Source organism: Homarus americanus, unplaced genomic scaffold, assembly GCF_018991925.1.
Source record: "Homarus americanus isolate GMGI-L3 unplaced genomic scaffold, GMGI_Hamer_2.0 scaffold25827, whole genome shotgun sequence".
NCBI lineage: Eukaryota > Metazoa > Arthropoda > Malacostraca > Decapoda > Nephropidae > Homarus > Homarus americanus.
This window is the reverse complement of record NW_024738300.1, coordinates 10,567,580-10,836,281: the sequence shown is the minus strand read 5'-3', so window position 1 is coordinate 10,836,281 and position 268,702 is coordinate 10,567,580. Positions and strand designations below refer to the sequence as shown.

At 36.4% G+C, this 268,702-nt stretch overlaps 10 protein-coding genes across 31 annotated transcripts; 7 read left to right on the top strand and 3 right to left on the bottom strand.

Annotated features, from left to right (window-relative positions):
* Positions 1–10,047: 10,047 nt before the first annotated feature.
* LOC121873858 (uncharacterized serine-rich protein C215.13-like) lies at positions 10,048–21,699 on the bottom strand. Of its 2 annotated transcripts, none has more exons than XM_042377664.1 (7): positions 21,504–21,699; positions 18,767–19,591; positions 18,234–18,384; positions 17,002–17,136; positions 15,682–15,839; positions 14,754–14,847; positions 10,048–13,743 (listed from the first exon to the last, which is right to left on the bottom strand). In XM_042377664.1, exons 2-7 carry the CDS (start codon positions 19,588–19,590, stop codon positions 13,255–13,257), a joined length of 1,851 nt encoding a protein of 616 aa, XP_042233598.1. In that variant the 5' UTR covers position 19,591; positions 21,504–21,699; the 3' UTR covers positions 10,048–13,254. The 2 variants fall into 2 exon arrangements, with proteins under 2 accessions (XP_042233598.1, XP_042233599.1); XM_042377665.1 differs by having other exon boundaries at positions 15,682–15,836.
* Positions 21,700–35,356: 13,657 nt separating this feature from the next.
* LOC121873857 (protein SGT1 homolog) lies at positions 35,357–49,073 on the bottom strand. Of its 3 annotated transcripts, XM_042377661.1 has the most exons (11): positions 48,966–49,073; positions 45,606–45,657; positions 42,397–42,487; positions 42,098–42,235; positions 41,611–41,724; positions 40,326–40,477; positions 39,431–39,538; positions 38,046–38,136; positions 37,395–37,591; positions 36,937–37,055; positions 35,357–35,667 (listed from the first exon to the last, which is right to left on the bottom strand). In XM_042377661.1, the coding sequence occupies exons 1-10, from the start codon at positions 48,983–48,985 to the stop codon at positions 36,948–36,950; spliced, it is 1,071 nt and encodes a 356-aa protein (XP_042233595.1). In that variant the 5' UTR covers positions 48,986–49,073; the 3' UTR covers positions 35,357–35,667; positions 36,937–36,947. The 3 variants fall into 3 exon arrangements, with proteins under 3 accessions (XP_042233595.1, XP_042233594.1, XP_042233596.1); XM_042377660.1 differs by lacking the exon at positions 35,357–35,667 and having other exon boundaries at positions 36,249–37,055; XM_042377662.1 differs by lacking the exons at positions 35,357–35,667; positions 45,606–45,657 and having other exon boundaries at positions 36,249–37,055; positions 48,966–49,009.
* Positions 49,074–49,639: 566 nt separating this feature from the next.
* LOC121873856 (N-terminal Xaa-Pro-Lys N-methyltransferase 1-like) lies at positions 49,640–51,035 on the top strand. The gene has a single exon (XM_042377659.1). It carries the CDS (start codon positions 49,890–49,892, stop codon positions 50,661–50,663), a length of 774 nt encoding a protein of 257 aa, XP_042233593.1. The 5' UTR covers positions 49,640–49,889; the 3' UTR covers positions 50,664–51,035.
* Positions 51,036–60,486: 9,451 nt separating this feature from the next.
* Positions 60,487–70,641, bottom strand: LOC121873855 (transmembrane protein 18-like). The gene is made up of 4 exons (XM_042377658.1): positions 69,128–70,641; positions 68,789–68,957; positions 65,784–66,050; positions 60,487–61,728 (listed from the first exon to the last, which is right to left on the bottom strand). Exons 2-4 carry the CDS (start codon positions 68,861–68,863, stop codon positions 61,558–61,560), a joined length of 513 nt encoding a protein of 170 aa, XP_042233592.1. The 5' UTR covers positions 68,864–68,957; positions 69,128–70,641; the 3' UTR covers positions 60,487–61,557.
* A 5,917-nt stretch (positions 70,642–76,558) lies between these two features.
* Positions 76,559–165,788, top strand: LOC121873854 (protein bric-a-brac 1-like). Of its 14 annotated transcripts, none has more exons than XM_042377656.1 (6): positions 76,559–76,694; positions 79,393–79,492; positions 80,679–81,287; positions 83,231–83,488; positions 84,577–84,696; positions 164,966–165,788. In XM_042377656.1, the coding sequence occupies exons 2-6, from the start codon at positions 79,412–79,414 to the stop codon at positions 165,173–165,175; spliced, it is 1,278 nt and encodes a 425-aa protein (XP_042233590.1). In that variant the 5' UTR covers positions 76,559–76,694; positions 79,393–79,411; the 3' UTR covers positions 165,176–165,788. The 14 variants fall into 14 exon arrangements, with proteins under 14 accessions (XP_042233590.1, XP_042233585.1, XP_042233581.1 ...); XM_042377651.1 differs by lacking the exon at positions 164,966–165,788 and adding an exon at positions 161,121–164,952; XM_042377647.1 differs by lacking the exon at positions 164,966–165,788 and adding an exon at positions 156,851–157,639.
* Positions 165,789–171,465: 5,677 nt separating this feature from the next.
* On the top strand, positions 171,466–175,036 carry LOC121873979 (zinc finger protein 513-like). Its single transcript, XM_042377859.1, has 2 exons — positions 171,466–171,892; positions 174,014–175,036. The coding sequence occupies exons 1-2, from the start codon at positions 171,565–171,567 to the stop codon at positions 174,367–174,369; spliced, it is 684 nt and encodes a 227-aa protein (XP_042233793.1). The 5' UTR covers positions 171,466–171,564; the 3' UTR covers positions 174,370–175,036.
* A 562-nt stretch (positions 175,037–175,598) lies between these two features.
* LOC121873978 (oocyte zinc finger protein XlCOF6-like) lies at positions 175,599–178,636 on the top strand. The gene is made up of 3 exons (XM_042377858.1): positions 175,599–175,718; positions 176,177–176,278; positions 178,223–178,636. Exons 1-3 carry the CDS (start codon positions 175,599–175,601, stop codon positions 178,634–178,636), a joined length of 636 nt encoding a protein of 211 aa, XP_042233792.1.
* Positions 178,637–195,192: 16,556 nt separating this feature from the next.
* On the top strand, positions 195,193–205,642 carry LOC121873977 (zinc finger protein 513-like). Its single transcript, XM_042377857.1, has 4 exons — positions 195,193–195,659; positions 200,399–200,633; positions 204,181–204,567; positions 205,506–205,642. Exons 1-3 carry the CDS (start codon positions 195,231–195,233, stop codon positions 204,564–204,566), a joined length of 1,050 nt encoding a protein of 349 aa, XP_042233791.1. The 5' UTR covers positions 195,193–195,230; the 3' UTR covers position 204,567; positions 205,506–205,642.
* LOC121873976 (protein krueppel-like) lies at positions 204,891–205,886 on the top strand. The gene is made up of 2 exons (XM_042377856.1): positions 204,891–204,896; positions 205,506–205,886. Exons 1-2 carry the CDS (start codon positions 204,891–204,893, stop codon positions 205,884–205,886), a joined length of 387 nt encoding a protein of 128 aa, XP_042233790.1.
* Positions 205,887–209,232: 3,346 nt separating this feature from the next.
* Positions 209,233–261,632, top strand: LOC121873853 (multidrug resistance-associated protein 1-like). 6 transcript variants are annotated; one of them, XM_042377640.1, is made up of 32 exons: positions 209,233–209,436; positions 212,591–212,702; positions 218,356–218,532; positions 220,217–220,336; positions 222,736–222,873; positions 223,393–223,518; positions 224,763–224,935; positions 226,817–227,014; positions 228,772–228,949; positions 229,186–229,354; positions 231,131–231,282; positions 232,250–232,387; positions 234,238–234,384; positions 234,835–234,919; positions 235,711–235,913; positions 236,086–236,262; positions 237,586–237,753; positions 237,875–238,055; positions 239,985–240,081; positions 242,752–243,034; positions 243,286–243,372; positions 245,552–245,681; positions 249,134–249,354; positions 249,592–249,772; positions 250,675–250,783; positions 251,328–251,454; positions 252,817–252,906; positions 253,724–253,882; positions 254,573–254,731; positions 256,985–257,151; positions 259,206–259,400; positions 261,373–261,632. In XM_042377640.1, the coding sequence occupies exons 2-32, from the start codon at positions 212,631–212,633 to the stop codon at positions 261,488–261,490; spliced, it is 4,725 nt and encodes a 1,574-aa protein (XP_042233574.1). In that variant the 5' UTR covers positions 209,233–209,436; positions 212,591–212,630; the 3' UTR covers positions 261,491–261,632. The 6 variants fall into 6 exon arrangements, with proteins under 6 accessions (XP_042233574.1, XP_042233573.1, XP_042233570.1 ...); XM_042377639.1 differs by having other exon boundaries at positions 212,535–212,702; XM_042377636.1 differs by having other exon boundaries at positions 212,515–212,702.
* The last annotated feature ends 7,070 nt before the right edge of the window (positions 261,633–268,702 follow it).

The window sequence follows — 268,702 nt, the reverse complement described above, 5'->3', positions numbered from 1 at the left end:
TATACTTCACGGGCACGGGCAGTTCCCAATGGGAGGTTCACGGCGCCATCAGCTCGATGAACAGGATTTGTGTGAAATATAACATAGTCTTGGTGTCCTTGTGGCATGGTCGGTAACGTTCTCTGGTCCCATGCTGTAGGTCGAGGGTTCGAGTCCTGGCTGGTGAGGTCGTTGATTATATGTTCAAAGTCCGTGTGTTATATGGACTAAAAATGAAGTATATATATATATATATATATATATATATATATATATATATATATATTATATTATTTATACTTCAGTCACCAAGAGTGACGTGCAGCAGCAAGATACTGTTATAAATTTTTCCAATAAATATCTACCTCGAGATTATATAATTCTTATCTAATTCATTTTCTTCAGACACTTCATGTTCACGACAACCAAAGTCGGATATGTTTCTATCACAAGGCTTAATGTAATGATAAGCCCTCACAGTCTTCTTTCATTGGTACATACCAGGTGTGTCAAGTAATAAGCCTCGAGGGCATGTTTATTGTGTTCTTATGATCAGGAGTACTCGTGCTCGTGCAGGTGTCAGCGGGTACATGAAATTATCAGAACCTCGTTTAACCCGTATCTACCATAAGTATCTTCAACTACAGTATTCTCAATGTCTTGACCTTTTTTGGTACACTCTCACCCGTGACATGTATTTGTCCTTTAAACATAGGTCAATTGCTTTCATTTTTTTATTGTTCCAATTTTTAACAGGAGGAAATATCGCTTGTTTTGGAAGTATATAACCTCCACATGACCGAAAAATATTTCTTGTTATATGTTTCCCATTTCACACGTTTGACATTAGTTGAGACAAAGAACCTTGGTACTTTATACTTGAGTGTCACAGCGCCCTGGTCAACGTACTCCGACTACATTATCATACTCGGGAATGTGTTCACCCCGACGGGCGACAGGTACAGTAGCGTCCACATGACTACCAGACGTAAAATTCATTTACTCAAGTTTCTTATGGAGACACATCACATATGACTTGGCTTTATGACTCAAAGGTGAACACCTGATAGCTGAGCGAATAACATGAAAAATTATGCACGAGTAAATTGATGTGAAACTCATCTATTATTTCATTAAAAGCAGCGATGCCTACCACAGTCACAGTTCCCAGCCTGGGGGCTGGGAACTGTGACTGTGGGGCAGTGTCCTGGCAGGTCGTGTTGCTAGGACACCTACGTACATTTGAGGCAGGTTCAATTCTAAGTTGGAACCCTAAATTCAATGAACTGCGTGCATCGCCAAACACATTTTTTTTATCCCTCTGGTGACAGAAGTAGTAGTTGTTAATCTTTTAAGTGAAGCTAGTTTTTATCAGTATGAATAATAATGTTTGCGATGAGTCTTTTTCTCTCGTGAAAGGTGACCAATATAGCGAGTAAAACACAAGATACAAATGTTTGTTCTTCAAACATGATGAAGTTTATGTTTCCTTTGTTAGGGACACGACAAATCTGTTCACAGCATCATCAATGCCAAGAAAACAGCGATGAGAATTTGCACGGAGAACAAACTTACAGAGAGAATCGGACAGAATCTATCTCGTTAAGACATCTTTCACCTTAGTACCACGAGAGGCGAGGCAGAACTGTTATTGAATCAACATTCGCTGAACAATAGAATTATTCTTTGACTGCGCTCAGTGAAGGAGCTATTGCGTGCCACCTACACGGCGTCAGTAGTTTTTGAAATAACTTTCACCCAACTTACTTCTTCCTGGACGAAAGTGCAAGGTCGCGAGGAGTCCAACAACAGGGGCCGCACCTTCACTCACCAGGAAGACGAGAGGGTGTAGTAGTCCGGGCAAAATCTCGGTCGCTAAAAAGTGCCTCTGCTCACCACCATGACTGTGTTTCTTTAGACAAAATTCCTCGCGTAATTAGAGCAAAAGATAACAGTCCTCGCCTGCCACTCAACTGCAACACAACATACAAATCCAACGAAATATATTCTAAACCTCATCTGAAGCCTAACCTTAAGTGAGTAGCACAGGCAGTGTGAATTCAACAAAATATATACTAAGCCTTTCGTGCAGGAGGCTTCATGGTCGGCACTTATCTCAACCGTAGGCATCATCCACAGCTAGGCGTATAGTGTAAGTTTGTAAGGCCCAAAAATCAAGGTCAGGCAAATTCTGAACCCTTGACATGACCCTTAAAACCTAAACTACGATTCTCAAATACCAAATGAAAACGTCACGTCACGTCCCTTAAGCGATGTCCTGAACCCAGACTTTCTGAGATCTTATGCTGTATTTTTCCTCTTAAATGAGTCCCAATTCTACTGGGTCCCAACTCAAAAGGATTCCAATTCTAGTGAGTCCCCATTCCTAATGATTCCCTTTTCTAATGAGTCCCAATCCTAAAGGTTGAATTAAGCTGGGGTTCGTTAGGACTGGGCCCCATTTGGCATGCAACCGTCAGCAACATTCTCTGGTCCTTCAGGTGCGTCCGTGGTAGTCATTAGGGGTTAAAAGTCGTTGATGTACAACCGGGAGAGTGGTGAACTGTACAGCTGGGAGAGTGGTGAACTGTACAGCTGGGAGAGTGATGAACTGTACAGCTGGGAGAGTGATGAACTGTACAGCTGGAAGAGTGGTGAACTGTACAGCTGGGAGAGTGGTGAACTGTACAGCTGGGAGAGTGATGAACTGTACAGCTGGGAGTGATGAACTGTACAGCTGGGAGAGTGATGAACTGTACAGCTGGGAGTGATGTGACAGCTGGGAGAGTGATGAACTGTACAGCTGGGAGTGATTAACTGTACAGCTGGGAGAGTGGTGAACTGTACAGCTGGGAGAGTGATGAACTGTACAGCTGGGAGAGTGATGAACTGTACAGCTGGGAGAGTGGTGAACTGTACAGCTGGGAGCGTGATGAACTGTACAGCTGGGGCGTGATGAACTGTACAGCTGGGAGAGTGATGAACTGTACAGCTGGGAGTGATGAACTGTACAGCTGGGAGCTGTACAGCTGGGAGAGTGATGAACTGTATGCTGGTGATGAACTGTATAGCTGGGAGTGATGAACTGTACAGCTGGGAGAGTGATGAACTGTATAGCTGGGAGTGATGAACTGTACAGCTGGGAGAGTGATGAACTGTACAGCTGGGATGATGAACTGTACAGCTGGGAGCGTGATGAACTGTACAGCAGGGAGCGTGATGAACTGCAGCTACACAGCTGGGAGAGTGCTGAACTGTACAGCTGGGAGAGTGGTGAACTGTACAGCTGGGAGAGTGATGAACTGTACAGCTGGGAGAGTAATGAACTATACAGCTGGGAGTGAAGAACTGTACAGCTGGGAGAGTGATGAACTATACAGCTGGGAGTGAAGAACTGTACAGCTGGGAGAGTGATGAACTATACAGCTGGGAGTGAAGAACTGTACAGCTGGGAGAATGAAGTGAAGATAAATATGTACAAATAAAACGATGGATAAAATAAAGGATAAGAATAGAACAAACAACAGGAAGAACTAAGAAATAAAAAAGGCAAAACGAGGGAAAGGAAAAGAAAAAAAAATAGTGGGAAAAAATGCGGATAATTTGGAACTCCGGGGAATAAGGTTCATGGCGTAAGGAAGTGGGGAGGTAGGAGTGTAATATTAAGCCAAGGTTCACTAACCCAAAGAACCTTGAACCTCGGGATATTGGTGGTGGGGGTGGGGGGGGGGGCGTTTGCTACCCCACCCCACCATCGATGGGGGCGTGGTAGTGGCAGGACAAGTCTAGGATTCTTATCATTTGTACGTTCAACCCCTCATCAAAATGACGATGTGAGAATGCGTCTAACATCTTTACATAAACCAAAGTCAATGTCTCACTGATTGCTCTGAGACTCTCCATCATATCTTGTTACGTTGTCTTATCCCAGTTTGGAGGAAAAAATGAACTTGAGAAGCTCCAAGAATGTGGACCCGTCCCAGGTGGTGTGGAGGGTGGGGGGTCACTGCCCTCATGAATGTTACCCTCACCTAACTCCTCCTCCCTCCCATGCTAACATCCTGTCCTAAGGCTGGATTAATCAAAGGTTCGTTCAGTGAATTGCCCTCATAACTGGAAATATAAGAGTGCATTTAACTGGGCGAACTAACATGTCAAAACTTTCCTTTAAAAGTCGAAATAATTTTTTTTTGTTTCAGGCAGTAAATTTTGTTTGCACTGAAAAATTTCGAAATCAAATGAAATTTAAAAAAAAAATCATAAACTTGCCGATTTATATTTAAAAAAAAGTCGATTCGGAGTGAAAAATGGTGTGCAGTATTGGTAATGAAAGTATGATGAATGCATAACTATTGAATTATGACCCTTCCTACGCTGTTAATCTTAACCTTGATGAGCAGGGCTTCGAAGTATTGGGAAATGTGGAATAAAAAACGTAATAAAAGAACCTACCCTAAACTAACCAGCTACTTTGGTCATTGTACTCACCCATTGGGTAATCACTTTGCAGATACTGGCATGTGATTTAGGCTTGTAAGCTGATATTTGTCGAATATTGGCTCATTATAGTTTGAATAATGAATTACATTAACAAATTCCTAATAAAACTTGGTAATTTCTGAGAACAGCACTAACACCAAAATGAGTTGTTCGATTCCATTAATTTTTCCACAGATGTTGATCATTATAGTAAGTATTTTAAAAGGCGATAACTTTATTTTAATTATAAGCAATTTTTGTTTTTTTAGTTTTCTCTATCTACAATCATAAATCACCGGTAGTGGGCAGGGCATGAAGGATGGGGGACATTGCGGGATAAAACATGGTGGAAACCTAATTATACGACACTTAATGACGTCTCTGCTTTGTACAGTAGCCAAAATAACTATCTGTGCAGGTGGGGGTCGATATGCTCCGAAATTTTACGTGTAACTATATAAAAAAAAATAAAAAATAGTAACAGCACTCGTATACCAAAATTTATCGTCCATGGTCTCGTATTGTTTCCCACAAAGTATGCACATATAGTTATTTTAGCTACTATACATGAAGAATAAAGCTAGGATTCCATTCACTCATTAGCGCCTGAACTTTGTAATTACTACATTGAATCAGGGGTGCTTGGGGACATTCTTGTTGTTTATCCCAAATTTGCTAGCCCACACTAATTAGTCTTCAATTAGAATATGACGTCCATGTATATGAACCACTGTCTTGCATGGCAGCGAACAGTGACATCACCCACATGACTCTGACCTATATATACTGTTAGTGAATATGATGTATTTCTTTGTGTACGAACCTCTGTCCCGCGTGGCAGTGAGAAGTGATACCACCCTCAGTGTCAAGACCTGACTGAATTACTCACAATAGGCAAACTGTACTCCAAGCTTTGTCAATAAATTTGTTAAATTAAAAAAAGCGGCAAAAATAGATCACATTGAAATGTACACAGTTGTTTCCATTGGCACGGTTGCGTTAACGTTATGCGTTTGCAGTACATACCAATCACTCAGTGGCGATTGAAAACGCAAGCGCGTAAATGGAAACCTAGCTTTAATTATTACGTAAATACTGCTCTGATAAATCTGCCGAGTCACCGCGCTCGGTCCCAGTGTACACAAAAGGTCTATACAGTTCTCTCACGCCCACAAAAAAAAATCGTAAAATTACACCATGACGCTTCAACAACGTTGCTTCCATCGGTACCAGATATCAAAATAAGTACTTTCTGTTTAATAAGGCGAGGTGTCCGCCCCCCGGTTAGGAAGTTAGGTAAGGTTAGATAGGTATATTTGGTTGGTTAGGTCAGGACCTACTAGGATCTAATAAATGTAGCCTCTTAACGATAAGAACATTTGTGGAAAAAAAATGAATGAAATCGAACAACTTATGGTGATAGTGCTGTTCTCAGACATTACCAAAAACTTAATAAAGGTGAATGGTTTGGACCCGGCTATTGAGGTACTGCTGCCGATGAACGTCACTGTCTGGAGCCGTGGTGTCCTCCCCAACAACCACAACGCGGGGGCAATCCTTATAAACAACACCTTCTGACACGAACACGTACCCTGACTCCCTGAGTTGTACACACTAATCGCTCAATCCTCGGCCACAACTCCTCAGCAGCACAGACAGAGCTCAGGGCAGAAGACTAAGGCGCCACACTGGCCAGCACAATCCACAGATACCAGAAAGAAACCCGGCCACGAGGGGGCTGTAACTTGGGGGATATGACGTCATGCCACCTCCAAGCGGGAAAATAATCATTGCGTTTGTATTCATAGTTATTTAATAATACTGCACAAAGTTGATCACCACCTTACATGTCGGCAGATTTGACAATCATGCAAATCTTAACTCTGAAAATCTGAACACACTAATGTATTGTTTCGCCTAATAAACCATTTGGATCACTTACAGTATGTGTACACCATGTTGGAGTATATATATATATATATATATATATATATATAAATATATATATATATATATATATATATATATATATATATATATATATATATATATATATATATATATAGGGTGTATAATCATGTACAGTAGAGGCAATGTTCACATACCTAAAATGAGGATAATAGTATTTGTTATAATAACGATCACATAGGGACCGGTGGTTAGTTATAAGAACAAGGGGCCAAGTATCAACAATAACCTTACAAATCTAATAATTTCACCCAACCCTCAGGTTTTAAGCGTCATGACGTCACCACAGCGAGGAATGTTTACATCATGGTTACAGAAGATTCTTACCCACTCCAACACCTACACCTACACTGTGTACAAACAGTAAAGCTGGGGACTTCTGGTTATCCAATACCCTATTAAAATCGTTTCAGACTATCTAAAAATAAAACAATAAAAATCGATTTGTGCAAATATGGAGACGGAAAGCAATATGGTTCCGTGATAGGGCGGCCTAGCCAAATTATTTAGGCGTCAGTTCCATAAGAGTACGGTGTTGCACATCTGCTCCTTTTCAGCTCAAAGTAAAATTATTTCGTTCAAAAATACATATACTCTGCCTTAATTAAAGACCTGGCTTATAATTCCAAAAACTAATTCCACACACGCATGAATCGATCACAATAATTTCCACCATCTCACTGAAACTTGTTAATTATGGTAAGTAGCTTCAAATGACATTCCAGTAATTAATACATACAACACCATCAAATTCACTGCAGTTGGTCGAAACGGCACATGTACAGTACATTATTCAACACAGGAGTAAAGCGGGAAAAATCACGGGAGTGAAATATTCTGAGATTGACAATTTCCAAAAAGCAATGAAATTTAATTTTCATAAATTTCTGTTATGTTCAAATTGGTTAAATAATACTAGACCTGATAACCAAAATTAGTATAAAGTTTAATCGGCATGACCGCCTGCATCACCACCAGCGAAGAAAACTACCGGGTTCTGAAGGTCAGCACCAAGGTTCCTTGGTCGGCCCCCCAAGCCTCCCCTCGATAATGTAGACTTTAAAAGTTTAAATTGCAGTGTATTACTTAAGGTAATCAAATATGACCAAGAACTTACTTATTGTAAAACTTTGTAATGTACTGTAGTTATATTTTTATTTATGTTTGTTGCAGTTGCTTTACTTAAAATAGTAAGATTCGTGACAAACAGCATCCAGTGGCTTAGATCACTGAAAATGGGGATAATAGCCTCGATATCAGGGAACAAGGTTACCCTGAATAAGCCCAAAGGTAAACACAAATTTGCATGATTAATTTATCTGGATACTGTACTTTGCTTTGATGCATAGATGATCACGAAGAATAAACACGGTGACTGAGTAGCACCATATTACATTTTGTTCTATTGTAATATGTTCAAGGTTTCTAATGTTATCATCTAAACAAGACACCCATAAAAATACAAAAAGATTCCAATATATATATATACTGTATATGAAATGGCGATCTAATTATTCAACAGCTTACAAATACACAAACATGACATAAAACAATATACCTGGAAGTGATAAAATCATGTCTTAGATCGTTAATGTTGTTCGACGAGTGAAGGGTAGGCAATCAGGGCCTGGAGTAAGCTGATCAAAGGCAAGAGATCAAGAGGAAGACAGAACTTACGGCGGAGGGATGTAGTTGAGTCATGCAAAACATCAGGTTGAGTGGAGGAGGCTAAAAACAGGAACGTGACGGAGACTGAGTGAAGAAGTAGGCACCTAACCTTTGGAAAAGGCTAAAGAAGACGTGGAAAATACTAATACTTGACAAAACCTAATAACCAAGGATATCAGTAACATGCACAATACGTAGGTTTACAACTCAGATTACAAAACATTGCACATTAGATTACAGTACACACTATATTCATATACTGTACTGTAGATACCAATTTTAATCAAATACAAAGTACAGTATCATAACGTAAAGAAAGCATTATGTAAATGTACATACAGTATATCTCTTGTCCTTGTCACTGGAATTGTGTATTTTGCATTTCAGGAGGACCCTCCTAAATATTGTTCACCCTTTAACACAAGAGAGCCAGTCTATTTCAGGAATCACACTCCGCTTATAGACATCTACAGTATATCAAAGTCGTGGCAGCTGGGGTGTTTAAGCATTGCCTGCCATATTCGTGAGTGGTTGTGTGTGGTAGTTATCCAGGGATATGACATGAGATGCTTAAATACCCCTGGCTTATCTATGAGGACCACAGTCTGTGTTAAAATCATACTGTAGCAGTTGACTAAATACACAAACTCTATTGTCATGAACACAAGTAAACAGTCAAACACAGTTTAGCTCCCAAGTATGTAAATCACTCTTATTGTGTATGTACTACACTGGTTGTAATAAATGCAGCAATAATAATTATAATAATTATAAACCGAGAATAAGGAATGTGTGCTATCAGAAAATATCAGTGTCGAATCTGATGTGATCAACATGCACTGTAGTAATACTCTCAGGGGTAAAGCATCTCATAACACACTGGTATGGTCCAGCCCTCAACAACTCTAGGGAATTTGCTTGATCACTATCACTACAGAACATGAATTCACATGTATGTTATTTCCCCCCCGAGTGCCTATATTTTTATGTAAGAGGCCCATATTTTCTTATTCCGCGACAAGGATCAGTCTGTTTCCTATTGATTTCAGCATTAATTAGATTATTTTTTGTCTACCCAGTGTTTGTCTAGTTGTATCATCAAGTATTGGCCCAAGCTGCACAAGGTTCAAATTATTTGTGTGGATATAAAAAAATATTAATCTCGCCCTACCCTACTGCTAAGATATACAAACCCAACTTTAAATAATAATAATAATACCGGTAATAATAATAATAATAATAATAATAATAATAATAATAATAATAATAATAATAATATAATAATAATAATAATAATAATAATAAAAGAAAAAAAGATCCTACTGAGAAAATTACCTTGGCTATTGAAGCACCAAGGTATAAAGAATGTCACTGAACTTTAGTTGGTGCTACTGCTGGTTTTCCCCGCTACATTTTTGTCTAATATAAGAAATACCACAGGCACCTCAATAATAGTTCCTCAGCTACTGTGTAACTCAAAAACATTAGAATTTTGTACAGGTGCTGCTGGCAGTATATGAAGTGGTCTGTGCATGAACCTGCAAGTGCAGCAAAAGTAACTGTACCAGACTAATTCCTCATCCTGGTAAAATCAACACTAACAACATGCTCAGTCCACACCTTCTGTATGTCACACATCACAGTCCACACCTCCCGTTGTCACACATCACAGTCCACACCTTCTGTATGTCACACATCACAGTCCACACCTCCTGTTGTCACACATCACAGTCCACACCTTCTGTATGTCACACATCACAGTCCACACCTCCTGTTGTCACACATCACAGTCCACACCTTCTGTATGTCACACATCACAGTCCACACCTCCTGTTGTCACACACCACAGTCCACACCTCCTGTTGTCACACATCACAGTCCACACCTCCTGTCGTCACACATCACAGTCCACACCTTCTGTATGTCACACATCACAGTCCACACCTCCTGTTGTCACACATCACAGTCCACACCTCCTGTTGTCACACATCGTAGTCCACACCCCCTGTATGTCACACATCGTAGTCCACAACCCCTGTCTGTCATACATCACAGTCCACACCTCCTGTCTGATGAACATCACAGTCTACACCTGTCTGTCATACATCACAGTCCACATCTCCTGTATGTCACACATCACAGTCCATACCTCCTGTCTGTCATACATCACACAATACATATCTGCTGTCTTAGCTGGCTGTCACACTACCCACTCAATTACCACAAAGGAGCTGGTAAACAGACACACATACACTATCATTTACTGCTGGGACAACATTCCTGTATTTTAATTACAACTGTATTTCTCCTATTTTGCAATGACAAAAAAACTGCAAGCTGAATACTTCTCTCCCTGTGTCAATTAAAAAAAATGCATGAATGTCACGTTTCATATGAACATTATATGGAGAGCGAAAGACAAAGTTTGTGGCCTAACTGAAGACATTGTACAAACTCCTGCTGTATAACCTCCAAAGCTGCAGACAATGATCACCAATTCAAAAGACTTTCTATTGTTCTCATATGTAATACTGTCTTTTATTTTAATACAGGTTATAAGTAGCCATGAACACCTGAAAAACATGATTAAACTTAAAGAACATTAAGTCTGAGGGAATTTTTTTTTAAGCCAAGGATATGTATGAATAATGCCAGTTCCTAGTACTGTACAGCACTGTAGAATATTCCTCCTTTATTCACTGTCACTCATTCACACTGCCTTATGGATTATACCAGGGGCTCAAAGTTGGCACAATATTGTGTCTGGAACTTGTGTGTATGTACAAGTGTGTACAGGTATGTGCATAATGATGCCCACGATTTGACCCTAAGAATTAGTGCCCTGTCAACACCGAACCCCTGAACTTAAATATATACAATAGTTCAGGTTCATTGGGGAGAAAGAGGAAACCTGTTCTCTCTAACAAATTTGAAATGTTCATAAGTTCAAAGCTGGCATGACACTGGTTTTTAAGCTTACACACATAAGTTCCAAATACAGTAAAGTGCAAACTAGGGATACTTGATAAGACCCCTTAACAAATGTACAGTATTCTGCTATGGTACTCCTCTTGCAAAATAAGGCTCCACATTTCTTTTTGGGATTAAAAAAAAAAATGTACTAAGCTATTTAGGCTTCACTGTTTTCATTACAGTATTAGCAACTACAGTATTGAACCTTTAATTTTTCATTTTTTACTACAAAAGTTCACTCAAAATAACTATAATGCACCACAATGAATATATATATTTAATTATTTAATTTCCTCAGAGTTGCAAAGTTTTTGAGCACTGACTCCAAGGTCTATTCAGCATCAAATTTCCAACCAGTTAAAACCATCTACTCTAGTTCATTTACATAAAAACTGAGATGAGAATATTGCAATGAATACTGGAGGTGTCAAGTCAGGGACTGGTAAAGAAACGAAAATAGTACAACTAGAGCAAGGGTGAGATACAGAGACAATAAGTTGAGAGAGGCAAGACTGAGATGGTTTGGTCATGTGGTACAATGAGATGAGGGGGAGGTGATCAAAAGAGCCTGAAAAGATTATCAGAAGGAGGATATCAAGAGGAAGAATAAAGTTGAAGTGGAGGAAAATGGTTGAGAGGGACATGCAAAACATCAGGCTGAAAGTAGAGGAGGCTGAAGACGGGGAACATGGTAAAGATAGATTTGGGAAGCCAATCCCTGACCTTTGGGAACAACCACAGGAAGAAGTTATATTAGTATTTTCTTATGTCAGTCACCTCATAAATTCCATAAAAATCAAACTTCACCCCATAAGTTCCCTAAACATTAGTGAATAAAAATCACCCTTCACATTTTAATTCCATGCTTAATAAAATAGTTAAACTTCAACTCACAAGTTCCCTATATCTGTATATAGATGAATAAAAACTTCACCTCAAATGTTCCCTAAACATTGCTGAATAAAAATGTCACTTCAAAAGTTCCCTAAACATTGGTGAATAAAACAGTCACCTTCACCTCATAAATTCACAAAACATTGGTGAATAAAACAGTCACACTTCACCTCATAAATTCACAAAACATTGGTGAATAAAACATTAAAACTGTACAGCTACATCCTGTACTCCCCACCTCTCTTAGAATAAAGATATACCGTACCTCAAAAATTAGAATATATCTTTTAATCTAGGGATATACTCCTAATGAACACTGATCACAGCATCTTGTGTATGGATTCCGTTCAAGAGAATATTTTTTTTCCTTTTTATTTTATTTTGCACATAGACTATAACAAGCAAGTCTAGGGGTCATATCAGGGGTTCAAACTGGGTACAATACGGTTTTAGGAGCCTCTGTGTGTGTGTGTGTGTATGTAAGGAAGACATTTACATTGTGTCTATGAGCTAATATTCAGAGTTCTGCCAAGTAAACAGGTGTATAAACATCTCCTTCAAAAAACTGAATCTTTGAAACTGTTCTCAGTGTTGGCTGAACAATGAATTTAAAGCCCACAGCCACAATATAAGTGTCTTCTTCACGTATCTACACATCTAAGTTAAAAAATAAATAAAATTCAGAAACATATGTCAACTCTGAACCCACAATATGACCCTTTATTATTCTGATATAAATGCATGAGTTTGTCTGCTTCTTTAGTTGTGTAAGTTAATTTCTATGTAATCTTTTAAATACAAGTGTGTGTATTTAGGCAGGATGTGTATATACTATAAGGTACTGTAAGTTATACTGTTTGTTAACGCTTGTATTCTGGTGCATCCATTAAAATACTAGCATATCTTTGCGTGCATATGTTGCATGTATGTGTGAGCATGTGTGCACATCTTGAATCCTGTATGTATTTGGTGAGTCTGGGACTTAAATAGTAGAAATTTAATCTAACATCAGCCATTGTCTCATTCTGAACTTCATAAATGAATATCCACAGTAGAGTGCCCCTGAATATGTTTTAAAAGGTCTCCACAGTGTATGTCCTGTATGATGTGACACAAGGCAGATGTATCCTAGAAGGCAAAAAAAAAATTATTAACTTGCTGTGATAAATAGTAAATGTCCTGTGATGTGTATTTTTATAATGTTTATAATTATACTAATAAATGTATATTTCAAGATGCTTGTATTTATCCCGTAAATGTTTCCTTGGGCTCAGACGTATAAGAATTGGTAATTTATAGTCTGAGATAAGGGAGACACACAAACACAAATATAATAATCACAACAAAGAGGACGGCTCGCAACACAAGGTAGAGCTCAGCATTATTGCCCCACTGGTTGTATGAGCCAGGACAGTCGTACTCTATGTGGGACTTAACATTGTCTATATCAAAGGAATCATAACCTACGCACTTGCCACACAAATAGAAGAGGACCTGGGAGGTGAGAGCAGTGGCGTCCAGGTCAATGGTGGTAGAACCATTATTGGTGGTGACACTAGGGGAGCCAAGCATCACATCAGTAAAATTGTCCCCAATGATACCACTCATGTCACCACCACCACTCACAGATGTGAGGCCCCCTATTATCCCTCCGTCGTGTTGTCGAGAGGGCTCTGGGAGGTGTGCGACAGTCAGATGGGAAGAACATTCAACTAGGATGAGGCCAGGGCAATGATCAACCTCTAGTGCCCCAGCAATGAAGGGCCACCGACGATTCAGTTCCTGAGGTATAGAGAAAAAGTTAAGTATGGATGGTGAAATGAGCCTGACAGCACTTAATACAGTATGTCTTTCCATATTCTATTAAACAGTAAAAAAAAATAAAACACATGTTGGAGTATCTTGTTTATCTATTAATCTGACAACTCCATAAGTCTACGGCATATTAATACTTATGCTGACCGGGTCACCTCAGCAAGGCAGTCACTGTCACCTGTATGGATCAACGTAACTAATTAATCATGTAAGTACAGTAGGTATGTACAGTATGTCTACAACACAGCTCAAAATGGAAAGAACACAGCTGTTCATACTTAGCATATACAGTACAGTATGTTCATCCTGACAACCCCTAAGTTGCTATGTTTCTTGAATAGCAATGTTAAAGGTCATGGTTAAAGCTTATTACCCAGTTTGAGATGACACCTCTTGTAAGTATGGAAAATGGCCATAAAACATTGATGATAATGATGATACAACACAGATTCTTTCCCAAATAAGGCCATGTCTCATCCCAGTTAACACTGCAGTATTACCTTAAGTTACGTATTTTAAACTTTAAAAACATTAAAACTTCTTGAGTTAATATTAGTTCAAAGTAAGAAACAATTATCATTAAATACTGATTTGTATATACAGTAATGTACTCAGGTAATTTTGAAGATAAGCCAAAATAGTATTGTCACAATAAAAAAACACATTTGGCAAATATCCAAAAGCCTTGTAAGGTGTTGGAAAATTGTTGAATAAGTTGAAAGCATATTAGCAAAATGATGAAGGTGGTTAAGAAAAACTGTAATGTTGAAAAATCATTCACTCCATGAACTTTATAGTAAATTACATTATTACTTTAGTAGGTAAACTTAAACTTTTTTTGTAAAGATGATTTACTCTTATTACCAAACAAAATAATTTACTCTGCTTTTCTATGACATAAATCCGTTAGCTCTCTTAAAATAAAATTTAAGTGTTTTCAGCATGCAGAAAGTAATTTTTCTTTACAGACAACCCACCTTCCTGACTAGGGCCTTGTTGCAGACGGAGGTTAGGCAGGGGGGTTGTACCTTTGGTGGCCGCAGACGACGCAGAGAGCATGAGTGAAGAAACCTGCAAGGTGAATCATACTTCAAATCACAATGGTAGGACTCAATAAGTTTTTGGTGTTTGATGTTGTTTTAGTTAAATTTTTCTGTCTGGTTAGATACCTATGAGAAAACTGTGAGGGCAAACTTTTTCGGAGTGAGAGTTGTGAACTCTTGGAACAATCTACCAGAAAGTGTTGTGACGGCACCGAGTGTGAGCTCTTTCAAGACAAGACTTGACCAACACTGGAGTGGGTTTAGATACATTCAGGAGACGGTGCATGCCCAGTACTTGCCAACAGAGACGTGACCGATCGCCCAAGCAGCTAAAAAGCCAATCTTTTGATGAAGAGGATAAAAGAAAAGGAAAAGTAATCCGAGACGTGACCGATCGCCCAAGCAGCTAACGAGCCGATCAGTGGTGAAGAGGATAAAAGAGAAAAAAAGAAGAAAAGAATTCATGTCTGTACCCTACCCCATCAGTATCTAAAGTGAAAGTGCTACTGGTAATAATGTCCATGTCCTCTTTGTGCCAATACCTATGTGTCCAGAATAACGGTGATAAAGGTGCTGCCCATGGTGGCAACCCCACCACTGTCTCACATTTTAAATACTGTACAAAACAAATGAAGACAAAGAGTTTGCAAAGTCCTTGGTCACCCAACAAATATTCACTTTCTAAATTTTCCTCTCTGTCCATCCCAAAGTAACAGGCATACATCCAACATTAAGTGAGTACTCTTTTACTCATTAAGTTTGTCAAACTCCTTATTCCTTTCCTATAAATGTTCCCAAAACAAAAATTATATGACTCCAGTGAAGGGGACACTTCGGTAATGAACAAGCAGTAAAAACCCACCTGACAGGGACGGTAGCACAAGGGTCTCTGGGATGCTCGTGTGGGATGGCGTCCAGGATGGTGGAGTACCCACCCTCAGAATCACTTAACTCTGCTGCCAACGATGCTAACACTCCCCCACGTAGCCCCCGCTCTCCATCCTGCACCACATACGTCTGCTGAATATGAAAAATCATTAGTACATCTGCTGGGTAAAAAAGTTATTAGCATGTCTGCTGAGTAAGAAAAGATATCATTACGCCTGCTGGTTGAGAAAATTTATTAGTAAGCCTGCTGGGTAAAGAAAGTTAATGGGACATTTTCAGGCCAAAAAATATATTTCTCAAACCAGTCAACGAGGGTTGTTAACACAAATACTGTACTGGGTCAGTAAAAACTGTGAAGACATAAGTTGTAAGTAAATACTGTATCCTGAAAGTGAAAGTGAGTCCCATAGGCATGACTGCCAGTTAGGGGCAGTGTAGATACACCACACTGTATACTAAGCCTTTGGTACACAAGGAAGCAGCATGGCAGGTACTGCAATCAACGGGATTCTCTTCCTCAAGCTGTAAGCTTACATACCCATTTACACCTGGGTAAACTGTGAGCACCTGGGAAATCAAATCACTGACCCCTGGAACAGGAGGTGAATACTGTATTCACTGCTCCTGGATCAGTGTAAAAATTGTCATTATACATGGTGGATCGGTAAACACTGTTATCATATCTTGTTGGGTCACTTCAATACTTTCTGCCCACTTTTACTAAAATTGACCCCTATGCATTCAAGTTATCAAGTTCAAAAGATGCCTAAACAGATGTAGAGATAGCTTACAGCATAATATTTCTATGTACCCCCCAACACTTTCTTTGGGTACAGCAAAGGACAAAAATGACCAAACTAACACAAATTATTTATAAAAATCTATAATTCTCCTGGAAGAAGATGATAGTTTAACAGTACAAGAGAGTTCAAGATCTACTTCAAATCCAAAGTTAAACAGAGATTACTATGAACATTCTTCAGAGTAAAGCTAAAGAACTCTACCTTAAGAAGAGGTGATATCACTTCCCGAAGGAGAGGGGAGATCACTGCCTGAAGGAGAGGTGAGATCACTTCCTGAAGGAAAGGTGAGATCACTATACCTGAAGGAGAGGTGAGATCACTATACCTGAAGGAGAGGTGAGATCACTATACCTGAAGGAGAGGTGAAAGAAAACCTTACCTGAAGGAGAGAGTGTCATCCCACTTGGACAATTGACTGTTTTGTTTTTGTAATCCCACTGAGACGATTAGATAAGGTTAAAATTAGTTTGGGTTACATAAACACATCATACCTGAAGGAGGGGGTCAGAGTTTGTGGACTCAGTATTGGAGGGCAGAGTAAAAACCGTCCTCTGCTCTGCACGACGCTTGCTGCTGGAGCTTTGGGTTGCCTCTTGGTAAGTTGGTAGTGCATTGGGGTTACATAGCTGTTGAACCACATGATACTATAAGTGATTCTATCACATATGCCATCTTCGAATCATGAGTGAAAAATGAGAAAGAAATCATTAGGTTTTTTTGTTTTTAAAATTTTCTGAGCAGTCATGATTGTACAATGTACATAGTATATTAAAATTAATGTTTAATTTTAAATTAATTATGAGAGACAATGAATAGGCTACATTTATATTGTCTTTTTACTCAGTACTGTACATGTATTTGCAAACACCATTAATATCATCTTCGTGAAAAATGCTTATCAATTTCCACTTACAGTATGTGAATGAATACTATACTTTAAACTAAAAATAATGAAAGATAATAAGAAAAGCCAATCAAAATATCTCAAAATATCTACCACCTAGTACTGTACTGTATAGTAAAGGAAGTAATACTAATGGACTTGTTGTAGAGCCTACTAATGTGGAGTACAGAAGGAACTGGTAAAGTGTCTACCAAATAAATGTGGTGTTGAAGAAAGAGAATCGCTAAGAACCTACCATCACTGGATGATGGTGTTACAGTACCAGAGAGTTATTGTGGAACTTCTGCAAGCTCTCAATTTCTTCTCTTATTTTTGATGTGGGAGGTGCCGAAGTCACTACCAAACTAAACTAAAAACTGTATACTGTATGTAAATTGTAAAATTTTAAATAAAAGATAAAAAAAAGAAGCTTAATAGCTACAGCAGTAAAACCTTTCAATCCTGTTTATATAAGATTCTCACTTCTAACATTCTCGACTTGAAGTGCGAGTTGTAATATAGGCTTACTATGCAACTATATACTGTACTATCGTGGACAAAAGTTCGCTCCCTGTGGTGGAACTGAGTCACAGGAATGAGTCTCCGAAATGACTTACCCTGACTGTGTGCGGGTGTGCTGTTTTGTCTCATTTGGGGTCGATACTGCTTCAGTTTTGGAGGGAGCGAACTTTTGTCCACGATAATACATATGCATACACAATACCTTATTCTTTATCTTACAGAATTTTGGATTTTTTTAAAACAAATATGGTCAAGACCAACTAGAAGATAGTGATTAGCATCCACAGAGGCAGTGGAAGTTAAACATTCCACTCTGACCTGGTCGTAGGAAGGAGGTGGCGAAGGGAGGCAGGGTGGGACGGCATCACTGGAAGCGAGATGTGTAAGGGCCAGGTTGTGGACACGAACCCCGCGCTGCTCACCCAGGCCTGCCACTCGGTTACTTGAATTCACCAGCTGGTCTAAAGTGCTGTGAGAAGGAACATTAGTCAAAGAAATGGTATCTCACTGAAGAGCCTGCTTAACTGACCGTAAAGCTATACTGTATGAGCAGTTACCCATGTCTAATATTTTCCTTGCTGACACAGCAAGTTCACGAAGTTTATTGATTTCTGAGTTGTAATGTATATATATATATATATATATATATATATATATATATATATATATATATATATATATATATATATATATATATATATATATATATATATATATATATATATATATATATTTACTGTATCTTGTATGGCTGATGCAAATAAATAGATATTTCATTCTATGTTATGATTGCATTAATCTGTCTAAATTATGGGTTAGAGACAAAGGAAAGGATGGTTGTGGTGTATTACCTGGATGCCTCTGTTATTCGTAGCGCTGGTGAGGACCTTAATGATGCTGGTGACGGTTGCTGGGTGGAGGGGGCAGCAGAAGTGGTCCTCACTATCCTGGTGGTGTTTGGAGAGTGACTGTGGGACAGGTACGGTGACAGGGAGACAGGAGGGATGGAGAGAGGGAGAGATGACATGAGCGAGGAAGACGGTAAGGAAGTACATACTGATGAAACAACAAGAGAGGAAGCACCTAGTGAGGGTGAGGTGGAAGACTGACCAACAGATGAGGACACAGACGAAGCTAGAGATGGGGTGGGGGAGCCTCTCAGCCACCCTACTGAGGTGGTTGTGGGCCCATGGCGTGAGATGGTCACTGTGGGGGTACAGTCAGGGCTGGTTTGCAGTACAGCAATGGGTGAACAGCCATAGTTTCTGTCCGAGGACGTAGATACACTGTGGTCTGGGACATAGGAGTGTTGGATGTAGATAGAAGTCTGGGATGTCGGTGACGAGGCAGGTGACACATGGTGAATGTTTTCTTGTGGCAATAACTCAATTCGGACTACTGAGGTGCTGCTGCTGCTGGTGCAAGTTCCTCCTGTTGTAGATGCGACAGGGTCGCGGAAGGCAGGGGAGTGTGACTCAGCTGAGGACAAGGAATCACTTGATCGTAGTTGCCCAAGACCCACGATTTCTGATACAGAAGAGCTGGATGAGGAATAGCAGGAGGTGGGGGTGGGCACACTGGCTAAGGAGGCCCTGGAAGAGGTCTTGGTGGAGAAGTGAGCCTCTCCTCCCCGTACCTCTCTCACGCCCGCCCCTGGACCCTCGTCTGCTGGCATCCTGTTAAATGAAATAGTGTATTCTGTCACTGATCTACCTGACAACATTTTATATGGCATTTTACTTTGTATTGCACAAGGCAAAGATGTGATGGAATGTAGAGCTTCATTGACTGTTAGTAGCAAGGGTTTTAGATTAGACAAACTTAGACTTAGGCAGGAATTGGTAAACATTGGTTTTGAAATAAGAGTTCAGGATGAGAGGAACAAAATACCAAACACCATCATTAACTCGAACTAGATGGGAAACTTCAAATATACTGTAGATTGGACAGACATATGACTGATATAGGCTAAGCGTAAACGATGCAGCCTACTATGAGCCAATAGGCCCGCTGTAGTTTCCTTCATGCTGAAACAAAGTACGTACACACACGCATCCGTTTACAAGTGCCATATCAATATCTAAAACTGGACCTACTGTATTAAGTACAACATATTTAAGATTTATTTATTTTGTACATTGTTGAATTTGACCGATGACTATAAACTTAACCTAAACCTCCACAATCACGTAGACAGGAACACTTGACACAATATTTTCTTCTCTGTAGCTGTACTGTACATAAATTTCGGTTTCACTCTATATCAATTACCTAACAACTGTCGTTTAGTATCTCAGTAAGGACAAATTGATTTTGATCCAAGTACTGTACAGTCGGGGTCAAAAGTCTTGAACGCTTGGCAATATCTGGCATCTACTTCTGAGTTTTATATATATATATATATATATATATATATATATATATATATATATATATATATATATATATATATATATATATATATATATATATATATATATATATATATATATATATATATATATATATATATATATATATATATATATATATATATATATATGATTGGAATATACTAATAACTTTACTTGTCATCATATATTATGCCTGAACCACAAAATGGGATAAAACTCTCCTTATACCTAAGATCTTCGGGTACTTACATGCCAAATACTGTCAAGTGTGCAAGACTTTTGACTGTACATATAAATATCACAATTACAAAATAATGAAACATACTCAAAAACACAGCAGTGTATCAATCCCCCACACAAAATATATGGACAAATTAATAAAAAATATAGAGTATTTCATTACAATATTCAGTAAACTGTATTAAGTGAAAAACTGCAAAACTAACACAAATAAAAAAAAAAAAAACACAGTACTGTATTGCCCTTTCTTAATGATATTGGCTTAAATAGGCCCGTCTGAATGGGGTCCTCGACCTAAACATTAACAATGTAAGAAATTGTTTAATTAGAATTATGGATCATAAGGATTAAGGCTTACTGGGACTGGGCGCTAATCGTAAAGGTAAGTTGGGACCTGCCATGACGTGTCCATTACGATTAAATATCGTTTGGAACATAACGTATGAATGGACATCAATTCTATTGGTTAGGCTGGGGTCTAGGAGGACTGTGGGACCCATTAGACAAGTCACTTCCTGTATGACATCACATCACCAAAAGTTACTGACAACAAAATCACAAGTACTGTTAATTTCATTTTTGAGGCCTGTATGTAATGTCATATCCATTTTTTTGTTCATACAGGATTTAAGCTACTGAAATTGACATAGTATCGTATCAATAATTTATAATAGTCGAAGAAAAATAGTTATTACTGCTTATCTTAAATAGCAATTTCCACCAGGTAACACACACACACACACACACACACACACATATATATATATATATATATATCATATAGATAGATAATGTGTGTTTGTGTGCGTACATTACCGTACTGGAAATAAAACTGCAACAAGTGTCATAATTACGAGGGAAATCAATAAGTGTTAGTGAGACACGTTACACTTAACAGGTTCATGTGATGCTGAGCTGCCAGAATTGCCTCCCTACCTCATCCACCTCTACTCACCTTCGTTGGGCCTGTAATTAGGCAACTGGCGCACTAGGAGGGCTATAAGGGAGCTTTTCTGTAATTCATTTCAGCTACATGCACTTCACTAGCGGCCAACGTGTAATATATGCCGTCTTTAAAGCCACGGCTCAACATTTAAAGAGTGTATAACATGAGAGAACCAGATGATCTAAATACTTCTCCCGAGTCAGCAGACGATGTTGATAGCCAAAGCTCAAAACGAGTCATAAATGTTTTTTAAAACGAAAAATCTTGACTAAGGAGCGAGTATAGATACACCAATTTGTTATTTAAGTATATATTAATTAGGTTTATAACAAAAGTCAAGCTAAAATTGATACATGTAAGGATATTTAAGGTTAAATGTAAATATCCAAATTATATTGTTGGAACATTACGGCTCGAGGCTCCTCTGGCAGCATCAGACGGTTCATGAATGGCACGAGAACGTTTTCTGTATTCCAGTTCCATATTCTTTATACGACACTGGGGGTAACTACTCGATAGAGAAGAGACAGTTTGAAAACGGATAGATCTCACAAACATTTTATTTTTTAACTAAAGGTAAGCTAAATCAGCTAATTACGTTAGACCTAGCGCAACTTCTGCCTGTTGTATTTGTCATAATTATGTAATTTTCGCACTTGTTATATGAGCGTTTGGTAAACCGGGTCCGAGTGACTTGCCCCGTGTCTGTCATAGCCTATCATTAAAGCTGTTCTAAATTAACCGGAACTGTAAGTTAATTATCACATTTATATCTATAAAAAAATTACGTATGTGATTAAAGGGTCTGTAGTGGATTTCTCCTCTACAAACCCTGTTTGTCGCTGAGTAGCCGATCCCGCGAATTCCCCAGTGTATGCCTCGTGGTCTAGGTCAACCAGCGCCGCCTTACATGACGGAGGTCAACTACTAAGCCACGCCTACCTCCGCTATTTAAGACCTGACCTCGTGGTGACCTCACTCTTCTTCTAGCAACAGCCGCAGCAAGCAACACCACCTCCTCCGCCGCTGCCTGGCTGCCCTCGCTCCAGCCGGCGAGCATGGCGACCCACAAGCTGTCCTCCTCTGAGCATCCTCACCAACCAGCTCTCTCTACATCACGCTTGTAACCACGCTGCCACTTCCCAGCACCAAGCTGCATTGTACATCCAATACAACATGTATACAGAGAGCACATTGTGAGTTTCCTTTCTCCATCCCATCCTGAGTGTGAACCAAACAACCCATACCCCACAGGTCTCCCAGGATCGTCCCGGATTAAAGTATACTCGCTTATATAAGAATTTGCTGGTGCACAATATTTTATTTACGTTTTAAATTATGCATTAAGTTTACAGCAGCTGACGTGACTAGGATACGCTTAGCCTTTATATGTAGCTTCTATAATTATTACAATTTTAAAATTATACACCGTTTTGTGCATTTCATCCTCCCCCAACCCTTAAGCACATCTTGCATACTTCCCTGTTGCTTGCCTAGTATATATTGATTTATTGTCAAAGATTAAAATTTTTCGAACAGTTTTATAATCAAACTTTCTTCATCACTAATGTTGAGAACTTGAGATGTTCTGCCCAGTAGATTTTCTGCACTTCAATAATTGAGATATGTTTATCATCAATGACTCCATGTAAGTTGTGGCCATCAACTCTTAATTGTTTGCCTCTCAATTAATTTTAGCCAGACTAATGTATGTATAAACTGTTACAAACTAACCAACTCACATAACAGAGAAGGACCAATCAGACATAATATAACAAATCCTAATCTCCCAATCTTTAGCATGCTCTGGCTCTTTATGCATGTGTGCAATGACCAAATTATGTCTCCTGTGTGTGAGGGTTAATTATATGCACACATCATACACGTTTGGCTTCCTAGGAAAAAATATTGATTCAGAGGTTTGTAGCCACTTATTATCTTCGTGAGGAGCATTCCATAAAGTTCTTTTACAACAAAAATTTTTACTGCAAAATGAGGGATGAGTTTGATATCAGGTGAATGTGAATGAAAACGATGATGAGACATGGTGGAATACCTTTAAATTACTAATTCAAGGAAAAATTAACACCAGGAAAAACATTACCAACTTCGCATTGTTCCCCTATATCATGTAGTATTCTGTACCTCAAAATCTTTCCTGATTTTTTTTATTCACTTTATTAATCTCAAACTGTACACTAAACAATGAGGGGAAACCATATAACTTAAAATCTGAAATTTTATTGCAAGACCTTGTGCCTTAACCCGAGAAGAATTGCCAGATGATCCTGTATGGGAAATATCATCAGATATTTCATTTAAGGTATCAAAGATACTGCCAAGCTGATAGTTAAGAGATTTCAGTATGTTCATTTGGCATCACTAGATGGTTTCACTGTAATATTTAGTACCCAGTACATAATGGTTTAGACCTGCCAATAGCATGTTGAAGCTTAAAAGTACAGGACCCATACTGTACACATACTGTAAACACACTGTACCAGATAAAAAAATACTGTTGCTGCCAAGCAAATCTTAGCATCATCTTTACCAAGCAAACTTTAGAATGTTCACAGTAGGGAACCAAAAATAATGCATATAAATTAACATCCAAAATTCTCTGTTGTACACCAATCAGGAGAGGGTGCCTTATCATAAATGATACTGTATACTGTATATATTTCCTAGTAAATAAAGCATTGTATTTCAAATGCCTTTAATAACAATAATGTTTTCATTAAAGAGCGGAAAATTTTCAAATGTTGTTTATGAATACAGTAAAACCTCGATTAACCGACCACATATGGGGGGAAGGGGCCGACGGACAATCCAAAAGGTCGGTTAATAGTACATAAAGTCTACGGAAATAAAACATACATTTTCAAAATACCTTTCCCTAACCTACCTCATTTAAGTCCCTCTATTCATTTTTGTTTATTTGCCATTCATATTTAAATAGAATTTGCTTTAAAACATTAACCACTTTCGTAAATAAATATGAACCAGCACATAAACCGTGAATAAAAAGTGGAAAAGTCAAAGAACATATGTCATCACAAAAATTGTTACCAGTCCCAGGATGCTGATCTGACTTTCTGCCTCATTTACACACAATTGTTTCTCTTACTATTGACAACACAACATACATACAGGTACATTGTTTCTCACTTGATTTTTTTTTCATTTTTGCATTTCTTGATGGTTCTTTATTATTATTATTATTATTATTATTATTATTATTATTATTATTATTACATTATCGCCCCCCCCCCCAGGCCCCAATGTGGGTCAGTGACCTGTGCCAGGGTGGGCTAATCCCCATAAAAAAAAGGGGGTTCGGGATTGACGGTTAATTCGAAAGTCGGTTAATCGAGGGTCGGTTATTCGAGGTTTTACTGTAACTATATTTATAGAAGTGCAACTGAGAAGTGTAGGGGCTCTAAATTGCTTTTTCTGTTTCAAAGGAGGGTTCGGCCACCCCACCAAAAACTCCCTTAAATCCGCCAGTGGAGAATGTGGTATTACTTTGAGAGCCTTTCAGGGCAAGAAGTGCCATGGCCACTGTAAGCATATGAATATATTAAAACTTAAGTAAGAATAAATGTATAATCAGTAAAATGTTGCAACTTTACTTAGACTACCCAATAATCTAATATACTATAGGACCAGGCATGTGTCTGTCTGTTTGTGTGTGTGTCTGTTCTGGGCAGCTGAAACGGCACAATCGTTTTTCATCAAACTTGGTGGAAAAATCGCAAAAAATTCGTAGAGTGGAACAAACCTGGTCCCATGTCGATGGTTTCTTTAGGAAGGCATTAATTAACAATTTTATTTACGATTGAAAACGATGCAAGTCTACGGACTTGACGCACCCTAATTAACCATGCAAGTCTACAGACTTGGCGCACCTTCATTCGCTGTACGGTCACGAGCATTAAAACTTTCACAAGAGCACGAAGGGCCCGCGATCACTTGTTAGTATTTCTATTTTATAATACTGTATGTAAAATATTACCACATTACACTGATTTCCCCATAATTAAAAATTTTCATGTTATTACAGGTATTTAATCGGTAATTTTAGACAAGTTTGTTCAGAATTTGGGCACCTCGACAACCACCTAGTTCAACTGAAAGTAGAAAAATTTTAGAAATGGAAGAATGGAATGGAGTCAAAGGGTATAGGAGAGAATGTGGTGAAAAAATATTGATTAGTGGCATGGGTGAGGGACCTGTGATAGAAAGCGGAAAATGGCCATGTACTGTCTGTAAGAAAGGTGTTCGTAGCAAGTCAGTAATGTGCAGTGAGTGTGAAAGGTGGGTACACAAAAGGTGCAATGGTAAACTGCAAGATGTTAATGCCTTTCAGTGCTGGAAACTCAACAGCATCATCATCAACAACATTTTATGGCCATTTCCAAGGTTACATGGTTAGCTGTGATTACCTAATGGCAGCTCTCCATGGTGTGTAGTCTCTTGCACCTTTCTTATCAGGTTCTTGGCTCTGATGTCATTTCTTACAACTTCTCATGTCACCCTTAGCCTGCTCCTAGTTATCTTTCCCTCCATATTTAGAGAGTGACAGACTAAGATGGTTCAGGCATGTGGGGAGAATGGAGGAGAGCAGCTGGGTCAAGCAATGCATAAATTTGATTTGCATACTGAAATTTTTTAGTACAGTACATAATTTACACTGCTTCTCAGCTTACTTGCAATTCAGGCAGTCAACCTGTTCAAAGTTATGACCTTAAGAGTCCAAGGTCAGCACAGGAGATAACCAGAGTACTGTACAGTACTGTACCTAGAGGAACTTGCAATGTTTGGTAGGGTCACATCTGACCCTACCTGGGACACTGTATTGAGAGGTACACACATTACTGCTAATCTGTATTACCAAAACCTTTTCCATCTTTTGAAGGTTAAGATTTCTCTTGGGTACTTGTGACACTTTAGCACTTCAAGGTGAAGAGACCTTGACACTAGCACAAATCTCATCCTCACTCAAATTTGTTACCTTTCTACTCTCGGCCATTGACCGCTATAACTTCTCAGCTAGTGTCATGACCCTCCTCACCCTCTTCTTTGCATTACCATTTGGAGAATCTATGTTTTTATCCCATAGAACAGTTAAGGGTGCAAATCACTGCTCAATGTAACAATGCTCACAGGCAGGCAGACGAGCACATACTTACTGTGCAGCAGTAATATATGGCAAGTGTTGAGCACCACGTGGGCTACGGAGTCAGGTTTAGGCTGATTTCAAACTCAAACCTCCTGATTACGAAGTATTTTATATTTGATAAATAAGTACTGTACTGCAGGCCATTGAACCCATGTTTGAAAACCCTACTTTAGGACAAGGTTTGACTGTATGTGGGACCAATCAAGTTACAGTGATAAATTTAAAATTTCTCATGCATGATGATGCATTTCGCATCAAATCATTAGGTAGCACTATTTTCATCAGTGACACGAATTGCATCATTAAACTTTGAAAATTCGCGCCCCCCCCCCCTCCCCCCAAAAAATCAAGATAATTGCATCAAATTTTCGTGACATAAATGACTGCATGATCATGTGAAGGAAGCTTCCAGAAAGTACCAAAGCATGGGTGGAGTTCCATTGTCCATCGGTTTCCTCCCGTCAGTCATGCTGGTAGATCGCGTTTGTCCTTTTAACTCCTCTCCCACCTTTCCCACAATTAGTTGTATCAAAATTCCAAAGCCACCATTGGAGAGCTCATAAAATTCCGCTAACAACTATGATAGCACCTTGGTAGGGTTGTGAGAAAATATCTGAGATATGATGCTGGGAGCAAAAATAATTTGTTTTCTTTATTCAGAGTGAAAAAAATAGTCTTATTCCCATCTTAATTTAATTTTTCTGCTTCTGTTTAAACCAAAACAATAACGAAGCCAGTGATGTACAAATCATCTGGCATTCAATTTACAGGCGACTATCAATTAACTGCAGTTATAGAAAAATCATTATCCAGCAAACCTCCCAATTCACACTATGTTCAGCTGTCCAGTTGGACACAGAACCAATTCTACCATTACTTCATGACATTCAAACAATATACACCCCATAAAACATGACAATACATCATCAGAAAATAACAATATTCTCAAACAAATTTCAAATAAAAGACTGAAGTTCAGTGGTGGTTTGTCAACTCATATACAGGTACTGTATACGAAATACTTGTTTTCATACTGCTCACCAAACAAAATAATTATCCAGGGTACAGTATTTTCAGTAAAAAAATATTAAAACACACTTCAAAATGTACATTAAAATGCTTATACTGCAACATCTTACAGCTGCAACAACACAGTGCTGCCATTCCAGACACATCAACAGCATGTTACCGCAGTTGACAGCGAGACATTTATCTTTTTAAATTATCATTTCTACCAATTGTCAACTTCCTAACCATTCAGGTCAGTCTATTCTTTGTTATGACCTTCACTGTCCTGTGTTAATACAGGGGAAAACCAGAGTGCCTGAGAATATCTGCAAAGTTTGGTGGGTTCACACAGGATAACACCCTTTTAACATCAGACCCTGGGATTGAACCCATGGTGTAGTGAAGCAAGTGCAATCCTGCTGCTGGTGTTAGATTTATTATTTTACCCCCCAATTCACAATCTTTATGTCTTATTTATAAGTGATCGTTAAATACTCCTGGCTCTTGGCCTCCCAAGTGGCAGAAACACACACCAACTGTAGGACAAATGTTAAGCGAAATGTACGAAGTTGGTTCATCAGTGTAGACTTGAAAACACAGAAAGATGAGCTTCTTTGTTTTTATGCATAAAATTGTCGTTGTATATTATAGTTGCTTTAATGAGATATTGACAGTTCCATAAGAAATATTAGTTTTTTATATTTTCAGATACACTGTAGTGTATGAAATATAAAACTTTATTTAATGTATCTCTCCTATGAGATAAAGATGACTGTCAAGAGATCAAATCACAATACAAAAATATTTTGGTAATAAAAAGAATATCTAACAATATCTACACTACATCTCACTCTAAATAATGTGGGGCTTACAAGCTGACGAAGAGTCTGCTAATGATGAACTGATGTACCAGAATGCCTAGTGGCATCTGCCAGTTTAAAGGGATCAGCTACTACAAAGCCTTGAGATTTTAAAGTGACACTTACCTGACATATATGAAGTCTGATAGTGCAAGGGTTGGTCAATGTACAGTGAATGGGTCTGGTGGCCCTCACCAATTGAGGCAGCTAGTACTGTACAGGTCCCTGATATGGCTGAGTGGCTAGTGTGAGTGGCATTTGTGTGGTGAAGGATAAACTAAAGAAAGGCTATGACATGACCAAAAGGTCAGCATGGGAGACACCTACTGGACATGAAACTCCACTAGTAGGACTTGATATACCAGAACAACCGTGAAGAAATATATTTCACTATTCTATTGTATATTTTTTCTACTTAAGTGTTATGCCTACAAAACTGGTTCCAGGAGATAAATTGAATCTCTTTAAAAACTATGTCAGTTATCAACTGAAGTAGGAAAAAGGAAATTCAAGACTTCTCTGCTCACAAAGATGATTCTTTGGTGAACCTTCAGTCTCTTCACTTTTCCTTTTCAAACACTATTCTTCTTAGCATTACACCATTTCTATTCAACATTCTGGCTACTATTATACTTTCAATTCATTCACTTGTACCTTCTATCCCCAACACAGGTCTATTAACCTCATTCCAACCTTGAACTGCATTTTTGTATAATGTTTACACCACAATTCCACACATTTATCCCAAGCATTGTGCTTTGTGCAAAATGTAATTTCTGTATCATACAGTATTTATTCTTGACTCGTCAGTTCCTGTAATTTGCACTTTTCCCCTCACTTTCAAGTCTTTCTTCTGTTACAACACAGTAGTGTAGCCAGAGTACAGAACAAACACAGACTCTCTCTCTTCATTCATCCACTACTACTACTGTAATGTGTACAGAATTGTTATTACATAAGAAACATGCCCCATATATCTATCAGATTTATCACTTGACAATTTTACCATCTAGCATCACCCATAAGAAGCACATTCATCCCAAAATGCACTCTCCACCTTGCTCTCCAGACACTGACACATACCTTTGATTCCTTGACATTTATTTCCTTCACTTCTAGACTTCTAGTAGTATCTCCTTTACCTAATTCATCACTTGACCCATCTCACTTCTCCTTTATCCCTCTCCTCGGACACTCAAGGTCCTTTCATTCCCTAAGGTTTCGTTTACTCTTCGTATCATTTTGATTACATTCACTTACACACCCAAGTCTTCTTTTTGACTCTCAATTATTGGTAACTAAACACTAAGAAAGAGATATTACCAGCCTTACACTCCTGGACCAGGGAGGGAGGGTACATTAAACCCCAACTAAAGTACTACAACTACAGTAATTAATTTCTGCAACTACAATATTAGTGTTTACTTAAATGTACTGTAGAAATTTATATTTCCTACTTGTTCTTTCTGAAAACAAGCTTAAACTCCTTCCTTTTCATCAAGGCTTGGCAAGGCATCACCTCTAAACTGGCCTTTATGAAATGCAGGGATATGAAGGATATTTTCCTCAAGGCACTATCCCTATGCCTAATATATTTCAAGAACAACAATACCATGTAGCATCTGGAAAAGGAAAACAGAGAAACAATTGATTGATTTATTCGTGAAAAATGACATATCATCGGAGGGCATCCTTTACAAAATACAAAACAAATTATTCATTAAAAATCAATTACTGTACAGTATTTGACGAAAGAACAATGTCATGTTTTTACCAATAGTTGTCAGGTTGTTATACATCATACTGTCCAAAATAAAAGAAACTTAAAAGGTCAAAACTAGAGTTTCAATTTCATTAATAATACTGTACCATTCTAGCAAAGAACAATACAGTACACTATATCATCAGTACTTTGAATAATTAAAATTCGGATTTTGGCTTAATTCATGTTTTTTTTTTTTTATAATGACTCAAATAATTTGAATTTGGAATGAATCTGAAATAACCGAGCAGTTCCAAAATGTTGTGTGGTGACGGGCTTGAAATTCCAGTAGGTAGTAGGCAGCTATCAAAAAGGGATTACTACAGCCTGGGAAGATATTAGAAGCATAATGTGTTGTCTAATGGTAGACCCTGCTGCCATATGGCATTACAAAATTTTTGACCAAGCCCAAGGTTGCTGATCCGAATTTCTGCCTCATTTACACACAACTGCAGGGTCTTAATTGTTTCTCTTACTTTGACACCACAACATACATACAGGGTGTTCCGTAAATATTTAACATAATTCAGGGGGTGTATTCCCGAGATATATATAGAGATAAATAACTAAATGACCAAACTGTCAATTCTCAATAGTTTTGGAGTACAGCACATGACTGGTTTGGTAGGAATGTGATGAAACCTATATGGGGTGTACATTATATGAAACATCCAATACACTGTGCTAGTGATGTTTATTAACAATAATAATGCCATATGATTTGTATTGGCATTAACATTTAGAGGAAATGTTCAAGTTCTGCCCTCTTGCTCAATGTAGGGCTCAGCCCGTCGCACACGATCAAAGACCCCAGGGATGTTGGGAATGTTTGTCACACTATCCTGTACACAGTGCCACAAATCCTCAAAGTTTGCCTAACTCCTTAACACACACCTTGCTTTTTATGGGACCCAGCAGGTAGAAATCAAGGGAATTTATGTCAGGTAACTGAAGGTTTCATCACATTCCAATGAAATCCGTCATGTGCTGTAATTCAGAAACTGTTGTGAATTGACAATTTGGTAATTTAGTAAGTTATCTTTATTTGTCTCAGGAATACACCCCCTGAATTATGAAAGGTATTTATGGAACACCCTGTACAGTATATTGTTCTCACTATTGATCTTTTTTTTTATTTATGGTCCTTTATTATTATCATTATTACCATCATCATCATTATTAATATTATTATATTATTATTTAATATTTTGTATATTTCTTATGTATTTTTATTAACTTATTAATTATTATTATTAGAATTAGTGTATAATATTTTCACCCTCAGGTCCTGGTGTGGGTCATTGACCTATGCCCTGGTGGTCTAATCCCGTAAAAAAAATAATAATAAAAAAAAAAAAAATAAATAAATAAATAAATACAAATTAAAAATGTGCTCACTGCTCCCTAAGCAGGCTTGGGTCAGGTGTCATCCCACTTGGATGATTACTATAGGAATATATTATGAAATAGATTAAAATAAGTGAATTATAGAAATAAAATATGAATTACAGTATACAGTATCAAGATATAAAACTACGCTTGGGTGCGTAGCCAGAGAGAGGAGGTGGCAGAGGAGGGAGGGAGTGCTGGCTAGACTGAGAAGACAACTTGCCTCCTGTGATTTCACAATAATTCCCATATTATGCAGGTTCATTTAGTGCCAGGTTAACATAACCATTATTGGAAACAAAATCACCCCCAAAAATCCCACACTCGATCCCAGATGTGCTATTGCACTATAGTAATTTTCAGTCTCTTGTTTACAAAGTGAAAACAGCCGATTGTTCCTGCTCTCCCTCTAGCACCAATGTTGTCATTGCTCAAGGGGGTTGGTACTTACCACAGGATCTGGCTTGAACACTTAGTAAATAATATTGTAGTGTATTTATCAGAACTTAATAAATATTATTGTGGTGTATAATGCGACTCAATATGCCCTGTATTATTCACTGATCAGCTAAGTGCAAAAGTAGCCAAACTGATCCATCATGTACTGTATTAATTAACTTTAAAATAGAAATGAGAAATTATAATGTAATAAAACAATGCTTTAGTATTTCTGCAGTTAATGTGTGTGATGTATAAGTTCCTTGTCACATCACCTCTCGTCCTGACACCATACCCCTCGCCTCGTCAGCTCACCTCAACCCTCACCTCGTAGTTACATTTATTTATTACTGTATTAGTATTTACGTTATTATTACTGTATGTATATTAAAAACATTTTGCACAATTATTATAAATAGATTCTTTTATGTGGCAACCTGGGCATGGCAAGGTGCAAAAACTGAAAGAGAGCAAAGGCAGATCCAGGAATATAAAAAAGGGGGGGTCCAAGAAGTTGTGAAAGGGGAACATGGCGAGCCCATCCAGCTGACCAATATCTTGGGCATTTTGAGGTCCTTTTGAAGCCATGTGCACTTGATATTAACACATATTCTGAGGATTATTGAAATTACTTTTTACTACAAAAAAAATACCCGAGTGCATAACTACATTAAAGAAAAAGTATTGGAATTTTCTGATGAAAAGGGGAGTCCGGACCCCCAGAAAACAAACGAATAATTGAAAAAAAAATTAGGAAATTGTTGAATATAAAAATATTCTGAACGTGGTTAATTTGGATTTTTCGGTAATTCAAGTGATCCAGAACACCTTTTTTGTTGAATTAATGAGGGCTTGGTGTAATTCAAATGATAAATTTTTACTGATGCAGAAATCACTTACATAGCTCAATCGTTTGATTCTTTGGTAAAACTTACATGTAACATAAATTGGAATCATGCTTGAAAACTTCTATGCAAGGAAAGCTGATTACCTTCCAATAATGATCCATTTCTGTCATCCCTCAATACCAATACAGCATTCGACCAAATGTGCAAATAGTGATTTCAACATTTGAAACTATCTGTCCTTAGCAAAACTTCAATAATGCATTAAAGAAAACTAGATTGAACCTTATCTGCTATGCCATCTATGGTGATAAAAAATACCGAGATAGGTATCATAAGTTGCTCTGCTAATTTACTGCAAAACCTTTCACAACAGACATCAGTAAGTATCCTTAACCAGTGGTTGATTCTAATCTACTGAGCAAGTTATGCCATCTTTAAGAAGCTTTAAGCAACTGCCGACACATGTAAACCTTAACCAATACTTCAGAATGATTAAAAGGTTGGTGACGATGACCTTCCACTCTTAAAAGTTTTTCAGGCTGTCTTTACCAATCTTCCTGGAGTTTGTATCTCTCCAGGAACCCAGCCCAGGCCCTCCTAATATCTGTTTTACCCTTTAATAATTTCTACCATTATCCACCTCATCCCTAATCATAAGGTCAAAGGAACTAATTTTTCTTCTATTAATTTCCAGAATTTTTGTCACTGCTCACTAATAACTGTATAACTTTGTTCATTAAAAATTATGAATAGATATAATGATGGAGATAGCACACAGCTTTATGTAAATGAAGAGGTTACAATGGGATAAAATTTGCCACAATACTGTTTTTGAAAACATGTACTGTATGTGTGTATAGAAGATATCTGTAATGTCTCTATTGGCCTAAAAATCAAAGTCATCCCAACTGAATAAAATGAGAAGTTATAATGAGAGATAACTCCCCAGGAGGTTCAAACTTGGCATTACACCTGATTTATAAGTAACAGATACAGGTTGTACCTCTCTAGTCCGGCATCCTGTGGTCCGGAAACTCCCGTGGTCCGGAACGATTTTAGTTTGTCCAATAGGTAGATAGGCAGTTTTTTTTTCTTTTTTTTTTTTACTTATCTGAATTATTATTATTATTACAGGAGTATTAAATTTTTGCCCCTCAGGCCCCAATGTGGGTCAGTGACCTATGCCCGGGTGGGCTAATCCCCTTAAAAAAAAAAAAGCTGCGGGAAATTAAGGTTTGTTTACATCCGGCAGTTCGGCTGCTCTCTCTCTCTCTGCTTGTCTATACAGAGTACAACATTTAACCCTTCAATATATATGAGCAGTAAATAAGTGTTGCTTTCATATTCTTATGTAGAGCAATGACGATATATTTCCACATGTGCGCACTTACATATGAGCAGTCTCACTTTTTTTTTTACCATTAATGGTTAGCTACTTATATTGTTCCATTTATTAACATTAAATAACATTACAGGTACTTCAAGCAACCATATTCATTTTTTACATTAATTTTACTACAGCTAAACTCAGGGTCTTATTTTCTTCAGTTTTATATGTAGAACCAATCAGTCACTGGTTTCATAAGCTTTAACATAAACAATGCCGGCAGCCGTCTCGTCTCCTCTAATATTCCACGTATTATTAATAAATTGTATTGTTAATTTTGCACACACGTACATTGATTCAGTAAAAACAAATTCAGAAACATTAATTAAAATATATATGAACAGTAAATAAGTGTTGCTTTCATATTCTTATGTAAAGTAATGGCGATATGTTTTCACGTGTGCGCATGCGCACTTACATATGCGATCTCTCTTTTTCTTTACCATTATCGTTAGCTAGTTCTATTGTTCCATTTATTAACATTAAATAACATTAATTAAAACAACCATATTAATTTTACTATAGCTACAACCAAGGTCTTATTTTCTTCAGTTTTATATGTAGAACCAGTCCGTCACTGGTTTTGTAATCAACGAAAAAAATGCTGTGTCGTTTCCTCGTGTGTTTTAATATTCTACGTATTATTAATGAATTCTATTGCTCATTTTGCACACATAAACATTAATTCAATAAAAAAGACATTCAGTAATAAACAACAATGAATCTTTTGTACATAAGAGAAATGACGCTGTTTACACGATTATGCACGTCGTCTGCACGTTGGCGGGCCGTTCAAACCCGTCGAAATTCAAGTTTCCGCCGTCAAAATTTTTATTTATTTATTTTTTTGTGTGTTCCAATAAAATACGTTAAGAATTAAAAACTCGCGAAATTTGAGAAGCTACTATACGACATTTAACCCTTCAATATGTCTTCAAAGAGACCATGATGCAGAGAAAGTGGTGCTAGTGCTTCCAGGCATAAGCACAAGTCACTATCTATCCAGGAAAAGGGTGAATTTCCATGGTCCGGTACCGGTCAGGTCCCGAGGTTGCCGGACTAGAGAGGTACAACCTGTATACTGTACAGTATTTTACCTCTCTTCTTTACACACTGAGATTCCAATAACATTATCATGTAACTATGAATCCCTGATATAACTGCTTAATATAGGTTGACAATCACTTATCCGAAATCCTTGGGGCCAGATGTGTTTCGGATTTCAGAATGGGTATTTATTTATTTTTTTTCTCCAGGGATCAGCCCACCCAGGCACAGGTCACACACCCACATCAGGGCCTGGGGGGCAAAAATATTATTATTATAATAATAATAATAATAATAATAATAATAATAATAATAATAATAATAATAATGATAATGATAATAATAATAATAATAATAATAATAATTCATAGGTCTAGATCGTGTTTCTCACTTTTGATCTTTTTTTCATTCATGTATTTCTTTATTTTTATTATTATTATTTATTTTTTTATTATTTTTATTGTTATTATTGTTATCATCATTATTTTATTTTTGTGTATTTTTTACTATAAATTTTATTTACTATGAATGATTATTATTATTATTACGGACTACATTTACGCCCCTAGGCTCCAATGTGGGTCAGTGACCTGTGCCCGGGTGGGCTAATCCCCGTAAGAAAAAAAATACTACTAATAATAATAATAATAATTTTGCTCCACTAAAAAACTTTCGGTTTTCGGAATTTCGGATAAGGGATTGTCAACCTGTACTGTCAATTTTATAGGTGATATACAGTGGGCAGAGCTCTCTGGCAACACCATATTTATGAGTTATAAAAATCTGGAAAGGGATGACACACTTCAAGATTTGACAAAAAAAAAACTCTGGTGTTGTATTATGAAACACTCGTTTATTAATATTAATCATATATTATTTATTTTTCTTATTTTTATTGGAATTCTGAATGCATATAAGTACTGAAAATACAATACTGTACATGACAGGATATTCAAAATGGATTTTCAGTCACAGCACAAATTTTTTTAGCACTCAAGAAATACAGTATTAACTTATATTGTGATCATGTTACGAAGTTTTACTGTCTCAAGCACTGTTAGTTTCAGAAAAAGCTTTCAGTATTTACTGTAAGTCTAAAGAGGCCAAATGCTTTCATACAAAGAGTTTTTTCTCCAAAATCTCAACCCCCAGTTTAATATCATATTCCTTATTCAAAGTCAAAACAGTGATGTGAATATCTCAATAAACTCCTTCAACTGTCACTCATTACATTTTGAATGATGCCAATAATAACATAGTCTCTAAATCGATCTTGGAACTCGCCTTATGTAGTGCAACATAACAAGTAAACCATACACAAATTCATCATGTTGAACAGAGTATGCATTAACATGTTACTGAGAATTTTGTATGTAAGATTTTGAAGAAATCTTTGCACAGGACACCTTCCAACCAAATTTGTAAACATATCTAATTTAAATAACTTAGTAAATAATTCTAACGAGCAATATTTCATGCTACACTGGGTTCCTCAGAGTAACAAATTTTTTTCTTAGTTACCTATCTATCCTTTACTCATCCCACTTCTTGTACTCCATACCATCTGGGGGTTTCACGTCCACCTTCTGACCAGCTACTTCTTTCCAATTCGTGCTTAGGACTGTGCCACCTGATTCCATCTGAAAATGAGTACAAAATTTCAATTAGAATGTTTGGACTGGTCATTTTCCACACCAACATGAAAGATTGGAGCAGAGTAAAATTCAGAGGAAGAATGTAGGAGGCAGAGAGGAATATCCCCTTTTCTCTTTGTTAATAAAGAAAGTGAAATTATCAGCTAGATTAAGAGGAGGTATACTGAACCAACTCCAAGTAGATTTTTCTCCGTGAAAATTACTGATATATAATTATAATTTCAGTACACAAGGTATTTTTTACATCTGAGGGCTCTTACACCCAGCCATTAAAATTACTAACACCCTATAATGAAATACCTGAATACCATGCCAATAACTTACGAAAGACTTATTCATGGCTCGCCGGGTCTCATCTGAGCCTTGGCCATAGATCTTCTGGAAGAGCTGATTTAATGCAGCATCTCCCTCCAACTTTTCATCTTCCTCCTCTTTCTTTACTTCGGCTTCTAACTTGCTCCAATCATGTTTTTTGGATGATGATGTTGGGTATGATGGGGTCTGACACTCTATGGATGTTCCTAAGGTAAGACAGAATAATAAATGACAGTTAAATTTCTTTTTATTGAAATCTTAATTCAATGAGAATCCTTTGAGCACCCAACCTAAGAGTTGAAGCCTGGTGTATACAGAGATGTTAACACTGCCAGGTTAACATGACTCATCACCAGACCCTTTTCATAGGTAGGGTGCCAGTGTAGGAAGGGAAGGAGAAATATTAAAGAAAGAATGCTAATTTTGGTATTTTTCTATAAAATAGAACAATTCTGCACTCAACTGTCAATGAACCAAAGTTTCTTCTATTTCCCTCTCCAGAAAATTTTTAATCACTGTCTACAGTGGCCATCATCAATGGAAGTTAGCTGCAAAGACGGTGGCCAACATCAATAGATGTTTCATGTTCCATTTTATTGGCATATGGGGGCAGGTATGGGGATCCTTAACTGCTCTTTAAGGGTTGGAGGATATACATACCTGTGGGGTTTGTCTTGATAGTTGGAGCAGAACCGTCCCCCTCAAGTGACGCCCATCTGATACCATCTACCTTCTTCAGTTTTACCTCTATCTGAAATCATAATATGAACACATGTCATAAAAAATATATGTTCACACACTGCAAACATTTGTTCACTCACTATTCAACCATTTATTCACACACTACACTGTACCCTTGTTCATTCGGATTTTTACTTAATTCATTTTTTTTCTTCAAAATTAAGTTAACAATTTTTACTTAATTCAAGAATTTTTTCAAAAATTAAGTAAACAATTTGAATTAAGAATGAATCTGAAATTAGCAAGCAGTTCTGAAAAGTAAATTAATATTACTGTATAAACTGAAGTTACAAAATTTCGATGAAAGCCGAGGAAACGGCTAAAAGGATAGAACACCTGAAGTCAACATACCGAGGGAGACGGCCACAACATGATCAGCTTTCCATACTACTCAACCTCACCTCCTCTACACAGATCGCTAAGTTATCTTTTATTCATATGATCTTGTTAGGCAGCTTAGGTAAATAGTGTTATAGGAATAAAGAGGTAATTTTCACTTTAATATTTACATACTCTACTACTTCCCATCCTTAATTTCTTCGCACGAGTATGGGAGCATGAAGTAACCACAAAATTCAGGACAATGCAAAAATAGTTTGGTCCCCTACATTTTGCATAAAATTTAATCATGGAACTCGAACTGTACTAAAGTATATACTGTACAGTATTTACATTTTGAGTAATTTTAAGACGATTCAATACATATTTCAATCCTGGATGAAGATATCCTCCCCCAGTTGTGTCACCTCTAGTAAAGCATAATAAATGAAAGAATGTAAAAAGAAAAAACAATACCTGTACTATATTCTAAGTCTACAAGGTCACCACAGACTTGATTATCACTAAGAAAGAGGTAACTCGCCAAGCTACCATCTCCAACTTCACTGATGAAGTTATGTCAACAGCAAGAATGTTACACGATATATCTTCCCAGGTAGTCTATGACTTAGCAACAGAGAATAATGAATTGGCTTTTCATCTTACTGGTTAAGATTCTGGTACTGCATGGAAGAGACCATCTCATAAATTCTCTCTCACTCACTCCCCACACCAACGATCTATCAAACGTGGTTAAAAATACAGCATGAATCTCATACCTGCTCGGGGTGAAACACTTCTCACAAAATGTAAAATATCTACTATGCAATGATGAATCAACTGCAAACACTGAAGTCTTCTGTCACAAATACAATACAAAAATGATTATTCTTTTGCACCTGGCACTGTATTCAAACAAGATAGATTTTTTTAAATTTGATTAATTAATGGGCAGAATTAATTCCAAACAATTCACTCAGACTTACTTTGGAAGGCACAACTCTGATTGAAGATTCTGATGGGTTAATTGGATGACATATATCCAACTCAAGGCTATATTCTGAGCCAGAAGGCAAAGGTGCAGTCACACTAACCTATAATGAAAACAACAATTAAGACAAATTCAAAGAGTTTTGTTCATGAATACTACTCTGGTTCCAACTAAATGGTACACAAAAAAGATTACAGGACAAATGGGGCCCATAAGATCCCATTCTACTGGTTGAGATGTTAGGACAGGTGGACATTACACCAAATTACTGTGCCATGTCTCCCACCATAAAACTAGAACAGAACACTGAAGATTTCTTTGAAAAAGTGAAAAGAGGACACACACATGTACTCTTTTATGATGATGCAATATGTGTTAAAACAGATTAAAGCCATCTCTAACTCTAATGAAACTGCACTAGTGATACATTTTCATTTCAATGTCTATAAATTCTTAAGATATGCAAATTTGACATCTGTGACTTTCAAGAGTCCAACATTGATTTGTCTCTATATCAGTGAAATGTTTTGTATAGTTAACCTCTGCAATCTTGAAAAATTTAGCAATCCAGTTCACTGTGTGATCAATCTTCAGAGATAAGATGGAGACCCAAGATCAGTTTGTTTTCAAGTTATTGAATAAATCATAATTTGGAGACAGCCCAACAGACATAAATGCATATGTCTGTAGGGATTCATAAATTTCAAGATTCCTTTCTCAGTTTAATGGTGGATACAATAAATATGAATAATTTTCACAAAAACTATTGATTGTGGAAAAGTGAACTATCCTGCAGAACATTTTGGAATGTTCTGCACATTAAGAAATGTTTTACACAGTTTACTACAGTAGCCTACTAAGAACAGCAATGTTTTCATAGCATTACTTACTGTCTTCTCAGTGAAATCTACTTTAACATCATCTTTCTTCAAGTTTTTAATAAGTATAGTGATGATGACATGTGATTCTGTCTGGTACCAGTCATGTTTTATCTTTGGTACTGGCATGATATTAGCTGTATCAGGGTTTTCCATGTTGCTTCCTGAAAGAGAAACTTTGATTTTGTACACTGCATAATATTTGTGTTAACATCTTATTCGCTATCTAACATGAACTAAATTGCTTGCACTTATAAATATGCAAGAGGGAAAATTATCCCCTGAGTATGCCTTTTATGGAAAATTAGGGCTTCTACCTTTAATAGAACACCTTAGATAACAATATACAGTACAGACTGTACACCAAGAGCAGTGAAAAAGACAGAACACCACCACATTTCCAAATTTCAAGAAGGATAAGGTCTGAGTGGTGCTGTATTAGTAAAACATATCAGATTTGTTTCATCTAACAATGCATTACAAATGGCAACTCCACTATAGCAACGTTGGAGAAAGTCCATGAATCAGCCACATGACATACAGATGCCATCAAGCTAATCAACGCTTGCAGAAGATGGGATGCACATTGCTCTCAGCACTTCATAACTTTTACGAAGCTTATGGGTATATAAAATTAAAACTTTTCCTTCAACATAACCCCAAACAAACATTCATCCTGTTCATTAAAGGAGAAGCTGCTGATCCTTAAGTTTGCAGTGGAAAATTCCAAGAGAGCTGTTGCTAGGAAGTTTGACATCGATGAAAGCAACATACAAAGATGGAAATAACAAGTTGAAGTACATATTTTTATATTTAAACACACTGTCAACTTTCCAAAGAATTCACAGCATATCCTCAGGTAGACTAATCATTCACCAAAAACTCATGACTACAGTATTTATTTTCTGTGACATCATCGCTAGTGACTGTACCTCCTCACTCACTGGAGCTGTTGCCACATTTTCTCCTTTCGTTATATAGATGTGTACTTTTTGACAATCTACTACAATGTATTATAATATGTGCATATGTACACAAATAGTCAATATCATATACATGTGTATCTTGTGTTATGAACAATTCTGAATGTGAATTTGATTTTGATCCCCTCCAACTTTGAGGTGCAACTTAGAATCAAAGGCCAATTTTTTGCATGAATTCTGTCCAAAACTCACCATCCAGCTTAAAAAGGGGGGAGACTTAATTCATCAAAATACACCAGCACGGTATTACAGTCAACTTGAGCAGTAGCAGGAGAGGGCTTGTTAGAGAGAAAAGAAAATATGATTTGTCTTACCAGAAGGTTCCTCAGCAGCCATTGAAGGGGTATCACTAATTCTTAATTTCTTAATACGTTCTTCACACCAAACCGTCCACTGCCCAAACTGGTCAAACTTCCCCAAGTCAGATCCTAAAATGTTCATAAAACAAAACTAAGAAAAACATAACACCAGTCCATCTTTTCTCCATTTACGAACTTTTTCACCAATGCCTATCAAAATACAGTTTAATGAATTTCATGTTCATAAAGTAGTAAAGCTTTTCCTATAACATAATCTTAATGTAAAATTTTAAGATACTATGTCATTACCAAAAAATTAATTAACAAAATTAAAAAAAAAAAAAATCAAGCAATAAAAACCATTAAACTCAAGACATTTGATGATTATAAGTTATGCAAGTTTTGGTAAGAACAAAGGATGACAATGACTGTAAACAAAACTCATAATGATCATCTACTACTGTACAGTAGTTGAAATAAAACTAATGATACCAAAACCTACCTCCTTTGGACTTGCCCTTGTTAAATGTTTCTAAAGATTCAGGATACTGCCCTAAGTTGAAGAGAGCTTTGCCATGCACCAAGTGAGCTTCAGCTCCTGCTCCAAGTGACAATGCCCTAGCTGCGTCACTGCACGCCTCTGGTTAAACAAACACCATTAGTTAGTAGTTTTTACTTTCATAACTGAATTTCAACAGCTATTGTAAAAGCACCATATGAGTAAATGTCTCATGTATACAGTATGAAAGCAGCATATGGATAAAAAAAATTTATTACAGTACAGTATAGTATAATAGGTACCTTTAAACTTCTCAAGCTTCAGCAGGTTCTGGGCCCTTAGAAGAAACAGTTCAGGATTGTCTGGATTTCCCTTAATTTCGGTTGTAATTAGCTGAAGTTGGAATGGAGAGAGAGCCATTTACATGTACTACTGTACAATGTACAGATTTTTTTATAACTCCTATGAGACCAAAACACTACTCCACCATAAGTCGAACCTATAATTCTTATTAGACAAAAACACTACTCCATCATAAGTCATACTCCAACATACATCAAACCTATAATTCCTATTAGACCAAAACATTACTCCATCATAAATCAAACCTATCTTAAATATATGATCCCTTTACTCTCCTTGCAATCTTTCTCATCCAGACTAGCTTCAATGAATGTCATCTGCAGATTATTGTACAGTATAATGCCATTTGCAAAGCACACTCTTGTATTACCTCCACTAGTCAACCATAAAGTACTTTATCTTGAATAAAAATGTCAAGGGACTGGAAAAGCTAAGCATTTTTAATCTGGTATCACCCACTCCACATGTAACACAAACTTCTTACACATTCCTTAACCCCTTGTGTGCAGGGTCCCTTTTGTACTGAATAAAATCGTCTAGCATTGGTGAAGAGGTTCACTTCATTATTTATAGTCATCTAACATTTTACAACCACATTAATTCTAAGAACGCTACCATTTTTACCCACTCACTCAACCCATATAACTTTCTGAACTGATATTGTGAAGTTAGCCTCTTCACAATTAAACACTGTACAGTTGTCTGTACAGGTATCCCTCATTTAATGATCGTTTACTTATTGATATTTTGGTTTAGTGATTTAAAAAAATTTAACACCCTTTCTTATTTAACAATAGTCAATTTTCGGTTTCACGATCTTCAACTTTCTGGGAAAAATTCGGGAGGGAGGTCGGAAAAACTAGGGATTCTGTGTTCCAAGTCGACATCATTACAATACTGTAATGTGGCTTAGAAATAAAAATACTATACTGTATACAGTACTATAAACTGCATTATAAAATTATAAAATAAGAAAAGTGAAAAGCATTGACGTGTATGTGTTGAAGTGAACATACAATATGTATTGAGGAAGTGAACTGTAACTGTGGCCAGTAGTACTCTCCCTCCCCCCTATGTGACATCACGGCATACAGGCAGCAGCCACACATATCTCTTGAGTCAGCTTGGTGACTGCCTGGCTGAACTGTGTTGCATGTGTGCTGTACCAGTAAATGTGAGGAATAAATAAAAATAACTATAAATAAAATAAAATAAAAAATCTGCATTGCTATTTGGCAATCATTTCACAGGAAATGGGAGAGAGAACAGCTAAGTGATCCACCACGCCGCTCCTTCCTCCCTTTCACGGTCCCCCTTCCCAGGTCTGTGGGCTACCTGCCGGCCACATAAGAACTGTTTACTCCCTTTATGTTTTCAACCTTATGATAATTAATTTTTTTTAAATTTGTTTGTACATTCCACATGAACGATTTTGTGTACATGTAACAGAGCAAAAGGAAATGAAGAAAATTACATATATCTACCTGAAAATAGGAGTTGAACAATAACATAACTCACAGTTCAGTATCACCCACTCTGAGTGCTACTGGGTGGCGAGTCCATGACTGGGCTACACAATTACGTACCAGCTCCATGGATATTATTCCTCGTTTTCCCTCATTTAGGATATTATTTTTCTTGTTTTCCCTCGTTTAGTGATCCTTTCACTGAACAATTGGTTTTTAAGGAATGCATCCCGATCGCTAAATGAGGAATACCTTTATTATAGTAAGACCCCTCTAAGTCGCAGTTCTGTAAGATGGAAAACCCCACAAGTCAGACAAGCTCTGACTTAGAGTGGTTGTGTGGGGCTGCAGTTGGGAGAGCAGTCAGTTCCCACATGTTTGTTGTTGAAACCTTGCTCCAACACACATGTATTATTGGCCTCTAAGGCAAGACAAAATAACACCACTGAGGACCACTGGGAGAAAATAAATGGTGCTCAGTACTCTACCAATTGAAGAGAAATTAAAAATATGAGACATTATCAATCCTGGGGTCTCCATAAACATTATCTGTCAAGAGTTTGGGCTGAACTGGAGTACTTTTTATAAAATCAGCCAGATTTAAGTACAGTACATACTAGATAGAAGTTTAACTAATACCTGTATATGATGAAATTTAATAAAAAGTGTAATTAAATATATGTGTGAATATACTGTAGGTATTGTAAGTGTAAGAAGCCCCCCTCCCCCCATCATCCTCCACCTCAAGATTCATCTGCTACAATAAAAGTAAATGCAGTGTAAATACAGTGTATCTCCGTTAGCCGGAATCCCTCAAACCCGGAACTCTCCAATAACCGGAATTTAAATTTTCTAAAAAATTGTACCCAAAGCTGTAATTTTCCGGAAAATTACGGCTTTGTGAATGATTTTCCGAAGAGCACATTTTCCGGAAAATTCAGAGAAAATTTTCGCGATACCCGGAAAATTCCGGGGATGCGGGAGTTTTTTTCCGGGTTTGAGAGATGAAAGTTAGGCGCATTTTCTGGAAATTACAAGAAAAAATTTCCATTACCCTGAAAATTCCGGGGATGGAGGATATTTTTCCGGGTTCAAGATGATGTAATGAGCTTTTACTGGAACTTCCGAGAACATTTTTCCGTTACCCGGAAAATTCCAGGGATGAGGGATCTTTTATCCGGTTTTGAGAGAGTCGTCTCATTACCCGGAAATCTCTCATTCCCGCAAGTGCTTTGCACCAATTGTTCTGGCTAACGGGGATATCACTGTATATACCGTTAACCATAATTTTGTTTTTGGAAGGGATTTTTCAGCAAAATGCTTGAAAGCACCTGGGCGAAGGTTACGCATAAGTCGGAATTCTAGATGAGTCAAAGAGCCTCAATCCTCATATAGTCCGACTTCGAGAGATCTTACTACAGTATATATATCCTGTGAAAATGATCTGGCCTGAAAACAAAATGTTTTTTATAATGTAATGCTCTTGTTTGAAATGTAACTAGCCATAGTATGATCATGATTACCAAATGAATAAAATTAGCTCATCCATTACAGCAAATGAATGAATACAGAATGAATCCAAGATTACACTTAATGCAATTCCATTACTTATTACAAAAATTTTATGTTTTAATCTGCAAAGCAAAATTTAAACAAGGTGGAAACAGGTAGTGTTACTGTACCTCCACAGCCTGGAGATATTGGCCTTCACCATTCAACCTGCTCACTTCACCTCTGTCAGAAAAATATGAACTAAGTATAAATTTATTTAAAATTTGGACTTTGGGTCACAATCAGGAGTAGTTACATCTTTGAAAATAAAAAAGAGCAAAGTGTGACTTATGATGAGAGCAGTGTCTATTACTGTACTTATTGCTGTGAGACTTAGCACATGCCCAAGTGCTAACAGGCAACCTAACTTGACCATTAAGTTTAAGGCCCATAAATATTGGGGCCCAGTTCAAATGGTAAAGTCAATTGGAAGGCATAGAAACACTGATTACAATATCAATAGAAGTCATATTTTGCTGATGATTTTTTAAAGGGATAGAAAAATTTCATATATTGTAGCAACTACATTTACGGTACTCTCTTCCTAATGTTGTGTGGAGTGTACCAAAGGGCAGAAAAAATAAATAAATAAAAAGAGAGGAAATGGGAGGGTAAATGGATCAAACAGGTACAAGTGCAAAACCCAACTGGAGAGGGCTGAAATAATGTACAATAAATCCACAATACAGGTACTGGATATATTACATGCCACAGCATGGTTCACCAGAGCAAGGTACTGTACAAGCATATGTGGGATACTGTATTCTATTTTGAAAAAAAAAAAAAAAAAAACTTACCACTGATAAAGTGAAAGGTAGTGGAGAGAGATGTTAGTCACACTGCCTTTCTCAGTAATGAATACTTTCCCTTTAGTACAATACACTATATCCACGCTGCCCCTAATACGCCATTAGGCCTATGGGACCCAGTTCAACTGTTTACAGTCAAATATAAGAAACTCAGTAAGAATAAATAAAAAGTAAGGAAGCTTTTCTACATTTTTGTTTTATCTTACACGTGTGTTCCTCACTGACAAAACTATGAAGTGAATCTGTCTAAATGTCTTTTTATACAATGTTGGTTAACATACACACCAACTCTTTATACTGTATACTGTAACATATATTTTTTTAAAGCATCTTAAATGTGAACACAATGCATGGAGCATATAGCACATCGATGTATAATAGTGTTGGGGATAAAAATATCTAAAAAATAATAGTGCGTAACAAAAAACTTATTCCTTCCCATTTCAGGGTTTTCCATGAGTAAAATGAACATTCGTCCTCTATAGAAAGTTTCCTCGGTTTCCTGGTTAATGTGTGTGCAACTGTCATCTAGTATTTCCAAACTAATTTATGAATAATTCTGTAAATTTTTTAGTTAAACTATAAGGTATTAATAGTTGGCCTTCCGTTACCAACAACAATAATTTCTGAGAACACTACCACCACCAGGAGTTGTTTGATTCTGTTTATTTTTTCCACAAATGTTCTTTTTATTATACAGTACTGTATTAAGTATTTTAAAAGAGGTAACATCTTTTTAATTTTAATATAGTAACTTTTTTTTTTTAGTTTTCTCTATGATCATAAATCACCTGTAGTGGGCAGGGCATGAAGCAAGAGGGAAATTACGGGGTAAAACTTGGTGAAAAACTGATCATATGACACTAAAATTATGTATCTAGGTACTTTGTACATGAAGCCATTAATTATTTACCATAAATACGCCTATGAGAAGTCTGCCAAGTTAGCATGTGTTGTCATCTGCTTTTTGTTTGTTTACAACCGACTTGCTTGGTCCGAGCGTACTCTCACGTCCACAAAAAACATAAAATTACACCATGACACTTCAACAAAATTGCTTTCTTTGGTACCAGATATCAAAATAAATACTTTCTGTTTAATATAGTGGGGGGTCAGGGGGGCTAGGTTAAGTAGGTTTCTTTGGTTGGTTAGGTCAGGTTCTATTAGGTCCTCGTAAATGTCGTCTCTTTTAAAATGCTTTCTATAACGACAACAACATTTGTGGAAAAAATTAATGAAATCGAACAACTGTAGTAGTGCTGTTCTCAGACATTACCCTCAATAACTCTTTTGATTTCATTCATTATCAAAAATAAACTGTAAAATTTTACCAGATGAAATCCATAGAATGCAAAGTGTATTGTGGGCCAAAATGAAAAATATTAAAGTAACAAAGAAAGGTTAATGTTGACAACATATCCGTCACAGCCTAACTTGTTTTGATGGATTTTTTTACTATATTTTTATTGTTGGGTCAGACATGATATCCATTTCTTGGGCAAATGGGTTTTATTTTACTTTCGGACATAGCGCGCCCCAAAGTTATAAACTACCGAAACATTTATATCTCCCTATTCTGAGCATCTTGAACCCATTTTTACCAATCTGAAATGGAAAATAACGACACCATTGAATATAATTGATTTTACGTACTTTTCAGTCTTCGTCTCTGTGAAGAGCTGTTATATGCGTGAAACCAAGTTAATTATGAGTGTGTTTACATGACGCATGTGCAATGTTGACTGACGTCATCCAGTCTTGACCGATGATGTATCGATCTCATCACACGATTTTTTCAGACCAATCACGTTTGATTTTTTCACAGGAAGCAGCCTGGGTATGATTTTAATTTCATTGACCATTCTCACAATGGCCGTGGTGGGGGTTGGTTGTCATATGTTCTCCTACGATTATTTTAAGTTTATTGCCGAGTTTTACGGGAAAGACGATCATTCTATCCAATTGTTATGTATCCTTGGTCCTTCCACTTCGAACTAAGGAATGTAGTTTCAGATATGGCGCAACCCAAAGTTTTAAACTACTGAAACATTTTGGTTAGTTTAAGCTAGGCCTCCCGGGTCCAGGGGTTAGGTTAGATGACTCGTTTTCGTTTTCTCCCACAACCCAAAAATCCTGATTTACCAGGTTCTCCCCATTATTGTTAGGGGGGGGGACAAAATCGAAGATCAGATTCGTTTAAAAAAACACAATGGTACACTGAAAAGACATATTGGTCAACCCATGGGGACTCGTATCCTAAAGTAAAAATTTACCCAAAACAATGATGGATTTCAAAATTCACTTTCTATGAAAACTCATTAACAGGTTATGTCGTCAATAAATACCCAAACAAAATTTTAAAAGCTATCGTACTTCCTGACTTGTGCAGCATTTAACCATTCCTGAAAGCACAAGCACAAAAGCCCATCTTCACCATCAAAACAGCTGTAATTTTACCCTCAAATTTTCGTAAAGGGTAAAAATTCTGATGGTGTGAAATAATGAGGAAGATTTGTATTTATATTGGCTTTCAACCTGAGAAAAACACCAAATAAAGCAAACTTGTGTACAAAGTCATGCTAGACAAACTAAAATAAAAGTCACTTTACCTAAAGATAAATTTACATACATAACATTTGAAGGCCTTCGATAAATTAAAACGATACAAATGGTTTAACTTACTGTAAGGTCATTTGTGACATGGTAGTAGGCCAGTATATAATAAACCCTTCATAAGGCGAGTATTAGACGGATGTGTTCTCCTCTCCTTTCATAGAGAATATTCTGGACACTAACATCTTTAGCAAAAAATAAATAACTACTACCCCTTATTATTTAAACGAGGAGAAAAGCAATGTGTACACGTATGAAAAAAATATACAACGAAATATTTTTTTTAATAGACATTAGCAGAATACCAATGAACATAATATATGTTTTAAAAGTATATTACCCAACAACAGCTGAGTGAGTCCTCCTGAAATACAAAAAGCAATATAAACAAATTAAACTAATAAATACCTCAAATAACCTTAATGTTCATATCTTGAAGATATATTTCTTACCGGTGTATATAATTTAAAATTTTGTATAAAAATAAACGTTTTCTACTGTATACTTATTAATATAAACCAACTAGAATCGGTTATATGAATTTCAAGTTTATGTTGGTTTTAAATATTGTTATTCACTTACCTTTTCTATATTAAAGATATAGTTTTGATATGAAACTGTAAATTTCATATAAAAGTTAAATGCAAACCCTCAAATTATAATTACATAAGCATATTGAAATTCATCACAGTAGTTCAGTTGTTTTCGGAATTCAGTAGTTTCGACTAAGTGTTTGTTTACATCACGGGAGACAACAACACGCGGCACCTCACGGGTGACTCACTTGACGTGGCCTCTGTACTGTGCTTATTATATTAACTACTGTAAATTAAACACTATCCCTAAAGTGTTTAAAATCACTCATTAGTAATACAGTACAGGGAACTAATGTTATTATATAATTAAGCACAACACAATTTGTTAAGCTAACACTGCTTTAGCTACCCCTAGTTTGTACTAAAACCAAGAAATTCGTAAGTGACGCAGGTCATCATGGAAACTGGAGAAGATAGCAGTTGTGTACTGAACCCAGAAACTTTAAGTGGTAAAGACGGGAGAACAGATGAAGATAGCACAGAGGAGACATCAAGCAAAGCTGTTGCTGCTCAAGACCCAGAATTTTACTCACACGCTGCAGCATATTGGGAAAATATACCTGCCACTGTTAATGGTATGCTGGGAGGGTTTGCCCATATTAATGCACCTGATATAAGTGCCTCGGATCTCTTCATACGAAGTATATTTAAGATGAAGAATCCCCCTGGACATGGACGAGCTGTTGACTGCGGTGCAGGTATTGGCAGAATAACTAAACATTTACTGCAGAAACATTTTGGAAAAGTTGACCTTGTTGAGCAGTGTCAAAATTTTATTGACCGAGCAAAGGATAATTTTAAGGGTTCCAAGAAAATTGGCAAATTTTTGTGTTTAGGCCTACAGAACTTTTCACCAGAACCCAACACTTATGATGTAATTTGGTGTCAGTGGGTGTTAGGGCACTTGACTGATGAAGACCTTGAAGACTTTTTCAGGAGAATGGGTTATGGGTTGAAACGCAATGGCATAATTGTGGTGAAAGAAAATGTCACTTCATCAGGGACTGTGGAGCTCGATGAGGTAGATTCATCCGTCACCCGGCCCGAGAATCTCCTGTTGGATATTATTGAACGAGCAGAACTCAGAGTCTTGAAAAATATTAGACAACCAAACTTACCAAAAGGTCTGTATGAGGTGAAAATCATGTGTCTTAAGCCTAAGAAAGCATAGGTTGATAATTCTTTGAAACCAACAATGACAAATAAGAAACTGTATTATACTGTACCAATGATATTATTCTTTGTAATTATGCTGAGTTATGCTGAACTTTGTAAACCAATCTGTCTTGGATTAATTATTGGTATGAATAGTTTAACATCACACTACTGTATAAAACAAGACATTTAATGTAAAAAAAAACATTATACAATTTATAATCTTAAGGGTTGTATACTGTACAAGTATTGTATGTGAAGTGATATGTTGTTGCTCTTTGAATAGAAATCACAATTAGCTTGATTCATTTTTTAATTTTAAATGCATTCATCTGTTATTTAAATTATTAAGTGGGCTTTGTGAATTTGTAATAAAAATATAATTCCACATGCTTTTGTATGTAGTATACCTATCATTTTGTGTCATTTGTGCATTACAGTACTCTATATTTTGTGATATGCTGTTTAGTCAAGTAAAGAAGTATTGTATTGTAATGCTGATGGTAAATGTTTATACAGGACCAGTACTATACAGAATATAATAAGGGTTATACAGATATAGACCAAATTTAGCAGGAATTGATAATTGAATGAAAACTTAGTAAGTTATTTTGAAATCTTATCCCTATTACAATGCAGCCAGATTTTTGTTTTATACTGTACAGCTACTATAGTATGAATTAGATTGTTTAAATACCACACAAGTAACAGAACTCTCAACAATACAGTACAACTGTGTCTGTAGTTAGATGGCATTGATTTGTCCCCTTTTGTGCAATGCTGTAATTTTCCCATCTTTCCATTCTTTTGATACAGTACAATCTGTCTCAAAGGCGTGGTAAATATTATTTCACAAGGTTGGCAAATTTCACTCGTCATTTCTTTCAAGAATATTGGGTGTAATTTGTGTGGGCCAGGTGACTCTGATGTTTCTTGATAATATCTTGCATATGACTATCTTCTAATTACTGTATTTTATAAGAAGTTTTGGATCTATGTGGGGTATGTTCCCTTGTGTAATAGCCAAACCAAAGTATTCTGGAGTGGTTCTTTTTTGTCCAACTGTTAGAGAGGGTGAAATCAAAGGCATTTCGTCTTATTAACTCTCCTCCTTTATTTGATAATCTAATCTTCCCTACAATGTTGCTTCACTCTCTTTTACAGGTTACTTTAACGGGTAATGTTTAGTGGATTTGGCATCCTGTGTACCACAGGCAAGGCAGTGAGCTCGTAACACTCATCTTGCCTGTGGTGCCCACCGTTTCTGTGTGGATGTCGGTCACACTAGAATAACCCGTTATAGTACATCCTTCATCCTTCTTTCCTCACACAGTCAAACTGTGGAATGGTCTGCCTTCTTCTGTTTCCATACTCTTACAATCTGTCTCACTTCAAAAAGCTGATTCTCTGGCATATTTGTGGTGTAGATTAACATACAAAAGTTCCTTTTCTCCCCCCCAGGGCCTCGTTTCTGGTTGAGGGTTCTCATGAACCCCCACCCACCTCTTTTTCATTAGAAAATTCCAATACTTTTCCTTTAATGTTCTATTGTACTCAGGTGTTTTTGTATAGTAAAAAGAGTATTATTTCACTTGTTACCACTTAACGAATCTCGGGAATTTTACAGTTGCAATCGGTAAATTTAACGATTCCAAAACACTTTTCTTTAAAGTCATATCCAGCACAAATTACGTTTAAGCGAGAGTTATATGCAAATCCCATTTCAGAGATAAATCTGTGAGAGGCACAAAAGGCACATGTTCCCTCTTTATTTTGTAGGCTGGTCCATGTCAGAACACATCTTATCTTTTAGTCATATTGAAGTTCATACATTCTAGCACTCCTTTCAGCATTTAATTTTTTAGTCAGTACTTTATAATTACCATAAATATTTACTAAATTTCTTATGCCTATTAACAATTAGTCTATCTCACCCTATCTCAAGCAAAATATATTTAGCTGACACAGGGCACACCCAGACTATAATTTGTACAATTATTGGTAGTACACGATAATATACATAAACACACCAATCTTTCTTGGAGGTTAGTCTATTATGAGAAGTTCATCATTATTAGCCATTCTGTTATTTTTCAATGAAATGTGAGTTTGTGGGCACTGTACAGTAAAATTACTAATAGTGCATGCATGAAAACATAATATCTGTACAGTACAGAACTATTGCTGAAAGGGGCACTTTGACTGTGGTAGTAACACCCTTTGTACTATGAAAACCTGTATTTATTTACACTTGTGCTTACGTCAGCCTTTTCTAGGAGCACAACCCTCGGCAAAAAGAGGGCAAACTGTATGAAAAAAAAAATGCTTGAGAATGAGCACCAGGTCATAGATAAAACAAGTACTGTACCAGTTATGACATACTTATTCATCTCACAATGGAATTTTTCTATGTTCTAGTCACATCACTGTAGGGAAGTCATACCACTAAAATGTAATTCCATGCTTGTAAGATTTATATTCAGAGAAAGACCCAAAGATATCAGATCAATGGCAGATGCACTCTCACAATATGGATTTCATTAAATTATACCGAGGTAAAAGGGACCTCGTCATACTATAATTTATTCTACAAACTTGCAACAGAATGATTGTTTTTGTTCAGCTATGTTCTAGCACTCCCTACCACCCTGTCATAAATACACATACCTTAAGCTTCATGCACAAGAAATGCAAAGGATGAACTAAAGGTTTCCTGATTACGACAAATATATGATTTATTTACATAATTTTTACGTTCAGATTTACTTCAATTTAAATTAAGTTAAAAGGAAAGGCTATTGAGAAATTTAAAGAAAATGAGATTTTCAAGTGTTGGAAATTCAACAAGCACATAACTAACTCAAAATCATCAAAATATTTTTCTCTCATTACTGTATTAGTAAACTTTATGCAGCATTTGTTAATCTCTCAACTATATGCTATTCTCAAGTTAAGCAATGGAACATGAGCATCCAATGTCTCAAGAATTTAAAATAATTCCACGATTAGTGATTTAGAAGAAACAATTACCATAATTTGAATGCATGTTATATTTCCATCTTCCTCAGGTATATAGTTCACGGAAATATTCACTCAGGGTTTTTGTTATGAATTGGCTGTTGGCCAAATAATTCTATACTGTATACCTAATAGCTAGGCTGTTTCAAAATAATTTCTGGAAAATTATTGTCCTGAACTTACTCAATATCTAAACACATTTATTTCCATTTTATCAAAGACCGTCATTGTATTTGCCATAGCTCCATTTATTAACAATTCACAGAACAGTACTGTACTACATCTAAATCATGGATACTGTAATTCTAAGTCTCCTAATATTCTCTTTGGACCTTTTTTCCTCAACATTTTGTGAAAATTCTCCAGGATTCAACCTCAACACTATTGTATTGTCCTAAGGGCTATGCAACTATGGACTAGTGACTTTCTTATAGCTATTTTATCTGTGCTTTTTGACAGATTAGCAGGCCCTGTTATGTCAATAGCCAGTATCAAATTGCTAAAAGACTAGTGGGAGTTTATGGAGGCTACTCATCCTGCTGGGTTATTAAGGAATTTTTTATTTGATCTATCCCAGCACTGTATCTGTAGGCTTTAGCAATTAAGTTACTGACACAATTTTCTTAGGGCAGCTAACTTTTCACCAGCTTATCATTCATCTTGACTTCCACAAGTCCATACTTCTAACAATATATTTTTAAGGGGACCTTTCCCTATACTTTTCTAGCAATAAACTCTTTATCCTCTCGGTTCTCTTAATTTGGATGTTGTTGCAGTTAATTACCTTAACTGCTTACATTTGTGACACATCAAAAATATATACCGTACTGTGTACTGCATCTTCACATACATACAGAAGTACTAACACAGTTGCTCCTTTGTACACACTATATGCTCATCACTATGTCACTTAATAAGGCATTCGAGTGCCTTAACTTTCTTTTTCTTGCACTAGTCTGTTCTCTGTGCTTTCTCTTTGCCAGTCTTGTTTAGACCAAGATCCCATGTCTCCAGATTTCTCTACCCTTTCCATTATAATTATATCAGTCTTTCCAGCATCAAAACTTTGATTTAACGTTCACTCTGAACGTCCTTCACCTACATATTTGATTAAACCAGTAATTATATTAACTATGACACATCCTCCATGGAAGATCCTGTCTGAGGAAATAGCCATAAAAAAAAAAGTCTCCAGGCTGAGCAGAAATTCTAGGCATCTCCACAAATAAAGAAAGTATACTGTACAGTACATGAAAGAACGATTTTAATGTTTATTTTAATGCAAATTAACACAAATAGACAATGTCCCTATACACCCTATTTACAGTCCCCTCCTACACCCTTCTCACAAGTCCATATCATCTCACGCTAGCCTCTCCATCTATTCCACCACTCCATAATTAACACCTTTGCCTTACTAAACACCCCATAAACTTGACTATTTTTTATCACCTTCCATTCTGATAATCCCAAATACAGCCCCCGCTAACTTTTCTCTGTAGCTCGAGTTTAAAGCACTGTTTTATTCCAAATCCACGTCTCACTTTCATAAGTGCAAACAGGAAGTATAATACTGTACTATCTCTTGAGTTCTTACCATACCAAAAAGATTACATTACTTCATTTGATGATACTTTCTAACTCTCCAGTCACCCTCCTCTCATAAATTGTTCCCTCCCAAACCTCTCTCCATCTTATTCTCATTTAACATCACTCCCAAAGCTTAAAATCTTTAAGCTCTTCCCATAATTCCATAATTAATTCTTCTTCAAAAATTTAATCTGTGAGGTAATTTTAATTTGTATGGTTTACCCAAATCCAAATCAAATAACTTGACTAAGAGAACAATCATTCACATACAAGTGTGGCAATTTTCTTCAAAAGGATACATAAGTTTACCAATAACCTTTCATTACAATTTTAACATCATGACCAAATACAGTACACTGTTCAACATTTATTTGGGGAAAGTTTTCTTATCACGAAGATGAAAAAAAAGTGGTTTCTTTAAATAAAATTTATTAATGAACATTTAACAGTGAATTAGCTGCCTATTGTAAATTATGGCACAGGATGACTTCAAGGTCTCAAATGGTGACCAATCCATTTAAAACTGAGTGATCAAATACTATAAGTCTGACCAATTTTCTTATGGTAACATTCTTAGTGGCCTTCAAGTCTTAATTTTAAATGATATAGGAACGCAATAATTTAGGATAAGTAACTGTACAGATCATTTTTCTATAGCAGAAAACAGGTTTCCACTATCTCAAAAAATTTGAAAATTACTGTATAGGATGAAGAATATGAGAACCATAAACTGCATTTACAGAACCCAGTTCTTGTCTGTCTGACCCTATAATTTAAGTACTGTAAGGAAGTTTCAGTTAAGAGCAAGAATATGACAACAAAACAAGTGGATGCAGGACTCTAGTCTTAAGTCAGTCCCTAACCATTATCACTGGAGCTCAACCCTAAGGGACCCTAGTCCTAATTGGCCTAAATCCTTATGGTTAGGTGGGTGAAGGGTGTGTTTTTATCAATATATATATATATATATATACACAGTGAACCCTCACTTTACGCGGTTAATTCAACCCACGGCGGCCCGCGTAAAGTTAGAAACGCGTAAAGTGAACAAAATATATGGGATTAATTGAAAGAGACCGGGCCGACCCCCAAACTCCACTTTTTCAGACACAATACCTACGTTGCAGTAAAAATAACTTCTTAATTTTATGATGGTATGCACACACAATTAATAATTAAGAGAAATATCAATAATATTAGGTTTTTTAACACTTACATTAGTAGAAAAGATGGCTGGGCGGTTGGTTCCTAGGCAGAGGGCAGATTATTGGCCCTCACCTGTATCACTTGTATCAATTGTATCACTATCCACCACAGAGGCTTGCAGGGCCTCTTTGTCAAACCCCTCAAAGTCCATATCATCACTATCATTATCACTATCACTGACTTGGGCCGGCTGTGGCGGGTGAAGAACTCGGTAATGTTTTGATGACTGGGCAACCTTGTGCACACCCTGCTCGCGCCTCTCTCCGCGTAAAAGGGTACACACACTGCGGAAAGTGAGCATTCCGGTTTCGGCAGGGTACCGCGTAAACGTGGAAACGCGGAAAGTGGGACCGCGTAAAGCGGTCCATATAACACGCGGACTTTGAACATATAATCAACGACCTCACCAGCAAGGAATCGAACCCTCGACCTACTGGGTGGGACTAGGGAACGCTTACCGGCTAGCCCACAAGGACACTAAAAGCAGTTCTAGACTGTTATATTTCACACAAAGCCTGTTCATCGAGCTGATGGCGCCGTGAACCTCACTGGGAAACTGCCCGTGCCTCGTATATGTACCTCGCGTTTCATATCAGCTGGATTCGGTAAAATGCTACTGACACCACATACTTAACACGGTACCCTGTGGGTTTTATTGACCGCGTTAAGCGGGGTACTACTGTATATAGTGTTCAGTTCCCCAATAACAAGAAAATCCTAATATAATACCCCAAAAGCATGAAATAGGTTCATAAACTAAAAACACTTACCTAGCTAATGATAAATACCCCTGTATTGTAGTACACAACTGCTGTACTGTAATTTACTACCTAACACATTAAAAACATTAATAAAATACTATCTAGATGAAAAGATGCACCTAAAATCATTAAGAAAAAGCTAAATGAAAGTTTAACACAGCCATAATTTACAAAGATGCTGGCTGCGTCATAATGGCTGCCCTCAAGCATCGCCATAGCAATCCAGCCCAGCTGGGGATGCACCCCCTCCCGCTCTCACACACAAAGAAATATTTATTCCCTTTATGTTTTTACCTTATATTTTTTTACCTTTATTGCTAGCTCTCTATGGCACATGAAATGTTTATTCCCTTTATGTTTTGGCCTTATGATGATTACAGTAATATCTCCGTTAGCCGGAATCCCTCAAACCCGGAATTTAAATTTTCTCTGAAAACCGTTCCCAAAGTCGGAATTTTCGGCAAATTACCCATAAAATTCCAGGGATGGGTTTTTTCCTACTTTGAGAGATGATAATCAGGCGCATTTGCTGGAAATTTAAAGAAATATTTTCCGTTACCCGGAAAATTCCAGACGAGGGATTTTTTCCGGCTTTGAGAGATTCGTTCCAGCTAATGGAGATACAGTACAGTAAACCCTCGAAGATCCGAACCCAGGAAATCCTGATTTCGGAAGAACCGGACAAAAAATTGCGGAGGATTCTTTTTGTATACTTTGTGATACTTACATTAACTAGAACTATTTATATTTATCTCTATCTAGTTACCTGTATTTTCCAAATAGATTCAGTTGCTTTTTGACCTGACCTACAAATCTGGAAAATTGTTGGCCTTAGAACCATTTCCTTATCCACACTTATTTTTGTAACAAACGTTACGTAATTCACACAATTAAATCTAAGTTACTATATCTTAATCGTGCTATTGACAAAAGTCTTTCCAATTCACTGTTATATGGTGATACATGACTTGGGTTTGGTCCACAGGTTTCAAAGTGATGATTTGAGAGTAAACTTAAAATGAAGCTCATAGAAAACCTGGGGAGTGGCCCAACCAGTGGGTAAGAACTGGATTTGATAACACCTAGTTACAGGTTCCTTTCATATTTGTGTAATTTTTCATGAAAACAACAAATCAAACTGGACTCGAAACAAACCAACAAGTAACATTTTCACTGAAGGGTGTTTATGACTTGGTAACAATAAATTTACCTGTAGATTTTAAGTAATTCACATTTAGTATGCTGTACAATGGTTCCTTACTATTCCTATATGGTTCTTGTACGAAAGGAGAGAGAACTTGTTCAAGTCTAAAAAACACTGAAATGGAATAACACAAAGGCATTCTGCACAATGTTTTTATTTGTGAATATGGGTGATTCTGTCTTTATATATGAGCATGACTATTAATGTAAATACTGTATAATTAGAAAAAATAAAGCATGCCTAGTAAGAGTTTTTCAAAAATATAGTACTGTACTCTGTTGGGTTTCAGGACATGGATAGTAAAGTGAATTTCAACAGTAAATGTGTGTTAAGTGACTTGTTGTTATACTGTATATGTCACAACAAGATTATAATTAAGAGATGATCTATTTATAATTACATAACAAGTCACTACAAATATCAGATATTAAGACTTGACTGGAGTACATTTTATTCAAGTCTTTGATGCTGGGATATATATATATATATATATATATATATATATATATATATATATATATATATATATATATATATATATATATATATATATATATATATATATATATATATATATATACACACACAGGTATATGAAACTGTACAACATACGCTAATTACCAATATAATAACTGTGAGACTAATACAAATCTAAATGAAGACCCGTTGTCTATCCTTCTGAATTACACCGGAAGGAGTAAATCTCCATCTGCTGCTTCAGAAGGAGTATGGCATTGTTACAAATCCACACTGATGCATATACATTAATTTTACAAATGAAACATAATAAAAATAGTACTTCTGTTACTTGCTTCACATTTATTGTGTTATGTAATTGTCTTGTAATATATATAACCTGAAGTCAATATTTAAATTATGATGTACAATCAAAGAAAAAGTCGTGTCGCAGTTTTGTCCGAAGATTAAATATAACTCGTGAAACATTATGAGAGGCCCCCTCAAGGCAGAGCGCACCAAAAGTTTAGCCCTTCGGCATAAGTTTTCACCAAATTTCACGACAAGACTTTTGTCTTTCATTGTACACATGGTGAAAGTGAACATTCACTCTCTAATTTCTAAAGATCTATATACAGTAAATACAGGGGAAATTTTAACAAAATAGTGTTGAACAATATACTAATACATAAAAAGAGAATATGAATACTGTCAATACAAATACAGTAGAATCCCAGTTATCTGGCACCTACAGGAATTGAGAGATGCTGGATAAAGAGTTTTTCCAATAAGTTGAAACTCACTCTTAGGATCCCCCAATAAATCCTACAATGCACAGTGCTACAGGCTGACCTCGAAATTCACATCTCAGAATAACATTCTTTAACACTTATTCCACTCTATACAAACAATGTGGCTTAGAAATAAAGAAAATACAATATAAACCTATAATATAAGAAAAATGACGAGCATGTGTGTGTATGTGTGTGGGAAGGGAATGTATATGTAGGTGGTGGGTTTTAACTACGTCGCCAACACACCAGCTCTGCCACCACATTTATTGTTACTTATAATAATTACAATAAAGTTGCTGAAAAATCATTACAATACTGTACAGTGAGTTCTGCTATAACGCATGTTTTGATAATGCGAATTTGCTCTAACGCGATTTATGAATTAGGAACGATATTTGTATAACGCGAACGCTTGTTTGCTATAACGCGATTTTTGCTTACTATTTCTCCAATTTTGTGGTATTAACTGTGAATATGGTAAAGAAGAATATCTCCAAGAAGCGTTCTGGTGATAGAATTCCCGGTGATGATCGTAAAAGAAAGCATATAACACTTGAAGAGAAGCTCGATGTTATCAACCTCAAAATCACCCTTCTCCCCCATCAAGTTACATTCATATTTTTTCAAGGTAAAGTATTACATTTACTGTATGATTTCATTATTAGATATGAATGTAACATTTATTTAGACTGTGCTATCCTTTGTGTTAGGCTAACTACTAAATTTTTTCGATTTCGAGTAATCTGCACCTAACCCTATTTTCTCCATAAGCCCTGTTATTTCTATTACACGATTTTCTATAACACGATATTTTACAAGAACACAATTATCGCGTTATAGCAGAACTACCTGTACTCTAATATGGCTGAGAAAAAAATAAAATATAATATAAAACTATAAAAAAGAAATGAAGAGCATGGGTGTGTATGAGTGGGAAGTGAACGTGTGTGGAAGCAGTTACTATAGGCAAAGCATTGGCTCTAACTACGTCGCAGATTCGTCAACCCAGCCGCTTTATATATTGTTACATATAATGAAACTATAAAAGTTGTGGAAAAATCATTACAATACTATAATACTGTAATCCAATGTGGCTTAGAAATATTAAAATATAATATAAAACTACAAAATACGAATAAGAAAAATGAAGAGCAAATGTGGGAAGTGAATGTGTGCCGAGGCGGTGGGTTACTGGGCTATGATTGCATGGCTGCACTCCCTCCCGACGTGACGTCATGGCATACACACAGCCAAACATCCGAGTCAGCTTGGTGACTGCCTTAACTGTATCGTGTCGCTCAGAGGATGGTTTGAGTGTCGAAGTTGCTTTTTTGTATTTTTCATAAAATATGTGCTGTTGTGTTGTATTATATGCTATGTATCAATTTTATTGTTTATCATAGCAATAAATATGGCAACTCATCCCCATGGCGTGCGGTATTCAAACTTACTATTCTAGTTGATTTTGGAGGAATTTTTATCTTTATTATAATTATTTAATTTTAGTGCTGGTTAGTTCAATCAACCGGATGCCCGGATAACGGATAATTGGGATTCTTCTGTTCTGTACTGTATAGTTGTACCTAAAAAACAACAATACACTACTCATAGGATATGTCACACTTTATTAATATGGCATATCTGCAATAGTGTTGGATGTCATCATATGATACCAAACACTATCTAGTATATTCTCTACCTAAGTCAAAATGTCACATAGTTGAAACCAGATAGCAAACCCTTAAACTCTGACTAAGGGGACACAGATCACAAGTTATACAGGTGCAAAAGTAACAACCTAAGACACAGTGGGTTATGCACATACCAAGTGAAGAATTGTCTATCCCAAGACAAATCCAGGCAGTCTATTTTACAAACCTTTCATTTACTCTTCTTGCTCTCTGTTGCTTGCTCATTAACAGGGCTGCCTTGACTGGGTGAGTTGCTTCTTCGGGATTCACTTTGTCTTAATGTATCACTGCGAAGCTTGGCTTCCAGTTCAGCTCGCTTCCAAGTGACCATCATACTACTACTCAGCCACAACCAGTTTATCTGTGAACAGATATTTTAATTACTACTTTGATAATTTAGTGTTAATATGAAAGAATTAAAAGAAAAAATGCAAGATAGAACTTCCATTTTCTAATACAGTATTGTATATTGGCACGAATTTGTCAGAACTTACCGAATTTCATGCCAACAGCCATCACCACTCGTAATGTCATCTATTGGCATGCAACGAAGACTAGTATTCAGTTGCCATTTCGTGGTTTTGCAGTGCTTACCATAGTATGGAAATCTTGGTACGACGAACAACAATCATAAGAATAACAACTTGGTAACAACTTATCAACACTATGGCCACACACTTACTGTATCATGTTCCATAATAGTAGGAGTAAACATTAAATGGTTAAATGCACAAAAAAGATTTTCTTCCTAAATAGCTATTCCCTGCTGAATTGGGGGTTGCTTCTTACATGCCCATGCATTTTATATGCCACAAAATTCAGTATATTAACCTCTTTGCTCCTAGGGGCTATATGTCCCTAAACCCTTTAACAGAGGTACTGTAGTATATTTTACTTGTACAGTACTCAGCTTACAATGTTTAATTTCTATGTTATATTACCGTATTAACAATTCTTGGGGTTTTTATTCGCAAAATTACATATGATCCAAATTATCGCTTTAGGGTTTTATACGCAAATTAGCATAGGCAAAAAAAATAACAATTATTTTATGATTGCTTACGAACACTTGACATGTAAAATGCACATTTGGCAATGTCAGCGAGATCTGGCAATTATGTAGACTGTACTCCAAGGTCACCACACCAGTCTCCCTTTAGTGTTTAAAGGACCCAGGATATAACATTGATCCACATTTCTAACACTTTTCCCTGCAGTTTGTGCTGATTTCTCGTGCATCAGTGATTATATTTATTCGTAACAGTGTTTTAAGAGTTTTGAACCATGGCTTGTGTTGCGGGCAAGGATGCAGGGGTGGGAAAATGTAAAGGTGCAAAGAATAGGGTTCACATTGCAATCACACAAAATAGCGAAGATATAAAGTGATGTACCGCAAAAAAATTTTCACAGAGCACAAACAAAAATTTTGTGTTCTACTCGTACTTTCGTATATAAATAAATATTCTATCAAGATTGCTTATATAAAACTGTTTGTAGATAATTTATTTACAATGCTAATGCAACAAATCCCACCTTAATATCTCAAATAGCAAGCTTGCTATGACTCATTATGTACAATTATATCTTGTGTGGTGCAGTCAAGTGCGGTGAGGTGAGTAACAGGCCAGACCCTGAAGGCTAACGGAAGAGTGCCTAGCCAAACCCAGGGGTGTTAAGCTTACTGTTGTATTATCCCTCTCATATTTACCAATGAATATTTACAACATATACAGTACATTATTTGAAATACTGTACTTTATGATGTGTTGGGATAAAACACTGATACAGTATACTGTATGAGCATTTTTGGTGATTTTTCTGGTTCCTTTCCCAAAATAATTGTTTGTGGTTCTAACAGGTACAGTACTTGTACTTTGTGAAAATGTTGTAAATGCCATTTATGGAAGCATAAACTCACCCACCCCTTACCTGTATGGTACTTTTGTGTTTCTTCGTATAAACTTCAGCTTGTCAAGGCAATACCTGGGTGGGTCTCCCATGGTTTACACACAAAAATGAAGAAAGTTACTCAATACAGTGAAGTCATGAAAATTCACAAAACAAATTCACATTCTTAAATTCATTGGTGTCTCTATTAGAACTGAATTTTTTTTTTAATTTTGCAGTCAAATATTCATAAAATGCAGCCAAGCGGCAGCTGCCACAGTGTTTGTTTACATACGAAACCATTAAAGTTCTGGAAATATCATTTCAATGCACTAACGTGACTTAGAAATAAAGAAAATAATGTATTATATGAAACTATAAAAAAAAAAGATGAAGAGTGGGAAATGAATTCTGTGTAATAAAAATGGGAGAAAGAGGAAAATCCCGTCCCTCCACTTTGGGAGGCTCTGTCACCCCCACTAAAATGACAGTACAGTACAGTACTTATGCAATTTCATTATAATACCCCTTTTCTTTATGTTCACTTGGTGTAAGGTTAATAAAATATATTATTGTAAAATACTGTACTGTAATCAGTTTTCCTTAAAAATAAAATAATAAATAAAAATCCCAAACTCAACCCCAGATGAGTTAGTGTGCTGTATTAAATTCCCGGCACTTTGTTTTTACGTATATACAGTAGTCTGAACAGTTGCCCAGCCAGTCCTTGTCCATCTCAATGTTGACATATTGTATTGTATTGGTGTCACCCAGAGGATGATTATGAGAATGGAAGGAGTTGTTTATGTAATACAGAACTACTTTTTGTGCAATACCCCCTGTATCTGTGTGTTACTGTATTTTTCTATGTATTATGTACGATATTTAGGTAGTAGGCAGCTACTAAACAGGGAGGTACTACGGCCTGGGAAGATATTGGAAGCATAATGTGTTGCCTAATGGTAGACCCTGCTGCGATGTGGTATCATAAAAATTATGACCAAGTCCCAAGTTGCTGATCTCTTGAAACGAAATGTCTTGACTTGGTCCATTATGCAATCACACTCTCGATTCATTTTCACTGTTTTCATTAAGTTCTAACAATGAACTATTTTGAGTTGGTCCTATGAACTATTCACTCCTAATTTCTTTTCACTATTTTCAAATGGTCTTATTATGCAATCACTGACAATTTTTAGTTTTATTGTCTTCATAAACTAACCAAGCCTGGTCTTGGAAGCCTTGAGATCAGACTGTGCAGATTAGCAGTGCCCAGCAGCCAAGCATTGGGGCCAAACAAGTGATTTTTCATGTCCAGGTGCCTGGCGCTTGCCCGGCAGACAAGCTAATTTTTTGAGGTAAATACTGTACCTACTCTTGATAGAAATTTGTCAGGTGCTGCATGACCCCACCTCCCCATACATGTTTAACCAAGGAGTGTACTTGGATAAGTTACCTATATAAGGTGCAGGTAACTTACTTCTACATTAATCCATCAACGTGGCTCTAGTCAGTCGATCAACTTCTCAACATTTCAATGGAACCAAAAAGCTGAGAGGCTATAGAAGTGAGGTGACAGGAGTTATGATATTACATGACAAGTGTTACCACCAATGACACCAGATCATAGGTGTGTATGGAGGGGAGGGGGGGGGAGTGGTAGTTAGGATAGGTGTTCAAAGTGCAACTCCCAACACGACAGGAGTTAAGATATCACATGACAAGGGTTACCATCATTGACACCATTTAGATGGAAAACAAATGATCTGTGAGTTAATACACTCAATAAATTTGAAAATTTTAAGATGTTTATTTAACTTTTCCCCTACAAAAATCTGGGTAAGCAAATTACCTACAAAAATTTGTCTGGGCAAGTAAAAAAGATATTTGTGCAAGTAAATATCAGCGTCACTTGCCTGGGGACAAGTAAATGTTCTACATAATCTGCACAGCCTACTTGAGATGTCTATGCCAGCACCTCAACAGCTTCTGATGCTGCAAATAATATTATGAAAATGGCAACTTCAGATTTCTCTTACATAAATCAGCACTTGGAATTTGTTTTGTAACTTTAAATTTTCATAAACCATATTCTTGTAAATCAGGGAGTGTCCATATAAAGTTGTTCATATCAAGATTTGAATCTATATGCAAGTACAGTACATGAAAATATTTGAGGCATAATAAGGGTAAACATGTAAAGTGATAGAATTCTTGAAACATTTAGAGGTTAACTCACCATCATCATCACCATTTTATGGCAATTTTCCATACTTATGTAGGTTAGCTGTGACTACCTGATTGCATGGTGGCCTAGTTGTCATGAGGCAAATTTGAAGAAATTTTCCAGCTGGATGCCCTTCCTATAACCAATCTACTTTTATTGAGTTGGAACCATAAACCCAGAGCAGTGTGCTTTTGCATAATTGAGTGGTAAATACTTTATCACATTGTGACACCTTCCACAGGATGGAACATAATTATGCACACAATACTGTGAAAGAATGTAATAAAAGATGAATAACTCACCACCATCATCATGCAATTGAAGAGCACAGGCATAGAGAAAACCACACTGATGAATAATCCCTGGGAGTCGAAGTATTGTTGACGGCTGAATGACTGCCAATTCTTAGCAGCATATTGATTTATTGTCTCTGATGAGCGTACTGTGAGTAGCAGCAGGAAGAAAAGAACAGCTTGGGTTGTGTGGTGGTTCCGTGTCATCACCGTAAATATTGTGAGAAAAATGTGAAAAACCACAAGACCAACCAGCCATCCCTCACTCCAGTCAATCTGAAATAAAAATGAAGCATAAAACGGGGGAAAAATAATTCAAATGTACAGGACATCATAACTTCTCAAAATTTAAATAAATTTAACAAGAAGTCCACCAAATTCCATCGTACTTTGCCATTAAAAATATCGTAGGCCTACTCATGATGATTATGTATGCTCATTCCAGCTTTCATATGGGTGAAAAGATACTATGAGGTCCCCAGATTAGATATGTCCGACTGAGGAACATCCGCCAATATGAACGAGATCCCGTGAAGTTGAACTTTAAATTTACAGTTCTGTTTTTTATTAACCTGGTGACTTAATTTTTTTACTTTCATTTTCTGTTTTTTGTCTTTATATTTCTACTTTTGTCTTATATTAAGTAACTTTAGATGTATACAGTATAAGGACTTAGGCTATCAAACAGGACGGTACTACCGCCTAGGGAAGATATTGGAAGCATTATGTGTCGTCTAATGGTAGACCCTGCTGCCATAAAGCATCACAAAAAATGCGACCAAGTCCCAGGTTGCTGATTTGACTTTCTGCCTCATTTACACACAATTGTAGGGTTTCAAGTGTTTCTCTTACTATCGACAACACAACATACATACTGTCATTTCTCACTCTCTTGATTATTTTTTTTCATTTTTGTATTTATTTATTATTATTATTATAATTTATATTTATTTTATTAATTATTAATATTATAATTTATATTTATTTTATTAAGCACAAAGGCAGAACATAACATACAGAAAATTCGGATCAAATAACAATGACCCCAAATGGATAAATAATTATTTAAAGAATATTACTGGCCAAAGGAAGGCTATAGGTTGGAGAATAAATCGTGAAGTTTACCTCCGAGATTATTATAAGGTATTGGCCAATAGGGTTAAGACCGAGATAAGAAAAGCAAAGAGGAATAATGAACTGAAGGTAGCAAGGGAGGTGAAGTTAAACCCCAAGGAATTCTTTCATGCATCAACTAAAACACGAGACAAGACTGGACCAATACCGGTGAGCTAACTGATAACGACGGAGAAATGAGCAATAATCTGAACAGGTATTTTTCAACAGTTTTCACCACCGAAAATTTAAACATGTGTGTACAGCATCCACGTCGTATCCTGCTCAGTTTGTGTATTAAAAAGGTATAAGTTTTACAATTATTACTGTACTATGTATCATTTTCGTCAGTTCGACTTACGACTCAATTGACTTACGACCTGGTTGTTGGAACGGAACCCCGTCGTAAGTGGTGGAGAGATTGTACTTGGGTTAATATATAAGACTAACCCACGGATGAGTTATTTTTATTACTGTTTATTTTCTTACATTATTTTCATCAGTGAGTTCTGATACGAGAATAATTTTTGTGCAAATTTATCGTTTCATAGAAAGTTAGGCGCCTAGGCACGCACTAGTTTATTTTCTGGACGGTAATGAGGCCCAGAACTGAGCCCGGGGCAGTTTGTTTTTCAGCATGTCGTGTGAAGGTTGTCGCCGGTCTTACATGAATGTACTCTGTAATTTGCAAATTTAGGGATAAAGACAATGAGACCCTTCAATTATTTAAAGATCATGGCATTATTCCTTTAGATAGAGACTGTCCACACTACAGGAATCCCCGTGCTTTCAGACCGGAAAAAAATTTGTTTCAATGTAATAAGAAAATTATAAACAAGAAAAACAAGCGGCTGGAGCGTTGTGGCTATAGTTCCAGTCCATATAAAGGAACTAGGCTTGAAAATGCCAAGATTCAGCCCAGTATTTTATTTTATTTTTTTACTTAGGTATTTTACACAGAAATATTATGAAATAACACTTCCTCAACGCCGTGGCTCGACACTTCCCGCCATCACAGTAAATCACTCCGCCGCCAGGGCTCCTTAGCGCAGATGCGCCTGCATCATCTGACGTTCAGAAAATGCCTCAAATTTCACCATATCAAGGAAGTTCTTTCTGTTTAATATACCGGGGGGTCCGAGAAATGTTAGGTTAGGTTAGGTAGGTTTGTTTGGTTAGGTCTGTTTTTCATACCCACAAATGTTAAGTAACGTTTATTTTTAAAATATCAATTTTTTAACACATTTGCACAAATTACAAGTGTCCACTACAAAATAACAGTGAAAATCCGACGTTTTTATAATCGTTTTCAATCAATTTCAGCCACAGGTTAGACCTATATAATTACCGCTAGTTGTCTGAAGTGTGCAAGGTGGGCCGAGTTAGTGATGTGTGGGCCGAGTTGGAGGTACACCACTCAATTGTAGTGTAATTGCTGGAGGCTCTGCTGAGTCCAAAACCCCACTTAAATGTGGGAATCTAGCAAAGACTCTAAGTATGGCAACAAGAATTAATCTAACACCTGAGTGTCCCTGACAACTCTGTGTTGTCTGGCAAACACTGACAGTACAGCAACATATAAAAGTTGGGAAGCAATCACAAGGAAGCCTGGCAACTTCAGGATGCCTTCCATGTTTTCTTTGCCGATAACATACTGTATTTAAACTAACACTTAAGTTAGCTTGACAAATTTAGGATGCCTGGCTTTGTCTGTTTCAATGACAACGAATGGGAGCTTATAATTAAAGAAGCCTGGTAACAGGGTGAACAGGAGTACAGTAAAGAAATCCTACCGTACAAAGCCACTCACTTTACATTCATCAGGTCTTTTTTAATCGGTGAAGTGGATACACTTACAGAAAAGTAACTTATTATACATTGGAGCCTGTGGTGGTACTTACGGTCTGGAGGAAAGACCACAGGTCGGTCACTTGATCTGTTCTGATAAACTCCGGACCCAACGAGCTCTCATCCATAGTTTCTTAAGCGACTGACTGATGGTGGCAACAAACCTCAAGCCTCAGCCACACGAACCACTGAACCACCCACCAAGTCGAACACCACATTGGCCTAGAATAATATTGTTTTTCATTATCTTTGTACATGCATGTAATACGACTAATGACCTTTAATATTTAGGACATGATTATGATATTTCACATGTGTTTTGTACCAAGAAAATGCTATATAAATAATAAACAATATATTCCACTGGAAGTGACTGGATTAAGTTCCTTTACCTGACATTCTTTGCGCAGTACCAATTTAGCCTACAGTATGTTCATCCTGTAATTTGCATAATTTTCTAAGCGTTATTAAAAGTTTTGGCTCAAAGGACGCCTTAAACTATGAAAATCAGTGTTATATTAAAAAAAATCACAATAACCCGCTTTACATGATGAGTTTGATTTAGTGTATTGATTCAGTTTAGGTTCACTCCAGTGTGAACGACTCACTCGGCCACAACACCTTCACTTGCCAAATATCAGCAACTCGACGTGGCATTACTACTCACTCTTCCCGTTACCAATTATTATACTTATCTCACATGCCTTGAGGCTATCACTAAAATGAAAATAAAAATTATATTAAATTTTAAAATAATATAAAATATAATAAAACACACCGTGATTTCTAAGTTAGAATTCTGGTAAAATTAGTAACTGGCATCAGTGTATGCTTGTGATAAAGAGTACTAACAATTGTACTTGTATCTTTCCTCTATCTCTTTGTCTTTCTCATTGACAATTGTGAAATTTGTCAATATTTGCAATAAATTGTATTTTATTTGCAAATGCAAACAAGTGTAATCAAAAGTGCATACACTAATGACAAACACTCCTGTTTACCGAATATTTGTCCAGGAGAAATAAATAACTAGTTTAATATATAAATGAAGGTCAACGAAGACGAAATTTAGTGAAACTCGTTATGATTTGTTCACGAGGTCTTCCGTTTACTTAAATGGCTAAAATTTAATGTGAAAACTTTGTTAATGGCTCAAGGTCGGACACACTACCTTTCACCTTATGATTGATCTCAGCCAAACGGAGTTTTGTGGGAGAGAAAATAACTTATTCTACGCGTCATATTCAAAGGCCCATAACGTGCTGACATCTGGCGGTTTCAATGACAACTTTGCTTTTACTTTACTACAGGTATTATTTTGTTTTTTCAATTGAATAATTTCATCACTATGACCTTATCTGCCAGTTGGGATGAAACTAAACCATCCTCGCCACTCTCTCTTGCTAGTTGCTACCACGTACGTACGTAAAGTCCATACAAATCACTTTAAGAATAGCCCCATTCCAACCATTGTAAATATCATGGTCTAAAGATATCTTTATACCTTGGTAAATACCATCAATAACTCTGAGATAACTTTTGTGTTCACTCCTCGTCAATTTCACATTTGTATCGTAACCTTGCTGAAAATCTTTGTTAAATGACCCTCCCCCTGTCATTATATATCATACATATACAGTAGCTAAAACAACTATCTGTGCATACTTTGTGGGAAACACTGTGAGACCATGGACGATAAATATTGGTATATGAGGGATGTCACTAGTCTCACGTAATATTTCGGAGCATATCGACCCCCACCTGCACAGACAGTTGTAGCGTACCACTTATGGCATGTGTATACTTTCAGCGTGTGGGTGCTGTATTTATCAGTAAATAAACGTTCATTATTATAATTACACATGCACCCAGGAGCACTTCGGTACACATGCACCCAAGAGCACTTCGGTACACATGCACCCAATAGCACTTCGGTACACATGCACCCAAGAGCACTTCAGTACACGTGCACCCAACGCACTCTGGTACACATGCACCCAAGAGCACTTCGGTACACGTGCACCCAAGAGCACTTCGGTACACATGCACCCAAGAGCACTTCGGTACACATGCACCCAGGAGCACTTCGGTACACATGCACCCAAGAGCACTTCGGTACACGTGCACCCAAGAGCACTTGGGTACACGTGCACCCAAGTGCACTTCGGTACACATGCACCCAAGAGCATTTCGGTACACATGCACCCAAGAGTACTTCGGTACACGTGCACCCAAGAGCACCTCGGTACACGTGCACCCAATGCACTCTGTTACACATGCACCCGATAGCACTTCTGTACACAGGCACCCAAGAGCAATTCGGTACACGTGCACCCAAGAGCACCTCGGTACACGTGCACCCAAGAGCACTGGCACATGCACCAAGAGACCAGCACACGTGCACCCACGCACGGGGACACATGCACCCAAGAGCACTTCAATACACATGCACCCAAGAGCACTTCGGTGCACATGCACCCAAGAGCACTTCGGTACACATGCACCTAATGCACTGTGGCACACATGCACCGAAGAGCACTTCAATACACATGCACCGAAGAGCACTTCGGTATACATGCACCCAAGAGCACTTCGGTACACGTGCACCCGAGAGCCCTTCTGTACACGTGCACCCAAGAGGACTTCAGTACACATGCACCAAACAGAACTTCGGTATACATGCACCCAAGAGCACTTCGGTACACATGCACCTAATGCACTCTGGCACACATGCACCCAAGAGGACTTCAGTACACATGCACCAAAGAGCACTTTGGTACACATGCACCCAAGAGCACTTCAGTACACATGCACCCAGAGACTTTGGCACACATGCACCCGCGTGCACCCAAGAGCAATCTCGGTACACGTGCACCCAATAGCACTTCGGTGACACGTGCACCCAAGAGCACCTCGGTACACGTGCACCCAAGAGCACTTCGGTGCACATGCACCCAAGAGTATTTCGGTACACATGCACCCAAGAGCACTGCACACATGCACCCAAGAGCACTTCGGTACACGTGCCGCCAAGAGCACTTCGGTAATACGTGCACCAAGAGCACTTCTGGCACACGTGCACCCAAGAGCACTTCGGTACACATGCACCCAAGAGCACTTTGGTACACATGCACCAAGAGCACTTCGGTACACATGCACCCAAGAGCACTCTGGTACACATGCACCCAAGAGCACTTCGGTACACATGCACCCAGGAGCACTTCGGTACACGTGCACCCAAGAGCACTTCGGTACACGTGCACCCAAGAGCACTTCGGTACACTTTCACTCAAGAGCACTTTGGTACACATGCACCCATGTGCACTTCGGTACACATGCACCCAAGAGCGCTTTGGTACACATGCACCCAAGAGCACTTCGGCACACGTGCACCCAAGAGCACTTTCGTACACGTGCACCCAAGAGCACTTCGGTACACATGCACCCAAGAGCACTTCGTTACAAGTGCACCCAAGAGCACTTCGGTACACGTGCACCCAAGAGTACTTCGGTACACATGCAACCATGAGTATTTTGGTACACATGCACCCAAGATCACTTTGGTACACATGCACCCAAGAGTACCTCGGTACACGTGCACCAAATGCACTCTGATACACATGCACCCAAGAACACTTCGGTACACATGCACCCAAGAGCATTTCGGTACACATGTACCCAAGAGCACTTCGGTACACATGCACCCAAGAGTACTTCGGTACAGGTGCAACCAAGAGCACCTCGGTACACGTGCACCCAATGCACTCTGGTACACATGCACCCAAGAGCACTTCGGTATACATGCACCCAAGAGCACTTCGGTACACGTTCGATCAAGAGCACTTCGGTACACGTGCACCCAAGAGCACTTCGGTACACATGCACCCAAGAGCACTTCGGTACACATGCACCCAAGAGCACTTCGGTACACGTGCCGCCAAGAGCACGTCGGTACACGTGCACCCAAGAGCACTTCGGTGCACATGCACCCAAGAGTATTTCGGTACACATGCACGCAAGAGCACTTCGGTACACATGCACCCAAGAGCATTTCGGTACACATGCACCCAAGAGTATTTCGGTACACATGCATCCAAGAGCACTTCGGTACACATGCATCCAAGAGCACTTCGGTACACATGCACCAAAAAATTCCCTAGATTTTCCAAAAAATTCCCTAGATTTTTCAGAAATTTCCCCAGATTTTCCAAAAATTTCCCCAGATTTTTCAAAAATTTCCCAAGATTTTCCAAAATTTTTGGTAATATCAACATTTATGGTTTCACTGCTTAACCTGGGATTTCCATCTGTTAGTTAATCCCTCAATCAAGATACAATAATACTTAGGCCCGTGTAACTGTGAGGAGTGCCTCAGGGTATATATCCCAAGTGTCTCCATAACAAATGAAGATCGCTGTCAGGGGGTCGGTTGTAGACCGACACACGCCAAGGGAGCTGCCGCCTAAGTTGCAGGAAAAGGACTTCCCAGTTTAATCCTGTCGAATTAACGGCATCGTCCAACTCGGCTACCGACCCACGGTAGCCGATGAGTATTCAGCTCAACACACTGGCCTGGAGATACGTTGAGGAAGAGTCACGAATGCTCAATAATTAACTTCAACTATACAAAACATACGTCTGGCAACGGTCCAGCCGATATCTAAATCTCTACGTTACTCGACTTAATTGGCACAGAAGTCACTATGTTAAAACATGAACACTGATATTCACAAAATTGACTAAGTTAAACTGAATTACTAGGCGGCGGGGAACACATGTGAACATACCTGGAGATACGTTGAGGAAGAGTCACGAATGCGTGATTCTCCCTTGTGTAGAGGTATATACGTGCACCTGCTGGGCAGCTTGGGCCTCCATATCCATGCCAGAAAGGTCGATCTTACCAACAACATACCTTCTCTACCATTTTGGATCACCGTATACTTAATTGTGAACTCCGGTGTTCCTGATCAGGGTAATTTCCTATGTCTATTCATATAATCTAATCAGAGGTTGAGCTTGCCAGGAAAAGGTGGAATATACACGTTGATAACATCAATTCTGCAAGCTCAGGCCTGCGGCGAACAAGGAGCTATTCACAGGGAGACGTTAGATCTTGGAGATTATACCAGTTGACAGAATAATTCAGGAAATTAATGACTTTCTTAAATAGACAACTGACTCTAACTAAACTACAAACATCAGATTCTCTGATGTCGGGGCGACAAAATAACATAACTTCAGTAGCGATCAGAAACTCATGGGTATTCTTAGGGAACAAAACCGGTGGGTAGTGTTTGTCCTGGCAGACTCAACACTCACTTATTTGACACGTCTTATTAACAATAAGGGCAGTTGAAGCATTCAACACCACTCACAATGGATCTTGAATGTTTCAACTGCAAACAGACATATCTAAGCTGACTCAAAACCAGGGTGTTCTCTCTCACATTCAAATTCATTTTATAGAGAGGTTGGTTTCAGTAAGTCAGAGAAAATGGGATAACGGAGGACTGAGGCGTCTTGAAGTGATGAGAAAACGGACTCCTCAGATGGAGGACTCAAAATAAGCAGAGGTACATGTTTTGTGGGCTATTGAGCGTAATATGAATCATTTGATTTTGGCGTTAACTGACGTGTACGACCGTGGTCGTTACAGCGGCATCTCTGATAATACTCTCAAGTACTTTACATATTATGCTGGTCAGGCTCACTGGTCTATAGTTGTTCGTGGAGTGACGATCGCCCTTCTTGAAGATAGGACTCACATAAGCCACTCTCCATTCACTGGGGACAATTTGTTCATCCAGGCATTTACAAAACAGGACCTTCAGGGGCTCTGCAAGCTCGTTGCTCAACTCTCTTAGCACTCTAGGATGTACCATGTCAGGTCCGGGACTCTTATGTGCAATGTTGGCGAACAGGACAGCAGATTGACAGGGTAGACAAACTCCATGCAAATAAAATGTAAATATATATTAAGTAAATAACGGGTTCTAACTATCAGTCAGGCTCCCGAGCTTTCTGCCTACATGTTGACCACTCACATCTCTCCACTAATGTAACGGTTTGTGAACTAGCAGAGTTCCTCCTATGGCCCTCTCCGTTCTCTCTCATCATTAAATGTATTCGTTTTCTCAAATATTTTCTAAAAATCTAACCTTACCCCTATAATGTTTAGTTACATTATGTATTCTCTTTTTAATTATTTTTTATTTATATCAATGATCATTTCACCATTTATTAGCTTCCTAGCAGTCCGAGCGATTGGTGTGTTCTTTGTTATTTTGTCATGCAGGAGGAAACCTGAGAATATCTGCTATGTTTGGCAGGGTTACTAGTGTATTACATATATGAAATTTACCTCAGGTGCCCTAGACTGTACAGAATGAGGATTGATATAGTTTTATATACATTTCCCCCTACCAAATACTCTCTGGTGATTTTACGAAAGAGAATGAAAGCGTATGAGAAACTACAATATATTGGTTAATAAACTTATCAATGTGCTTTTATAGCTTGCCGTCTATATCTTTAGTCTAACCTAACCTAACCCGACCTAACCTAACCTATCTTGACCTAACCTAACCTAACCATACTAAATATCTTGTAGGCCGCACGCTATAGTAGCACCAGTGACAGTTTAGAAACGTTAGAACTTATCCCAATAGATATTCCGGATATTGTAACATTATCGCTAGGATTCTTTTTAGGTTGGAATCAATTTTCATCTATGGCGTTTCCAGCTCAAATCTATAATTTTCGGGTATTTTAACCGATGAAATTACCAACAACATTATGTAGTTGTTCAAAATGGACAGGGCTTTGACGCATATATATATATATATATATATATATATATATATATATATATATATATATATATATATATATATATATATATATATATATATATATATATATATATATATATATATATATATGTCTCCAAACTGAACACATATTTGGTGGGTAGGTGCTCAAAGCCAAGGTACTCCAAACCACCCGATTTAGTACCTATTTTTTTAGCTAAATGGCTTGATACATAGGCTCGACTCCTTCGCCCAGAAAAGAGAAAGGTAACAGAAATAAGTAACCTTTAAGGTATACATGTACGTATGCTTATATGTGTGTTGTGCGCGTGTTTGGTGCGCGTATGAGTGTGCGTATATTTTTTTTAGAAAATCGGATAGTAATGTATAAATTCCTTTGAAAGATGACGAAACACAGATTCGAAATATATTTTTTGTTGGCAACCATAGTATCTTTGTTTCCTTTCCTTTTGTCCTGCAAATTCCTCAAGCGATAAGTCCATGAAATGGCGGCAACACTCGGCTGTTCCCAGTTCTCAGCCTCCTCCCCCTACCTCACTTACAACTATAAGAAAGTCACGTATTTATAGCAATAAATTTGTTTGTTTTAATAATTCGATAACTCCTAATATATTATATATAATAATAGAACAATATTTAGTTTGTACTACAGACTTTTATTATATTAATATTTACGACAAATATTGCTAAATATTGTTGTATATCTTCTAGTCATGAAATCTAGAAATATGTAAAGCATTTGTTTTTATGGGTTGTATTTTATAAAAGTTTTTTATTTTCATAATTTTTCCTTCAGAATAATAAGAGATAACTGTACAATATGGCATATCATCAATAGCAGGCTAATTTATACATTCACATGTTGGCATGGTCTATCACTGGAAGTAAGTGAATTATTATTCTACAGAATTCTATATATGAACTAATATTGAATATATGCATATTTACAGCCTATAAACGTAAATGAAATTGCGCGCTGTACATAAATTATTGGGTGTGAATATCAGTCTAGCAGGGGTTGGTTGGTGAAGCGCCTCTGGCAACACTGTGCTATTAAACGTATGGATGTCAGCGTCAGCGCAGACTAACAACTCAACACTATTTATAAACAACTCGTCTATAACAGGTAAGATATTGTACTTCAGTTTTACTCCTTAGTTTACCTAGATTGTGGATAGTAAAGATAGAGAGTCAAACAATGTGTCATAAGTAATGTAGAGCAAAATTTGTGGTAGCGTCAAGATTTTCAAGGTGGCGTCAGAGGAGCTGCTGCGTTAGGGCTCTCAATAGAGTGCGCATGCATGTAGTACCAAGGAATATAATAAATGCATTTTACCATGAACTATCATATACCTACACAAACACATTGTGCTAATGTAAATTATGTTATTTAAATTCTTTTGTAAATTACCGAGGGTAGTAAATTTTCGGTGTTCATTCTTGGTCGGCGTCACGGACTGTGAGGGTCCTCGGCCAAGATGAAGGCGCTGTCCTCTTACAACAGTCACTCGCTCACCCAACACTCTCTATTTATCTTTATGATGAATAATAACAATGACTTTAGGGTAAATAATAATAAAACTATTGGTTCTCTCACCATTTAGGGATTCTGTAGCTTTTAATGATGATGATAATAAAAAATTCAGTCAATTTGAGGTTTCAGGTTAATGCCCTCATCCTAAACTAGGAAGTGTAATAAGTGAAATTCCTTAAACTGATGCCGATGATGAATTTTGATATGTATTAGAGTTGCAAAACTGCTCTATTGACTCTTTGGCTGCTGAGATAGACACACTAGGACTGCTGTTTGGTACTCAGGAAATCAATACAGTATTTGTTTCTTGGGCTGTGGATATTTTCTCATGAAGCATTAAGTGCATGAGTAACGCTACACCTAGAGCTACAGAGATATTGCTTTAGCAGTATACTTTGTGTTCATATTCTGCTTGTGAATTGTTATTGAAATATTGAACATAATCACTATGCTTACAATGTCTTAAATGCTGTTCAGACTTAAAAATATAAACCAATTAAATTGCTATAAGAACGATCAAATGGTAAAAAATAATTATTAAGCCTAATGCTTCCCACTCACTTCTACTTTTTTGCCTTGGTATCTTAACAGTTTTATAAATAATTAACTTTGTACATAAGAACATAAGAATGGAGGAAACTGCAGCGGGCCTATCAATTTAACCTTGTGATACAGCAGTGCTATCAGATCACACTAAGACTATTTTAATACCAATGGTTTTGCAAGTGTTGCCTAATGACTTAAAAAAAATTCAGCTGAGGAAAATAGAATAGATTATATTTTTGGTAAAGATTAACCCTTTCAGCTGTGTGTTATGTATTTCATGTTGTGTCCAGGATAATGAGTTTTAGAAGTATTTCAAAATCCTTGGCTTCATGAAGTTACAAAAGACTGCCCCTAATACTGTACTGTACTTTAAAATTGTGATTCAGCTTCAACTAAGACCTGAGTTATTTTCAGGGACAGGGAGGGCATACCAGGTAATCCTTACCACCCCCCCCCCCCTCCTCGAAGAGTTTACATACACACTGAGGCTTGTTGGATTTTTTCAATCACAGCATTATGTTTTAAATGGATGCTGTAGGCTCCCATAGAGGCCATAATCTTGTTAATGGCTTTGGATTGTGGCATAGGTAATTTAAACAATATTTCTTAATACTGGAATTGAACCCATAAGTCCAGGTACTTAATATTGGTACAGTGCTGTACTGTCTGCTCAGGGGGTTAAAGAAAGGGTTGCCACAATTTTCAAAATTTTTATTTTTTATTGGTTCTGTAGTTATTGTCTGTGTATATGATTTTGTCAGTGGCCATGGAGATAAACCATTTATGAAAGTAATCAACACAGGCCAAACACATGATTGTTTTTGTTCAATATACTGTCATTCCTGAAGCCTCTGGTACAGTGGTTCCCAATTAGGGGTAAATTATCCCTGTGGGTTATTTGTCATTTTTGGGGTAATGATCGGTGTACCTTTCGTAATTCTATCAGCAATCACGGCGTTGACAGTGGCCTTGACAAAAAATCATGAACAAATAGATTTTAAAACGTGCTGTACAAGGAGGGATTAATGGGTACAGTATTACAAATGATTCAAGGATTGGGCAGGTTTGCACCTTAAGGGGAAAGATGACCTTGTTTATTAAATCCCCTGGGCTTGTTAAATGAGGAATGGAGTAGTCTAGTTACCCAGTTCGAAGCCACCCAGCAATGGCCACCCGAGCGAACAGTATTTCAGGATCAGTCCTGCACTAATGGCTTTGATAAATATATATGTACTGTACAGTGCCTGTACATGTATAATCTTTTGACTTGGGGAAAAATATACCAGCCATCAACTTGGTCCTGATCATAATTATACTCTAATGTAGAACTCACGCTCTTTCTTGTGAGAATTGATGTGCTTTTAGCTGACTCTTATTACAGTCTTGTATTGTACTGCATTTTATTTTATCCGATTATTTTGTATTTTGAATATTGTACCTATTTAGGACAACTTTATAAGACCTTTTTGTGAATTATTTTAAAAGTGCAATATCCCTGGAATGCTTGAATTAAATGTTGAGATAATATTATATATTATTTTTCTATTTCACTTGAAAATTTGTCATAACAGCACTTCTTTTTTCCAAGTCATTGTTTTAAGTCTTAGATATACTACAGATATATTGACATTTGTGACTAGGAAATTTGCTACATTTATCAGTACTGTAGTTCTTATGCAGTATAATGTATACTGTAATTCATCTTTAGGTAAATGTACTATGATGTAATTTTTTAATGTTTCAGATGAGAAAAGTGTTTCAACATGGGTGATGGATTGTTATCATTGTCATGGAATAACCACAAAGCCACTTTCTGTCACATTCTGTCAACACTTAGAGAAAAGGTAAATAATAATTAGTGGGTATAATAATGCTCAACAAGTCTCTATCTTTGTCTTATATGAAATTAATGTCCCAAATAAAAGAAAGTGATGAAATGTAATACAGGTTATAAGTTATAACCAACCCTCCTGAATTTCACTTTGAATACTGTATATATTTAGTACTCTTTTGTCTGCAATATGTTGGGTCATGCACAATCCTCTGTATATAGTTACTAGGACCTATTTAATTATTGAAAACATTCCTCCATTTGTAGATATAGTAAAGTCCACCATAGTCACTAACTGAAGGCTTTCTTATCACGTAAAAGACAAAGATTGCTTCCTGGCCTTTAGTAGCTGGTTTGATTACAAGGCTTAAGTCCTAGTGTATAAGGATGTGGTTTAGAATATGGAATGTGTTTATTATCATCCTTTAGAAAGATTGGGGCAGGGAGGACAAAGCAATATGTTTCACAGATTGGTATTCTTTACATAAACTTTTGACTTCCTTTGACTAAATTTTCATATCTGGTCAACCAAGCCTTAGAATAGTCACCAATATTTTAGTTAACATCATTCAAAGGTCACAGAAGAAGGTAACTTTACAACTCGTGTGACTACAGTGTTCATCTGGTAATACTGTAATGAAATTTTCTCTTTCGGTCAACCAAGTTTTAGAGTGGGTAAAGAAGTTCCTTTAAGCATTGGAAAAATGGCTTGGTCTGGGCTGATTGATGAAGCATCCATATTATTGGCTGATGAAAGAGATCACTTTTTTACATATTTTATTATTTGTATGCAGTACAGTATTTTTGTAATTTTTATTACCACATCTTTTGCAGTATACAATATATACACTGTTAAATTAGTTTCATTTTTCATATTTTTGGACTAACAGTGATGTTTCACAGAAGTTTTATTGTTAGAACTTACCATGTATAAATTGAGGGGTTATTGTATCCCATATAGGAGCTTATGAAATATTTTACTTTCACCCCTTTCAGTACAGTTTGTCAAACAGCTGTAAGAATGTCATGAAATTGTTACACAGCACAATTACCCCCCAAAAATTTAAGGGAAGCTAATGCCTGGCAATACACAGCTAGAAAGTGAGCAGTTTATTATGTCCTTTAGATATAATCTTAAACTTATTTTAGCGACGTATATTTCAAATTTATTAATTTAATTTTTTTTATTTTTTACACAGGAGAGATACACAGATGTGACCCTGGCATGTGAGGGAAAGTTTTATCCAGTACACAAACTGGTGCTATCAACGTGTAGCGAATACTTTGAAAGTATGTTTGAACAAACACCATGTAAACATCCCGTTGTAGTTTTGAAAGATGTTAAACCCGAAGAGTTAGAAGCTCTTCTCAGCTATATGTATGCTGGTGTAGTTAATGTGGCCCAGAATGACCTGGCTAGATTAATCAAAGTTGCCGAGTTACTCCAAGTAAAAGGCTTGGCTGTACCGGATGAACCACCTCAGGAAGTTGAAACCAAGAAAACATACACACCTCCCCGGAGTTCAAATTCCCGCGATGATAGAACGAGTCCTCATCCCAAAAGAAGAAGAAGAGACGACAGTACAACACCTGTTTCGGAAACACACGTCTCCAACAGTCCTACTTCTCCAAAAATGTCACCACACCATATAGATAGTGATTATAACCAAGAGAACTCTAGAACACCTAGTGAGAGTCATGTTAGTGAACACAGAGTGGAAAAATCTAATGAAAGAACTGAACAAAGACATGAAGTAGGGTCAGATCAGAAAGTTGAGTGCACATCTAAACACGGATCCCCTCTCCAGGTTGGTTTATATAATGTCTCATTTGTTCCTAGAACAGTAGTAGTGTATTGAACTCATACTGTATTCTTTTATGAAATCAAATTTCTGGAGCGAACCATGTTTACTACTATTGGCATTTAGGGGCGACTGACATTCGGAATATTGTGTACATTCAGTCTTTCGGTTGTTTAAGGTCAGCAGAAAGTCTAAAGACATTTATTGACAAATTCTGTGGCATTTTTGCAGAAACAAAATGCTTTTTCCCATGAGCATTAATTTTTTATGCATAACAGTTACCAGTAATAGTCCCCATTTATATAACAGGGCCAGTGAAAATTATTAGTGACTTATAGAAGGGAAGTTTGTGTATTTATTATATTTTTTACTTCTTAAAGTTTGGAATGAGCCATGGTTAATATTGATGACTGACCTGCAGGCGAGTTAATTGATTTACTGTTTATTTTCTTACTTTATTTTCATAATTTCTTGTGCAAATGCTTCGTTTGGTAGATAATTAGGCTTCTAGGTGCGCACTACTTTGTCTTCTAGGCGGTAATGCACCAGTGACGTCTCATCCCAGGATGTATACAACCAATCATATTGATGTATTTCAAAACACTCCGCTGCCTGGGCTTGATCAACACTGATGCTCAGTGTAAGCTTAAGAACCGTTCAGTTTGGACAGCTGCTCTCACATCCATAAAAAAATTTAAATTACACCATATCATAGTAAGTTCTTCCAGTTTAATATACCGGGGGGACCAGGGGGCTTGGCTAGGAGTTAGGTAAGATTAGGTAGGTTGGTGAGGTCTTCTAACAGGGCTTCTGCTGTTTATTTTTCATATTAACTAATTTAGAAATAACTACATTTTAACGCATTTGCACAAATTATGACAGTGTCCACTATACAACACAGTGAAATTGTGGCGTTTTTATAATCGTTTTCTGTGAAAAATCGGCTGTGGGTCAATCATCAATAATTACCAAAAATTCTTACTAGAACACCCCTAAACAAAGCCTGCCTTGTAAAGGGGGCTATCTGCATTCTAGGCTGGGCACACTTTTCTCTCAGATGATTGTAACTTGTTGCAGGGCAACAATGTTTATGAAGGAAGACAAACCCAGTCTAACTGTTACTTCAAAATCCAGTGAGCCATTGGGTACCCTAGACCAGTCCAGAAAGTACATCAAATTCTCTCCTGGTGGGTTTCATTTTTTATAATAAATTGTGAAATAGTCAAGCAGGAAACTTGCATTCATTGTGACTAAGGTATACTTGCTGTAGGGTTCATGTGTACCTTGTGGCTCATTGCCTTTTGAAGAAACCACTAGACTATTCCAAGATTAAAACTCATCACAAACCCTGAGCCAATCAGGCAAGTAGCTTTGCAACAATTTACACTGGTCCAGCAGAACTCTTCCTAATTTAGAACACAAATATTGCCTTGGGTAAGGTGTGTTCTGTCAATGGGTGTGCTAGTGGAGGAAATTGAGTACTATTTAACTAATGCCTCGGTAGCAGATTTTGTTTCTCAGCATTGATCATTTGTCTTGTTTTTCATTACATTTACCAGGGGTGGGGGGGGGTGCTCATTTTGTTAAATGTACTCCTCTTGTACTCGGAGATTTTAGTGGAATAGTAGATTTGCATATATTGATGTGGGTCACTTTGAATAACATTTTCATCCTTTGAACCTTTAATGTCTTTGGAATTTGACCCATTTTTATCAGGATGTTGGGTAAAGGCTTCTTACTGTGCTAGTTGAATGTTGTAATTAGGGTCTTGTCAGAGGATAAATGTTCAACATCTGCCATATATGGAACTTAACACAGACAAAAGTTTATAAAGCTTAAAAATCTCTAATAATTTTTCTACCTGTAATTTTTATATTTGAGGTTTAATTATTATCCATGTACACTGAAAAACAATAAAGGTGAATTATGAAGATAACGTTAATTTTCAGGTAATGTTAGATGAAGTACTAGTCAAAGAGGAGATGGTGGAATCCTTAGATGACAGTCGAGATAATTTGTTAGACTCTGGGATGGATTATGGTTCGTTAAGTGGTGATTCAAGAATAGAAAACTCAACCACTGATGGGGGACCTCAAGACCATCACAGTCAAATGTTGCCAAATAAGTACGACCAATCTCTTGTTTCCCAACCACACCTCCCAGAGGCGGTCGTTGAAGCTCTCGCTGGACCCTCCGGGATGCAAGGGGTAAGTCATGTTTTACAGATTGTGGTTTTTCTTTAAGTACTTAAATATATGAGCTTTTTGCTATGTATTATTTGGTAACTCGAGAACATACGTACTAGATAATTTTTATTTTATTTGAAGTATTTACTGATACTTATTATTTTTTACTGTGCCCCCAATTTACTTGCAGGGCAGCATACTGGGTGTGTGTACTTCTGTCCCAACCTGTATTATTAGGAAGATTGCACAAATGGTTTTCAGTGTAGGACAAAACAAATTTTAGTGAAGTTCTTGTAGGAAATTTTGGAGTGAAGTGAAACCCAAACCTTCTCCAGTTCAAAGCTGCTTTTTCTGGTGGCTGGGCACAGTAAGAATTCTCTTTTTCACATCAGCTGATAAGCAATGATAGCTTCCCTTTCTTTTGTGGTAGAATTGTCCTTAATTGTACTACCACTCCTTTGATAAATTCAGATGTTGAATTGCCATATTTTTTAATTTTATATGTGCATACACCACTTAGTATGCTTCCATCATAGAATATTGCAGGATGTTTAAGATATTACCCTGTCTATCCTAACCTTCATACAATTTTTTTTTTCCATCAAAATCTTTAGACATGCTTGGCAGGACGAGATGAAATTTAGACTACAGTTTAATTTCCTTCATACGTATCTGCTGATTTTAATAATCATCATTCCTTAATTTATTAACTTGGGGGGGGGAGCTCGTTCTACTTCAAAATAAGTGTATATTGGTGGGACATAAAACACTGTTACTGCTGATCTAGTTTATCTTGGTGTTCTGGTCTGCCAGTGGTGAATATAGGAATGGGAGTTGTCTATGTACATACAATAAATATATAAACAGATCATGGCTAATAATCTATTCCCAATTATTGTTAATTCAGCAGTGTTGTCTTGTACTATGTTGTAGTGGGGGACTTGGCCACATTTAATGTTAAACTCATGTTTTTTTAAAGAAAATATTATTCAGGTCAAGTTATACTAACTTGATGAATATTAGAAATCTCATAGAAAAGCAAATACTCAACATGTTAAGTAAAAGGAGAATCCTACGTCTTAAAAACTTTTAATTTTTCATTTTACCAGTGGCTTGGTGGGAATGATCTGAGTGGAGGGTTCTCAGGAGTGGAGAGTTACAGTGGGGAGGGGAGACATCAGGACTTACGTCAACCTCTCCCCGGCCAGCAGCCTCAGGGACACCAGCTGGTGAGTGTTGTTGTCCAATTCTTACAGAAAAGGAGCCATTACATAACTTGTGTTCCCATGCATTATTGTTGTTGTTTGTTTGTTTTGTTTATTTATTTCTAATTTATCTTTTACTTTTCTTTCTTTTTTTTTATTTACTATATCTATGAAAACAAAATTCAATAATACCACCTTTGGCGGCTTTGCAAGTTTTGTATTACAGTTCCACTGTGGTACCTTTTAAACTACAGGTAGTAGTAGATATAACAAAGTCGTGTTTTCATCGACCGAGCTTTATTGAGTATTCGAAAATTACCATATTATTGTTGCTGGACCTATAAATCAAGTATCAGACATTCCTCAAGGGCTGTTTCACATTATTAATGGATAGATGTTAGGCTTACTCTGTGCTGCTCTTAGTATCTTAAGTAGTTAAAGTGAAGGTGCATTTTATTGCAAATATTTTGGTGGCAAGGCCAAACAAAAATGATGCACCCTTAGTTGTGATAGAATGGATAATAATTGTCAGTTGGTGAGGATTTTTTTAAAATAACTTTAACAGTTCAGGTCATAGGATATTGAAATTATTTCTCTAAGAATTTCCTCACTTCTAAAGGTTTTGGAAGTTTAGGTTCTCATAAAAATGCACAGGTCAATTTTTTTTTTTTATTCGGATAAAGTTTTAAGTTTAGTAATACAGATTACGGTCAGGTGGATCGCTTGAACCAAGCTTTTTTTGTCCAGCACAACTTAAATGATCTTGCATTTATCTCGGTATTAGTTGTACAGCGGATGTGACAAAATTGATGTGTTCAACCAGCCCCTACTTAACTAAACTTTAATTGATTATATCATTTCAGTTACCAAATGAACCAAAATGCATCAGTGTTATTAACCCGGGTGTTCCATAAGGATTTTTTTCACAATTTGCAAATTATTTTGATAAGTTAATATTAAAATTGAACATTTTGAACAAATAGCAAAAGGAGTAGTAAGTGCTTAAAGAATGGATCACTTAGAGCAGTGTTGGGTGTACTTTAGGACTCCTGTACTAATTAAGACTTAAACCTGGTTATGAAATCTAACTATTGAGTAAATCCACACATGTACTAGTCCACCCTTGGTACTTTATAGGATAAATTGATATGCCATACAATATTGGCAGCAATCATAGAAGTTGACTGCCAGTAGCTGTAGATGCCGTGTGGTGTTGTTTCTTTGGAAACACAGTAGGTATATTGCAATGGACATGATAAAAATTGGAGAAATATTGGTACTTTTTGTTTTTTATCAATCACACAAGCTTTTAATCTGTTATAATGTAGAGTGTTAATGAGCAGGTGCTGATTTTTTAATTCTACGCATTCTGTACTTGGTGAGTTACCCCACCCCTTTGGCAGGATGATAATCCACTGAAGGGTTGTTCCACCATAGGCAAGTACACCTTACAATGAACTCATTTGTTAGTGAGGGCACAGGGAAGAAACTTGGTTCTCCTCCACTCTGGTTGGGAATCGAACCCATGACTATTAACTTAAGGTAAATGCTCTCTTAGCTGAGGTACAGTAACAGTACTGTACTGCTTGTAAATTTGTTCACTCTTCTGATTCAGCTGTATTTGGAAATATTTTAACATTATTAATGATAGTGATTTTGTGGACTTTTATGACATAAAAATGTCTATTATGTGCTCAGGATCAACAGCATTGAGGATTTTAAGAATATTTTGCAAATTTTATCAGAGGAATACAAAGTTGTTAAACCTAGTTAAGGTATATACATTTTTATGAATGTATACTGTAGTACAATACAGTACTAAGAATATATTCCTTACCAAGGGATGTATACCTTGATAGGGTATATACTTTGAGAATATATACCTTTCAAAGAATTATACCTAACTAAATGTATATATGTAAGATAACCTCACCAAGAAACATACCTTATATACTTAAACAAATATATAAATATACCTTACTAAGAATACATAATTTATGTAATCAAGGAAAGGTAACCTATTGGTATTGAAGGGAATATATGGAGTGCATGATGTTAATGATTACACAACTTTTAAACAGTATTACAAGTTACTGAAGGGAGTAAAAAAAAAACTTGTGTCCTTAATTGTTTTTAATTTGGTTAAGATGGAGTTTTAAAATATTATTGTGTATTACAGACATTGTGAGTATTTGTTGAGGAATACTGTTCAAAATATTGTTGTTGGAATAAGTTGGCAAGAAAACATTGTGTCATCTGTTTATGAATAACATTGTTTATCAGAGAATACTTTATTTTAAACAAGAAACAGCAAACAAATAGTTTTACCATATGTGGCTCTTATTGTTATTCTGTATAACTAGTGAAGAGGATAACAACACAGAACTGATGCAAAAAATCCATGATCTCCAGCCACTGGAAATAGAGAGAACTTTTACCAAAGGCAATACAGTATTCTCAAATGGACTGGCATTGTTTGTAGAGCTTGTTGTGTCAAATGATCCTTAGTTTAATCCAACTACAGTCATAATAGATTGGTAACCCTAGAGGACTTTATGGATAAAAAATTACCGCAAAGATGGAGCCTGTGAGTTTTACCTTTTCTTTGAATGAATTTTGATATGAGAGGCAAGGGCAAGTGTGGCTGTTTGAAGATTTTTCTGGGTGTACTGTTATTGTGTTCGAAAGTTCATAAATTGGTATTTAAAAGTTGATTATAGACAATTTAGTTGATTTTTTGGTGATGTCTGTTGAATTGGGTTTGAGTTAAAACTCACCATATTTGAACTGTGGAGTTGAGTCACTGTATTCATTATGGATTCGGGTTTGTGGTGAATAATCCTATTACACGAAATATTGGTTTATTCAATAGTAGGCAAAATTGGGACTTCAAATTGTAGTAGATAAAATTATGATGTTTGGCTCAACAGTGTCTTATGTCAGCCTCTTGCAAGAAATAGTGTTGCTTCATTTTTGGGATTAACAGCTACTTTTTGGGGGTGTTCATCTAGCAGGACATCCCATCCACTGAATCCTGTTATTTTATTTTATTAATTTTAAATATAGTGATTGTAAACCTAAATATAAACTATTAAGAAATACTTTAATATATATAAAAGCCTAATGCAGAGCTTTTGATTATCGTAACCTGTTCATCTTCGTAAGTGATCATGCATGATGCACTTGTAATTTTAGCTGTAAGTTTTGAGAAGCATTTGACTATAACCATTGTTATTATCAACTTTGAAAGGAATATATGAAATGCAATAGGAATGGTGTGGGAGGGAGTCATGGGCCAATCTTTTGGGGTGGTGATGGAGGTTAGGGCGTCGGTCAGTTACTGTTGTACACTGAAGAAATTTGTATAGTATTGAATGTCAAATTGAAATAAATTGTGAATGAGGGAATGTGTGGTGTTGGTCAAGAAGCTTAGTTGAAGTACAAGAAGTTTGTTAGAAGGTCATTATGAAATGAGTGACAGCTGCTGTCAAGAGATATTTTTCAAGTGATATTAGTGAAGCTTAATTGACATCTAGTAGTGAAACAAAGAACACTTGAGAATGTTGTACAGTAGTTGGTACAATTAATGATATGTCAATGAGCCAAAATTAGCTGCTATATTCTTGAGTTCACAAGTACAGTAGACTATTACTTCATGCATTACAAAAATTTTTAGTTGTGATGATAAGTGTTTGTATTAAACCTGTACAGTACTACAGATTGTAATTTCAATTATTTTATTTTGTTGGATTCTGTTTGGCATGACTTGATGCCTTCTCCTTTTATGAGGGAGGCTTTTACTTCTGTTCAACTCTGAACCCTCATATATAACAAGTTCACTTATGGATGAGGCCTCCTTCAGTACTGGGTGGGGAAGTGGGTCATAAAGTACTACAGTGGACCAGGCCATGTATGTAACATAAGCTAGCATGGTTGACCAAGCAATCACCCACCCAAATACTACCGTATATATATTTGCAACAAAGCTAAAGTTCACCAGCTGAGGGACTAAGGCCTAAGGAATGTGTGCTGGCTAAGGTAAGAAAGGAAAACAATTGTAGAGAACACATTACAGGTATTAGCAATTTTAGAATTAGTTTTTTCTATTGACTTATATGCTTGGGAACACAAGATTTTTTATTTGTGAAATCATATTTTTTATAATGTATTTTGTAGATAACATTATGTATTTTGCCAAAAATAAAAATTACTGCCCATTGTTTAAGAAACAGACGTGGTACATATCAAAGAAGGTTGTTAGCTTTTGTAATCTTTGACTGGAGTTTGTCTCTTGAAAATTTTAGAAGAAAACTCATACTGTATATGGAAAGTTTAAAGCACAGTACTTTTATCACATATTACCACCTGGCAACTTGTTCCTATATATAAATACTCCCACTTGTTTGCAGTCTTGTTGGACAGCGTTTATTTTTCTTGATATCATAAGTTGACAAAAGTTGGTTTCTTTGAGTCTTGGTAAATATTTTGTTGAAGTAATCTATGATCACTGAGTTATTTATGCTAAGCGTCTCTTATAAGTAAAGTTATTGATTACCCAAAACAAAATGTGGTATGAATTGTATATGTATTGAGTTACAGTTTACTTGAGCTATGTAAAACTAAACCATTTCTTTAAATATAGTTAATTACTTTGGGAGGTGTTCATGTAAGGTCATTAATTCTATAGAAAAAAAATTTGATTGCATTGTTATGAGGATTTTATGTCCTTGCCATAGAGTATGAAGGGGTGTTAGGGCTACCCGGCCATCCATCTCTGTGAAAATTGTTTCCATTCAATAACAAGAGAAAGAATTCTCGGATTAAATGAAATTTGTTGTGTATTGTTATATACAGAATTCCTTCGCAAAAGCAATTTGCATTTTGCAGCTTTTATTACTAGAGTTGTTACCCCAGTTTGACTTGACAGGTTTGTTGGAGTATATATATATATCATATTACCTTTGTATTAATCTATTCGTCTTACTTGAAATTGCAAATTTTATTATGATGAAGTTTCTTTTTGGCAAAATACACAATGTATCTTCACCCTTGCATAATGAAGTTGTCTAAACCTTAGTAAAAGACTGTTAAATAAAACAAGAAAGTTTCTTATAATCATTTATATCTGTTTTGCAGATATAAGTCGTATAGTACACTGTACTGGTTATGTTATCCACCAACTGTTTCTCTGGGTGGTAGGTCATATTTACCCCTGTCTGAAGAGGTTAAATTACACTTCCTGTTTTTCTGATGGTCATAACTCTCTGTTGGAGATGAGATTTGTGTTGTGAAAAAGAATTGGGAAGTTAAGAAAAGGTTAGTGTGGTTGAATGTCAAATGGGCCCTAGTGTGAACTAACCTAATCATACCTAACCATTGGAAATTGGGACCCCTTTGGATTTGTCCAGTCCTAATGGCCAGGTTGGGACATGTTAGGACTGGGGCCCATTTGAAATGCCTCTGGGTAGCCAGTTTAGTTGGACAGCAGTTACAAATAAATGAGCTTGAACATTTGGAGTGAATAGTCAGTTTTCAGCTGTTTACATGATAGTACTATAAAATCAGTTTACGGAAGAAACAATACACAGTAATGGCCCTACAACCTCTATTTTTTGCTTGTCTTTTCTTTAAAAAAGTGGTGAGATTTTGTGGCCAATCTCATGTCATCATTGTTGTCCAGTTAAGTTTAGTGGCCTGAAACAGATTAGTGTTTACATCAAATAAATTTGCTGTTATCATGATTCCAGTATCTTGGTGCATCTGTCACTCCATATTAGTTTAGGTTAAGATTTGCTAGGCTGAGCTTGGTCAAGGCTAGACTATGCTGGGTTAGATTAAATAACAGGAGGCAGAACTAACTTTATTTGACCTCCATTTAGTATATTTTTACTGAAGGTATATAAAGAATTAAAGGAGACAATAGTGTTTGCCAGAACAAGTGAGACCAACTAGTACCAAAAATAATACAGAAATTTGTTTTATAGTTTTTTCTGCCTTATACAGGTATAGTACTGTACTCCAGTAATATGCATATGTGTACAGGTTGCTTAGAAAGTCCCTATTAAAAGTTATATTTCCAAAGCATCTCTATGTACTTAGTCACTTTCTGCATAGTCTTAGATTTCCACTTGCAGATCTAAGTCACAGTGTGGTTTCCATTTATGTATCGAAAATGATGGAGTACATATTGATGTTTTAGATGTGTAATTATGCCAAGGATACTGTAGACACATTTCAATAGGATTTATAAACCCCCTGTTTGCACGTAAGCATCTGAATTTGTAGTCGAGTGCTAAACGTTTGAGAAAGATTCACTTTGGAGAAAGGGGCTATAGAAATACCTGTATGAATAAGTAGAAGTCACATTAAAACGATAACATGTTCCCATCTCAAGATATTACAGCCAGTGTCATGTCTATCATTTCTCTTATATATTACAGTATTCAGTTCCCTACCACTCGGGATTTTTGGCCATTTCATTTTCAAGGGACTATGCATAGAGGGTAAATATACGATATGAGCAAATAAGGAAAATATTGTTTATTAAATATGTAATTTCCTGCTCCAAGTTTTCCACATCGATTATTTCAGTGAATACATAAACATACATACAGTATAGCATGTATATATATATTAGAGAACATCCAATAATCTTCCTTTCCAATTCAGGAACTTGCTGGCCAAATTTTTTTGGGATTTAGTGAAAGGGTAGTGTTAGCTCAAGGTACATGTACTTGGATAAGGTAATGTGGGCACACTGATTGTAGGAGCTATTGTTACAAGCTAGCTTATAGAATATCAGTTACAGGTTTGCCTGATCCATTGGAAAAATTCACTTTCCAGTTGCTGTTTTGAACAGATATGAAGAATTCATTAATAAGCTGGTGATTAGGTGTTCTATTCACTTGATGAATGAGGAAATAAATGATATTGAAGATGTAGAGGAAGGATTACTTGCAGCTTCTAAATTGCAAATTTTAAAAACAACACATACTTGTATATTCTTATACTGTATAATTTAAAGGTGATGATGATATGAAAGCTATCATCATTGTTGAACTTCGTTTTCAGGAAATCAGAGAAAATCAGTTGATAGGGAGACTGTGGTCTCGTTGGTGTTAGTATCACTAAAACAGTGCATCACGATTATTCAGAGAATCTATACAAAAATTTCAAATGGGAGGGAATAGGTAAGTGTAGCGGGAGATGTGGTAGTAGGTTTTCCACACTTTTTGTACTTGTTTATGTCCCCACTTGCTTACAAAGTGAATCTATAGCATCCATGTTGATTTACAATATTTCATATCAGATTACATTACACACCCAGTTTTCAGGAATAGGCCAAGATTATAGACAAGAGCTAAAAACTAGATGATCAATTTTGTCCAACTGTGTGTAAGTTACAGGTCCTATTTTTTGCTATTTATTATAATTATTATTAACAGCTATTAGGGGATAAAGATGGGCTATAAGAAAGCTCCTATGTTTCTTTGTCAGTCTTTTAGTATAAGGTAGACATCTTTATTATGCTACAAGGGTCTCTATAAATTTCCCAAGGTAAGTTAAACTGTAAGTGGCTCCTTTTCTGGTCATAAATTTACTTTTTATTAATGGTAATATTAATATATTTATCACTACTACCATATGGCCTTTAATTTGTGCTTTATATTGTTGATAAATCGTGTGAAACTGAAGACATAACGTGAATATTTTTACATATGACTGTAATTTAAATTCATCAAGATTAGGAATATACGGCCTACTTTTCCTGTACATACAGTACATATATATATATATATATATATATATATATTATATTTTATATATATATATATATATATATATATATATATATATATATATATATATATATATATATATATATATATATATATATATATATATATATATATATATATATATATATATATATATATAATCACACTGATACATACAGACACTACCCATTACTGCCCACAAATGAAGAATACATATGATATTACTGTACGTATGCACATTATTTGGGAGCACACATAGGCTTTTGTAGTCATACAAGAACTTTTGGATTCTCTATGGCCAGTTATATTCCTAGATTGAAAATACAAGTACATTATTATGCTTACAGTTTGGGATTTACATGTATCTCTGTATCAATATTGGGTGTTAAGTACTGTTATTAACAGATGAATGGAAAAGTCTGTACTATAGTACTCAGTTATACCTTGCTATGATCACAGAGTATATATATATTAACCAAAACTGTTTGTAGTTTTGGAATGTGTACTTGTTTATTTATATGTTTACAGTATTATTATTTTTTTTTTGTAAGAATACAGTGTATTTACCCAGTATATTTTGTACCCGCGAATATAGTTATCCTGTTGTGATTATCGTGTGGGATTACGTGTTCCCAACTCACTCTTACAGTACTGTGGAAATGTTATGTTGTCTGATGATAACAAGTTGGTTATACTGTCCATCCTTGCAACTCTCACAGATTGTATGAGTTGGTAATACTGTAGTACATCATTAATGCAGCTCTTACAGTTTGTAAGAGTTGGTAATACTGTACTTAAATCACTCTTACAACTTGTGATATGGTCCATTATTACTGTAATTATGGATTGTTTTGTATTTATGTTCATTTAGTTGCACCAAGAACATGGTGATTATGGCATTTAACTAATTGTTACTTTTTTGTTGAGAATTCGTATCATAATGTGATTAGTGAATGTGCCTGTCCTTATAAAATATACAAGTTCTTCTAACTATCTATATATTGAGGGCATTTTTGTGAGTGCATAAATATAGTACAGTATTGTACAAGATTCGTATTGTGTGTGTGTCAAATTGCAATTAAAATTTTCTGACATACAAGTATTAAGTATTTACTGTACGAGCAACTTCAAGTGTTTTTACTATGAGGGAATTTACCTAGAAAACTTAGATCATCTTCATATTATGAAACGGGAATATAAGTGGAAAATTTTTATGAACAGCAGCTAATATAAGTAAAGAAAAAAATTTGGTGTTTTCAGTGATATAGCCAACACCGTGAATTTAATATTGAGAGTACAGTACACTACTAGAAAATTGCTGGAATATTTGTACTATATACTACTTTAGACATGTGGATCTAATGATCTTGTTACAGTAGTGCTTTATTCACCAGATAATAGTTCATATAAACATGACTATGACAAGCATAAATAAGACTGTGACGGTGCAGTGAGAAATATCTGTGGCTTTGATACAGATGTAACTATTTTAAGCTTTTCTCTGTTGATGGTTTGAAGTGAATGAATGCTCAATATATGTTTATGTGATAAAATCCAAGTGTCATTAAAGCGATTATGATCAGATGGGAGGACTGGTTATAAAGTTTGGGATCTCTTGCAAGAGGCAAAATATATCATTTGGTGTGAAATGTGAAAAATCGCATTGCAGCGTTTAAGATCAATTCATCATTGCATACCAGATTTTGCTGTTCAAGTTTTCAAATAATTTTAACCCCTCTTTTTGAAGGCGTACATGTGTAAGGATTAGGACTTTCTTGAAGAAGTACTTGTTTGTATTGTAGGACATTGTTGGGATATTATTGTTGGAATTTTAGGATACTGGAGAAGGATTTTTTTAATTTTAGGATATTGAAGGAGCACGTTTGTAAGGTGTTAAGACCTCTTGAAGGAGTACTTCTGCTGAAAGAGAACCTAATAATGTTAGGGTTAAAGGGTTGAGGGTCCATGTAGCTAACTGGTTAACATGCATAGCTTACTGCCACTGAGTTAAGTTTTGTCAAACTATATAGGAAATATCTTAAGGTGATGGGGATACCTACATTGTCAAATGATTATGCTGAGAACTATAATGTGAGTCCTAAGATGGATATGAGGAAAGTTTAAGATATTATTTTCTTGTGAACTGTTGGAATTAGGAGATACAGATCTGTTCAGATAAAACCCAATGACCTTTATTTATAAAGAATATACTGTACAGGGGAAAATGCTCCCATAAGACATGGAGATTCAGGAGTGATTAAATGATGCTCTAGAGTCATGTGGCCATGCCTTGTGAGTACAGTACATGTTTATCCTGATTAGAAAAAATTCTCAGAAAACTTTATGCTGTACTGTACAACATTGTCAATTAATGAAACCGTTTCGTGGCTCGACACAGTACAGTACACTGTATATGGTATATAAATTCTGGGTACTTTTACTCTGTTCAGGAAATAAGCACTGTAGATTGTATTATTTAGACATTTGAGGATGGATGTAGTTATTTATTATCAATAGAGAGAGAGAGAAGCCAGTTTCATTTTCAGTGAAAATAAATACTGTAGCTTAGAGGGAAGTGAAATTTTTGTCCCCCCAAAAGAATATTTTACTAGTGTATCAGTTTTTAACAGTTTACCATCACAGCACTGTACTGTATATGGACAACAGTTACAGTACAGTACTAGGATAGTGAGTTAACTCCCCATTAAGGGATCACATCATGGGTTGAAAGTTGGCATTACACTTTTTGGAATCTTTGTGTTTGTGTATACTGTACTGTAGTGCATATATGAACCTGAATAATCAAGAATCCATGCTGACTTAGACAACTGAAAATTCTTGAATTCCAAGTTGGTCTGACACTTGATTTTTAGGCTCATATGCTAACCTTTAACATCTCTACACACACACATACCCACAGATGCCAAACACAGTGTCATGCCAGCTTTAAGCCCTTGATCTGACCCATAAACAAATATTAAAGGAAATGTTAACTTAAATTGGAATCTCTGCTTTGGAAGTAATGACCAGGGTTGTTATTGTTGTTTTGGGTATATTATGCCGCTCTAGCAACTTGTGAAACCTTGTTAATTCCCAACTGAATGGTGTTAGTGTTGTATAGTAAAGTTAATGATGAACTCACCAGGAAAGGAGTGAAGTAAAGTTATAGGTAAGTTTAATACAGAATAATATAATTGAATATTTATGCTGAATATATGTATGCAGTATCTGATTAATTTGTTTAGTCACATAAGAAATACTTTACTGTACCTTTATATCCTTGAGACATTGAACGGGTGAAGTAGTATCTCGTTTGGGTTTGGTCGAGTTTCAAACAGGAGTGTAAGAAAAAATTATTTGTGACTGTACTTGATATATTGCAGCTATATCTACTTACAGTAATAGAAAGTAACATTTATAAAAGAAGAATATGGAAAGAAAAATGCAATTACTCCGTATTTTATGGTATGGATTGAAAGCTAATGGACGGTATTTGTGTTACCAAAAACTCTTCACCACTGTAAACTTCAGAACTTTATTTCGGACCATTCAGTGTAACTTCCTTTCTTCAAAAATCTTATCAAGTTGTCCATAATTCTGTCTGCATGTGGCCCTCATGTTCTGTCATTTTCTAAAATTCCAAAACCAAAGCAAGTTTATACAAATTCTCTCTTCATTCATCATTATTCAATAGTTCTTACTGCTTTAAAAGATTGTTTTGCTTTGGTACTCGTTCTCCTTAACCCCTTCACTATGGGGATGCCACTTACTTGGCAGAGAGGGGACCCCATACACAAGTGGTTAACATTGCTGTTAATTTAGTTTATCTTCTTTTTCTTTTCTTTTTTCTCACACAAGTCAGCATCATATCCTTGAGCTTTTTAATCGTTGATCTAACTTAAACCCATATTATAGCTTCATTTCATCATTACATTCTTATAACTCACTATCCCCCTTCCTCTGACCCTTTCCCTATCATGAGCATATACTGTACAGTATAAACAAAATAGTTGGGGTAACTGAGTATTTGAACATTAAGAACGAATGTGTTCTGGGGCCTTTCCCTAAAGTTATTTATATTGTTAATTGATTAAGAGCATCATACAAATGCTTATTTTGTGGTTTGGGGTGATTTTAAGGAAAGTACAATTAATATACAGTAATTAAAATCTAGAGGATACTGCTCAGTTTCATGGATTTGTCGCTGCTTTCAAACCCATTGAACAAACTGGCATCCCTGAAGAAAATCAGAAATGTGCTTTTGTTTTCTGGAGGCTATGATATACAGTACTATCTCTTATTTCTTTTATTTGATGGATTATGGTTAAATTTTAGCTGTTAATGCTGTTTCGAAATTACCGGGTATCTTTAATCCATTCACTACAAGGATTCTGCTTTTAAAGTTTTATTTGGCCAATGCTAAACTATTTTACTCAGCAGAGAGGGAACCCCATTCACAAGTGGTTATATATTTTCTGTGGTGCCTTTGTGGAAGCTTTTCCATAATTGTATTATGTTGTGAAAGATTGTATTTATTTTCAGTTGAAACTTTATCTGTCAACACATCTGACACATTGATTCTCTAAGAATTTTCATTGAATCATGCAAGATATTTCAACCACATTTAAATGTTCAAAGAAACTTGCAGCAAGACTTGGAAATGGTAGATTTGTGTGTGTGCGCATATGTGCTCGCACAAATTATAATAAAAATTAACGGTTTATTGAAAAAATTCTGCAGCCCGAAGGCTGAAAATATACATTAGACAAAAAGGACTTATTACAAGGAAAGACATGGGGTAGATGGGTCGTTTAACAAAAGCTTTCACTACTAAAAGTAGAAGGAACATGAATTAAACGTACGAGTTATTATAGTTTACAGTTGATGGCCTGGGCTGGTCTCTTGCCATATTGTGTGAGGTCACATTGGCCACGGGGTGTAGTGACTCGTCCATAGGTGTTGACATGAAGGACCTCACATGGTCATGGAGACATCGAGTGGTGTGGTGTTCACGTGGTGCAGTAGCTCGTCTATAGGTGTTGACGTGTAAGGACCCCACATGGTCATGGAGACATCGGGTGGTGTTGTGTTCACTTGGTGTAGTAACTTGTCCTCTGGTGTTGATGTGAAGGACCTCACATGGTCATGGAGACACCGGGTGGTGTGGTGTCACATGGTTTAGTGACTCATCCTTGGGTGTTGATATGAGGGACTTCACGTGGTCTGGGAGACACTTGGTGGTGTCACAGTACCTCACTTTCTGCTAGGTGGTGTTGTGTTATCTCATAGTCAGGTGTAAAGCCAGCCCACTGTTGTTCACAGGGTGGAGTGATTAATGCCTGGTCAGGAGAAAGTGGTCAGTTCCCAAGGGTGCTTATCTCACTGGTACTGTCTAGGGCTGAATTCACTGGCTTAAACACTCTTCATCACTGATCCCACTTTCTGAAACGAAATTGTCACTTTTTACGGGATTTTGTTGATATCCCTGTGGTGAGGATGGGTCGAGGAGAGGGACTTGGGCCGACATTGGCCAAGGGAGGCAGCTGCACAGTGGGAGCGGCACCTGATAGGTCTTGACCCTCCGGTGGTCAAGAATGTAGTACGTGTGTGTGTGTGTGTGTGTGCAAAATACAGTATAGTCCCCAAAAAAATAATAAAATAAACTGAGACTTTGTGTATTCCACTGTAGTGATTTATTTATTTTAGTACTGTACAGTACATGTAATTGGTAATATATCTCGGCTGAGAGCTGTAAACTGGATTAGCAAAAACAGAAGACTGAATAATGTACAGTTAACTCTTGGTAAATAGGAGTAAAGGGAAGATGGGTTTAGATTTAATAATACTGTACACTTGAAAGGAAATGAGCACCATGCACACAATCTCTAGAGCATCAGTAAACAAAATGCATTTCATTTAGCATCCCCAATGTGTAACAATCACATGTGTTGATTTAGTGGATGAAACCAAATATTCTTGTATATTCTGTCAGTAGTCACAGTTGACCTTGTACTGCTGCTATGAGGCAACTAATTGTACACAATGCAAAATATAGAAATTAGGAATGTCTTGATTTTTCTCAGAAAGTACAGGTGGGCCACGTAGGTCCAGGACATTCACATTCCCTGTTTGTTGAAGTATATACTATACTGTATTGTTGAATGGGGGTTTACTGTGAGTTTATATTTGTTTATTGTATAATAGTGTCAATAATAAAAGTACCAGAAAATTTTATATTGTACTCTGCACTGCAATAATATATGAAGTCAGAAATGTCAACCAACTACCTCCTCATCACTGGTGATTCTCAATACTGCCAGGCAGCCAATCATTGTGCAAGACATGCCACACATCTGCTCATTGGGCCAGTTGCTCAAAAACTCTCTTCAACAATATGACACAACAATGAAGGATTGTGACAACCTTACTAAGACAACAGGGGTTGCATTGCTCATTCTGAAATTCATTGACCCCAGTAAAAAAAATTTATTGAGCAACTGTACATTTCACTAATAATGTAAAACATAAAAGTTGACTACAAACTCCATTTTGTCACGCACCACACAGCTACTCACACCATCATCTCCTTACCACTACACCATAAACCATCATCTCCTTACCGCTACACCATAAACCATCATCTCCTTACTATGGGCTGTGTTGGGGATTAATATATATATATATATATATATATATATATATATATATATATATATATATATATCATTAAAAAGGTCTTAGAAAATTAAAAGAAAATAATAATAAATATATGCTACAGAGTAACCATAATTTGCCTACAACACAACTCCTAAATTGTACATCTTCTAAAGGTATTCTTGGGTGCTGTGCAGATGTTGGACTGGTCACATTTATAAAGTTTGTGATGTCAACGTGGCTGTCGTCATTACTAAGTCCTTTAAGTTCCTTCTCTTCTGAACTTACGTAATATTTGGAGATTACTTGTGTGATAATAATGCATTTAGAGAATTGGTAATATTTTGAATGTACTGTGTGTGTAAACTTTTTATTTTACTTTATTTTTATTTTTTATTTATTTTTTATGAAAAATGTGACTCATCCATCCCTAAGGTGACTTTAAGCGTAAATTTGTGAAGTCTTGTGGGTAGATAATGTAAATGGAGATCACATGTCCAGCAGTAATGGAGGGTTTTGTCCCCCTAGGCGTTAGGTGTTGTCGGCGAGGAGGGCAGCACTCCGAGGCTCTACAGCAGAGGAAGTCGAAAACCACAAGTGTACCAGTGTCCCTTCTGTAATAGAGCAACTTTCAAGCAGACCAGTGACCTCAAGCGCCATATTCGGACTCATACTGGGGAGAGGCCATTCAAGTGTCCTTACTGTGATTATCGTGCTGCTCAAAGCACCAATGTCAAGGTCCATATCAGCAGTAAACACAATGATTTGTACAGTAAATAACATCAAGTTGCACAGCATCTGTGACTGTGAAGTAATTACATAAAACAGTATGGTGTTTCATTGTCAAGATATAGCTGTATATCACAAGGCATAAACTAGACATTTCCAATACAGTAGAAGGCCAGAGAGCATCATATCCCCAGCAGTGTATCTTCATTCAGGGCACCATGAACTAAAGTGTTTCTGTCTAGAGAAAACAGTTTGTAACTCTAACAGTTGTGTCAAATGTGCAAAGACACTTAAATACTAAATTTAAGATGTTACTTAAGGAACTCTAAGAAAATTACCCATCATTGTCACTTGAGAGATGAAAGAACAAAAGGATTAAGAAGTGGACTTCCATACATCATTAATGTATACTGAATGACTATTGTGCTGCAAGACTGAAAATACAAACTGCTATATGACTTAGTGACGTGTCCTCTGAAATATAAAGCAGATGAAGCATATGGAAGAGCTTCAAAAATAAAAGCGAACAAGAGCATATGAAGGTTTAGTTGTTCAGTTTAGCAGTGTTAGAATAAAGCTCAAATTCAAGTCTCAAAATTTACCACACTTAATAACTTCACTCAGTTTCTGGAGGCCAGTGTGACCATTACGATATTTTTTTATTCATTGGACATAAGAAGGATGGTGTAGTTTTCAAAATGGGGGAATTTTTTCTTAATCACCTTTGCCAGTCATGATAATCATTTGGTATTGTATTCCAAAATTCTCTGAAATAGTGAGTGCTTTGATTTAATGAATTGAAACAGAATGAAAATTATTTTAACTTCAGACTATAATTTTGGGGAGTTCTTTATTAAATTGATGGTCATTAATGTTTAATAAATGTATGGTACAGAGACTCGCATTCACCCACACACACAAATTTACAAGACGTGGTTTAATAAGAGATGTATCATGGTATTTTTTCTAAAGATTGTTTGACTTGATACTTATCACTTATTGGCACTAGATTATCTTGTACTTTATTTCATTATGCTCACCGTACCATCAATACTTGGTTGTACTGCATATCGTTTTACATGTCAAAGTTATAATACGTGAGCTAATTATACTCTATTACACTAACACATACGGTACCAAACTATTGATATGTAATACTCTTATAATACTGACAGGAGAAAGGTAATACTGTACTGTATGGAAATGTACAGTGTGTTGTGGATAAAGGAAAATAGGCTTCGCACAGGAGACCTCAAGCAGTGCCATTACCATCTTGATGAAGTAATATCACTCACCGTTAGTGCACTCCTCATTCTGTGATGAAAATAAACATTTCTTTTTACAGAATACAGTGCTATGCGAGTTTTTTTTTTCTCTCTCTCTCTCTCTCCCCAACCATACAACCCTTCTCTGGCTGTGGTGCAGGGTGGCCAAATGGGTACTGTGATATCGTGATGTGTAGGCGGATGCTAGACCATTGAAGGTATGTTCCACCATCATGCAGCAGTTAATGGGTTACCCCCCACCCCGTTGGTAGGGAACTTATGGAGGTCTTTGTACCCTATTGGGAAGTGTGCAAGAGTTAGTGTACAAGGTGGGAACTCAATCATCCACTCTAGTCATGATCATAAATGGTAATACTTGTACTATACAGTAGTTCAATAGTACACAGAAAATACAAGATCTACGAAAATTAGGGAAATATGGCAACACAGAGAATAAAACGACGTATAGACAACACTGTACTGTATTTATTGATACTGACGATAGTATTTATTTTTACCAGACTTAATCATTTTGCATTATACTGTATCTGTTAGACTATACTGTACTGTAGTATGTATATCAATTTACACCAGATTAAATCACACTACACCACACCAGACTATGACTTTAAAGTTAGGTGCCTATTCACAGCCGAATGACCTAGATGTACCTGGGCAACTCTTGTAATAGGAGGACTTACCCTGTCTTTATGCCAGATTAAATATTATTTTAGATTGACTCTTTACACCCAACTACAGTATTCTTGTTTGGTGGCTACAGATGAACCACATCAGATGATAGTATGTACTGTAACACAGTAAGCAACATAATGTGTTAAAAGAAAATCTAAAATGATTAAAATTAATGGCAACTTTATTTACCCAGGTAACACTACATAATTATGTATTTTCAACTAACTTGTAATGACTACATTACAGTACTGTATGTGAATGGTCTCAAGAACAAAATTGTTTAAAGTCCGTGCAAAAGCTATTCTATTCTGTGTACGGTTAGGAGACTTTTTTGTCAAGACAAGTACAGTACAGTATACAGTATGCTTATTGATTTCAATTAGTCTTATTTATTTTGTTTATATCAGTAAGATTTTACTTTGTTTTAAGAATACATGGAACTGGAAGCATCATATTTTATATTCCTGTACTGTACCCGGATCTTGTCATATTTTATCTAAAAGTTCCCATCTTAGTTTTATGTTACTTGAAATTTAAAAGACAAGTGTACAGTACAGGTATATTGTTTAACTTAAAGAATGGCCAATTGACCACCCCGATGTTGACTCAAGGTTACGTGTAGGGCTTTTAAGTCAACCAACGAGCCGGTACTGTGCTGTGTGAGGACCAGTATTGCAAACCTAAATGTAACATTGCTTGACACTCGGAAACACTCGGCACAATTGTGATGTCTTACAAGTTTTATCTTGTTTGATTTACATGAAAAGAAATAAAAGATAATGAAGTTTTGTGCTTTTACCTTCTTTTTTAGCAAATGCAGTAATTCGTTTGTATAATGCATTATATTTGTTGCATCATGTGAACACTCACATAATACATGTACTGTACACACATACAGTCACTTACACTAAGTACATATTTATGATATAGGGACCAATACAAATGTAGCTTATGAGGATATATTAAAAGGATGACCCAGTAAATTGATATTGTTTTTCTTCACTATAAATATACTGTACTGTACAGTATTCTTCAACCAACACCGTACAGCCAAGATTCCTTAGGAAATCTGGTTGCCAGTACTATACAGTGCAATTTATCCAAATACTGTACAGTAGAGGGAAAAAAATTAAGGAAAATTTGACTACACTAGAGCTAATAATCTGTAATTTGGGAGATTTCTATGATTTGGGGAATATAGTAGGCTCAAGAAATCAGATTAGGTTGCAAAAAACTTGTTTTGGGATACATATCTTCAAACTATAGTGCAGTGCTGTATTGTATTGGAAGAGCTCTGTCTTTACCAGGGGGTTTATCAGATAGTGTAGGTGTTAGAGAGCAGATTAAATAACCCAGGCATAGAATTTAGGTTGGGAAGTGGGGTGAGAATTCATAGTACAATATTGTACTGAAAATAGGTTGATGTTTATTGTATACATGGACTGATAGTTTTAATGCTGAGAAAATTAATTGACTGTAGGATTGAAGGAAGTCGATTATAGAGATTTTGTTAACTTTTTATGTGAAGAATCAGTGTTTTGTGGTTGTAGAAGCTTCTTTTACTGGGTGATGTATGGTGAAAAGTCAAGTTGTTGCAATGGGCATGACATGGGGAGTTGTATACAGTAGCTGGCAAAGGTAACTTGTCCATAAAAGAGATCTACTCTGACAGTCTGGGAATTTTCATATGGCTCACACACTGTTTATTGTTAGCATAATACAGTAGTGTTGCCCTGTACAGTATTATAATAGAAACATATATGAGGATTACTTTCACTGAAAATGTAGGAATCAAATTACGTGTATTAAGCATTCTGATAATCCATTGGCAGAATATCATTGGTGGTCTTTGGAAAGTCTGCAGTGAAAGTGACCAAAAATAACCTCAAAGGTAACAACTTAGGAGAGAGAGAAAGGCTACAAGAGCAGGTTATAACAGTGAGAGTGAAGATGACGCTGTTCTGAAGAGTACATGACATAAATTCCTTTTGGTTGGGTTGATCATTCCTTGTGTAATCTGCTGTGACTTTCTTGTATGATTGTTCCACTTAGAATATGTCAGGAAATTTGAAAGGCAAGTTGAAAATCTTACAAGCTAAATGTCCAAATACCCGTACAATACAGCACTGATAAACAAGAAAATTAGCAAACAAGGCTTTGTGATAAATACCGTGCAGTACTGCTTTGTAAACTACTTCATTCCACCTCCTTGGCTACCCATGTTGACAATAATTGTTGTTGTGTAACTTGGGTTCAAGTTTCATTCATTGTGCAGCTCTGAATTCTAACCCAAAGTGACTAGATTTTTTGAGAGAACTCTACTATACGTACATGGGTTGTACTGTCTGCCTCCAAAGACCCTGTTTACATAAGTTGTATACATTTCTTGGTCGTACTGTATTTGTTTTCTTTAGACCCCAACTTTAAGAGAAAAAAAATCTGCTCAGTACTTTTTGTACATTCAGTGTCTTAATTTTAATTTTGATGCATTTACTCTATCTGTCAGAGATTCTTGTGTGGGACCGTTGGGTATGTTGTTTGCTAAAGTAACCAAAAGTTTGTTCAATGGACCCTAATTAATGTAAGTCCGAAGGCATATGCTGTGTAATCATACGATGGGCCTTAGCCAAACCTTCAGTACTAAACCCAAAACTTAAACAATATCTGCAATGAAGCACAAAAAGTTGTAACATCTTGCATTAGCATAGATAACTACTGGTCGAGTCTGTAGAGCAGCCTGTCAGCTGACCAGACTGCTGCTATTTCCATGTGTTCATAACACAAAAAATTCATATTTACTGTAAAATTTCTTTAAAGTATAATAACAATTAAACCAGCAACATCTGCAGGTGGCAATAGGTGATGGTGTTAGTAAGAGAATTTTCACTGGTGAAATTTATTCAGTTCATCTACAGTGCTGCAACAGTAGATCATACCAAATATTATGTAAACCCCAAATATTAAAGTGTATAGTATGTATCAAAAACTGTGGTGTTAGTAGGAAAATTGTATTGGTTAGATTTTAGGTCTGGATTTGGGCCTTTGTAGCCTAGCCTAGACTTACACTATTGTAATTTATGTAGGCTTAGGTATCTGAAAAACGAAAGGTATTCGGCCTCAAGGTTGTCGGGTAAAGGATCCTTGACCTGTACAAGTAATTTCATTAGTAAAACTTTGTTCCTAAATAAAATCAAGTACTGATAATGATAAACATGGTGGTTTCTGCTTTTTAGCTTTCCATACCCCCTTTAGCTTCATTTTAAATTTAATGTGACAGTATACACTCATTTAAAAAAGTATCTGCAAAATGTTTTACCAGACAATATGACACAACGGACGAAGGATTTTGACAACTCTACCGAGACAACAGGAGTCACAGTGTTCATTTTGACATCCATCTGACCCCGCTTTGCAGATACTTTCTGTAGTGAGTTTACCACAAAGTACTTGATTGGAATTGTTGGTTATGTTGTTCACCAGGGAGTGAGTCTAAAGTTACAGCAAAATGATGAATGGATATATTGTATTGTACTGGAAGGTCTTGAAGAATATGGTTTTTTCTTGATTACTTTCATAATCTCAATGGATTAATTTCACTTTTGTGTAAAAGTAATATGTAGACTTGATTTGTGTTAACATTTTTAGGTGTATGTTAGTGAGTGAGGGTCGGCACAGGAACAATGGTTTACATCGTACTCGGGTTCTGGTTCGTTCAAATTACATCCCATTTTTTTTTTTTTTTTTTTTTTTTATCATTTTACTCAGCCAGATTTGTTAGTAAATACTGTGTGATGTTCCTCAACTTTATATCAAAGGTGGAGGAGCTTACAGAGAGGCAAATCTACTGGGTTTCAAAGTTTTTGCTTTTTATAGTTTTTATTTGGGGTGGATTTTTTTAAGTACAGTAGAGCTTGGTCAAAATTATGTCCCTACTCGTCCTTAGGAGGTGGTGGTGGTGGAGTCACCCGCATCAGTCTCTGGGAAAGATGCTAAATCACAAGAACTGACCTGCCCTTACTGCTGGCGAGCCACCTTCAAGACTTCTCGGGACTTCACAAGGCATGTGCGGACACATACAGGGGAAAAGCCTTTTGCCTGCTCTCAGTGCTCATTTCGCACCAACCGCAAGGATGGATTACTTAATCATGAGAGGTCCATGCATCGTGTTGATAATTGAAAAGTGTGCGACATACGGGGTATTGAGAGCTCGGAATTCTCTTACCACATAGCTACTGATACTGAACATTAATTTTTTTTTATTGTTGAAGGATATTGTTTGTTTTTTTCTTTATATCCTGTTAAAGAATAAGAAAGAGAAATTGGTGGAATTATTTCTCAGTAAAAAGTAAAAATATGCTCAGGGAAGTTACAAGTTATATTATTAGTTTTTGTTTCAGTACTCTAGGTTTTATTCTTAAAATAAATTTGATGAATAGATTATTTTTTATGGTTTTAGTCTTGTGTTTATATAGTAGGGTATTATATTTTCCCACTTGTCATTAATATCTAATTAAACAACCAACAACAAAAATGTAATGAATGACATGATCAGTGCAACATTTGCTGCTTACAAGAAAAGAGGTACCTTTTGTTTTTTGTTCTGATGAAATTTATCTTTGTACCCAAAGTATTAAACGTTTTCGTAATACAGGTAGTACTGTATATCAGTTATACACCAAACTTGAGAACACAAACAAACTAGATATGGCGATTTTTCAATTTTTTTAAAATAATATGCCTTGAATGTACATGAAATGTTTCATACGTAAAGTACTGTGTGGGAAAATATACCTAAAGTTACAGGTTGTGGTCCTCAGATGACCCCTGAGTAAGTATATAAATTTTTATGGTACTAAAAACTTTATTATAAATCGTAAATTTAAGTAAACGAGTCAAATAATTGGCAGTGTAAAAAAACATGTACAGTACTACTGTACATATGAGTACCGTATATGAAAAGCCACTGGTATTATTATGGAGGTGAGAAAAGTAAGTTGGCCTGTATGGTGTGAGAATGAGCTCCCAGCAAGTCACCCAAGACAAAGATCAATGAAGGAATAGAGTAGATGTGTATTAAAGAACCTTTTATTGCCTCTGTAGAACCCTAATGGATCACGATGTTACATTTCAACTCTCATGTTGCCGCAATGGAGGTCAGATAAAATTATTCTCATTTGGAAAAATTTATGTGGTTCATCATCCTTCCCCACCCCATTACACTCAAACTCCTCTCATTCAACAACTTCAGGACTCTATCCCTGTCGAAATACCCAATGGGTCTGAATTATCCAAACTGTCCGAATATGGTCGGTAAATTCAGACAATTTTTGAGATAGTGTTTTTTTTTCAGTTACTTAAGTGGTTTACATGAACAGCACAAAAAAACCCTGCTGATTTTTTTTTTAATTGAGATGCTTAATTTATTCTCAGGTCAACAAAAGACAAATGTTACATGTGGAGTTCTATAACAATAATTTTGATTACTATACAGTATATAATTTCTGATGTCTGAACTACCTGGTACAGTAGTTCATTTGAGGCACTGTACAACTGACATGTGCGTCTCAACGATGGGCACCCAATTTTCCTTTACAGTATTACTCAATATCTGTGTTTATGGTTAAATGTTGTTAACTCTACGGGAAAACTATATTTTACTGCACGAAAGATGAATGAGACGGAATTTTTATTTTTTTTTTCTAGTACTGTAGTAGTAGAACCTGTACAGTACAGTATTACTGTATAATTTAAAGATTTATTCACCTTGCTTTTAACCATCTGCATAAGGACGTTCAGACAAAGCTACTCTAGTGCTACATTTGAGGCAGTGTTTTTACGCACAGGACCACAAGTTTCAACTTGCTGGACATGTCGGGTAAATTTGACAATGTGAGTGTAATTTGGGAAGTTAGGTCACGATGTCAAAAAACTGCTGAGTAATTTGACATCACCAAAAAAATTTACAGTATTTAAAAGCAAAATCCAAATTAGTAAAGGAAAATTAGAGGGCTTCAAGTTTATTATTTTAACAAATTGTCTAGGTTGTAATATAAGTACTGCACTGTAACCAGACTTTATGTTAATACAGTAACTTATATCTGGTTACAGTTATATTGTGAAAATACTGTACAGAAAAGTGTCCAGTACCAAGAAGGTGGCTTGGGTTGGGATGGCGAATTATTTATTTATTTTTTACATTGATTATACAGTACAGTATGACAAGCAGTGCTCACAAATACGTACCTAAAACTTTTTAGTCTTTTATATATATATCATCATTAAACTATGATAGAGCATGAAAGGAAAAGATAAGAAAATCAAGACAAAATTATACTGTATCCACACATTCTTGAAAAAGCTACATGTTCTCTGGGGGAGAAGGGGAATGGTCACTCTCTGGCTAGAGTGTCTTACAGCACAAGCGTGATAGTTCATATTGTCACAGCACTGTATTTATAAAATCCAACCAATAAAACAACTGAAACAGAAAAAAAATGCTTTGAAATAACATACTTGTATGTGTAATACGTATATGAACAGGGTACCCACAGTCTTTGAAAATCCTGGAAATATCGAGATTTTGAAAACTTACCAGTCAAGGGAAAGTCAGGGAAACCTTGAAAAATTGAATGACACCTTTCCAACTTTTATCATGGATGACTTTTTTATAATAAGCTACAAAGTGCATACAGTATTGTGCTTTTATCATATTTTCCTCTAGAGTGCATTGTGTTTACATTGTGTATGAGGTTAAGAAAATGGGAGAAGGTTATCTTTTTGGGTGATGGAATTTGGCGAAAGTATACCTAGTTATTTAATTCTCTCGTGGTCTTACGACGCAGATTGCGTCCTTAAGCGCTTCCGTGCTGGTGCGACCCTCCCACTCAGCCGTATCTCACACTGAGAGAACCCCTCCCGTGAGCAGAAATCCAAGAACAGTGGACCGGCCCTATTAACCACCTCTTTTTCCCACTCGCCTTGTGGGCTAGCAGATGCATCTCTAATGGTGCAATTTGTGTCTGATTCACTCTACCCAATGTTTACTAAGTTGGAAAAACTGTTCCTGGTGCTGAGGCAACCTGCATCGAAAGACTGAGAAGGGAGTGAGATTGTAAACAACGCCATTTGCATAAAAAACCGTGAGGGTGTTGAGATTTCCAACCGTGGCCAGGAGTACCAGAGGGTTAGTTGCCATCTGTTGCAGTTCCAGCCATATACAGTACTGTATAATACATAATGTAGTACCTTCAACAATATTTAATCTAGGAACTTACACTATATTTACACAACACAATCATAATCACATTAAGGGAATTTCTGTGGACTTTTAAGAATTGCGCCTCTTACTGTCACACCCATATCACATTGATACACCGTCATACTTTAACCCCATCAATCCAAGGGCTTGCTCTCAGCTCAATAAAATCCCTAGGTGTCATAATCATTCTGAAGCGAATAGGGGAGAGAAAACTAAAGTTTATTGACATTACTGTAAACTGTAGAATTTAAATCAGATTCAATGTTTTTGGCTGCATCAGCAAGCTCCCACAGAAGCCTTGCAAGCGATCTGGTCTTGGAAAATTAAATTCTGATTTGTGTTTAAACTCTGAATATTCTCCTTTTTCTCTCTCTCTCTCTCTTTTTTTTTTGTATACATAAGAGAAAAGAATACTACAGTATAATACAGTAATACATTTTGAGTGAATCTTAACACTTAACCAGTCCTTGGTATAATGTTATCTCAAAGTACAGGTATATTCCTGTGGTTAAATTAGATGATAAAGGGTAGTACATTCACCACCACTACTTTGTGAGAAGTACAATACAGTATGTAATCTATTTACCCTATTTATTATATCACTGTATTTCTACATTATTTTTACCATAATATGTATACAAAGTATTTTATTAATATCGTGGAATAGTAATGTGTGGTTTGGGGCTATGATCATCGAGGTGCTCTGCTGCTAGTGTCTTGTATCTAATACTTGTAATTATCATTTGCCTTCACACACTGAACAACATAGTACAGGTATTTGAACACCTCAGGAATCAGAAATGTTTAGATCATTAAAAAGACAGGATGATAATGTAGACAGAACCCCAGGTTGAGTATACTTTACAGGTACTTATATATATTTTTTTTTAGAAAATACAGACAGCTTGATATTTTAAAGAAATGCACACTTAAAAGGAGACCATACAGGAGTACTTCTTCTGGTCTTAAATGGGTAATCTTTTTATCATAAAATATCACTCACTGTTGACTTTCCAGTTGTAAACTGCCAAGAAATATTTACCTTGGATACACCATGCTTGTTCCATTGTGTGATGTACGTATAGTAGTTTTTGTTCAGTTTTATACTAAGTATTTTCCATTTTCTCCTCCTCTTGGTACCTGTTGAGGAACTTAATGAAGCTATGGTAGGGTTTTTTGTCTGTCTCTTTGAAGGGAATAATCCAGTTTTAAGGGTATAACCCAAAGGTAAGCTGGAGGTAACTTGTACACTGGTTTGATTGGCACCAACGAGACCAAAACAAATGAAATCACCATCTAGTGACTGTGTTGTGAATTTTCACATTTGGGAAGTATTTTTGCCAGTATTTTTTGTAAACAGAATTTGTCGTGAATGAAAAATTACTGGGCCTTCTGGGTATTTCTGGTACAGTATGGGTTTGGGTACCATGTTGTTGACATATTTCCCCAGTATCCATTAATGTGCAGAGAAGTTTTACATGGAAATTGTATTATATGTATTGCAGTTTATTACCATTAACCATAAGAGCCCACATTAACCATCAAAAGAAAGTTAAAGGGAGATTTTGTTTCTTTTGAGCGAGCAAACGACGACTTACAATAAACAAAGTGCTTATTACAGTATTAAATTCCTAGTACTGTAGATATAAAATTGTAGGACTAGTGGATTACAGTATGTGGCAGTATCTTAAAACACTCATAAACAAGGAAAATTAAGAAACCGGTGTAATTGGAATATGAGGATGTATAAGTATCCTTGGGGCTGCCAAATTTATGACTGGACTTCAGAGAATTCGGTTTAGGGAACAGTCACCACTTTTCTTAATTCACCATCAACTGATGTCATTATACTTTCGCCTTTAAACTGTGTTCTTATCAGAATTATTGTCCCTCTCCTTTGAGTGGTGCTATTACGGTAAATTTCAAGTGTTGCACAGGCAGAGGTAAATACTGTACATAACTATGGATCAGGTTTATCTCCTCTCCTCTCCGTTCTAACTCTCTCAAAGAAAAAGGTGAAAATGTTAAGTTACTGATGTTACTGAAGTAGAGTGACAGGTATTTGTTACTATGCCTTAATTGAATGGAATCATATTACCCTTGTCCAGAAGAGGGGGGGGGGGGGTGTTGTTCTTGGGCTGTGAGTACTGTACATATAAGGCATTGAGTCAAGACAGGGGTCAATGGTCATCATTAAACTTAGCGTTTATTATTTAGTTCATATTGCATCCTTTTCTTTAGTTACTGCTAAAGGATTTTCTTAGTCAGATTTGTTTCAAGATACTTTGTGCTATTCCTTTACCCCTTTTTTTTTTTTTTTTTTTCATGCTATAGTTTTTAGTTGGGGTTATTTCAAGTATAGCTCGGTCAAAATTATGTCCCTACTCGTCCATAGGAGTTGGAGGTCGAGGCACACACATCAGTCTCTGGGAAAGACGGTAGATCACGAGTACTGACCTGCCCTTACTGCTGGCGAGCCACCTTCAAGACTTCTCGGGACTTCGCGCGGCATGTACGGACACATACAGGGGAAAGGCCTTTCGCCTGCTCTCTCTGTTCATTTCGCAGCAACCGCAAGGATGTGTTACGTAACCATGAGAGGACTATACATAAAGTTAACTCTTGAATGTGTGACGTTATTTATTGTTGCTAAACATTAATGCTCATAAAGTTTTTAAATTTTTGGAGAATATTTTTGAGTTTTGATAGATGGTTATACTGTACTGTGAAAGCTACTGGTGTTAGATTTGGATGCTTCATATTTTTCTGAGTTGTTGAAGGGTAATGTGTGTTCTATTTACTATATGTCCAGGTAAAGCACCATAAAATAGACATTGCTGGAAACCATTATCATCACAAAGTAAAGTTCAATATTAACAGGAGAATTCTTATTAAAATAATAGTACAGTACTGTATATTAATACATAGTTACTAGATTTTTGTCTGAACTCTTTTAAGTTATAAATCCAGATGAATCTTAAAGAAAAAGTTTTCTTTAATGTTTTGGCTGACATTTATAAGTATTAATGTTTACCCTTCGTCAGTAATGTCTAATGTAACTACGAACAATACAGTAGTTTTAAATTGGGAGTACATTTGATAAGGGTAACAGTAACTTTGGTACTCACAAGAAAATTTGTCATGCCTTTTCATATACTATACAGTAATATTATCACCTTTTTACCTAAATTTTTATTTTTATTTATGCTGAGAAAAATATCTGAGTACAGGTAGACCCCGACTTACGACCGACTCGACTTACATCCACCCGCACTTACTACCGGTACCTGCCTCAGTCGTACCAAAATGTGGTCTAATTATGTATTTTTGAGTCCCAAAGTCAGTACACAGACAAAATTTTCATCTGTAATTCACTTTAAAATGGCTGGTAAGCTTAAAAGTGAGTGTTTTGTGGTGCTGAAAAGAAAAAGAGACCCAAATTTTCGATTTTCTATGTGTTATTTAAGCATTTCCGACTTACGACCATTTTGACTTACGGCCTGGATGTCGATCCCTAACCCCGTTGTAAGTCGGGGAGTACCTGTAGATATATGTTTTGTTAGAAGCACTGATTTTAGTGTTGTGATTCCTGAGAAGCCAGGGAGGTCATGTATGTACTGTACTACCAAAGACTTTTAATGAAGGAAAATGGAAGATCACAGGTTGATAATGATAATTTCTGAAAATATTTTTTTACAAATATTTTTTTAATAGATGGAACTATTGAACTTTGGTTGAAAAAATAATAACAGGGATAATGACAATAGTGTATTGAAGATACAGAGTAATGCTAGTGTTGGCATTACTGAGGAAACTACAACTTATACTGTAGATACTTGAAAGTATCCACTACATCTCTGCATCCAGACACTATGATTAATACAGTTTAAGTGGTTTTTTTTTGTATCCTGAAGAATCGTTTTCTTGAATCATTTTGTGTGATTTGCTTAGCACCTTTAAGAAAGTTGTTTGGCAGCTCTTGTGGGAGCCTACAACTGACATTTTTCAGGATACAGTATTTGACAATGTAGAGGGTGGTTCACTGCTCAGTACCATTAGCATCATTGTTATAAAAATATAAAAACAAGCTACTAAGTTATGGTCTTACAAATTATAACAAATCTTTCTTGTTCTGCTAATAGTCCCCAAAGTTATGAAGGCAGGGAACATTGTCATTTTATTTTGTGTGTGTTTATGTGTTTACATAAAATTATGAATCTGATACCATATGGTTGCACTTTCTGGTTTGCCTTTCATGTAAATGAATACTGCAGTGATCAGCAGTAACTTAGTTGTTATGCACTTTAAATTAATACTCACCTGTTGCATTAACTGAAAGATACTACAGTATACTGTATGTGGGAAAATCCATTATTTACTTCTGGCAACTTCCTGTGGAGCAAAGAAACAATTCACTATCTCAAGAAAGTATTTTCCATCAAACTACAGGGTATTGAAATATCGTACATGATAGTACAGTATATTGGGTTAAGCTCTGGACTTAATCTGCCTTCTGGAATGCATTTACAATACAGTACTGTACAAAAAACTTCAATCATTGTTGTACAGCATAAACAGACTTATCAAATTGACAGTGGAAACTTTTCCTACTGATATAAACTTTCTTGCTTAGAATTTTACAATGAAGACCAAATGCAAACCACATCTTGTGCATGTACGGTATATCTTTTGGAAAAATGCATTTGTTCTGACCAGTGAGGATTATCTGTCAGTAGCATGCTTCATTGCCTTTGACTGAACAGACATAATTAGTTTACTCTGGTCTCACACAACAGATATACAGAAGTGTTCCTTTTCTTTTTAAAATTTTGGATAATGTTACTTATGGGAATATGCAGCTTGAGATTAACCTTCTATGGTTCCAAGGTTATAACCTTTGAATACGTATAAAGATTTAAGAATTCCTGTCATGTTTTTGAACAGTTGCTAGTAAATCTTGCTGCCTTTGTTAGGGCAATATGTTTGAGGAACCTCTTAGGAAGATTAATGTAGTGATCAGTGGAATTTGTGTGCCTATGTATCCATCCATCCACCTGTGTGACCGTCCGTCATTGTCATCTTTATTGATTTCACTTAAAATTACCGACAAGCTTAACAGTTTGTAATATACTTCCTTTTCTTTTTATTCAATGTTAATTTAAGTTCACATGAATCATCCTATCATATCTCATTGGCATTAAGAATAGATAAAAGGAAATGATCATTATACAGTACTCATACAGTATTATACAGTACTTGTACTATACAGTACTGTATACAATATACAGTATACTGTATGAAGCAATATATACTTGAATTTTCTGGATAAGTTGAGACCAATATTAAAAATTTTATAATGATTTACCTTTTGTTTTATTGTTGTACTTGAGATATTTGTCATCTCATCACATTAATGATGGTTTCTATTTGACATACAATGAACTTCAAGTGTTAAAAGAGTTATCTCCGAAATGTTCAGTGATTCTTTGCTTTTAAAGGTTAAATTAAAATGCTGTTATACTGCTACCATGGTTATGATACTGTATTAATTTATAGTTTCAACTGTAAATATAAGGTTACGTAACAATTAAAATGCATTTAATTTCCTTCCTCCTTTTGCTTGAGTTTTAGTTTTTTGAAACATAATGTTTGTAGAAGTAATGTGTAAGGAGTAGTTTTCCTATTCAGCGTACTGTATTAATGTATGTTAGTACAGTACTGGTAGGAAGGAGTACTGTACTGTACTGTATCTTGAGAGAGAAACTTTGTCTGAAAAACTGGTTGATGAATTTTTTTTAAATTTTCAAGTTGTGGGCCATTGTTACCCAAAGAACTATGATGAAAAGCTTATTGGTTTGAATCGCATTTGGACACTAGACATAATTTGATTTTTTTCTAATTACTATTGGAGAGTGGCAGGAAAATTAATTCAAATTTTTAAAAGGTGGATGATGAATTTTTCTTTAAATATCCAGGATGAAGGCTGGACATATTCATCTTTGGAGTCTAAGGAATGTTATGAACACAGGAAGTCGTATCTGTAAAAGTGGTTGGTAAAGTTTTATGAGGGATGAAGGCCATTGGTTTCTCTTAAAGTATGCTCTTCGAAGGGATTACAGGATTGCCTTAGTAACTTGGATTTTTGTTTTGTGTGGGTTGTTGGAGAGAAGTATTAGATATCTTTCTCTCTTACTTTACTCAATTTTGAATTAGCTATATACTGTATATGGAAACTTTTTTAAATGCTCAATAAAAAAATAAAAAATCGTCCCACCGTTGAGTTTGGTTTGCAAACTTTCAAGAAACTTAATTCTCTAATGGTGTATTGAGTTGTGTGTAGTATTTTCAAGTCAACCCAGGACATTTATTTTATACTTATTATTATTACTCTTTTTTTGCATTTGGAACTTTTGTTTCTGTTATGTTCTTAGCGACTTTTCTTGGATCATGTGAAGATAAGGCACCCCAGCTTATTTCAGCAAATGTTTAAACACCTTACCTCTAACCTAAACCCACCCCAGCCCAACCTAAACCAAATTCAATACCCCCCATAGCATTAGGGTGTTTAATCATCGGGTGAAGTAAGTTGGGGTGCCTAATCTTCATGTGATCACTTGTCTGTATATACATTCTTAGTGTATTGAATATTACTGTAGCTTTGTTTGTGTTATATAACTATCAGTAAGCTTGTCCCTGTTTTGAGTGTATTGTACTGTAGTAAGTAGTTGGTATAAATATTTCAACATTTCTTAAACCTTGAACCCAGATTCAGATCATAACATAAGACTGTATAACATAACCAAATCCACCCCTGACATATTGTAACAACCAAACCCCTGATGTATTGTGACATAACCGACCATTGACTTACTGTAACATAACCAACCATAATCATACCCTGGCTTATTGTAACAAAACAAACCCTAACTTATTGTTATGTAACCACTCCCTGAATTGTGACAACAAATTGACCGGTACTTAACCCAGCGCCTAACCTAACCTAACCTCACTTCTGTCTAACTTAAAAAAAAATTAATCTATCATCCATCTAACATAGTGAAATGTGACCGTAGTTGCCCTTAACCTAACCTAACCAAACCCAACATTACCTAACTTAACCAAACCTGTAGTCTGGCCCTCATGCATTAGTCTAGCAGCAAATCGTCTCGGGTATCATTGCCATGTTTTCTATTTTATTTATTTATCTTATTTTTTATTTTATTTTATTTACCGGTAATGCTTTTAATTTATGACAATTTTGTATTTTTACTTTTTGTATTATGTTAGTATAGTAGTAGTTAATGATATACATAGTCCTGTAGTCTGTTCTTCAGTGAATTGTATATTTGTTTGTCTTCATGAAATAATTTTGTCAACTTGTTCTTAAGTTTGTTGTATTATTGTATATGTTCATTTTGTACACTGCTAAGTTGTTCATGACATAATCTTACTTGATTTACATAGTTTGATATTGTATATCTGTTCAGTGAGAAAGTTAGTTTTCTATAAATCATTACCGGAGTATATATTATTTTGTTAGTTGTTCATTGACCCAGTTTAGTAGTGTACAGATATGTTATTTATTATGATTATTATTATCGTTGTATTACAGTATTATTATTCATATTTGTATTAGCTCATAACCTTACCAGCAGGTTGTTTTTTATTTTGCTTCTTTTTTTTTTTTAATATTCTGTAGTATATTGTACATGTACAGGTATTTATTATTTTTTTTATTGGTTCTCTTCCCACTTTATATTAGTCAGATAACATATTTTGTGTTTGATATAAAGCTGTAGAGGGATTTTGTGTTTGATATAAAGCTGTAGAGGGATTTTGTGTTTGATATAAAGCTGTAATGGGATTTTTAATTTAATTTATAACTGCAGGGGATTATTAATGTGAGTTAAAGGTGCAGTGGGATTCTTTATTTTTATTCCTTTGCTCTTTGATATTGGTGCATCTTTTCCTTCCTACTCTGTTCTCTCTTTGTTTTGTTGTCTTTATCTGTAGCTGAGTATAGTATATCTCTGTCCAGGTTAGCCAAATATTGTGGAAACAGTTGACATTTGATTTTGTCCCCCAAAGACTTCAACCATTTGATGTTTAAAGTCTGAAATTTACTTATTGTGCGTATTCTTCTTGATTTGTGATGATAAATTGGCTTGGATTAGTATTTTGAGAGCTGGGCATCCTCCTACAGGGAATGCTGTTCAGCATCGGGAAGAGGAGTCGCGGGAGAAGGCCAGGTGTTTACGGTAGTTACCACAAGAGTAATAGCGGTATTGGTGACTCCAAGGCAGCCATTCACTTCAGGCAATGGAGTACTCATCTCAAGAAATTTGAATGCACCTACTGCAGTTATTTCACCATCACATCAACAAACCTTATGAACCACATGAGAACTCACACTGGCGAGAAACCTTTTGCTTGTGCTCATTGTCCCTATCGCTCAACTCAGAAGGGAAACTTAAGGACACATATAAGCAAACACCATTCTGAACAGTTTCAAGCAGTGAAAAGTGCCGGAGAACAACAAATAATGCAGTAATGTATCTGCTGTGGATCTAGTGGCCAGTTTTACTGAAATAGATAAATCTATGTAACTTTTTATTTTCTGAAAAGGATTATACAGATACTGTATATAAGTGTTGTATTACAGCATAATGCTCATTATTCTCAACTAATTTTTTCATCAACCTCACCTCTTAACTGTTTGTACCTGTATCTTGAATTATAAATCAACTCATAACATGTATTATTATTTCTGTAATATTTCTTTAATGCCAAGAGTTTCACGCCTATAAAAATGTGAAATCACCACCGCCATATCTTTTACTGCTTTGTGAAATGACAAAGAAAAGCAAGAGATGATGAGACACCGTAAACAGTTCAAATATAACATTTTGAGCCGTTCCTGGAAAAGTTCTATTGATCTGAAAGGCTGAGTTGTCACATCACAGGAGGAACAAGAAGACTGACACCTGATGGCAAAATCACAGAGTTGATAACATTGACACATTGCACATCTGTTTGAGATTGAATGAAAAGTGCTGCAGATGCTGGTGAATATTTATACAGTAATTGAGTGATGCATCAAGAGGTGAGGTGGTGACTCGTACTGTACAACGATCTTCCACGGCCAGAACATAAATTCCTGTTTTACACTTTAATATGAGTGAAAACAATATAATTTTTTTTTACTGGATTTAGTTTATAATCAAATACTGGCACCAAATAACCCATTGTCAATGTTGGATCATGGTTACCAATTGCAGGTATGATATAAAGGACAAATTTTTTGCACTATCCATACACAGTAAATTGAAAATAGAGTGGTGTGATTATTGACTACCTTGGTTTATGATTGTGGGATTAAGATATACCTGTACAGTACTGTATCTTTAAGAGTACTGTACCTGAGTGGAGGGGGAGTGGATTCATTAAGTACTTGGGAAGTTTTATTTCTCTATTAGTGAAGCATGAAATTTGTCGGAACCCAGAATTTAATTTATTTAATTTTGAGTTTGTTTCTTTGCTACTGACTATGACAAAGAAATTATATACCGACTTATAAAGTTTATGAAATGCATGATGTATATGGTATTAAATGGAAACAGTTTTAATGTTGTTGTGTTTTTATGGAGAGGAATGGTTAAAATGTTTATACTGTATGGACGGAGGAATGGGTTTAAAATGTTTAAAGGGACTCAAATGTTTGTTATGTTTTATAGGAAGCTGCCTTCTAATAGGCTATAACATTATTTTTTTTAAGATGTATTAGACTATTTGCCAAAGAAAATAGCGAAGAATTCTATTCATATAATTTCATACAGAAACTTTAAACTTGTGATACAGGAAATCACACCTCATTTGCTATCTGGATTCTTGTATTTGTGGCATCAAATTGTAGGGATGCAAGCCAGCTGGCGGTCTTATAAATTTCTTACTCTGAAAAATGGTCACTGTACACAAAAGAGTATGCTGTTACCACTAGCCAGCTGTATGTGACCAGTACATTTCACTTAACAGATTACTGTATCATTTTTAATTTGTTTTTACTTTTTTATTTGTTTATTTTTATTCAGATGTATGAACTCTTAAACACATTACAGCAATATGCTTGAGCACATATTATCATGGTAAGACTATTAACTTTGCAAGAGAAATTTTCAATGCAATGTTGAATGTTGCTTCCTGCACATATATACTAAGCAAACTGAGAGCTCATTCACTTCTGCCTTCCTGAGCACAGAGAAATATTTGTTTGATATCTTGGCACTAATTCAGAATGATCAAAATATGTTAGTAATGGCACAACATACCTACACTATATTGCATATTAATTTTGCACATACATTACCAATATAATAGATAAAAGAGTCTATATACCACAGTGTTGGTATGAGCTCTTCAAATTCCCTTCACCTCTTTTCCAAGTATATACAGGTAATCCTATGCAATCCTATGCACTATAGAATAGGCTTTATTTACCACCTACTGTAAACTTAATCTCTACTGAAAATCTGTGTTCAGTTACTGCACCAGTCATGATTTTTTGTCACAGTACTGTATACAGATACTTAAGCCATCACATTTTGGCCACTTTAGCAATAGGATGTTGGCTTTTACCACTAACATTAGAGAACACACACACACATACAACACACACATATGCTACATATCAATTGTTGTTATTTATCATCTTAAAAGTTTGTTGCTCAACTTACTCTTCCATATGCATTACAAGTTATAACCTGTGGTGCAAGATTGTACATTATTGACAGAGTAGCTAAATAAGATACTGTACTGTATTCTAAACCAAACCATATTTTTGGGTCAGTATCAAAGTCACCTAGTCTTCCATATTAAACCAGAGTTGTTTATATGGGACATGGTACCAAACTATTTGACTGAATCTTTATCAGAATCACAGTGGTTGATATTGTGAGGCCCTAGTTGTGTTGTTAATTAATTACCAAGGAAGTACTTGATATTAACTGTGGTGCTGCTAGCATCACTGTCTCTTGAGGTCATTTAATGTAACAAATTTACTACTGTATAAGCCAATACAGTATTAACTCTGTATGTTTTCAGTATTTTTTTTTTCAGTTAAAATTTTTTTCTTGAAAGCATCTATGGGATTTCTACTCATCTTTTCATAGTTAATGTGGACTGGATAGATTGTGTTGTTATTAAACTTTTGTAGCTCATGACATTAGTACAGAAATGCAGTACAAGTACAGTACTTGGTAATTATGCATAATGGAATAGCTTCGCTCACTTTCTTTTCTGGAAATAATAAAATAAAAGAGTGCAATCTTGAAAAAAGTGGAGAGGATAATTATAAAACATATTTGCATTTATTTTCTTCCATTTATCCTGTTTGTGGTGGGGTTCTTAGCACACACAGCTCTGCCTACTCCATAATTTTAAACTACAATAGTTACTGAAGAATATAGAAATGAAGACACTTTTTTCTGGCATGGGAAAGTGTTTCTGATATTGATACAAAAGATTATCAGCTTAGTATAGATTTGGAATACTTGAGAATAAAGATTTACAAGAAAACTTATGTTTGGTTATGGGAATCTACTTTGTTTTAGATAGGATAGAGACACTGTGCTTCATATTCTACGCTTCATAATCTTACAGTATGTGATTGTAGGTACAGTATTAGAGCATTCTTGTGATGTAAATTGCGTAGAATAATTTACTGCCACGAGCAAAAGTCCCTCTAATGCCTTTGATTTCAAACTGCATGAATAAGTGTGTGTTTATTTGATGCAGTTTTAGTGCTTTGAGAGTCAACATATATATATATATATATATATATATATATATATATATATATATATATATATATATATATATATATATATATATATATATATATATATATATATATATATATATATATATATATATATATATATATATATATATATATATATATATATATATACTGTACTGTATATGTAGCTATGGAAAATTAATATTTGTGTAAATTATGGTTGGAACTTCATTTACCGGTAATTATATGTACATACGTATATGCTGTAGCTGGATATTATCATTATTTATATGCCAGGATGGAAGTCATAAGATTTAAAATTTAAAATGAATCCTAATCTTATGAGTGTTTCCGTTTATAGATAATTTATTGTGATATTAAGTCGTGTATCATGTCAAACTACAGTACTTGGTTTCATATAAGGTTTATTATTTTAGGATCTGGAACTGAAGGAAATTTTCATTTTATAACGGCATCTTTTTATTTACTGCTCGTACACTGCCCCACAAGTAGAATTGCATAAGAATGCAGTTACTGTTAAGCCCAGAATTTTTAAGAATTTTTCTTGAAGATGGAAGACTTTTTATTTTAAGCAGCATATCATGTGAAATATTTACCCCGGTTTGTCAGATGTTTTAATATCAACATCATTAGGCGAGAATGTATAACCATCTCCAAACATAAGTTGCAAATGTACAGCATGTACCTGTATTAGTTTTATGTTTTACTTGAAATTGTGTTGCTATTCTTGTATACGTATGTTGTTTTTAATATGAATGCTGTGATAGGACACACAAATGGACGTTTCACATAACTATGTCAGCGTTTACCGCAAAGCATTCTGGTGACTGTTATTTCCTACTTGCATTTAGAAATATGTTTTTTAAAATACTACACGTACCATGACCTAATATAAATTAGCATACATTTATCGCATATGTCGGCCTCTACAAGATTTAAATTGAATTTTTGTCAAGCATAAATACATGGATTTGTTAACTGACAAAATAAAACTACAGGTATACTATACAGTATACAGTGCAAAGTTTCACAGGCTTCACTGCCAGCCGTCAGAAATGTCATGGCTGTTGACATTTTTAATCAACAAGCCAAGGTTTATATTTGCAGTGATGTGCCGTTTAATAATACCTGTACTAGCTTTCAACTGGAGTTTTCTTGCAGGAAAACCTCCACATATAAGCCATCGTCTTAGGCTATCGATTTAATTGTTTTCAATCAAAGAACATTCATAATTACCCCACAAATATTAATCTCATACAATCTTATGCACACATCTTCAAAAACAACCCCTGGTTTGGCCCAGAATGCATTACAGTAAGCAGCCAATGACATGGCAATATTTAGACCCTATTCTGTTCTATAACTTGTAGTTTATAAGTAAAATGTAATGTTGTGATGAATGCCAGTTTCTTATTTTGAATTCTTTTAAAGAGCACTTGCTAACAGATTGAAAATTCCATCATTTGTCCTTTCATTAAGGGAGAAAGCCAACTCAAAATACTGTATCAGGCTTCCCAGGAATGAACTAAAGTTTCCTTTATTATTTAACATAACTTCTTCATATTCAGAATACTGTATGTAGGATATGCAGTTGATAAGTATATGAAAACTTCGCACAAATAATAATTTTTTTGTTTAGAAGGAAACCACTTTACTGATGCTGTATGAAGGTCACTCAGCATTACTGCTGAGCTTTGAAAAACACAGAAATAATTCTTGTCCTACAATGATATTTTTATTACAGTACTTACTGTATGTACCTCAGTTAATTTTTATTTTTGTACTACAGTACCTGTAGTTTGATCATGCTATATACAATACAGTACAGTATTACTATGCGGGGCGCCTCGTGCAAAAAGGGTGAGGTCACCAAAATTGGGCTTAGAGATTATCGCTTATTATTTTGTTATTGTTTTTATTTTTGTTTACAGGGTATTTTTTTTTTACTGCAACAAAAACAATCGAGTTTTCATGTTTATACAGTAAATCATTTTGTTCGGTTTAACAAACTGAATAAGGTAATGAAAGTAGAAAATAGACAAAATTAATTTTTAGGTGTTTCCCAAATTAACTAAATTAACCTACACTAATTACCTGTCATAAATTATTGGAACAGATTCTTTAAAAAATATATTTAAATGAGGCACATGAATGTAAATAAAAAAACCCAATAATCCTGATTGGATGCATCGGCCTGGTGGCCTTGCCCTCTATCCAGTGGAGTGTGGGGACCTGAGTACAGTATACTGTATATTTCTGGCACATTTTCTATCATAATTTCAACCCCTCATAAGCCCTACAATATGGTAACTTATTGACTGCTTTCACCACCAGATAGAACATGAACTCAAGTTCAGTATCTGAATTCCACCAAATACGGAAAAACGCCAGATTGGCGACTAAGCCCTTTTTGCACGAGACGACTTATTTATCAGTTGTTTTTGTAATTTCAATTAATTCCCTGTCACCCCTACTAGAATACAGTAGTCTTTAAAACTAAGGTACCAGTTACAGCCCTGGTAAAACTGTGTCATATAATAGTGAGGTTAGGAATAATACCAGTCATGTATTTAGCATTAATTGTGCTGAAGTTACTTTCGCGTTAAGTGTTCTGCTAACTGTACCGCCAAAATTTTATAGATTTCCAGAAATAAATGTTGGGTACTTTTATAGTTGTGAACTTAGTTTCTTCCTGTTCATATGTTACTGTATGTGGCAAGTAAACTGCCATGTGGGCTAATATCTTATCTCCTGTGGGTTCATCTCAAGTGTTGTAAGATATAGAAATGTGTTACAATCAAATTTTGTATGTTGATGTATTACAAGATCTCAGATGAGTTCAAACATCTGTGATTTTTCTCGAATTATGGCTCCCTGGAGTTTGTGGCAATGTTTGTCGTCACTTCAGGTCATTGCAGATGTCTTCCTTCATGAGTCACTCTTTTTTTTCTACATCATAGCTTCATTTTACACACTTAACCATGACTCACATTTCCTCATCAAGTACCTTGAAAGGTATCTTGTGCTTACCTCAGTTGATGTCTTTTGTGACCTTAAACATGGTACACCCACACACTTACTTCATTTGATGTGTCTTATACCTCAGACTTAACACATTCTTACTTCATTTGATGTTTCTTAAACCTGGAAACTTAACCCGCTCGTACTTCAGTTGATGTAATTTTACTCATAAATAGCGGGGATGCTGAAGCCAAGCATAGGTAACCTCACATAACCTAGCATAACAGTTTTAGTCATAACGTGACATAACCCAACCCGCGCAACCTAACATAACAAAAGTAAACGAGAATTACTTAGAAAAGGTGTGGTAAATGCTGTACCAAGGTGGTCACCTTGTATAGTTTTTTTTTTACGAAGCTATAACTTTAAGTAAAAATAATTGATTACCCGCCTCTACCAGCATTTGTGCCACATTCTCTTTAGAACATTAAGGCAGCTGGTTTATTTGCGAAATAGTAAACGAAAACCATGAATTGATATACTGTACAGTGCATGTATTTTGAGTTAACAATCAACCCTCACTTTACGCGGTTAATATAACCCACAGGGTACCGCGTAAAGTGAACAACATAACATATGGGATTAATTGAAATAGAGACCGGGCCGACCCCCCAAACTCCACTTTTTGACGACATACAACTATGTCGTAGTAAAAATTTTATCTTAACTTTATGATGGTATGCACAAACAATTAATATAGAAGAGGTTAGGTTAGGAAAAATAAAGGTTAGGTTAGGAAAACTAAAAGTTAGGTTGAACACTTGCGTTAGTAGAAGAGATGGGTCGGCATACGGGGATGGAGGCTGGTTCCGAGGCAGAGGGCAGGCTACTGGCCCTCAGGTGAGTCACCATCACTGTCATCCACACTTGTCAGGGCCTCCCTGACAAATCCCTCAAAGTCATCTTCACTGTCTCTACCTCTGTCACTATCACTGGCTTGGGCTGGCTGTGGTGGGTTGCGGGCGAAGAACTCTGTTATGCTTTGCTGACAGCTGGTGTTTATGTTGTCGTGATAAACCTTGAAGTAGGGCTCCATAGTCTGCAACAGCTGGGTAGTGAAGATTTCATACCTGTTTGCGTCAGGGTCGTCGGAAAGGAGGAGCTTGATTTTCTTAACACACTCAATGGCACCCCTAACATTACTATGGGATAAGCGGTGTTCTTCTTGGGATGACGCACTACCTGCCTCTTCACTGACGTCATCATCATCTACCATCTCGTCGGTAGTCACATCAGGATCCCTTATCACCTCCAGGATGTCGTCGTTGGTGGTCTTCGAGAAGCCTGCAGCTGTAACACTCTGCGCAGCTTCTCTGGCAAGGTCCACTGCTACTGCAACAGTCTGAACCTCACCAGTCACAGGTTGACTCTGCCTTACGCCCGGAATGCCTTGCAACATATGTCTCCATGCGTGACGAACAGTTGTTACAAACAGCTGATCCCATGCCTCCACCAAGAAGGCCACAGCTTTCTTGATAATGAATATTCTCCTAGAATTGTTTGAAAAGTATTTTTTGCTCTGCCAACTGTTGATCCTCGTCGTCTTCGCTCTTGCTATCGGTGGTGGTGTCACTCAGGTTATGCAACTCTTCCCTGGTGTTGGTTTAGTCATTCAGGAGCTTGAATTTTTTTGTTGAGAATGCAGCTTTTACATTAGAGATTAACTCTTGGTCCATGGGCTGTAATATAGACGTAGTGTTGGGAGGAAGGAAGACCACTTTTACGTTGGGGTGACGATCTAACAGTAGGGGCGAGTGTCCTGGTGTGTTGTCCAGCAGCAACAAAATCTTGAATGGCACATTCTGTTGCTCACAGAATTTCTTTACATCAGGAACGAAAGTCATCAAACCAGGAGAGGGACAGTGTAGAGAACATCCACGCCTTACGTGCAGTCAGCCAGTGGACATTTAGCTTGGTCATGTCCATGCTCTTGTAGGCGTGCGGCTTGCGGGCTGTGTGGAGCACCGATAACTTGAGCTTACAGGTACCGGAGGTATTGGTGGTAAACAGGACGGTGATGCGCTCCTGCATCTTTCGGCCCCGAATCTTGCTGGCATTCTTCACAATGAAGGTCTTGGAAGGTAGCTTTTTCCAAAAAAAAGACCAGATTCGTCCATGTTAAACACCTGGTCGTCGGTGTACTGTCCTTCCTCCATAATCTCACGTAAAAACGGAGGAAATTCCCTAGCCGCAGCACGGTCAGCACTAGCTTCTTCACCACCACTGTTTATATTGGTGATCTTGTTCCGCATCTTAAGCCTCTGTAACCACCCAGAGGAAGCATTAAAGGGTTTGGGCTCTGTAATTCCCACCTGTCTTGTTCCATTCTCTAACTCTTGGATGATCTTGTACTTCACCTCGTAGCTTAAGGAACGTCGTGTCTTCTTGGGCTTAGGGCGGCTGGGTCCAGGCAAGGAAAGGTTTCTCTCTGGGGGCGGTGGTCCGGCGGAAGCCATTTTACAGAACAATGGATGCACGATTACACGGTGTGGCCTGGAGGGATGAAACTGCCGCGGCTAGGTCAAGCGTCGTCTTTCCTCCCTCCCTCCCTCCCTCCCCCGGGTGGACACGTCATATTACTTTAAACCAATTACAGCTAGCAGCGGAGGGAGGTAGGGATGCATGGCCAATCACAGTCCGATACGTCATATGACGTCACTGATAACGCAACAGAGACAGGCACTGCGCAACCTTACCGCGTGGCTTGCCCAGGCGGAGGAGGAAGCAGGTGGGTGGGGCGAATCTAAAAATAGCGTCAAGCCGGACACTCTCCGCATAAAGGGGTACACGCACCGCGGAATGTGAGCATCCTGGGTTCCGGCAGGGTACCGCGTAAACGCGGAATGTGGGACCGCGTAAAGTGAGGGTTGACTGCATTTTATTTATTTTTTAATCACTACATATACAGTACCAGTTTGGAGTTGTACTCTATTTGTAGATACTGTACCTTACTAATGCCTCCTTAGGAAACACTTACCGCATATTGTATTTAGAGGAAAATAATAGGGATTCTTTTTAAAGGAACCTCCTTCATGGTATTATGTTCTGTACAGTACTACAGTTCTTACATAAGTTACTATGCCCATTTACTGTAAGCTGTGTAAAATGGCAGAGAAACAAAAAAGTAAGGTTAGTTACTGGTGTCACCTTGTTAGAGAAGGATATACAGTATATATTGTTTTTTTATTATTTCAGTATTTTTCATTTATTTTTTAAAATAATTTTAATTTTATATGTTATTTTCAGTGTTGTATCAGTGTCTCATCACATAGATTAAGTATGACATATAACAGCATTTTTACATCACATTACAGTATGGCCATCTTGAGGTGTGTTACTCTTATAGTATTCCTACAAGTGAAATAGATTGTTCCATAATTTTATCTGTCTGACTGTCAAGTAAATGTTTTATTACCTGTAATACTGTACAGGTACTTAGCTTACAAGTGATTTTATTACTTCAGACTGTTGCATCAACCGGGGTTTTAAATTGCATGATGTCATATGAGCACTGTACTGTACGTGTAGCTATCGTTTGCGTGTTACAAGTGATTTTTATTTGTCATTATTAGTAAGATGGGCATCCCTTACAGGTGAGGCTGGACAGTGACGGTTATAGGAGTGACGGGAGAGTGGCCACAAGGCCGGGGATGGCCCCCGTCTCCACAAACAAGATGCACCAGTGTCTCTACTGTGCATACTCCTCTACCAAGAAATTCAATCTTGATAATCACATGCGTATTCATACTGGAGAGAAACCTTTTTCTTGCTCACATTGTCATTACCGTGCCAGTACCAAAGAAACTTTAAAGAGACACATTTTAATTCACACAGGAGAAAAACCCTATGCATGCAAGCACTGTCCATACCGCTGTACCCAGTGGGGCTCCTTAAAAAGTCACATAATGACTCGTCACACCTTCAATAAAAGTATTTCACCTTCAACTACAATAAATTAGATTTTTTTTTTTTTTTTTTTTTAATCCAAACAGATGGTATAAAGCTCAGGATAGAGATGAATCAGCCTCTTTATGACTAGACTTTATGTAAACACCTTTATAGAATTCTCTACCTGTATGATGGTAGCTTACAGTTCAGTGACAATTTGTAAGTTAGATTTACCAAGCATTTCTCATGAGTGTTAATTGAGGGGAATAACTCTGGGAGTGGCTAAATTATTACTGGTATAGTAGCTATATACATCATTTTAAATTTGGATCGAAAAAGTATACTGTAACAGTATTTGTGATAAATCTCTCCTACACCAGTACAGAATTAGTTTACTAGAAAGTTGTCTTACAGGTATTTTCTTTCATGTGCTGGTGGGTCTGTGTGTAAATTTGTTAGTCTGCATCAGGGGTGCAGTGCTGCCGGAGCTCACCGGAGCACTGCTCCGGCACCTCTGTTTGATTATTGCTTAAGAGGAAATAACATTTGTCACTTCCAAAATACGATATTTTTTATTATTCGTATAGATACGATAATAATTCATGTAAAGATTCAAGCTTCTTTAACTTCTTATATATTTAAAGACGAAACAGGATTTGTATTGGTCTAACTATGTAATACCCAACGTGTGAGGATAATGTGAGTATCGACGCTCACAGGTATACTTCCTGCCCAAACGTTTCTGTGAGAGTAACGGTATGAGGCAGAGTTGCCAACCTACCGCTTTTAATGCTAACATTCAGCGATATTCGTGGCTTTAGCAATAGCTCATTCAATTTTTATACTTGATTACTTGGTGCCAATTTAGGTGGCTAAAAGTGCTACAAACTGATTTGCTTTATTTATAGGTTTTTAACTTGGATTCTTTAAATATTCTCTGACTTTGTACTATTTGCCAGATCTAAGGACAAATCTAGCATTATTTTTATAACTGCTTAGCAACACTGCTAAGCCTGCTTTGACTCAGTCGCATTAGTAAGGCTACATCTGTGGTGGTCCGTGGATTACTCGCTAATACTAAATTTAATTTTCCTCACTAACAATCCTATGGCTTCTAAGCAAACAACATTAACATCTTTCTTTCGTAAATGAGCTGAGGAGTGTAACAACAATAACGTACAAGAGACTGATAATAGTAAAAGTGACAAAAGCTGTTTCACCTGCTTCTAGTGCAAATTTTCTTACCGGGTCCAAATGCAGTTCTGAAAGTAATGGTGCTTCGAAGTCAGGCTTGTATCCCTGTGCAGGTGTTTGGACTGAAGAAATGTGGAAGAAAAAGAAGGAAACTTATCCCAGGTTAGACTTCAAGAATGATAAACTTGGGTGTAAAGTACGTGCAAGCATAAGCAATCTGACACTTTTCACCTCTAAGGGTTCGAGGCTGTCAAATGAATGGCAAATGTGCCAAGTACGGTATCCTATTATGGAGCCGATCGAAAAAAGTTGTTGATCACAAACTATCAAAAGCTCACATTGCAAGTGTTGAAAATAGTGAAGATGCTCTTGGAAAATTATGTGACAACATGAATGCTTCGCATCTAAAGGCAACTTGTTCAATTTTTCGTTCTGCATATTATTTAGCTCAGAATGACAGACCATACTCTGATCACTTTGGCTTACTGGAACTTCAAAACAAAAATGGTATTGATATTGGATTTGGACTCTATTCCCGCACTAGTGCTACAGACATCATTACTCACATAGCCATTAATATGAGGAAGAAAATTTGCCAGCATATCAAGCAGATAAATGGTAAAATTTCTGTTCTCGTTGATGAACCAACAAGCCTGAGCATCAAGACTGCCCGAATAGTTTATTTGAAATGTGAAAGTGATAAGGAAGGTGAGCCCCATTTTATGCTTTTAGGTCTAATTGAACTGCCTGATCAAAAAGCTACAACTATTGCTAAGCATCTATTGAACTGTCTCAGAAAACATGGTTTTGATGACTCTTACTTGAAACAGAGCCTTGTAGCATTTGCTATTGATGGGGCGAGTGTAATGCTTGGTGTCAAATCTGGTGTTGCTACAATTCTCAAGGAACATTACCCTGATGTGATAATTAGGCACTGTATTAATCACGGATTAGAACTTGCAGTAGGTGATTCGGTGACAGAAGTTCATGGAGTTAATAATTTTCAATCATTTACGGACAAATTGTACTCTGTTTACAGTAGATCACCTCTAAATCAAAAGGAACTGTCTGAATGTGCCTCTGAACTAGAACAACAAATCTACAAAATAGGCCGTGTTCTGAGCACCAGGTGGGTAGCTAGCTCGTTTCGAACAGTTTCAGCAGTGTGGCAAAATTATGAAACACTGTGTTTTCATTTTGAAAAAAGCAATGAAGAATAAAACAAGATCTGGAAGTGACAGAAAATCCTATGAAGGTCTGTTTAAACGACTCTCTTCAGAGCAGTTTCTTTTGGACTTAGCTCTGATGTATGACACGTTGCATGAACTTGGTTTACTGTCAGAGTGTTTACAGAAATGCACTACTACGATTGTTTATGCAGACAAACTGATCCAACGGAGCATAAGATCACTGCATGGACTGAAAGAGCAACCTGGCACAAAAACTCTAGAAGCTCGAGAGGCAGTTGAAAAGGGGAAGTTTGGAGCAATTACCTTAGTAAGCAACAACAAAATTGACTCCATTAATTATCTACAGTTTCTTACTACAGTAGGCTCTCACCAATAATGTTTAATAGGTGCCTGAAAAACACCGTTATTAGCGAAAACGTTATTTGTGTGACATTAAAGTACATGTAAAAAGGGTTTATTGGTGCCGCTGCCACAAGAATTTCACCCATTTTTCCCCTTGAAGCCCTCCTAACACTTTTTGTTAGCTGAAATAAAAAGAATTGCTATTCAATCATCAAAATAAAGAGTTTGAGTAATATAACACTTAGCTTGGGGGAGTTTTTGAGGTGCTTGGTGTGATGATTGTTCCGTATCTGAGGGCCGCGAACACTTGCGCTGTCTTTCATTCTACAGGCTAACCATTTCACAAGAAAATGCTCTGTTATCACTAACAACCTGTTTCTATCGCCTTTATCATTCATAGCTCGCCTCGCATTTCCATCACTACCGAAATATTTTTAGCCAGCACAATACTCTTCTTGGTCTCCTCTAAGTTCCTCTTAATATTTCGCACTGTAGACTCAGGACAGTTCAATTTCCTCACTTTAAAAGTTCCCAGTCATTCAGGTGGCAAATCACTCCCTCCACCACCTCCCCTAGCCCCCACAGGCAAAAATGCGGAAGCCATTATTGATCACCGACCCTAACAACCACTGGTTATAGTGGCGAAAATCTCACACGTGGGCGCAGCGCTGTATTCCACTGAGCGTGTGTGACAGTGAGAGTGAGGCGGAGTGGACAACTACGTCATCAACATGGCAGCAAACAAGTGCTATCATTGATGCACTCGGACGCTTCCTGCGAAATTTCCGTTATTCAAGAGAATCCAGACGTTATTATCGAAAATGGATATCTATTGTAACTTACCGTTATTGTCGAAAACGTTTTTGTGGAAGTCGTTATTGGCGAGAGCCTACTGTAGTCTCATAAACAATTTGCAGCACCATATGTTCACGACAACATTCTTGAAAGGTTCTCGTTCTTCTGAACCTCAAAAGTATGTATAAATCCCTGCAATATGAAATGTGTGTCCTTGATAAAGACTACTGGCCTGCTGAAATACCAAATTATTATGGAGGAGCTGCAATATCATCTCTCTGTAAGAAGTTTAAGCTTTCTTCTTCCTTTGTAATAAATACCTTCAGAGATTATGTGGAGGATGGTGGTCGTCGCATCCCCCAAGATTTATGCCCATTACTGAGCTGTTCACAAGTTATTCCTACTAGTACTGCTGAGTGTGAGAGGGGATTCAGTCACATGAACTTGATAATAACACCAACATGCTCAAGAAGTCTCATAAATCATGTATCAGTACTTATGTTTGTTAAACCGCACAGACCTCCTCTGGTTCAGTGGAATCTTGAACCGTATGTCACATGATGACTGCGGTACCTCAGATCAGCATAAGACACCAGGACAAGAGTTGCTTCAGACCCACGAACACATATTACACCTGACCCTTTATGGAAATTATTGTGAAACTTCTCATTGGTAGCATTTGGTAAGTAGGTAATTAATTGTAAATTGGTAAAATACATGATTACCATCTTTTTCTTTACTAGCTTGATAATTATATTTCATGAGTTCTGTTGTTGTTCATTCTTTGAGGAGGTTACCTGGTCTTTCCTTAAGTTAAATATTATGATTGTCTGTTGATCTATTCCAAGCAATTTTCTCTCTGTCCCTTTTCTCTCTCCCTCTCTCCATAAATCAAAGTTAACTATAAGTATATTTAAAAAAAGCGAGATATGATAGGGTAATTGGGTGTAAAAAGTTTTTCTTTTTTTATTTGAAAGAGAAGCAATCAAAACTATATTGTTGTTGAATCTATGGTGATATACAAGAAATTTATTCCATTTTGTTTATTACAAGTATTTGAAATATAAATAAGAAATGTATTTTCATGTGACACCTACCTTATCTTAAGTGAACTGAAGTGATAATTATGACAATGCCAAATGGCATATTACCTGGTACTTTATTACCTGTATACAGTACAGGTGCTCCTCTACTTACGAACGAGTTAAGTTCCTGGGGCTTGTTTGTAAGTCCAACTTTACTCTTGTAGATATCAAACATATTGTAAAAAATTAAAAGATTATGGATATTTAATACAGCTATACCCTTTAATACAGCCTTAAAACTTGGCTCACTCTTCACCTCTTAGGTAATGTTTGTTCAATCTGGAATTTTTTTCAAAGTAATCCAGTCTCATCCACATTAAACACCTGTTCTGGCAGGTAACCCCCCCTCAGTGATGATGTTTGTATCTCTGAAAGTTTGTAAGTTGAACGTTCTTAAGTAGAGGAGCACCTGTATATTACTACAGTACGTATATGTTAAATCATACTTCGTAGTTGTATGCCCTTTGTAAGTCATAGATATCTGTATCTATTTATACGTTGTACATACATACACACATACCAGTGTATATATACAGGTTAGCACCTGCAAAATGGATACAGTATTGTGATTTTGTGAGTTGAGTTTCTGCTGGAGACATAATGTACAGTTGGTCTTATAAGTTCACAGAAACCCAACATGTATAGAGTATGGCAAAAGAACTGGTAATTTAGTAAAAACCTCATTTCCAAATGCATTATATGCCCAGATTTTTACTCAAACAAGGCCTTCCCTACTCCCCTCCTACTACTCCTCGTCATTATTACCAGATCGGTTACCCTACCCTATACTGGTTGGGTCTCTGTGAACTTATTTGGCCATTTGTATGTTAATAGTGAATATGGTGCATTTTCATATCACATTTCTCTAATTATAGGGATGTCTTGACAGTTGTAGTAAATGAATGAAGGCAAGTGATAGAAGAGTTTATTTATTGTCCTTGATTCCGGCCACCCAGTAGCATAGATGGGAAAGACGTAGGAATTTAAAAGAAAAGAAAAAAGTTTTCATTTACTACCTTAATTAGTTATGGTACAGTACATAGAATGTGAAGTTATTTAAAAACAGTGATTAAAAGCTGCATAACTCTGAATGTTTATGACGTCTTATACTCCGTGTACAGTACAGTATTAGAATGCTATATTGTGTGTCAAATAATTTATGGCATACAGTATATCAACTCTCGTGTGTGTGTGTGTGCATGCGTGCGAGTAAAATATAATAGTCTTTATGCAATTATATTATTGTACTAGTACATTTTGCACAAGTACTGGTACTTCATATTGTGATGATAACCAAAGTAAGGAACACATACATTACTGTATGTAGTTCAATATTTTATTAAAATGAATATTTAAGTTTGTCTGATATGAAAAATTTATGAATTAGGTTTTAGATGCATTCAATATCATGAATTGCATAAGAGCGATAAGTGTTGCTGCACATGAATGTATTGAAGTGGGGGGTTAATGCTCGAACAAGAGATGGAATGAATTTACTATTTCTGAATACAGTAGTCATAAAATCTTAAGAGATTTGTATTAGTGGTGCTCATTCCTGACATAATGATAACTAGTAAGAACAGTATCCCCTGCAGGTGGGGCTGGACAGTGAGGGTCCCAGGAGTGCTGTAAGCGGAGTCTCTCGTATGGGACAGGGTTTCGGCTCTTCTGGCAGAGTACTCCGTTGTTCATACTGCTCCTACTATTCAACAGTTACCACTAATTTGAAAAGTCATCTAAGGACTCATACTGGAGAGAAACCTTTTTCGTGTACACTCTGTCCATACAGAGCTACCACAAAAGTCACTCTAATGAGACACATCCGTACACATACCGGAGAGAAACCTTTTGCTTGTGGTTTCTGTCCATACCGGGCTACTCAGAAGAGTACTTTAACGTACCATGTCATAAACAATCATGAAAAAAGGCAATGAAAATATAAGGCAAAATTAGTCTTTATTGTCTCACCCCCAATGCTCTTCTCACCAAGCCTACACCCAGCTCCATATAGACTGTTAGCTATCAGGCTTACTCCCCAAGTTCACATTTATTTACATCACACATTGAGAAAGGCTTCCCCATAATATCTAATGCTTTTAAAATTCTAGCAATATCCAGCAGTGTATTTGAAAGTAGACAGATTCATCTATCGCTTATCAATAACACTTCAATCCTTCCTGTCATATCTGTGGTAAAAGTTTAAGCATAATTCAGTTTCCCTTGATAAAATTTTAAGAATTGTTTAATTTAATGGTTGTTTTTGTCTTTCATAATCTTAATTATGATGCTTTGCAAAAACATTTTATGATCTCATTCAGACGACTACTATCACATTTTAGGGTCTGATCCTAGTTCTTGCCTTTCCTCAGTAGAACTCACTCCAAAACTAAATACCCTCCATGGTTCTCATTACCAGCCATCATCCCATCCATTTCCCATGTTCACTGTCCTGCCTTTCGTATCCTACTAAAACTTAATACCCTGTACCTGCACAATGGTTCACAGTTGCTTCATGTGGTTCTTAACCCACACCTTTTTTGTTACTCTGTTACTTGTAATCAGTACTTGGTACAAATATCACATGTTTGAGCAACATTTTCCTCCCTCCCATTATTTTGTCCTATTCCTTGTGAAAGTAGAAATCACACCTATGTGTTATTTCTCTCTCCAGTAACCTGTAGCTCATCAAGTTTCAGGCATAAAGATATGTTCATGTTCCTCACTTATGTAAGATACAAGACAAACTGTGTTGTAATATGAGACATATGACAGGCCAGCAGCATCAGTGTATGTTTCACTGTTGTAAAATTAATCTACTTTTTTCCTCAGAAACAAAACCATGATAACTGGAATTCATTAGACTCTATTCCGGGTTTTTACTTTCAGTTGCCTAATTTTCAGAAGTCTCTTGAAATCTTTCTAGGTCATACAGGTACTGTTTTGTACTAAAGATCATACAGTATTGGTGGTCACTAAGGATTTACTGTACAGTAATTACTCCAGTAAAATGTATAAGAAATGTCATTAATTTAATATTACAGGGTACTTATTGGCAGCATTTAGAATTTCTTGCTGTTACTGTAGGAAAATGTATAAGAAGTTACTTTCAGTTATTATTACATAGTGCCAGCATTTACATTTTACCACAGGAAAATGTATGTTTATTTAATATTACTGTACTTATTGGCAGCTTTTTCATACTGTATTGAACATAATTCAGAAACAAAAAACATTAGTCAGAAAAGCAAAGTACAGTACGTACTCATAAATTAAAAGCTCTGCGAGAGAAAACACTATAAAAGGTAGATACTTTCCCAAGTGAGAGTTCATTAAGGAAAATCAGGATTGTGTATGATGAAGTTGGTTGTATATTTAGACCTTTAACTTTTTAGTAATGATCCCTTGATGTCACAAAGGTAATGATGTTATTTAGAAAAAAATACAGTGACCCCTCGGTTAACGAACTCAATCCGTTCCAGAAGGTCGTTCGTTAACCGAAACCATTGTTTCAATGGGTTTTTGGGTAATTGGTTCCAGCTCACCGAAAATTTCCTAAATTCAACAAAAATGGTAGAAAAGTTCACTTACTTTGAGGTGTGTATGTAGAAGGCTCCTGGATGATGATGATGATGATGATGATGGGAATTAGAATGGGGGTGGAGGAGAAGGAAGAAGAGAAGGCATTGGGGTGGAAGAGAAGTCACCCCATGGCACCATTTCACCCATAAAATTTTAGTTCTCTTGGTGTATTTCAAGATTATTTTCTTTAAATCAACACTGCACTGCATTATATATTGTCAATATGTAAAATATATTTCAAAATGACCAATAATTTGCTTGGAAACACAGAAAAAAAGCGTTTAGTTGAAGAGTCTCAAGCAAGATATTACCTCCACTGAAAACAGAGAGAGACTAACGCCTGTCTGGTGTGTTAACAGGCTGGATGGCACGCCAGAAACTAGTTTCTTTACCTTCAATTATGTTCAATAATTGTTGAAATGACTAAAAAAGTTAATATTAAACTTTTAAAATTATTGAATAGTATAAACTTCTTGATATTTACTAAAATAGTAAGGAATTTAAGCCCTAAAACCGATTACTGTATTGGCGGACTGATACTAAAGCTGGTTGCCCGGTCAGTGCAAGCGAAAACATGTTGAGGTCGGTTCGTAAGAAATTCGTTTACCGAATTTTTGTTCGTTAACCGAAATTTCGTTAACCGAGGCGTTCGTTAAACGAGGGGTCACTGTAATGAACTAAAGATATTCAGGGCTCCTGTCTTACCAGTTCATCAGACACACTGTACCCAAAATTAAGTGTTTATCTGCTACCTCCCATGATACTGACCTTCGTTAATTCTATGTTATAGATACAGTACATATAAACTACAGGGGAATTGGCCATAAAAATGACATACATGGAGTACAGTGTGAATGGCAATCAATTTTCTTTTTTTAACCCAAATGACGAGTATTATTTATTACTCAGAAATAATACTGCATCTTACCTGATAATGTTGATGTATTAGATGATGCAGCATTGTCGTGTGCAGTCATTAGTATATACCGTACTGTAATATGAAAACATCCTTTTGCTGAACTCATTACCGTATTATGTTTTATGTTTTTGCACAAAAACATGCACAATTATATAGCTTGAATGATGCACTAGCAAGAATAACTTTGTTCAAGTGTGGATTATAAACAGACTCTCCCTGTTTGGCTCCCAGTTACCAAGTTAGGGGTAGTTGATTGGTGCTCTTGTGCCAAAACAAGATTCAAGGCAGCTACTCATTAGTTCATTTCCCTGTGTTATACAAAAGTGATTGCTAAGTGTGTTCGTCTTATTTGGGGCCATCTGCTTTTGCTCACGATGCATCTGTGTTGTCATTGAAAGTATACCTTGTGGCTCTGTCTTCATCTAAGGAATAAACTAAAGGCAATGAACTACTCCCCTTGAGTTTCGTGACTCCAGTTGTTGATGGCTTTGGCAATCATGGAGGTGGAGATGATGATGGACTAACCTCAAGGCTCTACAGATATCCCACGCCTTTTCATCAGAGTCCAGTCACCATAGTACACCCAGTTTTGTCTGAAAAGTGGTAATCTTCCTCTTCATCTTTGGAATGGCACTGTTCTTAGTGCTGCTGTCTACTTTGGCCTCAATATTGTTGGGTTCGATTGTTAATATAACAAGAAATGAGCCAACAGAGGCAATACATGTTCCACATAACAGAGAATACAATTGTCAACAGATGCTGCCAAGTTGTCTAGGCTCACTGGCTAGCCAGGCTGAGTTAGCCTGCCACTGACTTCACCTCACAGTATAGGCAAGCCTGGATTATGGGGAGGGCGTACTGGGTGCATGCCCAGGGCCCCCCACATTTAGGGCCCGCCCACAACATTGTAAAAAAAAAAAGTTTTAAAAGCCTTTACCACAGAGCGATAAACAAATGGAACAGATTGTCTAACACTCGCTGTGCACCACTTAGCATAACTCATTGTTTGGTGAACTGATTTAACTTATTTAACTCAGAGATTATAATAAAATAATAAAAAGGCTGTATAAATAAGTGAACACTACACCACACAACTGGCCGCATGATGTTGGTGGCGGCACTAGCGTGCCGATCAGTTTGTTTACCGTACAACAGCAATTACCTCGGCATCTTAGAACTTATTTCTGAATATGACAATTTCCTTGCAGCATATATTAAAGTACATGCTAACAAGGGTACTGGACACACCAGTTATCTGTCCTCAACGATATGCGAAGAGATCATTGCCGTAATGGGCGAAAATGTATTGCAAGAAATTGTGTCAAGAATTCGGCAAAGCAAATATTTCCCTGTATCCGTGGACTCGACTCCCGATGAAATTCACATAGATTAACTAACAGTAATCATTCGATACTTGGAAAACACTTGTGTGAAAGAAAGATTCTTAACATTGCTACCAAACTCCAATCATACTGGTATTGCCTTGGCCACTGCTTTGCTCAATTTTTTAAGGAAAGAGTCATCAATTTAGATGATTGTTTTGGGCAGTTGTATGATAATGCCGCCAATATGAGGGGAAAGTACAATGGTGTGAAAGCTCATATTCTGGAGAAAAACAGTTTAAGTACATTTGTACCTTGTTGTGCACATTCACTTAATTTAGTTGCAAAATCAGCTTCTAGTGCATGCCCAGCAGCAGTTTATTTCTTTGATTTCATCCAAGAACTCTACAATCTTTTTCACAGCCTCAACGTGGCGTTACAATGTCCTGAGAACAGCATTATCTGAAGGAAAGTTCCTGATGCTAAAGTCACTGAATGAAACACGCTGGTCGTGCAGATATGATGCTGTCAGAGCACTTGTGTGCGGTTACTCAATCATAAGAGTTAGTTATAAAAAATTGGATCTGATAAGGAGCAGAAAGACATCTTACAAAATGCTGCAAACAAGTTTCATAAGCAGATGCTGAAACTGGAAACAGCCTTCTATGCTGTCTTCTGGAATGACATTCTACAAAGATTCACTGTGATGAGCAAACTTCTTCAATCAGCAGTAAATTCGCTGGTTTCCTTGAAATGTTTTGTTGAAAGAAAGCGAGACAGTTTTGATGCCTATGAGGAAAAAGCAAAAGATCTGGCAGGAAGCACCGAGTTTGTCCATTCAGGTCATCAGAGGCAGTCAAACGTATGGCTCGCTCCACTGAATTATGGACGTTCAAGTGAAGTGGATCTCAGTCCAAGAGACACTTTCCAAGCAAAATGCTTCCTCAGTCATTGATCACCTCGTGGTATCCTTAAACGATAGGATTTCTACATACACGTTGGTGAAGGATCGCTTTGGCTTTTTAAGCAATCTGGAAACCATGTCAGCGGATGCCATTTATTCTGCGTCAGAAAATCTTTTGCAAACTTATGGAAATGATATTGATGAAAACATCTCCAATAAAATGATTCAGTTCTCGTCTCTGGTAAAGTTGTATGCAAAACCCGCGGATGAGTCCAATGAGTTGTTTTATTACAGAACTATAAAGGAAAACGATGGCTTACAATCAGCATTTCCAAATGTAGAAACGGTTTTGAGGATATATCTGGTGTTAATGGTCTCCAATTATACCGGGGAGCGTTCCTTCTCAAAAATGAAACTGATCAAAAACAGGCTGCGGACCACGATGTGCCAGGAGAGACTCAACAATCTGATGTTATTAAGCACCGAGTCAGACATTTCAAGAGAACTTCCATTTGACAATGTGTTGTGATACATTTATTTGCTAGAAAAAAATCACGAAAAGTGCATTTGTAAATGAATGTATACGCTTTCTTTGAACTGAATAAATAATTTGTAATGTGTCATTATTACTAGATTTTATTGTTTCTATTGACCTTGGATATTACCTACATTTATTTTCAGTTGTCAGCAGGGGGCCCCCCACTGCTAGGTGTCGCCCAGGGCCCTCCAACCCCTTAATCCGGTACTGAGTATGGATAACTAGTCAATCGGTGCACTTGCCTGGCTGGATGCTCAGCCAATGGTAATGCAAGCCGGATCACTCAAAAAAAAAAAATTTAATTAAAAGAAGCTCATTCATTTAATTTTCGTACAAAGCACTACACTCGTTCAACCGAATTCTCATGTGCAACATTTTACAATGTCAGTTGAGATTCTTCTTGACAAAAAGAAATTTGACTGTAATAAGGCATAGTAACACCACTAAATTCTTTCCTTTTCCATTGGGAATCTAGTTTATGGATAGTGTACTCTATTAGTTTTGTAGGTTGAGAACTTGGATAGAGGGTTGTTTACATTACTGTATACAGTAATGTATAGTAGTTTACATACAGTAATTGAATCATTCTTTATTGCTGTAACCTGAGAGAGAATTCAGCTGTGTTTGTCAATGAAATCTTCATTACCTTCACTGACTGATTAGTTGTGGTTTATTTTCCTTTGCTTCGTTGTCCATAATTAGGGGATCATTAATTGCAACGTGTATGTCAACAAAATGGAAGTTCAAAGTGTATTTTACATGAAATTTAAGCAAAAAATTTTCTCAAGTGTCATTAGTAAAATGTAGGAGGCACCTTCCAGAATCAAGAACTGTACATGAGATGAACTACAACAATTATCCTGGAAAAATTTTACAGGGGAAGGATAGCTGAAGTTAACATGCCTTCTTTATTTTTTATTTTATTTTATTTTTTTTATTTCATGACAATTAGTAAGATGGGTGTTCCCTACAGGTAGTACTGGACAGTGACAGTCTGATGCATACAGGAAGAGGAGCAACAGGATACAGGAAGGGCTTCGCTCCCACCAGTAAGAAGCAGCACATGTGCCCTCACTGTCCATACATTACACATGTAGCCACCAATTTGAGGAATCATATGCGTACTCACACAGGTGAAAAGCCATTCTCCTGCACATATTGCCCCTATTCAGCTATTACAAAGGACAATCTCAAAAGGCATATTCGTAATCATACTGGTGAGAAACCATACGAATGTAAAGTCTGCCCATATCGAACAGCAGATAGGGGAACATTGATGAACCACATTGTAACACAGCATCAATAAAGAAGTGTACAGTACTGTATACTGTACAGTACTGTACTGTACTTGAAAGGAGAGATTGTTGCCTTGCTTAATATTATATATTTTGAGATTTCATAAAACAGACCTTAAACCAAAATAAGTGAGTCAAGAGTACTGTACAGCATAGTGTAATTCTAGTTGTATTGATTTCCTATGATTATAAAGTTTTTATTGATATGCCTGTACTGTAAATTTCCAGAAGTTTTTTTATTAACATCACAAAAGTTTTCTGCCTCTACTTCTTTCTTGAAGAGATTCACTGAAATGTATTTAGAAATAAAAGTCAACTAAATGAATGAATTGTATGTGTCACCTGCCATGATATGAACATAAGAGAGTTGAGTTGGTGCCTCTTGGTAAATCAATGTGTGTGTGTGTGTGTGTTTGTGCGTGTGTGTAAACTGTACCTCTGTATCATATAGACTAGTCCTGAGTGCTGTACAGTATATGAATGCTTCTGTTTTTATTGGAAAATTGCTCATATTGCATCAGAACTTGGATATACCCAGTACTGTATAGTACAGCACAAGTTTTCAAATATCTTTGGAAATAAAAATTGGGGTTCTACTGCTTAACTTTCTCAGTTTGGTGAAGACAGTCCGACTTGCAAAGTTAATTGCTTTCCAGCTTACATGTATTGCTGTGGTATAGTGGACTGATTACGTCAAAATCACGAATGTCTTGATACTTGTGGGATGAGGCCCTGGGGAAAAGGTGGTAAGAAGGGTACACAACATGTACCAGTGACTGGCAATATTGTTTCTACAATTGACTGGACTTCTGCAGAAACCCTGGCTAATACAGTATTTGCTTTACATTGTAAAATGAGAATTTTACATCCACTGCAAACATTTTGTAGTTATTTTAATAAGACCTATGTCGATAATAAGCCTGTACAATTTTACCCGACCTCAAGAGTCATACTTGGCTGTGTGAATTAGTGACTTCTGCATTTATCATACTGTACTGTATTAAGAGCTCTGGATATGACTGTTTCAACACTCCAGAACTGTGCTAATGACCGAGTTTAGTTTGTTTAAAATATCTTAGAAGTTGGCAGTAAAAAGCTGATATCAAAATCTACAAGTGATACCATAGACCTTCAATATATCGTGGGAGTGGGACCGAGAATTGATGTGATATAGCGAATAACTATTTTCATATGTATACTTCAGTAGGAAATATAGGATAAACAATTATTTCACCAGACTATCTCGACGACAGGACAAGTCATCACACCACACCATACTCGGCAGCTCACTCATGACTTAATAGTCCTCACCACTGGTACATGTCCCCATCATCACTTAACATTCACCAATATGAAGCTTGTGTTCCTCACCACTACCGTACTATGTTCACTGTCATCATCACCGTCATTAAATTTTAGGTTCATTTTTCTCACCACTGCTATGTTCAATATTATCCCTATCAGATACTTGTTCCTCACCGCAACTGCCTTTTATTTTGTGTCTCATTCTGCCTTAAATTACTTTAAGTAAGGAAAGAAAGTCAAACTGTGCCCTTTAATAGTGCCAAACTCTGGACAACTTTCTGCCCACCTGAAAACCTGCTTGAGATATGATGGGATAACACTTTTGATTAGTTGGCAACATTGGTGAAGTAGAGCCTAGTTGTCTACAAAAGAGGAACAAAGCCTAGATACAGTATTTGATAGGTTGGGTTCAAAGATAGGGTGGAGCTTAGGTGGTGTATATGATAGGTTATATTTACAAAAGATGATTGGAACCTAGACATGTGATTGGTTGGTTGCAAAGGTGAAGTCAAGTCTAAATTTTAAACAACAAATGTGAATATCAGAGATGCCCCCCCCCCCTCCCCCCAAAAAAAATCTTCTTCATTCTCTTTTGGTTTCTTAGTTCTGTCATGCCCAGTACTCTTATTTCATCATCAGCTATCATGTTCCTGATAATTACCTGAAATCATTGTTGTATCAGCATAATTCAAGGTAATCTTAAAAAAAAATGGAAAAGTAATCTTAATTTTTATCTTTTTAGTGTCCTAAGTTAATGCTATTTCAAAAATTTATATATACGTACTGTACTGTGTATATACTGTATACTGTACTTTATATTTCACATCTTTAGTTAAATGCAAAAACATCTTTGCCTCCACACACACACACACACACACACATGTACACATACACACACATGTGCACACACACATGTGCACACTTAAACACATACACACACAGTTAAACGAAGTCACACATGTATATCGTTTTCTTTCATATTGATATTTTGACCGTGAGACAGGCATTCCCAACAGGTAATGCGGCAGAAGGAGGGTCAGGAGAGAGGCAGCAGAGGAGCGAGGCAGCAACACAACCCTACCAGCAAACTGCACAAGTGTTCCCATTGTTCTTATAATACCATATATATCACTAATTTGAGAAACCACCTGCGTACTCACACTGGAGAGAAGCCATTTTCTTGCACTCATTGTGCCTACAGAACCACCACCAAACAGAGTTTAATGGAACATATTAGAACCCATACTGGTGAAAAGCCATTTGCTTGTCCTTATTGTTCCTACACTGCTATTACCAAGCAAAGCCTTAAGAGGCATTTCCTGACTCATACTGGAGAAAAACCTTACGCATGTACCTATTGTTCATATCGAGCTATTAAAAAGGTGACTTTAAAGAGTCACATGTTAACACATCATACATTACAAGATGATCATACATTACAAGATGATCATACATTACATGATGATCATACATTACATGATGATCATACATTACACGATGAACATACACTACAAGATGAACATTCTGTTTAAGTTGTAGAGAAGAAAGAATGTGTTTTAGTAAGTTGTACTCTTGAGTTCTTCTCTCCTAGATGTGGACTGAAACTTATGGACTAGTAATGTCAGTAGCCCTAAAATGTTAGCTAGAATAATTGTCTTAGTTATAAAGTGAAGTTAATCTCAGAATGGGGTACAAAATCTAATGAAGTTAGTCTCAGAATGGGGTACAAAATCTAGTGTGTATATTATTAGAAGAAAAAATAATTCAGAATTTTTGTTTATAGTAGATACAAATACAGTATTTGGCTTATCCTCAGTAAACTAAGTTGTAGTATACTGTATATGAAGGAATACTTAGGGTAGTACAGTAAGGTTATGCAGTGAGACACATTCCCGAAGATGATCCTTAGTGAAATTGCCCTGAATCTTGAAGAAGTCCTCAGTGTGAGCATACAATTTAGTCTAAAGATGGTCACGTAAAGTTGGCTGAACGACCTTTGACCAAGTGACCTAGCACAGAAATTATGTTTTAGGCACAGAATGCAAAAACAAAACATAAACAATGTAAAATCAAAGATTATCTGAGCACTTGAACCCAGTAACTAAAAACTGGCTCAAATTTTTTTAACATGAGGCCAAGTAAAGTACTGGGATCTTCCTATAATAACCCATAAGTCTCTAGATCAGAAATTTTATTGTAACAGCTGGGTTTAACATTGGATTTCAGCCTTATGGCTAAATATGTCCCCGGAAGTTTATGAGTAGAAATGGGTGAAAAAAAAGTCATCTAACCAGCATTTGACAATCAGTTTAAATTTAAATATTTAACTGAAGACTTCTCAACAAATTACTGCAATTTTTGCCCAGTCATATTCTGGAATGGATTTTTTATGGCTGCTCTTTTTTCCTTGTTACATCTAATACATATTGAACATTCACATAACCACAGGTTGTTGACTGCAGTCAGATAGCCAATGCTTTATTTGAAAGATAGCTAGTAGCACCCACTGGCAAAATGTTTTATTTGCTTATTAGCATTAAATTCCATTGCAGTCCGTAACATATTGCTTTGAAAATAACAAATGATACTTATTCTTTTTAAAGTGGAATAATAACCTGTAGTACTATAATTAATATGGATAGATGGGTAACCGATATGAGAAGGCACAATGTATGAAGAGATTCATGTACATAACTATACCATACAATAATTTTATTTTTAAAGTTAACTTAAGTGTGTAGGAGACAAATATTATTATTATTAATAGTTCTGTAAAAAAGAATAAAGGGACAGACTAAGTAGTGTTGTTCACTTAGTAATGAGACTAATGGCATGGTATAGAGATAAAACAAAATAGAATAGGATAATATTTTAATTATAATTCTTCAGAGTATTTCCCCTTCTCATTGCATCAGTCCCATCACTTGACACAGTCTTGAACCACTTTGATGAAACCGTCCTTTGATAGTACTGTATGTTGAGCAGAACCCAACAGGGTGTTGCGTTATTAAATACTTTCTTGAAAAAACAACACAGTTGACATAATTTTTTGTCTCGGGAAATATTAAAAAAAAAAAAGTTACAGGGAGGAAATTGAAGTGAGTATGGAGGATGGCCCATCACTTCACTGTCTAATTCATTGATAGTTACAGTATTATGTAACACAACTGGTACAGAAAGGCAAGATGTCATGGTGCAGGATCCACCTGTCAGTATATTTTGGGCACTTGAAATACAGTCTGTCCTCTGAATTATGCAGTGGTCATTAGTCATTCATATTTTATCCAAAAATATGATATTCATCCATTTCCTTATGACCAAAACCCTTTCACAAGATATTGTATGAAATGATGCATTTGTTTAATCAGATTGTGAGAGCTTGTTTTGGTTTTACATAATTAACAGAAAATTTCAACACCATTATTTGTTTGAAATAAAAATCTATGAGGTGTTGGTAAGACCGCCTTCCGCAAGTGCTCTAGTGAGGCTAAAGATTTAATGTCATTAACTCAGATGCAGGTTATGGCATTTTATAACTTGTCCAAGCTTATTTTTGTAACATCATGAGTCCCCAGTTATGGACACAGTCTCATTACTAATTGAACAGTCCTCATATATTGTCATCCTGGCATCTGCATCAGTGTCCCATATGGGCAAATTGAGTTGTATTGAATCTAATTCCTTCCTTGGGAATAATGTTTAATGGTGTACATTATGTACTTGTATAATTTGTTATACTGTATATTAGATAACTAACACAAATTTATGGTCTTTTTTATTTTTTTTCCTGTTCTCTTGGTAGAAATATTTCTAATAGGTGAGCCTTGCTGTCCTTACTACAGTTTGTCACGTCATAACATCTTTACCATATTTCTCTCTTAAAAATAGATTAGAATAATGGAACACCTTCCCTGAGGATAAAGTACAGTACGTACAGTACAGTATACAAAAGATAACTAGACAGCTGTAGTCATTTTATGAGGGTAATATGTAATAATTTTCCATCCCTCATGCAGTACTGTACTCAGTTTACACAAAACTCAGTTACTGAATTTAGTCAGATGAAGTTGTTGAAATGAACTCTCTCTTTTTTCTCTACTGTAATGGGTGATGCTTTATTACAACCTACATTTATCAAATTTCATATAATAATCAGAATCTCAAGGCTATGATCTTTGTATCTTAAATGCAATCCCTCACTCACAAAGGGAACTCTCTTCTTAGGGGCTGACCACATCAGAAGAGCCTCTCTCCGGTCCACTCTGTTGCTACATATCTGTCATTGCCTTCTCTCTCCCCCTTATCTCTTCTTTGATTCCTTCCTTCCCTCCCTCCCTTGATTTCAATTTGACATCTGTGGTAGTTGGGTGGAGGGGCACTGAAATATGAGTTGTTGGGTGGGTGATGGTTACTCTTCATTCCCTGGTACAGTACAGTGAACCCTCACTTTACGCGGTTAATTCAACCCACGGCGGCCCGCGTAAAGTGAACAACATAACATGGGATTAATTGAAATAGAGACCGGGCCGACCCCCAAACTCCACTTTTTCAGACACAATACCTACGTTGTAGTAAAAATAACTTCTTAATTTTATGATGGTATGCACACACAATTAATAATAAGAGAAATATCAATAATATTAGGTTTTTTAGCACTTACATTAATAGAAAAGATGGCTGGGCACACGGGGATGGGGGGTTGGTTCCGAGGCAGAGGGCACATTATAGGCCCTCACCTGTATCACTTGTATCAATTGTATCACTATCCACCACAGAGGCTTGCAGGGCCTCTTTGTCAAACCCCTCAAAGTCCATATAAGTCCATATCCTCACTATCATTATCACTATCACTGACTTGGGCCGGCTGTGGTGGGTGGCGGGTGAAGAACTCGGTAATGTTTTGATGACTGGGCGACCTTGTGCGCATCCTGCTCGCGCCGCTCTCCGCGTAAAAGGGTACACACACCGCGGAAAGTGAGCATTCCGGTTTCGGCAGGGTACCGCGTAAACGTGGAAACGCGAAAAGTGGGACCGCGTAAAGCGAGGGTTGACTGTACTGTGCAGTGTTTTGATTTCATACAATTCTAGAGACTACTGGAATTTTCTATTATTATTTTTATTATTATTTTTATATTATTATTTTTATGATTACTGTATTATTATTATTATTATTATTATTTTGGAAATTTGTAGTTTTCAATTTTTTTTTACTGTGTATTTGGATAATATCTCTGTATACAGTATAATGGGATTATATATAGTACAGTACAGTATATATATTTTGTGTGTGAGTGAGTTTATTGCTTTGAAAAGATTGACATGTAAATGGTTAAGGTGAAGGGAAGTGTTCTCATAAAAAAAATGCTGAGAAACAGAAATGGGAGACTGTACATGTACTGTACTATATATGATGGAGGAGTATGTACTGTGCTGTATATGCTGGAACGAGTCATTACCTAAGACAGGTGCGTAAGGGGGTCGAACATTGAAGTACAGGCATGCTGGAACTTTGTGCGGGTTATCTTTTTAGAAAACAGAAGGTGTACAGTGTCAGTTTCCAAGTCAGATACTGAATTAGCACAAATTAGCTTCAATGATATTATAATTTACCTTATCCAGATATTCAGAAGGAATGCTATGTACATAATCCTGCCTTATTTTCTATGGGTATTATACACAAGGAATGAAAGTAACTCATCTATATAAGTTTGAATCCAACTCATAACACAGCAGACATCTAAAGAGTGTCATCAGTTTTGTGACATTTCACTCCGTTGGTTATAAAGTTCGCTTCAATTAATTGAGGTTTGAGATTAATTGGTTTTCCTGATACTGAATATATTTTAAGGTCTATTACTATTGATTTTTCAGGTGTAAATAAACTTAGGTACAGTATATGATAGGTTATGTGATTTAAGGCATGTTTATAGTTCATCCTACATATTTTTTACAAACTTGTAAAGTTGAGTAAGCCAGGTGTCCTCTACAGGTGAGGCTCAACACAGGCTGTCTGAGGACGGGAGGGAGAGGGACTACTGGAGGCGGTAAGGGTATGACTGCCGCTGCCAAGACACACCAGTGCCCCTACTGTTCCTACTCCTCTCCTGTTACCACTAATCTGAAAAACCATTTGCGTACTCACACTAGGGAAAAACCATTTTCTTGTCCACACTGTCCATATAGTGCAATAACAAAGCAAACTCTGGAAGACCATATCCGAACACACACAGGGGAGAGGCCATTTTCTTGTCCACATTGTCCTTATAATGCTATATCTAAGAAGAGATTAAAAAGACATGTGGTAACACATACAGCTACACTAAATGTGAAATTAGTTATGTAATGTAACAAAACTAAAAGTAATACATTTACTTATCAGATAATATAATTATAGGAGATACAGGTACTCCCCGACTTACATCCACCCGCACTTACTACCTGCCTCAGTCGTACCAAAATGTGGTCAAATTATGTATTTTTGAGTCCCAAAGTCAGGACATAGACAAAATTTTCATCTGTAATTCACTTTAAAATGGCTGGCAAGCTTAAAAGTGAGTTTTGTGGTGCTGAGAAGAAAAAGAGACCCAAATTTTCGATTTTCTATGTGTTATTTAAGCATTTCCGACTTATGACCATTTCGACTTACGACCTGGATGTCGGTCCCTAACCCCGTCGTAGGTCGGGGAGTACCTGTACTGTATTGTATAATGTACTGTACAGTAAGATGTGCTAATACTGTAATTAAAAGTACTGTACTGTACAGTATTTACATTAGGGTGAAAGGACATTTTTGCCACTGCTCTTTAAATAATTTTTTATCCAGTTAATACAAAGGAAAATCTTTTTTATCAAGGAGTTTTAGGCATAAAAAATTCTTTCCTTTTTTTACATGAGAATTAAATGTCAATGGAAAAAATATTTATAACACAGTACTGTAATTGTAAAGAGTTACTGTAGGTTTTATTTGAAATACACAGACCATATAAGGTACTATTAATAATTTTACTGCAATACCTGTATTTAAATAGTATAAAACTAAGGAAATCAGTTTTTCTTTATTCCTTATTAAAGTGGAATTCCAACTGATGGTGTAAGTGAGAATTGATTTTCCACTTCTAGTTTCTGATGAGGCTGCAAAGTCCATAATGTACTGTATATAGTTCCTTGTAGTTGTTCTAATTTTAGGGGCTTAACTGATTTGAGGGGTCCAGGAATGTAAGATTTTGCTACTGTGAAACTTTGGTACTGTACGTATATTGAGTGTGAACATATTTTGATAATTCATTAATATTAGTAATAGAATATATATACGGTATATATATATATATATATATATATATATATATATATATATATATATATATATATATATATATATATATATATATATATATATATATATATATATATATATATATATATATATATATATATATATATATATATATATATATATATATATATATATATTTTTTTTTTTTTTTTTTTTTTAGTGTTGTTGGTAGGAAATATTATTATTGTTAATTATAATGTCACCATCAGTGTTGGTTCAGTTTTGAAGTTTTCATTTGCTAAGCTGTAATATATGTGATAAATCCACAGCCTTATCCAAAAGGGCTAACATATTACTAAGTATTTGCTGAAGTAAATTGTTTTTGCATTATTATATTAAAGGGCAAGGAATGATTATAATTTTTGTAAAATAAATTCTTACCATTGAATGATCATGCTAACACCACAAAGTAGCCTCTTGAAGATATCAATGTATTGCTGAAAAGACTAAACGCTCAATGTTATTAAAGACTGTAAAGAGGACTCCTCTGTAGGTCTATTAATGAACTCCTAATTGTGTAGATGTTCAGAGGAGTGAGCAATCAACAACTCTGTTTAATTAGGCCTCCTTATGTCAGAACAGGTGTTGTATATTGTCAGTTTCCCCCTTCTCTATTTTGCCATATTTTGTTCGGATGATAACTTTCAAGGGTTTGGGAGTGATTTCAAGTATGGTACAATGGAAAGTGAAATTAAGAAGAGAACAAGGCAAGGGAGGAGGGTGATTATAGAGCTGGGTAATATGTGGGGAAGGTCTGTAAGCTTGGGAAGTGAAGAAGCAGTGTAACATGAACTATGGGGCAAAATGCTCTAAAAGTTGAGCTACTGTTCAGTGTAAGTTACCTGAGATCTGCCTCTGAATTTACCAGAACGAAAGAGGTAAGAAACAGTGACATGTACAGTCTCATTCAAGATTCTTCGAACACTGCTGGAGACAGCTGGCAACTCAAGGCCATTTGTTTACTATAGTACTTAGTATAATACGAAACAACAAAGCTCAACCATTAATTAAGCAACGGGGAATTAAGTAACCAATCACTGATAACATTTTACATTCATTCATAATTTTTACTCCGTACTATAGTAAACAAACGGCCTCAAGTTGTCAACTGTTTCCAGCAGTGTTTGAAGAATCTTGAACTAGACTGTACATGTACAAGGTATTTGGAATGGCAGAGAATTTGGAGGATGTAAATTATGGAGTTGTGCAATGGGTGAAAAGAGATAGTTGAAACGATGGTGTGGACATGTGGGAAAGATGTAGGGGAGGAAGAAGACAGCGTAGTAAAGAGGATGTACTGAAGCACTGTAGCAAGTGAGTTGGGTAGTGAGAGATTGTCGACCTCATGGCAGGGAAAGTTAACACAATACATTGTGGAGCAAACAAGAAAGGGAATAAGATATCAAGGGAGGTAAATATCGTACTGATAGGCTTTTCTGTCATGAGATCTCCCTGGAGAAATGAGTCATCATAGTTAAAATGACTTTGAAAGGCCTTGATTAATTTCCTTCAAGATTTTTTTTTTTTTTTTTTTTAGATTGCCCACGAGGGGGCTAGTTTATTGGGCACCCCCTTACGTCCTGTGCAAGGTGAAGCGCAGAAGCGTTTACAGCGACCAACAGGGAAGCATGCTAAGTTCATGCTTGCCTTTATGTCTCATGAGTTAAGGGCGTAGAAACCTGAAGAGTCAAGGTCGTAGAAGCCTGAAGAGTCAATGGTGTATGTCATCAAGTTATTGGAAGCTTCAACAGCTCCCTGAATACGAATTCGCAACCTTCGACTTACAACAGGTACCTACTTTACTGCTTGGTGAACAGGGACTAATGGGGGCAAGGAAGTAAGTCCAAACAACTTCCACCGGCCCGGGAATCGAACCCGTAACATCTCGCTTGCGAGGCAAGAACGGTACTGCTTCTACCACCAGCGCCCAAATTTGGTTTCTGGAATTGGTTGGCCCCAAGGACGATCCCATCAATTTTAGACACAATCTAATATGGTAAAGTGCGAGCTATCAAACATGATGCCGCCCTGATTAGGTTGACGGGTGACCAAACAGCACATGGTAGTTTTCTGGAATGATATTTATATTGCAAAGTACTTCTATCTAGTGTATCTCAATAGCGAAACAAGTACCGGTACTTCTTCATAATGTACTAACAAACTGTAGTTAAAAAAACTGTTTGCTGTTTTATTTTCCCATTTTTTCTGAAATAGCATATGCAATAGGTACCTTTTATTGTATTTGTTGAAGAAATATATGTTTAATATGATTTATGTAGCTTAAAAAGAAATACAAAGCTAAAATTTACTGTTTGTTTCATTTTATAAAAAACAAACTTTAATTGATGTAAAGTTAAGATTCTTGCTTTTGAACACTTAAAAAATATTTCTGCTTATACCTTATAACTTACAATTGTCTCTTTACACTTAAACAGTTAAATATCTGTCCTTAAATAAACTGTACTTATAATTCTCTCATTACACTTACAATTTGTCATTCCTTATCCTGAAACATTTATAAATCTCTTCTTACACTTAAACACTTACAATATATATCATTCCTTATACTTAAATATATGTAATATGTCTCTCCTCATATCTAATTGATTACAATATGTCACATTTTGTTAATTTATAATATGTCTCCATTCATACATAACCTCCTATGTAATATATCTCATGAATATACTCCTAGATAATACAGAATACAGTTCTCTCAGTACTATATATGTAAACACTTTATTTATGTCTCTCCCTTAAAACAAAGTACTTATAATACACACGCCATCAATGAAATAATAATTAGACACTAATAAACGTGCCATCAATGGATTAAGTGTTAGGTGAATATTACATTTGTTGTTCATGAAAATTTTGCAAGAGGCTGAATTGTGGCGAAGGTTCTAGTAGCAAACGCGTGCACTGCAATTGAGGCGCTCCGCATTACAAGGGGGTGAAACGCCAAATTTCAAAAGCGGAGAAAAACATGTTTAAAGTTTTTTTAAGTTCAAACAACCATAATACCTCCCCCACCAGCGAACAGTGAAAACTGGAAGTTAGTACTGTGAATAGTTATTATTTTATCGCGAGTAGAATGAGAATAACTACCCGTCATGAATGGTTGTTTGATCTTCAAACCAACAATAATTTCGTTTTTCTGCAAAATTGTCTTATTACTGTGGGCTAATACTGTAAAACAAGTTAATGATCACCAAAAACAACACTCGTCTTACACCCCCCCTCCCCACCAAAAAAAAAATATTAATAATAATAATAAAAAACCATGCCTATCAGTATTTATCTTTCCGTCCCTATTTTAGCCAAAGATTTTTAATATTGTTTAATATAATAGTGTGTAGTAATAAGGAAACACCACTACACTCATACCCCCACCAACGTAATTAACATGCAAATACAAAGGCTGAGAAAGTTTGCATAATCCTTGGGTAAAAACAGTATTATGATAATAGTATTACAATCTTAATTTGTTTAGTTCCTTTGTTTTATTATCTCTGATGATCGTAGTAAGTTGAAGTTACGTAAATCCTGAGGAGTGCGTATAACTTTCATGGCCTCGTCATAATCACTCACGTACTGTTCAAAATCTTTCTCTGCCCACTCTAAAAATCGCTCTTCTCACTCTGAACGGGATGTGACCACCTTTGCTTACTTAGCACACAGCCAGATACGTAGCTCCTGGCTTGAGGCGAAATGACACCCTATTTTTGAAAGACTTTCAACCATATTTCTCAGCTACCTAGGGGGTTACATCCAATGCCATCATGTAGAGGGAGGGTGAAAATAGTGATAACCATCTAAAAACGCCTGGGGTGGCGCTTTACTCTCTTGTAATGCTGAGCACCTCAATTGTAGTTGGAAAATGCTCTGATGGAAGTAGAAAACTACTGAACCTGTATACAGTATCCCATTATATATTATTTTTGTTGTTATTTGTCAGTCCAATGAATACCTTTTCTGATTGACTGATGGGCTAAGGGGCATATAACCAGCTTATGAATGCCTCTCCTGATTGACTGATGGGCTAAGAGACACATAACCAGTTTATGAATGCCTCTCCTGATTGACTGATGGAGTAAGAGATGTTTCCCCATCTTATGAATGCCTCTCCTGATTGACTGATGGGCTAAGAGACACATAACCAGCTTATGAATGCCTCTCCTGATTGACTGATGGGCTAAGAGACACATAACCAGCTTATGAATGCCTCTCCTGATTGACTGATGGGCTAAGAGACACATAACCAGTTTATGAATGCCTCTCCTGATTGACTGATGGAGTAAGAGATGTTTCCCCATCTTATGAATGCCTCTCCTGATTGAATAATGAACTAAGAGACATATACCAAGCTCCTGATTGACTGATGGACTACTAGAAGTTTCCCCAGCTTTTGTGAAAAACACAATCAGTAACGAATTCCTTGTCACCCATTTTTATCTTGTGATAAGTGAGGCTACGCATAACAAGACTAGATATTTATAACATTCCTGGAAAGTTCTCTCAGGTATAGAATTGAAGGCAGAAAGAACCTACTTTTGTTAATTGTATTGACCATTTTCCTCGATTTTTTTCTTTCATTTTACAACATTTAAGGTATGGTTATGGGGTTAAGTAGCTACAGCAGGTCATGGTCCCATTTGGATATCATGGCTCTTTGGTTTGTGTATCTTGTTTATTATTACCCTCCCTATCCCTTAGTGAAGATTTATACCAGAGACCTCTAGCTGTCATTTTTATCTGTCTGTCATTAACATTTCTCTGTTAGTGTTATAAATTAAATAACAGTATATTTATTTTAAAGTATTTGGCACAAAACATTCTATTGTACCACTAAGAAATAGGATGAGTTTAAATTCCAGCAAATTTCGGTCACATTTAAAGGAGTCGTTACCTTGTAAAGATGGAAAATTTATGACTACAGTTTCCATGACAAATGTTTGGGGGGGGGGTTTTGTGCGTGGGGTAGAACTGTACATCTTTATGTACTCCTCTTGTTTTGTACTGTCTGCATTACAGTAGTTGATTCAGAATCTAATTTCATTATTTCCATTGTGTATGCAGTACAATACAGCATAGCACAGTACAGTAGAGTACAGGACAGTACAGTAATCAAATAGAATGATATACAGCTCCTCCCCGACTTATGACCTACTCGACTTACGACCACCCGCACTTAAGACCTGCCTCAGTCGTACCAAAATTTTGTAAAATTACGTATTTTCGAGTCCCAAAGTCAGTACACAGACAAAAAAAAATGTTGTTACCCGGTATTCACTTTAAAATGGCTGGCAAGCTTAAAAGTGAGTATTTTGTGGTGCTGAGAAGAAAAAGAGACACCCATTTTAGATTTTCTATGTATTTAAGCATTTCCGACTTACGACCATTTCGACTTACGACCTGGATTTGGGTCCCTAACCCCGTTGTAAGTCGGAGAGGAGCTGTATACAGTATATACCAGGTACAGTACAGTACATAATTGCTTTTGAATTATTAATGCATGAATCAAATCACATAAAAAGAACTTGTTATTTCACGGAAGGAATTAGATTATGAAGAATTACAGTATTTCTTTTAATCTGTTGGTAAATTTCATTAAGTCCTGAGAGCAGTCTTCAGTAAAGACATGATTTAAATAAAGCAATTCTCTGTTTAAGTTTGGGAAATACCTTGTAAGCCAGTGATAAGGAATCAGTTTACAGTATTTTAATGAAAAGTTTTTGCTAATTCACACTTAGATTTAAATTGTTTCACAAACATATTGAGTTAAGACGGCGTCCTCTACAGGTAGGGTCGGATACTGAGAGTCAGATGTGTGGCAGGAAAGACGGGACAGGAGTCTGGCCGGCCCAAGCCACAACCTACAAGATGCACTCATGCCCCTACTGTTCCTACTCGTCCAGTGTTACTACCAATCTCAGGAACCATTTGCGTACCCACACAAAAGAGAAACCTTTTGCCTGCTCATACTGTTCTTACCGTTCTACAACAAAAGATCATCTCATAAAACATCTCTGTACTCATACTGGAGAGAAACCTTATGCTTGCCCTCATTGTTCGTATCGTTCTGTTCAGAAGTGCAACTTGAAAAATCACATGATGACCCATCACCAGTTTGACCAATAGTTTTTCTGCAAGGTGAAATTGTTCCTTGACAGGTATTTGTGATCTGTATTATGATTAATTATCAATAACCATCAAATTTGGTTGATTTTATCCAAATCACTTACGGTAAAATTTTTAGTGGGATAAATAGTATATTCATCTTCAAGGTACTTTTCTTGAATGACGGATGACTGTAAGATGGTAATGTTTATACTGTAAAGTTTACAGAAAGTAGGTTGTAGTTCATATAGACCAGAGTCATTATAGAACCCAACTGAACTATTAGGGTTGAGGCCCCTAATTCAAATGGCTATTTTAGGTAAGGGTGAGAACTATTATAGTGTTCTTTTTGTCTAATTGCAATCAGTATTATGATATGCATTGCATGTATGATAGTTTTTTTTTTCAGTACAGTACGTATTAGAATTTTGCCACTGTGCATTTGTGACATCAGAATCTAATTCTTTTGATTGCAATTCTTTGTTACTGAAAATATGAGAAGAGAGAATGTCATAGATTTTATGTGGATAATAAGGAGTAGGTTTTACTGTATATTCAAGCTATTAATCTTGTCATACTTCTGATAAAGACTGAACATCCATTAGTTGTATTAAAGTACAGTACAGAGTATCATGTATGAATATAAACGAAATATTATACAATAAAGTTTTTCTTTACATAAATAAAGGAAAGTTGCAAGTACAGATGGCAGTGTTTAAGACTTCAAAATGTGAACCAATAACAAAGCTTTATAATAGTAACTCTGTCATCCTTGCCCTAAGTTGCAATAGAAAGTACTGTACCTCATCAGTACAGTACCAGTCCTACTCTTTTTGTTTTTAAGTACATCATAATCTTTGATTTTACATTTACTTTGATATACAAAATATTTGATTACTTGATATAAAATTTTTAAATACAGTGATTGAAAGCAATTGTGTTTGATAAAAGGCAACAGGAAAACATAATGTTAAGAAAAGATCATGGTACTGTAGTATATATACAGGTATATATAACAAACCCAAATATTAATGTTGGTTCAGGTGTGTGTGAAACTCTACAGTAGTATACTAATGTGTATAATATATATTATAATACTGTGTTTAGAGATTTTGAGAAAAAAATTACCAGTGAATAAGCGAAGCATCGCCAACAGGTGGGGCTGGACAGTGACGGTCAGAGGCCCAACAAGAGTGGAACCACAGGCCCTGGGAGAGGTCAGGACATCAGCAGGATGCACAAGTGCTCTTATTGTGATTACACTACTTATTTCACCACCAATTTGAGGAATCACATGAGGAGACATACTGGGGAAAAACCATATTCATGTCCACACTGTTCCTATAGTGCTATTACAAAGCAGAGTTTAGAAAGACATTTGCATACCCACAGGAGAGAAACCCCATTTCAGTGTCCGTTTTGCCCTTATGCAAGTAATGAAAAAGCTGATGTAAAAATGCATGCTTCATGCATTCACGGCAAAAACCTTTGGTAATGAAATGGCCATACTGATACAGTATTTATAATAATGTATATTTTGTAAACACCAATACTGTATACTGAAATATAGTTATGAATACAGTATGTAATCTAGCCTTAACTTTAGTGTGAAGTTTAAATGTATAAAAGAACTGTGAAATTTTTTAGATCTTGAATAAATGTACATGATATCTGTGTCTTGTACTTCTGTCCCTGTATATTTTACCAGTAAGCCAATCTTTCTGCCCATCAAATACAACCTCATAACTATACCAAGTGAACCAGCTTTAAACTCCCTCACCACAGTAAGCATGGTGCGCACAGATAATGACAAACAGTCAAAGAAACGTAGATATTGTAAATTTTTATCATATACAGTATATGAATTTAGTTTGTAAAACAACACTCAGATTTTATTTTGATTAACCCCTTGTGTACAAGTCCCCCTCTGAGCTAAATAAAATTATCTGGTGTTAGCCAAATAAAATAGTTTCCCCATATTTATATTTAATTTAATATCAATAAATGACAATAGTGTACTGTACATATATTTAAAATCTTCTGTACATTTTACAACAAGAAGATTGATGATAAACATAGATTTAAAAGCACATTATAAATATTGTACCTGTACATAGTAATTTTATCTAAGGTCAATGTTGTAATTGAGTGTCATTGCAAGTGTAGATTTTTCCACTGTATCACCAAATTATTCACTGCACATTTTGTTGCCAACTAGACATCTTCACTTTCAGTTACCAATATCTTATCTATATTCCTTACTACTCATGTCATTAACTGGGTCAACATTACTCAAAATAAATTTCCAGAAAAGCAGTTAAACAGAGCTTTATGACTTCAGACTAGAAATTTGGAATTTGCTGTCCATATTGAAATGATGATTCATGGGAGATTTGTGCAAGTAAAATGTTTGCACTGTACAGATTTGTTTAACTGAGTCAAGCAGTTAGTGAAACATTAATTTTGTTACTGTGATGTACTTGAAGGTAACAGAAAACACCAGCAGTGTATCTAATGGGAGTTTTATGCTACAAACAAGCCCAAATTCTACACTTCAGATATACCACTGTGTTCTATTTGAACATAAGAACATAAGAATGGAGGAAACTGCATTAGGCCTATTCGCTGCAGTATTGGACTGCAGTCCCATTTACACCCAACTACTATCGCTCATATATCCATCCAACCTGTGTTTGAAGCTATCCAGCGTATTCGAGTTAATGATGATGTTTGGTAACTTGTTCCATTCAACCACAACAGTACTCTATTTCCAAACCAATGTTTACCTATCTTTTGCCTAAATCTAAATTTGTCTAATTTAAAGCCATTGTTACAAGTTCTCTCCTTTTTGGAGAGTTTGAGTTCCTTTGTTATATCACCTTTGTTTAGCCCTGACTTCCATTTATACACCTCTATTATATCTCCCCTCACCCTACGTCTCTCGAGGGTGTGCAAATTAAAATGCTTTGCAAATTAAGATGATGTCACAACACCATGACAGTAGAAAAGGGGGTAAAACCCCCAACACATTTTATTTGACAATTTACAGATTTTGGAGGAATGAACTAGATGAGGAAACAATTGTCCTGTTGTTGTTTTTAACCGCTACACCCCAGGCTAGGGTGCTGCTAGCCGTATCCCCCACGCGGGGTAAGTCAAGAAAAATCAACTTTTCCAAAAATAATTTTTAACCTTTTTAAATGATAAAACAATAAAAAAGAAGTAAGAAAAACTATATATTGACCCTCTAGAAACTTTCCTAGGGCTGCAGTGGCGAGGGAGATATGGGGACAGCTTGTTTGACGGCTAGCACTCGTGGTCACTACGCACTTAGTGGCCATTTTCTGCTAGCCTTTGTATCCTATAAATAATTAATTTAGAATTTATTTTAAAATTTGCATTATTTTTCATAAAAAGTGCTCGACGACACCACACGCAGTCTGTCGCCAGGCTGTCTTTGTGTTTGGGAGAGCAAGTAATGCATATAAATACAGCTGCTCCTCGACTTAAGACGGGGTTAGGGACCCAAATCCAGGTCGTAAGTCAAAAATGCTTAAATAATACATAGGGATTTACAAACGAAAATTTTGTCAGTACACAACACAATCACTAACGTCGGGACTAGAAAATATGTAATTTGAAAATTTTTTGGTACGACTGGGGCGGTCATATGTCCTGGTGGCCATAAGTCGAGGAGTAGCTGTATTTATCGGAATAATAATTCCACAAATAAATACATTTATAACATAATCATAGCATTATTTAACAGTAATACTACACTACAATACAACTACAGTACACTACTTTAAGCGTGAGAGGTTAAGAGACGACTCTCCATGGCGACAGGCTAATGCGTACTAACCGCGCTGAGCGAACCCACGCTACCCTGCGTGCGGCATGACCACCAAATAGTCATGTTGGAACCTCATAACCCGCGCTGGGCATTCAAACAATGGCACGAAAAGGCGCGCGTTCCAGAGCGTCAACCAGGGCGTAGGGGTTAATGGATCCAGCCTCCTAGAGAAGAAGGTGCAACTCACTTGTGCTTTTAAGACATTTATGTGGGCCGAGATAATACCATTGCAGTACATGCAGTCTTGATCCAACAAGGTATGCAAGTGATGTTCTTTAATATAACAGTTAGTAGTACAGTACTGCACCAACATATTCACTAAATTAGGTGTTGTAGGTGGTGTGGATGATTCAGTGTACAGAACCATTTTCTTTAATAGAAAATCATCATACAGAGCCCTTTATTAAACCTTGTCATGCAGAATGTGTATCTACATTTAATTACTTAAAGGAAAGTAAACATATAGAACCATTTATTGTACTTGAAGGAAAGTTAAAATGTAGAACCATTTACTTGAAAAATAAGCTAACATATAGAACCATCTTAAAGGAAGGTTAACATAGAACCATCTACTTAAGGGAAAGGTAACATACAGACTTATTTAGTGTTTGTAGGAAAGATACCAGATAGAAGCATTTACCAGGTACTCATTTCTTTATCGGCGATTAAAAACTCCCTACTCCTCCTGCCAACCCCCCATGCACAGATCTTAATCACCGTCCTTACAGCTAACTTCCACTGGTGATGGCCACCATTTAAGGGTTAAATTAAAGTCATCATACAGATCCACTAACTTTAAAGGAGAGATCATCATCATCATCATCATCATCACCACCACCACCACCACCACCACCACCACCACCACCACCACCACCACCACTGATTAACTGACATTTTTCAAACTTGTGTGGGTTAGGCGTGATTACCTGATGGCAGCTGTCAATGCTTCACAGTGTCTTGCAGGCTCTCTCATCAGGTTCTTTTTTGCTCAGTTCGTTTCTTCCAGCCTCTTCCCATGTCATAGCTCTGCTTCTTAGTGTGAACTTACTGTTAAATTATGACTTGATTCAGTTCAATAGCATCCTAGTAAATGTCAGAAATTTTAGGGAAAAGGCAAAACTACTAATGCCTCCACCATAGACGGAAAGGTGTAAAAAATGTCGAACACCGCATTATTTAATTACTACTGTATACTGGTGTACTGACTCCTAGATTTCTTGGCAGAAGAATCATACGTTTTGAAATAACTCATATGGGAGAATAATGTTTTGTGATTATGTATCAGTAATAGTGAGAAGTGAAAGTGGCTCCTATAGGCGTGATGGTACAGTAATGCGAAGTAAAAGTACAGTACTGTAGACGGATGGCATATTTCCTGTCATGTGGTTTTATAAAATATGTAGCACACAGGTTATATTAAGAACTCATTGAAATAAACATTGAATCAACAATGTATGATTTCAGAATGAAAAGTTAAAAGCAGTAAAAATCTGCAAATGTTTATTGAGGACATCACAGGCATGCTTATGACAAAATGTGTACAACCTTGAGTAAGACAAAACTTACCCTACAGATGGTGATGTTCGGTGATGGTCAGGGGCCTGGCGGTGGAGGAGCCTTGGGACATAGGAAGGGCCACACCACCAGGAAGATGCATCAATGTCCCTACTGTCTATACTGTACTCGTTTTATCACTAACTATAAAAGACATGTTGCCACTCACACTGGCGAGAAACCATATGCCTGTACCATCTGCTCTTATAGATCATGCTCAAGAGATCACCTTAAACGTCATATGAACACCCACAATGGAGAAAAGCCATACTCATTTACAAAATGACCCTATGGCTCATTGTAACATTGCACGAGAACGAGTCATTAGACTTCTTTCACCATAAGTCTGAGATAATGGTTAGTCACTGTTGGAGATTCATTAAAAAAAAAAAAAAACTTACCCACGGTAACATTAAGATGAAATATTTACTGTACTTGGCGATGTTTTAACACAAATTTGTGAACTTCCTAACAGTATTACAGTACCGGTATTACAAGGTTTTTTGTGTGTGTGTGTGTGAAACTTTCAAACATTGAAAATATTTTGTCATCCATTAAGGATATAATGTCTTCCCAGTACTGTATCATATTAAACTGGAATACTGTATCAGGAAATGGAGAACTATACTGATAATTGAGACTTGCTGATTGTAAGAGTACGTACAGTATTTGCCTTAAACAGTATTTAGTAAAATTAAATTAATGCCATGTTGGATATGTTAGGCTAGTAATTCTCAATCCTGCCTTGTAGTAATAATTTATTTTGTTTTATTAATAAGATAAGAGATTTTCTCCATCCCGTCATCATATTGAATTTCCCCATAATAGTTATTACGCAAACCACCTAAGATTTTTAATGAACAATGATCCTGCCCCTTTGTTTGAATTTCATGGAGCTGACAACATAAGTGACCAGAAAATGTGCCCCTTGGAAAATTATTCCCAAAGCCGGAATTTTCCAGAAAATTACGGCTTTGGGAACGATTTTCCGAGAAAATTTCAGTTCTGGCTATCAGAGAGTTTGGGTTTGAGAGATTCCGGCTAACGGAGATATAACTGTACTTGTTTATGAGTCTTAAGTCTCTTGAATAAATTTGTTTTAACTTGCAAATAACTGATGATTTAATTTACTGTATTACCAAATAAGTGAAATTATCATTACAGTATAAGTACGGTACTCTAAATCCTCATATACCTGGGCAGATTGTCAGGTGAGGAAAGATCTGGGTTTCACATATTCCCAACTTTTCCAAGGAGTGACTTTGGGGGCACAAAGTAATAATAATATTTATGGTCATTTTAAGTGCATATTTGTAGTCTTTTTAAGTGCATATTTAGGGTTATTTTAAGTGTACATTTAAGACCATTTTAAGTGCATATTTTGGACCATTTTAAATGCATATTTATGTCCTTTTTAAGTGCAGATTTATGGCTATTTTTTTAGTGAATATTTATGGTAATTCTAAGTGCTTATTCATAGCCAGATGGAGTACATATTCATGGCTATTTTAAGCGCATGTTTATGGTTATTTAATTTGCTTATTCATGGCCATTTTAAGCAGGAATTTGCTGTATACAGTTTTTTATGTAATTTACAGCTGTGTTAGGCAGTAAACACCTCATAATTACTCACCCAAAATTTTACTTTCATGTTTATCTGTCTCATTATAATTATAAGTTTTTTCAATCAGAAGCCTGTCTTTAGTCATAAGAATGTTTAATCAACTCATCCAATAATTTTTAAAAGAATTTCATGACGATGATTTTGCTACAGGATGATTCTGCTACAATAATTTTTGAGGGAGTTTCCTGAAAATGACTCTTGTTGGTTTTAGTTATGTCCTTGAATTGAAATAAAGAATACTTTAACTGACTCTTCATCCTTTTAGTAAAAGAATACCTCGAGTGAGGTAATAGCTGATATTGATGTCTTGATATCAGTTATGAAGAAAAATTGGTTGTTAACCCCTTGTATACGGGGTTGCCTCTGATCTGAATAAAATCGTCTGTCATCAGCTAAGTAAAATTTTAAAAGTGACGTCCACATAGTGAAGGGATTACCAAAAATCTGGTACTTGACCAAGTGTTGAGGTATGAAAAGTCACTACAGCATCATTAAAACACAATTTAACTTCAATTGTAAAAAAAATATATAAATTATGTTCACACACTTTTAATTAGTGAATAAAGTGACCAGTTTTCTTTGGTGTACAGTATTTTCTTTTCTCTGTGAACTGTAAATAAGCACCAGAAGCCCTGTGTTGAAATATTTTCTGGACACATTAATAAGACAACTGTAAACATTGTATGGAATATATTTTTATGAGCTCATGGAAAGATAAGGTCTATTGATACTGTACATACTGTCAGGAGCACATCAAGCAAGTTTTGTACAGTATCTGTATAATTTTCATAGGTAATATTTTAATAAAAAATTATAAAAAAATATTGCCATTTATTTTCTGATGTTGCAGGACAACTCAACACTCAATACAGAGGTCATATATCCCCCTCATGAGAATTTTGTTCCTAAAAAAAAAAAATTACGTCTTATTACTGTATTATGAATATTGAGGAAGAGTGCATGTGCTGTTGTGCACAAACACACACACACACTCACAGTCACACTCACAAAGATGCTTGAGCCCTCAAACCTTCCAGGCCTTTTTAAGAGTGGATGCTAGATTCATTGCCAGAAGGGCTCACTCTGGATAAATATCCCCCTCATACAAAATCTTCCTCATAGGTTTACATCCCCCTCACAAGTATCAAGTTCTGGCACCACCACTACAGTATTTAACAACCAGTCATCACTAATAACAACACTGTAAAACATTTTTGTTTTCATCTAACAGCCAAGAAGAAATTGACTTAGAAATGGCCAAACACAGGCATACAGTTTATTCACACCTAAGCATGTGTGTAGATTATAGTACTGTACTTCATATGAAATTTTGGGGAAGTGTGACAAAATTAAAAGTTCAGTTAGACATTTACTGTATTGTTGATGTCTTATAAGACTGAACTTGAATTTAACACCTTGACTAAAACTTTACCATATGATCATGGCTTACGGTATGTAGTTTGTAGCCAAATACACTGAACCGTAGAAGGAAGTATCTGCCTTATTTACAAATATTTCACATAATTTCACATGCAATCATATAAACATGTGTATCCTTAGATACAAGAGTTTTTAAACAACATAAATACTGTAGATATGCAAACTGTCGTGGCAACAATGGTGTCAAGAGAGCCAACCAGAAGTATTGGAGCTTCTGTATGTGCACAAATTTTTTCATTAGTATTACACCAGTGAATTGGAGATCAGTCCTCTTGCTAAGATCACACGGGGAAAATTAATTAAGTAAAGGTTTCCAGCTTACATGTGTACTGGTAATCGAAATACAGCATTGTACATATCTGGGCACAAAAAGCACAATACTGTACTGTACAGTACTTTCATGTAGAGAACAGTGTGATTTCTGTAATCCAGTACAGTGCTGTACTGTACTGTACATATTTTTTTAAAGGTCTTAGGTGTATTAATTTAAGCAGATAATATATTCAGATTATTATGTAAAATTATAATTAATATAAGAATAATATCTTGTAGATCAGATATTATCAATACTGTAGGTGATCCATCAAAAAATCATCAAAAATATACAGTACTGTACTGTATGGTGCAGAATATTGATGAAGTTGTTCCTGTTGTCCCTGTTATTATGGCAGGACATAGGGAACACTTTACTGTAAGTACATAGAGATTTAAGTGGCCATTTTTTTTTCTTTTTTTTTCTTTTTTTTTTTTAAACTAATTGCTTACTGTACAACTTTGAGTAAGACGGACATACCCTACAGGTGGTGCTGGGCCATACTGGTCAGAGGGTCGGCAGTGGAGGAGCCATGGGACTTATGAAGGGCCACCTCAGCAGGAAGATTCACAAGTGTTCCTACTGTCCTTTCACCACCCATTGTCTCATAAATTATAAAAGACACATCTCCGCCCACACAGGCGAGAAGCCATATGCTGCAATTAGTGCCCTAACAGATCTAATTCAAATGATTTGATCTTCTACAATGGCAAAAAATACTATAAAAAATATTTTCACAAATAAGTCTCACTGGAATTAGATGCTAAATGAGATATTCAAATCCATTTCTTTTTTTTTATAAAGAAGTACATCTTGTGATTTATGTCACTGTTTACACAATAAAAACAGCGCTAGGGAGCATTACATGAACTAGTGTGTTTACATACAAATTTTATATCTCAATATCTGTTTACAAAGTCCAGTTCAGTTCAGCCTTGTCTTGTAGATTTACCAACTTTTTAGTTTTTAAGAATTTTCATTCTCAGAAATCTCTTCTTTTTTTTAATTATTTGATTTTGTCTTCTCTGAAGTGATCATATCATTTGTTTATTTAGACAACTATATATTGGAATTGCCTAAGTTAAGGACCAGACTTTTGAATAGAACACAAGGGGAAATTTCAACACCTGACATGTGTCTTTCTGTTTGACTCTCAGATGGAATTAATGTTATGAAATATCTCAACTCATTTTCTGTTCTGGGTAACTATATAAAGATTATTATTTGGTTAACGTGTCATTGATTGGGATTGTTTAGAAGATGTTTATATAGACCTTAAGTTATAAAGGGAATGGCATCTACAGTATGTCTTGTTTCATATATATATATATATATATATATATATATATATATATATATATATATATATATATATATATATATATATATATATATATATATATATATATATATATATATATATATATATATATATATATATATATATATATATATATATATATATATATATATATATATATATATATATATATATATATATATATATATATATATATATATATATATATATATATATATATTATTTGAAATACAGATGATTCTCTTGAGTATATATGTGCCATCCAATAAAAAAAATTATGTATTGTACTGTATGATTTTTTAAGTGGATTACTGTCAACTGCTTCACCAACAAAGGCATTTTTGTCGTCAATACAGTATATGAATTTTGTATTATTTAGACATTGTTGATTTACTCAGACTCAACTTGATCAATATTTAAATTAAAGTTCAAATTATCTTATATAAAGCTGTCACTGATCCTTTAAGACCTTATGTAAATATGCAGATGACCTGATGAAATTAATTAGCTATTCTAAGTAATGCATTGTGATGGTTCTAGTATCAGCCTGTCCGCCTTCCCTCCTTCCCTTGTTGCTCCCTCGTCAAATTATTCATTCAACCTTGTTCCTCCCCAACTAGATTGCACTTCCACTTCTGTGACCCTCCCTGGTCAAGGTTCCTCCCTTGTTCCTTCCCAGCCAGATTGTACCCTCTCTCCCCTTATCCATCCTTAATCATGATGTTGAAGGTTCAGGTCAGGTATGGAAGACTTATACCGATAATTAGCATCATAAATTTGTAGATTAACACAAGACTCTTCCATGGAAAAGTAAAATAGTGAAAAGTTTATAATTTCGAATGAATGAAGCATTGTACAGTATTGTATTCACTTATGCATCCATCCTATGAAAGCCAAAAGGCTCCCATCATATACTCATATATGAAAGAATTTGCAATCATGTACTATACAGTCTATAAAAAATAAGACCAGGGAACTTTTCATTGCAACACTGTTGCTTGAAGATGAATTAATATAACAGGAGTGTACATGTGGTATGTTGCTCTATGTGTTTACCCTGACTTGACCTTGAGACCATCAGATCCTGACAACTGCTCACATAGCTTAACTAATAAGAAGATCATGTGTGATTGTAAACCACTGATTTGTCATTTATTTTAATTGAAAGTTTTAGAACACTACTCCTGTTGTATGTTTTTCTCAGACTTGTAGACTTTGGTTTATTCTTTTGTAAACATTTGAATTGTTTATGTTACCCTTAATAACCTGATAAAATCCCAACCCTTAACAAGTCGATAAAATCCCAACTACAGTGATAGATGCATTAAAATTCATCCTCTCTACATGGTGAAGTTTTTGTTGACAGCAAGACAGATAACCATAAGAATGTTTGGTTCATATAATATTAGTTGATGTGTTTGGTGGTGTATTTAAGTAATAATATATTGTAGTGTTATCCCTTCTAAATGAGGGGAGGCATTTTTCCTGATGGGCCTTGTTTTTAATATCACACCGGCTGGGCGAATCGCCTTCCTGTTTACATAACAGATAATGCTTTCTTTAATGCAAACCAAAACCATTATACACTATGGTAGTCACATGTCAGAAGGTAGTCCTCATTCATAAAATCTTAAATATACATTATGTAAATACAGTATTTTGTTATTCCTGTAAAGTGTGTGAGTCTGTAAAGACTTACTGTATTGTAAGGCCTCCAAACTTACTTCATATCATAGAAGACACACATACCGTGTTCACATGACTGAGAGTCACAGTCTCTGTACAATCTTGGTCACTTCCTATTCTTATACCATAACCTCTGTATATTTTTATCATTATAGTCGTTGACATAAAACTTATCAGAAATCCTCATAAGGCATCTACCAATGATGGACAATTTGATGCTTTGTGCCAGAACAAAACCCTCCACTTGTTATTAATGTTTGTTGTTGCCAGTCACAGCAGCTGACTCTGGGAGATCTAATTACACCTCTCACACCCTTTCACACCATTACTGTAGATCTTCGATGTCTATGTTGATTACTGCATCATACAGTGAAGTAATTAAATTTTGGTAAACTACCCAATACAGTAGTGTTAATGAGAAAGGTGAATGGTTTAAAAGTTTTGCAGAGTTGGGCATAGTACATTGCGAATGATATCCTAATAAGGCTAGGAATTGTATGGTAGTTAAGATGTCCAAAATTGCAAGCATTAGTATCACTGTACAGTACTTTTGTTAAAAAGTTTCACATTTGTGTTAGATGGACTTATGAAAAACATGTGATGGTGATGTGTTGATGTGGCAGTACAATACTGTCAGTGTCAGTGTTGTTCGCCTGAAGGATCTGTACAGTAACTTGCTCTACTTAATATACCTGCAAGATTGAAACTTGTAATTTGTGCTGTCTCGAGCCACGTAGACATTAAATTGAAGTCTTGTACAGTATAATATACAGTACTCGTATATTGATATATTTTCCACTGTTGCCATCTTACTGTGTCATGTGACATTTCATCTGCAAACATTATTTAAAATAATAAATATGTACATCTCTGCAATGTGTGAATTATTCATAACCTACAGTATCTCCTTTATCTAGCATTCAGTTTCCTGGGGTATGGTTTAGTGTGGTTTACTTTGTCAAGTTAAACTCAAACAAAGATTCACTCTGTAGGGATCTTTTTTGTAGTAAAATACCATAATTAATGTTATGTAAACATTCAAGAGTTATATCAAAGAATGGGAATTAGAAATGTTGAAGTTGTTATGTAAATTGGTTGTAAAGACACACAGTAGATTAGAATTAGGGTTTTCTAGAGATTTTTTTTTTTTTTTTTAATACTGTATTGTGTAGTTTAGGTGAAAAAAACAAATACATGTACAGGGTGATTAACTTGCTGGTAGCCCTAGAGTTATGCCAATTTAACCTTTATTTATGGGACAATAAACAAAAGATAGAGAGAAAAGCCCTTTAAAATACGACAAACGCTTTTCAAAGAATCCACAAAACACTAATATATCGTAATTAACGATTACAGGGTATATTAACAATAGATTGTAGAGAAATTGATGATGCAGATTACTGACACAGGGGTTGTACTGTAGCTACACTAGGAAGATGATAAGAGAGGCCTGAGGAATTTCAAGGATATGGATTTTATAAGGATTGACAAATTTCCAGGATGTGTATCGTATTTTACAGGGTGAGGAAAGACTAGTGACGAGTAAAAACAGTATTGGTATAGAAAGAGGATATCAGTAGATGAGGTCAGTAGTGAAGCAGAAGTGGAGACCAGGTGTGAACTGGAAGAGGAGACAGGTGTGAACTGGAAAAGAAGACCATTTGTGAACTGTAAAAGGAGACCAGGTGTGAACTGTAAAAGGAGACCACGTGTGAACTGGAAAAGGAGACCACGAGTGAACTGTAAAAGAAGACCTCATGTGAACTGTAAAAGGAGACCATGTGTGAACTGTAAAAGAAGACCTCATGTGAACTGTAAAAGGAGACCACGTGTGAACTGTAAAAGAAGAACAGATGTAAACAAGAGGAGCAGATCTGTCATAAGGTGGAAGGGGAAGAGATGTCATGTAAAGTGGAAGAGAGGGAAATCACCTTAAATGAAGTGGAAGAGGAAGAGATCAGATTAGTGTGAAAGAGGAGAGAGAATGCTTATACAGTACAGTATATGGGGAAAGAGAGAAAATTTTGGACCTCGGATTTTCAGATCATTATCATTATCCTCATATAAACAACAAAAGTGGCCAAAAATTAGTGAAACAACTTTGTCAACAGTCAGTGTATAACTTGATAACTCAGTCACCCGGCCACCCAGTCAAGCTTACCAGGTAGTCTTCAACAGCTGATAAATGCATCTGAAAAGGATTATTTGTCAAATGGTTGGCTCCTTTGTTGGTATGTAGTATATAGTATAGACGTTACAATCTCCTAAACAGTATACTGTATACTGTAATACTGTATATAATTTGTCTCCAGTGGGCTGTCACACCTATTTGCCAAACATTACACATATCAGTTAACTTATATTGATAAAAAGTATATAACAGATATTCTCTTGGTGAGGAAAATATAATTCATATTATAGTTCACTTAGGTTAGGTAGAAGACAAACAGTATCTGAATTACATTGATATCAAAATTATATATGTACAGTATGGTAATTTAAATAAATGTAGATACACAATTGTAGTGTATGCAGTAATTTGTGACTGAAATTGACAAAAGAGTATGAAAATTATCAAAATCATGTTAACTCACTTAAGTACAATACAGTACTGTACATTGATAATTTTTGGAAACCCAGGTAAGCTGTTATTGGTAATATGTGATTGGAATTAATAATTTTCACAATGATAATGATAATAAATATTTTATATTTCCAAAAACTGGATATGTAGAAGACTTATTCTTCTCAGTTTACATAATACAAGATTATGCAAATTAGTTTGAAATTACAAAATTCTCAAAGTCTTTACATAAATTTCCTGTAGGTCAAGTACATGTGTTCTCGAAACAAACTGGTCTAGTTATAGTAAATGCTGTACAAGTATTGCTTAATTTTGTTTCATTCTGATCTTGAAGATGTTTGTGTAGTGTGCATATGTGTGTACAGTATGTTGTCTGTATGTGTAAGAGTGAAATATTTGATAATTATGTCAGACAGAAAGTTCTAAGTGCAATATTTCAATATTATTGTAATTATACACACTGTGGTACGTGCTACTCATTAACATCTTCCCCCTGCTCATGTTTTTCTGCCTCTGTAAGAAAGTTAAGTGAGGAGACATCCTGACAAAGGACTGTACTATAGTGAAAGTGATGCCACAGATTATCTGTGTGCCAGACATGACTGAATTTTGGAAGATGTCATTCTTATTGTTTGAAAAGTAAAGCATTTCCTTTATGATGTTATTACAATTGTTTGTACTGTAGTAGGATTGTACAGTATTAACATAAATTATCGTCAAATTGCTCTTATATCATACAACATATCACAAGAAATAAACAGTCATACCACTTTATATAAAAAGTAATATACAGTGCCGGTAATATATATATATATATATATATATATATATATATATATATATGCAAGTAAATCACTGTAGGTGCATATTGAGCAGTCTGTACTCACCCCTGTAGATGTGAATTACACGAAAGCTCTTGGGAAGTTATCAGTATATATATATATATTAATAAAATCACACAGGGGAAATGGAAACAATGGAGAATCTTAGCTTTTGTCTTTATTCAAGACATCTTCATAGGCAACATCTTCAGTTGCCTCTGAAGATATCTTGATTAAAGACAAAAGCTAAGATTCTCCATTGTTTCCATTTCCCCTGTGTGATTGTATTAATATATATATATATATATATATATATATATATATATATATATATATATATATATATATATATATATATATATATATATATATATATATATATATATATATATATATATATATATATATATATATATATATATATATATATATATATATATATATATATATATATATATATATATATATATATATATATATATAATATATAAACCCTTTCATAAGACTTCATTGCTTACAGTAAGGAAAGTTGGTTAGAGATGGTCATTCGTTGGGCACCGAGTGGAAACCAGTAATTGAGTGCATGTTATCAGATGATGCATAAGTATGCATAAGTATGCAGTCTTGAGTAAGAAGGACGTCCCCCACAGGTGGTGGTGACTCGTGAACAGAGGATGTACCCTGGAGGAGCCACGCCACACTGGAAGGGCCTCACCCCCATCAGGAAGATGCATCAGTGCCCCTACTGTCCTTATGCCTCTGATATTACCACCAATTTACAGAAACATATTACTGTCCATACAGGCGAAAAACCTTTTGCTTGCCCTCACTGCTCCTACAAGTCTAACTCTAATGATCATCTTAAGCGACATATGTTTACTCACACTGGTGAGAAGCCTCACGCCTGCACCCACTGTCCTTACCGCTCTACTCATAAGAGTCGTGTCAAGACTCACATGCTCACTCACCACTACATGTTCTTGTCTTTACCTGAGAACAATTGAACAAGAAAAATATACACACACACACACACACATACATACATATACAGTGTTCAATAAATGTTTAGTTTTCAGTGAGTGATAATAAAAGTTAACCATATACGTACTGTATTTCTTTGTTTTATTGATGAAAATTAGATATAAATTTCATATCAAAACTTATACCCAGCAAATTTTCATGATGTCTGAGACAAAACTGATGTTTGAATTTTATTCATGATATCTTAGAATATGTATTTCTCAGTATATTGTACTGTACAGGTTGGGGACCCTTTATCTGAATACCTTGGGGATAAGCATGTCTCGGTTTTCAATATTTTCAGCTCTCAGATGACTAGTCCTACTTACATTAAAATAGCCTAAGCCTTCTCTGGCCTATACAGGCCTAGATCCAGACCTTGGATCTGATTGTTGCAATTTTACAACTTAGGCTGCTGTTTCCCACTTCTTTCATATAGTACTGTAAGATATTTTGACAGTAAATTAATATTGCTTAGGTATTTTTCAATAATTTAGGTTGTGGTAATATTTAGTTAGATCTACTGTTATTACACTGGAAATAAAATATTAAATAAACTTCATCAATGACATTCTGTCACGCAGTAACACCACTGCTTCTCGCCATATACGTACAGTTGTTGCTGGTTTAGTTGTGTTTTGCTTTGGTATTCTTTGACAGTATAATATAGTATAGCTAACAACTTAGCAGAGGATAGTGTAAATACAGAAGATTGTGGATTACAGATACAATACTGTACTGTACTGTATGTGTGCTTGTTAAAACATGGCTCTAACAACAGTCAGGCTACCCAACCAGCTACTCTACACTCAACCTTCATTTATTTATGCTAGTTCAACTTATTGCAGCTGTTATGTGTTTCATTTGTAGTGTTTATTATAGTTCTGGGGGTTTGGGCTATGGTTCATCATATGATCGTGCAGCATAGAATTACCGTGAAAATTCACACTTTTCTCTTATAATATATGTGAAGATCCTTATGTCTTATTATAAAATAAATGAGTTGCTTCTTAATCATGACAGACAAATCTTCGACTGAAAACATTATCCACTGCAGTGTACAGTAATGTACTGTCATCTTAAATATAACAATACATCAAACAACTTGATAAATTCACTGTTATGTACTGTACTGTATTATTCAAAGTTGTCAGTACAGTACATTATATACTCAGTAGTTAAGTCCAACACTAATTTCACAGAAACTCGCTTATGGGGAAATACTGTAAACATTTCAGTACCGGGTATTGCATATAAATTTCATTTCAATATTTTACAATTAGATAACTAGTTGATGTTTAATACCATTACTTGAAAGAAAATACTACAATGGTTGAATGTCTTGTGTGATAGTAATTGTTGGTTGGTGAGAAGTTCAGGATAATACTTTGGATTTATCCTCCTAGGATGATAAAAGCTTCCTGAGGAGGTTTGATAAAGTTATCTAGAATTAAACAATATCCATCTCACCTTTGTCCTAAAACAGTTGCCTTATTGTTCAGCTGAGTTAGATCAAGCCTCTTGTTTTGGTCTGTCTTTTATCTATTATAGTGGTATGGCCTTTTTTAAGCTATGACTCGCCTTATTGGTTAGCAAATCAGCCCCTCACGTGTCCTCTCTCATCACCGGCTACACATTATTTATATATCGAGGATAGCGAATCATTTTATTTGGCCATGAACTTCCCTTGAAGTATTGTTTTTAAATTTAAATAACTACATATTTTCTCGCAGCCTCATTTATCTACCTCGGAATATCCACAGGGTACTCAAGATGCCTCCTTATTCCAAACACTTAAAGGGAAATTTCTCCAATTTGATTTATAATTTTGGAACAATTTTGATGAACCAAATTTTACTCTCTTTACTTTATATACACTTTATCGAGGATATATTAACTTAGTTGTTAGGCTAATTTAACATATTTTTTTTTAATGTAGTATGGAAACATTCAGAATTTTTAATAACAGAAATGAACAATTCATGGCCCATTTTGTATAAGGTAAGAATAGTGATGGCTATTCATAACAGGTAATAAGTTATGACGTAGACTGTTATATTATGGTATATCTTAAATTTTTATTTTAACTGAGATGAGAATAAGACGGGCATCCCCTACAGATGATGAGGGCGGAGTGTGGCGGTGGCGGGACTGGAGGGAGAGGAGCTCTATGCACCAGCAACAACATCACCGCCACCACCACCACCAAGGCATTCCAGTGTATCTACTGTGCTTATACCACTTGTGTTAAAACCAATCTCAAAAATCACATACGGACTCACACAAGAGAGACACCATTTGCTTGTTCACTGTGTTCCTACTCGGCAACCACAAAACAAAGCTTGATGTACCATGTCCGTACACACACTGGGGAGAAGCCTCATGCTTGTCCTCATTGCTCCTACCGATCCACACAGAAAGGCACATTGAAATCTCACATGTTGACCCATTTTAAGTGAGGCTGTTTACTTAAGGCAAGTATGAACAGCTGTGTTCTGGTGAGTACTGGAAACAAGTAACCTGACTCAGTTGGGCATTGGAAAACGTATATAGTTTTGAATCCAGTAATAGAAGTAGAAGCACGTTTACAGTACCGTAGTGACTAGACTGCACTCATGGAGCGGCCAACTCACACTGGGTGATGCCTTTATCAAAATTATGACCTCGATCTTTGACCTTTCAAACCCCAAATGTGTAGTTATTTTTGGAGCCATTGTTCTGAAAATATTTAACAGGCATGAACACTGTAGAACGCTCTGTTCTCAAGTTATACTGCCGATCATAAATTACTTTACATTGATACAAGGAGCACTGTCCTCCAAACTCATGTCACCTATCAACATAAGTAAGAAGAGTAGCAGAGCACATGTACAGTGTTGACAAGAGAAGTAGGAACCCATGTTTAGTAGTGCGTAAGGAAATGATGATGAGGAAGCCGATAGAGGATGGACACAGGAGGCCAGTACAGAATTAACTCACAGTGGATCAGTAGAATATAAATACTGTACTGTACATTAAATCAGTTGAGTATGGACTACACTGAGTCAGTTAAGTACGGACTACAATTGATTAGTAGAGTATGAGTGCAACAGTAGAGTATGAGTGTGCAACAGTAAAGTATGAGTACAACAGTAGAGTATGAGTACAACAGTAGAGTATGAGTGTGCAACAGTAAAGTATGAGTACAACAGTAGAGTATGAGTACAACAGTAGAGTATGAGCACAACAGTAGAGTATGAGTACAACAGTAGAGTATGAGTATAGCAGTAGAGTATGAGTACAACAGTAGAGTATGAGTACAACAGTAGAGTATGAGTACAACAGTAGAGTATGAGTGTGCAACAGTAGAGTATGAGTACAGCAGTAGAGTATGAGTACAACAGTAGAGTATGAGTACAACAGTAGAGTATGATTATAGCAGTCGAGTATGAGTACAACAGTAGAGTATGAGTACAACAGAAGAGTATGAGTGTGCAACAGTAGAGTATGAGTACAACAGTAGAGTATGAGTACAGCAGTAGAGTATGAGTGTGTAACAGTAGAGTATGAGTGTGTAACAGTAGAGTATGAGTGTGCAACAGTAGAGTATGAGTACAGCAGTAGAGTATGAGTGTGTAACAGTAGAGTATGAGTGTGTAACAGTAGAGTATGAGTGTGTAACAGTAGAGTATGAGTACAACAGTAGAGTATGAGTACAGCAGTAGAGTATGAGTGTGTAACAGTAGAGTATGAGTGTGTAACAGTAGAGTATGAGTCTGTAACAGTAGAGTATGAGTGTGTAACAGTAGAGTATGAGTGTAACAGTAGAGTATGAGTATGTAACAGTAAAGTATGAGTACAGCAGTAGAGTATGAGTACAACAGTAGAGTATGAGTACAACAGTTGAGTATGAGTACAGCAGTAGAGTATGAGTACAACAGTAAAGAATGAGTACAACAGTAGAGTATGAGTGTGCAACAGTAAAGTATGAGTACAACAGTAGAGTATGAGTACAGCAGTAGGGTATGAGTACAGTAGTACAACAGTAGAGTATGAGTACAACAGTAGAGTATGAGTACAACAGTAGAGTATGAGTACAACAGTAAAGTATGAGTGTGCAACAGTAAAGTATGAGTGTGCAACAGTAGAGTATGAGTGTGTAACAGTAGAATATGAGTGTGTATCAGTAAAGTATGAGTACAACAGTAGAGTATGAGTACAACAGTAGAGTATGAGTACAACAGTAGAGTATGAGTGTGCAACAGTAGAGTATGAGTATAGCGGTAGAGTATGAGTACAACAGTAGAGTATGAGTGTGTAACAGTAGAGTATGAGTGTGCAACAGTAAAGTATGAGTGTGCAACAGTAGAGTATGAGTACAGCAGTAGAGTATGAGTGTGTAACAGTAGAATATGAGTGTGTATCAGTAAAGTATGAGTACAACAGTAGAGTATGAGTGTGTAACAGTAGAGTATGAGTGTGCAACAGTAAAGTATGAGTACAACAGTACAGTATGAGTGTGTAACAGTAGAATATGAGTGTGTATCAGTAAAGTATGAGTACAACAGTAGAGTATGAGTGTGTAACAGTAGAGTATGAGTGTGCAACAGTAAAGTATGAGTACAACAGTAGAGTATGAGTGTGTAACAGTAAAGTATGAGTGTGTAACAGTAGAGTATCAGTACAACAGTAGAGTATGAGTGTGTAACAGTAGAGTATGAGTGTGCAACAGTAAAGTATGAGTGTGTAACAGTAAAGTATGAGTACAACAGTACAGTATGAGTGTGTAACAGTAGAATATGAGTGTGTATCAGTAAAGTATGAGTACAACAGTAGAGTATGAGTGTGCAACAGTAGAGTATGAGTACAACAGTAGAGTATGAGTACAACAGTAGAGTATGAGTACAACAGTAGAGTATGAGTATAGCGGTAGAGTATGAGTACAACAGTAGAGTATGAGTACAACAGTAAAGTATGAGTACAACAGTAGAGTATGAGTACAACAGTAGAGTATGAGTGTGCAACAGTAAAGTATGAGTACAACAGTAGAGTATGAGTGTGCAACAGTAAAGTATGAGTACAACAGTAGAGTATGAGTACAACAGTAGAGTATGAGTACAGCAGTAGAGTATGAGTACAACAGTAGAGTATGAGTGTGCAACAGTAAAGTATGAGTACAACAGTAGAGTATGAGTGTGCAACAGTAAAGTATGAGTACAATAGTAGAGTATGAGTACAACAGTAGAGTATGAGTGTGCAACAGTAAAGTATGAGTACAACAGGAGAGTATGAGTACAGCAGTAGAGTATGAGTACAGCAGTAGAGTATGAGTACAACAGTAGATTGAATACAATATCAGTAGAGTCTGAGTACAGTACTGTGCAGCAAATCAGTAGAGTATGGACATAAGTAGATTATTAGAGTATGAGTACACTATCGGTGGAGCTGAAACATATTAGACCGGTGAGATTCATCTCATAGAGTTCATTTGTAGATGTATAAATTACTGCCAATTGTTTTATACAGGTAGTGTGAATGACAGAAATACAGTAAATTTAAGCATTAGAAATTTATCCAGGGGCTCTCTTTAATACCTTTACTGTACAGTATATTCTTGTTTCATCTTCTCACACTTTATTGTATATCTCACAGGATATGATGTGACCTCCACCTCAGAGACCTATTTTTTTTAACCCAAATCTTTTCTTCTTTTAACATCCAAGTACAGTATTGTATATGATTATATGAATACTGTAGTACATTATACAAGTATATATTTTGAATTTTGTATCTGGCCTATAAGATGACCCCTGGTTTTGGGGTGGTTTTTTGATGATTCAATATATATATAGTATATATATATATATACAGTATATATATATATATATATATATATATATATATATATATATATATATATATATATATATATATATATATATATATATATATATATATATATATATATATATATATATATATATATATACACTCTGAATTTTCACAGCTTAATTAAATCAGCACCATAATGAACCTTTTCTTAGTTTACTGCGCTGAGTGACAGTCTGTTTGTTCACTTCCATCATTACAGTGTCTCAGCTCATCTCGGGTCCTTACTTTGCGAGTAGAGTTGACATGTTAAAAAATCACTTATCACCAACAGATTCTGTTAGAAACGCTTTGTAATCTCAAATTTTGAAATCGAATAGCAGATGCTGATTCCTGTATATGTTCTTTTAGAGCTTGAATCATTAGATGCATGTGATGTGTTAGGTGGCTTTCATTGCTTTGCTCTGTCATTATTGTTTGTGAATAAGATGGCGTCCTCTACAGGTGAGGCTGGACTGTGATGATTTCGAGACTGGCGAGAGAGGATCACCTGGACCCGGGAAAGACTCCCTCAACATCCTCAAGATGCACCACTGTTTCTTCTGCCCTTACACAACACCCTCAAAATCTAGCCTCACTAATCACATTCGAACACATACTGGTGAAAAACCATTCAGTTGTTCTTATTGCCCATTATCTTTCACCCAGAAAGGAAGTTTACAAATTCACATTCGCACTCATACAGGAGAAAAACCTTTTGCTTGCCCATACTGCACTTATAGTGCTACTACAAAAGATAATCTTAAGACCCATATTCGAATTCATATTGGTGAAAAACCTTTTGCCTGTGCCCACTGCAAATATCGCTCCACACAGAGAGGTGCTTTGAAACATCATATGTTACAGCATCATTTTTAAAAACAAAAAGGAAGAGATACAGTAGTTGATTACCGAACATCAATAAGCAAATAAGAAAATAAATAAGAGCATTTCGAAAGTTTTCATCAAGCACAGATGCCTTTACCAGGCAGCTTACAATTATTTATGAAACAAGCCTACCAGTAACCATGCTTCAGTAGACACATATACAGTATGCATAACTTGATACTACAATCCTTCATTACAGAAAATAAATATATGTTGAAAAAGGCATCTATAGTACCTTATGCAAGAGGATTAAATAGTCTTGTTATATCAAATACTATCACATTGTTAGTTCATCAAGTGGAAGTACAACAGTATTGCAGCTTTAGGAGTTTATTACATGTAAATATCATTCAATGTTTCAAATAAATTCTTACTCTTGTAATATTTGGGTCTTAAATAAAATGTTTCGTATATGTCAAAAGTTAAGTGAACTTACGATCTTAATTTACAAGTGCTTGCATGTACGGCATTTGTCCACTGTCAGCATGTCAAGTACTGTACATTAGAGTGAATTGGCATATTTTCCAGTTTTCACATCAAGAGAGGTCACAACTGTATGAAGTCTTTTAATCACAAGAAAACTAATTTATTTCACATTCTTTATTGCTTTGTATATACTATGCATAGTGATGATTTTTATTACCCCCCCCCTACCCCATGAAACACATGATACATGGGAAGAAAATAACCATTGGACAAGAGTCGTCTTATCAGTCACTCTGATCAGTTCAGATCAAAAGGTGATGAATCTCACCAAAACTTGGTAGGTGAGTTATGGGTCATCAAATGAGGGAACCACAAATGTCTTAAGAAATTAATGCAGACACTGTACTGTATTAAGGAGAAACAAGGTTGACAACCAAGGTGATTACCATAAGTCCGCTGCCACACCACAACAAAATCCAGAAAATTGTGACTATTGAACTCATTTGGGATTTTGTGATATATCCACAAACAGTACCAGGTTTTGTTAAAATCCATAGCTATTTCTTGGAAGTGTCATGTTTACAACTCACAGACAGATAACAGGGGACATTGATATTAAAATGGTATAATGTTTTTATTTAGCCAACTTTTTTTGTGAATGTCTTTTGTCGGAAAAGTGAATAAGACAAAGTGCAAACACACACACACACACACACACACACACACACACACACACACACACACACACACACACACACAAATACATACACATTAATGCATCTAAATTCCATTACCTATTTTTAATTGAATGTTGGGTACATGTGAGGTGATAGCTTGCCTGGTCATGGTATCATTTAAAACTAGTCATTGAAAGTAGGTTTAGATATAAGATGATGTTCAGATTTATTTGATTTTATGTACTGAATTATAATAATAATAATTTTATTTTGTGCTGTTTTGAGTATGAGATACAAGCCTGATATTTACAGCAATAACAATAATACAACCACTGTATGACAAATATTTTGGTAGGATTTGAAAGATGGTTTATCTATATTTTCCTGAAATGATCATATCCCTCAGACATTTTTCCTTTGCACAATTTTAATTTGAAGACAGACACACCCCTACATACATGCTCATGGAATTTATTTTTTTATGATATAATACAGTGGTTTGTGGTGTGATAAATGTTTCTGACAGATGATATGTGACTCACAATGCATACCGTATATCACGGCCTATAAGGCGGCGGGGTGCATAAGACGCCCCCCCCCAAATTTCCATTTAAAAAGTAGCTTTTGAGCTCTATTTGCTGTATAAGACCAGTACCCCAAATGTGACACTTACCCACTGACTCAGTAGTCCTTTACCAACCATCCTTGATTTTTTAAAATAAGGCCAATTCACTTCAAGTAATATCATCAAATTATACCCGCTGGTGTAGTGTAAACACTAGTGACGTCACTGAAGCGTGTTGGGAGTGTTCCCTCGTCTCGGTGGTGTGACTATTTATACAACATGTGGTTCAACAGCAACCACCGTATTCTAATTGTGGTGTTTCATTAGGATTTGAGTGAAAAAGGTTACCAGTATGTACTTACTACATACATTTATTACACAAATATATATATATATATATATATATATATATATATATATATATATATATATATATATATATATATATATATATATATATATATATATATATATATATATATATATATATATATATATACTGAATATACTATGTACAAAAAATGAATGTTCAATGAATTATTTATGGTGCATTAGGGTACTGGTCACTTCTGATGGGCTATAAATAGCCTTCTTTATCTCCCCTACATCTCACCCTGAGCCAGACGGAAGGGTCTTGGTAAATAACATGTTTGCTTATTTTCCATTTACTTTAAATAGATTTACCGAATTATTTGTTTTATTTATTTATTTATAATATACTGTAATATATTAAACACACTGTAATTATTTTCTTTAATTTATAAACTGTTTTGCGACAAAGGAATGTTCTCCAGTAGTGTTTCATTAGGATTTGAGTGAAAAAATATTACGTACTTACACAATTGTTCCTCTTACTTTGACAACACAACATACATACAGTATATTATTTCTCAGTTTTGATCTTTTTTTTTAATTTTTGTATTTATTTATAGTTAGTTACTTAAAATAAGGCCAATTCACTTCAAGTAATGGCATCAAATATTACCAGCTGGTGTAGTGTAAACACTAGTGACGTCACTTGAGCGTCTGTAATTAACCGTCGATAGTTTCAAGAATTAATGCACTCATTTACTGAATATTCTTTGTAAAAAAATAAAATTTAAATCAATTATTTATAGGAGATAAATATTATTATGAGTAAATATACCGATACCGGTATGCATTACTGACCACCTCCACGGCTCCTCACTGGCAAATGGGGGGGGGGGCGTGGGGAGGGGTGTGTGATGATAGCTGTGTTTATTATAGGGGTATAAATCTCTTTTACGGTATGTTAGACAGGTTTATAATACATTTTTATTATTTTAATATACCGGTAATCTTAATTTGAATCCAGCTTGCCAAACGTAAGTTTCAGTATAAAATAATTAGTGGTAAGACCTTGTGAGTGGCTTACGATGTTTTCATCACCACTCTTGACACACTAAACCACAATATTTAAGAGGTAAGAATTTTAAACTTGGTGGTTTAGACGACCCCCTAACTTTGGGCAGATTTTTTTAATGTTCAAATTTCGTCTTATAGGCCGTGATATACGGTACTCTGTACTGTACCTTATTCAGATATTCCTCCTAATTGTGTATAATATTTATGCGTTATATTTACCAGGAAATTTATATTGTTCGCTATAACATGGCCGGGTAGAGTTGATGGTGCAATATTGTGCACATTAGTGTGGTGAGGTGGGACTGATAGTGTGACATTGTTTTCTATTAAGTATGATGGGACCAAGAGGGTGAGTGGAAATTCGCCCATATGGAATTTGTAAATTGTCATCACTAAATTCAGGATACGGCCCATAAATTAGACCTTACGGAAACGGGGTAAGTTTTCAAAATTATCAACACAAAAACCACAATATTGAACATTTTTTTTTTTTTATAGAAATTATAATTTATTTGGTGTGGATTTCTTGGTGTTTGCTACCATTATGGGTATTATTGTATTTCCTCACTCGACATTCCTACCCCTAATCTATTATCATATTCGAATCAGACTTCTAATTACAAGATAATTTTCTTCTATTACATTACCGTCGCAAATGTATAATAACGGAGATAGCGTATTCAAAATTTTCTCTATTTTCTTCCATTAATCTTCCGCCATTATCGCCTACCTCACCTCCCACACTGCGTGTCTCCTTCATAAATCATCACTCGCATGCGTTCCCGTACACGTCACGCGGCCAATCAAAAGCGGTTTTTTTTTTTTGCAACCAATTAATATGATTTGTGATTTAATTCGCGGTATTTTTGGCCCAATCAAATTTGATTTTTATTTTGGGTCTCATATATCGAAATTCAAATTAATTTCCGACCATGGAAGTTTGCGATGGGTTCAGATACATTCAGGAGCCGGTGCATGCTTGCCAACAGTGCATAACAGAGACGTGACTGACCGCCCAAGCGGCTAACAAGCCGATCAGTGGCGAAGAGGATAAAAGTAAAAAAGTACTGTAGTTGTTTAGTGTTGGTAATAGTAGTCATACAATAGTAGTGTAGTAGTAATAGTATAGCACTTAGTAACAGTATACTGTAGTAGTAAAAGTAATATTATAGTATAGTAGTAGTAATTGTATACAGTAGTAGCTAGTAATAGTATACAGCTGCTCCTCAACTTATGACGGGGTTAGGGACTCAAATCCAGGTCGTAAGTCGAATTGGTCGTAAGTTGAAAATGCTTAAATAATAAATAGAAAATCTAAAATGGGTGTCTCTTTTTCTTCTCAGCACCACAAAACTCTCACTTTTAAGCTTGCCAGCCATTTTAAAATGAATTACAAATGAAAATTTTGTCAGTACACTGACGTTGGGACTCGAAAATACGTACAGTATAATCTGCATTTACGCGGTCAATTGAACCCGTGGAGGTCCGCGTAAAACGAGAAACACGTAAACGAAATAACAGAACATATGGGATTAATTGAAATAGAGACTGGGCCGACCCCCAAACTACACTTTTTCCAACACAATACGTACGTTGTAGTAAAAATAACATCTTAATTTTATGATGGTATGCACACAAATTAATATTTAAGAGAAATATCAATTATAGGTTTTTTAACACTTACGTTAGTAAAAAAGATGGCTGGGCACACGGGATGGGGGGTTGGTTCCGAGGCAGAGAGCAGATTATTGGCCCTCACCTGTATCACTTGTATCAATTGTATCACTATCCACCACAGAGACTTGCAGGGCCTCTTTGTCAAACCCCTCAAAGTCCATATCCTCACTGTCACTATCACTGACTTGGGCCGGCTGTGGTGGGTGGCGGGTGAAGAACTTGGTAATGTTTTGATGACTGGGCAACCTTGTGCGTACCCTGCCCATGCTGCTTCCCGCGTAAATGATAATATTTACAACATAATTAATAATATTTACAACATAATTAAAACATTTCATTTTGGCAAGGCACCGCGTAAATAACCAAACGCGTAAACAAAATCCGCGTAAATCCAGACTATACTGTAATTGGACAAAATTTTGGTACGACTGAGGCAGGTCGTAAGTCGAGTAGATCGTAAGTCGGGGAGGAGTTTATATATATATATATATATATATACATACAGTAAACCCTTGCTATTCGCGGGGGTTAGGTTCCAAGGAATGACGCAAATTGGCAAAACCGTGAATAGCAACTTATACAGTATTACCTAAATGCACTACTGTATACCTATACAGTGTATGAGAAACTTGAGTCACCAATATTACTCTCCTTTGTATGTGGACGTTTGGAGCTTGATGAAGTGTACTGTACAGTAAAATTAAATCTGGTTACTGAAGCTTAAGGTGATCATCAGGATCACTGTTGGAAGTGGGTAATGCATTGGTGGTTGATAGAGAGGCTGGTAGTGAGAAGGCGTGTGATGGGGAGGCAGGTGGTGGAGCGGTGGCAGCAACTGACCGAGTGAGGGAGGGAGACGAATCAGCTGGGCGAGCAGCTGGTTCTTTCTTGAAAATATTGTGATTGGTAGTTGTTTCCTCTTGGCTTTGAGGTCTAAACGTTTCACTCCACTAGCAACACAAACATTAGGCAGTCTTTTAGGGGCCATTTCACACAGAAACACTAAAGTTTTCAGTACAACACAACAGATGCTGCGTTGCAGGCAATAGTTGAATGCAAACAAAGGGTGAAGGGTGAGTGGAGATGCTGCGGGCTCCTGGGAGTGATTCGTTGCACTGCAGGCAGGCTCATAAGCTAGCCATCATCTGCTTATCATGAATAGTAGAAATCATGAATCGCAAACCCGCGCATAGCAAGGGTTTACTGTGTCTTATTATATCATGACAAGCAGATAATTAAAAATAGTGTAAATCTTCAAACAATGTGTGAAGGCTGTAGTACTGTATTTTATCATGTACTACTTACATAAAAATAGCTTTTATAACCACTAGTAATAGCTACAGTAAGACATAAAAACAATATACTGTACAAACATTGTTATGTGTAAATACCATTACAAGATTGATTTGTCTGGCCTAGAGAAAGAGAAAGTTGGTGACCCCATGTGCCCTATGTTCCTATTTAATGCTAAGTCATTGTCATGTTAGTGAGGTGAGCACTTTACCCTGCATGGGAGAGAACATGCTGACAGGTGCTCTGTGCAAAGCAGCTATTGTAATCCAGTTTGGTGATATGTAAAGAGCATGCTTTATGCAAGTTATAAATCACAAACCTGATTGTACAGGATGACAACCCTTTATCCGAAATTCCGAAAACCGAAAAGCTCTAAAAACCGAAAGTTTTTTGTGGGGCATTTTTTTTTTTTTTTTTTTTTTTTAACAGGGATTATTAGCCCACCCAGGCACAGATCACTGACCCACATCGGGGCCTGGGGGGCGAAAATGTAATAGTAATAATAATTATTCATAGTAAATAAAAATTTTAATAAAAATACACCAAAATGAAATAATAATGATTACAATAATAATAATAATTATAAAAATAAAATATAATAATATAATTAATAATAATAACAATAATACTGTAATAATAAAATAATAATACAGTAAAGGAATACAAGAATGAAAAAAAGATCAAAAGTGAGAAACACGACCTACACCTATGAATTATTATTATTATTATTATTATTATTATTTTTATTATATTTTAGACCCCCGGGCCCCAATTTGGGTCAGTGATCTATGCCCGGGTGGGCTATTACACAAAAAAAAAAAAAAACCTACCGGGTAACCATTCTGAAAACCGAAAAATTCCGAAAACCGAAATGCCTCTGGCCCCAAGGATTTCGGATAAAGGATTGTCAACCTGTATATGTATTGTGTACTTAAAGTGCAAACATGTGTACAGTAATGTATGTATATATGGATGTGCGCTAATGAGATTTCATAAAAATTACAAACGCATTAAAGAGGATTAATTTTGCTATATGCTCACTAGTCCTGCAGAGGAAGACCCTGGAGACCTTAAGCGTTAGTGAGTGGGAACGAATCTGATGACAATTCTATCATTTCTTTACTGTTCAAGAACAGATTATAAAATTGGGCAGAGAAACATTGTGATGTCTTCTGGTTCATTATCAAACAAACATGGTGACCTTAAGGTAGATTTGAAACATTAATACCCAGCTTTAAGAATGAATGAATGATCATATGTTGGTGATTACAATATGATTTAGAAAATATTATGGTCATACAGTATAATTATATGGGTAAAACTTTCTTTCATTTCTTCGTAAACTTCATATTTCAAACCAACCAATAGTACATAGTTTCCCTTCCAACTTGTGAATCAGGGATATTTTTTCTGTGCAACACAAGATCTCTGGTCACAAGTAAGTTTTGTAAGACAGCTATGCTCCTCTGTGCTGGCCATAGATATTATTATATATTGTGATGTAAAATTTAGCAAATAATAACATGACCGGACTTTTAGAGTTTCCTTCTTACCTTTCAAAATTACACATTCCCATTTGAAAAATAAATTTGTGTATCATTCAGATGCTTATACTGTACAATAATGTATTCTGAATTAACCTAAGGTAACATTCCACTATGTTGTATGTTTAGTACCAATGGATGATGTCTGTTGCTCATTACAACAGGAAGGAACAAATTGGATTCAACAGAAATGATGTGCTTGGAAGCTGTAAGTAGGGTAAATAGAATGTTGGTATGTACTGTAATATGTTACTGTACTGTATATGGAAACACTAAAAATATACAGTATGTGTGTGTGTGTGTGAAAGAAAAGCTGAGCAAAGAACTGATGAGGGCTGCTCATATTAATTGGATGAGATGTGAAAGTCTGGTAAAACTTCTGTATAATTCGTGGGGGAGGGGGGGGGTAGGTAAGACTAGTAAGGTGATAGAAGGCTGGGATGAAGGACACAAGAAGTGAGGGGATAGACCTCCAAGAAGCATCAATAAGGTGCTCTTCTAATTACAAACTTAAAGAGATACGAACATAATGGTTGAGAGGGGTTACCTGCCAGAGCAGGTGTTTAATGTGGGCGAAACTGGATTATATGGGAAGAAAATGCCAGTTGGAACATACTTTGCCAAAAAGGAGAAGAGCATGCTAAGTTTTAAGGCAGAACTGTAGGGTATAGCTGTCCTGTACATTCTTTACATTTTCATTGTTTTACAATATGTTTGGTATCTACAAGAGTCAAGTTGGACATACGAACAAGCCTCAGGAACGTAACTCGTTTGTAAGTAGAGGAGCACATGTACAATGAAAGACATAAGTCGTGTCGTGAAATTTGGTGAAAACTTATGCCGAAGGGCTAAACTTTTGGTGTGCTCTGCCTTGTGGTAGGGCTCTCATAATGTTCCCATGAGTAATATTTAATCTTCGGACAAAACTGCGACACGACTTCTATCTTTGTACATGAATGAGCAGTGAGCATGATCTCAAGTGAATTTTAGGAAGGATGTGCTACTGATAGGTGATGCTGGATTGTTTGAAACAACATTGGTAAACTAGATTTGGAGCTATGCTTTAGAAAGGGAGGAACATAGCAGGACACATGTTTTATGGCAGTAAGAATGAAGGGAATATGCAATGTTCTTACAACATATATGCTGATATTTTCAGCCATATATTTCAATATGCCACTTCTAGACTACTCCTCCATACGCAAAGGTGGGGTGCTTCATCCAGCAGTAGATTCAGTGGTTTATACAGTACGTACAGTATATTCTGTCTCATTTTTTTTTCCCCAGTGGTCATTTTCCTAGGGGTCTAATTTTCTTTCCAGGTTCAATGAACTTTTATGCCATAATTTTGTGAGATTACAGGTATAAAATTATAGATTGTCTTGTGCTATGATATAAATTTCTTTACCATAATTTGTTTTGAGGAAAAAAGTCCTATAGAAAAAGGAAGACTATATAGCACTGGATTATATGTGGCTGGAGGAGTGCTGTTTACTACAGGTATTTACTTGTGAGTGAATTTCTATGAAACCATTGTTGACTGTAGATGCTTCATACATTTTCTTAAATGAGTGTAGATATAGTCTCAATTGTCAGTGAATATTGTGCAATTGAAAAGGAAACAACTCGAACCTATACCTGTTACATTTTCAAGATATTGATGGAGATACATGAATAGCATTTCCCGCATGTCATTTGTACTGTACATCATCATCAACTGTGCAATATATATTTACCATGAGTAAGACTAGCGTTCCCTACAGATGATGTGTGACAGTGATGGTATGACGACGTCAGGAGGAGCCACAAAAACCCAGCAGATACCCACTAAGATACACAGATGCATTGCCTGCTTGTACACGACCACCCATCTGTCCCACATGAAGTATCATCTCCGCACTCACACAGGAGAGAAACCATTTTCCTGCCCATATTGCCCCTATCATTGTGCGCGAAGTGATAATTTAAGGGCACATATGCGAATCCACTCGAGAGAGAAACGATTCGCATGTCCGCATTGTACTCATCAAGCAACTACAAATGCTAGCTTGAGGCATCACATAAGAACACATACAGGGGAGAAACCATTTTCCTGTCCACATTGCTCCTTTCAATGTGCTCGAAATGATAGTTTGAAAGTACATATTCGAACCCACACTGGGGAGAAACCTTACCCCTGTCCACTGTGTTGTTATCGAGCAAATACAGTTGGTAATTTGCAGAAACATCAGGCAACCCATTCTTGAAGAAGAACTCTACACAAGAAGTAAAAACCTGGTTATATACTATGATGAGAAAGATGCTGAACAACATAATTAATAAGGAGGAACTATGAGATCTCATGAAAAGAGTGAATAGAGTATCTTGAAGCAAGTGTCACACCAGACTGAAGATGATGTCTGAAGTTACTCTGTTACTTGGCTGTTCACCTGAAGCACACTATAATCATCAATAAATGCTCAGTGTATCCCTTCAAAAATGCAGAATTTATAATCGTATTTGGAGAAATATTGTTAAAGTTTGCATTCCTGGAAAGAGAATACCTGTGTCTGTCAGGGTTGGATCAAATACTGATTTTTAGAGGTCAAATACAAATACAAATACTTGTGACATTATGATGCAAAAATACAAATACAAATACTTTTATTCCTTAATTCAATAATACAAATATAAATACAAATACTTCTGAAATTAAGATGTAAAAATACAAATACTTTTATTTCCAAGTTCAAAAGTACAAACCCAATACCTACATATCAGAATTACATTTTATCATCATTAATGCCCGGAAGATTTCTGGGCTCAACTTAGCTCACTCAGGAGTGTAAAAATTACCAGCTTTGCTAAACACTATCTCAGAAGGTGCTGACATTGCACAGCAGCCTAGAATGCTCTTGGCAAAGTGCCTCAGAATTTTGAAGCTTTGTATATCACGCCAATACTTCAGTGGGTTGATGTCAAAAGGCAGAACACCTTCCTCTACGTACGTTTCAAGCTCCGTCTTCACCACTGTAGTGTGGTTTGTTGACGGGCTTGCCATCGATGGCCCAGGTGGAGGCATGTAGGCAAAGAGACAAGGTTGTTTGGCAATTATACCATCTTTGTCTTGGTTGATGCTCATGGAAAGCTCATTCTCTTGAATTTCTTCCTCACATTGAAGACAAATCTATAATATAGCTAAACCTGGGGATGTTTTACAGATGCCAAAGCTACTTGTACTTCACTCCTGTGCAGTTGCTTCAGGTTTATAAGGGATTCAATCTTCCTAACTTGGAGTACTGCTCTTATATCTGGGATGGTTCTTCTTCTGTCCAACTGTTAGATAGGGTGAAATCAATGGAATTTTGTTTTATTAATTCTCCTTCTTCAGTCAATAATCTCTCTTGCTTTTCTCTTCACTGCAATGTTGCTTCACTCTGTCTCTCCTTTACAGGTACTTTAATGGGCAATGTTCAGTGGATTTGGCATCCTGTATAATGCCAGCAAGGCAGTGGGCTCGTAACACTCATCTTGCCTGTGGTGCCCACCGTTTCTGTGTGGATGTCGGTCACACTAGAATAACCCGTTGCAGTAGTTCCTTCTTTCTTCACACAGCCAAACTGTGGAATGATTTGCCTTCTTCTGTGTTTCCATCGTCTTACATTCTGTCTCACTTCAAAAAGTTGGTTTTCCAGCATCTTCATGGCATAGATTAACATACCCTTTTCTCCTTTTTTATATATTTTTTTTATTTATCAAAGCATAGCTGAAACACCATCTGTGTGGATGAGATGAATATTTGCTAAAGTTTTTGCAGCCAGAATTAATGGAAAAGCTGGGCATCAAGAAGTGTGCACTGAGAAAGAATTAAAGAAATGTTGCTTTAACCCCCTGTGGATATTCAGCTGATAGATGCCACCATCCACATACCATTAGATATATAGGTACTGTATATTATTATGAAAAGGAAGAGTAGTGTAAACAGTGAGTGGTACTTTAAAAATGCACAACGCTTCTATAATTTTGTTAATCTGATGACCAATAAATTGTCCTTTCTGAGAAGTTTTAATTTCATGATGTATGTGTGGCAAAAACTTCACTGTTTGGCCATTTGTCAGCAGGAATACTTTGTTCCAACTGCTGTACTGTATAGGGAGAACAAATGTTAGCTTTTTTAATCCTTTTCTTGTTATTTTTCTTTTGTGAATTTCAATTGAGTATCATCACTATACTGTACAGTATTTCAAAGGCAATTGTGTGATAATTTGGTATAAAGACAGCTGATCATTTAACATAAATGAGCTTGACTAAGTGTGAGTACTGTACAGTATATGAAAATATCCAAATGTTTGAAAGTACTGTATTATATTGTACAGTGCTGTACTATAATTTAAGGAAACCAGAGAAAATTTTTCTTACACCTAACTTACAAACCATACCCTAGGTGTGGCATCCCTCCTCATCATCAACATTGTGAATGTAAAAGTTCCTGAACATTTAGTAGATGTAATATATTATTGATTGATTGAAACAGTATACAGTATTTAACCAGGAAAATAGAAATACAAAGTAACCCAAAACAACAACAATATTGACATGGCTGAGCCTACAGTGAGAGCCGGGGCACTCTATAGAAGGAAATTTTGTTAAATGCCAACAATTTAATTCATGATACAAACCATAGCAAGGTAAAGAGCTATCAATTTGTTATTTTTTTTTATAGGACACTGGGTGTTTTCATATATTGTGTTGACCAATGTTTATGTGAACACTTGCTGTAAGGTTTGGGCAAATGCTGGAAGAGTAAAACCTGGTAGATTACAGCTTCAGTCCTGCTCTTTTTTCATGAAATACAGGTATGTAATAGTGTCTACATTTCATTCCACTTAAAGATATCACCTGTGCATTGCCTGTATTTAATTACCATGAATAAGACGGGCGTCCCCTACAGGTAATGTGCGACAGTGATGGCCTGACGACTTCAGGAGGAGATGCAAGATTCGAGAAGAGTTTCTCGACAACCAGTAAGATAACCAGATGCCCCATCTGCCCATACACTACTACCCATCTTTCCCACATGGAAAATCACGCCCGCACTCATACAGGGGAGAAGCCGTTTTCCTGCCCTCATTGTCCCTTTCGCTGTTCACGAAATGGAAATTTAAAGATACATCTACGAACCCACACTGGGGAGAAACCATTCGCATGCCCACATTGTCCTCACCAGTCATCTACAAGTACTGATTTGAAGAAACACATTCGAACGCATACTGGAGAGAAGCCATATTCTTGCCCTCACTGTCCATTTCGTTGTACTCAGAGCAGTAATTTGAAAAACCATCTTCGTACACACTCAACTCTTAAATGTCCACATTGCCCACATCAAACAACAGATAATAACCAAATGACTATCCACCTTCATTCACACTTTGCTGATTAATTTTGTTTGATGGAGATAATTCCAGTAAAGGGATCTTAGAAATGCAAGTTGCCAAATGCAGGTATTGATATTTTGGAGTAGCTGTACAAGATCTGTCACTATTCACAAATGTATATCCTAGTGGCAGGTAACCATGTTAGTGAGTTTGACTTGTGGGCAAGGTTATACAACCACCTTAAGTATTTATAATTTATGTCAGCTGCTTGGAAATTTTCTTAGTTTTTTATCCTGATCTACAGAAGTTTTATACAGTATAATACAGTATTCCCCCTTTGCAATTGCAATTTCTGCATATTACAATACAGTACATTACAGGTATTATTATCTCTTTAAACACATACCAAGCATCTAAATACATACTTCAAGTTGCATATGACAGGCGACATCCATCAATTTTTTTTTTTTTTTTACACAACACATTGTTTGCTTCCTTTGGCTTATAATTTCTTCCTCATAATCTATGAATATTTTCAATATATTTGGTGTACTGTACAGTATAAGACTTTTGGGGAACTAATTTACTGTACTGTACTGTAATTGGCCCAATTTATTACTTTACTCCTTAATGGGATCTTCATCAATATGCTTGTTTTAATGAAAAGAATATAAATCAGGTAGTGAAGCAAGGATATAGCAATCTTGAAACCACATGAAAAGCAGACCATAGCAACCCAATGAACACAACCAACATTAAGTACCATAAGATCATAAAGTTAAAAGTTAGGTTTTGTTAATGCTTGTGGGTTGCTTAGGTTAGTTTTGGTTAATTCTTGTGGTTAGTCTTAGTTGGTTCTTGTGGTTAGTTTAGGTTTTGGTGGCTCTTGTGGTTTGCACTATGGGTGATTTTCAGACTAGTAGTTTTAATTCTCCGCCAGATTTGTATTTACTGCAATAAAACGATGAGTCAATGAAGAACCCATGGAAAAACTAACAAGAAATAAAGGCACACACATACAGTATTATAACTTACATAAGAAAATAAAATTATTTGTGAATAGTGTTAAACTGTACAAATTTAAAAAAAGGATAATGATATGAAAGAACTTTTCGAACCTTGATAAGAGATTATAGCATCAATCAATAGTGTGTTTGCTGTACATATGAAAGCGTACTGTATGTCAAAAATTTTAATACAGTAGTATACATGATTGAACGTATGGGAGTTATAATTAATAAAATTGTAACCAAGTTTGTTAAGGTGTAAGCTGTGTGCTGTACTGCATTGTTTACCACTATGAGATAGATATGATAGGTGTTCAAGTTTGTGGAAGATTATGCTCAACAATATTCAGTGTACAGGCTTACATGCCAGTAATGGGCTGAAATACTGTAGACCTAATAATTTTTTGTCACTTCTGTTTTATTAGTCTTTATTAAAAGAAGTAATAATGCACTGACACTCTTATTTCTATTTCGTTCATATCAATTGTACTGTACATGTATATCAAGGAAATTTACCCTAATACACAATAAATGATCTTTATTTTCCTTTATAACTTTAAGGACTCTATACAATATATGTTACCTGGCATTATAACCCACCAAAGCTGAAAGTGTCAAAACATAATGCATCACACTTCTCATTCGGTAATCTGTAAATGTTTGTAAAATTAATTTAAAACAGCCATATTTATTAGATTTACTACCTGATGAGAGTACAGTATAGCATATTGTCATGTTATTTTACTTGGCTTTATGAATCAGATGAGCACCCTCCATTATTTATGGAGAAAATTTACCTCACTAAATACTGTATACAGTACAGTACATGTACTGGTCTACGCATGAGACGATTCAACAAAGGAAAGAGTGATTTATTCCTCAAAGTTGATGCAACAACTCCTCGTACCTTAAAGAAATTACCGGTTAGTGAATAACTATCATTGCAGGAATAAGATAGTTTAAACTTTAGGCAGTGTATAATGCTATTATTTGACATATACAAGGGAACAATATTGACTTGCAAGCTTGTTTTTCCATATTTATTTGCTACTTTGAACTTCAATAAGACGGGCATTTTCTACAGGTGAGGCTGGATGCAGACGCTCAGTTGACTGACGGGAACAGAGTGGTAGACAGCGGGAACAAGCTTCTCAACAGCAGCAGGATACGTCAATGCACTTTCTGTACCTACACAACCTGCCAGGCCTCCCATTTAAGAAATCATATGCGAATACACACAGGAGAGAAGCCTTTTGCTTGCCCTCACTGCCCATTTCGTTGTACCCAAAATGGCAATCTTAAAATTCATCTTCGTGTGCATACTGGAGAAAGGCCATACAATTGTCTACATTGTCCATATCAAGCTACAATCAGTAGCCATTTGAAAAGACACATGAAAATCCATACTGGAGATAAGCAGTATTCGTGTCCTCACTGTCTCTACCAGACTGCTAATAATTATGACCTGAAGAAACATATTCTAATTCACAGTATATAGATGTGTTATTGTGTCTTGACAGGCCTGTGTAATATTGCTTCCTGAGTAGAGCATCTAGATCAATATCCTACCATAAATGTTGTACTTTTGATGTTCAGCAAACTGTTCTCAGATCAATATACTGTATATATATATTTTTTTCAATACAGTACCCTATATAGTGATATATCTTGCATTTTATGGATAACAATCTTATTGAGCCATAAAATGTAACAGTCTGTTTGTGACTTATGTATCATTTTGTTTGTTCGTACTGTTCTAATGCCATGGAAATTAGTGAACAGTATTAACCAGTAATTTCAGGTAAATTTATCAAATTTCACGTAAGATATTCTTCATTATCTTAAGATAACCAAACGTTACCTACATTTGATTAGCTTACATTACATTATTACTGATGATGTTCTTCGTGGGTTATATTATTTATCTACATGATCATCTCTGTACACTAATACAGTGTGTAGACCAGTTTAAAATTATAAAGAAATATGCATGTATGTAAAGTGTATTGAAACTATTACTGTAACAGTTCTCTCTCTCTCTCTCTCTCTCTCTCTCTCTCTCTCTCTCTCTCTGCTTAACAGGTAATTTTAATAACAACTGTTTAGCTATTTGTAATTTAATATATCTCAAATTCTCTTTTTTTATTATACTGGTGGAGTTTTGATATGGTACTGTACTTTACAGTATTGTACAAATATAGAATTGAATTAATATTGGAACATGCTTTTCATTCATTATTGAAAATAGTTATTACTGAAGGAAGCTGGTTTTATGATCACTGGTATACTGAAATTATAAATGGACGTTATTTACACTCAGTGCCCAAATCTGGGTTCCTTCCATGACCTTATGAAGGAGATGAATGATCTGGGCGTAAGTTGTATATTACCGATATATTTTCTTTGGTTTGTTTGTACAACAATTCTGACGTAGATACCAAGTTAATTTTGTATAATTTTTGTTTTAATGTGAAGAACAATATATAAATAAAGATTTTTTCCCTTAAAAATCTAATGTTTCATTACTTTTCAACCTCTCAAGAAATTTCTCAGTGTGAATCACATATACTGTACAGTAGCTTACTAATGGTTCTGTATTGTATGTTTGTTTAATGGTGACCATAGTTACTCTGAATAAGACGGGCATCCCCCACAGATGGTGCAGGAGAGTGGCGATGTGGATCCTCCGGGTGAAGGAGAGATGGGTCTGGACAACACCTTCCCCATCAACACCAAGCTACATCGATGTCCTCACTGCCCCTACACCACCAACCAAGAAACCCACCTTCTAGAACACTGCCTCACTCATAGCTGGGAGAATACATTTTCTTGCCCACAATGTCCATACATGGCTGTTGAATATAGCCAGTTGAAGAGACATATCCGCTCACACACTGGAGAGAAGTCGTTCTCATGTCCTCATTGCCCATATGACACTATTGATGGTAGTAATCTGAAAAGGCATATTCGTACTCACACTGGTGAGAAGCCTTACTCTTGTCCACATTGTCCTTATCAGTCTGCCATGAAAGGGAATCTAAATAGGCATCTTCGTGGTCACTTAGAAAAGGTTAATTTGACTTCATAATCCCTATTGATTCATAGTAATTTTCACATAATGATGGAAATTTTTAGCATGCTTAATTCATTTAGCTGAAGTACAACACTGTACTCTGTTTACTAAGAATTTTCATGTAAGGCAATGCAATACTGTATTTAGATGATAACATATTACATATGGTATACTGTACTAGTACAGGTAGCTAGAATTTTTATGAAACTGTTAATGCTCAAAGTGCAGCTTATTAACTTTTTGTTTTAATAACAGTTAGGGAAGATATTCGCTACTCATAATGTCGGTATTATATTTACGGAGTCTTTTTTTTCTGTTTTCAACAAACATCAATTACAGTACAGTATTCTTTGTACAACTGGAATGTAGATTTATAAAAAAATCTAAAAATGTGAGTTTTGTGTATGATACTACTGTATACAGTATTTGAAATATATTGTATGTCAACAAACAAATAAGGGAATACAGGTATAATGGATTTTTTTCTATTATTGTTGAATACAAGACTGTAATGAACACAAAAGGTTACCAATTGTCTATGGTTTCAGATGTTCCATTGCACAGGAGTTTGATTGTGGTACTGTACCAGTAATTATACTGTGTCCAATAATAAAGTTTTCAAGATTTTTCTCTTGATTTGTCAGTGTTTCATCTATGTGTTTTAACAATAAAATCAATTTTATCAAAATAATTTCCCCTGCATTTTATACTGCATTTAGAAATACTGTAATAATGTTACATGTACTGTCCCTGCATATGATATTTTTATCTTTATCTTTATATAATTATCAGTGATGCATGCAGCTGGAATGAAATAATACAGTACATATAATAATGATCAAAATTTCTTGGAGCCAAAAACATCAGGTATTGATAAGTTCCCTGAGGTTGGGTTCGAGACAAACTATAACATAGGTGCCATTAACCGAGACATTTCATACCTTTAAGGTGTGAGGTACAGGGAACAGATAATAGGCTTCTGTGGTATGAAACTGTTCAATGCTGCTCTTAATGGCCCTGTGAGTTTTGCCCATCACTTTCTTAACCCACAGGCTCTGGCATTCTCAAAAGCAGTAGCACTATCCAGCACTAGCTTGGAAACCTTTGATTCCAAAATTTTGGGTTAAGTATTCAAAAGAAGACTCAATCTCATTACCCTGTACAGAATTCCACCCTCTGACTTCTTTTGTTCATACTTTGCCACTAGAGAACTGTTTCCTCTACCTGGGTGTTTCTGGCTTTTGTCACTCTCTTTCTTTTCTCTGTTCCATTTTTTAGCTCATCTTACTTTAGTGGGTAGGCACAAAGCTTATCCTTCAATTTATTTGTATTGTAGAAGGTGCTGGATTTAATGTGGAACTTTGACCATATCAGTGATAGAGAGGTTCTTGTATTTCTCTCTGGGCTTCACTGTAGATTTTCTGCTTCCTTTCTTACCAACCAGAAAGTTCGTAGGGTTCTTTCAAACCCATACTGTACTGGTAATAAAAAGCGAAAGTGTATATACTGTACAAAAATGTACCACGGTATGCACTCACAAGGGCTGATAAAAGTGAACTGAAAGGTAGCTTTGTCTGAGAGATGCCAAACAGCTACATGCACCTCCTATGCCATCCAATTTTCCCAAACTGATGCAACATATGTGGGGTAATTTTGACAGATTTGCAGCTTCGAAAGCTAATGAATTAGTATAAATTCAGAATTAATGAATGTTCTATCTACCTGTGGTATATACTGTATATGGTAATGCCCCCAACTTTCATTGTCATGTACAGTAGCTCTTTGAAGATAACCCTGTGAGTTTGAAACAAAGATCAATAAATAATTCCTGCTTTCTCCAAGTTCAAATTTCACCATCTACTCCATGACAAGTGAGTTGCCTCTTCCATTACAGTACAGTAATGGATAACATTTTCCACAGGATCTGGCATTCATCAGAATATTTTAATCCATTATTGTAATGCACTACTGGGAGCCATCTGAGATAAAATCGTCAATGTTAGAGGTCTTTTCTATTGTCAAACATTAATATTCCACACACCCAGTACCCATCTGAGCTTCCTGGGGAGTTATTAGCAGTAACCAAGAATATATGTTTTGTTAAGGTACACTCACAGTACAGTGCAGTATACAGTAGTAATTAAATTATGTAGGAAGGAGACCTTGTGATTCGATTGTCCACCATTACTGTAAGTTCCCCAAATTAAAAGGTGTTTTGTAGGGAGGTTATTGTAAAGAAGTTCATAAATATTCTATCCTAAGGTCAGTCTTATTTTGTGTCCCGAGCATTGAATTTTTGTGGGAGAATTAATATTGTATTGTTTTGTGGCATATGGCATCATTATATGACTCATGGTCACTCCAGGATATTTAAAATGTGGCAGAAACATCATCCCATAACTCATACTTGCATAAGTCTCTGGTCCTGTGTGTAGGATTGAAAGGGTTAAGTACACTGTACACATTAACTGTGACTTTCACAAAAATGTTAACATGATCCAGTAAAGATCACATTTTGTGAAAGGGTCTGCTGGGAAGGTTACAAATATGACAGCTGCCTACACCACTTGATGACCATAACCTAGAATAAAGTGCTGTAATGTACAAATTGTAGGTCATGCATATATTGTACCCTGTATAACCATCAAGTACAATAATATTTAACCCTGTACTATATTTAGTCATCATTTAAATGCAAATCATGTATAAAGAGAAAGCATAATTGTGAGGGTTTACTGAATAAATTAACATTTCTGTGAGAGTATGAGAGTTGGGCATTGCTTGGCAGCAGAGGAGTGGTCGGTGTGCGGTGCGTGGACTGTGAACTCCAAGCAGGGCCGTCCCTAGGAGGGTGCGGGGCCTGGGGCAACTCAACCACTGCGGGGCCCCACACTGGTGTCAGATTATGCGGTCAGCGGAACCCACCCCCACCAACCCCCATGGGACTGTCACTATGGGTGGTAAGGTCAAGGTTGCGATGGTGGCATAAGCCGTCAGGTCAGATTAACCAGTCAACAGGTAATGTGTCCGAGGTCACTGGGTCTACTGCTGGGCCCCACGGGGCCCCAGGCGGTCGCCCCTGTTCGCCCCCCCTAAAAGACGGGCCTGACTCCAGGGATTGAGTATGTAACAGCCAAGAGTCATGTAAGGATCCCACAGTAAAATGCCAGCCATCACTCTAGTATTTCCTTCCATCCTTGACATCTAACATGGTGCAGTGAGTTTGGAGTTGATCCTACACCCACCAGGATGGCTGCTCTCCATCCAAGCATAGAATGATTAATGCTTAGTTGGTAATACCCAAAACAATTAACAACATCGTTTTTCTCAAAATAATGTCTATTATTGGTAATAGCATGTAATAAATGAGAATCTGTGCCATTAGGAAATGGTACAACACCTAAAAATATCAATACAGTATTTTGTAAAAAAATGCAATTTGCAAAACTGTATACAGTAATATGCACTGTGAACCTACATTTTATGAGAAATGATAGGTAAACAATGGATTATGAACACCACATTGTCACAGCATCAAAATATGAGTAAGCTTTCCCCTCCATGTCGTCAATTGGGAGTTTTGGGCTGAGATCCTTGCATCATTCACTCATAATAAATAAAAGATCTCCCTATTTGTATTGTGATTGGCGGCCACAGACAGCCATCTAAGATTCAGATCATACAGAGGTTCAGAACATGTTTGACTCCCCCAAATTTTTAACACCTGTACTTTTAATACTAATGGTGATTAATAAACAATTTTGAACAACACGGTATGTACAATTTACGTGAATCTGCCTGCAGTTTCTTTGTACCGTTTATTTTTTCAGATACATTTTATGTATTCAATGTGCTAATGGCAAAGGAGGGATTTATTTGAATCAGGATGCAATACAAAGTTGGTACTCAGCATGAACATTATGGAAGTGGTTCAACTTAAATTCCAGTTCATCTGTACAGTATTTTCTATTGACTGAAATCCCCTCGGAAAAATATTGCAATTGTTTGCTTATTCATCAGCAAAAATTGAGACTTCGATATTAAATTTTACAAACACATGTGAGTGTATCTATTGTTATCCTTGACGTGACTGATGTACAGCAGTACAGACCTCTGATATAAAAATTATATACCGGTATTTGGCCTTGTCGGTTCTTAATGTATTAGAACGGTATCTTCAACAATGCTAGAAATCATAATTTAGTCTTTAATAGCGATGTTTGCAAAAAGTCTTAGCTCTCTGACATTGTTGATGTTTACATACTTCATTAAACAGTTTAAGTGAATGTTATTGTTTTCTGTTTGTTTTTTTACTTGTTACCGGTACATAAAAAAAAAATTGCATTGAAATTGTGACATTTACACAATCACTCAACCTTTAAAGATTTCCAACACTTTAATTTCACTGCAAAAGACATCGGTTGGTGTTACCCTTCAAATTAGTACACCTACATGAAAAGAAATGCAGGATTCACTGAACTGCAGAGTCACAATTCTCAAGCGGAAATCTGAACACATCGTATCATTGTTATACATGCATTTCCACGTTTATTCTTTTAGATTCACGATTTTGCAATGATTATGTAACTGTAAACATGTGATAAGCTTTTAACTGACAAGAAGAAATGTTAGTGTTTTAAAGAATCATGTACATTTTACGCTGAACTTGTGGACAAGGAAAGTATTGTTAATATGCATATAAATTTTATGTTGAACATGTAAACAATGAATAAGGAAGGTGTCGCTTACAGGTGGGGCTGAATAGTGAGGCTGAGCAGTACAGCGGAGGAGGAGGAACAGCTGCGGGCCGCGGGAGGAACACAGCCGTTAGCAGGAAGCTGCATCAGTGCCCTGTCTGCCCCTACACCACCACTAATCGCTCCCATTGGATTGTTCATTACCGAACTCACACGGGGGAAAAGCCATATTCCTGTCCATATTGTCCTTACGAGGCTGTTGCTAACAGCGACCTTAAGAGACACATTCGTATTCACACCGGAGAAAAGCCTTTTTCCTGTCCACATTGTTCTTATCAAACTGCTGTCAGCACTAGTCTTAAACGACATATTCTGACCCATACGCGTTAATTACACTTACAGTATATGGTACTGTGCACCTGTATTCTGCTTTTTGTAACACAGGAAATATTTGATGACGTTAACTTTAAATGATACTAAGAATATACCAATTTTTCATGTAAAGAACTTTCAGAGCCATAATAGAACAGACAGAGGAGTAACATGTTTTGAGAAAGTGATGTTGATATGAAGAAACTTAATATCATTAACATTATTTTATTCCAACACTGAAGTAGTTTACACCAACATATTAATTTATTTTTTTTGTGGTGACTCATTTATAGCAATGTAGTATAACATACCGCACGATGTCATCATAGTCAAGCTTGTTGTATATTTTATTGAATACATTATGCTTGGGTGAGAGGTTTAATTTACTCGTCACTTTTTTATCAAACAGCATTGAAGTGTTTCACTTCTTTGATAATGAAACATCTGAATTGTTAACACGAGATAATGGGCAAGATATGATGGCGAGGGAAGCACTGGTGCATGGATAAACTGATTCCTTGTTGGTAATGCATATCTAATAGGCAACCAGTTTATACTATGCAGTTGTCACATGAAAAGGGTATTTTTATGTATTATGGAAAAGTATATACAGTAACCAGAACTGACTTAACAGCTAAGTTTCATCCACTTTTACATAATCAGCAACCATTACAGTTCGTAGAAGTTGAGTGGTAGCTGTTGGGTGAACCGTGACATCACGGTGGCAGTTACATTTTCATCCTTTTCATTGATTATTACTACTGTATATGTTTCAAGCTTTAACATAATTCCATATATTCCTGAAAGAATTACATGACACCTAACAACCAGCAAACAATCAACTTGTGTGTACTACAGGTGCTGAGAAAGTAAGACATTGGGCCGAATTTAGTTGATGATTCATTTGTTTCATAAATATTACTCTATCACAGTTAAGTTCAGCTTATATACAAAGCTGTAAATATTAATATAAACTTTTAATTTCAGTGACTGTGGCAATAAATAAATGGTCCTGTGATTAATATAATTGTGTTTTTTCTGGTTCCATTAAACTTCTGGATGCTCAGTTCTGTTATTGTTGAAGTGCAAGTTGAGTTGAAGTACTGTACTGTACGTACTTCATCATATTATGACAGCTTTCAAATTCATTATGTTATTGTTTTTAGTCTAAAGTGACACTTTCAAGATTATTTTTCTCTAAGGTAATTTTTAGGGTAACATTATGAAAAATATATCGACTGGCAATAAAAGAGTTTATTATAAAGTGTGGCTGTGGCGTACAGTACATGGCAGGATGGTGACGAAGCTCGCAGGGAACATATGAAGTGACGAGGATGAGAAAATCTAAGAAAATCTGACATTTCGTAAGCAAGTAGATACAGGTTGACCATCAAAAATCCGGCAATCGATAAACCGGAACCTTCAGTTTTCCAGCATGGATTTCGGAGCGCATTTTCAAATATTTCTTTGTTTATTTAATGAAGATATATGTTTTAGCTCATAAAATTCATACAAATTACCCGGCCAGAATATAATTTACATTGCTGGAATTCTTACAATTTGATGATCATTTTGAATATAAACATCATAGATTTTGCATTAGACATACAAATTTTAGATATAATGTTTACTCTGAATAAATATGTTATCTTTTGTGCAAGATATATGACATTTATATTCAAAATATTCCTGGTCTTATAAGGAATCCAGCAATGTCAATTATATTATCCTAACTTTAGTTTGAGGTATTATTTATTACTAAAAGTTAAAATTAGTTTTTTCACCCAACATTTCTCTGGTAGGGATGGAAGATGGAGGGTGTGGGGGGAGGGTTGGGACCGACCGACTATCTAGCGCGGTTGGAAGAGGGAGGAGGCAAGTTGGGGTACTTTGATTGACAGATAGCGTCGTGAAGAATATTTTTTTTTATTAACTGAAGATATTTGTTTTAGCTCATAAAATTCATACAAATTACCTGGCCAGAATATAATTTACATTGCTGGAATTCTTACAATTCGATGATCATTTTGAATATAAACATCATAGATTTTGCATTAGACATACAAATTTTAGACGTAATGTTTACTCTGAGTAAATATGTTATCTTTTGTGCAAAATATATGACATTTATATTCAAAATATTCCTGGTCTTACAAGGAATCCAGCAATGTCAATTATATTATCCTAACTTAAGTGTTTAATTTTCTTTGTTTAAAGGACTGTACAGATAGTCATTTTCTGTTAAACTTATACAGCAAATATAACCATCAGTTTTCCGGCATTTTCGAAAATCCGGCACTCCTCAGGTCCCGAGGTTGCCGGATTTTTGATAGTCAACCTGTACAAACTTAATAATTTTTGCATGACTCCATTAGATAAAAAAAATGAAAAGCTGCATTGGCATAGGGAGGCTAAAATTAATTTTTTGGGCTAGTCAGACTACACCAAAAAGACAATATAATATGTCACATATTAAACGTGACAGAGTTGTAACCTGTTTCTAGCTGTGTTTACTTTTGGACTTCTCAATTACAATATGTACAGTAATATATTCCCCCCTCCCCCTTTTTTTTCAGTTAAATACGTATAAAAGTATGTATTAGATGGGGTCTCACTGGAAAATGCTTGAGAACCCCTGCCCTATAGACAGTCAGTCAAGATTGGTGCTCACAGATCTGTATGATGCATGCAAAAAATTTCTTGTTGGTCAAAATTAGTTATTGATTATCATAAGTATTAAAAACGTGAGGAATAAGACACATATTTTAGTAATATATGATGAAAGGAAGCTCATTTATTTGCGGGTCACATTAATGATTCAAAGTTGACATGATATCAATTACAGAACATTACGAGCGTGTATGTGTGTGTGTGTGTGTGTGTTTGTGTTAAGAAGACATTTATTATCTGGATGTGCCTAAATAATAATGCCAAGCCAACTTAGATATGTACAATACAAAAAATTCATATGTATTGGGAGAATTTTTTTGCATATGTGTGTTACTCACTCATTGACTTTGCTCTTAAGACCATGAACATGAAACCTCGAGGGCTGAAACTTTGCATGCATACTGTGGGTGTGCACCTCATTGTAACTTTTTTAGATTTGGTTAAGAAAAAATAAAAACATTCAATATATAAACTAATTAACAAAATGGGAAGGCGGGGAAGAGTGCCAGGAGCTATACCTAAAAGTGATAGTGTAGTTGATGTAGTGTAAATGAGAGTGAAGCTGATGTAGTTTCGATGATATTATACTTGATGTAGTGAAGATTATCGTGCAGATGGTGTAGTATTAATGATGTATGCATTATTGTTAAAAAATATATATTACTGCAGCCCGTGCGAAGCTGGGTAATGATGATAACAATTACAGTATATGCTCACATGTATCTAGCACCTAGTAGAGCAACTAATAAGCTACTCTCAAATCGACACGTGATATTTTCGGTTACATTACTAAGGTGCACAACATCCCCCACAGATGATGCCGGGGAGTGACGGTGGTCATACCGGGTGGACTAACGTCGCGGGGCTGGAAAGGAATCCGGTGCTTGAAAGGAATCCAGGGCTGGAAGGCATTCCCACAGCTCCTGTCAAGACCCATCAGTGCCCCTACTGTCGCTACAAAACACCCATCACATCAAATCTTAAGAAGCATGCCCGTATTCACACGGGAGAGAAACCATATGCATGTCCTCACTGTCCATTTCGAGCAACCCAAAGAGAAAACCTTAAGAAACACGTCCGTACTCATACCGGGGAGAAACCTTACCCGTGTCCTCAGTGTGCTTACCGCTGCTCCAGGAAAAGCACTCTAATGAGCCATATTATGTCTCAACACAATTAAGGTATACCTAGATATGCATTTAATGGTTTCATATTTATGTTTGAAACTAAGCACGTCTGCAATACAGTACATTCAGTTTAGCAACAATTGTCATATTTGGTTTTATGTAGAAATACAGTGTTCATTGTATTTACAGTATATTTTTATACTCTAATTTTTCTAATTTGGAAATATGGAATGTAGATATACTTACTAGTTCAATAATTATTTATTGTTTTAAAATGAACTGTTTTGGATGCATGCTCATTAGAAAACACCAAAATCTTGCACTCTATTAAATTTCTCTATACAATTTCTCTTTTTTGAAAGACTTGTTTGGTTATGATGAAGGTACTGTATTATGAACCAAAACATAAATTTTATGAGTATAATAAGAATGAAATGTGTGCAAATAGTAATGGAGTTACAATCTGATAAACTGTGTGGTGCAAAAAGAGGAAATATCTTGTGAATGAACTTCATGCGGCTTATACTGTTGACATAATTAATGATGACATCATTAACCTGTTGTTATTTATTACCTAAGCTCACTGAATGAAGAGTTATTTAAAAAAAACTTAATGTAACGTCGTAACCGTGGCTGTAAACTATTACATCATATTATTCCATATTTTGTCTAACATTTGTGAGAACGAGGCTGTGAAGCAGAGATTAACTGTCTTTTAGTACAATACTCTAGTGCAACACTTTGATATGTACACAAACACATGTACAGACACAAACAAACATATTGTACTGTATATACAGTATGCTCTTTTTTTCTTGAGATTTTCGTGGTAGAGATTTTGTGTATATCTTATGTGTTATTTCAACTGATTAGGTTTTCTTGTTTCATGTTTAACCATAAAATGAAATAAATTAAAGGATGCTTATGTATACATCTGTTCATTTGATGCCATTGTGCAGCAAAATTGTATTATTGTCCTATTTTTCTGGCAGGTGCTGATGAACCGTTCAGAAGCAAGACGTGGCGAGGAAGCATCATCAGTAGACCTGTGGAGCAAACTGTCCAGCAGTGTGTTTTCCAGTGTGGGTGCTGCTGGCAGTGGTGCTATCAAGAGTCATCAGTGTCTTTACTGTCCCTACACTACCAATATTAAATGTAACTTATTGCGACATGAAAGAACACACACTGGAGAAAAGCCATATCCTTGTCCCCACTGCAACTTTCGCTGTTCTCAAAATTGTGATTTAAAAAAACATATTCGTATTCATACCGGAGAAAAGCCTTTTGCGTGTGAGCATTGTCCTTACCGTTCCTCGCGGAAGGAAGTGTTACGAAGTCACATGCGTATACATGCGACGAGTGAGGGAAACTAGAGAGACCACAGACATAGTCATGGGTTTTTAGTGTGATGCCTTGATAGTGTTAATGTTATGTACATAGGCTAACTGAAGTGGATCCCAACGAAGAAGTACAACCATAACTTAATAATGAAACTGTTAAGAGAAAGTTATTGTCACACACATTCATTTTCTCTTGATGTAAACACAATTATTAGCTGTGCCATCCTTACTTATTATAAATTTAGATGCAGTCACACATTGTACTCATAGAATATTTGTCACCCAGGTCGAGCCATCAACATGGGTGGCATTTGTGATGCGTGTTTTCTGTGTGTGCTCACAGATTGTGGTGTACTAACAGACTGCTGGTACTCACACATTCTGGTTTGACCAACACTGGCACATGTTCAGGTACTGTCAAGAGCCCATATATATCCATACTTGCCAGCAGTGTTTAACAGGGACATGACCAACCACTTGACTGGCTAGTAAGCTGACAAGTGGTGAAGAAGAAGTAGAGTCATGGCCTCATGCTATGGTGAGCACTGGCTAACTGTTGACACCTTAGTCTTCTTTCATAAATGAAAAATAAACTGTATTATCTAATGATCACTGTTTACTACTTTCAATAAGGTATCAGCATACGATATGTACTGCTTATGGCGATGTAATGACAAGGGGTCATAGCTCAAGGTTGAAGAAGCTGCAAGTCCGGAAAACTGTGAGGGCAAACTTTTTTGGAGTGAGAATTGTGAACTCTTGGAACAACCTGCCGGAGAGTGTTGTGACGGCACCAAGTGTGAGCTCTTTGAAGACCAGACTTGACCAGCACTGGAGCAGGTTCAGATACATTCAGGAGCCAGTGAATGCTTGCCAACAGTGCATATCAGAGACATGACTGACAGCCCAAGCGGCTAACAAGCCGATCAGTGGCGAAGAGAATAAAAGTAAGAAAGTACTGTAGCTGTTTAGTGTTGGTTAGTGTTAGTAGTCATACAATAGGACTGTAATAGCAATAGTATAGCACTTAGTAATAGCATACTGTAGTAGTAGAAGTAATATTTATAGTATAGTAGTAGTAATTGTATAGTAGCTAGTAATAGTATACATCGCACTGTAGTAGTAGTAGAAGTAATAGTTATAGTATAATAGCTAGTTGTAGTAGTAGTAGTAATACAGTACTGTAGTGTTAGTACTGTAGTTGTTGTAGTAAGTACAGTAGTAGTAATACAGTACTGTAGTAGTAAGCACTAGCGTAGCTAGGGGGGGCGGTCCGCCCCGGGCGGCACTTTTGGGGGGCGGCACTTTTGGGTCTGCTCATCACCCATATCTGCAGCTACTGGAGACGTTAATCCATCCCTTTGTATCGGCGGCAAGTTAATCCTTGTCGTGTCTGACCTAACACCTGACCCACATCGTCACGGCCACGTCATGAGCTACACCCATGCTATGCGCCCCCCCCCCCCGCCACACACACAACCTGTAACCTGTTGAAGATTAAGGAAACAACTTCAAACAAGTACGCCAGTGAGCTCATGTGGGGTGGGTCAGGTGTTAGGTCAGACACGACGAGGATTAACTTGCCGCCGATACAAAGGGAAGGATTAACGTCTCCAGTAGCTGCAAAACCATGCAGTCTCGGGTCATATCAGTTCATGTACAGCCGACCAATCCACCAGTTACAAGCAATTCACTTCAGTTCTCCACAAGTCTCCATCGTGACAAGACGAGTGAGTCACTGTGCAATATGTATTTTTTGTGGGGGCACGGGGGCGGCAAACTCAAGGGCCGCCCCGGGCGGCACACACTCTAGCTACGCCACTGGTAGTAAGAGTGAAGAGCCACATCTCAGAAACTAGTTGGTAATTTTTTCTGAAATATCCTGAAGTGAAAACTATTTAAGTGATGAACGGCTTAAATAATTCTGGCTTTTTTTCATCAGCTGTGGCGGTTGTTACAAAGACTTTCTGAACTATTGACTTTACTTTTGATACTCTATATTTCTTAGAACACAATTAAGGAGGTTAACACTATTTAAGTAAACGAAAACTTTTGTCAAGTAGCGATATTTTTTTTCTTTTGATATCCCCGCGTGTTTAAAAAATATGTAGCACCTGCCATCTCTCCTTCATTATACCATGAGAGGAATAACACTTATAAATCAATATTGTGATGGAAAATGTCATTCTTTTCTTTTTATTTAGTTAAACAGAAAATAAAAGAGATTTCTTTGTTTCTGGTTTGATATCATCCACAGTATGTTAAAGAGGTGAATTTTTGCACTTTTTTTTTAACATAGACACATGGCCAACATATCCTGCACACATTAGCCTTCAAATGCTGTACAGTATTGTGTCAACTTTGGGTCCCTGAAATAACGTCTTTAACATTATTCACTTTGATTAAATCATGTCACATCAAGTTTGCCGTGTTCGTTTTCATGACCTTGAAGTACCTTATTAGAGAGCACTCTTGCTTTTATCATCCTTTCCTTATATGTATTAAAAAAATTACTTTCTATATTGGGATATCAGGAAACAAATTACAGTAATAGTTTTACTATAAAAAAAATACTTATTTTTCCTGCGCCTCCACGAAACATTGAGACACTACCAGCCTTCCCCTCATCACTCTAACCCCCCCCCCCCCAATCAGTTTTTACCTGTTGATTATATTATATACAACAAATGTATACAAAATAATCGCATAAATTTTATTTCACTCAATCACGCTAATCCCTTTACATAACACACACATTTAGACTCACTGGGATTGGTGATGTGGGACTATGGCAAGACACTTAGCACGTGTGAGTAAAAGTTTAATACTTCTTTTACAGCCGAATAGATACATATTGTCCGCGTCTATTAATGTAATTGAGTGTAGCTCATTCTATTGACCTTGAATGTAAGGCTCGGGTTGGGGATGTTTCAGTGTGTTTCTCTGTGTTTGAAGCACAGAACACAGTAATTGCTAGCGTATTACCTTCAAACTCTTGTAAAATTATTATTTGACCTGAAAACTGGATGCAGCTGAAGCACCAGGAGCGTAGAGGGTCTAGTTGGGGTTGATATTTTACTGTGTTCAGGGTCACACTCACCGATCCTAGAATTCTGGGAATACGGTTTCAAATAGAACACTCAGACATTTGCACACACACACAAAAGCCGTCTCTTCATACACTTACAAATATTGCCCCTTAAAAGAGGATCTATAGTCTATATACACTCAAATAAAAGTACACAGTCAGGCATAAACCACTATACATACACACAGATATATTACCTAATACAATCTCATCTTATCAAATACCCGACCCATTGTCATAATTCAATCAACGTATTAGGCCAGTTGTACTAAAAGCGGCCACGTGTGGCCTCTAAACCACAGCAGAAATCTCTTATAGTGTCGACCAGTTCCCAAGGGAGAGAGAGGCGGAGTTACATCATGTTAAGAGACTAGGGGCAGCCTTAATGCGGGGTGCCACCCGGGAGGCGGCGACGTCATGCCAGGGAGGCAAAATCTGAGGAAGCTTGTATCACGACCTTCAGTTCTCAACACTCCCTCACCAAGAACACTTAAGGTAGGTTGGTACTCTCCAATGCGGTGTTAATTAATACAGGGTGATACTGATGGTCACTTGGTATTAGTAGAGTGACACCGGTGGCCACATGGTGTTAGTGTTAATGACCACATGTTATTAGTGGCCACAGGTGTTAGTGGCCACTTGGAGTTAGTGGCCACAGGTGTTAGAGTTAGTGGTCACATGTTGTTGGTATTTGTGGCCACATGGTGTTGGTGTTAGTGGTCACAGTTGTTAGTAGCCACATATTAGTGTTTGTGACCACGTGGGGTTAATGTACGGTATACTAGTGGTGGTCATAAGGAACTAACAGCAACCTGAGTGCAAGTTTATATATGTGTTTTATCAGCATCAGAGAGCAAGAGGCATCAAGTTGATGAACTACATTTCCTAAGCCAATGTCCCTTTAACACGCCACAATTTGTTGTGGGGAGAAATTAAAATTTTTCTTATCGGTCAGTTATTTTGATTCCTAATTAAGAAGGGATCATACACACTCACCCCCATGATGTTATAGAAGAATCTAGTTAAATTAATCTATATTATAGTGGGTTCCGTAAATGCCTTTCATAAATCAAGGGGTATATTCCTGAAGAAACATAAATAAAGATAAATTACTATATGACCACATTCTCAATTCTCAATAGTTTCGGAGTTACAGCTCATGAGAGGTTTGGTAGGAATGTGATGAAATCTATATGGGGTGTAAATAAATCCCCTTGAATTCTGCCTGCGGGGTCACATAAAAAGCAAGGTGTATGCTACAGAGGTCCCAAACCGCAAGGTATTGTGGTGCCGTGTGCAGGACAGTGTGACCGACCGCCCAAGCGGCTAAAATGTCGATCAGTGGTGAAGAGGAGTGTGCGACAGGCTGAAGCCTGCATTGAGCAAGAGTTCTGCCCCAGAGAACTCTGAACAGTTGCTTTAAATGTTAATACTAGTACAAATCATATGGCATTATTGTTAATAAACGTCACATGAGTGAGATAGTGCAGGGGGTTGGACTCGGGATATTTCAGTTATTGGGGATCTAAATTGAGATTCAAGTCACAATCGAGATTTGTTTTGAGGTACTTGAATACATAAAAAAGTGTACTGTGATATCAGTGTCTATCTAGTCTATTCAACGCCTCGCTTATCATAGACAAAAGTATGAACCTATGAAGGTGTGTGAAACAATCCCTGATAACCGTGATGTACGAACATGACGCAACCAGTTCAGTTCATAAATATACGTTATTAATATCCCAAGAGTGACACGAAATTAGCATGTTTACAAGAAATTGTCAAAGTGTCCCATTGACAATATTGTTCAAAAACATTCTTACTCAGGAACTGGATAAAACGACTTATATCTAGATTTACGAATGTTACGCAGTACAAATACAGTACAATACACAACTTCGGTCAAAGCAATGTACCAGTTTGATTAACTCGGCAAAGGTGTTTCAATATTCAGGGGCAGATCTAGGAATATCAAAAGGGGGGTCCAAGAAGTTGTGGGAAAGGGAACACAGCGAGTAGGCTACAGCAAGCCCACCCAGCTGGGAGAGCGTTGAAAAGCCCCCCCCCCCCCTTCCCCAATAATTTATTTGCCTGATTTACCTTCTTCTCGCAATGGCCCGAGAACTTCAGCTCATTGTCAACATACACACCTAGGTCCTTCTCACATTCAGTCTCAATGAGTGCAGTTTCTTCATCCCGTTGAGACATATGATACGCCTCCTTACCGTTGGTACGCCCCAGGTGCATCATCTTACACTTTGTGACATTGAATCTCAGCAGCCATTTCTTCGACCATTCTTGTAGCCCACAGTGGTCCTTCTGCAGCTCTTCACAGTCCGCTTGGTTCATGATTTCCCGAAATAACTTGGCGTCATCGACAAACATTTGTATGGAGGAGTGTACAACGTCAGGCATGTCATTTATGAAACAAACAAACAACGGCGGGCCCAATACACTGCCCTGTGGTACCCCGCTTGTGACAGATACACCTGTGAACAGCTTTGTGACGACTTAGTAATTACTAAAGACTATAAGTTCACAAGTGTGTTTCTGTGACCTGGTGGAGATCTACCTGCCTGTTGTTTTATCTGTACACTGATACCGATCGTCGGGACTCGGGAGACTGGCTGGAGAGCTAGTGGTAATTCGACGACATATGAGGTAATTATCAACTGCTTCTGTATCTACGACTGGCCGCTGGTTACCAACGGTGGACGTTGGGAGTGGCGAAAAGAGGGTCGTATTTTTTATTTTTTTTAGAAATGGGTTCCGGGGTTATACTCTACCAATTCTTAACCAAGGTCTTTCATGATACTACACACAAAATTTCCAAGACAAAGGTTTGGTTAGATTAGGTCAGATTTCGTTAGAATTGGATTGGTTCGGTTTCTGTGTGTTTTTATCGTACAGTTTGGGTTGGTAAGGTTTTCATAAATTTGCCCAAGAAATGGACATGAAATCTACTCAAAACACATCGATACATGCAGGAAAAACATACAATTTCGTTCAAAAGGAATATTATCAGTACTAAATGCATTAAATAAATAAAGCGCTCATATAAACTAATGAACAGTCAACATTGACAGAAGGCGTACGACTCACCTCTTTATCTTTCGGAAATCGAAAGAAAGAAATGTTTCTGTTCCTTAACGAGTTGCTAGAGCAGTTAATAGCTGCACAGTACTGGGGCCCCATTACAGCTGTTACAAAAAATGTACTAATCAAAAGAAAATCGTGATTTCGCCGAAATGTTCGTCTTCTTGCCTTATTCCGTGCCTTGGTTATTATTAGTTTACTTCCCAGCCGCGTGGCGTAATTATTATTATTATTATTATTATTATTATTATTATTATTATTATTATTATTATTATTATTATTTTTATTATTATTATTATTATTATTATTATTATTATTATTATTATTATTATTATATTTTCGCCCCCAGGCCCTGATGTGGGTCAGTGACCTGCCCGGGTGGACTATATATATATATATATATATATATACACGCACACAGTTTCACAGGATTCAAATTATGTATAAAACTAACTATGAATTACACAATTTTAACAGATACGAATGGTTCCCACCAGTTCCTATCAGATAAAGCGTGAGAATAATGATCTTCTGAATGAAATTTCCATGCTAGGGGAAGAAGTTCGTCATCTGGGTGCAACCTGCCAGAAGAAATGGAGACGTCGGCTGTTGAAAAGTCAGACAGCTTCTACTATCTCACTCAACTGTGTAATGGACCTTTCTGGGTGAGTACTAGTATTGTTCTTATTTATAATCTCATGAACTAAATGTGTGATTAAAAAAAATACTGCATGAATCAGATGATAAAAGCAAAAAGTAAGGCACATAGCAACTGCATCTGAGGGAAATTATTTTAGTTTTATTTGTTTCATTAATTACGTCCAAAGTGGCAGACTAATCAGAAGGCATGTGATTATCATAACGCAAGAAACCAACAGAAGAATTATAATTAAAACAAAATATTTATTATTTAGTGAGCAACTTAGAAAGTGGATTTTTTCCAAATAGTGTCATACTTGAGGGAACAAAGATTCAAGACAACCTCAGCAACGAAGTCTGGCGATATGAGGATTTTGTGAATGTGTGACCAATGTCTGACTCCTTGTGGCTGGAGGTCCCTGAGCCTGAGCGGCAGACCCAGACAGTGCAATAATTGAGGCAGTATTACTGAAGTTCAAGAGTATTAGATGTGGGTTGTTACACAGTAATTGTAAACATAAGTGAGGGACGAACTCCGATATCTAGTACGTACTGTAATTGGATTATTTTCTATTTTTAGAGAATGAATGTGTACGCTACCACCAGAAGGAGTTCTTCGATTTAATTCATTTTCCACAAATATTCTTATTATTGAGCCAATGAAAGCAACTTAGTTGAAGCGTCATGATGTAATTTTCCGTTTCTTGTGGAGTTGAGAGTACACTGGGACCAAGCAGTTGGTTGTAACACGACACGGTAACTTGGCACTATAGTGTATGTGGCCAATTGGTACATTTCTCTTCGTGTTTTCTCTTTGTTAGGCTCACATACATACCTACGTGTAGGAGATCTCGCACTAAGGATGGAGGTGAGAAGTGAAACTCACAATGGTGTTTTCTATATATATATTATATGTACAATGCAGTGATAGGGAGTTGCTGTGTGGTGAGGAGCATCTTGTCTGTTTGAGAGCGTTGAGTAGAGCGACCTTCTTTGGCTTTGGAGTCATGAGTTATAAGGTAAAAGAAGATTATTAAGGATTGAAGAAAAGTGGTGAAACTGAAATACATAGGAGTGACGTTCACGGCGAGGCTGGGGGTATTTGTAGATTCTAAGATCAGATAGACAGGAAGTGAGCGGCACTGCTGATTGGCTGAGGTGAAGGCGGTAACTGGCCAATCACCGCGCAGTCCGAAAGCGAGGCCCAGTCCGTGGAGCTCGCCGCTGGTTAGTTAGTAAGCAGACGGCAAGTGATCAATCAGCAGTTGTAGGGGAGAGTATTGTAGTGGATACTCTCCCTTACTTCTCGATTTGTCGCTTACCAGCCGACCCGCCGCGAGTTCCTCAGACCGAGCCTCACTTTCAGATTGTGCGGTGATTGGCCAGTTACGGCCTTTCCCCTCAGCCAATCAGCAGCGCCGCCCACTTCCGGCAGACTTGTATAAATACCCCCAGCCTCACCGTGAAGATTATTTTACTCAACGCTCTCAAACACTAAATCAAAGGAACTTAAGAACCTTAATAAACAATGCGGCGATGCTCAACCCCAGCCACCTCCTTATCATGGGGGACTTTAACTATGGCGACATCGACTGGAGAAACGAGTCAACCCCGAATGACTTGAATAATCCTGCTACTCTTTTTGTAGAAACTCTGAGAGATAATTTTCTGTTCCAACATGTGAGAGACCCGACACATTACAGAGGGGAGCAAACACCCAAGCCACTTGACCTCATCATAACAAACGAGGAGGGTATGGTGGCCAAACTGGAACACCTTGCCCCAGTTGGCACCAGTCACCATACAGTGTTGTCATTCAGATTTAACTGTTACCTAGTTCAAGATAAGGCCAGGCCAAGGTGCAAATATTACAAGGGAAATTACAATGGGATGAGGGAAGAGATGAGGGGTATCAACTGGCCTGACTTATTAAGGTACAAGAACGCAGACACTACGCTGAATATCATAACTAGTAAAATGACCCATTTGATCGATAAATATATACCCAAGACCAAACCCAGTGCTTCTAGGAATACGAGGGGATCCCTACACATGAACCATGCGGCGGTCGACAAAATTAAGAAGAAAACCCAGAAATTCAAGACGTGGGTTGGGTCAAACGATGAGCAAGACAGGAGGATGTATGCAAGAGCCAGAAACCAAGCAAAGATAGAGTGTAGGAGGGCTGAAAAGGAGTTCCAAAGGCTGGTTGCACGCGAGGTCAAGTCAAACCCAAAGGCGTTTTACCGCTATGCAAAGTCGAAATTGAAAACGCGAGTAGGAGTATCAGACCTGAGGCTTGAAGATGGTAGTTACGCAGATTCTGACCAGGATAAAGCTGAGGCATTGAACAGCTTCTTTTCCTCAGTGTTCACAAGAGAGGATGCAACTAACCTTCCTGCGTTTGAGGACAGACGGTTCGACACAGCACTGACCCACATTGTGTTCACAGAAGAGGGTATTAGAAATAAACTGTCCAGGCTAAAGGTCCATAAGAGTCCTGGACCTGACATGGTGCATCCTAGAGTGCTAAGGGAGCTGTGCAACGAGCTTGCAGAGCCCCTGAAGATTCTGTTTTGTAAATGCCTGGATGAACAAATGGTCCCCAGTGAATGGAAAGTGGCTTATGTGAGTCCTATCTTCAAGAAGGGCGATAGGCACTCCACGAACAACTATAGACCGGTGAGCCTGACCAGCATAATATGTAAAGTACTTGAGAGTATTATCAGAGATGCAGCGATGGAACATCTACTACGAAACAACCTTGTAAAAGATTGCCAACACGGTTTTATGCCGGGGCGCTCTTGCTTGACACAATTGCTCAAGGTATTGGATATTTGGACCCATATTCTAGAACGGGGTGGTAATATCGACAATATTTACCTAGATTTTGCCAAGGCTTTCGACAGTGTACCCCACGAAAGGCTGAAAATCAAACTGGAAGGGTACGGAATTCGGGGAAATGTCCTAGCGTGGATAGAAGACTTTCTACATGACCGCAAGCAATGTGTGGTGATTAATGGCACGAAATCGTCATCTGTACCTGTAACAAGTGGGGTACCGCAGGGTAGTGTATTGGGCCCGCTGTTGTTTGTTTGTTTCATAAATGATATGCCTGACGTTGTACACTCCTCCATACAAATGTTTGCCGATGACGCCAAGTTATTTCGGGAAATTAAGAACCAAGCGGACTGTGAAGAGCTGCAGAAGGACCTCTGTGGGCTCCAGGAATGGTCGAAGGAATGGCTGCTGAGATTCAATGTCACGAAGTGTAAGAGGATGCACCTGGGGCGTACCAACGGTAAGGAGGCGTACCATATGTCCCAACGGGATGAAGAAAATGTACTAGTTGAGACTGTGTGTGAGAAGGACCTAGGTGTGTATGTTGACAATGAGCTGAAGTTCTCGGGCCATTGTGAGAAGAAGGTAAATCAGGCAAATAAATTATTGGGTCTTATAAGAAGGTCGTTCAGATATCTAGACGGTCCGTCCCTCGTGACGATCTTCAGGAGTGAAGTGCTTCCCCATCTGGAGTACTGTCACCCCATCTGGTCCCCGAGATATGCTAGGGACTGTCAGTTGGTTGAAAATGTTCAAAGGAGGGCCACCAAGCTGGTGCCTGCACTTCGGCATCTCAGCTACCCTGCGAGATTGGAGCGCCTGAACTTGCCTAGCTTATACTACAGACGGGCAAGGGGGGACCTAGTTGAGGTTTATAAGCATCTCAGGGGGCACTACTCAGTTGAGTGTCCTTACTTGGAGCTGGCGGACGCTCGCCCCACAAGGGGTCACAGCTCAAGATTGAAGAAGCCGCAAGTCCGGAAAACCGTGAGGGCAAACTTTTTCGGAGTGAGGGTTGTAAACTCTTGGAACAATCTACCAGAAAGTGTTGTGACGGCACCGAGTGTGAGCTCTTTCAAGAGAAGACTTGACCAACACTGGAGCGGGTTCAGGTACATTCAGGAGCCGGTGCATGCCCAGTATTTGCCAACAGTGCGTGACAGAGACGTGACCGATCGCCCGGGCGGCTAGCGAGCCGACCTTTTGGTGAAGAATATAAAGGAAAAGAGTCGTGACCGATCGCCCAAGCGGCTAACAAGCCGATCAGTGGCGAAGAGGATAAAAGTAAAAGTAAAAGTAACAAGCTCCTCACCACACAGCAACTCCCTAGCACTGCATTGTACATATAATATATATATAGAAAACACCATTGTGAGTTTCCCCTTCTCACCTCCATCCTTAGTGCGAGGTCTCCTACATAGTCTACGCTACAGTGCCCACTACAATACTATATTTCTGGAGTAGTAATTACAGTAAATATTTAAATTATTCACATACAAAGCACTTAGATTGATCATTTTAGTTTCATACGATCAGTTTTTCACCGTGTTAATACCCTGCAATTTCCCTCATCCTTCATGCCCTGCCCGCTACAGAAATACCCTCCTCCATACAAATGTTTGCGGACGATACCAAGTTATTTAGAGAAATTAAGAGCCAAACTAACTGTGAAGCACTGAAGAATGATCTATGTGAGCTTCAAGAATGGTCGAAGAAATTGCTGCTAAGATTCAATGTCAAGAAGTGTAAGAGAATGCACCTGGGACGTGCCAATGGGACGAAGAAACTGCATTAATAGAGACTAAATGTGAAAAGGACCTGGGTGTGTAAGTTGACAATGATCTGAAGTTTTCGGGCCATTGTGAGAAGGTGAATCAAGCAACTAAATTATTAGGTCTTATAAGAAGGTTGTTTAGATATCTAGATGATCCTTCCCTTGTAATGATTTTCAAGAGTGAGGGGTAAATTTATAGGAAAGCACCGTTCTTTCTTTGGATATTAAAAATATGGTTTTTAACGAGTTTCAACGAAATTTTATATTCATTTCATTCGTTTTTTTTATATACAGCCTAACAAGGGAAGATGTTGGGAAATTGGAGTTTGTGGTTGGGTAAATCACAGAAACAGGTGATTTTCAATGGAAAACGAGGCAAAAATCGTTCAAAACTCATCAAAAACCACAGGAAGAAACACATTTTTAATACTGAAAGAAACATAACCTAATTTAACCTACCCCTTTTTTCTGTGTAAAAAACAACATTAAAAACAACCCCAAAAGCAACCAAAAACAACCAACCAACCTAACCTAACCTCTGTCCCCACATCTTGCCTTAATCTGAAGAATCAGGCCAAATGTGTTGTGCTTCATGCAGTGTACGCTGATTATTACACTTTGGACAAGACCAGAAAATTGTGAGGTCAAACTTTTTGAGTGAGAGTTGTGAACTCTTGGAACAACCTGCCAGAGAGTTTTGTGACGGCACCGAGTGCGAGCTCTTTCAAGACCAGCACTGGAGCAGGTTCTGATATATTCAGGAGCAGGTGCATGCCCAGCACTTTCCAACAGTGCGTAACAGAGACGTAGCCAACTGCCCAAGCGGCTGAGCCAATCCGTGGCGAAGAGGATATCGGTAAAGATTTATGGTTGTAGATAGAGAAAATACTGTACTAAAAAAATAAAAAATACTTATATTTAAAATAAAAAGTTGTCACCTCTTTTAAAGTTCTTACTATAATAATAAGAACATCAGTGGAAAAAATTAACAAAATCAAACAACTTCTGGTGGTAGCAGTTTCCTCATAAATTGCCTTATTTTATTCTTAAGTTCTTGTTTACAGAATGTAAGTACTGCCTGGGAAGCCGAAGTGCCTGATTTTGGGACCTGTGCTGAGCGGACAGTGTTGGTGTGGCTGCCCTGCCTCCTTCTTTGGTTGTGTGCTCCTATCTACATCTTTCATCTTAAGAGCAGGCCCATTGACCCGGTGCCATGGACTGCAGTCAGCTATACAAAGATGGCGAGTTTTGTGATACACTAATAGAGTTTATATTAGCAATCTCAAAAAAGATTGTTAGTGGTGAGAATCAGGGATTTTCATAAATATTTTTACTCACATAAAGTTTAGCCTTCCAAGCTTATTTTATGTGATTATTAAATATCTTAATGCTTCCTGGTAGCTTAGAATAGGTTAGGTTATATTAGACCAGGATAAATTAGGTAATGTTAACCTTAGGGTAGTTAATCTTCAGGGGAGGTAAGCTGACGTGTCATAATTTTCATGTGTTCTGATTTTTTCTATGGTTCCCGAGTAACACTTGGATGATTCACCCTGAATGTATGTGTGTAGTGTGCCATCAATCAGGAAACCTGAAAGAAAAGAACAAGAAAGGGAAAGTAATTTTAAATTATCAGCTTTATATTGAATTGTATTAGCTGTACCCAGGTTTCATATTCAACTCAAGTCAAAGAATGATGGGTAAACAATCCTTGTCCTTTGTGACATGCATGCACCAGGCCAAGCAGATGTGTCATTAAATACAGTAATCGCCCTGTTTGCAGGAATACAGTAATTGGTGCAGAGCCGTTCCAGGTGGGAGAGATTTCCGGGTATGGAGACAAATTTTCTCATCCCCGGAAAAAATTGCACATCCCTGTAATTTTTTGGGTACTGATGAAAGTTTTCCGAGAGTCTAAAATATGAACTTAGGCAATGGCCGGTTGGAAATGTCATGTTTCAGGATAATTAAGTAGGTTTACTATTTTTGAGTGTAAGATACATTTTCATCAATCCACTAACTCATGCCAAGCATAAGCAATATGATGATGCAACTGAATAGTGGTGACAGCAGTAGAATATGCTTAGCACTATGTCAGGAACCTCAAATCCCAGGCAGTGTATTGAATGGCAACCCACATGAACTTGATGGTCACCTACAGGCTAGTTAGGAACCTCATGTTCCAAATGTTGAGGGCTTACTCAGTCTGATGTGAATAGAGATCCCAGTTTATCACTGACTTGGTCCATTCATGAATGATTATGCAAAATTATTCCAGTGAAAGTTAAGATGGATCACATTTAAAACCATTGACCAATATCCTCATATTTTAAGACATGAAGAGAACAGCAGCCAAGTGGATAAAATGCTTGTCTCCTCTCCTAAGAATGGACTTTTTCCTCTCCTTAATGAAAATAAACTGTGTTTCCAGACCCCCCCCATATGGTAAGAGGATGCACCCTCTCAAGGTTTTGGAGGTTGTTTTATGTGGCTCTCAGTGAATGATGTTGGAAAGCCCACACCCTCTCAGTGACCTTTCCTCATCTGCACTCCTGAAAAACTATGTACTGTACACAATTTTGGCTATAATCATAATAACACACCCCTCCATTTCTAAAATCCTGGCTAAACCAGAGGAAGTAAAGTGCAAATGATTATCTCTATTTGCAGTCACATCTGAAAGCCAAGACCAACTCATGCACTCCAAGCATATCAAGCTGGAGAGAGAGAAAAATTACTGTCCCTAAAGAAAGTTTATATAAAAGTTGGAAGGTTTTTCTTCACTTGATTGAAATAAAAATTGAGAAGATGCTCTTTTTTCCTCAGACAGTAGTATACTCATATAATGCCTGATAATACAGCAATGTTAATGGTTGTGCAGGCTCTCTTTAGTACCAATTTAGTAATAATATGTGCCATTCACAGATGGTGTCAGCTTTGCTAGTAATTGTGTGGGGGTCGGAGATTGTGTGGGCTGGACTCAAGGGCCCTATTGTTGTCCCAACAGCTGACTTCATAGCACCTATAGTCCTCTTAATAACTCAGGTATGATATATTATTACATAATACATATTACAGGTGCTGTATACAGGTATAGTATAAAAATACAGTATGAATTCATTATAAAATATATATATATATATATATATATATATATATATATATATATATATATATATATATATATATATATATATATATATATATATATATATATATATATATATATATATATATATATATATAGTATATATATATATACAGTATATATATATACATACATACACAGTGGTTCCTCGGTTAATGAGTTTTCGGTTAACGAGTTACCTTCCATAAGATTCTTAACTTCGGTTAATGAGCAATCCCTCGATTAACGAGTTTATTACGAGCCGACCTCCACATGTTTTAGCTTGCATTTGGCGGTCCACCAGCTGTAGTATTAGTCCGCCAATACAGTAATCGGTTCTAGTGCTTAAATTCCTTACCCTTTTACTAAATATCAAGAAGTTTATACTATTCAACAATTTGAAAAGTTTAATATTAAATTTTTTAGTCATTTTAACAATTATTGAACATAATTGGAGGTAGGGTCACTAGTTTGTGGCACGCCATCCAGCCTGCCAACACAGCATACAGGCGTCAGTCTTTGTGTCTTTTCAGTGGAGGTAACATCTTGTTTGAGACTCTCTTCAACTAAACGCTTTTTTCTGTGTTTGCAAGCAAATAATCTTGAATTATACCAAGAGAACTAAAATTTTATGGGTGAAATGGCACCATGGGGTGACTTCTCTTCCACCCCAATGCCTTCTCTTCTCCCTTCTCCTCCACCCCCATTCTAATTCCCATCATCATCATCATCATCATCATCATCCAGGAGCCTTCTAAATACACACCTCAAAGTAAGTGTACTTTTCTACCATTTTTGTTGAATTTAGGCAATTTTCGGTGAGCTGGAACCAATTACCCAAAAACCCATTGAAACAATGGTTTCGGTTAACGAGCAACCTTCTAGAACGGATTGTGCTCATATATATATATATATATATATATATATATATATATATATATATATATATATATATATATATATATATATATATATATATATATATATATATATATATATATACTGTATATATATATATATATATATATATATATATATATATATATATATATATATATATATATATATATATATATATACAATACACACACATTAGTGGGGTATGCTATAACGAACGTAATTGGTTCCAGAACCTCGTTCGTTATAGCATTCGTTCGTTATAAGATTAATCCTTTCCAGGCCCCCAAATACAACCACTTAACACTGAAAAAATTCTGTGGAAAATGTAAAAAATACGGTACTTTATCTTACCTTAGTGTTATTCAGCATGCAGGTACCCCTAAACACTGGCACATCACTATCACTTCCACTGGGAGTCTTGGCTTTAAGGTCCTCAAACAATTGTTTAGCCTTCTCACAAATTATAGCTTCACTAATGTTACCACCTGCCATTTCTTTCTCCTTTATCCACACTAAGAGTAAATTTTCCATCTCTTCAATCACATTACACTTTGCTTTGCTAAGTCTAAAGATTCCCTTAGCCACTTGCACAGTTTTTAACTCCTCTTTATTCTTCAAAATCGTACATATAGTCGATTTAGCCATCCCATATTCATCACTAAGTTTCGCAATGCTTCTTCCATTCTCACGTTTCTTTACAATTTCTTTCTTAGTTTCAAGGGTTATTAGCTTTCTCACTCGCTTTGAACGATTCATTGTTACAATTGTATACTTGTATAACAAAATAGTTATACAAATAACGCGAATTTCCACATCAAAAGACGAAATTTCAACAATAACAGTGGTGCACTGGCTACACAATGAGACAAAGATGGCGCCTGACGCTCTTGTTGTGGTCGCGGTACAACAAAATTCATGCGCCAGGCGAAGTAGTCCCGTATTCATCCGCGTTCGTTGTAGGAGTTGCGTTCGTTATAGCATTCTCAATTTTATAGGTAAAACCGTTCGTTATAGGAATATTCGTAGTATGATCCGTTCGTTATAGCATACCCCAATGTATATATATATATATATATATATATATATATATATATATATATATATATATATATATATATATATATATATATATATATATATATATATATATATATATATATATTTATATTTATATATATTTATTATTATTATTATTATTATTATTATTATTATTATTATTATTATTATTATTATTATTATTATTATTATTATTATTATTATTAAACTTGGTTTACGTTTAAATTACAGCACAAATAAAGTGTCAGTGCGCGAGAATGTTTTAATATTTCATTAAGGACAATTATATGTTATAATTTAGAACATTTCCATGCAAAAAACTGATGTTAGTTATTGATGTGAGACTAATGTTGTCCCTCAGGCACTGCATGTAATACTAGTTGCGTCGGATCACCGTCATGGTAAACGCACCAGTGGCCTACTCTGGTGCTTCTGGTTAAGCATGTTGATGTGTGGCATCCCACAACTCTACACTACAGTCATCACCACGGTCCATGGAGTAGGTCACCCTCATTGCCATTTTCGTAAGGTCCTCCCACAATCTTCCCACACCATTTCAGTGCTATTTTCCTCCCTTTGCATTAACATAAATCTGATACAGTACATAGTTTATCTAAATTCATAGACTAAATGGGTAAACACTGTAAAACTGATCCTCCTGAAATGTGAAAACAAACATGACCTATGTTAAGAGCCTTAATTAATATTAGTACTATGTCTGTGTTTTGAAAATATATTTCTTTTGTATTTTTATGTCTCACATTCTTCAGCACGGACAAACTGCAGCTCATATTTCCTTTCCTTCTTAGGTATTTCAGTAAATTAGGATAGGCCAACATAGAATATGCCAGTTTGAATTGATTATCAATTAGTTTTGTATAGGCTAGGTTAGGACTTCTTATGGAATACTTCAACAATTGTAGAACATTTCAATTAATATGGAGTAGTTCAGACAGTGTAGAGTATTTTAGTACTTCAGTAGTTTTGCTGTATTAGTAAGAGCTCATTTATTGTGCAGGATGGGAAGCTGCCTGCTGTATTAGTGGTCACCTTCCTGGTGCAGTACCTTTGCTGTCTGGCACTCTTCATCACAAACTGTATCTCTCATGCACCATCTAAGTTACAAAGTCTCTTTATGACTGAGGTAAGTAAAAAAAAGTATCCAGTCAGTTTTATCATTGTTTTTTCATTCCTTCCAATCTTTCTGCTACAGACATTCCCCAATTTATGAAAGGGTACCTTTCCTGAAAAAACTTTCGTAAATAATTTTTTTGTAAATAGATCACATTTTCCCAGAAACTTTTATGATATAACCTGAGAGTTAAAAAAAAAAAAACTTTCACAAAGCAAATTACAAAACATGTTTTTAATAATAATAAAAAATTGTGTACACAATTGCTACAGGTTTCCACTATTGATGGCAAGAGGACCTTTCCTCTGTATGGAAAGAAAAATGTATGTAGCTGGTGTGTAAAATGTGATATTGTATGGCAGTGAAATAAGGGAAATTAAAGTTGATAACATTAGCAGACTTGAGTGAGCTGAAATGAGAATGGTGAGCTGGATGTGCAATGTGACACTGAAAGACAAGAGACCCTGTTCACAGCTTAGAGGGCTGCTAGGTATTGAGGGTACTGTACAGTGTTGGCAAAGATCTGCATAGATACAGGCTAAGATGGTTTGAGCATATAGAGAGACTGGATGAGAAGACTAATTTGGTCAAGAGGTTCATGAACATAAATGTGTAAGGGAGGAGAACCAAGGGTAGGCCAAGATGACATAGGGAGAGGTTGTAAAAAATTACTTAAGAGTTTAGAATCTGACAAGAGAAACTGGAAGAGACTGTGCAGCAAGGAGAGCTGCTATCAGGTAGTAGAGGCTCACCCACACACAAGTGGAACATGGCCTAAAAAATGTTGATGATGATGCATTGAAATCAGGTGTAAACCATGTGAAAATTTTACAGTCTTGCTGTGGAAGGGGAAGAAAAACAGTTAGAATGTACGAATGACCATGAAGGAGTGGGGGTTAGTGTTGCTTACGATTTTGGTCAACCTATGTTGAAGCTGTGAAGAGATTGCACGAATAAAAAAATGCAATCTTACAATGATGGAGGTACGTGTATACAGTACACCTGTATATGTAATGCACTACAGTACTGATTACTGTATAGGTAACCAATACTGTATTACAGTATTTCCTTATGATTATACAAAAATAGTAGGTGTTAAAAGGTACTGAGGGAGATAAAGAAGAAGACTGTTTGTGTGTGGTTGGAGCACATAGGCATCATTAGAACCACATGTACAGTGTAAGAAATGCAACATTTTATACAATTGTTCTTTGACCTTATTACAGATAAATTTTAAAAATTTACCAACGTTTCAGAAAGCAAGTCCAAAGTTACAAGCCTCATTTCTGAGTCGTCTCTTCTTCTTATGGAATGCCCCCTTGATTTGGCGAGGTTGGCGGAACCCTCTCACCTTCCAGGACATGTGGGATGTGGTTCCTGAGGATTCTGCTTTATCTGTGTTTAACCTGTGGCAAGACACCATGGCCGGGTAAGACTCCAATCAGATTAAACAAATTTAATCAGATTTCTAGCATAGATTTAGGTGTAGAATGCAGGTCCATTAAATCCCAAAAGATAACTATTATATATCTATTGCCTTTACTTAGATATGAATAAAAATGCACATTTATCTTCACCTTGTAATGTACCAATAATCATTGGTACAGTATCCAAGGTTTCCACCAGTTTGTTTAAGGTACAGTGTAGGAATACTCAGGATTGCTCTCATTTCTATTTTTTTTTGCACAAAGTTACATGAATTGCAAGCAGTTACCTGCTTCTTAATTGCTTAGAAACGTTGACCAAGAGTTTAACAGAAGTAAAGGTTATTAATGTCTCTTGTATATTAGTACCAATTGAAATTGTTTCTGAACTTTTTTAATTTGCAATTTGAAGTAAAAGTTTTATTCATAAAGTTTCACCTATGTTAATGCCTAGCATTAACTTGCCAGGCCAACATACAGGCAATTAAAACATCTAATAATTACTTAAATACGTAATATTAGGAGGACACGTCGCTACCTGGCATTTAATTGCAATTCTCAAAACCCCCTTTTTGCATTCTGCTCCTGTTAATTCCACATTGAACTTATTACACTAGAGGATACTTTATAGCACTTTATTTTTTAACCACTTATCACTTTACTAGCTGTTCAGGCGATTGGTCTAGCCAGTGTTACTACAGAAGGAAATGGGACCAGGAAACCTGTGATGTTTGGTATGGTCACACTGGATAACACCCTTCTTGCATGTGTCTGGACCGAGGGTCGAACCCGTGACCATATTGGTGAGAGATACACTCTTGCCTCTCACCATTGCAATTTTAGATAACTTTCTATTGAGTCAGATGGGTGAAGGGTGTTGTCCAGTGTGACCCATTTGAACATCACTGGTTTTCTCCTGCTTCCATACTGTACTATGGTTTCTTTCTGTACAGTACTTCCATTGGAGGTGGTCTTATCAGCATCCCCAAGGAGGCCAGTTAGTCATAACTAAGTGTTCTCCAGTATAAATACAGTACTGTACACTACAGAGTAGAATATTGAAAATCCATCATCCTTAGTACCAAACATTATGTGGATTTTGGATTATAATGTATTTTAAATATGACCACTAATTGTGGATTGGACATATAACTTTAACAACATTTTATTTAATTACCGGTAATGAATGTTATAATATTTTGTTTGTAATACTGTATTTGTAAATATATACTGTATGTACTCTACTTTATAACACATTAATAAGTATTTGATATATTGTACAATACTGTACTTTACCTGTAGTTAATTTACAGTACAGTACTGTACTTAAAGAAAATTTGTGCACCAATTTGATGGCAATCTTGAGTAGGCTTAACCATAGATCATGGGAGTTCACAATTTATTTATTTATTTACTATATTTTTATTGATTTACTATAATTTTTTTTAACATCCTACATCTTATATTTTAATCAATTAGTCAACATTATGCACACGGTTTACCTAATTAGGTAATGTCATAATGAATGGCTTTTGTTTGCATATACTGTACTGTACAGTACAATACTGTTGCATAGTAGTTCTTTATGGGCATTAATGCACAAATTCTTGTATAATAAGAGTCAGGAATGTCTTGTTAACACTATGAATTGAAAAAAATATTTAGCAAACCTTTTTTTATGAAGTAGGAAAATATTTTTTATTTATGCACAGGTACAGGTATAATTTAAAATTTTGTTTGGTAGTCAGGGATTATCTTTAAGTTTCTATTGAATTGTGTTTAATATTATTAAATCAATTCTTTATGACTCTCACTGTGAGAATCTTCAGGTCAGTTGTTTGAAAAATATGTTCATAAATATCTCATAAAGCCTTTATGACATTCAGGGGAAAATCTTCTCACAAGTTACTTAAAATGAAGCAAAATATCAAGAAGAACAGCTTCACTATCACATCTGTACCTCAACACATGGGCCTGTCGGTGTTATGGAGACTTTGGATAATGATACGGAGGTCTTTGATAGGTTCCTTCGTAATTTACCTTATTTCTGAGGCCTTACGTTTCGTCACTCCAAAACTTCTCAGGTGATTTTGGTTTAGTATCCCAAGTAATGTTCCAATATTCTCTTTTTTACTTACCTCTTAAATTTTCCTCTTCCCTTTTCACACTATTTTTGTGATCACAGTTTGTTTATCTCATCTGTTACTCACTCTATATAAATATTTACACTTTCACAAAGTGTCTTATATAACACTTGCAACATTCTCCCTCATGGGGCATTTCTTTCCTCCTTCCATGTACAGTACATAGTTCTAAAGTGTAAACGGTATATCTCCAATGTTTCAAATCTTGTTTTTCAGTATTTCCTTACCTCTGAGCTTACCCTAACCTGCTTTCTGCCCAACACATTTTGCTTTAGAAATATTTTGTCCAGTTTATTGTACCATTTGTATCACACAAAAAATGAACTGTACCTTTACTATTGGTTTTCAAAGTACTGTACAGTACTGTATTCACTGCAGCTTCCATTAATTATTTAAAAGACATTTGAACCTTGGTTCCATATTCAGTACAGTATCTCAATTTTAATAGTACGGTGATCATCATAGCACATATTCAGTATTCAGTTAGAGAGGCTCAACTCACTTTCTTGTGTAAAGATACATTTACATATTTAAATTGTATTCATTAATTGTACAGTAGTCTGTTTCTAAATGTTTATTTCCAATAGACCTTCACACTACCCAGTTTGGTTGCAAGTTTAGTCTCATAGGATGTGATATATATATATATATATATATATATATATATATATATATATATATATATATATATATATATATATATATATATATATATATATATATATATATATATATATATATATATATATATATATATATATATATATATATATATATATATATATACATATACATACATACATACGTTATTACATACATGTTCTCCTGCTAACGAACTCAATCTGTTCCAGAAGGTCGTTTAAACCGAAACCATTGTTTCAATGGGTTTTTGGGTAATTGGTTCCAGCTCACCGAAAATTTCTAAATTCAACAAAAATGGTAGAAAAGTTCACTTACTTTGAGGTGTGTATGTAGAAGGCTCCTGATGATGATGATGATGATGGGAATTAGAATGGGGGTGGAGGAGAAGGAAGAAGAGAAGGCATTGGGGTGGAAGAGAAGTCACCCCATGGCGCCATTTCACCCATAAAATTTTAGCTCTCTTGGTGTAATTCAAGATTATTTTCTTTAAATCAACACTGCACTGCATTATATATTGTCAATATAAAAATATATTTCAAAATGACCAATAATTTGCTTGGAAACACAGAAAAAAAAAGCGTTTAGTTGAAGAGAGTCTCAAGCAAGATGTTACCTCCAGTGAAAACAGAGAGAGACTAACGCCTGTTTTGCTGTGTTTAGAGGCTGGATGCCGCATTAAACTAGTCACTTTACCTTCAATTATGTTCAATAATTGTTAAAATGACTAAAAAATTGAATATTAAACTTTTAAAATTATTGAATAGTATAAACTTCTTGATATTTACTAAAATAGTAAGGAATTTAAGCCCTAGAACCGATTAATGTATTGGCGGACTGATACTAAAGCTGGTTGCCCGGTCAGTGCAAGCGAAAACATGTTGAGGTCGGTTCGTAAGAACTTCGTTAACCGAATTTTTTTTCGTTAACCGAATTGAAGATCCTTATGGAAGGCAGTTCGTTAACCGAAATTACTTTAACCGAGGTGTTCGTTAAACGAGGGGTCACTGTATATATATATATATATGTATCTAACACAGTCATTGATAATATTACAGTTTGCTCATCTCCTTCATCACCAACAAGACAGAGCCTATGTGGCATGGATACTTATATGCAGTGATGATGTTATTGATTTGTGAGTGTGCAAGTATAGTCAAGAATAATTTCTTCGACATCGCTCTCATCCTATCTGTCAGGGTTCGCTCAGCACTTATGTCTGCTGTCTATGCAAAGGTATGAACGTTTTACTTCAATTTTCAAAAAGACTTTGTGAAACATGTACTGTACAGCAATACAGAACTCAGTTTTTAACAGACAATTAAATTCTTCAAAAGCTGCTTAAATTTTCATAGCCGAGAAACATGTATTAGTAACATACACTGAAACATAGAGGTAATTTCTGTGTCATTTTCTCTTTGTAATTCAAATGCTAATGGAAATACAAGTATTACTTGGTCTCTTTACTTCAGGCTTTGAAATTGTCTGGGTCTGCTCGGCGGGAGTCAACTCTGGGTCAGATAGTGAACCTGATGGCTGTGGATGCTCAAATAATTGGGGATACAGTGTTGCAGATATATGGTTTGCTGTTTGCACCCCTGATCATCCTGGTGTGTCTCATCCTCCTCTGGCAGGAACTTGGTATGATAATCACCACCCAACAGTGATACAGGGTGTTTACAGTCACATGATGTTTGTGTTTACAGAGTACTGTACCTTGAAAAATTAAACATTCAAAACTTTGGTATGTAGTCCATTATCTTCTGCACATAAACACATTTTTTGCCATGTCTGCTGTAACGTTTTCCATAGACCTGCAAGCTGTATTGAAAATAAGAGCAAATGTGGAAGCCTTGGATTTTCTTAATGAGGTGCAGGTATCTATATACATCTTCATATATTAGTGATATATGAGGAGCTGCAGTTGAGGCATTAACTAACAGTGGCAAATATTTGGTAATGTGTTTAACAGTGATACAATTTTGTTTCTAAATTGTATAATAATTCTAGTAATATGTATAAAATAGTGTAGTAACTAATAATTGTACAGTGAACCCTCACTTTACGCGGTTAATTCAACCCACGGCGGCCCGCGTAAAGTGAGAAATGCGTAAAGTGAACAACATAACATATGGGATTAATTGAAATAGAGACCGGGCCGACCCCCAAACTCCACTTTTTCAGACACAATACCTACGTTGTAGTAAAAATAACTTCTTAATTTTATGATGGTATGCACACACAATTAATAATTAAGAGAAATATCAATAATATTAGGTTTTTTAACACTTCCATTAGTAGAAAAGATGGCTGGGCACACGGTGATGGGGGGTTGGTTCCGAGGCAGAGGGCAGATTATTGGCCCTCACCTGTATCACTTGTATCAATTGTATCACTATCCACCACAGAGGCTTGCAGGGCCTCTTTGTCAAACCCCTCAAAGTCCATATAAGTCCATATCCTCACTATCATTATCACTATCACTGACTTGGGCCGGCTGTTGCGGGTGGCGGGTGAAGAACTCGGTAATGTTTTGATGACTGGGCGACCTTGTGCACACCCTGCTCGCACCGCTCTCCGCGTAAAGGGGTACACGCACCACGGAAAGTGAGCATTCCGGTTTCGGCAGGGTACCGCGTAAACGTGGAAACGCGTAATGTGGGACCGCGTAAAGCGAGGGTTGACTGTAATTTAGTATTAGGTACAGCTGGGGAGACCATTATATGCACAGGTACTTACATGGTCTTTTAGGTGTTCTTACTTGTTCCCCCAATCGTTATTGCATGCATTCTGTGTCATTAATTTTCATATGTGAATATTACTCATGGTTGTTTTATTGACAGGCCCCCTTCACTAGGTGACTCATTTAATGCCCCACTAGGCTGTCAGTCTATGCACAGGAGACTGACATTTGTGGCAAGGACTAATCTTATGAGTAGTCTAGTCCTTTATATTTGAAAACATCACCCTGAAAGGGAGAATAGAAGAAAGTACAGGTATTGTATTAAACTAAAGAGAAGAGGCCTGACAAGCTCATTATGTTACATCAGCAAAGTGTACACCTCACCATTCTCAGCTTGACACAATGGCTCCCAGAGATCATTCTCCATTGATTCATGGTCACACACTCGCACCAATCAAGTTCTCACACTGCTTTCATTGTATTTTTGTGGATAAGTTCTTTGTATCATCATTTTAAGCAAGTTTATGGTGGTCTTGGGTGACCCGCACAGATCTTGGTGTTATTAATTAGATAATTTTTTATTGTGTTTTGGTTATAAAGCATGTGTTGCGATAAATGAGGACTGAATACTCATAAGGTCAATCCCAGCCACATGAGATTACTTGTTCTAGACTTGGGAAAAAATTGGAATATCAGGGCTGTACATTATTCCTCATAGTTGTGGTAATTTACAGGGCCATCTGTGCTAACTGGGTTGGTTTTCATGCTGCTCATCATCCCCATCAACAGTGTTCTGGTGAACAAGTCCAAGTTAATTCAGGAGGAGACAATGACCATCAGAGACAAGAGAGTCAGGATGACTAGTGAAATTATCAATGGCATTAAGGTAGAGAGAAAAGGCAGTGGAAGCGTTGCTGTATCATATAGGTCTTTGAACACTAATATATTACTAATAAATTGACTGACATTCTGAGTGACTAACTTACTTACTTATTAACACACCATCTTTTGCTAACCCAGTTCATTGGCGATTTTTTTTTTTACTTATATTACACAGTTTGTAGATAGCAAGCCCAGAAGGGATAAAGTGACTTATGATCATAGAAGCCAAGTTATGAGGGTCGAGGTCAATGTGACTCATGTCTAGGAGGCCATAGTCTGTCGGGGAGGCTCCTGTGCTTGGCTTTGAGTCTAAATTTCATAAATCAATCAATCAATCCATAGCCTGTGGGGGTGAGGCCAAGGGAACCAAAGCCAATGTGCCCAGGATCAAAGTGGTCAGGATCAAGGACCCAAGGTATATATAATTATTATTAAATTTTTGAAGGTGAAATGATGCAATTAATTATCTTATAACATCACGACCAGGGTGGGAACACTGGATTTTTTTTCTTTTCTGCATACAGCACAAGCCATCTATCATTATGATGTGCTGTGACTGGGCAGATGTGAATTCCCCGTTTCTTAGCATTCAGCGGCAAGAGGATTACCATACCCCTTTGTCAAGATGCTAGGCCACTGAATGACTGTTTCACCATTGGCAGACTCGCCTGATAATGTATTCATCTATTGCTGGGAGCACAAGGGCTAGTGTACAAAGATGGAACCACTACTCTAGTCAAGAATATCTAACCATTTTTTTTCAATCTCTCTCTTTCTTGTCTACAAATCTTTTCCTGCTTATGCAAGGTGGTCAGACAGGTGCAAATCCTCTAATTCTTAGAACATATCCACATTTTTAAGGGTTGATTAAAAAATGTTTGAATAATGTGTTTACATTTCACCTACCTATATTTGTCAAAATACACTAATTATTTGAATAATAATGTTCATATTTAGTTTTTCTCTCTCAGGTACTAAAACTCTACGCCTGGGAGGGTTCTTTCGCTGCTAAGGTGGAGGAGGTGCGCAAGAAAGAAATGAAACTTCTGACAAACTTAGGAATTTTGCAGTCAATTAATTCATTCATCTTCAATGTCACTCCATATATGGTATGTTATGGGAGACTTCAAATATTATGTCTAGAACTGTACTTATAAATATGGTTATAGGTATAGAATATATATATATATATATATATATATATATATATATATATATATATATATATATATACACACACACACACACACACACACAGAATGGTCCCTCGATTAACAAACGGTCCAATTAAAGAAATTTCGGTTAACGAATTAGCACCTATAAGGATTTTCAATTCCATTTACAAACAAAACTTCGATTAACGAAAGCCTTACGAGAAACACGCTTTGTTGTGCGCATCAGCTGATCGGCTAGTCCGCCAATACAGTACTGTAGTTTGTTCTATGTTTACATTCGTTTTCAGTGGAGTAAATATCAAGAAAGTTGTGTTCTTGAATATTTTTTCATTTTTTCTATTAAAATTATTGGTCATTCTAATTTAGTTAACATATTGATAATATATACAGTACAGGGAACAGTTTTTGTGTGCCAATCAGCTGATTGAATCACCCACCAACGCTTCTCAGTTTAACTTTGTTTACAGTGGAGTGAACATCCAGTTTGATGGTCTCTTGAATATTTTTTGCATTTTTACATTAAAATTATTGGTTATTCTGAAATTTAGTTCAAATATTGATAATATACAGTGCAGAAATTATTATGAAACATGAAGAAGGCATTAGAACCAATGCACTTTGTCTTGTTACGGAAACTGAGCAATTAAGAAGGCAAATGTCTTTTAAGTTCAAGTTCCTTTACTTTAACTTTTACATTTATTTTAATCTTAAAATTTTAGTGATTTCTTTACCTGTGTGTGTCTAGGGGCTTTTTGATTGAAATTATTTAGTTATAATCCCTTGTAAAACTTATGCTCAATTATGTAATAAATGGCAATCTGTTTGTATTGTGAACTTTTCTAGTTATTAATTAAGTTTTACTGTAGGTTTAGTTATTATAGCATTACTTTCCTTAATTGAAGATTTGACACCGCATTCATGGTTAACATGACAACACCCAACACAGTATAAATAGTAGAAAGTGAAAAATATGCAAGTGATTTTTATATAATATTCTTAAAACAAAATCAACACAAAACACACATACAAGGGTGAAAAATAATGAACTCAGCTGTACTAATACACGTTACAAATATCTGGCCAGTAGATCCCGTGATGCACAAGTAGTGCAGGTAACAGTCGTTCAATTTTCACGACAGAGTAGGCAGGGAGAACAAGTAGCCAAGGTGGTGGGAGTAGAACTGATTTGGTATCCCAGGGTTAGAGTAGACATCACCTGTCATAGATGACGCCCCCAACAGCCGGCGATGGTTTTCCACCAATCACGGGTCATCTCATGACTCGTTCTTACAAGTTTACTGCTGGTTAACTAGTGGTTTTGGTTGTGTGAAATAAGCTGTGCAGATAAAGGTGACAATGCAGTGTATATACATGAAGTGTGACCCTTTTATGTTACAGTCTTAACTGACTTTAGATGTCAGGATGATTAGTAGCACCAGTGCAGTAGAAGCTGGAAGTTAGGTCATCAAATAACTTGTTTTCCAAAAAGGGTTTTTGGTGGTCTGGCTTGTGTATGTACAGTATGTCCATGTTCTGCCATCAAGGACATAACTCCAACTTGGCCTTTACAGCCAGTTTGATTTATTATTTATAGTACATTATCACTTTTTCCTTGAGAATCTAATTTATTGCTTGATCCTTTACATAAAATTTACCTTCTTATCTAAAGCATCATGAGCTCACATTCGGTGCCAAATTGTGGCTTTGAAATGTCCTTTCCCCTTTAGTCTGCCATAAAAAATTCATCTTGTTTTATAATATAGAATGTTTTTGTATTTCTGCAGGTGGCACTGGTTACATTCACCACATACCTGTTAGTGTCAGAGGACAATATACTTAATGCTCAGAAAGCCTTCGTCTCTCTCTCACTCTTCAACATAATGCGCTTCCCCATCATCCAAATGCCAACAGTCATCTCCCAGATAATTCAGGTACGTAGTATTAGTAAGTTAAGTCATCATTTAGAAATGTTTTTGCTGACACTTTCCATGCCTGGTAATACTGTATATTCAAATTTGATTATATCATATGCTTACATTAAAGTACACATGTGTATCTCAGTGTGTATATATATGTATAAGTATAATTATAGCATGGTTTAGGTAGACTTATCTCAGTGTGTGTATATATATGAGTATAATTTTAGTATGGTTTAGATAGACTAATCTCAGTGTGTGTATATATATATATATGAGTATAATTATAGTATGGTTTAGATAGACTAATCTCAGTGTGTATATATATATGAGTATAATTATAGTATGGTTTAGATAGACTTATCTCAGTTGGTATATATATATGAGTATAATTATAGTATGGTTCAGATAGACTCAAATAATGGGTAGCTATACACTCTATATTCATCGATATCCCTCATCAAGGCAAGTGTATCACTGGTGAGAATGGAGAAGTACTTGTCTGCTGATGAATTGGATCCCTTTGCTGTGTTGAATGATACTTCTGGATGTAAGTACTGTACTGTACATATTTGTAATAAGTATAACCACAAACTACTGGATATACCGACAACTTAACTACTAATGGTAAATTCACGTTGACATTGTTTTTATCCGATAGTTTAAATTCTGTATGTTCTTAGGGGTACAGCAGCAAAGGGGATACAGCGCTTGTCTCCTGTCATAAAGGTTGCTGACAAAATTTTAATTTGTAATTCCCTTTAAAATAGTTGGCAAGCTTAAAAGTGAGAGTTTTGTGGTGCTGAGAAGAAAAAGTGACACCCATTTTAGATCTTCTATGTATTATTTAATCATTTTCGTCTTACGACCATTTCAACTTACGACCTGGATTTGGGTCCTTAACCCCGTCTTAAGTCGGGGTGCAGCTGTAGTCCAGAATGTGACTTCTAGCTTTATACCTAGGTATGTAAATGTCTAGCATTAACTCGCCAGGCCAACATACAGGCAATTAAAACATCTAATAATTACTTAAATACAAATATTAGGAGGACATGTCGCTACCTGGCATTTAATTGCAAATTTATATTCTTTATTCTGAAATTTCATAATTTCATATGCTTATTATGTACAAAATATATATATATATATATATATATATATATATATATATATATATATATATATATATATATATATATATATATATATATATATATATATATATATATATATATATATATATATATATATATACACGTATTGTATATATATATAAAACTACAGTATCTTAGAATACTAAAGCAATCTGTCGGAGACATACATCATTGTGATTCCTTGCAGCTAGTTCTGTGGTGGTGCATGGAGGAGAGTTTTGCTGGGATGGTGATGAAGGGAACATCATTTGGCACCTGCGAGATATAGATGTTGAGGTTGAGTGTGGCCAGCTGATGGCAGTAGTCGGACCTGTTGGAGCAGGCAAAAGCTCTTTCATGTCTGCCTTATTAGGTGAAATGAAGAAGACTGCTGGAAGAGTTGCTATCAATGTAATTCTCTTTTACTATTTAAAATGTATGAATAATGGAAAATATGGTTTTTTAAAAATTAAATCAGTAAATTTTATATTTTTTACTTATTTTTTAGTTATACTGTACAGTATTAAGTACAAGGATCTACATTTGCTTCTATAATAATTTTTTACAAACATATTTATAATAGGGGAGTCTGGCATATGTTTCCCAACAAGCTTGGCTCCAAAACGCAACCCTGCGCGAAAACATCATCTGGGGCCTACCCTTCAACAGGAAACGCTACCAAAAAGTAGTTAGGGCATGTGCTCTCCAAGCCGACCTGGATATGTTGCCTGCAGGGGACATGACAGAGATTGGAGAGAAGGTAATTTTATGTATGCAAATAAAGTTGGTTCATGCTTCAAGATTTAATGAGTACTGTAGTCGAAAATATACAATAGAGCATCTCCATTTTGCTGATCATTGCTGCACAAAATGGCTTATTTCACATTCAAATGTATATACAGACTGACCTGCATCAAATTAGCCAAAAATACAAACAAACATATTGGTTAACATATTTTTACTCATATTTATTATGGGAATTAGAGAAACATATACAAACACTTCGTGGTGAGTACAGATACAGCATCTCATTATTAATCCCTTCATGGTGAAAAACAAAAATGCACTTGTGTTTAGCACAGGAAGTAAATTTGAAAGATATTGTAGTACTGTACTGTACTGTATAGGCATGAGACTGTTTTTGTCAAGACAGTACAGTGTTGTGCTTAGACAAAACTTTTGTGAAGAACTGAATTTAGATATCTAATACAGTATAAACAAATGTTAAGAATTATCCTTGAAAATCTATAACAGAAATAATGGTTGGTGTGAGGTACTGTACTGTACTCACTATCATTATTCTTATTATTACAAGTAATAATGCTTTTATTATTATAGGTAGTCTTCATTTATCACATAATTTTATATCACAGTTTTTATTTTTTATTTTATTTTTTTATTTTTTTTTGTGACCAAAGTACAGTACTGTATTAAATTATTGCTGCGTTACATTTTATTGTATGCTAAAGTGAGAAAATTTCAAACCAAGCATGCAAATCAACAAGAAACTTTTAAATGTGCTGAGACATGTAGCAAGGGGTGTTTACATGTGTTTTGAGTTACTATATTTCTTTACAAATTGTATTTTTTAAATTTTATTTTATGTATACAAATATTTGTACTGTACTGTATATTATGTATTTATTTTTATTTATTTTTAAGTGTTCATGTATCAAAAGTCGGTCCAAGTATTGTACTGTACAATCAAAATCCTGGCCAGGAATGCATCCATCTTAATACAGTACAGGACATTGTTTTGAATGCTGCAGTTTTGAACATCACAAGGGTTTCAGGAATATATTCCATACACAAGTAGAGTATTTGTTTCTTAAGTGACTGGTCATCATTCCTTCCTTTACATTAGCCCTAGTGCACTCAGTTGTAAATTAGTACACTACTTTATTTGACAATCATGCTGTGAAGGGGGTGAATAACCGACTAGCTGCTGCGTGTTAAAAATCAGAAGACCAACTCCTGTTTGACTACTATGCAACATAACAGTGAAAGGCATGTATGCATGAAGAAAAAAAAGTTTGCCTATGATGACTTAACACATTTCAGACAAATTGTATTTCCTCCATAGGGAATCAATATAAGTGGTGGACAGAAGCAGCGTGTAGCCCTGGCCAGAGCAGTTTACAGTAACTCAGAAATTATCTTACTTGATGATCCTCTCAGTGCTGTTGATGCTCATGTAGGGAGACACCTCTTTGAACAAGTCATAGGACCTCATGGTGTACTGAAGGGCAAGGTGAGTGTTGTTGATCCATCTCTATGAAGATACATGTTTTAGCCCAGAATATCAGATAAGAGGCTTTGATTATATACATTACTATAATATAATACCGGATATGTGGATGGTATACCAACAGACACGTGTTTTGGTGACCCATTCTGTAACAGTGCTGCCACAAGTTGACTATGTGGTTGTGATGAAAGATGGAAGGATGGTGGAAAAGGGCACTTATGACCAACTTGTGTCCTCTGGTGGAGAGTTTGCTCAGTTCATTGTACAACATTTAAATGACATGGGTGATGAAGATGTCAAAGAAGGTATGTTCTTAAAATTTAGTGGAATTATAAAAAGTGGATGTCATTTAGTGATAATTATGATTTCTCTCAAAGCTACTGGCTGTAGACTTTAGTGTATTGACTGTATTCAATGAAGAGTTGTGTGTAAAGGGAGCATTTTGTTAGGCTTTCATTCCTGTTACTGTAATCAGAATTTATTTAATTTTTTGGGGTGTTATTTATGGTTTACAAAGACCCAAAGTCTTTCAGTAATACAGTACCACATTTTACAATTACACTAGAACTTGTAATTACAGTACTAGGTTATGATACTACAAATTACTTTCATGACTGTCATATATAAAGGAAGTTTACATACAATAGTGCTTAGACAGCAAATGGGACAGATAGGATTACAATTATATATGAACAGAACTTCCCTTGCACATTGAAGTTAATGAAACCCTTTTTTTTCCTTAATAGTGTTTGAATTTTCTGACCGTAACATGCTGAAGGTTTGATACTACCAACTTAGATTTTGACAATTGTACTGTACTATAATCAAATTAACTTGGCAACTGTGTCCTGCCCCCTCCTCACAGCCACCCCTGGTTGGTTGAAGTTATGGTCTTCTTTTTGGTCATTCAATGGCTCTTCATTATTTGATAAATTTTTCTTTTCATTCTATATATTCTTGCAAATCAACTGTTCAATTATCTGAAATAATTTCAGAAAATGAGGAGATGAAAATTAGTGCATTGAACATCTTAACCCATCATGTACTGTACAGTATATGAATGTAAATCACTAACTGGTTTGTCCAATTTGATCAGTGACTTAGAAACACACCTTAGAAATTAAAATATTTGCCATAAATTTTCATCCTATGAGTGTCATATTTTAGTGCATCATAGTGAGAGGCCGACACTCCCAATGTAAGAAACCAATTAGTGTTCAGTGAGTTAGGTTGGGTAATGCATAGATGAAATAATTTCAGTGTTCTCACCAGGCAAGCTGTCCCGTGAAATCAAATCTCCTATCACACTCAGTGCCTCCCTGCACTCTCGGTTTTCTGTGTTTTGATTGTAAAATACATAGTGCATTGAGTGTTGCTCCTGTTATTCATATTCATGTACGGTACCTTATTTTTGTGGGAAGTATGAAGTGAGTGGTTGGATTTCAATATTGTTATTCTGAAATACTGTATTGCATGATGTGAAATATATCATAACACAATGCAAAAACCTTCATGTATACTCCTCCTCCTACCCCATCCCCCCTCCCACACCTCCCCAGTTCATGATGATTGCAGCCTCCCAAGGAAACGTGTTGTATTTTTCCACAGGACAAGACATATATTGGTTTATTTACTTTTGTGTGGTTTAATTTGGGTTTATTTTTTTTTTATGCAGGTTTTTATAAAGTTTTAGTGTCATTGTGGTTTATATAATAATCATACATTTTAAGGTTTTATGGTTTCTTATGCTTGGGGGGAAGGTTATTTTTGGTTTGCATTGGGTGTAAAATATCAGTGTTTTATTGTTTGTTTTCTGATTTTTTGTAGTTTATGTGAAAGCTCAAGCTATTATGAAGCCAATACTGTAATATCAATTTGACGTGAAAATATAGAGCTTGGAGAAAAAAAGCATGTGAGGAATTTCTCTGTGCATAAAGGGCACAAAACACTGTATGGTGAGATTGAAAACTTGTAAAAAGTGATGAGTAACTTTCTGTTATTTTGATCATCAGGAGGTCCTTGTATCTCTATTGTGACACTTAACCCAGGGTTTCATCTGGGACTGGTGAACATTATGATTCTTGCCTTCTCAGGTGTTCTCCACCCATCCGCCACCCAATCACATTTATTGTCATTCACACTCGGGGGCAGAGCATAGCTGCCAAATTAATTTGATTTTAGTATTGTACCGTGACACTGAGAATGGCATACATTATTTCATTTTCTAACTGCAGAGCTGGATGAGCTGTATGAGCATCTGGAAGGTGTGGCAGGGGGAGAACCTTTACTTCAACAGTTGTCTCTCAGGAAAAGTAGCATCAACATTACCAGGTGAGAAATTGCCTTTTTTTCCCTACCACTTACCAACTTACTAGCCATTTGGGCAGTCAGTCTGTTCTTAGTACAGGAGGAAACTGGAGTACCTAGAGAAAAACCTGTTATATTTTGTAGAGATACACTGGAGAACACCCTTCTTATATCTGTCATGGGCTGGGAATGTAAACCAGGACACAGTAGTGAGGGGCAAACATACTATACTGCTGTACCACCAACATGAGCCTCTGTAACATACTAACAAAAAACAATTGTAGGCACTCCTACAATAAACTAAAGCATTGCTACTTTAATTCTTTTTATTTTAGGCATGTTCAGAATTGGAACAAAGAAACATTGGACAGGCAAGTATGAAATTGATCTATAGTTACTGAAGTTGGTGGAATCATTACCATATACATTATGTTTATGTGAACATTAATTGTCACTAAAGTGAATTGGATGCAAAATTAGGATAATGGAATATGTTAATTTTACCGCCACACCTCCCCGTCAAGCACTGTAGTGTGGTGCCATTCGTGACTCAATTTTTTTTAAAACTCAGGTTCATACCTGACTATCCTCTTCACCGGAAGGGGGTGATTGAAACTCCAACCATTAATGCATTAGTAACACCTCTTTTTAACCAGTATGTTTTACCTGATGAATCTGCTGCCCTTGAAAGTTGTCTGTAAGCATCTTCCACAAGACATTCAAGTATTTTCTAATAATACTATATTGGCCTAGGTCTTGAATACCAAAAAAGAAGTAAGATATTTAGTATGTAAAGTCCCAGCAATGCACACTAGAAAACAGTATTGTAGTGTTCTATTAACCCATTAATGGTCTCTGATGTAAATTATGTCAGCCCTTGTCATACGCTAATTGGTCACTGACATACTTTATGCCATGTTAAGCTAATGTTCCGTTTGTTTTGCTATGGGCTCCTATGAGTCTAGATCTGTAGAATAACTCATTTAATATGACTTGGCAACTCATGGCTATAAATAGGCCACAAAAACAGAGACAAGGCAGAGTGTGTGTGTGTGTGGTGAAGGGAGTAGTGTCATGTTCCTGCCTTCCACATTGCAGTGTTGCCGCTTCTCTCAGTGAAAACTTTCTGGATGCTATCTGACAAGCAACTTTGTGCCTCCAGTGTACATAGTGCATATATAGAATATATTATATACAAGGGGTCCTCATTATAAGTGGTTTTGCACTTAAGTGGTCAAATATTTGTGAACATACAAGTAAAAAGTCCCCGCAGTTAAGAGGATTCTAAGGCTGAAATCCATCAATGTTTGGGAGCACAATCGTTTGAAATTCGCTCTTAAAGGTCATCCTTCTCACCTGTGCTATGCATGCTCAGTACCAGTCACCTGAGTCCACAGGCATTATTTTGAAGTGCTCCAAGAACTATAATTATCAACTTTGCTCTGTCTTTGATGACATTGGTGGACTATTTTTGTAGCCAAAGCAAAGTGGTGTAGTGGCTAAAAGGGAGTGTAATAGCTATGGGATGGACATGAAATTAGAAGTTACTTGTCAAAAGGAAAGTGAGGGGCGCCGGTGGTAGAAGCGGTACCGCTCTTGCCTCGCAAGCGAGATGTCACGGGTTCGATTCCCGGGCCGGTGGAAAAGTTGATTGGACATACTTCCTAGTCCTCATTGGTCCCTGTTCACCTAGCAGTAATGTAGGTACCTGTTGTAAATCGAAAAGTTGCGAATTCGTATTCAGGGAAAGTTGTCGGAGCTTCCAATAACTTGATGACATAAACCATTGACTCTTCAGGCTTCTACGCCCTTGACTCTTCAGGCTTCTACGCCCTTGACTCTTCAGGCTTCTACGCCCTTGACTCTTCAGGCTTCTACGCCCTTAACTCATGAGACATAAAGGCGAGCATGAACTTAGCATGCTTCCCTGTTGGGAGCTGTAAACGCTTCTGCGCTTCACACAGGATGTAAGGGGGTGCCCAATAAAAAAAAAAGAGTGGTGAACATGTCTCAATGAACCACTTTCACTGAACTGAGTGTGAGAGTGCATAGTTAGGTAGCTTGCATCTCACCAACACACGACCCCAAACGACTTTAAGTACATTAGATAAGTTGTAAAATAAAATAATTAATAAAATAATGTGTAATCAAATGTTTCTAAGATATATTTATATAAATGTTAAAAGATACCAAATTAAACTTTATGAGTGTCACTTGCAATGTAATGGGCCCTTATTAAACCCTATTCCTATTAATTCTTATGGGAATTAGTTCCCCTTTATAATTGTTTTCATTATTTATTAGTGGCATTTTTCTTGTCCATATTAACCACTTATAATGAGGACCCTCTATAGCTATATTGAAAAGTAAATAATATAAGGAAGTAGAAGTGGTAGCAGAAATGCTGGCATCTCTGAACGACACTGTGTTCATGACAGCGTCCGACTGTCCGGGATCTTTCAAGCTACAGTAGGTTAGGAGCTTATAGGTGTGCTTTTCACTGTTACCACGTGACTTTAGGGTTGTTTAAGGCAACAAAAAGAATGTTGAAAATCTTTGACCATCCAGGCATAACTTAGGTTAAATTAATTGACCATCAGTGGATTAACAGCCAAGAAAAGATTAATTTTAAAATATTCATTATGTAACAGAAACAGTCATCATCTCTCAGTTTAATTGTGGGTAATATTTCAGAGTACAGGAAATGGTTGGTCGACACAGGAGTGCAAGTGAAACAGATCCTGGAAGTGGCAGTAAATTTACCACATATGGTCTCAACGACAGTTGCCCAGTGCTAACCCGAATTGGCAGTTCACAGAACTGCGACAATATTTCTGTATATAGCAGCATAACATCCGTGAATGAATATGCAGCCACAGAAGGACATGATTTACCAAAGCAAAATACTATGAACTGGAATTTGTCTTTGAAGAAAGGTCAAATATTAGTTGAAGAAGAAACTACCGAGACAGGCAAGGTGAGACTTGCACCTGAAGGAATTGTTGTTGTCTGTGATTTTATTAGGCTATTCCACTTTATTAAAGACACAAAATTGTACATCAATGATATGATTACATCTTGTCAACACATAACAGAAACTGTACATAATAGTGTAAAAACTTGCTAACACATCACAGAAAATGTGCATGAGAAGGTAATGTTTTGTCAGTATGCCATCGCTGGTAATATGAAATTCAACAAGAAATTAATGAAGGTCATTCTCTGTAGATCGCTGGCCATGTGTACAAGGTGTACATAAGAGCTATGGGCCTGATGTATGCACTCCCACCTCTCATCTTAATGACTCTGGGACAAGTAAGATGAACAATTATTACTTTCTCTCTATGTTAATTTTTTTACAATTTTCATAAAAGGAATTAAAAGGACATGAATTATCTCATTGTATTTCGTGACATTACTTCACGTGACCTCTAAGTCAATTGGTTATTCATAAATTTAGTGTTTGCAAAACTATTGATCCCTGTAACCTTTTTAGATGACTTTTAACAAAAAATTTAGCTAAGGATAAAGAAAAGTTATTACAAACATACAGCACAAACTTGTATGTTGTATTATATAATATTATGTCATGGATTCAGCAAATGTTTCGATATAATCATCTCTCAGTGCCATTGTCCAGATTTGTTTGATCTCTTCCTGTAGGCAATACTTTATTTTTTTTCTTCTTTTTTTTTTATTTTTTTATTTTTTCCTACCTCTTATCACCTTACTAGCCGTTCGGACGGTTGGTCTATCCAGTGTTAATACAGGAGGAAACCGGAGACCAGGAAACCTGTGAAGTTTGGTAGGGTCGCACTGGATAACATCCTTCTCACGTGTTTCCAGGCTTGAACCCTTGACATATTGATGAGAGATAAGCACATTACTGCTATACCACCAACACCCTTGAAGATGTGTTCTATGTTGACAGCTAGTGTTTCATTCAATTCCATTCATTCTCTGTTATGGTTAGGTCCAGTGAGTTTCCAAGCCACAAGAATATTAATGCATATTCATTGTGAGGAGTCTTTTTGGGGTAATACGATGAAATAACATGTTCACTTCTTTATTTGAAGTTGGTGTTGTATTGTTCATTTTTACCCATCTTGGAGGCATTTGTGGTGCATTTTCTTCATTTCTGTTGTAGACATTGTCAGATTCTTCATCACTCATTGTTTCGTAAGCATATCAGTAGCCTGTTAGGCTCTCTTGGGTCTCCCGGTAGATGGTTTCCAAAGTGGAACAGAATTGGCGAGAAGATTGTGTGCCTTGCGTCTCTGTCTTATTTGTTGCTGTGCTTCATGAATTTTTTCCAGAGGAAGTTACCGGTATTCACCCAACAGGGCAAGGATGTGAGCCTTTTCTTCACTTGAAATGCACTTTGGACCCATAGTGACTGTTTTGTATGAAAAAATTTAGGTCAGTATGGTGGTACAGTAGGTGTTTTTTCTGTCATCAGCATGCAGCAGAAACTGTTGCTACTGCCCCAGGATACAGCTAAACTCCCAGGCTGCACAGAAATCTTGTGCATGGAGGCCAGAGACACCATAGAGTTGATAGTTTAAAAAAATTTTGGCTGATTTAATTTGACAGGTCATAACCAGGCTCTAGTTTGAGCATAAAATGTGTAAATGGAATCAATATTTTATGTGGACACTGAAACAGATGATTGAATGCGAGTGACATTATTATATGTATGTAATAAATAATTAAATAGATGTGATTGCTAATGGTATGTATATGGTAGATAATTAATTGTATGCAAGTGTCAGATAATTGAAGGTTTATGACGTACAGTAATTGTATGCATATGATAGACAATTGAATGCACATGATAATACATATTAAGTTTCATTTGACAAATTAAATGCAAGTAATCAGTAATTGAATGACTGTGACAAAAAAGTATAAATGCATAGGTATTTTATTGTTTCTGTGTACAATTACTGTACAACTTTAAAAAATTATTCCTTCTGGCAGATTGAACTTTTGGTAGCAAAACTATGAGCTACTGAGATATAATTATACTTCATTTTTTAACTCTTATTAGCAGCTGGACCAAAACTTTAAGGGTTGGGAAGACAGAAGTTCATCTCTTGGTGTGGTAATTAAATAAATCACTTTCAAATATTGATCCATTCAATACTTATTTTTGCATATGCTCTAAACATGAATGCATAAATTACAATATGATACAAAATACCAGTAAGTAGAGTACTGGTAATATTATTCTTCAAAATAAGTCTTCTGAATACCTGTATTCCTTATTTTACCTCTTTTTTTGTGTGAATATTATGTGCTTGGCCTCCTCATATCTTTCTCTTATCCACATGTTTGTCAAATATTGAGGTGAACTTTGATATCTGTTTATGATAAAAAAGAAACCTGGTTTCCATGAAGCAGCTGACTTCTGGAGAGGCTTTTAAGAAACAACTAAAGACCTTTCTTTTTCTAACAAATATTAATTGAAATACTAATAGAACTTTTCTCTCAGGCATGCAATGCAGGCAGCAACATCTGGCTCTCTGATTGGTCCAGTTCAAATTCCATTAACTCAACCAACAGCTCTGCAGTCTCCAGGGATACCTTCTTGACTTTCTATGGTGCCTTTGGTGTTGGTCAATGTAAGTGTCATCAGTATAGAGAGAACTTTATTTTCTACATACAGTTGTTTGGACACTGATATACAGTAGCTTCAGTAAAAAAAATTTTTATTGTACATGTCACAAGCGGGGTACCACAGGGCAGTGTATTGGGCACGCTTTTGTTTGTTTGTTTCATAAATGACATGTCTGACGCTGTACACTCCTCCACACAAATGTTTGCGGATGATGCCATGTTATTTCGGGAAATCAAGAACCAAGGGGACTGTGAAGAGCTGCATAAGGATCTCTGTGAGCTCCAAGAATGGTCGAAGAAATGGCTGCTGAGATTCAATGTCACATAGTGTAAGAGGATGCACCTGGGGTGTACCAACGGTAAGGAGGCGTATCATATGTCCCAACGGGATAAAGAAACTGCGCTATGTGAGGCAATGTGAGAAGGACCTAGGTGTGTATGTTGACAATGAGCTGAAGTTCTCGGGCCATTGTAAGAAGAAGGTAAATCAGGCAAATAAATTATTAGGTCTTATAAGAAGGTCGTTCAGATATCTATACGGTCCATCCCTTGTAACGATCTTCAAGAGAGAAGTTCTTACCCATCTCGAATACTGCCACCCCATCTGGTCCCCGAGATATGCTAGGGACTGTCAGTTAATTGAAAATGTTCAAAGGAGGGCCACCAGACTGGTGCCTGCACTTCGGCACCTCAGCTGCCCTGAGAGATTGGAGCGCCTGAACTTGCCTAGCTTATACTACAGACGGGCAAGTGGCGACCTAATTGAGGTATATAAGCATCTCAAGGGGCACAACTCAGTCGAGTGTCCTTATCTGGAGCTGGCGGACGCTCGCCCCACAAAGGGTCACAGCTTAAGGTTGAAGAAGCCGCAGGTTCAGAAAACTGTGAGGGCAAACTTTTTTCGGAGTGAGAGTTGTGAACTCTTGGAACAATCTGCCAGAAAGTGTTGTGACGGCACCGAGTGTGAACTCTTTCAAGACAAGACTTGACCAACACTGGAGCAGGTTCAAGCACATTCAGGAGCCGGTGCATGCCCAGTACTTGCCAGCAGTGCATAACAGAGATGTAACCGATCGCCCAAGCGGCTAACGAGCCGATCAGTGGTGAAGAGGATAAAAGAAAAAGAGAAAAGAGAAGAGACTGAGAGGCTCTAATGTGTGAGTGAGTGAAAGATAAATACCTACTTGGCAACCTAATCTAGTCAGGCCACCCTTTTTATTCAAATAGGCCCACGAAAGATCAAAACGTCATGTGAGGTGACCCAAAGCTCTACAGACACACGTCGTAAGATATGACCCAAAGCCTAGGGGTTAAATTTGTATTTTAATGTGCATTAAATGTCATGTAGGTTTCCTTTTACATTTTTCATATATAGTAGTACTGTATACAGTAGTTTATTTAAAAAAAATATAATGCTAGGTAGCGACGTGCCCTCTTAATATATGTATTTAAGTAATTATTAGATGTTTTAATTGCTTGTATGTTGGCCTGGCGAGTTAATGCTAGGCATTTACATACCTAGGTATAAAGCTAGACGTCGCATTCTGGACTTTATCACAAAAACTGTTTTTTAGAATTTTTTTTTTTTATGAAATACAGGTATATTACCTTATTTATTTTTATAATATATACAGACAGTCCCATTTTTTTCACATATGATCAGCCTCTTGTGGTGTATATTTCATCATTAATAATAATAAATAATAGAAAAAATGTGGCAGGCGTGTGTGTGCGCATATGACATATGGATGATGCAGTATGCACTCATGTTTTGCTCTCTTCCCAGGAAGATTACTATCACCTTTGTTTAAATTATTTTACCTAAAATCTTACCGTTTTTCTGTGGCTGAATGTGTGTGTAACTTAAAGCTATCCATTCACAGTACAGGTAGTTCTGCTATAACGCGATAATTGTGTTCTTGTAAAATATCGTGTTATAGAAAATCGCGTAATAGAAATAACAGGGCTTATGGAGAAAATAGGGTTAGGTGCAGATTACTCGAAATCTAAAAAATTTAGTAGTTAGCCTAACACAAAGGACAGCACAGTCTAAATAAAGGTTACATTCAAATCTAATAATGAAATCATACAGTAAACGTAACACTTTACCTTGAAAAAATATGAATGTAACTTGATGGGGGAGAAGGGTGATTTTGAGGTTGATAACATCGAGCTTCTCTTCAAGTGTTATATCCTTTCTTTTACGATCATCACCGGGAATTCTATCACCAGAACGCTTCTTGGAGATATTCTTCTTTACCATATTCACAGTTAATACCACAAAATTGGAGAAATAGTAAGCAAAAATCGCGTTATAGCAAACAAGCGTTCGCGTTATACAAATATCGTTCCTAATTCATAAATCGCGTTAGAGCAAATTCGCGTTATCAAAACACGCGTTATAGCAGAACTCACTGTACTCTACAGCATTATGGGCAAGTCCATTCTAAGAGTGGGGAAATAAACTGCTCACTCACGGGTCTGAGAGGAGAAGAGAGGCCTCAAGGGATTGCTCACTGGGGTCAATTTCAAATGATCACACGGCGGGAATTTCAAACGACAAATATTTAAGGGTTCAGACAAATGTTTCTTGCCCAGAAAGGGTCCAGAGTTACGAGGTCTGGACTTTTGAGGGTTTACTGTATTATATACAGTATATAGAGAGAGAGATGTCTAAGGAAACAAAGTTTAGGTTATATAGAGGAGTTCTTGTGATCTAATTATTATCGGTACATGTACTGTATAATAGGGAAGGGAAACATGAACTGTGCCACCTTGGATGCAAGAGGTAGAAGTAAATTAGAAGTGATGAACGTGATGTGCCTGAGAGACATACAGAGGATGAATAGGATGGAGAGAGTGAGAATTACTAAAATTAAATGAAGTCGTGGAAATGATTGAAGTGTTTGACAGAAAGCCGACCAGGGTATGAACATCGTGAGAGAATGGGAATTGAAAGATTGCTAAAAAATATAACTTAAGAAATAAGAGTATAAGGGATAGGGGAGGACCAAGAAGAAAATAGAAGGGTAAGATGAAAGAAAGACTAAAAGCGATAGGGAATGAACATAGAATAAGAAGCAGCAGAGCACATTCATGATAAGAGAGCATGACACTGAGTGGCTTATGGGGATTGTCACAGCAGATACTGTATAGTGAAAGGAAACTTTGTTGTTGCTCATAATTCTGGCCACCTTACAGTAGTCAGAAAAGTTTGCATTATGTATAAAAAGAGGGATCATTTGGTGTCTTATTCTATACCTTGCACCACTACCATTTTGTTAGAGAGATTGTAGTCATTCACACTTTTGTATTTTTGTCCTTCGATATTTTACAAAAATTATATTTTGCACACCTTTCAGTCCTAGCATGCATGAGATACTGAGTTTGTATTATTTACATTTATCTTCTTTATTATTTATTTTCATGCAAATATTAATGTAATGTTGGTTTGCAGCATTTTTCATGTTTATGGGGATCTTGGTGATAATGCTGGGTACTCTGCGCTCTGCCAATTATCTTCACCACAACCTCCTCAGAAATGTTGTTCGCCTACCAATGAGTTTCTTTGACACTAATCCTAGTGGCCGCATCATTAATCGCTTTGGTAAAGAGGTTAATGTCCTAGATACCGTTTTGCCAGGTACACTTCGGGCTTACACTACCATTTTGACCTTGGTGAGTTATCCAATATTTCTATTTACCTGTAATGGATTTTATTTGTTCCCAACTTTTTTATTCAAGTTCTGTATTGAGTGTATGACTTTCTATATTTTGTTTATTTGCTTCATGGTCCACAGTTCATTGGTCTGTCCATGCCATGTTGACCTTACTAAAAGAAAAAAGTGAAATTAATTAATACAAGTTTCTTAAGGTTTCCATTGCAAAGAAAAACTGTAAAAAATCTTATTACAGGTTGTGACAACCATGATAGTCATTGTGGTGGCTACACCCATTGCAGCTGCCTTCATTGTTCCAATGATGATTGTCTACTACATCATTCAGCAGGTGTTTGTCACAACTTCAAGGCAACTTAAACGTATTGAATCTGTCTCCAAATCACCCATATATTCCCACTTTAGTGAAACAATACAGGGTAAGTTAGAAGTCAGCTTATATTGTACCTTAGTTCCATCATCTCTTAGCTAAGACACAGAAGGGGTCAAAGGAGGGTTCATCTCTACCCACCTGGTTGCTCAGTTACCTGGTAAATTTCATCTTATTTATTATGTCTCACTACTTCAAGGAGTTATTAGTCTTCTTATCACTTATGTATCCTTTATATGTTTCTGGTCTTCTCATATACTGTACTATTATTGTACATAATGATTAATCAACTTCTTTACATATCTTTCTCCAATAATACCTTTGTTAAAAAAGTGATTACAAGGAACACACACACACAAACACACACACACACACACACACACACACACACACACACACACACACACACATACACATTAATTTCCATTTTTGTATTTACGTAGAACCCCATATTTACCTACAATATTATCCTTATCACCTAACACTAGTGTTGCTCTATTTTTTCAGGGTCTTTGAACGCATTAATTTAATTAATTCTAAAATACCTCTTGTTTCTCTGATTAGTCTCTTTGTTTACTGTGGCATGTGTACAATGGCTCCAAAAAGTATCAACGATTTTAAACGAGATATTATGACACAACGGACAAAGGATTTTGACAAACCTGGCGAGATATTAGGAGTCGCAGTGTTCATTTTGAATTTCGTCGGACATTTTGGATTGAGTGTTCTGCACATATTCCTCTACATTCAGCACATACTGTTCTGGAGTTCTCATTTCTATATCCTTTTTTTTTTGTTCTTTCATTAGTTAATGTACTTAAGCTAACTCTGAACCAATTACGGATAAGGCCATGGTTATCAAGTAAACAATGATTGCTCATACTTAGCTGGACAGCTGAACAATATCATACCTCACCTTCAGTTATTTTTAAGTCTCTTTATTCTTTCTAGGAGCATCAGTCATACGAGCCTTTAAGAAACAAGATGATTTCTTCCAGGAGTCTCTTCAATTGATTGAGAATAGTCTTAAAGCAATTTATGTAAATGTTGGTGTTAACAGGTAGGTTTATATACAATCTTAGTTCTGAAGAGTTGATTTTTCTATGATTTATTGTTCTTCTCTTCTATATGTCAATTCCAAATTCATTAGTTAACATCTGAATCTAATGACTTTAATGAGAAAATTACTGAGATAGTCTTATTGGCATTATAAAGTCTGATGCAGAACCTATAAACTGGGACTTGAATCTAATGATTATATTTTATTGATTATACACTGTATATTCATAGGCCATATGAAATTTAATGTAAAATCCATAAATTGTTACTTGATTTTAATTATATTTAATAATGCAGTATGATTATATGCACCATACAATTCTGATAGATGTCTGCCAAAGTATACATGGTATAATGGTATAGATTCTATATCCCCATGACATTAGTATTTGTGTGTCTGCTTCTCAAGTGTCATTCCTGCAGGTACAATACAATACTGGAACTTTCATTTTAACAGTTCCTAGAAAATGCTGAGTACAACCATTTCAATGAATCATTGAATATTTCTTATGCTATGAAAGACTGATATTGTAAAACTGTTGCAGATGGCTGGGTGTCCACCTGGAGACAATAGGTAACCTCATCACCTTTGCAGCAGCCATATTAGGAGTAGCAGGACGTGAAACCATCAGTCCAGGAATTGTTGGGTTATCTGTGTCTTATGCTCTTAATGTGAGTCTGTACTGTATCTCAACTTACTTATTGCATACCTTAGCATATTTATACTATGCTCTTAGAATATGAGCATGTATGTGTGGATAGCTATTTGCATTTGCCCTTTCCTGTTGCTTTCTACAGTACAGAAATACTTCGCTATTCACAACCCCGCTTATCCACATAGATAAAGTGCAAAAAAATGCAAAAGAAATAACTATCATAAGGTCATTGTGTATAATGTGACTAATGAAAATAAACAAATTGGGGTTAAGATATATTAGACAAGGAAGGCTTTGGCATGCTAGATAACAAATTGTTGTTTAACCCCTTATGTACAGGGGTCTCTCTATTCTGAGTAAAATTACCTGCTGTTAGCCAAATATAATACCAAAAGTGGCATCCCCTTAGTGAAAATTTTATGGAATATACATACGATAAAGCAAACAAGATGAATCACTTGGTAGACATGATCCAGTGGACCTTCTCACTGCGCTGAGCTAGAAATCTCCTGTGGTGGTTGAGGAAACCCATGGATACTGTGCTTAAAACTGGATAACTTGGCTATAAACTGGTGTACAAAATATAAAATATGGAACCTCAAAACCATTGTTGGTATTACTTTATACATTTATGTGTAAGTAAAAGCAAAGTGCAGTAATTCCCATGTGATATTGGCATTATAAAGTGGGTGACAATCTAATTTTGAATGTAAAATTTTTTTACGAAAACAATTGATGTATTGTATAGAACCTGATTCAGTCTGTAGATAGGAGCTTAAAATGGTAAAGATTCCTATCTGGGGACTCATTCCAAGAGACTTGCTCTGAAGTTTTAAATGCCCCTTTCTATTAACAGTGGTCTTCATGTTTACAACCAGAGTTTTAAAAAATTAAGTCCTGAAGGATATCGCACTTCAGCGTTCGAGTAAAAAATTTTTAAACGAGTGTTCAACATGAAGAACCTGTCGACAAAAAGAAGGCATTTACAACTAATGGGGTTAACCTCTTCACTACTGGAAAGCCACTTCACTTTTTTATTTATTTAATACCAGAGGATTTTATTCAGCCGAGTAGAAAAAGAAAGCCTTAATGTGACCCCAATTCTGAATATTGTTCACAAGTTAACCCACAGTGTCTTCCATGTGGGTCTGGCACCCTAGTTCACTGTAAAATTTCAATAAATTAGTATATTTTCTCTTATACTGTATGTCTGGTGATTTATTAATCAATTGGACTAGTATGATAGGCCTACATGTTGGCTATTGCTTTTATATTTAACAATCTTTGTTTACTTCTTTATATAATCCTGATTATTCATTATATTTTGACATAAGATTGATATACAAGTACAGTACAGGCACTAACAAAGGGCTTTTAGGTTACAGCCATCCTGAACTGGCTGGTACGTATTGTGTCAGATGCAGAGGCCAACATCATTTCAGCAGAGAGGATTAATGAGTACATACAGGTGAGAATTATATTCCTTGTGATCCTGCTGGAGATCTCCAAGAGTTCTTGTCAGTACAATGCAGGAAGTGAATACTGTATTTGGCTTTGTACTGTAGCACTATAACATAATGTGAGCTTTGGGGTTTTTCTAAGAGTACTTAAAAGTATTAGTTTGGTCTTGTACTGAAGAAGCTTAATGTGTCTGTAGTTCTCCTGTAGGAAAATTTGTAAGACCAAAAAATTAAGGATGGAAATATCATTGTCAGAAAAATTACCAACCCCTCCTGCAAGGCTCATATAGACACAGTTCATAAATAATGGTTATAGGTTTGTCGTTATAAAGTTAAATTAGGTTATTTTGAATATGTTCAGTTACTGTTATGCTAGGTTAGAATAGGTAGTCAAATATACAGAACTGTTCCTGTAGTTTTCTGGTATTTTTATATGTACGTAGTAACATATCACTCTTAATAGCAGTGTGAACATTTTCATACTCATCACCCCTGTTTCATATACTGTAACTATTTTTGACTTGTAAATAGCTGTAGAGGTGTAGTCAGAATGAACCTAATAAATAGGTTGCTGTAAATGATGATGTATACCAGAACATGGATAAGAATCATTATTACACCAGAGCATATCATACCACAATTACTAGGTACAAGGGACCTCTGATCCCACTAGAAACCTGCAACAAGTCTCATTTACTCAGAAATATAGTGGAGTTAAGAGAAGCTGTGATTATTTTATTCTAGTTAAGGAATTGCATTGCATTATTTGAGATAAATTGTAGGTTATATTGGCAAATTGATGCTATACATTATTTTCATTATCAGTTGGAACAAGAAGCACCGTGGAAACTAAAGGACCAGACATCACCTAAGTCGTGGCCAAAAGAGGGTCGCATCACCTTCAGTAACTATGAGACCCGATACAGACCTGGGCTGGAGCTCGTCCTTAAAGGCATCACCTGCACTATTAAGCCAGCTGAAAAGGTCTGTATCAAAATATTAAAACCATTTCTACAACTCAAAGTGCTGAGCTAACCTACCTAACTTAACCACATAAAAACAATTTTAACTGTACTTACTGGTATGAAATTACAGTCGAAAATATGTGTGATTGAGAGTCAAGAGGCCAAGCAAAATTATCTACCCACTCTCAAGTGGTTAAGTTATAGTACTTTAAACCACACTAATGGGAAGGAGGAGTATTTGTGTTTTTTATTTTTTTTAATTCATGGGAGTGTTTTCTGTAGTATGAAGAAGCAATTTACAGAAATTTTAAGGGTATAACTATATTTATGGCCATTTTACAAACATTTAGAGTGCCCTATTATATCCATGTTCTATTAAATATGGAAAAAAAAATACAGTACAGTATATTGAAATAATATAACAATACATGTTCCCATCCTCCCAAGGCCAAGATTTAGGGGGTCAATAGGCCATAAGTCAGGATAGTAGAGGCTGTTGTCTCTAGCTGGGTCATGTGGTTTCTCCAAATCTGAGTCAAGATGCTGCATTATTTTCAGTTTATCAGCAATGTTTTTCTCTCATTTTGGCCTTGCACCAGCACCATGGGAGCAAAACCCAGGAATTACTATTACACACAAAAATATTTTAGTTATTTATCCAGAATTTAAATTATAATGTATAACAAAAAGTAACAGACAATGTCAATAGGTGGGCATTGTGGGCAGGACGGGTGCCGGCAAGTCGTCCCTCACATTGGCACTCTTTCGTCTCATAGAGCCTTCTGGTGGCCAAATTGATATTGATGGTGTTGACATTACCAAGATTGGTCTCCATGATCTCCGAGGTCACATCAGTATTATACCCCAGGTAAGTCTTCCATGACCTGCAAAGACATACAGTACAACCATCTTTCAATTTACAAGGATCAATTTATGTGAATGTATGTTTTTTTTTTTTTTTTTGGTAATGGAACCCTTAGGTAAACCAAGGGATACCTGTCCTAGTATTATACCCTCAAGTATCATCATCCATGACCCACCAAGACACATTATTTTTGCACTCCCCAGTACTGTATATTCTCAATGACACCCAAAGTCATTTAAAAATTTAACCCGGTCAGTAAAGTTTATCTTGACCCATGAAGTTACCTTAGTGTTTAGTACAGGTAGGTCCCTCAAGTCATATACAGTACAGTATATACAACGTCCGACACAAAAATAACGAGACTGACCCTATAACTCGGGAACCAAGAGTGGGAGGGGAGGGACAAACAGACAGTTATTGAACATGTTCTAACCTGTCACAGTGTGACAAGGCTCAACTCTATCGCTTCACTCAGTACAAGTGGACGCATGTTGAAGTATAGACGTGTTCTTACTCTCGGTCGGAAAATGTCAGACTGCAAAACTGAGCAACAAGTTTCTCGTTAAACTTAAGAAATCCGCGATGTAAACTTTTCAATTATTGACTGAGGCTTACGGTGAAGATTGCATGTCTCGTGCACACGTTTTTGAATGGCACAAACGATTTTCGGAAGGCAGAGAAACTGTGAAATATGATGACCACCCAGGCCATCCACGCACAGCAGTTACCAATGACAACATTGAAAAAGTGCGCGATGTGATTAGAAAAAATGTAGGTTTGGTGTTTCTAGCATTAGGTGAGAAAGTTAATTTAGACAGGGAAAGTGTTCGACGCATCCTAACGGAAGAATTGAACAGGACAAAGGTTTGTGCAAAAATGGTTCCCAAAAATGCTGTCAGATGAACAATGCACCAGCCTACAATGCTTTGTCTGTGAGGCAGTTTTTAGCCAATAAAAGCATCACTGTGCTTGAGCACCCACCCTATTCGCCAGACCTGACTCCCTGCGAATTCTGCCTCTTCCCAAAGATCAAGTCCGTGCTCGAAGGAACCAATTTTTTGTCGGTAGAAAAAGTGAAAGCAAAAATGACGGAACTCTTCAAAAGCCTTACAGAACATGATCTGCAGAATTGCTTTGAACTGTGGCAGCATCATATGCAGATGTTTGTCAACTCAGAAGGGAACTACTTTGAAGGCAATCACAGTTGATTTTCTTTATTTGGTAAATAAAAAGAGCTACAGCATCAGTCTCGTTTTTTGTGTGTGTCGGACCTCGTGCTGGACCTGAAGTAAGTCCTTCGAGTCACTTTAGAGCTGTATCCCCAGTAGGTCCTCCATTTCCCCAGAGGTCACATGGGTATTATTCTCCAGATTATGATAATAATGTTGGTTAACTATCTTGACTGAAGATGACTGGTTTTTAAGCCTCCTGAGGCATGCATTTGTTGTACAATACTGTAGAATTAGCTTTCAACATAACAACCACACAGTTATCATGCTGTTTGACCCAGTGGCAAGTTGTACATGTTACCAGTAACAGCCACTGCACCCTTAAATAAAGAGTTATGTCTCTTGATGTTGAAGTGTAAACACTGTTACCAACACAACGATCACACCACTAAATAGTTAGCTGTGTTTCCTTTGTTTACAAGCAGTTTCGCCCAGTGTCAGGTTATAAAAGCTGTTGCCAACTACACAGTTATTTAGTGAGCTGTGCTATCTAGTTTTCAAGGATAAGTCAGAAAGACAAGGAACATACTCGCTTTAATATCCATTTATTACTTTCTGAACACAGTCTGCCAGTTAATATTATCTAAGTCTCCCACTACTACTGGGTCAACGAACACTCATAGTACAAAGGAAATTTATCATATTTCCCACCCTCCGGGGAAACACACCCAGGACCTACTGCTTGTGAGGCAATCATGCCAATTTCTGTCACAAATTAGCTTCTTTCAAATGTGGCCTCAAATAACCCAGAAATTATAGTAAAATCATAAATCAGGTGAAAAGAGAATGATGCAAGTTCTGCATAAGGTGATCTTGAATTTTTTTACAGTAAAATGTGACACTCATTGTGATAGAATGAAACTATTGGCATGATGGGTATTATTCAAATGGAAAACTTTATTTTTCTGTATGAGTTATTTAATATTCGATCTCTGCAGCTGGCTAACATAATGATAAAGGGAAAGAGACAGTGTCCAGTGAAACATTACCTTCATGATACTCATTGAATAACCTCATCATCATCCAGGATCCAGTACTGTTCAGTGGGACACTCCGCATGAATCTCGACCCATTTGATGTCCATGAAGACATGGACATTTGGCATGCACTTGAGCTTGCTCATCTTAGTCAATACATCCGCAGTCAACCACAAGGTCTTGAACACATGGTAGATGAGGACGGCTCCAACTTTAGGTATGTTTGGCTTAAGCATAATGTTTAATAGATGTCATCAACCACAGAAATGGATCTCACCATTTTGGGCCAAATGTGTCTTATCCCTGACATTTGCAGTGGTGAATCTATTGACAGTCCCTGAAGTTTGCTTTTTTATTCTATCTGGCAGGTTAATAGCAATTGTATCTACAGTATTTAATCTTTAATCTTTCTATATACTTTACGAGTATATAGTAAATCTATCTGTATTTATGAGCTGTTGTCAAATGGAATATTTCTTTCGCAATCAAATATTGAATTATCATTATACAGCAGATAAGAGACAACTTTGTGGATTGTTTTTGTTCTTTTAGGTAAATATAGTTTTTTGTTTATGTATGTAAAGTCTATAGACAGTATGCTGTATTTGCATGTACCTCTACAGTACATTTATATATCTATTATATCAGTGAAGAACAGAAAATGATGTGCAAACCTTGGGGATAATTTTGATCAACACTGACCTGACACTTGTCTTATTAAGAGGGATTTTAGAAATATAAGTTCATATAATGTGTAATTTTGGAAAATATGATGCTAAATTTGAGTTAGTCAGAACTATTTAGTGGGTGTTATAAAAAATACACTGCATGTTGTACAGTAATTGAATTTTTGCCATTTTTTGTTGATACTGTAAAAGATGAAGCACATGTACTGTAGTTATTTTAATCATAATTTTATTTTCATTGTCTTTATTTCTCACAGTGTTAACCTCTTCAGCCCTGTGTACAGTTATGTCATCCTTAGACACTTTTTTCCCACAGACATTAATACAGTAAAGTGATTTTAATTTTGATGTGTTTACATTTTCATCATACAGTATAAACAGGATCCTACCCATTAATTGTTCTGCTTTTGTTACTCAAATATATAAGCTTCCCACATATATACAGACTGACCTCACAAATTTGTGTCACATAAGTCCTTTTTTCTGCAAATTCGTGCATTTTTGAGTGTTTCCCTAATACAATTTTTATTGCTTGTCTGCTCGTTTGATAAAAATACAAATTAAATTGTTTTGAAATTTAATTAAAGTTACCGTATATACCTGTACTTGAGTACCGTTCCCGTTTTTACGATAAGTTTGGTGTGTGGGATGTCAGCTGTTTCTGTGTATAGTGAAACGATTGCCAAATGGCAATACATACAGTATTTTTATTTATTGGTATTATATTTATTCCTCACATTTACTGGTATGTATTATTTTATCTTATTCCTCAGTTAAATATATTATTCTTGAAACATTTTTTATAAGATTTGCCATAATGTGAATCATCACAAGACAGGATGTACTGTTAATAAGAAATATTATAATTTTAGTGTCTTAAGATTTATTCATACAATAATAATATTCTTAGAAATTAACAGCATCCCAGCTGCCTCTCTGTTTCCTGTAGCACCGGTTGCTATGGTGAATTGGTGATCGTCAAGCAGGTGGCTAAAATTCCTGAGATTGGGATGCAGTGTGTGCACTAATCTTGTATCATTTTATATTTTTTTGTGCTTTCATTACTGCTATTTATATGGTTTTGTTATTGCTCCTTTTGTGTCTACAATTTTAAGTTTTAATGGTACAGTGTAGTGGTGATGCTACTTTTATGGGAAATTTTGCGAATTTTCCTGTTTTTGTTAAATCCAGAATGCGACGTCTAGCTTTATACCTAGGTATGTAAATACCTAGCATTAACTCACCAGGCCAACATACAGGCAATTAAAACATCTAATAATTATTTAAATACATAATATTAGGAGGACACGTCTTTACCTGACATTTAATTGCAATTCTCAAAAAATCCGTGCCTTCAGAAATTCAGCCACGGTGGGATACCAAGCAGCATGAATTTACAAGGTCTACCTGTATTTTCTTTATTCAACCATATTTACAGTTTAGGCTTTTCCCATTAAAAGGAACCAGGTAAGTTGAAACCAGAATTACCTTCTAAATGCTACCAATTTCAGCTGATACCTAATTATTTGTGTAGTAATAATATTTCTAATACTTTTCTTGTTACTAATGATGTGTGTGTCTTCAGTGTTGGCCAGAGGCAATTGGTGTGTCTGGCACGGGCATTACTCCGCAACTCTCAGGTTTTGGTGCTTGATGAAGCCACAGCAGCTGTCGACTTGGAAACTGACAAGCTTCTCCAGACAACCATCCGCAAGCATTTTAATGACTGTACTGTGCTTACAATAGCACATCGCCTCAACACAATCATTGACTATGACAGGTGAATCAGTGTATCCTTTTCAGTGTTCACATTCTTTTGTGACAAGCAAGTCTTCCTTCATAATTTACAATAGCTCTTCAACATAATTCTGTAAACTGCAACAAGTGAATAACTGTACTGTATTGTCAGTACCATAGCATATGGTACAGTGATTCAGGACTAAGGGTAGTGAGAGGAAATATCTGCTACAATAGAACGTTGATATAACGCTGATATAACGGCTTTAAACGGAATTTGCACTAAATCGAAGTGTTGTTTCAATGGAATACCCGGTAATTTAGTTTGGTACTTGAGAGAAACAAAAAGTACTAAAAAGACTGAGAGTCTACCCAGATGCACCTCAGCCCATCTCTTAGAATAAACAAAACATTTTTTTTGCAGTATTATGTTAAAACAAACACTCATAAATCAACACAGCTAAAATTAAGGGATGTGAAATGGTCTGTTTACTGGCTGGGAGGGAGGGAGGTGAGGTGATATGATTGACAGTTGATGCCAAGGTCTAGTGCTTATTTATTTATCTGTCCTTAAGAGTGATTTTATGTTTTCTCTTATAAAATGTCACTGAACTGACATGGGAGAATATAATTAACATTGCTGGAATTCTTATAAGATAGTGATTAATTTGAATATAAACATGCTATAGCTCGCATTAGACATACAAATTTTAGTTCTAATTTAAGAATGTTAGTACAAAGAGCAGAATTTTTTATCTCTTGTGCAAAATATATGACGTTTATATTCAAATTATTCGCTGTCTTGCAAGGATTCCAGCAATATATATTATGTTCTTCTAACTTTAGTCTGTGACATTATATAAGATAAAAACTTTAAGCCTAAAACACCAAACCCTGGCTGAGAAGATGGGGGGAGGGAAGTGACAGTGATATGTTTGACAGTTGGGCTGAAGGTCTAGTGAAGTATTTATTTGTGTATTTATGTCCTTTAGCTTGAGTTTATGTTTTTTGCTTATAAAATGTCACAGAAGTGACCAGGGAGAATATAATTTACGTTGCTGGAATTCTTATAAGATAGTGATTAATTTGAATATAAACATGCTATAGTTTGCACGAGACAAAAATTTTAGTAATCATTTAGTACATTATTTTGAGTACATGTACAGTACAGCTTTCCCCTTAGGACAGTGTAGCATGCCCAGAGAAATATTAGGTGCAAAATTTTAAATATGATGCGCCAGATTGACTCGCGCAAAGTAGGAAACATTCTCTTTAAATGAAAACATTGTCCTTAATTGTGGGTGTCGCTTTAAATCAATAATCTTAAATTGAATTGCTTTAAATCAACGTATATATTTTTATGATGCATAGTACAGGGGCTCAGGATCTTGGATGGTGGTAGGTATGTAACTACCATACACTTACATATGGTAATAAGCACCTGACAGCTTTGTTGGCTAGCCTTAGTCAAATTTCTTTACTGTTTACCTTAAATGTCTTGACACACAGGAACTGTATGCACAATATACCTACATTGTCTATATTCATGCTGAACTGTATAACTGCATTGTTTATAAACTTGTTTATCCAATTACAGAATAAACATATGTGACAATTTTACTGAAATGATAGTGTTATTGTTAACAGTGGGTATTTCCCGGGAGTAGTGATAAACTTCCCATGAATTGAGTTGTCTGTTTTACCCCCGGGAATACTGGGATCCCGTTGATGAACCCTAATTAATATACACCACTGGACATCATAAATTTTAATATAAGAGCCACTGGCCCAGTCTTCATTGTGATTAGTTTCTACCTTGTCACCCAACCACACATTATAGCATCTACTACTTCACCATTGTCACTTGTGTTCAAAATTTCTTCGTAAATATTTGATAAAGATGTGACTGATTATTTTATGAACATATAATGTACTGCTTTGCTTTTCATGAGTCGATTAACATTGTTAGGATTTGTAAGTGTAAACACAACTGCTAATGGATTTTTCCTCCCCAGGGTGATGGTACTGAAGGAAGGGAAGATTGTTGAATTCGACTCCCCATCAGCTCTGTTAAGCTGTCCTGATTCTATTTTTTATGGCTTGGCTCAAGATGCTGGAATACCGGTAGTTTAGTTTCTCTCAACATTCAGTATTTTTGGTAGTACAGGTAGTTCTGCTATAACGCGATAATTGTGTTCTTGTAAAATATCGTGTTATAGAAAATCGCGTAATAGAAATAACAGGGCTTATGGAGAAAATAGGGTTAGGTGCAGATTACTCGAAATCGAAAAAATTTAGTAGTTAGCCTAACACAAAGGATAGCACAGTCTAAATAAATGTTACATTCATATCTAATAATGAAATCATACAGTAAATTTAACACTTTACCTTGAAAAAATATGAATGTAACTTGATGGGGGAGAAGGGTGATTTTGAGGTTGATAACATCAAGCTTCTCTTCAAGTGTTATATCCTTTCTTTTACGATAATCACCGGGAATTCTATCATCAGAATGCTTTTTGGAGATATTCTTCTTTACCATATTCACAGTTAATACCACAAAATTGGAGAAATAGTAAGCAAAAATCGCGTTATAGCAAACAAGCGATCGCGTTATACAAATATTGTTCCGAATTCATAAATCGCGTTAGAGCAAATTCGCGTTATCAAAACACGCGTTATAGCAGAACTCACTGTACAGTAATCTTTTATTACCTTGAGGAATAGTGACCCTGCCTTGTCAGCTAAGAGGGCACTTGAATGACTTACATATAAAAGTGGGTTGATACTAGGAAGGGCATCCAGCCATAAAATTTGCCGGTGCATGCCCAGTACCTGCCAACATGCGTAACAGAGAGCCAGTACATAACTAGTCCTTGCCAACAGTGCGTGACAGAGACGTAACCGATTGCCCAAGCGGCTAACGAGCCGATCAGTGGTGAAGAGGATAAAAGTAAAAAGTATAAGGTAATCATGGGTAAGACACACAAGCATGGAGAATGGTCATGTCATAAAATGATGTTCGTTTCCATGAAATCAGATGCATTATTTCTCAAGAATAGCCTTAATCTTCTGCATGTATGATATTGGATGAACAACCTTGTGATTGAGTTCTTCAGGGTACCTACGCCCAAGAGGGTCTCTTTCTTATTGTCAATTTGCACAATCTCAAGGACACTGTGCTATGTCAGTAGTTTTCTTGGTATATTTATTAGCTTTAAAAATCTGTATGTACATTAATCTTTCCGATAGCCAGAACCTTTGATCCCTGGAACTCTCCAATAGCTGAATTTTTCAGTTACGGTATTTAATTATTTTATTTATTTATTTATTTTATTTTATTTTTTTATCTTTCCGTGAAAAATCTCTCCATTCTGGGCAAGGGAATGTATTTCCAAGGTTTGCATCATGTGCATTTCTGGAAAAATTTGAAGAAACTATTCTGGGCATGGGAACAAATTTGCAGGACATTGCATCATGTGTGAGTGCGTAGGCTCAAAGTGCTCATGAGCTAAAATTGGCCACTACTGTATGACTGCATGGGATGCCTGTGATTGGCTGATGTATCTTGCAGCTTATCTCCTCAAACACTTGCATCATGTCTTTCTTAGTTCTTGTTTGCTGCCACTGTAAAAGCGTGTTCACTCGCTCACTGCTGTTTTTGCATACAATCGGTGTTGTGCAGTACTGTACAGTACTGTACTTCACATTACTGTACTAGCATGTAATCAGCCAAGAATACTGTGAAAGCAATGCTTAAACATAAAAAGGACTGCAGTTACATATATACTGTACTGTACATTCAGTAAGTGTGAAAGCACCATATGTACAGTACTGTGCAGTTGACTTACTGTGGTTTGATGTTATATGTGCGATGAAGATCCCTTTTTACAGGCAAGTGACATAATACCCGGTGACAGTATTCTGTTAAGTAACATATAACTATATTGTTGAATTATTCACAGTAAATTCCTAGCATGAAATCTATTATAAGGAACATTTCGTATCTTCATATCAATGATGGATCGGTTTTTATATGTGTATTCAACTTGAAAACTGTTTAGGGCCATGTTATTATTATCATGTCTACATGATGACACTTCATGTACCTTAGCTTGATGTTATGTGACCACTGTACTTATGTTTTTACATATTCGACTTCCCCTTTATATTGTGAGATAAATGGGTAAATGGAGGCACATTCACACATATATGTTATTTGGTTTGCTTCATTTAGTAAACATGATATTAGCATCACTCCTCATCATTTATTAGCAGTGTCGTCAACTCGTATTAATAAGTATCCTCCTTCCCATCTTGTGTGTTGAGACTTGACCGGAGTCAATCTGGTTCGTTACCAGTTTCACACAGTAGAGGATGTACCAAGGAAACTATATCAATGGAAGCGTGTCTTAAAACTACTAAATGTACATCCCCATAGTGCACATGCCTGGCCATTAGGTGGCACTGGTCATTGGAGGGAAAGGCTGCATCAGTCTAGAAGGAGAGGGATACACCGATGTATTGTGTCATGCCCATCGCCACAGGATAGCACTGCCCTCCAGTTTCAAAACAGACTGCAAGTCAACCGATGCTACTTCTGGATGTTGTTTTCTTAAAATTTTGTATATGAAGTAACATTCAAAGTTCCTTGTTGATTTTTTTGTATATCAAACCACAGCTAAAATACTGTGTGAAAGAAATTCTGATGATACTTCGAGCTGCAGATCAGCTTTTACAATCACGGGACTGTAATTTTATGACAGGTATTTGCCTTATTGAATTTGCTGTCAGTAGTCTTAAGGACATCCGGAACAACACTGGCATTGAGAATATCTCGTCAAAACTTATCATCGTGACCTTACAGAATACCATTCGGAAAAACAACAGCATAAACACAAACTATCTCAATACCTAACAAAAGATTCAAAAGTTTATGATTTTGGTAGTGAAGCTGCTTTGCATCATCAACTTTACCACAGTATTTTAGATAACTGCTTTGGTGAACTGAATGTTGGGTTTGGTGAGCATAGTAGTGCATTGCTTGCAGCAATTTCTAGTCTTTGGCTAGAATCCAAGGATTGTTTCTTACTTCCAGAAAATCTTTGCCCATTAGCTAAACTCATAGGTGTCGACACTGAGTCGTCTCTATTGATAAATGAATGTCATGTTGCTAAGCGACTTATTGAGAAAGAATTTGATTGCACAGTTTACAAAAATTTTGGTGATATTTTCAAGTTAATTGTACCCTTTCTGAAGTGGATTCACTTACATATACAGTACTATAGTACAAGCTTTATGCAGCTGTCCTGACATTTGGTGCAAGCACTGCAGTATATGAACATTCCTTCTCAACTATGTCACATGTACTTACACTATACTGTATAGGCATTCAGTGACTCATCATAGAAAAAGTAACCTGGTCTTGCTTGCACTTTTGGCAAAGTTTGCACAGAAATTGAACATGGAGGAATTTCTTCATACTGTAATTTATTTTAAAAAGCAGGTAAATTCAATTGAATTGAGTTGATTAATTATCACCCCTGCACATAAAATGGGTATCATTACTATATATACAATAGTTAGGTCTAAGGAAGATTTTTCTCATTATTTCTTTGTACAGTACAGTACATATCACTTTCTTGAGAAACATTAACAGCATTCAGTTATAATTATTGTGTTGTTGGTTATTTGAGAAAAAATAATTTGCACCGAGTTCTTTCTTGCTGTACTACAGTTTATATACTCATAATTATCTCCTGTCTATATTATACAGTACAGGTATGCTTAGATTAGCATTACCTGTATGTGTGAAGTTTAATAATTTACTAGTTGTTTTATGCATAGAATGTTGTGAGCTGATTTATCAGTTGTAATAAATAGTTAATGTTCTCTTGTATAATTGGTTTTATTTCCAAATGGTTTCATTACAGAAATTACAATTAATAATGTACAGTACTGTACGCGAGATTCGTAAATAAAAAATCTTGCCTCCTATGCTATGAATCTGACGACGGGCCTGTGTTGTGTACAGTAAGAATAAAAACAACAATAGAGACCTGAGGTTTCATTTCATCCCATAGGACAAGAAAGAGTAAGAAGATATATTGAGTTGGATAGGTAGACAGGTGGGTGAATGGGTAGGAAAAACCGACTTTTTTTTTTTAATTCCCGATATCTCTGTTATGGGTAAAATGAGCCAAAAGTGTCATACATGAAAATCGTCTTGTTAATGTGTGAACTTAATAATACCAAGTACAAAAAAATAATAGCGAATTATGTCCTCTACCATAAATTGACCAGGATGACTTGTTCTGTCGGTCCATACCTGTGCTTCACAACTACAGTATTAACAATAGGTAACCAGTCAACTACCGGCCAGTATTAACAATAGGTAACCAGTCAACTACCAGCACACCAACACCCAACTCACATGGTGCAGGTAAATTCTGGCAAGAGACAGCATTACACATGTACTGTATAAGGAATATGACACTTCATCGTGAAGAAGACAAGCATGTAAATACAAGACAACTGTGGGTTCACAGTTTTTTTTTTTTGGGGGGGGGGGTTCAACAACAGTTGTATATAAATTAGTATACAGAAAGTTATAAAGGCAAAAGGAAGTGGCTTCGTGAAGAATAAGCACCCTTATTTATTTCACCTGAATATTGTGCATCCCCAGCTTATCTCACCTGAAGACTAAGTACCCCAGTTTATTTTACTTGAAGGATGCATACCCCAGCTTATTTCTCTGAATATTGGGAACCCCACTTTATTTCTCCGAAGAATACTTGCCCCAACTAATAGGGATATTAACCACGGGAAGGTTACTTGTCTCGTTAATATATCTGGAATCTTAATTTGCTTGACATGTACTACTATAAAGTATTTTTTGTATCCTTGCGGTTTCATTGTAAATTCATCATCAATGAAATCTTGTATTTTGTTAAATTTTGTGATGGCTCCGTATGTTAAGAGTTGAAAAGCTTTTCTTAGTAGGGCTCGTTGGTTTGGGGGCTTCGAGTACTATATATATCTCTGAGCTAATCTAAAGTTTACACCACAGGTAAGAAACAAGCGTGCAAAGCGGGTGGCGGTGGTTTCGTTCTGGTACGTGTGTTGGCTGGTGTGTGTTGCCTGAGTCCTCCGCCCTGAGCCCTGTCTGTGCTGCTGAGGAGTCGTGGCCAAGGTTAGGGTGACTAGTGTGTATCCCTCAAGAGAGGTGCTCTTGTCTGAAGGGGTTGTGTGTAAAGGATTGCTCCCGTATTTTCGTTGATGGGAGGACCCCGCTGCTCCAGACAGTGACGGTTATCGACAACCACATCATTTAAGCTATATTGGGCTATTATCCGCAAACATCGGCTTACGAGCCTAAATTGTATGCTAGTATTTGCGTAATATTTACCCAGTGGGTGAGTACAATTACCAGGTTAGGTTCTTTTTGTCACGCCTTTTATTCCACATTTTACCAATGCTGAAGCCCTGCCCACCATGGTCAAGAGTGACAGGGTAGGAAGGGTCAAACATTCATGATCACTACTGTACAGCCAACCCTCGCTTTACGCGGTCCCACATACCGCGTTTCCACGTTTACGCGGTACCCTGCCGAAACAGGAATGCTCACATTCCGCGGTGCGTGTACCCCTTTACGCGGAGAGCGGCTGGCGAGCCGCGCCATTTTTGGATCCAAACCTCCCACCATCTCTCCTGCCCTCTCCCGCCATGTTGTGCAAGCGGCGCGAGCATGGTGCGCACAAGGTCGCCCAGTCATCAAAACATTACCGAGTTCTTCACCCGCCACCCACCACAGCCGGCCCAAGTCAGTGATAGTGATAATTATAGTGAGGATATGGACTTATATGGACTTTGAGGGGTTTGACAAAGAGGCCCTGCAAGCCTCTGTGGTGGATAGTGATACAATTGATACAAGTGATACAGGTGAGGGCCAATAATCTGCCCTCTGCCTCGGAACCAACCGCCCATCCCCGTGTGCCCAGCCATCTTTTCTACTAATGTAAGTGTTAAAAACCTAATATTATTGATATTTCTCTTAATTATTAATTGTGTGTGCATACCATCATAAAGTTAAGATAATATTTTTACTACAACATAGTTGTGTGTCGTCAAAAAGTGGAGTTTGGGGGTCGGCCCGGTCTCTATTTCAATTAATCCCATGTGTTATATTGTTCACTTTACGCGTTTCTCACTTTCCGCAGTACCCTGTGGGTTGATTTAACCACGTAAAGTGAGGGTTGACTGTACACCCTCTTTCACTCCGAATCGACGTTTTTCAAAATAAAAATCGCAAAATTGATTAATTTGTCGGTCAATTTGTTGTTTCGACCAACCACGACTCTTGAGTTGAGCGATGTATTTTTCCGATGGTTTAGAGTTAGATAACAGAAACTTTTTTTCTCTGACGTTTCACTCGCAAATGACGTAGTCGTCAATATCAACCCATTTGCGTGGGAAACATCATACAAGAAAACCATCTTAAAATTGTCTAAACCACCAGAAAAACACATTGCTCAACTCGAGAGTCATGAATGGTCGAAACTACAAATTTACTGACATTTCTCATTTGAAACGAGATTTATTGCCTAAAACACATAAAATAGTTTAATTTCTCCTTTGGACACAGTAATTGAATCGGCAATTCACCAGTTGAAGTGATAAATGACCAACCATATTCGACAATTATGACCATGAATAGACATGTCATCCGAAGTAGATATATTTCCTCTCAGACGACATTTGTCATTATTCTAGTACAAACTGCCAATCTTTTTACTTTTATCCTCTTCACCACTGATCAGCTCGTTAGCCGCTTGGGCGATCGGTCACGTCTCTGTTACGCCCTGTTGGCGAGTAGTGGGCATGCACCGGCTCCTGAATGTACCTAGATCTGCTCCAGTGTTGGTCTGGTCTTGAAAGAGCTCACACTTGGTGCCGTCACAACACTTTTTGGCAGATTGTTCCAAGAGTTCACAACATTCACTCCGAAAAAGTTTGCCCTTACAGTTTTCTGGACCTGCGGCTTCTTCAATCTTGAGCTGTGACCCCTTGTGGGGCGAGCGTCCGCCAGCTTCAAGTAAGGACACTCAACTGAGTAGTGCCCCTTGAGATGCTTATACACCTCAATTAGGTCGCCCCTTGCCCGTCTGTAGTACAGTATAAGCTAGGCAAGTTCAGGCGCTCCAATCTCTCAGGGTAGTTGAGGTGCTGAAGTGCAGGCACCAGTCTGGTGGCCCTCCTTTGAACATTTTCAACCAACTGACAGTCCCGAGCATATCTCGGGGACCAGACGGGGTGACAGTACTCCAGATGGGGAAGCACTTCACT

Coding starts and splice junctions, on each gene's coding strand:
- LOC121873858 (XM_042377664.1), bottom strand. CDS start 19,590: ATGCCAGCAGACGAGGGTCCAGGGGCGGGCGTGAGAGAGGTACGGGGA. Junction 17,137..18,233: donor CACCTCCTTCCTACGACCAG/GTCAGAGTGGAA, acceptor GTGGTTCAACAG/CTATGTAACCCCAATGCACT. Junction 15,840..17,001: donor ACTCTGACCCCCTCCTTCAG/GTATGATGTGTT, acceptor TTTCATATTCAG/CAGACGTATGTGGTGCAGGA.
- LOC121873857 (XM_042377661.1), bottom strand. CDS start 48,985: ATGTCACAAATGACCTTACA. Junction 42,236..42,396: donor GAAGCTTGAGAAGTTTAAAG/GTACCTATTATA, acceptor TTGTTTAACCAG/AGGCGTGCAGTGACGCAGCT. Junction 41,725..42,097: donor CAAGGGCAAGTCCAAAGGAG/GTAGGTTTTGGT, acceptor TGAACATTTTAG/GATCTGACTTGGGGAAGTTT.
- LOC121873856 (XM_042377659.1), top strand. CDS start 49,890: ATGGAAACTGGAGAAGATAGCAGTTGTGTACTGAACCCAGAAACTTTA.
- LOC121873855 (XM_042377658.1), bottom strand. CDS start 68,863: ATGGATGAGAGCTCGTTGGGTCCGGAGTTTATCAGAACAGATCAAGTG. Junction 66,051..68,788: donor TGTGGTCTTTCCTCCAGACC/GTAAGTACCACC, acceptor TTTTTATTTCAG/ATTGACTGGAGTGAGGGATG. Junction 61,729..65,783: donor TCAATTGCATGATGATGGTG/GTGAGTTATTCA, acceptor ATCTGTTCACAG/ATAAACTGGTTGTGGCTGAG.
- LOC121873854 (XM_042377642.1), top strand. CDS start 79,412: ATGGGTGATGGATTGTTATCATTGTCATGGAATAACCACAAAGCCACT. Junction 79,493..80,678: donor TGTCAACACTTAGAGAAAAG/GTAAATAATAAT, acceptor TTTTTTACACAG/GAGAGATACACAGATGTGAC. Junction 84,697..143,257: donor AGCCTCAGGGACACCAGCTG/GTGAGTGTTGTT, acceptor CATTCCCAACAG/GTAATGCGGCAGAAGGAGGG.
- LOC121873979 (XM_042377859.1), top strand. CDS start 171,565: ATGTACCCTGGAGGAGCCACGCCACACTGGAAGGGCCTCACCCCCATC. Junction 171,893..174,013: donor GTCTTTACCTGAGAACAATT/GAACAAGAAAAA, acceptor GATGAGAATAAG/ACGGGCATCCCCTACAGATG.
- LOC121873978 (XM_042377858.1), top strand. CDS start 175,599: ATGAGTACAGCAGTAGAGTATGAGTGTGTAACAGTAGAGTATGAGTGT. Junction 175,719..176,176: donor AGTATGAGTGTAACAGTAGA/GTATGAGTATGT, acceptor GTATAGCGGTAG/AGTATGAGTACAACAGTAGA. Junction 176,279..178,222: donor AGTATGAGTACAGCAGTAGA/GTATGAGTGTGT, acceptor CGTCCTCTACAG/GTGAGGCTGGACTGTGATGA.
- LOC121873977 (XM_042377857.1), top strand. CDS start 195,231: ATGGTGCAGGAGAGTGGCGATGTGGATCCTCCGGGTGAAGGAGAGATG. Junction 195,660..200,398: donor AAAAGGTTAATTTGACTTCA/TAATCCCTATTG, acceptor TGTCGCTTACAG/GTGGGGCTGAATAGTGAGGC. Junction 200,634..204,180: donor CGACCTTAAGAGACACATTC/GTATTCACACCG, acceptor TACATTACTAAG/GTGCACAACATCCCCCACAG.
- LOC121873853 (XM_042377640.1), top strand. CDS start 212,631: ATGGAGACGTCGGCTGTTGAAAAGTCAGACAGCTTCTACTATCTCACT. Junction 234,920..235,710: donor GTTGAATGATACTTCTGGAT/GTAAGTACTGTA, acceptor GATTCCTTGCAG/CTAGTTCTGTGGTGGTGCAT. Junction 249,773..250,674: donor CTTTAGTGAAACAATACAGG/GTAAGTTAGAAG, acceptor TATTCTTTCTAG/GAGCATCAGTCATACGAGCC.